General features: G+C 42.1%; 1 protein-coding gene across 6 annotated transcripts; it reads right to left on the bottom strand.

Moving 5' to 3' along the window:
• Positions 1-56593: 56593 nt before the first annotated feature.
• LOC121465348 (amyloid beta precursor protein) lies at positions 56594-281968 on the bottom strand. 6 transcript variants are annotated; one of them, XM_041678577.1, is made up of 18 exons: positions 281739-281966; positions 226833-227000; positions 209655-209784; positions 188027-188139; positions 185367-185560; positions 161243-161445; positions 146833-147000; positions 143710-143766; positions 129870-130003; positions 125086-125160; positions 124525-124683; positions 111750-111878; positions 110187-110286; positions 78160-78381; positions 72019-72072; positions 68354-68454; positions 65421-65567; positions 56594-57570 (listed from the first exon to the last, which is right to left on the bottom strand). In XM_041678577.1, the coding sequence occupies exons 1-18, from the start codon at positions 281793-281795 to the stop codon at positions 57469-57471; spliced, it is 2313 nt and encodes a 770-aa protein (XP_041534511.1). In that variant the 5' UTR covers positions 281796-281966; the 3' UTR covers positions 56594-57468. The 6 variants fall into 6 exon arrangements, with proteins under 6 accessions (XP_041534511.1, XP_041534512.1, XP_041534513.1 ...); XM_041678578.1 differs by lacking the exon at positions 72019-72072 and having other exon boundaries at positions 281739-281968; XM_041678579.1 differs by lacking the exon at positions 143710-143766 and having other exon boundaries at positions 281739-281965.
• Between the last annotated feature and the right edge of the window lie 6390 nt (positions 281969-288358).

The raw sequence follows: 288358 nt of genomic DNA, 5'->3' as shown, positions 1-288358 counted from the left end.
TGCTCTCTCCAGCTAAGCCTGCTTCTTCCATCTCTACCGCTTCCCAATGATGGCACCAGATTGCAACTCCACCAGTGAATTGATCTATTGATGAAACCAGAGCCTTCAGGAGCCAATCATTTCTGAAAAGTCCCATTAGCTGCCATCCAGTTTGTTAACACAAGAGCCTTTGGGGCAGACTCAAGCAAAATGCATTTCTAGTTAAGGTCTAATGGGTTCTTTTGTAGAAAAATATGATATCTCCCCAAAATTTCTGTATAAGAAGATCTAACAAATTGAGAAAAATCAAGATCCTTTGAAAAAAGAATAAAGCACAACTTGATTTCGTAACTTAAGCTACTGGTCCTGGAACCAGCTCTCGTAGACCAGGCTGGCTTCGAACTCACAGAGATCTGCCTGCCTCTGCCTCCTGAGTGCTGGGATTAAAGGCATGTGTCACCACCGCCCGACACTCCACATCTTCTCTAGCATAAGCTATCATTAGTGTTTTTGACCTTAATTTTTCTGACTGGCATAAGGTGGTATCTCAGAGTCATTTTGATTTGCTTTTCCCTGATGGCTAAGGATGTTGAATATTTCCTTAAGTGTCTTTCAGTCATTTGAAATTCATCTGTTGAGAATTCTCTGTTTATATCTGTACCCCATTTTTAATTGAATTATTTGATATTTTGATTTATAATTTCTTGAGTTATTTATGTATTTTGGAGATCAGGCTTCTGTCTGATGAGGAGTTGGTGAAGATCTTGTCCCATTCAGTAGGCTGCCTTTTTGTTTTATTGACTGTATCCTTTGCTTACAGAAGCTTCTCAGTTTCAGGAGGTCCCATTTATTTATTGTTGCTCTCAGTGTCTGTGCTACTGGGGTAATATTTAGGAAGTTATCTCCTGTGTCCATGGATTGAAGGCTACTTCCTACTTTCTCCTCTATCATGTCCAGTGTAGTTGAATTTATATTGAGGTCTTTAATTCATTTGGACTTGAGTTTTGTGCTTGGGGATAGATATGGATCTATTTGCATTCTTCTACATGTTGATATCCAGTTATGCCAGCACCCTTTGTTGAATATGCTTTCTTTTTTCCATTGTATAATTTTAACTTTTTTGTCAAAAACCATGTGTTCACAGATGTGGATTAATATCCAGCTCTTTGATTCGATTCCATTGGTCAACCTGTTTGTTTTTATGCCAATACCAAGATGTTTTCATTACTGTAGCTCTGTAATAGAGCTTGATGTCAGTGCTGGTGATGCCTTTGGAAATTTGTTTTTGTACAGGATTGTTTTGGCTATCCTGGGTTTTTCATTTTTTCCATATGAAGTTGAACATTGGTTTTTTTGTGTCTGTGAAGAAAAGAGTCTTCATCCAGCAACTGATGGAAACAGAGGCAGAGACCAGCAGCCTAGCACTGAGCTGAGCTCCCAAAGTCCAGTTGAAGAGTAGGATGAGTGAGAAAAAATGAGCAAAGAGGTTAAGACCACTGAAATAGTTTACCTGTGCTAATAGGAGCTCACCAACTCCAGCTGGATAGGGAATGAACCAGCCTAGGACCAAACTAGTCTTTTTGAATGTGAGTGACAGTTGTATGCCTGGGGCAGACTGTGGGGTCACTGGCAATGGTACCAGGATTTATCCTTACTGCTTGTATTGGCTTTTTGGGAACCTATTCTCTTTGCTCAACCTAGATATAATAGGGAGGGCCTTGGACCTTCCCCAAAGTAATTTGCCTTACCCTCTTTGAGGAGGGGATAAGGGTGGCGTAGAGGGGAAGATGGGGGGACTGGGAGGAGGAGAGGGAGTGGGAACTGGGATTGGTATGTAAAATGAAAAATACAGTTTGTTTTCTTTATTAAAAAAATAAAAAAGAGGGAAAAACTTACCCTTATCAAGACAGTGAAGCCCTAAAGGGAGGATCAATGCAGTACCACACATCAGAGAGAAACCAAAAGTGAATTCTTTGTCTATATAAGATTAGATTTAAAATACATAATTTTCATTAATTAAATTTCATTATGGCACTTTCACACATATGTATCATTGTACTTTGCTCATATCCACGATGGCCAATTACTTTAAACAGTGGTTCTAAATCAGTTTTTCCCCCAGAAATGAAGCTCCAATCCTAAGTGCTCAATCCTAAACACATGCAAATTAAAGCAGCACTAATTGGACTCAGTAGTGTGTGTGTATGTTATAGAGATCATTAATAAGAGAAGGGTGGTTTCAAGGAATGTGGAGAAACTGGAAGTGGAAAGGATACAAATACAGTGTGTATGAAATTCCCCCAAACTAAAAAAATGGTTCTAAAGCAATTTAAATGTACCATATAATAAAATTGTACCATATATGAAAATTAACCTAGTAATGCAAAAATAAAAGTTAAACATTTAAGCTTTGAAAAATAAAACTTCTAAGATGATTATGAAGTGAAGGTAAAAACCATTTTAGAATACAGGTTACTAGTCAATCTAAATAAACCAAGACAAGATAAATTGTATTTTATCAAAACATATGATATATGCCATGAGAAAAATGTATCAAGAACCTGGAAAGGTTATTAGCTGCACAGTGAAGAAGGAAACATAGCGTGCTTCTATGAAAAATTAAAAATTGCACTTAGAACATACAAAGAACACATAAATTCAATTTAAACTAGACTACAGATCTGAACAAACATTCCAATAAGATCATATGAGAAAATCTACTGTAATATTTACCCAAAATATGTTTATTCTTCATCAGAAAAATAGGCTAGAGCCCTAGCATTTTTCCACTGTATGTTATGAATGGCTGAGACTCAAAGCTGATGACCCTCACTCCAGATGGGATGTAGATGAGCTGGCACTTGTTAATACAGATGTACAATTAGATATTGCTTTGCAGCATAAACACATTCTAAGAAATGCATCATGGGACAATTTCATCATAGTTTGAGCATCACAGAACAACACAAACCAAGCTGGCAGTTGGTTATATAGACCTGGTACACACCATAGCAGAAAGTTCAGGCTGGAAGGTCTAAATATGCTAAGCCCATGGTATGCTGCTGAACAAAAGGTCACTGTGTACACAATTGTGCTCAACACCATGAAATTTTGCAATTAAAAGTACTTGAGGTATTCATTTAAAAATTTTTAACCACTTTGAAATTTTAATTAATTAAAAATAAGATAATGCAAGCACATTGCCCCTTTCATATAAATGGAAATGTGCACTTTACTTCAGGTTCTCCAATTCCACCACTACCTTTTGCCCAAGAGAAAGAAGCCAGGCATGGTGGTGCAAGCCTGAAATCCCAGCACCTCCTACTATGGTGACTCATCTCATCTTGTTCTGATCATGGCAGGTCTCTCTCCTATTTCCCATGACTTTTCTTTCCTGCCAGTGACTTTGTTTCCAAGGTGACCTAGAAGGTTCTCTCATATAACTCCCCCAATCATCCATCAGACCTTCATTTTTTTCTTACATACTTCAGCTTTGTTTATTTTAATGTCAGAGCTGCTATGGGTCATATGGAAGGGTCCATCCCACATTTATACATCATTGTCATTAAACTTCTCATCCCCACTCAAAAATGTATGTTCTAGGATTTTTGTGTAAAACACAGCTCTGCTTAATAAATATGCAGCTGTACAAATTTACCTGCACCTAATATTATTCCAATATGGCGCTTGACAGCAAGACTTTGAGACCAGATTGGAAGGTTGAGAGTCTGACTCTGCTAATTGCTAGACTTGTGATCTTATCTAAACTATTTACATCCCTAGTCTTCTGTTTTCTCACCTGTAAAACGGATGGACTAGAGGTCCTATTAATACTGAGCTGTTGGAAGATAGCAGGCATAAAGCATTGGACTACCGCTGAATAATGACGCCCAGTAAACGCTGCAGACAATGTGATGTGTGCCATCTGGTACCTGAAAACCACTTCTGCTGTGAGGAATATTGAAAGTTAATTTATATTTGGGACCATTTGTTTTCTTTTACATTTCTGTTCCAGTCTTTTTCCAATTTATAATACTCGTTAAGTATTTCTTAATTGATCTTTAAACTTCTTTGTTAGCTAAGGCCAGTTGCTGTTTCTTTAGTCTCTATTAATACCTGTAGACATGATTTTAGTGTACTATTGGCTCTCCCATTTGTTAATAGCAGCATTTTTTGGTCAATTATTTCTTTCTGTTTTATTGTTCTGGGTTCATCATGTATTTTCATGCAAGCAAAAAATACCCCCCCACTCTCCCCTTCCTCCTCTTCAGCATTCGTCCTCTTCATCCCCCTAGACACTTTGCCTTCTACTCTCATGTCATCTGTACATATATGCTACTCCCTTCTTACATATTACATCCTTTTTCTTATACCCAGTAAATATTCCCTCATTATTGTATCAGTTGAAGTTTCTTCTTTCCACATTTTTTCTCTTGGCTCTCTAATCCAAAATAAATTCATTTTCGTAATTCATGACTTCCATGAAGTCTTTGAAACTGTTTTGAACAGTAAACTCTCAAGAGTACTTACTCAGCTGGGAACTATTTAATAAATTACAGTCATGTTTCTAAAGAGAAAACCCAGAATGATGCTTGAAACATCAAAAAAATCAGCCAGTCTTTTTAGCATGTAGGGATATTATTTCTAGAGAAGTACTATCATTGGCTGAAGAGCTTGTATGTTGAAGAGCTGTATGTTATGAAAGGTGACAAAGGACCCTACTTTTTGAGACTGAATGATGCTTTCTTTCCTTTGCTGTGACAAAACACTGTGACCAAGGCATCTTTTAGAAAGAAGTGTTTATTTTGTCTCAGCATTCTCGGGTAGTAAGACCCCATCATGGTGGGGAGGCATCGCAGCAAATGGCAGGCACAGTGACAAAAGAGGCAAGCTGAGAGCTCCCACCTTCAAATGTAAGCACGAAGCAGAGAAAAGTGGAGGAGGTGTGAGGCTTCAAGCTATCAAAGCCCCCACCCCCTGTGACGTACTTCCTTCAGGAAGACTGCACTTTCTAAACCTGCCCAGACAGCTCTACCAAGTGTTCAATGTCTGTCTATGGGGAAAATTATTCACTCAAACATCCACACTGTCCTTAGGTAATTTGGCCTTAAGGATGCTGTAGTGGTCACTCTCCTTCTCTGGCTGTTTATGAAGCTTGGTGAAGAGGACCAGTCTCCTGGGACAACCTTACCAAATGGATGGGGACTGATCTTCTCGGAGAAGTTTCCTCCATTCCTACCTGGTCCTCCTGCCTCCATCACCTGATGGTGGATGTATTGAATGCCATTTGCAGTAGGGTCTGCCTGCAGATACTTTCTAGGAAGCAATGATAACCAGAAATATTTTCAGTGGGCAGACCCCCAGTCCTGAATCATTAGGAAGTTGGCAGTGCACAAATATCTGTTTCAGAAGAAATCTGATGGAGTTCATTTCTCATCAAGATCATTTGACTTTTAGAAGACAGACTCGAGTTTGCAAAGATGTTTTTTATCTGAAAGTCATTGCTATCTTCTAATTCTGTTCTCTGAAGGCTCTAAAAATAGCCAGAATTGACAACTTGTGTTTCTGTTGCGATCTACTTTCCTTTAAGTGGTTGAAGAATATTTTTGGCCTCACAGGAGATTGCATCTGCACAGCCGAGTCCTTCAGTGATGTGTCATCTCTTAGTGTTTGGGGTTTTGGCTTTTGATATGGAATCCTATATTCTGTGGTGCTTTATCATGACAGGTGCTGATATGGCCCAGGACTTCTCAGTGAAGGTGAGTGTCAGGTAAGAATGCTATGAGGGAAGACAAGTGCTGAAAAGCCAACTTATCAGAGTTTTCATTCTGGTGAAAGATTTTCTGTGTAAAATTTTGAGACTCCTTGGCATTCAGATTAATAACCAGTGTATTAAGGGAACATTTTCTAAACCTGACTTCTTAGTAATTTTTAGACAATTGTAAACTGAAGTTTTCAATAAAAAAGCAATAAGCCACATCCATGTTCAAAATTCTACAAACCTAATGAACTTGAGTGTGGTGACTCGGGAGATGTTGAATACAACAGATCCAGAGCTAAATGATTTGGGACTATCTTTTGCCCCATTTTACATCTATTCCTGTTCATGACTTAGCATCCTTTTATTTATCAAGTAGATTCTTTGGAATGCATGAGTTTAGTAAACTGCTAACTTTCACTCATCCAAAGCGAAGTGTTATTAGATAACATCTGAAACCTTCATGGAAATTTCCCCGCTTTACTATAAGCTGTTTGCCCAATGTAATAGTTTTAATTTTCCACTTGAACCAATTTAGAATCACCTGGAAGAGATTCTCAGTGAGGGACCGTTTAGATCAGGTTGGCACATCTGTGAGGAATTGCCTTGATTATGCTGGTTGAAGACCCAGCCTATTGGGGGTGGTACAATTCCCTAGATTTGGCTTATAGACTATACAAAAGTGGAGAAAAAGCTATATACAAGGCATGTGTGCATTTTTTCTCTCTTTGCTCTTGACTTCAAGTGCTTCCCACCCCAACTTCCCTATAGTGATGGACTGCAACCTAGAACTGTGAGCTGAGATAAACTCCTTTCTCCCATAAGTTGCTTTTGCTAGGATGAGATATGAAAGAAAAGTAAGATACAATCGGCAAACACCATGAGATATATATTTATGCACACATACACACTTATACATAAAATATAAAGTATTAAATATTTTGTCCTGTGGCTATAAAAGTTCACGTATGAGCTTCTAAGTTAGAAAAAAAACATTTGAAGAAACCTTTATCTGTGATCCCAGGCAATGGCCATTCATATTTATCAGAATAAATTATCTTCTCTTTGAGATGAGAGCTGTTTTGCACTGACATTACAATTTTGGCAAGTCTACTAGCATGTAACAAATAGCCTTAAGTTAGTGTGGTGGGTTGAAGAATGTGACAACCATACTCAATTTGTGTCTACTCATTCCAAGAGCATAACCTTTTTTGGAAATGGGGCTACTAAAGATGTTTCTTAGATAAGGGTGGAGACAGGGATATACTTGATTAGATACATCTGAAATTCGATTGGAATACCTTTATCAGACCAAGAAGAAAACTAAGCCCCAGAGAAGAGGGCCAAGAGGAACAGAGTTTAGAGACATACTTCCACAAGTGGATGAATACCAGGAAACAATATAAAAAAATCAAGAACACTTTTTCTCTAGAACTTATGGAGGGATTGTGGACAAGTAACCCCCCTTTTTTAGATATCTGTCCCCCAGAAAAGGAGAAAAAATAGATGTGTTGCTGTAAACCCCATTGATCTTGAAACCCTGTTTTACCACACCTAGAAACAAATATAAAAGGATTTGAGCTGTGGTTTCATTTATAACTTCAGCAATTCCTTTTTTATATCTAATTATTTTTTTTCTTTTGTTGAGACATGGTTCTACTATAACAGCTCAGGCTTGCCCATCAGCAGACTGCTCTTGTTTTGAGGGTTAAAGCTTGATAAACAAATTTGCATCTGCACTCTACCATGATTTGATACTAAGATCCAGTATTTGAAATAAATCTCCAGCATTACTTTCTGCCAAAGACCTTACATTGGTTCAAACTCTCTATACGTCAATTTCTCTATCTCCAAAATTGGTTGTAGTATTGCCATTTCTCTGAGTTAGTAATATTAATAGAATAGAAGAAAATACAGCAGAATTGCAGTGAGATTCCATCAGAATGGGATCGTTCTGTCAGAATGGTTATCATTCAGAAAGTAAACTGAAAACACAGTGGGGCTGTGATGAAAAAGAGCTCCTACAGCCTTGGGGGAACATGAGCTAGTGTAGTGACTGTGGAAATCAGGCTGCAGTTCCTCAGAAACCTAAAACAGGGAACATTTTATGGTGTGGAACCATGGTCTGTATCCTGTCAATTATATTTTAAATAAACACTGATTGGCCAGTAGCCAGGCAGGAAGTATAGGTGGGACAACCAGACAGGAAGTAGAGGTAGGTCTATGAGAACAGGAGTATTCTGGGAAGAAGGAAGCTCTTTCTGGAGGTGGGACCCGCCACAGAACAAGCAAGATGTGACTGCCTCACTGAAAAAGGTACTGAGCCATATGGCTAACACAGATAAGAATAATGGGATAATATAAGTTGTAAGAGTTAATAAGAAGCCTGAGATAGTGGTCCAATCAGTTTATTGTTAATGTAGACTTCTGTGTGATTTCTTTGGGACTTAATGACTGTGGAAACAGGGAAGGACAGAAAAACCCAACAACAATTTTATGATGCATATATCCTGCTTCTGGATACATATTGAAGGGAATCTAAGCCAGTCTCTTTGTGTTTATTGCAGTACCTTTCATGCTAGTCAAATGGTGAATTCAGCCTAGGTGCCCAAGGTCAGATGAGTGACCTTGATGCGCGCGCGCACGCACACACACACACACACACACACACACACACACACACACACACACACACACTGATATACCAACCAGCCATCAAGAAGAATAAAACTGTTATTACCAAGAAAATTGATGGAACCAGAGGATCTGCATGCTAAGTAAAATATTATTCTACATTTTTATCTCATATGTAAAAAGAAAATGGAAAAAAAAAGACTTGAAAGGCCAGGGAAGATTGTTTAAGATGGGACCAGCATGAGCCAGGAGAAACAGGAGAGGGCAAAGGATCGGTGCATAGGATCAAATACCCATTCTACTTACTTGAGAATGCTCTAATGAAATCTGTCATTTTATACAATGGAAATAGGTTAATAATGATAGCTCAGAAGGTGCCTTGAGCAGCAGTGTGTAACTGTGTGCTACAGATTAAGGCTCCCTGATCTGGAAATCATATATAAATATAAAACCTTTTCTATCCTGTTATGACACCATAGTGGAAACGTCTATATCTGGTCACATAAAAAGATTGTGGTCGATTTTGAGCTTTATTTCAGGGACTCAACTCTGATAACCTGAGTTTGATCCCCAAAACCTATGAGGGAAAGAAAGAACTGAGTCCTGAGGGTTGTCCTCCAACCTCCATACTTATGCCATGGCGTACACACTGACATACACACAGCATACACACATTAAGAATAGATAGATGGGAAAAAGAAAAGACAGTGTTTAAATTGCAATCACATTGAAAATATTTCATTCCTGTAAGCATGTGTTTAAGATATAGGTAGGATAGAAATCAGTTTCAAGCTTGCACTATAGTCCCAGATATAAATATTTTATAAATTTGAAAGCAAATTTGAAATACTTTTATTCCCAAGTTTTGGATAAGGAATGCTCAACTCATAGTACTTCTTGATACCCTTTTCAGGGAATTTATATTTCTCATGCACCAGAATCACACACTACAGTACTTGGCAAAGTCTGCAGTCAACAAAGATTTGTAAGTGACTTACATGGAGATGAATGATGCATGGAGAGACTGACTTTGCCTTGCATTCTTACTGTTTATTTTTCATATAAGAAATCATTTTTGAGAATTAATGTGAAGTCATACAAATAAGATTTGTATAGACATAAATCCACATTGAGTCACAACACAGATATCACAGGACAAAATTAAAACAAGAAAACTAATTGGCATTTATCTACAGTTGGATACAATTGTATGACATACACCAAAAAGCCTTTTTCAAAATCAGCAGATGATGAAACAATTATCAGGGTCATTCTGGAAAATGGTTTCTCTGCATCTCCTCCTTTCTTACAATGTCCTTCTTTAGTATGGCTAGTAAGTACTTTGGTGGTTGACGTCCCCCAAGGGGCTTTGTCCTAAGTGCTCTGTTAACCACTGCAGCCTGCATATCCCTGTCCACATCCATAGTTCCTATAGCTATACCCAGTATAATTATATGTGCTATAGTCAGTATATTTTGATCACCACCATAGGTACTACTACTATCATTTCTAAATTCTTGATTATAATAATTAATTAAGCCTTGATATCACTTTTTACTTGACCTGGCCACCCACGTCCCCTAGTACCACCTTGTCCACAGCTGTAGCTCCTCTTTTTTGTTGCTGTCACTGCCTGTCAACCTCTTGGTGTTTCACATTTGCTGATGCCCGTTTCCTAACAGTTTCTTTCCTGTTCTTCATCTGGACATGTGATAGACAGAATTATCTTCTTCCGTTGGTTTTTGTATCCTTGGGGTGTTCTATATTTTCAATCTCTCCAAAGGCTTCAAAATATTCTTGAAAGACCTGGGCTCAATCTACCCCTTCCAAAAAAAAAAAACAAAAACCCTTTGAAGGGATTCTCTTACTTTTAAAGCTCTGGCCCTTTGGGGAAGGCCATCTATCGATTTGCCAACTAGATTGTGTTCTTTCAATTTCAAAATTTCATCGACACTCGCAGTACTGTGGAAAAGCCCAAATATAGATCCTCTTAGTCTTGCACTGATTGGGTCTGCTTTAATTGAACAATCTACAACTTCCGCAAATGGAGACAGTCAGGTCTTGCTTGCTTGCATGCGGGATATCCTAGAAACATTTACCACCATCCTGCTGGTTCTTGCTGAGTTGATCTTGTATCACCCTGAAAATTCCTCTGTTTTGCTGTATTGGTTCATGTCTCCAACGATGGTGGCAGAGCTGTTGGCATGGTCAGGTCCTCGCAGCCAAGTGCTGATGGTGAAGCATTGACTGTAGCTATATTTAGGCTATCCTTTCCACTTCTTTTTTGAGGACTGTAAGCTCTGTAATTTAGAGACTTTGACCTGCAGGGCGCTCATGCTCATGATGCAAACATAAAAAGGTCTCCATGGGATCTAGAGACAGAGTTGCAGTGTCCACTACAGAGTAGGCAATGGGAATTCAACTTCACCTTCATGATTTTCATCAACAGAAGTTCCTAGAGGATTACTTTTGGAGGAATATACACTAAAAAAAAAATCAACTGTAAATCTTTAGTTTTCACAGCTAAGCTCTTCAAATTATTCTGAACTCTTTTTTTTTTTTTTTTTTTTTTTTTTGGTTTTTCAAGACAGGGTTTCTCTGTGGCTTTGGAGCCTGTCCTGGAACTAGCTCTGTAGACCAGGCTGGTCTCGAACTCACAGAGATCCACCTGCCTCTGCCTCCCGAGTGCTGGGATTAAAGGCGTGCGCCACCATCGCCCGGCATTATTCTGAACTCTTAAACAATTGAAGTATGAAAATCTTTATATCTATGTGTATACATGTGTGTATTTATATAAGCACACACACATTTTATATATATATATATATACATATATATATATAACTGTATATATAACTATATATTGATGGGGAGAGTCTTCTGTTTTGTGTTAATTTCATTGGTTAAATAAAGAGACTGCCTTGGCCCTTTAATAGGACAGAAAATTAGGTAGGCGGAGTAGACTGAACAGAATGCTGGGAGAAAAAAGCCAAGTCAGGGAGTCGCCATGATTCTCCCACCCTACACAGATGCAGGTTAAGATCTTCCCTGGTAAGCCACCTCGTGGGCTACACAGAATATTAGAAATGGGTTAATCTAGATGTAAGAGCTAGCCAGTAAGAGGCTAGAGCTAATGGGCCAAGCAGTGTTTAAAAGAATACAGTTTGTGTGTTGTTATTTTGGGTAGAGCTAGCCGGTGGCCAGAAGCTAAGCGGTGGGAAGCAGCCTGCAGCTCCTACAACTATATATATATGTGTGTGTGTGTGTGTGTGTGTGTGTGTGTGTGTAAAACACAGGTATTTGTGTACACATACAGTTATATGCTGTGCCATATATGCATAAGAAGGCTTTAGTACATGGGGAATCTCCAAGCAGCAGTGTGTAGTGATATTTTATTTGTACTTTAATGAATAAAGCTTGCCTGAAGATAAGAGTGCAAAGCTAAGCCATTAGAGGTCAGTGAGTGGTAATGCACACTTGTAATCCCAGGACTTAGGAGACAGAAGCAGATGGATCTCTGTGAATTCAAGGCCCTCTGAGCTACACAAGACTGATCCAGAAATAGATACAGGTGGTGGCAGCTCACACCTTTAATCCCAATGTTTGGGAGTCACATGCCTTTAATACCAGCACTTGGGATCCCATGCCTTTAATTCCAGCGCTAGGGAGGTGGAGACAGGAGAGATACAGCTGGGTGGAGAGAGGAATATAAAGGGGGAAGAGACAGGAACTCACTGGAATCTGCATTCTGAGGTTTGGTGGAGACAAGCAATCTGAGGAGCAGTGTAATCAGAGGACAGGATGGCCCCTTTGGTCTGAGCATTGGTAGAGGTAGTGGCTGGCACTCTGCTTCTCTGATCTCAACATTAACCCCTATATCTGCCTCTGGATTTTATTATTCATGCTATATCAGTTCATTAATTTGCTGCAATTTAATGAATAATGATATTTTCCCCTAGAGTTGATTTTTTATGCCCCTTGTATGCAAATGTCTTTGCCAGGTAAGAAAGGGCAAATCAATGTGCTTACAGCCTGCTCAACAGCCCTAGTAATGCTACACGACCTCCAAATAAGCTTGCTGCCCCTGGCCAGCTTACCTTGAGGTAACTTTTACAGAAAAACGATATTGGATATTGGGTCCAAAACCAGCCCAAGATAACCTATTAATCTTCCTATCTGTGAAAGGTGATTGGACACAAATAGCACTAGGAAACCTAGCCACCCTCTGTACTGGTCCTAGATGCAATGCTTTTAGACTCTCAGTCTAGGGACAGAAAAATTTATTCTTCTAAAAGTGAAATCAGCATCTATGTTTATTTCCACTTGAAACCATCTTTGAAAGTTATGATGCTTCCATTTTTTGCTTAAGCAGAGGAGAAAACAGCCAAAACAGAAGATCAGTGACTACCAAAGAGCCCAGCACAACAAGAACCATTGGTATGGCCAGCTCTGAACTTACTTTGCCATATTTGAGGCTCTTGGTACTTAATATGGAGTGTATTGCTGCTATGATTGACCTTTATGTCTAATTAGAGCATGTGTTCTTGTCAAATGACAAGCACCTACAAGGTTAATCTTTGAAACATCTTCTGTTATTGTTCTTTATCCATCGTTTAACTCTTGGTAGGCAATCCCTCCAATTTCTAACCTCCCTGTTCTGTGAAGGACAATTGTAGAACATACTAGCTTTCTTCCTATTGCTCTTTGATCTTTACAAGAAAGGGAGGGTGAGTGAGTGTGTGTCTCTGTGTGTGTGTGTGACTTACGATATTCATGACAAAAAGTAAAATAAAAAGATAACATCTATTTTGACTCAGACCCTGTAGAGAATGGCAACAATGTGTGTATCTGACAGGTAGATCCACTGACTGTGTCTTTAGTGTCGTTGGGTCTACCTGTCAGATATACACATTGTGATTTCCTATATTCTCTTTCCAGCTTTACCTGAGTGGCGAGGGACTGGTGCTCCGCTGGAAGAGACTAAGTTATGCAAAAAGCTGTAAGGAGGGAAGTGTGAGAAGGCCTGAGGTCCTGTCCCTTGGAAGGTGAATATGGTACTGATTCACAAGGGATTTGTGGTACAGAAACAGATACACCTAAAATGGGTCCTTCATTTTCCTCCTGCCATGCTGTCTTGATAAAGGATCCAGGACACTCATGGCTACAGATTAACTACTTCTGTGTTCCCTCCAATGGCTATGTAATGGGGAGTAGTCAGAGTAATTCTCCAAACAGTCACAGCATACTATGAAGGGGTGACTTTATTTTTCATTTTCATTTCATGCAAATAGGACCATCTGGAATTACACAACATGGGAGCCCTGCATGTAGCATGTGTAGAAGATCTAAGCTTTAGGACTATTCCAGTGTCAAATCATTTGACACTTTAATGGTTGTTAAATGATGTGGATAGGCAGAGTAGGCTTTTAAAGGGCATGCCAAGGACACCATCACAGATCAAATGCTGTCTTGAATCTGGGTGGTGGTGAGCCATGTCTTTAACCTCAGCACTTGGGAGGCAGAGGCAGGTGGATCTCTGTAAGTTCGAGGTCAGCTTGGTCTTCCAAGCAAGTTCCAGGACAGAGAAGCTCAGTCTTGAAAAAACAAACAAATAATCAAAAAACAACAACAAAACCAAACAAAAAAGGTGATGTGAGATTTATAGAGTAGCTGGTAGAGTAGTGTGATGGTTTTCATGCTCTTGACAGTACCGATATCAGCACCTTATGTTATAATTAATGGACTTCTAGCTAATATTCTAGCTGATATGCTAGAAGTAGCTTGATGTGGGATTCCCCTCTCTATGCTATGAATACCATTGGTTAATAAAGAAACTGTTTTAGGCCTGTGATAGAGCAAAAGAGTAGAGCTAGGCAGGGGAAAACTAAACTGAATGCTGGGAAAAGGAATGTGGAGTCAAGAGAGAAGCCATGGAGCCGCCACCAGAGATAGACATGCTGAAACCTTGCCAGTAGGCCACAAACCTTGTGGCAAAATATAACATAAGGGAGATGTGTTAATTCTACCTGTAAGAGCTAGCTAGCAATACGCTTAAGTAATTGACTAAGTGATGACTTAATACAGTTTCAGTGTGGTTATTTTGGGAGTCTGAGCAACTGGAAATCAACAAACGGGCTCCTACAATAACTCAAATCCATATTTTCCTATTTTACTTAGAATTTGCTTTTCGTTCCTTTCTCTTCCTCCCTTCCTTCCTTCCTTCCTTCCTTCCTTCCTTCTTTCTCCTCCAACTCTCTGTCTCTTCCTCCCTCCCTCCTTCCCTCCCTCCTTCTGTCTCTCTTTATCTTTCTTTTTCTTTTTTTCTATTTCAGAATCCTGTCCATGAAACCACACGTATCATCAGGCTCCCTGACTCCTGCTGTCTCTGGCAGTTTTCAAACGTTTCTTGCTTTGTACCATAGAATTATGATTGAGTGTGCTGAAATCCTCACGTTGGCATGACCTTGACAGCGGTGAGACTTATTCCTCATGTATTTTACAGCAGGCAGCTCAGTCAGAATTGTCTGTTACTTTTCTCATGGCTAGAACAGGATTGTGGGTCTTAAAGGAAGGAACAGGGACAAAGCTCATTTCTATAGTATTGTGTCAAGGTACACAGTGTTGGCATCATGTGTTGCTGTTGGTGATCTCCACTGTGAGGTGGAGAAAATGTATCATCACAGACGATACCGCTGGTTTTAACCCAGTTTTTATCCCAGGAGAACGTTAAATGTGAAGGGTGGCTCACGTTTATTGGAATAGGTCAGTAATCTCACATATTAATGGCACTTTGCTCTGGATATGACTTGTGCGGTGGGGGTGGGGAGCCAGGACACAAACAGGGTCTCTCACTGAATTTGGAGCTAGGCTAGGATGGCAGCCTGCTCTATCTTTACTACACTATACTAGCCATCTCCCCTCATGCCCCTATTTTCCCCACCCCCACCCCGTCCAGCACAGGCACACTCGACTGGTTGCATCTGACTTCTTTCTTTCCTCTTTTTTTTTTTTTTTCTTATTTGAGACAAGGTCTCACTGGGCAACCCTAGCTGGCCTGGAATTCGCTATATAGACCAGGCTGTCTTTGAACTCACATATATCCTTCTATCTATCTCCATGAGGATTAAGGGTGTATGCCAAAGCACCCACTTTTTACATGAGTCTTGTGGATTTAAACTTGGTTCCTCAGCCTCTGCACCATCTCTTCAGCCCCTGGATATAACTCCTAAGCTTGCCTAACCATAAAAACCAAATTACAGCTTTGAGAGAGGGTGTCATTGGATCTCACATGGACGTTCTGATTCATTCGGGTAGGGGATTTCAGGACAGGAACCCACTTTTCTGACATGTACAAATTCTTCTAATATAGTCTCCCTAGATTATGTGCTCTTTGAAATAACAAGCAGAAACTACAAAGGGAAATTTGGAAACTGACTATATCACACACAGAAGTTGTTGTTTCTTTTTATGGGATGCCGGAGAGGAGACAGATTCCCTTGTGAGTTGCCGTATGGCATCAACCCATAGCATAACATATAATTAGCATCTATCCCAATGCCTTCGTCTCCTGAAGAGCACTTTCAGACCCTTCTTAGACTGGTAGGTCATTTTTCAATGTGCTGCAATTGCATTTCATCAAAACCAACACCCCATCCTAATGCAACTGTTTGTGGGCTTACACAGCTAAAATCAATGAAAAAAATATATCCTAGATTACAGTGCAACAGAAAGTATTATTAAAGTAAAACCAGATCTGACTGGCATATTTCTACCCTGTAGGGATGGTGGGTTTCACTTCATGGAAACTTTTACTATCAGTTAGAAAAACTCCTTACTGGGCCATTTAGTTACCAAACAAGGACTCCCAGATCCATCTGGATTAGGAAGGAGGAAACAAAGAGAGCCATGTTGATCTTCATGACAAATTAAAATGAAAAACAGACCTAGACACTCTCCCAGAGAATATGTGGGCTCTCTTTCACCAGGTCCCAGAAGGCTCAGGGTCTAGAAAGTTTCTGGAATTTAGAGACAACAGGGAGGGAGTGGGGTGAAGACTCATCGAAGATGGGGACATTAGAGGAGAGACAGTCACAGAGGGGTCCTCTGGGTTGAACTTTAGGACCAGTGCTGCCTGGTTTTGTCTGCTGCCTATTATGTCCTTGTATTCTTACCCTTACTCCACAATGTACTGTTATTAGAGGGTATTTTGAGGTGTGCCAGAAACAAACAAAAAAAGAGTCAGACAGCTCTAAATAGTCTCAGTAGGCAGATTCAGAGGACCTGAAATGATGGGGTGACAGCTTGGTCTGGGGTGCCTCAGTCATTGTAGATGAGTGTACCGGAGTCCCTACACTTAGCATGAGTTTTGAACTATTTGCACTGAACCCAGGGATAGCAAGAAGACTTCCGGCTCTATTCATAAGGTCTAATCGCTGCAAAGATTTTCCAGTCTTCTTGGAGATCTCAGAGATGAATATTGTAGGAAGCATTAATAACAAATATCTCTATGCCCTAGCATAGAGCGGAATTTGATTGCTTTCCTGATTCCTAGTGGTTCTATTGTTAGCACACTGCTTGATTTTCAGATAAACTTGCTTATGAAACTAGCAATGTTTCATCATCTGTGACTTTGTTCAACTCTATCTACTCCAACCACAATGTAGGGAGATATTTTTCTTTTCTTTTTCTTGGTTTATTTGCTGGTTTCCTTTTCATTGCAAACACTGAAATTAACCAGTATTCAACCACACTGACAGAAGATGTTGAACAAGGCATGGTACTTTTAGTGCCACGGAATAATTTATGGTATGTATATAAGAAACTGAGGCAGATTTTAAGGCAAAGAAGCCCATCTATAAGCTAATGAAGAGAAGACATACACGTGAAAATGAAAAATACTTTTTATTCCAGTCTTATCGCTGTGCTGTTTAGACAAAGTGAATAATGTAAGAGAGAACCTTGGTTTTAATGACCTTGGAAATGAGGCAAATCTCTGTGTGTTTGTGTGGACACGGAAGGGTGGACAAAGAAAAGCATCTCACAGGAATTATTCCTCAGGCGGCAGATGCTCTGTTATGTTTAAATTCTGAGAGTGGCAGGGAGCCAGGGAAGGGTTAGATGACAGGCAACAGCTTTATGAGCTAAAGTATTTTAACATCAGTGTGTGCGTTGTTGTTTTCATGTATATGTACCTTAAATTATTTGTTGACTTATTTTCTTCTTTTGAGACAAAGTCTTTGGCAAAGACTGGCACCAAATTTTCTATGCAGTGGAAGGCAACCTTGAACTTGTGATTCTCCTGCTTCTACCACCCCTGTGCTGGGATTGTAGGTATGAGCCATTACTGGTTGATATGGTGCTGGACATCTAACCCAGTCTTCTGCATGCTAGGCAAGCAGTCTACCAACTGAGCCACATCTCCAGCCATCATGTATTTATCTCAAGTTTTATATTGGTTTTCTCTTGCTGTTGGAACAAATCAGTATCGACTTAACGACCTGAAACAACATAAATGATCACTTTATAGTTCTAGAGATAGAAAGCTGGGTGCCTTTCCACTGGCTCTAAGGACTAACTTTTCTCTCATTTTTCAGTGGAAGCGATCTATATTTCTTGGCTCTTGCTTCTTTCTTTATCCTAAAAAACCCCTTGTCATTCGACTTACTTGATTTTTCTTCCATAGTCACATCCCCTGGCTCCAAATAGGAAAGAATCTTTGCGTTAAGAACTCATACAATAGCGGCTCATACAATAGTAAATAGCGGCTTCTTGAATGGCTGACCTCAGCCTCTCCATTTCAAGGTCATTCCCTATTCACACCTGCAATGTTACTGTGGTGTGAGCAGGTTCCTGGGAAAGGACATTGGCACTGTGGGAAGCACCACTGTTCTGTCGCACATGGGTTACTGGCTTCTTGAGTGTCACCCATTTTTCTCACCAGAGACACTAAAATTTTTTATGCAAAATTATGAAGAAGATTTTTGGCAAAATTAGAATTTCATGATTCTTTGCCTGTTATAATAAAAAAAGCTGAGGATTAAGTAAAGGATTAAATTAAATTGGATTTCTCCAGCCAATTATTCAAATAGTCTCATTTGATAGTCTTGGGTGTTAGTGATGTTGAATAATTCGATTCCTAGCTTGCATATTTTACTTATTTTTTTATGATTGATCACCAGGAGAGGCTGTTTTGAGGTAGGAGATGCTTTTCTGGTAAGATCTATGGAGATCTGGGAAACCATAACAACCCACACTGGGACAAAGTAGCAGGCCCTCATTTTAGGGGAAAAAGGAATCATTTGGTAATCAGTGCAAGACTATTAGAGCGACAATGGGAGCCACATAGCAGCATTGCATTCTCTGGCAGCCACAAAGAACAGAATAAGTATGAAATAAATATTTATGTTCTATACAAACTACGATTTCCACATTCAGTTGATATAATAAGATCTCAATATGATACTTCATGTTCTTTCAGTCCGTGCTGTAAGTCTGGGATCCAGTGGGTACTTTATACTAAAGCGCTCTTCAATTTGGCCTGCCTCCAACCTTTCTCTAGTGCTTAGAATCCGGTGTGACAGCCTTGGTCCAACCTCACAGAAACTTCTTTTATTTCTGTATTGTTTGTGCATTGTTTTGTTCTAGCAGTGTCTCACTATGTCATTCAGATTGACTTTGAACTCCCTAAGATGGCCTTGAATCTATGATCTCCATGCTTTAGACTACGTGATGCTGGGTTTATAAATGTGTGGCACCGGACCTGGTGACTTAAGCAGCATCTTTTAATAACCTTATTCATTGAGTTCTTTGCAGCATTCTCTACACAGATACAGGTGGATTTAGAAGTTTGACCCCCTACAGGTTACATAATACCCACTGCTGTCAATCTCTGTGTATTGTAGCCTTCTTCAGCAACTGCCCACATATGTAACATGGATGGGGGTCTGCTTGTTTGTGTTTTCTGTCCCACCTGGTTCCCCACAACTGTTTAGCCCCAAAGAAAATCACACATAGGTCTCCATAAATTATAAGCCGATTGGCCCATTGGCTCTAGCCTTTCATTGGCTAACTCTCACATCTTGATTAACACATTTTTCTGATCTATGTTAGCCATGTGGCTCAGTACCTTTTTTAAGTGGGGCAGATCACATCCTGCTGCTTCGGTGATCTGGGCAGGAGTAGGAGGAATCAACTTCCTCCTTCCCAGAATTCTCCTGTTCTCCTTACATCATTTCTACTTTTTGTCTGGTTTTTCCCACCTATATTTCCTGCCTGGTCAATCAGCGTTTATTTATAACATGATTGACAGAATACAGACAATTCTCCCGCACCACACATACACTGAAGACTAGTACTCACCTTCCCAGTCTTCTTCATTACTGAAACAACACTCAACACTATTGTGATTAGTGGGCAGTTAGCTGAATTATGATGTGGGATTTCTAGGAACAAGTTAGTTTTCCTCTTCCTTCTAGGTGTTCTGAAAGAGACATCTCAAAATATAGCAGCTCAGGGTACCTCAGACATATCTTTGGCATTTGACTAAATGATGCTCACCCCACATTTTTTTCCCTTAAAAAGGACAGACCCAGGTACCCTCGTGTTTTAAGCCATTATTAGTGGATTTGCTATTGGTTTGCATTTTATTTCATTTCTAAGTGATGCCAAACTAAGCTCTGGCTTCTGCTCCAAACAAAATGCATGTCTCCACTTGCTAGCTTCCTGTTAGTTCTGACAAAGGGAACCCCAAAGGGAGACTAGGAACAGAAGGAAGGAGAAAAGACACCCACTTTCCTGTTCTGATCAGTGTTGCCATTAAAGGGCATCATAATGGAGGGAGGGGCCAGCCCAGAAGCCACAGGAGGAGTGGATGTCCAAGGATGGGTGGCTAAATGCTACAAGGTGGTCAGGTGAGGTCAGGAAAGCTTTTGTTTTTATTTGACGACGAGGGAGGCTTTGGAAATCAGAGCCTCAGTGGAAGGATGGAATTCGCATTGTCTGGAAGGCCAGGCCACAACAGATTGAAGGGTGCAGAGGGGGCACCAAGTGTGGACTTCTCTTTCAAAACCAAGTTTTCCTTGAAAAGGAGAGATTAAAGGTAATGAGCTCTGTTTGTTTTTTCTTTTGAAAGTGAAAAATATTTGTAAACACTATTAGGTATTAGAAATGAACAGTCAGAACTGAGGACAGATGTCTGGACTAACTCAGGCAGGAGCCTTGTGCTTAATGTGCGAAGACCATTTCCAGAGTCACTGCAAACTAGGGAGACAGCTTCTACCGCGTGACCCAGGCTGGCCTTGTATCTGTTTTGTAGCCACTACTGGCTTTGAATTGTGTGGTCCTCTTGCATCAACCTTCCAGGGTCTGGTATTATAGGCATGCACCACAAGGGGCAGCAAAAGATTCTTAAAAGAATTGCTTTGCATCTTTCTAGAACTCAAACCGGCATGCAGTGGGCAGGCTCACTGACTGCTTTATGAGACTGGCTAGCTCCTGACCTCCGTTTTTGGGTGTCATCCATTCCTCTATTAATTTAGTGAATTTGATAACTCTAAACTTTCAAAAATTTATGTATTTTTCCTTTTATGATTTTCCTACAGGCCCCAAGCCCCATGTTCAAAGACTATGTTGTTGGAAATAAAATGTTTTGGAAGCCTAGAATTCCCCAGATAAATATATGAGCCATGTTTAATAATACCAGAGTAGAATTAAGTAAAATACAAAAATCAAATTGTCAAAAATTGCTTTTAAATATTAGATATTCCAAAGAGAAATTTGATATTTGATGACTCTCTTAAATTTTCCTGTATTGATCAAATACTTGCATAATATATAGTGTATTCTGAACATATAATAATTTCACAAGTCTATGATCATTAAAAATGTCTCCATAGAGTGTACTGTGTACTGGTGACTTTAGGCAGGAGGACTTGAGAGTATGGTAAAAACCTATCTTTGTGGTTACCCTCCCCTCCCCCTTCTTTCTTTCTTTTTTCTTTTTTCTCTAGCAACTGTACCCTGTGTATTTTGGCAAAAGAACAAGAAATGGATATCTGTGACCTTACTAGCTGACAGGCAATTACATAAGAGAGCTCCGCTTACACTGAGAAAAACAATAATAATTTCTTCTGAGGATTTTTCTGGAAGTGAAAACTAACTTTAAGCCAAAGGAAACAACACAATTCATGGTCTAACTTTGAAGCATATCTAGCAGAAAATTGACTAGTTTCTAAGGCTGCCAAGACAAATGATGATGGCCCAAGGGGCTTGGTGGTGCAGAAACAAATGTTCTCACAGTGATAGATGCAAGAAGCGCAAAGTGAAGATAGTCGCCATGGATGGCTCATTCTGAAGCTGGGAGGGGAATCTGTTACAGGCCTCCTTTCTTGCCTCTGGCATTAGCCAGCACGCCTCGTGCTCCTTAGTTTGATTCTGGGTCACTCTGGTCTGTCTCCATTACCACATAGTAGTCTCCTTGTATGCCACCTACATGTTCCCATGTCATAAAATGGCACTGGTCTTTGGAATTTATGTCTGTCCTAATATTGCATGACCTCCTCTTAATCTAATTATACCTGCAATGAACCTATTCCAAAATAAGTTCAAATCCTCTTGCACCGAAAGCAAGAACTTTTGTATATTCTCCTATAGTGTGCCAACAACAGAAAGCTATCTAGTTATATTCAAATAGCTTAGAACGCAAGACATGGAGAAACTATGTTGGAGCTGACTAAGAAGTTTCCTCTCTATTGTATGGCTTTCACAGCACCAAAAAGTTTTATGTAGACATTTGGGAGAAAAAGCCATCAACCCTAATCCTTGGCTGTGAATCCAGTGAGCTACAATGGAATGAGAAGATATGCCCATGAGTGCAATAGTGGTGTGAAGGTTATAGAGCTAACCAACCACTTCCTGATGGGTCTAGGAATATTCCATAGGCGAAAATGCATGGCTGCCACTGCATATCTGGCCAAGAACCCATCACTATGGAGCTCATAGGTTGCAGGGTTAAACCTACTATTATAATTTTGTCAAATGGACATAGTGTCAAACTGTCTTCTAAATTTGTATCTCTCTACCTGTAGATTAGCACAGCTCTCAACCTTCATCAGTGATGTTTCTTTCTGCTACAGGGAGAAAGACTGGAAGAGCCAGAGGTCAGTGGGTACCAAAGCAAATCAGTGGGTTTTTTTACGTCAGGATCCCTGCACTCATGAACTTACAGCAGCTGTGGTTCTGAGTAAGATCCATGACTGATCAAGGCAGTGGACATCTAGCATGGCATTAGGAGGGACTTACGAGCTCTCGTCTACTGAGGAGCTATTATAAGTTAGGGCTTCTGGAGAAGAGACTGCCATGTTTTTAAAGGATGTGACCCCTGGTATGTCAATTATGCTTCAGCGGATGGTCCTATGCCTTATGGATATATGGGCAGTGCAAACAGGACTTAAAGGGTTTAAAATAAAAGAGAGGACAGTGTTGGGAGAGTTGAGGTGTTAGGGAGTGGACCTGGGAGTAATTATGAGGGAAGAAGGGGGGTTTAATGTGATAAAAAATATGCTGTATGCATGCATGAGATTCTCAAAGAATTGACAAAAGTATATAAATATAATTTTTAAGGAAAAGAAAGCATAGCTCATTTGGTAAGTGCTTGCTTGGCATGCACAAAACACCGGGATCAATACCACCACATAAATCAAGTCTGGTTGGTGTACTCCCAGCTCTTTGAAAGTGGAGACGGGAGGATCAGAAGCTCAAGGCCACTCTAGGCTATCTGGCAAGTTCAAGGCTAGATAAAGAGAAAGAAAAGCTCAGTACTTAGTAAAGAAGGTAAGCTATTTGCCAAAGAAAACACATATTAAGCCTTTGGGAGAGATCAGGGAATCCCTCTGGAAAAACAAAATATCCCCACATTTTTATATACATTGGAATTTGGGGTAGTAGAAATGATTGGTCCACTCTAGTAGCAGCTGTAGCGCTTTCCTTCTCCTAATTTTGCAAGTCTGTCATGGAAATTTGAAACTGCACTAAAATTCCACAAGTCACGGAAATTAGTCAAAAACCATTGTAATTTCAACATATGGTACCCCGGGAAACATGTGTATACTTACCTGAATAGCCAAGTCTCAGATCTCTCTCTTACGGCTGTTGAGTCTACAAAGACATGGTCTTGATGGCCTTAGTGGCCTCTGAATGCTTCAGAATTTGTGTAGTTTATTTTAGAAAAATATTCAGACACTTTTTGTATTTATAAAAACTTATGTGATGGATATTTCCTCTGCCCTTAGAATTTAAACGTGTCTCCTCTGGGAGCTACAGCTGCTTTGCCTTTCCTTTGGCCTGCTTTCACTTTATAAATTTTGAATTCATACTCTAGCCTGTGTATCTATGTCATTACTTTCCTTGGGTGCAGAAATGTCACATCAGACAAAGTTCTTGTCTGAACTGAGTTTCTGTCCCTCGAGACCTGCATGTTCTAGAGCTGGTTAGGACTAATGATTTTCACTGAAGCAGCTGTCACAAATAATTCCAATGTGTGGGCAGGATGGGCAAGCTGACTTTTGAAAAGAGAAGTTTCAAAGGCAACCTTTTCTTTGTTTCCTCGGTGTTCAGATGTTTCAGAAAAAACAATAATATTGATAACTAATGGAATTATGTAGTTCTTTTGATATTCCTAACTTTGTTGATCTACATATAAACGGAAGTTAGGATTCATTTCCCATAGCATAAAGGCTTGGTGTATTCAGAGAAACATACTGATGACTGTGGAACTGAGAGACTATTCCGGGAATGTTCTTGTCCTTGGCAGTCTTATTATCTAATCTCCCAAGAATAAACCAATTATAGAAAAAGTAAAATGCTCCAGGTGAGTTTTCTTTTGCTCATTGTGATGGTTGGTGTTTATTTGCCACAACCTAGAAGTGCTTTGGAAGAGAATCTGATGTGGGATTTGGGGCTGAGCATCCGGGAACCAACAAGTGGCCTCTTCCGAAAAGAGTCTCAGTGAGGTTATTTCTGGATCAGGTTGGCCTGTGGGTATGTCTATGGGAATTTGTCTTGTTATTGATGCATGGACACTTGTCTACCATGCGCAGCACCATTCCCTAGATGTGGGTGCGTGGGGTGAACGCTGTGTGGAAAGAAAAAAAGTACCGGGCACAAGTGTTTGTGAATACATGTATTCATTCTTTCTATTCTTGACTTTGGATGTCACTGGTCATTTTGAATTCCTACCTTAATTTTCCCTCAATATGGACTGTAACCTGGAATTGTAAACACAAACTGCCTTTTGTCACGGTATTTTATCATGGTAAGAGAAAGAAATAAAATATGGTTACAGTAAAGTGTGACAAATGTCATGGGTTATTACTTATTGTCCTGTAGATAAAAAAAAACTCAGAAGGTTGGAGTTGGACGTTGTCAACTTGGCAAAATCAAGACTCACCTGGTAGATGGACTCTTGACGTGTGTGTGTGTGTGTGTGTGTGTGTGTGTGTGTGTGTGTGAAGGGGTTGGTTATGCTAATTGTATGGAGGACCTGTCTTCTGATTCCCTCCCCTGAACACAGCATCTTGGCTTATATATGTAAAGAAAGGAAGTTGCATACATTCCTCGCTCTCTTTTGACTATAATTGTTATGTGTCCACCTGCCTAAAGATCCTGATCACTTGACTTTCCCACAATGATGACTGTAACCTGGAGATGTGAGCTGAAATAACCCTGCTTCAAAATTCCTTTGTCAGAGCATTTTGTCACAGCAATAGGAAAAGTAACTAACACACACACACACACACACACACACACACACACAAATGATGTGGTCTCACTAGGTTAAAATCAAGGAACGCACGTGGCTGGGTTCCTAGTGGAGGTCGCTGCAGAAGTGTACACAGTTTCTTGATGTTACCAGCTCCCATAAGCCGCCTGCAGCGTTTGCCCTTCACTTCCCTTCAATCTTCACACGTGCAGACAGGTGGGACAAGCCTGTCTCACATCACATCACTCTAGTATTGGCTTCTTTGTCCTCTGCTTTTAAGGACCCATGTTACTTCACTGGACTCGCCTAGGCAAATCCAGAGTGATTCCCTTATCTAAAGTCAAACTGATTGGTGACTGTGGTTGCCTCTGCAATTCTCCATTGCCATGTAAGTCAATAGAGTAACTGGTTCTGTGGGTTAGGATGTGGCTTTCTCTAGGGCTATTCTTCCTCCACGGGGAGCAGATATATTCCAAAGGCCAGCTGAGAGTCTTCTGATGAGAAAGTAGGAGACTGTATTTGAACTGGCCTGTTTTATGAATACATTGTACAAAGACATCTGGTACTCGCTGTGTTGAGAGAACTCAACTATCAAACCACACCAAGTTTTTGTTACTATCCCATAGTTCTGACATCTGGGAAGTCCATGGACAAAGTGTCAATTGACTTGATGCCTGGTGAAGGTCTGTTTTCTGTGTCATAGATGGCAGCTTTTCGTTGTATCTTTGTGTGGCCACTCTCAGGCCTCTTCTATATGGGTCATAGTTGCACTAATGAAGGTTCTTCCCCTATGTCCTAATTATCTCCTGGTCTAGTTTGAAGTAATAAGGGCAGCGGGGCTGCGTTCCCAGCACCCCGGCCACCTGCTCGGCTAGCTTATGCCCCGAAATAACAACACACAAACTGTATTCATTTAATCACTGCTTGGCCCATTCTTTCTAGGCTAATTCTCATATATTAATTTAGCCCATTTCTAATCATCTGTGTATGGCACCCCAAGGTGCGCTTACCGGGGAGATTCTAGCCTAGTCCATCCTGGGTCGGAGCTTCATCGCGTGTGTCTGCCAGGGAGCAGGGCATGGCGTCTCTGCTGAGGCGTCTGCTCCTGAGAGCAGAGCTGTGGAGTCTCTGAGCTCACTTCCTCTTCCTCCCAGCATTTTGTTCTGTTTACTCCTCCCACCTATCCTCTAACCAATAAAATGGGCCAGGGCAGTGCCTTTATTAGCCAATGACCTTCCTCCATCACTAGTTTGCTTTTTTATTGCTGTGATAAAGACCATAACCAAAAGCAATTAAAGGAGGATAGGGTTGTTCATCTTACCCTTCCACCTAACAGTCTACCACTGAGGGAAGTTAGTGCAGGAACTCAAGGAAAGGGTCTGGAGGCAGGAATTGAAGCAGAGATTGTTCAATATTGTTTACTGGTTTGCTCCCAAGGCTTTCTCAGCTTGCATTCTTATACCTCCCAATATCACCTACCAGTGGATAGCACTGTCTATGGGGGACTGGGCCATTCCATATCAGCTATCAAGAAAGAAAATGCCTCTCAGACTTGCCTACAGACCAGTCCAATGGAGGCATTTTCTCAGTTGAGGCTCCCTTTCCCCAGATGATGCTAGCTTTGTCAAGCAGACAAAAACTAGCCAACACATATTTTAAAAGCCACCTGCAAATATTGGCAGTCAGTACAGAAACTTTTAAGATTTTTGTTTTTTGTTTGTTCTTACAACTCCTTTATCCCTAGGAAACTTTTATGCATGTAGGCCCAGACTACATCTAGACTTTAGGATAGATACACATAGTACCATGTGTGATCATACATCATAAAGAATTTTATTTTAGGGGGCTGGAGAGATGGTTCTCTAGAGTGATTAATAATACTGATTGTTCATCCCAAGGGCCGAGGTTTGATTCCCGTGTCCATATGGAAGTTTACAACCATCTGTTAAGCAGATTCTGGAATATCTGAGATTCTCTTCTGGCCTTTGTAGTGGCTATTTATATTGTGTGCAGACATACAGGCAGGCAAAACATACACACACATCAAATAAAATAATAATTAAAAAGATTTTATACTAGAAATTATTAGTATACATATAATTATACTATTTTTACAAATGAAAGCAGATTTGCACACTGAGGAAATGACTGTGCTTGTTTGAAATGAAGATTTAAATCTGTGTTGGATATTTGATATTGTAGGATATACAACCTTAATGTTTTGAAGAACTGATCATATTTTGATTCCATAATCATCAATGCTGAGAACACTGATTCATATAAATATATAGTTTAACAGCGAAAGAAAGATATTTAGGGCCATTTCAAAAACCGTTGGAAATCCTGTCCCAATTCCATGCTCAAATTCTCAACTAAGTGTTCAGGCACTAGTGGGAATTAAAACCACATCCTCACCCATATAAGGCAGACACCCTACACCCGAGCCACAGTCCTACCCCTCCAAGCTGAAATTCTTTTAACAATTTGAAGTAAAGCTCAAAGCAATAACTTAATGACAGTTTTTAAAATTAAACATTTTAATCCAAGCAATCCAAAGATATTCTACTTCATTTCTTAAATACTATGAAATGATAATGGGGCAATATTGTCTTTCCCCCTTGTAATTGACTCACTATTTTGCTGTAGGAGCAGATAACTCTGAGTCTATGTATTAGTGGAGCTTGGTGTGGTGGCACGTGCCCTACAAGGTGCTAATGCCATGTGTTCAGATCAACTCAGGCTGCAGTGAGGTTGTGAGACCACATGGGAAAATGTTATTGGAAATACCTTAGATTCATTACTTGTTTGAATTTCAGTTGAAATTTGTTTGTTATGTATAGAAATCTGTTAGTACCCGCCCACAACACAAAGCGGTGCCCACGTTCACTTCCACTTCCTCAAACGGGGTCATGACACAGTTTAAAAACCTGAGATGGAGAGGAATACATTTCAGCACAAGAATCTGGGCAGGTTCCACACTTTCAGATGATAGCAAAAAGTACATCCACGTGTAAGCAAGCCATTAGTAACACAAGAGACTCACCTATGACTGAGTAGTAGTTTCTGTTGGGTTTCTCTCTAAACCTGACTCTTCCCTGAAAAACACCAGATGCTTATTTACAAAATTAAAGCGCCACCTGGCGAGTTTCATGTAGGGTCCAGGTGTGCGGGCTATGCAACATACGTGGAAGGTATGGTGTGGACCACGCACTGTGTGAACTGTGGTGATGGATGTGGTTCTGGGGAGGCCCAGGCTTCTGGAGTAAATCCATAAGCTGGAGGCTCTCTTCAGGAGACATAAATACGCAATCCAGACTCACCTCTGAGAAACCCTGAAAGTGAGGGACCCGATGCCTAAGCGTCATTTCCCCTGTATAACAGAATCTACCTCTGTTTTTGTGGGCTGGAGCTAAAGGAGGTGTGGAGAGGGAGGGCAGAATGGGGTCACACAGAGAAGAGGCCGAAGCTGGAGACAGAAAGGAGTGCAGAGAAATCATTATTCCCTTGTGAAGCCAGAGTCACTTCTTGGGAATGTTATCAGCAACTTGTCTCTTTGCTCTTGAGCTCGTGTGTTGAAACCAAGCATCTGTGGAGACAATATTCCCTGCGGGGAGTACAGAGGCAGTTGGATGGGACTCTGTTCTGTCAGTGGTATGCTGAGGCAGGAAGTAGGGTGAAAACTTGCTCAGGGCAGGAATAGAGCGGGGCTGATTCAGCTAATCTGCTTTCATTATTACTATTGCTTTATCTATCTGTCTGTCTATCTATCTATCTATCTATCTATCTATCTATCATCTATCTACTTATTTGTGTGTGTGTGTGTGTGTGTGTGGTGTTTTGTCTGTGCATCATGTGTGTGTCTGGTGCCCATGAAGCCAGCAAAGGCAGTCCATACTTACCCCAGAACTGTAGTTACGGGCGACTGTGAGCTACTGTGCATGCACTAGGAATTAACTTGGGTCCTCTGGAAAAGCCACCAGGGCTCTTAACCACTGAATCAACTCTCCAGTCCCTAAGCCACTTTCTGACTCTCAGTTTGGTGACAGCCCTTCTGTCTTCAGATTGGGCTGAGCCCCTCCTGAGAGCCGATGCCTTCAGGTCTCATTACTCATTCTCTGTCCTTACGACTCGATCTGAGATCCCTTGAAATTCAGTTCCGCCACCACTGGAGACTGAGAAATAATGAACTGAGAGTGAACAGGGAAGGTGTCACCAGAAGATGACATTTTGACATTATGTCCAGAGGCCGCTGTTCATTACAGTTGCTTGTTGAGACCCTTTCCGACCTTCCACCGGAGTGATTGGCAATAAGGCTATTTTCACAATTTTCCCTCCGGGAACTTTCCTTCACACTTTGATAAGAAAAAGGAAATGAGCAGCCCTAATTTAAGCCAAATTCAATTCTAGGCTCCATAAACCCCCGAGTTAGGATACAATTGGACAGTGTGGAAAAAGGCATGTTAACACATATAGGAGACTGGCTGGATAGGCTACATGCGGCGTGTTAGCCAGTTCTTCTGCTGCTACCCTGGGTGGTGTGTTTTGTGCTGGAGCACTATAGCTGGCAGTGGCTGCTGTGTATTAGCTGTTCACATCCATGGAGTCACTTCAGTTCCTTTTCACTGTGCCTTGGCAATGCTAACTCCTGAATCAGACTCCCCAAGGGTTGACAGAGAAACAAGTTAAGTGATCATTTTCTTTTATGCTTTTCTTTCTTTCTTTTGATTTGTTTTGTTTTGTTTTCAAATGCTGGGATTCAAATTCCAGACCTTGGGCATGCTAGAGAAATGTTTAATACATTCAGACAAAAACCCAGACACTGTGAGACCTTGTTTTTATTCCTTGTACGTGGAGGCACGTGGAAGCACATGTGTACTCATGTGTATTCATGCTTGCATGTATGCACATATGTTTGTAGGTGTGCATGCGTGTGTGTATACATATCTGTAGGAGATCGCGGTTGACACAGAGTGCCTTCCGTGTATAGTCTTTACCTTATGTATTGAGGCAGTCTCTCACTGATCTCCAAGCTTACCATTTCCACCATGGATTCCTTCCTTCTCCCTTCTCTGTGTTGCTGTTGCACATGAGCAACCATGCCTACTTGGATTTTTATGCGCTTGTGGGGAGAGCTGAACTGCACTCTTCATATCTGTGCAACAAGCACGTTACCCTGAGCCATCTCCTTAACACCCACTGTGATCATTTCTAGGGTGTTCTGAACAGAGAGAATCTCCACCTGAACCCCACCCAGTCATGCATCTGTGTTAATACTCAAAGCTTTCCGTTCATTGACACCAAAGACCTCAAAGTAGCCTGGCAGAGGAAAAGCAAGCACTAGGCACACAGAGTAGGGAGGTTAAAGCAATGTGCTCAAGACCAACAAAAGGCAAAGTGAGGTCTGCTGGACTGTGGGTTTCTGTGCCATTCACTGTACTGCTCATGATGACACCAACTAAATGACTGTGTACATGCAGTCCCTGAGGGCCTGCTCCACCATAGTCATCTTCCGTACTGTATCTACTCATCTTCTGATGGCACCTACTATTGCAAGGAGGGCTGCTTGTTGGTTCCCAGAGGCTTAGCCACGAAGTAATGACACAGAAACCACATTAATTAAATCACTGTTTGGCCCATTAGCTTTAGCTTCTTATTGGCTAACTCTTACATATTAATTTAACCCATTTCTATTATTCTGTGTATCGCCACATGGCTGTGGCTTACTGGCTAAAGTTCTGGCGTCTGTCTCTGGGCAGGGCTACATGGCTTCTCTTGACTCCACCCTTATTTCTCCCAGAATTCAGTCCAGTCCTCCCTGCCTCACTCTGCTCTGCCCCACCCTGCTTTGCTATAGGCTCACAGTGGTTCTTTAGTTTTTAACAGCATACAGAGGGCAATCCCACATCACACCTACTCTATCCATTGCTTCTCAGATGCCAGTGATGGCAGCTTGAAATTATGAAGTCATAAGAAATAAATAATGAAACTCCATGACATCAGCTCTTCTAGGAGGTGCCAACAACACTGAAGTCCTAGATGCCACTGGACTGAAAGTCTTGGTGTGGGAGCTACTGCCTTTCAATGTTTCTCTTCAAGTGTTCTTTGGTAATGAGAATGGGGCTGAGTTCAGGTCGTGGTTATGGGTAAAGTGTGTTATTATCCTAGGCCACCTGGGCATGTTTCTGCTCTAACAGCTGAGGGTTACACAAATTCAACGACCCCTTTATAGTGTATGGTGTCTCAATTATGCAAGTATAAGCACATCTTTTATGATTTTTCTTTAAAAAATTGTATTTGTTTTATCTCGTATGTATATATGTCTGTGTTTGAGAGGGTACACCATGCTGTAGTGTGGAGGTCAGAGGGCAACCTGGTAGGGTCGGTCTTTTCTTCTACAATGTGGGTCCTGGGGATGAAACTCAGGCCATTAGGCCTGGTTTCCATATTTACCTGCTGAGCCAACTCAGTGTCCAGGATTTACTTGGAACAACTTTTATGTTCCCTTTTTCTTGTCCACTGTGGTCACTGCTTCATATCAACCATTAAGATGGAAGATGATAAACCTAATTTTTCTTTAGTGTTCACACAGAATATCATCTGCTGCCACTTATGTGAAAAGAAAACACTCAAATTGTAGATATGTTTGTGTAAACAATACAGAAATGACCAACATGTGACTCTCTTTAGTTCCTTCCCTGCTCTTCCTATAGGGGGAGGTGTCTTCCTTCTGTCAAGCAAACTTTATCTAGTGTACAGTCAGGCAAGCACAGAGTCCCATTTGAACTTACCACTATTCTTTCCTGTGGGATGTCTGGCTTACCTAAACATCCTGAGCTTGTAAATCTAAAAACCTACTCTACATGCATTCCGAAAGATGAGAGGATTATGTGGCCAAGTCCTTTTAAGAGCTTGTAGTTGTGTGGGCAAAATGTTACAAGCTTCGAATACAACCATTTGTTAATGTAACAGTTGCTTTAACAGCAATGAGGTAGACCCTGGGAGTTGCTCTGGTGATGGATAGGACAAGGAGTCTTGGAGATATTAACAATGCTTTTTTTTCAGCTCTTTCCATTACCTTGAGCATATATATCTTCTCTGAATCTATCGGAATCTCTAACACAAAAATTGTTTATACCGCCTGCATACTTTTTGCTGAACCCGAGAAAGAACGGGAGATGGGATGAAATGTAATGACTATAAAGTATTTATCCCCAGATTCTGGCTGTTTTAGACAAAAATAACAGCTGACATTGAGTTGTTTGCATGTGGTGATCAGAGTATTAGATAGAAATAATCATCTTACGTCACTGTGAGTTAGCTTACACGTAAGGACATTAGCAACTGGACTAGAATATCTTACTCATCCCATGTTTACACATTGGACTTTTAAGTGAATATTGACCATGTGTTAAGGGCAAGGCCACTAGTTGAGGTTGGAGACATCATAGAACTTGCAGATCTGATAAGCCTTTTTTTCTCCAAGAGAAAAAACAGTCTATAAATAGATGCATTATTTGGATGATGGATCAAATAACTCCAAGATGATTATAAGATTTTAATTTTAACATTTTAACTTGAGCCAGGGTCTAACATAGCTCAAGGGATCACTAGTCACCTCATCTCTGAATTTAAAGATATTGCTTTGTTTTCTGGCTCCAGAATTTGTTATCATATCACAAGCAACCCATTTATCCACAGTTGTGTTTAAGTCTCCATATTAAAAATGGTTTGCTTGGAAATTCTATGCTTGTCCATGAATCAATCTGCCTATACTACTTAATTTGAATGCTTTCTTTTGGGGGGAACTATCCTAACTACTGTTGGCCTCCCTTCACTAGAACTTGCCTCAAATACAGTAATCGCTATGCTGGTTTGAATGAGAATGGCCTCTATTGGTTCATATATTTAAATGCTTACTCACCAAGCAATAGAACTGTCTGGGACGGACGAGAAGGGAAAAGAGGTGACCTTTATGTAGTAGGTGCAGCCTTGTTCTCTTTCTCCCTCTTGTCTGTAGATCAGGATGTGAAATGTGCCTGTCTATTTCCCTCCATGATGATAACGGACTAACCCTCTGAAGCTGTAAGCAAGTCTCCAATTCAATGTTTTCTTTTGTAAGAGTTGCCTTGGTCATGGTGTCTCTCTGCAGGAACAGAATAGTAACTGAGACGTCACACTTGGGTATTGTAGCTGTGTGTCTACATCTCTCTGCCTCTCCCTCTTGTCCTTTGTGCTCCTTGAAGGCAAGTATGTATTTTCTCTGACCATTTTGTGTCCTCTCAGTCTAGTACACACAAAACAGCATTTTAAAAGGTTTTGATGAGTCAGGTGGTGGTGGTGAATGCCTTTATTCCAGCACTTGGGAGACAGAGACAGGAAGACCTCTGTAAGGTCGAGGCCAGCCAGGTCTACAGAGTGAGATGCAGGACAGATACAGCTGCAGAGAAACCCTGTCTCAAAAAACAAAACAAAACAAAACAGTTTTGATGAATAAACACCAACAGCAGATCACAAGTGTATGTGTATCTATATAAATGTCTCCACTGAGGAAGGGACACCTCCTCATGCCACCTCCCACGGCATTATTTGTCAGTGTCAGTTTTATTACCTGTTGGGTAGATGTTGTAGGTGTACAACTCAAACTCCCGGCTCTATGTGCTTAGTGATGATGGTAGCCAAATTAGTATTGCCTGTCAGGTAGGTATTCATTTGCATGACCTGATGACTATACGCACTGAGAAATATGCTTACTACATTGATCTCAAAATAATTGTTGACCAAACCATGGCTATATTCTCTCTCTCTCTCTCTCTCTCTCTCTCTCTCTCTCTCTCTCTCTCCTCTTTCTCTCTTTTTATATCTCTTTCTTCCTCCCTCCCTTTCTTCCTTTTTCTATTTTTTCTTTTCTTTTCCTCTCCTCTCTTTTCTTTTCTTTTTGTTACTTTTCTTCTTTCTTGAGACAGCATTTCTCTCTGTAGTCCTGGCTGTCCTGGAACTTGCTCTATGGACCAGGTTGGCCTTGAACTCAGAGATTTCTTGTTTCTGCCTCCCAAGTGCTGTGATTAAAGGCATGACATGTCCAGAGGCCCATGACTTTTTTTTTTTTTTAACAGAGAATGACAGGTAACAAAGCCTGCAACAAACTAATTAAATAATTGATCTTAGTTTTCTTTGGTGCTGTCTACACACACACACACACACACACACACACACACACACACACTGGTTCCACCCAGGAACCCTCTGATGAGATCAGCCATAACAGAACCATAATTTAGATCTACCAACTGAATGATCCTACATAAGTGGATTAGTAATTATTTATCATTCCTTATGTAAGATGTGGGAAAGCATTGGTCTGTTCACTGCCAACAAAGGTTCTTGAGTGAGGCAGACAAAATGGAAACGTTATCAGTGACCTGAGCCTCTATGATGCTTGCTCCCAAACTGATGAGCCGAGTAAACGTTCCATTGTTTCCCTGGCGTGGTGTTTGGAGAAGAATGCTATTTGGCTGTGAAGATGAATCACCCAAGCCAAAGGCAGATGAAGGTGTAGCTGTTACAGGGAGAATAAGCGGACTGATACTCTTTCCAGTCAACGTTCTCTAAAGGGAGTGGTTGAGTGCTGTGGTGAGGGAGAAGGAAGATGTAAGGGGGCTATGCTTAGCTTCTTTGCTATTGTCCAAGAATCACAGTGTTGGACCCCAATCTGTGTCGCCTCAGGGGCTGAACGAACTGTGCAGGTAGACACACATATCCCCTTTGGATGGCAGTTTCTGGGCCTTCTCTCATTTTTTATTTTCCCCCAGCAAAGCATCTTCTCAAAGTTTTCTTCCCTGTCAGGGAGTATCCACTGATATGTATACTAAATATCCCTTTCTCTCGCTTCCTGTCTGCTGAGACTTTTATTTCTCCAGTCCTATTTTAGTATCCTTGATAACCCAAAACTTTGGCCCACTTCTCATTCTTCCTTTTAATAAAAATATTTTAGATGATATACTTTACCTTTCAATTTATCAATCATGTATTTTACATACTGTATATTTAGAAGAACACTTGGTGACTTTGTCTTTAAGCCAACATATATACCAAATCTACAAAAACTCTCTCTGCCAAATTCAGTTTTACATCCTTAAGACTTATGGTAGATGCAGGAAGCTACAGGAGGGTGTCTTGTGTGGAGTGTTTTTGGTGAGAAGAAGATGGCTTATCATGCTGGCTTATTATGAACTAGCCCTGTACATGAGGGCGGTAATTGTTCCTCCACTGTTTGAGAAGATGATAACTACAGGAATGCAGCCAGAATCATGTTACATGGCCCATTTGGCAGCATGAGCTCTCAGAGCAGTGACAGTAGTGTTTGTGCTTACAAGGTCATTGGAATCACAGTACATTGTGAGGTCTATATCTCCCTGTGAAGTAGACCCCCTGAGAAGAAGAAAAGATGTCTGCTGAGTTTAAAAATGATGTGCATCATACCAGGATATTTCCCTGGTGCATGAGCTGGATTTTTGAAGCCTATTCCCTATGGTGGGATGCCTTGCTCAGCCTTGATGCACGGGGGAGAGGCTTGGTCCTACCTCAACTTAATGTGCCAGGCTTTGTTGACTCCCCATGGGAGGCCATACTCTTTCAGAGGAGTAAATGGGGGTGAGTTGAGGGGGCAGGGATGTGATAGAGAGGAGGGGTGGGATGGGAAACTGTGGTTGGTATGTAAAATGAATGATGAATTTTAAAAAAAAGAAATATTATGTATGACTTGTATCTACTGTGGTCTGAGCTACCCAAAACTCCTCCTACCAAAGCCATGCTTTTGTACCCTTAAGACCTAGTCACTGGATCTCAGCCTTCTGCTTGAGACTGTTTCTTTTTGGATGTCCCCAACCCAACCCCAGTTGTGATGACGAAAGCAACGTGGAGGGAGGAGAAAGGATTTATTTGGCTTACAATGCCAGGTTATAGTCCATCACATCAGGTCAGGGAAGTCACAGCAGCAGGGGCATGACAGACTGGTCACATCACATCCACAGTCAAGAGCAGAGAGCGATGAGTTACTGTATGCATGCTACTGCTCAGTTTGCCCTCTACTATATGTAGATAATCTCCAGGAGAATCATCCTGACTACAGTGAATATGGGTCTCCCACATCAGACAATCACTCAAGACATTCTTGGTGGTTAACTTTACCTAGATAATCCATTGCAGGCATGCCCAGAGAACTTGCCTCCTAGATGTTGAATTGACAGTACTAGCCACCAGTGTTAATTGTTCTTCTAATACAACATCCTGTCTATTTCCTCCTTAGTTCATCAGTAAAATACCTACATTTGCAAGATTCTTATGTATTTGCCTGTTCATTATGTAATCCTTTCTCCTGCTAGACTCTACACATATTTAAAGCTTACAATGGCTCAGTATAATAGCCACTAACTTGCACAGGGTTGATGCTTTCATTAGCATTCATTCATTACTGTTGAACTAAAGCATCAATTTTCTACCCTCCGGAATAGAACAGGATACCTAGGAAAATGTACTCTTGAGGGGGTCTTATGACTTTATTTGGGTAAAGCATTTCTATTAAAAAGCAGATGGCTAGGCGCTGGCGAGATGGCTCAGAGGAAAAAGCAGATGGATATATATATATAATCAATATTCACATTTTTAAAGATTTATTTTATTTATTATGTATACAGTGTTCTTTCTGCATGTATGCCTACCCACCAGATCTCATTATAGATGGTTGTGAGCCACCATGTGGTTGCTGGGAGTCGAACTTAGGACCTCTAGAAGAGCAGCTAGTGCTCTTAACCTTTGAGCCATCTCTCCAGCCTTCAATATTCACATTTGTCATTGTCATATGAGACATATGACATATGAGGTGTTGTCTTATCTTGTAATCGAATCATTTACAATTCTTCTTGGTGTAACTTTCTAATATGCTAAATTGTGTATCTGAGAATAGCTCTGAGTTCCTTTAATCTCCTCTCCTACTTTCTTAAATAACCCCATACACACAGGACCTTGAATTTTTGTTTTCTCGTTCTTTCTGTCCTTTGTTACCATAATAGTAATACATGATGATGATAACTTGAGTACTCTGAAAGGAAGCTGAATTCTTCTATCATTGTTATGTTCCTCCAACATCATAACCAAAGTTTATCCAGAGAGCCTGGGCTGTCATCATGTTTGATTGATTAGTAATTTCTAAGAAACAAAATAAATTTTCCATTTGCCTCGGTGATTTGTCTAGGTAAACTTTCAAACAGCACCACAACCAACAACGAGGACCTCTGGAATTCGCTGTGTATAATATCTGGCGTAGACCAATGCTTTTCCCTTGAGGTAACCCAGTGATCAATGGCCCATCACGGTGCAGTGAAATTCCACACCAACAAGCAAATGAGCCTTTTCTATCCTGAGCCTTCTATCTGATATTTTTCTCTATTACAGAACAAGAATGTCTAGTCCCCCAAGCCTGTAGAAGAAGTTAGTGGTTGCTTAGCAACAACATTCCCAGTCCAAGTTTGTAGTTTTCTAGGTAGCTTTGGGCAGGGTGGGGGAGGTCCTTTTAGATCCCTGGGAAGCTCTTGTATTTTCTCATTATTTTGAACCTGGGCTTATAGAAAGCATGTAAAATGATATGTGCAGAAACTATTTTTGATAGTCAAGGGTGAAGACAGGAGTCTATTACCTCTCATTAAACACATCCCAGTCGCCAGTTCTTTACTGCAGTATCTCTGCAGCTGGATATGAGTCACTGGCCTCCAATTCTTGGTCTATTCCACTGCAGACAGAACCACAAATGTCAGCCGCAACAAGCAAATGAGCTGCTGCCTATATCCTTATATACTTCCTTTCTCTCTTTTTCTGTCTGGAAATAAGGGCCTGTTTGATGGTCTCTTTTTGGCTCCCTGTGTCTTTTCCCCATAAGGACACCAAGGCTGGTGTATTAGAGTCTGGGAGAGCGCTCTCTGTTTCCAATGGGTTTACTATGACTAGCTTGCTGTGGGTAATGCGGCAAATTCCACTCAGTGAGCCTCCTTAATTCTTTCTCCTTATGGTCTACGATGTGCCGTCTTTTGTGTTATGCATTTCCCATGCTAAAGAGTTTTAAAAAGCCACTTGAAAATGAAATGATAAAAACATGTTGTTGGGAGACAATTGTCTGTAGGTCACAGACATTTGTAAGTGTTTCATAACAGGCTTCCCCTTTCAAGGCTATCTGGGCTGTGGACAGGCACGAACAACTTCTAGGTAAAAGGAACTGAGTGAGCTAAAAGTAAAGATATGGTCATAACATTTTATTATTAAATGAAATAGAAGGAAGAAATTGACAACCCTCATTTGAATAAAATTGAGTTCAAAACATTTAGCTGTTGCTATGGTCATTATGGGTCTCCCCTGAAACATATTTTGGGCATTTAATCCCAAACGAAATATTGCTGGGAAATCCTAGTGTTCTACAATCTTTTACATATGCCCATGGTCTTAGTTCTTGCCATTAGAACTGTCTTCAGAGATTCACATGGCAATAACTCCTCTAGTTCCTCTTTTGTGATATATATATATATATATATATATATATATATATATATATATAATATTTAAAAAGACATCCTACAGGGGCCGGAGAGATGACTCAACCTGAAAAGTGTTTTCTTGCAAGCATGAGAAACTAAGTTTGAATCTCAGAAACAAATGAACCACAACAAAGGTGAACAGAGGTGGGCCTGGTAGCTTCAGTGGCGAGACAAACAGTATAGTGATCCTGGGGCTCACCGGCCAGGCAGCCCAGTTTATTTGGCAAGTTCCAGGGCAGTATGAAATACCATCTTATCAAAAAGGAGGACATCATTTCTGAGGAATAACACCTGGGGCTGTCCTCTGGATTCCAACGCTCATCCACTTGTATGCCCACTTATAGACACACACACCCGTGCACATGGACCCGCAACCTCCACTCACACAAAGTTAATCCACAAACACAATAATAAAGCTAATGCTCTCTAAAGTGTTGCAAAGCCCCTTCCTGCTGATGACAATAATTCATGAGAATAATAGTTCACTAGCTGATCCTCCCATATGGCCTCGTGTTAATTTATATTCGGTGGGAGGCGATAGCTTCAGTCTTGACTTTAAACCTGATTAGAGGTGGCAAGGGAGTGAAGAAAGGACAGACACACAGATACATGGGTGTGGAAAATATTTCAAATGAGAATAACATTGTGAAACTTATAAAACTTTTAAATTTGTAAACTATTTCCTTTTATCCTTAGGCTGCAGCGCCCCTCAGTACTGGGCTAACTCTATCTATTGTTTCATAGTTTTATACGTAGGCTACTCTTTTTCACATTGTTATCCTTCTGTTAAAATAATGGATGTTATTCGCCACTCTTGAATGGGTTCTGAATGACAGAATATTGTGGTATGAAGTAGACTTCTTCCTGCTCTGTTTTCTACTCTTGTGTACATCCTCACATTTGTATTTTGCTCAGTTTCTCTCTCTCTCTCTCTCTCTCTCTCTCTCTCTCTCTCTCTGAAACACAGGCTTCTCTCTATTACTCATAAATTCACCCCTTCCTGCCTCAATTCAATCTATCTTCAAAATCCATTTCCTGTCTCAAAATCCTTCTTCACGTTGCCCCAGATGGATGAGAGTTCTCATTTCAGCAGGTGTTGGCACTGTTTTGGTACTAACATCATTATATTTCCCTCATATTTTTGATGCTATTTGTGTAGAATTCTTATTCTTCACCAGCATCCCCTCTGTATCTTGTGACTCCTGGACTCAGGGTCTGATTTCCTTTTGTTCCTTGTCATCTGTGAACATTTTCTGTTTGGTGAGGTCAGGAGCTTTGGGACATCAGGTATAGAGATGCAGGGACCCAGTTGGGTCATGAAACACTGGGCTTCTGCACAGTGCTGAGAAGCAACACTATTATATTTTCAAATTTCTTTTTTTTTTTTTTTTGTTTTTTTCGAGACAGGGTTTCTCTGTGGTTTTGGAGCCTGTCCTGGAACTAGCTTTTGTAGACCAGGCTGGTCTCGAACTCACAGAGATCCGCCTGCCTCTGCCTCCCGAGTGCTGGGATTAAAGGCGTGCGCCACCACCGCCCGGCTCAAATTTCTTTTCCTGTGCATGCCCCACTCCCAACGCTCTCGAGTTTGCTTCCCTTTTCAAGTCCGCCCCCCCCTCCTGCTGCAGTGCTCAATTTCGGTTGTTTGAACAGAATGATTAACTCGCCTTCCTTTCCTAGCCAGCTGAGTACAGGGTGCCATTTAAAACAGTTGAGAGCAGTCGCTCTCCTGAGTTGGGAAAAGAATGATTTCTAGGAGGCAGAGGAGTCCTGTGGGATGTTTGTCAGTGGGAGCCAAACCACTGCCGCGAATGGCCTCGTGAACAAGCCGTCACCTCCCAGAAGAGATGGGCTGTTGGCAGGAACCTTGAAGGCAGGGGCCATGGTAATTGGGACCAGTGGGGACATTTTGCTTATTTCTGTAGCAGTAAAAACACCTCCCACACAACAGAAACTGCCCATTTCTAGTCTCCTACAGAGCCTAACTTCAGTCTTTTAGAAAAGTCAAAGCTCGCTGAAACCGGGAAGACATTTTATTTATAGCGTATAGGGGTGATATTTTCAAACTGGAAACTAAGTGATTTCAGACTGGAAAAAAAAAAGTTTCCAAAAACAAATTTACGAGGTCAAGTTTCACCATCATAAAAAAGTAATTTAGGCAAACTTGGCCAACCACAATAGAAGATGGCATATTAAATTACCACGCTGCAGAAGGAGTTTGTGTTTCCTAACCTCAGGCAGCCCCGCAACCTCAAGTTCAGGGTAAGCTGAGAGCTTTCGCCTGGAAGCCTGTGTCTTTTTAATAACGCTGCTCATTCACTTTTAAGTTACTGCTTCTCAAACCGTAGAGAAACAGACCAGTGTGATAGCGACTCAAATACCTTGGTGTGTTTGGGTGTCTCCTGATATGCCTCACCTTCCCCAAGACTGTGTGGATTTCATTCTCAACGGTGCCACACAGCTGGTTACAGAGATAAACACCAAGAGGATTCCTCATCCTTTAACTACCATGTCGGAATCTCAGTGGGTTTTCTGTTAGCGTCAGATGTGTTAACACTGTGTGGTCACTAGGCTGCTCTTTGTAGAGTCCCCAAAGGAAAATGGAAATCTGGAATAGACTACAGGAAGCAGAGGCGGGCATGCTGTATTGCAATGGTCTTTGTTTTGGACTTTTCCTGGGCAGATTTGGAGGACCATCTAATCATTCAGAGAGGGGTGACAGGCCAAGAAAATGATTGACTTCACCAAAATCTAGTTTGGTGAATCAAAGAGTTTGTTGCATTTAATTACAATAGCGGGGATGACTCCATATAGCTACATCAATGAAACATCTCATGCTGGCACAGATAATGGCTTTCCCATGATGGAATAGATGCAGTCTTCTTTCAACTTAACCTTCCATCTTCCAAATATTCTAGCACCTCCAGAGACTGTGAAGCTAGGGAAAGATATTTAATTTGGAGAAGAGCCTATAAAGAGGGAGGGAGGAGTAAGCATCCCAAGTGATAGCCTAGCACTTCTCCTTAATGCTTCTTCTATGGGGAACCAACAAAAGGCCCAACACTGAGGGTCTATTGTAGGGACTTATAGCTACTCTGACTGTTACGCTCATAGGACATAATGCTACAATTCTGGATCAATTTGTTTCCTACTTTACCTTCTCATCCATTCATTCATTGAGAATTCCCTGTGTTGACACCATGCTGAAAATCAATATGTGAAATAAATAGGAGATGTCCTGACCAAGAACAACATTATCTTTCCCAGCTTTCAAGCCTAGTGTGTGGTCAGATGTAGTGACCCCATATAATTATATCACTTAGTGACTTCATAGCTACATTAGGTTTTTTTTATAAGTGCACTATTGCATTTATATAGAATAAAATTGACTAACAAATCATTTCATAGAATCAATATTTGTTGTTATGTTTTGCATGACCTGCTCAAACATATTTTTGGATGTTTGGAAGGCTGCCCTTGGTGAGTTCTATCAGTGCCTCAGATATTTGGGCCTGGAATATTTTGTACAACAATTAAAGGTACACTTAAATATCTTAAGTGAGAATCTAGGAGATGTTCAACTGGTATAAACTTTTGCTGTGTATGCGCCATGATCTGAGTTTGGTCAAGACAAGAGAACAAGTGGAAAAAGCATCCCAGAAGCATGAAAGAGACCATACCACACAAGCAGGAAGAAGGAAAGAACCAACTGCAGAAAAGTTCGCTACATGCATTCTCTCTCTCTTTCTCTCTCTCTCTCTCTCTCTCTCTCTCTCTCTCACACACACACACACACACACACATGAGATGAATAATTAAGTTTTTGTTGCACTTGTATATTTTGTTAGTGAGCGATATGTGTATCTCATGGTGTATAGGTGGAGGTCAGAGGGCAATTGGCAAGAAGTGGGTTCTACAGATTGATTCAGGTCACTGGGGTTGACTATAGGCACCTTTACCCAATGAGCTATCCCACTGACTCCCATAATAAATGCAACTTAAAAAATAAATACCCTAAGTATCTATTTTATTCTCCTTTCCTGATTTTAAACCAGTGGTTATAACAAGAAGCAGTTCCCCCAGTAGCATTTGCCAATACTTGGAGACATTGTCTTGTTTCTTGTCTTATCTATATTAATATCCAACAGGTGAGACCAAAGATATGGAGAAACAGCCTGAGGACAACCCAACCAAGGTCCCCCCAACCTGGGTCAACATGTCAGTAGTATTGAGTTTAAGAAATCCCCTTATTAAGTGACACACCATATTTGAGTTTTGAGAGACTGTACACCTCAGAGTTCATAGCCTACCTTTCCCGTTGACAATAAGCTACATTGTGTTTACGTTTTTCTTCTCTGTAGAAAATTTCCCCTAAAAGATTTTCATTTGTAGTTTCAGATATGGAGGGAAAGTAATAATTGGTTTTTCAACAGTTCCACCTGATTTTAGGAGGAAAACTTGAACTTAAACTCTCTGCCTCTAATGGCTGCAGCAGACATTCTGTGTTTCTTTGGCCCAGTGAGGATGCTTTATCTCTCAGAGGCATCCTGGGAGTTTGTTATCCTAATTAGAGGTAGAGACCTTGGGATCACAGAGTGAAGGCTTAATCAAAGCCATCCAGCAGGCTGCAGGGCTCTCTGTCACCCTTTGCTTGGTTCAATTGTCACCAGTCTCTTGAGGGGAATGTACTCTCTGTATAAGAAATCACCATCATTGGTAGCTTGCTAAACGCGCAGAGGTTGAGTCTAGTCAGTCAGGTGATTTATATTTGCTTATTTTCTTTAAGAACCTTATGAACAAAAAAATTAAAAAGAGTTTTCAGCCAGGATGACAAGGAAGGAAACACACAGTTTCAAAGCTCAGTTGTTATTCTCTTTTAAGCATAAAATATTATCCATTTAATAATCTGTGTACCCAGGAAGTTTGGTGTCAGAATACATTTTATAAAGTCATTAGCTCATCACAATTTGATGAAAGGAAAGTGTCTAGAATTGCATTATTTGAAGTTTCCTAAGAGTCAAATAATCCATTGAAGGGCAAAAAAATGGGTCTACAAAAACAAGAATCAAATACTCTAAAAATTGTAAGAGGTGAACAGCAGGGAAGGTTCTGGTATGAAAGACTTGATTTTGATTGTAATGATCAAAATTTTATCTTTTATTAATTTTTATAAATTTATTGTACATACCAACCACAGTGTCCCTTCCGTCCTTCCCTTCTATTTCCCAGCACCTTCCTTCTAGCCGCCGTTATCCACTCCTCAGAAAGCGTAAGGCTTCCCAAGGGACTTGGTATATCAAGTTGACGCAGGACCAAGCTCTTCCCCCACCCTGCATCAAGGCTGAGAGAGATATCCCACCACAGGAAATAGGTTCCAAAAAGCCAGCTCATGTGCCAAAAACAGATTTTGATTCCACTGCTAGGAGACCCATAAATGGACCACGCTACATAACTGTCATCCATATGCAGAGGGCCTAGATCAGTCCCATGTAGGATCCCTAGTAGTCGGTCTATTGCCTGTGAGCTCCCAGGAGTTTGGGTCAGTTGTCTCTGTGGGTTTCCCATCATGCTCTGGACTTCCATTGCCTATATAGTACCTCCTTCCTCCCGTCAGTTGGATTCCTTGAGCTCAGTGCAGTGCTTGGCTGTGGATCTCTGCATCTGCTCCCATCAGTTACTGGGTGAAGGTTCTATAATGACAATTAGGGTAGTTACAAATCTGATTACAGGAGGACAGTTCAGGCACCCTCTCCACTATTTTTGCTAGGGGTCTTAGCTGGAGTCTTCCTTGTGGTTTCTTGGGAGTTTCCCTGGCACCAGGTTTCTCTCTAACCCCATAATGGCTTCCTCTATCAAGATATCGCTTTCATTGCTCTCCCTCTCCATCTCACCCCCAGTCGGCCATCTGATATCTCATGTTCCCATCCCCATCCCCTCTCCTCTACCTCCTACCCCCCCAAATTTTATTTTTGTGTGTGTTCATATTCATATACATACAGGTGTACTTGCATGCCCACAAGTGTGAGCATGTGTGTGGACATCAGAGCCTACTGTTTGTCTTGTCTTTTGGGATTGCTTTGGAGCTCACTTAGGCTAGATTAGCTTTAGAATAGGTAATTCTCAACCTGAGGGTCGTGATCCCTTTGGGGTGGTAAATAACCCTTTTGCAGGGATCTCGTATCTGATATCCTGCATATAAGATATTTATATCACAATTCATAACAGTAGCAAAATTAAGGTTATGAAGTAACAACAAAAATAATTTTACGATTGAGAGCCATCACAGCATGAGGACCTGTATTAAAGAGTTGCAGTGTTGGGAAGGTTGAGAACCGCTGCTCTAGAGCCAGAGAGCTCCAGAGATCCACTTACCCCATGTTGGGAAGGCTGAGAACCACTGCTCTAGAACCAGGTAGCTCCAGAGGTCTGAACCACTGCTCTGGAGCCAGGTAGCTCCAGAGATCTGCTTACCCAGTGTTGGGAATGTTGGGAACCACTGCTCTAGAGCCAGGTAGCTCCAGAGATCCGCTTACCCAGTGTTGGGAATGTTGGGAACCGCTGCTCTAGAGCCAGGTAGCTCCAGAGATCTGCTTACCCAGCACTGGGATGGCTGAGAACCGCTGCTCTAGAGCCAGGTAGCTCCGGAGATCCGCTTACCCAGCACTGGGATGGCTGAGAACCACTGCTCTAGAACCAGGTAGCTCCAGAGATCCGCTTACCCAGCACTGGGATGGCTGAGAACCACTGCTCTAGAACCAGGTAGCTCCAGAGATCCGCTTACCCAGCACTGGGAAGGTTGGGAACCACTGCTCTAGAACCAGGTAGCTCCGGAGATCCACTTACCCAGCACTGGGAAGGTTGGGAACCACTGCTCTAGAGCCAGGTAGCTCCGGAGATCTGCTTACCCAGCACTGGGATGGCATGTGTGCTCCACCTCTTCTGGTTTATTTTCCCTTAGTTCTGGAGATGAAACTCAGGCACTTGTCCTTACAAACACTTCACCAGCTGAGCTATAGTATAACTCACCAATCTAAAATCATAAATTTAAAAGACAATTTTATGTAAGTATTAGGAATTCCAGCTGAGTTTTATAATGTTAAGTCAAGTCATTCGATTCCTTTTTTCTACAGTGGGGGAAAAACCTCTAATTTCTAGCAACCACAAACCAGGGTGGATTTCTCTCTCTATGTGCCTTCTTTCTAACTTTTCTTTTCCCTCGATTCTTCTTTACTTTCTTTGTGTTTCAGACCAACATAGGCCACGTAGTATTTGGAATCATTGAAGTACTTAGCCAACTTTTTGTAAGACCTTTGAAATTTGAGCTATGAAGCAGTTGAGTTTTCTGCTAGACGGTTCACTGAGAAATGGAGGGTGAAGTGGTGAGGCCTTTTGCCCATGATGGGATCTGACAGAATTATTGCGGTTTTTCTATTGCTCTTTGCCATGCTGAAAGGTGATTTTCAAACTAGCTTAAAAATTCAATGTTGTGGTAATTCCTTCAGCCAATAGGTTTTTAGATACCGGCCCACTCTGGGCATGGTCCCAGCGCAGATGAAAAGCACGTGTGCAGCCTTTTGTTTCCTGCTGGATTCCGTACCAGTTCCCAGTGCGTGCAGAGGACTGCGGATCGCTACCCTTACTGTGCGTTTAGCCCCAGCTAACTAAACCTTTGTTATACTGCATTCTGGGTACTGTGGAACTCTTTGGTACACACCTACAGTTTAACACTTTACGAGCTTCACCCTCTCTTCTACCTTCTCCTCCCTTTACTGCTTCCCAGGTTAATACTTGGGGTCTCACCTAGAAAATATGACAAAGGATTAATTCACAGTCTATGGAGAGGCCATACATTTTTCTTTACATCATTTTACAGTGTAGATGACTTAAAATGGAAAATATTCCTTTTTTTCTGGATTATGGAAATCTGGGTGCTTAATTTCAGAACAAAACAACTCCACAAGGAAGTGTGTTCCTTAACTGTTCTTGCCTCTAAACATCCCCTGGCCTAATTACTTCAGTTAAAAGAGACATATTCAATAATCCTAAATATACTTTCTCTAAACATGGCTTTCCTGAAAGCTAAAAAACCCCAACCAAACATAAACAAACAAGCAAATAAAAAACTTAATGGTGCATTTTTGTCTGAAGCCAGTGTGGTATTGGTACAATTTATAGTTACTTTTTGTCAAAAATTATGGCTCTATGTATTAAAGTGGGGATTTAATGCTTATTATTTGAGGACACTGAAAAATCAATAAAATATGCCCAGCAGCTAAGAATACAATGAAAAGTCAGTGATTTATCTTATTATTTAATTATACGTGAGCCTCAGCATTTCATGTCTTGTAATAATGTGGTGTTATCTGACTTAACTTCACTTTTTATCTTTCTGTACCCGGTATGAATAAACCTATGAGTTCTAGACCCAGGACTTCTAGACCCAGGGGATTCAAGGTTTCAAATCTCGGAGGATGCATGGCAACCAGACATTGTATGTATACATTTATAAATTTCTCATGGTTTCTTCAAAAGAGACAAGGCACGAAAGCTTGAGCATATTTGCAAGTGGTTAATACACTGAAAGATATCCAAACCTATTTCTGATGGTCTGTCTGAGTGGCAGCTGATGCTTCCATGGCTCCGGAGTGCAATCAGCAGGGCAGCCTTCACCTGTCTTGTTCACCAGCTTTTCTCCAATGCTTAAAATAGTAAAATATTTTCCAAATGAAGGAACAAACCATCGCAAGATCAGGGGGCATTGTATTACATAAACAAAGATCAAATTTTATTTAACAAAAATTCAGTGTTCTTGGTTTGTGCTTTCCATTTACACGACCAATGACTCAAATGTGAATAGGATTGGTAACTAGAATATCCAGATGTCTAGCAATCAAATGCTTAGTTTATTAGTCTGTTGGGGATGCTATGAAAAAAATACCACAAAACTGGGTAGCTTTCAAAACACATTCTTATAGCTGCAGAGGCTGTTGAGTCTTGACTGAAGGGTGAGTAAATGCAGTGTCCGCTGACAACAGCCTCCTGGTCACAGGTGGTGGTCGTTAGATTGTGGCAAAAGTTCTTTCTTGGGTGTCTTTTATTAGGGCATTCATCACATTCAAGAAGGAACCCCCATAATGGTTTCTTTTGCTAAAAGCCCCACCTCTTAACATCATCAACCTAGAAATGAATATTTTAGCATGAACTTTGAAAGACTACAAAAATTCAATCTTTGCAATAAGAAACCTTAAATCTGAAAATATTTCATCTGTTGCCATTTTTCCATTATCTGAACCTGCAGCCACTGTCATGCTAGGTTGTAGCACCAGAAGTTCTGTTTCCGTGTCTTCCTTTAGGCAAGGTTGCTTGGGGAGACTCCCCTTTTTTGTTCTTTCTTCCTGTACCCATTCAGTTGTCAATTTCCTGTAAATTTGTGTTCTTCTTCTCAACCGCAGACCATTTCCTTGTGTCAGAAAAAGGCACCACAAATCCCTGAAAGTCTTTTGATATTTTTTTCCTTCATCCATTTATTGTTTTTTGTTTTGTTTTGTTTTTATCATGTTGAAGATCAAACTCAGGGTTCTGCACTTGGTAAGAAAGTATTCTACCACTGGCTTAGACCCCAGGTCCTTGGTTATTGTTTATGCATATTTCAGTGGTATATGTAAAGATCTTTGCCCTTCAAATCTTCCAAAGATGTCTTAGCTCTGGGCTCATGTCTATTCTGTTCATAAGACGACTTATGGTACTCCACTTGAGAATAATGAGACATACATTTAACTTTAAGTATAAGCTTTTCAAAAGTAGAAAGTAAGTCTTCTAAGGTATACAAATTACACCTGCTGAAGAGCATTCAGAACAAAAGGTTTGTTGTTTTCCGACACTAATAAACTGATTTAAGGGTTAGAAAGACAGCTAACATTCATTGAAGTTCAAAGTCAGTGCATTGACGAGGGTACTAAGAAGAATTAGAATCTTAATTTTGCGATTTTAATCTTATAAAATCCCACTGTCTAAATTCCTTCTGTGTCATTTCAATCTAACTGGACTCAACAGGACACCGTAAGGTGCTCGTTGGCACTAGCGTTGAGTCTGCACATTGAGCTGGGTATTTAAGTATTCCTAAGTAACGACAGTGGTACAAAGATCACCCTGAGGGGGTGCCTTTGCATAGAACTGTTGTTTTCTCTAAGCGGCTAACTCCTTTCAAAAGCCTCATAATGTGTAGTACTGTATTTTAAGCTCTATTTTCAAGTAATTTTAAACTTACAAAAAAGTACAAAAATAGAATGGAGTACTCCATATAGCCTTCACCCAGCTTTCCATACATAACCATCATACTTCTTACATAACCACTGCACAATTAACATACCCAGAAATACCATACTGCTTCAAATTTAGAATAATGTGGCCTGACTGGTGGTATTCTCATATAGCTTTCTTTCATTCCTCTTTGCATGTTGGCTCCTTCTCCATTTCAGAGAGGGTAGGATTGAGTTCTTGATCCTGACAAGATCTACATTTTACAAGATCTACCCTACATTTTGATTTCCGCCCTCTTTCCTAATAGCACTGAACATCACTTCTCTGTGACATAGTTGTCATTGTCTGATTTAGTTCTCTCAGAGTCTCATTGCCAGGGCCTCATATGAATAGCCCAATTCTTAATTTCATGTTAGTACATATTGTGATATATACTTATGATATTATACTTACAATATGTACTTAAAATATGGAGTTATAAAGCACCATGTTATACTTAATAGGGAGTTTGCATCTGAGTTAATGCTATCCTTCATCTATCTGTCTATCTATCTATCTATCTATCTATCTATCTATCTATCTATCTACATGTGTGTGATATTGAACTATTACATTCAGTTGAATATTTATTTTATGGTATCCTTAACTTGTTCTCATGATTTGTGGAATACTTAGATGTATTGATTATTCAAACTGAAGACAAAGAAGAAAATAAAAGCTTACAAAAGTTAATAAAACAAAGGGCTTCATTTGGAAGATCCATTACCAGTTCGTGGCTACTTATCTATGTACAGTTCACTCTCTGATTTTGTGAATGTTATCATATATTATCAAGAACCCCTAATTTGAGCTCTAGCAGTGCAGCATCTTGCTTATCATGATAATGAAGGAAATCCACCTTGGTATGTTCTTTGGGAAGTACAAGGAAAATCCACTTCAAGTTTTATGTGGCCCCTTCTCTTTTATTCAGATTTGTTGGAAAGAGAAACATAAATGGAACAGTTATTTACAAACAGTTATTTAGGAAACTCTATTTACAAAGAACTTTGTGGATGTCTGTAAGATCTTTACCACCCTCTCATCAATAAGCAGAAAGAAAGAGTGTGTATGGCAGCCTGTTCTGTTGCTCCTGTTTTCAGGGTTGCTCAAACATACGTGGAGAGAGACTGTGTTCAAGGCAGTCTGCTCCATTGCTTTCTGTTTTCACTGTTGTTCAAGTATACATGGAGCCTCATTGCCCTCAGTTGGCTAGAGATTCCTGGCTCCTTGGCCTGTGGTTGGCATGAGCAGCGTGAGTTTCTGGATCACCGAGTTTAATCTACAATGACTCCACACTGATGGTTGAGAACAGATACTTACGTCATTAGTTCTTGGACTGTCTGAGCCTTTGGGCTGGTTCCTAAGACTACACTGCGGTAGAGAAGACAAGATCTAACTAACCAGACCATTCGTACATGCCAATTTCCCCTTATTTCAATGAGAGGAAATACGATCCTGGGTGTGGGTAAGAGCTAGTCTTTCTACCCAACAGTGAATATTCTTCAAGTCTTGGCTAGTCTACATTTCCAGAATCCTCAGCCTTTTCCTTAAATATCTCATCTTTACTTTAGTAAAGAATTATTCTTATTAATGTCAATATTTTATTTTTTTTAAAAAAATCCACAGTTATCTATAAAAGTTAAATATTTATATGAGTTTGTCAGGCTTCTTTTTCCTGCTAGGGAATTCTAGAAGATGGTATAAGGAAAAATATTGCTCAGGAGGCCATGGATTGTTTGGCAAAAGACATTGTGTAATGGAGCACTGGGATTGTAGAAATGGTTAAACCAGCAAAAGTAATAGACATTAAGAAAAGAAAACAGTCGTGTAATTTTGTGTTGGCCACTGCGAGCAGCAGGGTGCCTTTCATCCATTACTGTCACTTAAATATTTCCATCATTTTGCCTCTGGGCTTTAAAATGCAACTAATCCACTAACCACAAAAACATTTGCATAAGCAATAAGAAATGAGCGGGTCAGGCTGCATAGGGATAGCATTAAAATTACGTTAGTAAGATACAGCTGTAATGAGAATGTTGGTCTTATGTTCGCATCATAATCCACTGAACTGCTTTGTACTTCAATTGAGGGTTCCTTCTGGTGCGGCTATTGACATTAAAAAAAGGAAGAAAGAAAGGAAGGAAGGAAAAAAAAGGAAACATCTGGCTCCTGTTACTCCCCAATCCTATTTCTCTTTCTTTCTGTCTGTTTTCACCCAGTTTCCAGGCTGCAGAATTTAGAATTCTTTCTACTGTCTAGGATAAGGGGGTGGGGAAAGAAAAAGAAAAAAAGGGAAAAATCTCCTACTAGTTTTCCTTTGAGCAACTGAGAAATGTGTCCCTGAAAAGAGCATCCATCCCAGAGGGGCAGTGGAAGTCTGCAGCTAAACTTCTGCACTCCTTGGCACGTGGCTGCTGAGCAGGACTTCTCCTGGTCTTTGACCTTCTGGATGAAAGCACATCTCAGCAGGGTAAGACCACTAGGGTGCTCTGTTTACTGTGGCTAAGGCCCACGGTGTTGCTTTACTCTAACCGAACAACGACATCCGTCATTTAACCTGCTCAGGAAAGGAGACACTCACAACCATTAAATTTCTATTTTTCTTTCTTTACTTTGTTCATGAGGTGTTTTTTTTTTTGTTGGACTCACCATTAGAATCTGTTGATTTATTATTAGTCTTATTGTTTCCTCTAGTAAATCAGCATTCTTGGACTCAAGCTGACCTCTGGCATCTTCAGCAATTTATTCATGACAGTAAAGATAGAAACATAAACTCTCTCTCTCTTAGCCAAATGGAATAATGTTTATGTAGTTGACTGTATTAAGGGTGGAATAGGGAACTCGATAGCACAATGATACTATAGGACAAGTATTTAGCTCCCAGTCTGTATGTTCTTTTGTGAGAGGAGTTTCTTATTTTACCATAGTAATACCTTGAAGTTGGTTTTCTTTTGCACAACTTGAAAAGAGTACCTTATGCATTGGCTAAGTAGTTATGATGGATTCTGTCTTGACATTGCAATATTCACCACTATGAAAAGGAGCACATACCTTGTTCCACATGATGTCTGCAGGGAGAACCAAATGATGCTTTTTTTCTTCTCCCATCTCCTTAGAAACTGTTGGAAAAGTTCCACAACCTAATGGAAAAGTCTTCTGAAATAAAAAGGGTGGGGCTGGGAAGCAGCAACTGAGACATGGTAGCTGTAAGGATGTTTGTGTCACCTTTAATATAGAGGTCCCCAGGAAGAAAGAATGGGATCAATGAAAACTGGCAGAGAGAAGGGCAAAGGACCCAGGGGAGACTTGCTCAAATTCACTGTGAGTTGGAGATGAGTCAACCCCCAGCATTGGGCCTTTGCTTCCCAGGAAAATACAGGACTGTCCTGAAGGAACTGTGCTAACTCTTCATCTTTAGCACTACTTGACATTAGAGAACTAGGTGAGGCTTTGGTAACTTGAGGACTTGAATACCACGTCTTAATTCATTCATTGTTTGGCCACAAAGTCAAGAATAATGTATATCTCTTCTCTTGGAGGTAAAGACACAAAATCTTTAGTTAGAAGCATTTTTGGAGACCCCATTCCCAGGTTCTGCATCTGCATTGGCCTCTGTCAAGGGACACTATGGAAGACAGTACTGAGGACCTTTCTGGAGACTCAAATATTTCTGAATTATCTTCCTGCTTGAAGACGAATGTGCCTTCCACACACAGAGAACCTTTAAGTGTGCCAATGTGACATGAGATCATAAATCTGCACTGAAATTGGCAAGGTCTCTACAGAAACTCATATCTCTAGGTCCGTTTCCTTATAGATAGCTTTATTTCCTCAGTTCCTAAAGCCTATTGCACATTCGATACCGTTTGCCTTTGCATAAATGCTTCTGAGATGTATGTGTTTCTTCGAGCTTGTCATTTTTCTCTTTCCCATTAAGTAGCTATGTTTCAGGGTCCTGTGTAATTCACCAAAGCATTTATCATAATTTCTAAGCTGAAGTAAAATCCTTCAGTAATAGGTATAATTTTCATCAAACGGTTTCTTTCCTTTTCTCATTGTTAGGACTCTGTTGCTTGCTGTGAAATGGGAGCTGCCTGTAGTTAAAACTGGCAGTTTAGGAGCTTTGCTTTTCCTGCACGAGCTTCTTTGGCAGTCTCTGTTGTCCGCCAGGTCCTCCCAACCCATCTCCTTCAGACCCACATAGGAAATGGACATAGACATTGTTTTATAGGTGCATTTAGCAGATCAGAGCACTTAAAACTCTTTGTTCCATGAATAGATCTTGAGAAAGCAAGACACAATACATGGTTATGTTACTTTTCTTTATAGTTTCTATCTACATTTGTATGTAATCGATGTAATTCTCTTTCTCATTTTTTTTTCACCTTCTGATCACTTCTTTGTGCTGTTTTTTAAAGTGCACCAACTTAGAATCATTCATATATTCCTCAAACATACACTTAGCCATCTTCATGCTGAAAGCCATCCTGAGTACTCGGGATACATCCCCGAAGAAAACAAATAAAAACCCTACATTCATGTAGTGAAAGAAAAGTCCTTGGAAAAAGAGAGGGCAATATAGGAGAGAGAAATAGATGTGACCCAAAGAGCGGACCCCCCCCCCCAAAAAAAAAACCAGAGGGAAAGAAATGCTTTAGTTGCAAGCAGTTTAATTTTAAGAAGCATGGACAGGTAAAAACATCACAATGATTGACATTTTATCAAGGAGACAGGGCATAAGACGAATGGATAATGGGCAGCAGTTTTGTTTTTGTCTTCAGCGTCTGGAAGAATTGAGTTGTTGATTGTGGAGGGAGAAAGGAGGGAGAACAAGACATCTGGAGTCTGTTGTTGGCTGTGATGTCTCAGAAATATTCAAATGGAGATGGCAGCAGGCAGTTGGAAATCTGGAGCTCAGGAAATGTGTCCAGACTGGAGGACGTAGAAAGCAATTGTCCTGTTCGAGGGAATCAAGGCACTCCTTCATTGTAGGTTAGGTATGCTTGACTGCTCAAGTGACGTGTGGGTTAACAGGCTATGTGGATAGTCTTAATGTGGTCTTTTTTGTTATATATTTTAAGGTTCTTTATCATCTTTCTTATCCAGAGGCAGAGCCTGTGTCTCTTCCCTTTGATCCACAGGCAGGTCTTTCATACTCTTTCATACCAACTGGGCAGGAGAGAAGTGATGTTGAGGAATTTCCAAGTCAAGAGCATAAAAAGATGTAGTTTCTGTATCTCTTCAGCATGTTTGCCTTTGGAGCTGAGCCAGCATGCTAGGAGAGGGCTCAAGCCACATGACAACATGCATGAGCTAAGGGCAAACTCCCTGTTTCTAGGCTGAGTTAATTGGGATGGTAAGAGTCAACCTAACCATGGGAGGTACCATTCAGAGGTCGCAGTCTGAACATAAAGAAGTGAGCTGAACCCAGCATTTATCTCTCTCTTCTTCCTCACTGCAGACGCAGCATGACCAGCGGCTTCACACTCAGGCAACTAGACTCTTCAACCACAGACAAATGTTTTCTTACATTGCTTTTGTCAGGTATTTGGAAATTACCATGGGGGAATTAACCAAAATAAACTTCCTCTGTTAGTGTCATTCCTATAGAGCTCTGCCCAAACTGCTTTGAGTCAAAAGAAAAACACAATTGCTTCAGCTACTGTTTAGAGTGTTGGTGATTATACAGAGACTTAATTTGCAAGGTGTCAAGAGTAGGGCCACATGCTGCTCTTGTCTTCTAGATGGACGCATTCCTAGTCTAAGACATTCTCTGAGGGCACATAGTGGTCCTCACTAATTGTTTTCAATGAACGAAAAACATTGAGGCAGGAGTGGCCATCTCTCCAATTAAAGGAAGGAGTTTGGAGTTTGTGAGCACTAAGAAAGCTTCCTAGTTTAGAGAAACAGAGTTCTGCTTAGAAAGAACTCAGTTCGCGGGAAGGCAGTGCTTGCACAAACAAGGAAAACTTGATTGCTCAAGGAAACTTATTAGCAACGAGAGTCGTTTATTCTTGAAATTACTGTAAAGCCTTGTCAAGTAAAGTAATGTTTGAAATGAGGTTCTGGTTGGCCCCAGAAAGGGTTAGCTGCTGGAGAGTAGCATTTGTTTCTTTAATCACCACTGTGGGGCTTCATTTTCTGATATGAGCTGCAAGTATAGTCGACGAAATAATGAAAGGGCTACTATTCCATAAGTGATTTGTACTCAATTTTCCTACCAAAATGTTTGCGGGGAAGGAGGAGGCAAGGGAAGAGAACTGACTCAGAACGTATCAAAATCTTCAAAAATTAGTCTTTTTATCATTTGCTCTTGGTGACCCACATGTTATTCGAGTTCCTCTTAGTTCTAGAGGCACTGCAGAGATACTCTTATTCACCACTAATGAGAAAGGGACTTCTTTATTTTGGAAACCAATTCGGAATTCTACATAAGATACCCTTTTATTTCATTTTTTGTTGTATTTCTCTTTGACACTATCATCCTAAACACTATAAATAAATAAAATTAATCTTTACAACTACTCTAGAAGATCCTATTATTATCTTATTTCACAAATGAGAAAACTGAGACCCAGTGGAGCTTGAACCTGCCTCAAGACTCAGCATTCTTTTTTCTTTTTGAAAGTATATCTATTTTCATTTTATATGTATCAGTGTTTGTCTCTATGTGTGTATGTGAACCGTGTACATGCCTACTATTCACAGGTAGCAGAAGGAAACATCATATCCCTTTTAACTAGAGTTACAGATGGTTATGAGCCATCTCTCCAGACTCCTAGATGAGGGAGCTAGCCACCAAGGTCTAGCCTCTTATTTAGTTGCAGCCTCCTGAGGCTGACTACTTCAATATTACCAAAGTATTGAAGTCTAGCAACCAAAAGCCACCTGTGGCTGCCCTAATTAATCAATCCATTCAAAATTAAACACCTCATCCCAACACGGGTTTGCCCTTTTACCTCTGTAAACTGCCATTTTCCTATGGGCTGTTCCTGTCTCCTCTCTATCCAGAGGCAGTTCTTTGTCCCTCTGAGACAAAACCCTTACCCCTCCTTTGCTCCCTTCCCCTTCTTTCTCCTGCTCTACCTCTTTGTCTCTTATTGCCTGCCTTTTGTCACTCTGGGGTAAAGACATCTCTTCCTCATGCCGCTGCCGCTATGCTCTCCCAGTCAGGATGGACTCTTTTCTCCTGGACCCACAGTAAACCCTTTCTCCCATTAGTAGCTTTGGTCCCAGCAACAGAAGATGAGTAATACAGTGGGGTACCATGTCAAGTAAGTCAAGGAATAAAACAAGCCCTCTTTCCAGTTTTAAGGCCACAGAACCACACCAGTACGATGGTGCCCCTCTGACAACATATTTAGTTTCATGAAAACACCGTTTTAAACAAATTGTAGAATGCTTAGAGGCACTGTCTCGGTGGCCTCTCTACTTCCTCCTTCTCTTCTTGGTGTGCATTGTCTCGTAGCACTGTTGAAGTGTTTCAGACTGGAAATACAATGGAGCCAGCCTAGTTCTCTCACACCCCACGGTACTTTCACTACTCAATGTCCACAATCACCGCTATATAAAAAAAAAGAGAGTCTTGCCTGGAGTTATTTTATTTAATTTATTTATGTAATACAGTGTAGAAAGCTATCATGGCATAAGCAATGGTTCTGTACAATCATCCTGCAGAAAATTATTTTTGGAGAATTCTTGGTAATTTGAGACCAGCAGAAGACTCCCTCCCCCCAACCCGTAAAAGTGCTTACGATGAACAGGGATTTTTTTTTTTTATTTTTTATCAAAGATCCAAAGATACATGGACAAAAAAAAGTTCAAATTCTCAATGCCTAATGTGTGCACATGAAACAGGCACAAAGAAATCAATGTGGATCCTCGCATCCTATGCCACAAAGAGAGCAGAAGCAGCAATCTGTACAGTAAAATGCAATCATGGAAAAAAAAATTTTCTAAAATCATTTGGAATACTTAAAAATGTTTAAAATGCATAGTGACCAGGAAAAGAATGCTTAGACAAGAGAAGCAGCTAAACGCCCACGCTCACACAAAGCATCCCCCATCGATTTTTAAAGCGTATTTCAAGTAGGAGTTAGTTGGGTCACAAACCACAAGAATAATATACAACGGGCTAAGGGGCTATGTGTCTGATAAATAATCAGGAGAGAATCTATTCATGCACTAGTTTGATACAGCTAATTTTTTTTACAGTACACAAAACCCATTAATAATGTAGTGTAGAGACCAGAATGTAAAGAGAGAAAGAGAATACATTACTGATTTGTATATTAATTCAAGTTCAGGCATCTACTTGTGTTACAGCACGGCTGTCAAAAGGCAATGATGAGTAAAGAAAACAGAAGGGCTTGTTTCTTTCCACGTTATTTTATAAATGAACACCGATGGGTAGTGAAGCAATGGTTTTGCTGTCCAAGTTCAGAGGCTGCTGCTGTGGCGGTGGTCTAGTTCTGCATCTGCTCAAAGAACTTGTAGGTTGGATTCTCGTATCCATTCTGCTGCATTTTGGAGAGGTGGCGCTCCTCCGGGGTCACCGCGGCGTCAACCTAGAAAGCAAGTACGAGACTCGAGTTTACAATACAAGACACTTTAAGGGAGCACGGCAATACTATGCAGTAAAAGGGCAGAGTGTGTGTACTTTTCTTTTGCCCAAAGTGCATAATAGCCACTATTTTACCCTCGTTCCCCCTCAACTTTTGACTCCACATGGCAGAGCCAAAGGCTTATGCCGATGCTGCATCTAGCCGCTAGGTGGTGCTGATAATCTTGACGCGAGTACTCGGGTTTGCGCAGGGCCCCTAGGCTGAAACAAACAGCGAACACTGAAGACAAGGGCTGGTGAGCTAGAAAGAGTATCACACGGAGGGCACTGTGAGTGACGCTTTGATCCGTGCAGAATAGAATACTCAGCTCTCCGTGGTTCCGAGTATCTTCGACTTTCAATATGATTTTATATCTGTAGAAATGTTAGAGAGTTCTGAGAACCTACTAATTAAAGTGATAGCATATGTATAAAAGGGGGTATCACCTGACATGAAGAAGGAAATCCATGTAGAGAAATGCTGACTTACATATTATATATAACACACATATTTTATATATGTCTCATTAACATACTTACACATATATAATTTGCAATGCTGGAGGTTGGATTCAGGGCAAGAACTGCATGCATGGACACACACAGACAGACAGACACACACACACACGCTCCCCACACCCCTGAACCCTAAGATGCATAGCAACTACAGCCAGCTAAACCATCACAGGGATTCTGTTAGTGACTACCTTGGGGTTCACCTGTAAGATAGGTCAGCCTTATAAACATGCTTTCCCTCAGATATTGTCTCTCAGAGCCACGCAGGCTGACAGTCTCTGCAGGGCACTCTTATCTTTTTATGGTAGCTAATGGCTGTTCTTGTTCCTATACTGCACTGCTTCTCCCCGTGAGGAGAAGGGGAGGTGCTTGCTTAAGTCTGCTGAATTAAAAAGGGCAATGAAGAGAATTTGTTCAGATGCACACAGAATAAAGCATGTTTTCCCCAGAAAAGTTAAGGCATCTTCTAGGGGCCGTATTTCAAAGGGATCTTTCTTATTCTGTCCAAGACTGAATTGACCTTGCAACCTCAGGTGGATCCCATTTCTCATTGCTGAGCATTGCCAAGTGACATCTGGCAATTTACCCAGTGTTTTCTTCTCTGATACTGCCCGTGTGGCTGCCTCACTGCAGTGGTGGCTCCTAAACCCCAATGCAGGGGGAAAAACGTCAATGCTGAGCTACCAGGTGTGTGTGCATGGACCTACATAGATGGGTCATGACTGATGTGGGATTCCCCTCTATATGCTGTGAATACCATAGGTGAATAAAGAAGCTGCCTTGGCCTGACAGGGCGAAAGAATAGAGGTAGGCAAGGAGAAAGAGGGTGGAGTCAGAGAGAAGCCATGTAGCCCCACCAGAGATAGATGCTGGAACTTTAGCCAGTAAGCCACAGCCACGTGGAGATACACAGATTAATGGAGATGGGTTAAATTAATATGTAAGAGGTAGCCAATAAGAAGCTAGAGCTAATGGGCCAAGCAGTGTTTTAATTAATACAGGTTCTGTGTGATTATTTTGGGGCTAAGCATCCGGGAACTAACTAGCGGCCTTACTCCAACACATGAGCCTCATAGACATTAAATCCTTCATAGCCACTATGTGATCCCATCTCACAGAACCAGTGACTTCTTTTAGCCTGGGCACGAGACAGACTTCATGACACAATCACTTCCAAGCTCTCCTGCACAGGCAGCTCCTTCTGCTTATTGTCCCTGACTTCTTTTCAGACGGGAGCTGTTCCCTTCTTCCCTCCCGTGAGAGCAGCCTGCACCCTTGTCCCCAGGTTATTCCAGGGATCTGGGTGTTTCCTCCTAGAACAGGTGCTGCTACCTTAGAGCCAGCGCTCAAAGACAACACTGCCCTTGGGGACTAACACACAAGTGTGTTCTCCCATCTCTTCCAGTTTCCTGCGGTCTGCACTGTTGTCAACAAATGAGGTCACCTTGATTTAATTGGCAATTGTGTAATTGGCCACAGGCTTGCTAGTTCAAATGTCTTCTCCCTACAGATTAACTTCCAAAATGGGGCATTCAGTCACTCTTGAAGTCTGCCTGGTAGGGACCAGCCTGTCTGCAATCATGTGTCATTTTAATTTGGGCATCCCCCCACACTTTGTATTACCCCATAATTGAGATTCCTAATAAGGGAATTAAAAACAAATCTTCCTTTGGAGATTAAGCACGAAGCTGCTGTTTCTCAGTACAGAGAAACGCACACAACAGCTGGGTGTTAGAATATATACCTCGAGGAGGAGCTGCAGCCCTCACACTGCCTGTCCACAGTAATTTGCATTTTCCAAGAACTGCAGAACACCTGCCCGTTTAATACAGTTATTTAGTTTCCTCTCTTCAAACTCCAGAGCAAATGCTCAAGGGAACCCCGCCAGAGACCCAGGGCTCAGGCCTGGCATCTCAATTCCCTCTTTTTTTCTTGGTTTGTTTTATGTATTAATCCTTGATGCCCCTTGCTGTTGGGAAGCAGAAGTGTTCAGGATTCCTGCTATGGGGCAGCTTGGCTCTCAGTGTTTACAGTGTTCTGAGTGTCCGAAGGAATTGCTCTTACAAACAGCACCTGAGGAGAGGAGTCTAAATGGTACCTTTTAATCCCCAGTCCTCTTGAATGCTGGAAGCGAATAGTCATGTCTGCAGGGAAATCTCCAGCTAAACAGAGCAGGGGTGAACCTTCCTCATAGCAAGGGTCCTTAATCCCTTCCTCACTGGCAAAGCTACCACAGGCACCGTGCCAATCCTTCTATCACCAGATATGGCGTGGACATCCTAATACTGTTTCCGTCAATCAACACTGAGCTGAGGCAGCTTGAGTTGGTGGTAGAGTTCTAGAAGGAACGATACCACAGCATGAGACGGGGGAAGGAATCTCCTCTTTCAGGGAAGGAATATCTCCTTGTTGGAGAAGAAAATATGGGCATCACACTAATGAACATTCTCTCCCCGGATGTCTGGACTAAACAAGAGAGGGACTGATCAGCGGTGAGCCTGGTTTTAGGTATAGGATACTGTCGTTTGGACAGTACGTGGCTTCAATGGTCACTGGCGATGATGACACTGTAAAGCTGAGCCTATCCAGCACAAACACCTTGAAGAAGCAGAATCAACGTGCTGAAGACTGAACCCAGTGCATGCCAGGCAAGCACTCCATCACTGGACCTAAATCCCTCCTCCCCCGACATTCCCCAAGAGGACACTTAAGACTATTTTTATTATTTTTGCTTGTCTGTTTTTCGAGACAGGGTTTTCTCTGTGTAACAGCTCTGGCTGTCTCAGAACTTGCTTTGTAGCCCAGGCTGGCCTTGAACTCACAGAGATCCGCTTGCCTCTGCCTCCTGAGTCCTGGGAGGTGTGCGCCAACACTGCCGCCTGGCGGAGGACTCTTCCGCTCTTGCCAGGCCACTTTCCTATTCTTTCCACGCCTTCCAGTGCTGACTTTCTGTCCAATCCTGAGCGTGTTCATTTTTGTAATTATGGTTCCATCCCTATCTAGGTAGCTTAGTTACAGTCATAGCCAATGTTAAGTATTTCTGCAGGTGGGCTCAGGACCTCCTTGCTTAGTTCTTGGATGTTTTCTTTCGCCCTTCCAGTTCCTCCTCTTGCTGCTGCCTGGAAGAAATCTGTAAACCAGAAGTTTGCTTCTCATTTAACCCCAAGTCTCTCTGAGTGATCTGACTCCCCAGGTTGGTGGCTGCCCTTGCACCCACGTTCCCAGGAAGAAAGGACCTCTAAGGTCACGCTTCTATGATGTCACCAGTATGACAACACAATCCTCAGGAGAAAGGTCATTTGGCATGATTCTGTGAAAAGTTAAATAAACAACTTTTCTTATTTGGGTCATTGAGGAAATGACTGGGGGTATGGGAGCAGGGAGGTGCAGTGTCTTCCTCGGAGCCAGGACCGGCAGAGTTTCTTTACATTCTACAATAAAGAGACAGTGTGGCTTCATGCTTTTTGAGCTGAAATTTCTCTCCGGGGGTACTGAAGATCTATGGTCCATATGTACATTTCCAACATCGCTGACAATGAACCTCAGTGCAGAGATGGGTAACGGAGGTGGCACGAGGATGTTCTGCCACCAGTAACAGACTGAATCTCAGGCCTGTTTACGAAGCATTACACTCAAGGGGCATGACGTCATGACTCGTTCCAGTTACCACATCAGGAGACATACCTGGTAGAATGAATCTCCGGCGTCAAGCTAAGCAAATCATTAAGTCAATATTTATTTCTTACTTTGTAATAAACTAAAACCAACTGCTCATTTCTGATGACTATCTACTGTGTCAGTAAAAGACACTAGGCTTGTTTGCATGTCCCCTCTCCCGCCACGATTTCCCTGGGCTTGTTACCTCTGTGACCCAGGGGAGTCTCTCATTAAAAGAACAGAGCTGCTTTGGAAGCACATGCTCCCATCATGCCCTGGTGGTGTGAAATACAATGGTGATGTCTCGAGTTATCAGGACACTGGATCCACTCATTACTCTGGTTTGTTCTTACTGAGGCAGGTCTACTCATCTGCGAAGGAAATTAACCAGTGCTAGGAATAAAGCTATTTCTACATAGAGGGTTGCTTACATACACAGGAGGTTGGCTCCAAAGCCAAAGATGAAGGATGAAGTTCCTTACCTAATAAAGCCTGGCATTTGCATATAACCTACACACATTCTCCTGTATTCTTTAAGTGCCCCCAGATGACTATGACTTATAATTCCAAATACTATCTAAATGCAAATAGTCGCTGCAGTGATTATTTAGTGAATGAGCTATTCACGTTTAGATGCATTGTTTTCCCAAAATAATTTTGCTCTGCAGTTGGCTCGACCCCTGGCTGTGTACACACTGTTACTGAGTGTGAACAGCGCCCGTAAGTTAGGCAGGGGAGGATCAGAAACATGCAGTGCACACTCTAGGCACTAGCAAAGGGGCCTTGAGTGTGAAACTCAGGCAGTGTGTCTCACTACTGGTATCCCAGGCTGAACAGCAACTCTTGGTGGCCTGCTCCTACCACTTCAGCTAAATGACACCTCCCCAAGGGCAACGGATACAGGCAACAGAACAAGCAAGTTCTATTTCAACCCTCTGGCCAAATGCAGACTCAAAACCAGAGCTGGACAAAAACATAGGCTCTAAAAGGGAAAGGGCGTTTTCAGACTCTCCTCAGCATCCTTCTCTAGGACAAAAAGACTCTAGAGGGAATCAAGAGAAAATTCAGGCCATGTCTAGGTATCCAAGAAGACACCATTTGGACACACTGAACAGCAATCTTCCCCTGGGATGCCCCAGCTCAGAGAATGACTTCCGGTTCCTTAGAATCTGGTCAGCATGTCAACCTCTTTCCTATGTCATTCTGAAGAGCCATCTATTGCTAACTGACAAAAAGAAACACTTGGCCCAGGCTGCAGGAAGGGTGCTTAGAGACTTGGTTTTCCTGGTGGGGAGAGGTATCCTTTCTGCAACTCTGGGCCTGCTCAGAAAGCAACTCAAAGGAAGCAGCATTAGTACTATGTGTTAGCGCTGAAGCCTGTGGGGGATTTTCATCTATCAGCAGGAACAGAGTTCTGGTGGAAGCATCGCTTTTTTGTGCAGCTTTCCTGGGCATCATTGTGTCCTTATCAAAGTCTTCAGATTGTAGCTGCATTAGAAGATAGGATGTCAAAGCTGAAAGCAGCAACTACAAAGCCGTGAGGGTGGACTGTAGCCCAGTTCTGACTGGTACCTTAGAGGATGGGATCAGGACACAGTAAGAGCTGCGGGAAACCATGTAAGGACCTTAGCAAGACAGATATTTAGAAACCAAGGAGAGAGGCATCTGATGAAACCAATGCTGCCGACCCTGAGATCACAGACTTCTAAGTTCTATCACTGGCAGGAAAATGCATTTTTGTTGTGTAATCCACTCAGTCTGTGGTACTCTCTATGGCAGCCATAGCAAGTGGAGATAGGCTCTAGCTGTGGCATCAAGATGGGCATTTGACAGACATTTTTTAGACAGGAAGTCCCACCCTGGACAGAGTCACCAATTTAAGACCATTTAAACAGAATTCTATTAATGAAATTCATAGGAGTTTTTGAATCATTCACATATGCAAGTAGGGGACTGAAGTTAAAAAAAAAAGCAGATGTCTAGAAACAGGAGAAAGATGTATCAGAAATAATGTTTGTCAGTGTTTGAAGGACAAACTTAGGTTTACTATAGAAAGAGCAAAACCCCAAATTTGGCTATCTGAGCATGTGCGTGTGTACACGTTCTGTGTACATACATGTGCAAAAGCCAAAGGTTGAGGTCAGGTGTCTTCCTCAATGCTCTCCACTTTGTTTTTTGACACAGGGTCTCTCCCTGAACCTGGAGCTTGCCGATTCCAGCAACCTCTCAGGTTCACCTTTCTCTCTTCCCCCAGTGCTGGCATCATACGCATTCACTGCTGTGTCTTTTATGGAGGCGGGTATTATAGATTTACTCTCGGGTCCTTACGCTTGTGAGGCAAACACTCTACTGCCTGAGTATGCCTCCAGACCCAGGGTTACCGCTTGTCTTGAAAAACATGCATTTATACTCTAGTTTGTAAAATATTCAGGTCAAAAGACCACAGTTTCCTGGGTCTCACCCAAGACACTGGTCTTTAGTTTGTCCACATCAGCAAAACCAAGAAATTAAAACCTACAACAATCCCATGAGCTTCCCCAGGAACAAGCTGAGGAGACGCTAAACTCTGATGAAAGTGAGAATTCTGGCTCTCCTTCACTGGAGTTTACCAAATGATCCCTACCCTCAGATGATAAAGGATGGCTTGGGGCACTTTCTCTGGGTTTACTGAGATGCTTAACACGGGCCTCCGATAGAAAGCGACATCCATTGTATAGGGGAGCCTGGGCCATACTAAGTTCGGTGCTGTGCCAATCTTTTTATTCGATTTAGTTTTCTCTCATCTATAAAATGACATGGGTTTGGCCAGAGCTCTTTCAGTTCTAGAACACCTACACTATTAACTATCTAAAAGTTACACACATAGTGAATCCTTAAGAGTTCTCTATCACCACAAGTGTTCCTTAAATTCATAGAAAGATCTTGTTTGTGAATGTGTCCTGCCTTTTGCTCTTTCTTCCCCACATCGGGAGTGGAAGTAGCTGCATTTGAACCCTGCACGTTTTGATGACATAAATCGACTTCTGTACTAAATATCCCTCCTTGGCTGGCCTGTGGGTAGAAAGACTATCTGTCTAGCACATACATTGTGGGGGCCTCAGCGTACATCTTTCCTATCTCAGTGTTTCACAGCAATAGTAAGAGTCATTGCTAAAAATTAGTAATGATTAATTACCAAGGTTATTTGTAATAGGCTGGTTCTACTCAAAGACCAGATTACTTAAGGGCCCAAACAAAACAAACAAAAACCAGGAATGAACGTATAGGTTTTAATATTTTTGTCAAAAAGTAAACACCTACCCTTCTTAATTACCCTTTCTGACTTTTGATATTGTTTTTGTTATTTAAGTAAAAACGTACTTTTTTCTCCTTAAAGTTGAGCATTATAATTACTCTTGTTTTGGTCAATTTCATTATAAATTATAAGTTAAAGTAACAACATAAACTGTTAGTGAGTGTTCATTAAATTCATAGTAACCTGGAATGGATGAAAACCACAGTAAGACATAGCTGGAACCTGAGCAGCATGGAGGAATACTGTTTTTCTCCCAGGTGGTCCCTAGGCCAGTGTTCAGGATGCTTCCTTGCCTGTACGTCCTTCCTTTGACTCATCCTTGCCAATAACCCTTCAGGTCTACCTACCTCCACCACGCCATGATGGATGGATGTGTACTGTTTCTTCTTCAGCATCACCAAGGTGATGACAATCACTGTTGCTATGACAACACCGCCCACCATGAGTCCAATGATGGCACCTTTGTTTGAACCCACATCTTCTGCAAAGAACACCTTGAAAACAAGCCAAGGAAAAGAACTGTAAGTGGAGGGGAAACGGGAAGGAGTAAAGTTTCAGCAGACCCTCTGCCGTGAGGCAGCGGGTCCCTACCAATGAGCAAAGCATGCCTTCCCAGGTTCTGAGAAGTCAATTTCTCCAGCATGTCTCAGGGATCTGAAATTCTTTGACAGCTGAGCGTCTGGTAAAAACCAGAGGTGCCCACCATAGTTCTGGACACAGGTGGGCACTTTCCTGCCCCTTAGCTAGTTTTCAAACCTGTATGTTCTCTATATAAATACCCCGAAACACAGGAGGTGATCAGAAGGACAAGGACAGCCCAGCTGCCTACTTCATAGTGCAATAACTCAGTCACATTCAGTTAACCATGAAATGGACTCTGTGCTTTAAATGTGCAATGTTTCCAAAGAGCAATAGGCAAAGAGGATCTCAGAGTTACAAACAGCTCATACTGTATTATGTTGTCTCTAGAAACCGAAATTGACTGCTTTACTCTGGTCATTTATATTAAACACAAGAAGGATTCTGACACTATCACAAAGAAGAAATTTATTCACTGTGATAAATCCTCATATATATATGTATATATGTATGTATGTATGTATGTATGTATGTATGTATGTATTCTCTAGGCTCCTTACAAAAGAAAACCATTATTTTTTCAGCTTTGTCTACTTAGATGGAATCACAGATACAGACCTCACTTTAATCATCTTGTTATATAAGAGATGATCTTATGGTAGATAAAAAAAGTGGTGGGAAGGGGGAAGGACTATTCCTAACCATACAGCACACTCATTATGTAAGTCAGTGAAAACAGCTCCCTAAATAATCCTTTCACTGCGGCTTCAAGACAGGCGAATGACCGATTTTCACCGCTAAATCTATCACGGTGGCAATTTGCAAAGATGAAGTAAATGAGAGCAGATAAAAAATTTCTAAGCGGATGTTACTCACGGTGCATCTGCAACAAAATTAGAAGTGGTTCATAATTAGTCCCCTTGCTAGCCAAATATGCTAGCTCAACATATTTATTAAAGGAAATCATTAATTAGCTAATGATACTACAGTGAAATAATCAGGAATAAATGTGAGTCTGGACATATCCCTATGTCTTTAAGGAAATACTGTAATTCTGTAATATTCACTGCACTAATTACAGCGCATTATCTTATCAGCTAGCACAGTAGAGGGAGCTGATGCCCCTAATTGCTGCCGCTGCCATTAGTCACTGTCGCATTACAGGAGTTCATGTAATTACTCAGAAGGGCGTCCATGACATCGGCTCAGGAAAGCGCGGCTCTGCATTCATCTTCAGCTCTCTGCTCCAGCGCCCAGACCTTCAGCAGTTCCCCCAGTTTTGTTTTTAAACCTTCCAGCTCCAGCCACATCAGGAGCGCCCCTGATTTCACAATACCCGACACAGCAATAAACTTGCCAGGGAAAACTATGCTACGGATGGCTAAAGCGGTAGTTTCCTTCTGGAAAAATAATCAATGCAAATCTGAATCCCAAGCCAGCTTTGGATTTGCTACAATAATTCAGAGATGAGAAGCCAAACAATAAAGGCTTTTTCTTTCGGAATTTCATACTAGGATCAATACACTTTATTTATAACCACTGGAAAGGCATCAGACTGCAGGCACACTTACTCCAGGAACAGCAGTGCTGGAGTACATATCAAGCATCACTCTGCAAAAAATTTATTGCCATATTTTGCTTCATCACCAAATGCATGAAAGAATTTTATTCTTTACTTTATCCCTTTATTATGATAACTGATAACAGGGGAGGAACTCTAACAATCTGGGACTTGGTGCACTTGAAGTGCAGGGAAATTATATAATTCCTGTGTGCCTATGAAGAAGACACTTGCTTTTCTATGCATCCCAGTTCTAACATTAGGAAGAAAAATGCCATTGTCTTAAAAGAAACCACTATCTTCTTTGCCCAAGGTTTTTGATGACGGCACTAATGGGAAGATGAAGAGTCAGGGACACCTCCTGCCTCCACCCACCCTAACAGGGTCCCCACTCCTTCCCCTTCTGAGACAAATGAAGTCCTGGGAGGTGGGAGGAATGGATGGGTTGGACAGATGACTGAAAAGCTCTACTTGCAGATGGGAAGTTAAGCAAACAGCGTAAAAAAAAAGTCCAAAGACACATGTACTGATTGTGTGTTTCAGACTCTGATTCTTCAAATAAAACTATGATAGATGGGGAATAGTTATGACCAGAAGGGTTTCAGAAATCTGGATTCTGTAATTTCTGTATTTATGTAAGGAGACGATCTGATCTGGAGATCAGAACCAAAGCTAAACAAAATTCATTTATGTGTGCTACGCATAGTTTACATCTAGCCTAAATAGAGTTTTAGCGACTACCTTTCAAAAGCTCACGGTGTCAAGTTTCTTGTTTGTGGTATCCTGCCATGGGTAGGGAAGTAAGTTCTAGAGTTTTCATTTTTGGATATTTGGATTAGATGTGTTCAGCCTGGGAAACCTATTTGCCTAGAAAGTGTAGTGCACGGATATCGGCTGACGTGGCTGCGGCACTGAAGTCCGTGGCACTTTTAACTGTCCGCTGGGCTCAGCTGCTTCTAGTCAGAAAGAACAGCACACAGAGCTCCATTTACTTCTCTTCAGAACTTTGTGATGATCTAGGCAAACATTTTGGTTTTAGTTTTCCCTCCCAGGTTTGGCAGAGGATGAGCCAAGTGCTCCCATGCCACTTGGGCATGGGCAGACACACAGTTGTGGGGAGAGGGAAATCATTTTGCATACCAGTTTTTGATGACGAACTTCAAATCCTGAATCATGTCCAAACTCTGCATCCATCTTCACTTCAGAGATTTCTTCCGTTTTGATATTTGTCAGCCCAGAACCTACATGAAACACAGAGTATGTTGGATAATCAATTAGCAACACAACGAGACAAAGGCTGCCAAAATTTTCTTTCTAGGGCAGAACATTTAGAAAAATAGATTAAGGAACTTCTTCAAGAAAAATGACATCCTAGACTTAAACCATTAACCACTGCCTATAAAGCAAAATGTCTAAAGAAAGTTGAAAACAATACTCCCACGGCCAAACACATGCTGTAATTCTAAAGGGGAGGGAAGGAAGGAAGGAAACTCGGTGCTGGCTGGGACGTTGGGTTAAATTTGTACCTGAGAAATGTTGACTTGGTTTTAGTGGCCTATGGTTCATTATGTGTGCATTTTCTATGGGCTGTCATTACTTCAGAGGGAAAAAAAAAACCCAACGCAAAGCTTTGAAAAACCATTAATGACCTGGGAGAACAAAATGGTTACTGTGGAGTTTTGTTCTAATTACAGATAAATTATGTTCACATGTCTATGCACAGCAAACAGTGCCAGTCACAAAATCCGTTGACCTAAGCATCCTAGCTCTCAAGTTTTACACACCACATGGAATTTCCTCATCTGCTAACTATAAAAAGCAGGAGCGTACAACATATAAAATGCTTCTTAATTCTTCCTTCTCTACACATATGGATGCACGATTCTTGGACCAACTGTTACAATATGCCATGATTCAAATAATAATTTGAGGCTTAAAACTAAAATGTAAATATGTTTTAGAAGTTAAAGAGAAAAGATGTTTTATTTCTGTTTCGCATGTATATATTTCAGAAGACGTTCTACACACTTAGGAGTGCCATTACAAGGAGATTAACAAAAAGATAGAATGAAGAAATAAATCAATAGGAAAATATCTCTTGAGGGTCATAAAACTGGATTGTTAGGCCTGGAGAAGGTTGGGGATAGGGTGTAATGGAATGGTAGCTTAATAAATCAAGTGAAGAGCCCGCTAATGTGTTTTCTTATCTCTTTCAGAGTCTGCTTTCCCTGGAAACATTCCAGAAGGAGTTAAGTAGCTGTGATAGTCACTATGTATAGAAATCAGCGTCACTATCGTGGCTTGTGGGTAACACTATATTCTAAAAGTTACAACATGCTGGCTCTTCAGATGTGAAAGGGAAGAAACCAGCCTCTTCGTCATGATGATGTAACAAAGAGGGGTGAGGGTGGGGAGCAGTAAGCCAAAACTCACAGCCTTGCTTTGTTTTGGAGCGACAAGAATGATTGTTCAAAAGCAAAGGCACAGGGTAATTCTGGGAAGGGTATCTAAGTCTGGAAAGAAGCAACTTGGTACAGTAGAGTCAAATGTGTGCTGGTTTCATAAAGTGTGGCTATAGCATTATCAAAACATATCAGCAACACAGGGAGATATTAACCCAATATAAATAACACAGGGAGGTATTAATCCAGTGGAGACAACATATGGAGTTATTAATGCAATGTAGGCATCATAGGAATGGATTACAAGGGATCTAGATACTTGGCAGACTCATTACGAGCACAAAGTACAGCCTGCATAGCTCCTCAGACCTTTCAAGCCAGTACCATGTTCATAAACATGGCTTAGCAGATTCTTCCTCATGTCCAGTGAATACATTCTTTCTCTTTGGTGGCTATCTTCTGAAGGATTTTCCCCCTTTCCACCCCACGTGTTTTAAATCTTACACCCCCCTTTCTGGAAAGCTCCTTTCCAGGGAGTTCACTGGTAACACACCCTCATGTGGTCCTTGCTGCTCTCATCACAAACATCCTTGTGTGTCCTCATGTATCTCTCTCTGTCTTCTGTCATCCCATCTTCCTAAATATGCAAAGTGTGTTTTTCCATTATTTCAGGCTCCCGGGAGTAGGGACCTTATCATTTGCTCCTTCTGAGTTGCCACAGAATTTACTACATTGATCTCTTTTGGACTAATACTGCTACTGCTGCAGCGAAGACTTTAGCTTTCCCTGGCCTGTAGGATGTCATTAGCTCTTCTCTCAAAACAGATTACCCTTGCCTGCCAGTGTATGAAAGTGTCTTTTACAACTTAGATTAAAGTAAATAAAGTGAAAAATTAATTGGCTGGTGGCGTGAGTGGGTGCCTGATTATTTTGGCAATAACAAATATATCCTTATACAATATAAGAATTTGGTAAAATCAGTCTCAATATTACATTTTATGTTTATAGATGAAAAATACGTTATCATTTAAAAATAAAATGAGTAGTGCCATTTAAAAAAGCCTTGGGGATAAGACCAGCTTAAGCTAGTTTTAGTTGTGGCAAAAATTGTTCTGGCCCCGGTCTTGGGCTTCACCAGCTGGCAGAGCAGAATGGGAATGCCAACTGCTGGCTCCCTGGAAATTAACTGACACTAGCACTAAGGAGGACGTCAGGAGAGCCCAAACAGTGGACAGCTAACTGTAATTCAAGGTGCCTTTAAAAGCACTCAGACCAGAGGTTCATCAGATCATTGAGCTCAGCTGTCAGTGTGTGACTCCCAAGATGAATCACAGTATGGGGTCATGATGATGCCATAAGAAGGACTCTCAAAGTCTACCTGTGACTATGGCTGGCTAAGCCAAGGCTAGAGACTTTATTGGCAAGAAGAAGGGCAGAGCCATTTCTGATCTTGCTATGGATATATCTGAACCAGGAAACAAAGACTGACCTCCCTTTACTGATGTTCTCAAGGAAGATTAACAATGTTAATAATGGTATGTAGGGGTAAACCAAAAGTAAATATGGGAAGGTACGTGCTATTTGGAAAAAACAGTCTAGAATATACAGATCTTTCAAAACACCAGCGTTGTTCTTTCTGATTCTCTTTGTTGACCACTATCATGGGGTGAGGCTGTACATGGACTAGATACACGCATGTTCTACATCTCTCGTGGTGTGACCTTATTCCTAAAATCAAGCTTAGCCAGAGGCTAAACATATAACAGTGGGTCACAGCACATTTTTTTTTCATCTCGGGAGACTGTGTAAAAAGAAGTGTCTATTTTGATAGTGAAGAAATTTGTAATATAAAAAACAATGGGCTCCTATGTAAAATTATGCATATACATCTGTTGTGCTATTTTAGGCACTGGCTGAGAGTAAGTATATATAATCCACAAAGGACAAAAAGTATTCCTGGATCTGGAGAAATACCAATTATGGCATTTTTAGGAAATGTGTCTGTTTTAGTAACCAACAGAAGTCTGAGCCCACTCAAGGACCCCCATGAATACTAACCAAGAAAGAGAGGGGATGCCTGTAGCAAGACCTAATTCACCACTGGAAGCTACACCTCCCTGTGCCTCCATCTTGGAAGACATTTATTAAAATCATATCCTCATTTATTAAAAAGAAAGAAATCAAGAGAGAGAACACCATATTTGAAAAGACTTGCTTTGAGTTTTGAAAGGAAAGCTCAGAAACAAAAAAGTAGATCATGTGGGAGCTTGTGAAGTGAAGCTTTAGCAGAAGCAAAGAATTTGAAATCAAGTTTGGTGCCTATAGTCGTTTTAAATTGCATTCTGCAACACGGGCAACCCTGAGAGGCACATTTGCTGAGGTGCTGAGCGGAGAGGCAGGTACCTGGTCGGGTGGTCAGTCCTCGGTCGGCAGCGGGGCGGGCATCGACAGGTTCGACTGGTGCCGGAAGCGAGAGACAGAGAGCAAACAAGACAAATCAAGATGGTTAAAGTCGTGGCTTCTGAACACAGAGCAGGGCAAAAGCGCGTGCAGTAAACAAGGTGTGAAGGAGCAGCTGGAAAAAGAACCTTTGGGGTCAATTCCGCGTGTCAAGGATGGGAGGGGTACCACTTCAAAAGGCTTAGTGCTGCCAGCGTGCCAAGGCGCTTCCTCTGTTTGTTCATAAAAGCACTCCCCAGGACGTGCACCAGCAGCACAGAAGAAGGCTGGGGAGGGTGGAAGTTCCTCTGCGCTAGGTTAGAGATAGTTTCCTGGCTTTTGATTAGAAAGAAAATAGATTCTACCCAGCCCAGCAGTAAACATTAAAGATATCTCCTTCTACAACTGTCCAATCTTACCTTCTTTTTCCCAGTTAATTAACTACAAAAGGATTATTGGACGGCCAGAGGAAATGCAAATACGACTTTACCAGGAGAGCAACGCCTCACCACGCAATGTGCCATTTAGCGAGGCAAATTCCTTCTTAGGCTGAGGTTAGGAGAGGTAACCCACGGGCTCTCACTGTCTCTCTTTAGAAAGGGCAGGTTTCTTCTGCGCAGATGACATTCAGCTGAGTTGTGTGAAATGAGACCATTCCTTTCATATTGGCTGAGAGTCACAATTATTCCTTTGTATGCATCCTGGGACTGAGCCAAAGAAAACAACAGTGGAGGTACAGCAATTCCCTGACCAGGGTTCTGCACCAGCTGGCACTCCCTGGGTGCTGTTCATTGTTAGAAAACACTTCCCTGAGCTGACTCTGGTCTTTGAAGAAACAAGGAAGGGAGAGGGCAGTCAAGTCTCTAGGATTAACAGTGGCTAAAGGGCCGAAGAATTCAAGGGAGGAGGAAGTGCCCTGGGTCAGGATTGGCAAGTGTGAAAGAGAGAAATGTGAGCACAGGAGTGGAGGGAAGCCAAGGGGAGGTTCATGAGGCCTTGGGAGCAGTGGTTTCAACTGCTCAGCTTCCAGAGGCTCACAGGCCAAGCAACCAGTGGAGACCACAAACCCAAATTCATCCGGAATGGCCCATGTTGGCAAGAACAGTGGCAGGGAGCAGACGGACAGTGAGCTGTCTTCATAATATGAGCAAATCATATCTCTGAGCTCATTAAGAGACTCGTATACATCAAGAGGTGGAAGTGGTTCTGACTTTGCCCATGCAGAGACTGGCGAGGTGGGGGATAGAAAGAAGGGGGAGGGGAATGATGAAATCCAGGCCCCGCACCGACAAAGCGGGTGACTGGGTAAACAGTCACGAAAGGCTGCTTCCTCTTATGGAAAAATGAAAATTGTAATATCCGTCTTTCTATTGCAGTAAGGACCAATAGCTGTAAAAATCTACTTGAAAAGTTTTGATGCTATAAGACGACGTTTATTGAATGTCTGGTTATTTCAACAGTGACATTTACAGTTTCTCTATAGCTCATTTCCCATCACGAATGTGTACTGTGATTTTACGACCCCTGTAAGATGGACTTAGCTGAGGGGGACCACCTTTCTAACTGTCTTGAGGAGAGGGGCTTAATGGCTCAGCAGTTGCTGGTGTGACCCTACACTCACTCTGACAGCTACACCTTAGAAAATGTGCTTTTGACTTAGGGAAATGACTGTGTCTGTGGCATAAAGGCAGGATGTAGAGACGGTGGTCTCATCATAATCAATTACTGTGGCAATGACGAAAATTTATTAGTGTCTATAAAAACCTAAAAGACATTACTCTAAGATCACGTGGGAACTTGTGAAGTGAAGCTTTAGCAGAAGCAAAGAATTTGAAATCAAGTTTGGTGCCTATAGTCGTTTTAAATTACATTCTGCAATTAAATTAATTTAAATTAAATTAAATTCATTAAATCTGGGTAAGAACCTAATTCTTTTCGTTTTAGGATATTATTTATGATATGAAAATTGTTTGCTGTCTACTTATTTATTTTTAGTGATTTGAGAATTTTGTTCATACAGAGTGCTTTGATCAACTTCTATTCCTCCTCCATCCCTCTTCCACTAGTCCCTCCCAATTTCAAGTGTTCTTTATTTTTTCCCACCCATGGATTTCACTCAGCACCACTAACATACATACTGATGGAGAGACAGCTACGGAACCTTGGGCCACATCTTTGACGAGAACCAATTGTCTGTGTCTTCTCAGGCATCAGCTGCCAATGTCCTCAGGGGTGGGACATCACGATCACCTCCTCGCTCCATGAAGGGATTTAGTCTGGCCAGATTCTGTGCAGGTTCTTACACACCCTTTCAACTGCTGAGCTCATCTGTGCACCTAGCTGCCCTGCTGTGTCCTGAAAGCACTGCTTCCTCATACTCATCCACCCCCTCAGCTCCTACTTTGCTCCGGGTAAAATAACTAAACGGCCAGGCATCTACTGATCTTGACTATTTTTGTTGAGACAAACATGCTTTTCTGGTATGCATCTGAAGCAATGACGATAAGGGCATCAAGGACAATGTGAGGAAACCCTTTGAGAACTGTAGGTACTTTTAGTAGCTCAGGGTGTGCACATGCGAAAGAGAGGCGGGGAGAACAGGGGACACATGTCTGAGGGAAGGGAGCAGCAGGAACTATTATAGTATATACTCCCTTATGTATTTATTAATTTGAAGGACGTCGTGCTTAGGTTCATGATGAGCCGTCAGGACAAAGAATGACAAAGTCTTCCTAACAAGATCCCGATCCCATCAAAAGTCATTTCTTTAGTGTGTTCTAGGCACTTTTCTAAGAGCGTTTCCTTATTACCCCACTCAATGCTTGCCTACTACCTTTAAGCAAGGAATGAAGATGCAAATGATCTCAGACTGGAAAATAGGTAGAGAGGCTCAGAAATGTGAGCCCCGTCACACAGCAGAGCTGCAGAGGAATCTCAAACCTGGTCATTAGGAATATGGGGGAAAGTCCTGGCTACCACCCCAAGGGAATGTGTTTGGACCCTAGCCTAAGGAAAGAGAGGCACTATTGCCATTTGTTGGGAGAGGATCCAGAATACTGAATGCTGTACATAGGGCTATCACAACAGCCCACAATCTACATGGTTTTCTAAGTTCCCACTGGATGTAAGGGGTTTACGATAACGTGAATCCAGAATCCACTCCAGTTTTATTTATGAATACGGCATTTCTGCATAGTTTCTTATGTGTATGGTATGTGCACATTATGAGTGATTAAGGGTGAGCACCTGTGCTTGCCCATCAGAAGCCAGAGCAGAACTTAGCTCATCTTCCTCTAGTACCTTCTGCTTTATTGCCCTGAGACACAGCCTCTCGCTGAGACTGAAGCTTGAAGTTTCATGTAGGTTGGCTGGCTAGTGACCTCTGGGGATCCACTTGCATATGTCCCCAGTGCTGGAGTGATACACAGATGCTGCCATGATTGGCTTTTTATGAGTGCTGGAGATTCAAACCTCGGACCTCATGTTTGCAGAGCAAGTGTTGCCACCCACTGAGCCATCCCACCCCAGCCCCTGCAGCTCTGAACGGGTGTCACTGGGAAAGCAGAGCAAAGATCGTGTTATTTCTATGTGTTATTTGCAACACTGTTTTCCCAGGAAGACCTTGCAGGTTCGTTTCATTTGAAGATGAACCGTTGTGGGCTGGGAGTTAAGGTGGACACATACTTAGTCTGCACGAATCCTGGGTTCACCCCGCAGACTATCAAACAAAACCCAATAAACCAAGAATGCATTAATTGTTGGAAAGGCTCACACTTCAAGACTCGGAGGACATAAGGACTGTTGTCTCCTGGGACATTATGTTAAGCTGGTGCTGCTGCTGACGGAATAGATGGCCTCACATGTGGTGGACGAGCCCTTGCACTGTTAACTACATTCCCAACCTCTCCTGTTTCTGGAGTATGAGATCCTGCTGATAACTATTAGTAGGTTTGTGCATGTGTGTGTGTGAATGTGCACACATGTCCACACGCTTGCACACGTGTGGAGGCCAGAGATGAACCCTAGGTGTGACTTCTCAGAAGCCATACACTTTGAATTTTATGAGAGGATCCCCTATTGGCCAAGACCTTACCAAGCAGGCTAGGCTGACCTGTCACTATTCCTCAGGGATCAGCTTCTCTAAATCTTCTCAGAGCCATCATGCCTAGGGTCCTCATGCTCATAAGGCAAAACTGACTAAGATATCTCCCCAGCCCCAATAGCAGATCTTTAACAAGAATGCCTGCTTTAGATGAAACCTAGGCAATATAGCACTGAATGCTGGCTATTCATCTAGATGCACCTAAATAAGGCCTTGCATGACATCTTGGCAATACTCTAGAGTATCTCTCTCTCCCCCCTGTGTGTGCGTGTGTACGTGTATGGCACATTATTTCCTAAGGCTCATGTCACAGTGTGTGCTATCACTATTAAGGAAAGACAAGACTGTACATTTTCATACACACATACACCTCATCAGAGTTTATACACAGGCAACAATGACTTTTAAGGCCCTAAGCGTATCTACTTATATAACACCATGTATATGGAAGTTACCCAGGTCTTCGAAAGTCAAATAACCTATTTTCTTGTTTTGTTAGGATAATGTTAAGAAATGGGAAAGTCAATTACTTATACACGATAAATAAAATTGCTGTCGTATGTGATAGTATCTAGTCTGATTATGGTTATAAGCTCCCTTTTATTTTTGATGTTAAAGAAACAAATCGGGTTGTTATACTGTGAAAAAAATACACAAGGAATTCTACAGCCTGTCTTTTAAAACTGCTTGCTCACCAGGAGCTCCTGAGGCAGAGGCAGGCAGATCTCTATGAGCTCAGGCCAGCCTGGTCTACATAGTGAGTTCCAAGGCAGCCAGAGTTACATACAGAGATCCTGTTTCAAAAACAAACAAAAACCCCAAACCAAAAATCAAAGAAATGAACCAAAATCCAAACAAACAAAACCCCAACTAACTTGCTCAGTGTTTTTACACTGAGGAAAGTCACATGTAAAAATCTTGCTGCCTTCTTGGAAAACATTCTTAGTTTCGAGAAATCAAGGTGTTTGTGTGCATGCAATTAGTACTGAATACGGAAAAATGGCAAAGTACGAGATGCTGTTTCTGAAACAGGTATTTTTGCCGAAGTTCCTGTGGAAAAGCCACATCACCTAGGTGTGCAAATTCTTTGAGGAAAACTTAATTCCTTGAACTTTGGTAGGAAGAAACATTTAGCATAGGTTCCATAATTTTGACAGTTGCCTTGCATTGAAATTGCTTAGCAAGAAACCGTTTAATTCCGAAGCAAGCTTCCTGGTTGTCTATTTCTGCATTTAGTGTAATCTGAACCTTCATGCAAAAATCAGTAGCCAAGGGAGCTTTTCTCAGTGTCTGTTTCAGTATACAGGCCCTGCCAAAGCTCTCTGATGGTCGCAGTGTGTGCCCTTCATTTGATCACCTGTTCATTAAAGGTGGGCATTCTGATAGCCACAATCAGAGGTCATGGTTTCATGGAAGCAGTAAAATACTTCTCGGTGAGAGCAATTTTTAAAAATCTTTCTTGAGAATTTAAAAATTCTCAAATTCCAGCACATGGGAGGCAGAGGCAGGTGGATTTCTGGGAGTCCAACGCTGTCTCTCTGCCTCTCTCTCACACACAGTGATATGTGGCATATCCTATGTGTTTTTTTTTTACATAATTTTATCTTGTGATGCGGTTTCCCTATGTTGCACAGGGTGATCTTGGGTAGCTGGTAGATGTGTGTCACTATGTATGTAAATCTACAAAGAGAAAGAGGAGATAAAAATAGGATTATCTGTGCTATCAAATACCAGCTTCATTACTTTGCAGTATTAAAAATTAAAGAATAATGCAAAATAATCTTTATGTAATAGATATATTATTTTAATAGATACAAGTAACAACTTAGTGTAGTTATTACTTTTTGTGTATGTGTGTGCATGTACGTGTGCAGGTGGGTGTATAGTTGTGGGCCCACATGTGTGTATGCAGATGGCAAATGTCTGTCTTGATTGCTGTCATTCCAATAAAAAGCACACGGGTACATACCAGAAGGCTTTTGGCTCCAGGAAGGGACTCTTACCTTCATTTTCTGTATTGGCTGGCACGGAGTCCACCCCGAAAGGATGCCATGGCTGGAGGTCATCCAGGCTGAACTCCCCATTCACAGGAAGAAGCTCCACGGTGGTTTTTGTTTCGGTCAAAGACGGCATGAGAGCATCGTTTCCGTAACTGATTCTGGGTTCGCTGATCATGTTGGCCAAGACATCATCGGAGTAGTTCTGCTCTTTCTGAAGCAGCTCATCTAAACAAAACCAGTTGTGTCCTTGGTTAATGTATGGTCACAGAGGCCGCAGCTCCAGCAGCGATCCCTACTGACTATATGCTCTGTATGTGTGACAGGTTGTCATTTGGCACCACCTAACATGTAAGTTACAGCTAGCAACTGTCTAGGTGGGGTTTGACTCCATGGAGAACGGCAGTGGATGGTTATCCTGTTCTGTTTCACTCTTCCAGAGGTGAAGATCTTGACAGCTAATGGCCCCTTCCTTTTCATAGACTCCCCACAGATCCAATGATCATGAAGGAATCCATATCATGGAGAGCTAACATGAAGCACAGAAGCTGGGCAGGGTACAGTCCCTGAAGCAAGAATATCCTTTATCCCCATCGTATGTGAAGTGGAGGGGTGGGGGAAGTATTATAGATGGGCAGCCTGCTCAATTCAGGCATTAGCTTTTGCTTTGAAAATACCTGCCTTCCCTGAAAGCAGTAGGAATAAAAACACGCATGTTGTCCTTCAAGTATAGGCCTGCGGACGGGGAGCCTTGCTAATTCTCTGGGCGAATCTCCCATCTCTGCCTCTGAGCATCATGCATGTGGCCTGAGCTGAAAGCGCCTGCCCTTCTTGTCTGGAGTGTGTATCTTTCTTCTAAGGAATTCCATTGGCAATGCCCCCACCTTAAAACCTGAGTGCGCGCGGCGGGGGGAGGGGGGATCAACCTGATGGGATATCGCTGACTTATCCAAAGTCTGAGTCCTCCCATTACACCTTTCACGGTTTATGTAAAGTTTATTGGGGGGAAAAAGAAAAATAGAAAAGAACTTTGTATTGAGAGTAGCTACTACAAAAACAAGAAACAAAAAACCCAAACAAACCAACAACAAAAAACACCCCCTGAAACAGAAGATTTGTGATTCTCCTTTTATCTTACAAAAGATCACCTGATCCTTTCTTTATAATTAGAAAAAAATAGAGGACTCTAGATCACATATGGCATTAATATTTGGTTAACTTAAGTATGCCATTACTCAGTCATACCTGGGTCTAGAATTTACTGAATGATATATTTCACGCCAATCACTACTAAATACCAGCGATGAAGAAAATCTGGACTTAAATTTGACTTGTTACATTTTACAATCATCCTTTAAATTCTTTTTTAAGTTGACAAAAAAGTCAATTTACTGGAAAAATTAAAATTCTGTTCAAATGTACCCATTAAAACAATTTGAAGGGACAGCATTAAAGTATGTGATTAATATCTTCCTGTAAAGTCAGTTTTATTACAAGAGATTATTTTAAATGATAGAATCCCAAGCAAATTAGTCCTTTTGAAGTCTAATTTGAGTTATAATATATACCTACTCAGTGTGGAACTGATCTAAAATTCAATATTTGATGCTCGCGATGACCTTTCCCACACAGATAAAAAGCCCTCATTAGATTTGCTCTAGACTTTTTCATATCTTACCAAGTCACAGGTAATAGCCAATAATGTAGCCAAAGTCTGATTTAATAAATTAAATGGGCATTTCTTTTCTATAAATCTTATGCTTTGACTTATCACCCTGAAGCCAAGATAGTCTGGAATAATTATCGGTGCCTACATGCCTGTTCTAAGGGGGCATCACCAGCTAGGAGGGAGCTCTTGGCTGCTCCCCATCTCTAGGCATTTGCCATCACTCACTTCCTGAACTTGGAACTATTTCAGTGACTTGCTGTTTCTCTATAATGTCTCTGAATAATTTTGCCTCTCAAGGAAAGGGGTGAGGGAAGAGAGGGAGGGAGCGAGAGAAACCCCTTATATATATATCTTATATATCTTTCTACTACTTTCCCCTGTGAAAGCACCATCTATGCACATATAAGCACCTATGTGTAGACAGAACTGAAATGCTATCTCTTCATGTCTGATTTTTTCCTCTCATTCTACATATTCCAAGAATTTGGAGGGTATATTACCTTGCCCCTTCTCCCTCACCCCCAGGTCCATGAACTTGGTTCTCCTCTTCTCCCTCCTGTCTCCATTCCATATTTAGTGCACACAAAGTCTCAAACTCTCATCCGTGACTAAAACTTAATACTCTTGATGACATTTGAATTCCAATTCTGAATTCCTTTATTTACCCCCTTTGCTGTGGCCTCCCCAATTACTTTTTTGTTATGATCTGCTGCTGGCAAAAGAATAACACTTTTGCCTTGGTAACTGTAGCTGAAGACTTACTGCAGAATTCATATATTGGAGCTTATCCCCACTGAAGTAACAGTACATGGGGCTCTGGGGGTGGGGAAGTGAAGGAATTCACTGCTATGAATGGAGGAGGGCTTGTTCTCTCTGGAGGGCACAGCCCAAGTCCCCACTTTTGAATAGTTCTACTAGACCCTGAACCTTCCAGAATCTTCTCAGTCTTGTGTTTAAGACCAGGAGAAATAAATTTTTATTTTTTATAAACGACCCAGGCACAGATACTAATTGTTGGTTTTTATTGTTGTCATTGTTTTAGTTTAAATCAAGCGTCTCGTGTAGTCCAGGATGGTTTCAGACTCTACGTAGATGAGGATATTACCTTGAACTCACAATCCCCCACCTCCCAAATTTGGAGACTTCAGGCATGGACCACCACATCCAGTTCAGGTATTGTTAAAGCAGCAGAAACTGACTGCTGTTCTCCTTACTCAACGTCATTTGACGGTCTTCCCTAGACCTTTTCCAGATACTGATTTACCCCAAAGTCAATGGGTCCTCATTTGTACTGAATCAATCCAAGATGCTGGAGTCCTTTAGTGTTCCTGCCCCCTGTATATCTTTATGTGGTTTACAACTTCTTCCTGTCTATATTACACCTCTTCAGCTGTGGTATTGAACAGTGTGGGTTATCAAAGATGCAGTGTTTGTTTGCAGAGTAAATCAAGCATAAGCAAGAACGCCTTCCATCGGATAAGGCTGACTCACAACCACATTAGCTCTAAAGAGTGGGCACTGCCCTCAAGACCAAAGCAGCTAGAAAGAGAAGAGACTCCACCTTGCTCCTGGCAGTGAAAAGGCAGCACAGGGACTCACAACAGGGAAGTGTTCCATTTGGATATGTGTGTGCACACAGGGTCCTAGGAATTTAAGGCAGAGAGAAATGCAATAACCTTTTCTCATTAATCTTTTGAGCCCACTGCAAGATATTTTTTCCAAATGGGCACAAGGCATGGTGCAACACTGCTGTGAGCACCCCTGGTTCTGTGAACACCCCTGGCTTTCACAAACTTCATGTGACAGGGATAGGGTGGTGATTAAGAGCACTGGCTGCTTTTGCATAGGACCTGAATTCGATTCCCAGCACCCATATTATTCATAACCACCCACACCTCCAATTCCAGGGATCTGATACCTTCTTCTGAACTTCAGATACCAGGCACACGTGGTGTGAATACATACATCAGGCAAAACATTGAGACACACACACACACAAAGCTAAATCCCCTCAAAACAAAAGAACAAGCAAAAACCCATTAGGAAACTCCTGTGAAAAGTTGAAATATTCAAGGAAAGTGACGTTTTTAATAGAGAAAAAAAAGCACTTAGCCTTTGTGCATAAAGTAGCGGAAATCCTTATTATTATCTTTATGTAACACAGGATATTTAGAAATAACCACTTCTGGCTATGTCATTTGGAAAAAGGAACTCAGTAGAGTCTTGAGGGCATGGAGCTGGATAAACTCGACAGAATTATCATGACCACTGTAGGGCTCTACTTTGTGATCACAGAATGTTCAAGACAGCCAGACCGTCCGTGATTAAGGGCTCCGGACTTTCCCATTGGCAAATGTACTGGCGCTGGGCAGTTGTGCCTGTGACCAACAGGGCAGGGACCAAGGTGACTGTCTCACTGCCCATTTTGAGCTTTGACTCTGTGGTGAGGCTAAACCACCAGAAGCCATCTTCTACTTCTACGGATTATCCTTTTATCAGAATTAATTTACTATTTTATTACAATGCTTTGGTGGCCTGCATTGAGGATCGCCGAAGCTTTGATGTCGAAGCTTGCGAAATGACTGTATCAAGGTAAGAGGCCGTATTCATTTTCCCAAGACTCCTTTTCCCATTCTTCTGGAGAGCTACTTGTTATTGCCCCAAATTACATCAGTTACTTCTGCAGTGAAGTATCTCCTCTGATGCTCAGACACTTGAGTTTTGCAAGTTAAAGCATGAATATGTAATTGAGCCCAGTGATTGGCAGTATTTCACTTACAGTTTAAGCAGTGGAGATAAATTCAAACACAAACATACAGTAAATCCCATAACCTTTCTCTTTCAAAAATGCTTTGATGATACATGTAGGCAAACTTACAGTAAACAGGAAAGGGGGGCAGAGCAGGGGAGAGGAGTAGGGGGCGGGGCAGGGATACCACCACTAGCTACTGTGGAAAACATTCAAGGTATTTCAAAGAGAGCAGCATCAAAAGATTCGAGACTCACAGTGATTTCATCTTCAAATGACCTAAAACCTTAAAGCTTGGTTTTGTAGATGCAAAAGATGGCCGTGATTACTCATTTTTAGGGAAACTGCCTCATGAATAAAAGGTCTGCGGGAGGAGGGAATACATGAACTCTACATAATCTGCCTCATAGTCTCCTTGTAACTATTAAATGACCTATCAGCAACATATCTTACAAACATTTAAGGGCTACCTTGTAGGTTCATAAAATAAAATTCATAGACATTGAGTCAACTGGCTCTCTCTCTACAAGCTTCACAATTACTGAAAATTAACTGCTGATTGCTGCCTTCTTTACATTGGACACACTTGGGAGGATTGTGTTTTTTTTCATAGATGAGGAGGCTATCTTAGCCTTTAGCCCTGACAAACAAGGCCACCAAAGGCCTAGTTTGGCGACCACTGAACAACTTTTCTTCAGGACTGAACCTTTACTGATACTATAACCTTTCTATTTTGAGTCTTTGAATCCTAGTGGAAAAAAAAAAAAAAAAAAACCACTAACCTCCAACGTCTAACAAAATAGAAATTTCTTTTTAACTTTGTGGAAGGGGATTTTTCTAAAACCAATTTTACCATTTAAATAGGTACTAATCCATCTGCCTTCTGCTCTGCACACTACACTGGGCCCCGCCCTCTGCCTCCAGGTGCACTGGAAGTCTCTGTGAAAGGGCTGTAATTTCTCCCTATCAAGAGGCTCCTCTATAAATCAGCCATCATCCGTTCTAGGCATCTTGCCCACACCAGAACTATGAGACCAGATTTAATTTTCCAACCAGAGCTTGGGTATATCTGGCTCTTGGCTCAGCCTGTTATTGTGATGCTGTCATTAATGTCTTATAGCCTCCGAAATTCCTTAAAGCCCCATTCTTTATCCACAAGATTCCAGGTGCTTTGGTGACAGTCCTGTCATGTAAACTCAAGCTCCTCAGGTGTCCTTCGGGGATCTTGTTGGAAACACAGAACTGTGGCATGTGTTGCAACCCATGCTTATATCTCAGGTCTTGAAACGCTGAGATAGAGTTCCAAGTATAAGGCTTGTTTGGGGTATACAGCAAGTGTGAGGATCTCCTGAGTTACAAAGCAAGATTTTATCTCAAAGGGGAAGAGATACCTAGTTCCTCCCCCCTCCCCCCAGATATAAGGAAGAAATTCTGCACATTGAGAGGACTCCCAAGTGATGGCAATTTGTGGTGCTGTCTGAGAGGGCCAGAGCCCCAGCCATAGACAAGCATCACTACTTCACTAAAGACAGAGCAGTCTGCAAAACAGAATGTGAATGCAAAGCATGGGTAAGAAGCACTCCGGCCGAAAGTCCTGCACTCCAGAACATCTCAGAGAGGCTTTCTCTGCAAACCCAACACTCAGCTGCCTTTAAACTGACTTTCACGGCCACATTTCTGCACCAGGATGCCCCGGGAAAACTAAGACCAGCCACGACTTCTTTCTTTGCCTACTCATTTATTGAGCAGGAAGGGGCAGTCCAGGGAAGTTTGGGGGAAGCAGGTTGTGTTGTGCAGTCTCAGAATAAGAACGCACACAGAATAAGGCACCAGGCCACACTTCACCACTGGCTCCTCCCAGAAAGGAGGACTATTCCTGCACTGAGGACACTTTGCAGACCAGCCTGGCTTGGCTTAGCTTGGCTCCGTGGAGCAACAGCTGATAGGAGTGATGCCTTGGGGGGACCTTGGGATGTCTTTCTGTGATTACTGCATGCGATTGTGACGCTCTGATGATGGACAAACCATAGCTATCTTCAATGCCGTGACACTTGAGCCCTGCCATAACACCTTAAAAAGAAAAGACACCATCCTCTTGACCCTGTTTATGTCTGTGGCCTTTATGACCACTCATTGGCTCATTGGGTAACCATAGCAACCCCCATTGAGAAAACAATGCACAAACATCCAGTTCGAGAAGGTTTAAAATGAACACGTGAGTCACATTAGCACATGCCTGTAATACTAGCTCTTTGGAAGGCTAAAGTTGGAGGATCTTAAGTTCGACGCCAATCTGGTTATAAAGTGAGTTCTAAGCCAGCACTAGGGATGGAGTGAGATTATGTCTCAACACAAATAATAAATCACTAGATATAGAGATTGGTGGATAGATGTCAAGGGACAGAACTAATATTATATTAGCAACCTTTAGGAACCCAGTTCCTAAAGTGATCTTCTCATCAGTCCATGAAAATTTCCATGTTATTTGGAAAGAGATAGACGTAATTATTATTGTCTAGATTCTTGAGGTAGAGCGGCAATGCCAGGTGATAGTACTCATGTCTAAATTGAGGTTTGTTTTTGTTTAGAAGTTTCTTGGCCACAGAGAATTAACATGGCATGTTGGGTCCACTTACAACAGGGAACTGTGCCTAGAGAGGAGTCACACAAGGCTGTACATCACTCTTTAAACTATTCCTTATGGCAAGTGACATTTTCCTGAAATCCCATCGTCTAGTCTAGACGGAAGTTTCAGAAGAAGCGCCTTTCCCTTGAAGGTAAGTTTCCTTGTGGCTTTCAAACTCCTACATCAAACAGCTCAGTTCTATTAGACAGAAATCAAGATGAAAACACAGCCAGGCTCCTTGGCCTTGGAAAGGGGATTAAAAAGCTTCCTTTTCCACATTTATTGAAGGAACTTGTGCCAAGGTCCTGATCTTATTTCCAACCACTTTAGGGGGTCCCAATCCTCCTGGGATGTTGGCAACCTGAGGAGCTGACTGCAGAATTTACATACTATAGTCATGGTCTTGAAAGAAAGTTTGTGGGCTGAAGTTCTAATTCTTATATATAATACATGAATGTATGGGCTTTAAAAATGAATGATAGAAAAGACTCTAGCTCTAAGGGGCCATAATATGTTTAACTTACTTAAAAAATATTTCCCCAGGTGTGGCCACATACACACACACCTGTGAGTCCAGTACTTGGGAGGTGGAAGCTCCCAAGGATCAGGAGTTCAAGGCCAACCTGGGCTGTGTAGGAAGGTATTATCTCATAGGTATGTGTCTTCCTCTCGTCGGTTTCTTGTGAAACAGTGTGGTTTGGCTCTTAACACCAACAGATGTATGCAGTTTCTACAAACAAGCCCCAACATATGTGATTTTCACATAGTAACTATCATAGGACAATTCTTTTATACAACAGTCAAAAAATGGCTGTTTCTTCACATGCTAGGAGAAACACCAGCTGCCTTAAGTATTCGAGGGATGTGGTACCGTTACGGCTAAGCTGAAGGTACTTCAGTGTAATTATTCTGTGCAATTCTCTCAATGCCATTGCAGAAGCCCGACCTCTGTAACAAAGGCATATTTTCAGAGACTACGACTTCACGGTGGCTCTGCCAGAGCTGTGCAGGAAGGAAGCAGAACAGCAACATTTTATTTGGTGCAAATAATAAAGGAGAAAGGAATGAGCGCAATTAGCCATGCCTTACATTTTAAATGTTCTCATCCTTACAAGCAGATTCTTTTAGCTATTCCTCCATTCTCATGATCTTATTTAATTTTTATGGCTGTGGCCGAAGAGGATGTAATTTTGAGGTTACTGAGGCATTACCTGCAGCACCGGTTTATTAGGCTCCAGGACACACAAAGATGGACTCATGAGGAAGCAGCACTTAATTTCCAGCTTATCTCAGCGCTCTCTGGCATACTTGGTATCATCGTAAAATAAAGATTAGTATATTTACAGCAGCATCACCTATTATTGTGAAAAATGAATTTTCAGTGGGGACAGGAAAGTAGACTACGGTACGAGAAAAACTCAAATGACAGTTCTCACTCTCCTTGTAGGTTCCAGAGTCAGTCTGTCGGACTACTGCGCCCAGAGTCTCCTGTTTCCTTCTCTGCTGCTGGAGGGTGTTCTGGGCATCAGTCCCTGGGGTTCTCTCCTCTCCACCTGAGCTCTGAGACAAGTGGCTAGGAAGAAAAGGCAGCCTCTTTACTTCCAGAGAACACCAGGCCCTTGAACATCTCTCCATGAGAATTTCTTTGAGGTGAGTGAGTCATATCCACAGCCCAGGAGTGACTCAGCTGCAGTGTGCATCCTCAGGCACACAAGACACTGAAGGAGAAGGGAGACCATGCTGCAGTGGTCACAGCAGTGCTGTCGTACCTGTGCAGCTACAGACAGATCTTCACCAGGCGCTCTCACTGTGCTCTCCATGATGACTGTCCCTCATAGCTGTGTCCTTGTGTGCCTGACTCAAATGTAGCTACCCACTGGCCCCATCTCACGAAGGCCCTGCCTCAAACTTGAAAGAAAACTCTGCCTGACCTGCATAAGAACACAGTATATGAACAGAATAGGAATCACGAGGCTCTGCTGGGAAGAGAGCTCGGTAGAATGAATTTCAGTTGACAAGTGACTGACAGAGTGCTATAGTCAGGAGGATGAAAAGAATCGCTCAGCAAAACTGGTGAGCCTGTGATAGAAAGGAAGATTTCAGCATCCAAAGACAAGTTCATGGAGAGAGACTCAGAGATAGGCTGACAATTAGGCGGCCAGTGTGGAAAATGCGCCCAAATACACACACCATCACAATGGAGGACGGGCTGCTTTCTCCACACACAAAACATCTCTGTATGCATGACAGCTCATTTGAAGTGGTAATTTATGCATATTTTAAGAACCCTAAACACATCCTTTATATTCTTCTGTACACTGGCCTGCTTGTCTTCAACACAATCTTGCTTTCCAGCGAGCAATCCTAGCTATGGCAATAGCCCTTTCTCTCCGCAGTAACTCACTCACAGTTTCCCTTAAGAGTGCCCAGGGAGACTGTTAGGGAGACCTGAAATCACCTAGGAGACCAGCCTCCAGGCACACTGGAGAGGGATTATTTAGATTAGGCTGGCTTCTAGGCTTGTCTCTGAGGGGCAGGTTAATGGAGGTAAGCATACCTACCCTAACTGTGGAGAGCATCATTCTCTGGGCTTAGTCCTCCACTGCCAGGAAGTCACTGTCCTAACCCGAGCACTCATCAGCAGCTGCTTCCTTACTGTATATGTCACATGACCGCTGCCTCAAGGTGTCTTGACCGCCTTGACTTGATGGATTGGGTCCTTGAACTGCAAGCCAAGACAAACCCTTTCTCCCTTAAGCTGCTCTGGGTCAGGGTATCTTATCACAGGAAGCAGAGAAGTAAGACAGAGACCATGCCTGGAAATGGCATGTACTAAGCATTAAGGATCTGGCAGGGGATGGCATATGTCTGTCTTCTGTAAGGCATTTGTGGGGCACAGAAGTGAGCTGTGGAAAGGACTCAGGCTTGTATTCCAGAACAAGGAATCTCTAACTATTTAACCTTAATTGGTGAGCTCATCCACTCATCCTTTAATTAATTAAGGAATTTAGTTATTCACCTGGCAAACAATCTTATCATCTTCCAGACCTGATGTGGGATTCTCCTCTGTATGCTGTGAATGCCACTGGTGAATAAAGAAACTGCTTTGAGTCTATAGCAGAGCAGGGCAGAGCAGAGGTAGGCAGGGAAAACTAAACTGAATGCTGGGAGAAGGAAGGCGGAGCCACCAGAGACAGATAAGCCTTGTGATAAAATATAAAATAATGGAAACGTGTTAAATTAAAATATAAAACCTAGCCAATAAGAAGTTAGAGCTAGTAGGCCAAGCAGTGATTTAATTAATACAGTTTCTATGTTATTATTTTGGGAATCTGGGTGGCCAGGAAACGAGCAAGCAGCCTCCTACTACACAGATCAGTGTTAGAAATAAGTAACTCAATCTCTGTGCACTCACAGAACTCAAATCTCATAGGAAAGAATCCCAGCCCCCCCCCCCCCCCCAACACAGTGCTAAGAATATCTTCCTTCTCAGTCACCTCTCCATGGTTTTTGGTCTCTCTTGAACCTGGAGCACCATGGCCCCCTGTTGTTCCTTTGTGGAACTACAGTTCTCAGCGTTCTCCTGGATACGGACATATTCCCAGAAGCCTTTGTATTCCTCATTAAAAAGCGAGGGTCCTACGACCCCGGCCTCTCTCTCTCTCTCTTCTCCCTTTTCTCTCCCCGCCTTTCCCATCGTGTTCGCACACCTTTTACCTGCCTGTTACCCCTCCCCCATTAAAGTGCACCCACGTGGGACCGTCGGGTGTCTGTGTCTTCTTCCTCGAGTAACGTCTTTACCCTCTAACCCGCAGACAAGAAAGCCAGCCAGAAATTAAGAACAACAGTTCCCAGCATTCCTCTGGACCATGGACACATTTCCCAGAAGCCTTTGCATTCCTCGTTAAAAAGCGAGGGTCTCTACGACCCTGGTCCCTTTTTCCTCTGTTTCCCGCCTCTCCTGTTGTGTCAGCACACCTTTACCTGCCCGTTGTTACCCCTCCCCCATTAAAAGTGCACCAACGTGGGACCGCTGCGTGTCTGTGTCTTCTTCCTCACTTAACGTCTTTACCCTCCAACCCGCAGACAAGAAAGCCAGCCAGAAATTAAGAACAACACCCCCTGTCTCCACCCTCCCTGGGCTGGGATTATAGATGAGTGCTGTCATTACAGCTTCTTACATGGAGCTGGGGGCCTGAACTCACATCCTCATGCTTCCGTAGCAAGCACTTTCCCCACTAAAGTCAACTCTCCGGTCCTCAGATCAAAAACACTTCATTGAACAAAAACAGGGATTTTACCTGTTGTTTGCAAAACATGTTAGGGAAATGACCATTGAGAGAGCATTTGCACTGGGTTAGGTATTATGAGCAGTACAGAAGTGACTTATGGTACACAAGAAGATGCAGCCATAGCTTCTATGCAAATACAAACAACTGTTAATCTATATAAGGAACTTGAACATGCATGGGTTCAGGCATTCCTGGCATGGGATGTTCTGGAATCCACCCCTAACTCCCAACACTGAGGGATTCTGCTCAGTTCTTGGGAGATTATATCCAATCTCTCCAAACTGCTTCTAATTTCTATACTTCCCAGCTCTAGTACAAGAACACCTAAGATTCTTTGGGCTCTGCTGAAAATACGCAATTCTAGAAACTTATTTATTTATTTTTGAAAAGGTTACCTTAAAATGCTGTTTTCATGCCCACACAGTTAGCCTCTCCTCACCTCACCTAGCTCCCAAAATAGTTCAACTTGAACCAAGAGCCTGCCTCTAAATAAACACCATTAAAGTGTGATCATCTTCAGTAACATGTAATTAATTCACTCAGAAGTTCGCACCTCATAATTACCAGAGCACACCAGTATCCCTCTGAAAATTGCATGTGCTTTATGCAGTCCTTGTCTGTGCGCACTGTAAACTTCAACAATAAATTGAAAAATGATGCACGTTACTGTGTATTTATACACATCTTTTCATCTTCCCAGTGCGGTAAACATTAATTAACCCTGGCCAATTAACCCAGCCACCGTTTACAGATCCACTCCTTCATCAGCCTCATGTGTGTGTAGCACTTAGAACCTTTCAGAATTTGGTACCCATTGAATACGGAAATTAATTTTTCCTTTCATGCAGAGAGCAAAGATTCAGGACATGTAGTGCTTGATTCAAATGTTGTAGTATTTGGGACAGTGTCTTCAGAGTCTTAGAAGTTGAGGGTAGGCAAACAGATGGCCTGCTGCTAGGTGACAGCCCCCCTCCCCACCTCACATACACACTGTGTCTGAGACTGTGACCTTATTTGGTAATAGGGTCTTTGCAGATGTAATAGATTTAAGGTGATGCCAACCTGTGGAGTAGAACGTCTCCCTGTCTGTTGCCATACTAGCAAAGACACGGCAACAGAGATGAGAGGTAAAGTATGAGGTGGGCACTCGGGGCCATCTCTACAACCCAAAAGACAGGCAAGTATCTAGGGCAGCTCCAGAAGCAAGAGAAAACACTAGAACAGATTGCGTCCTGCAGGCTTCAGAGGGGTGTGGCGTGACAACATTTTTCTTTGGGACTTCTGCCATTCAGAATGGTGACAGAATACGGTTCTCATAGTTTTCTGCCATCTGGTTTATGCTAACTGGTTACTCTGCTGAGGCACAGTAACTGCTGATGGTACAATCATCCTGGCTATAGTGACACTGGAGGAGAAGGTGACTTTAGAGTGAGTTTCCCTCAAGTCTGGGGATGTAGAGAGAGGGATCTGAGAGTCTAATCTGGCTAAATGGGAGCAGCTGTCTTCCCTCCAAATGTCAGGAAGACTTAAGGGCAAACCTCTTCTTTTCAGCTCTGTTCTTTCCCCGGCCTTCTGAAGAGAACACCCGTTTCCTTTCCTGACCCACGCCTCTTATCCTGATAAGACCCCAAGAACATCAGATGCCCGCGTCAGCCCTTCAATTCAGCCAGGATGCGGAGTGGCCTCGTTCAAGTGCCCTGTAAACACAGAGGTTACATCACTTCCTCCCTAGGAAGCCAGAGAAGCTGAGCTGTGCCTGGCACCAGACATGTGGCAAATACCAGGCGAGTTTCAGATTTTACTAAATTCCGAGCGATGACGCCAGCACTGCAGAGAAGCCAGGACAGAGAAAGGCACTCATGCCCTGCGGCTCTGCATAGAGAAGTCAGGACAGCTGGACGGATCCATACAATTTAGCCTGTCAGTTTCCGTTTAGGGCTTGCCTTGAACAAATCCATGGTTTCAAACAGTCTAAAAGTGATGCTGCTGTTTTTCTACGGTGACTGGAAGAGAACGCTGTCTGGAGTGAGTGTTTAGGAGCGTCTGCATTGTTAGTACTTTGGCTCCCTACATGGGGAAATGAGGGCCCCAATATTTGTTCTGGACTTGAAAAAGAGACTACCAACTTGAGACTGGGGAAGTGTAGAAAAGGATTAAGGAAGGGAAGTGAAGAGGGGGTGGAGAGCAGAAATGGGGCGTGGTGACGTAATTCTATTTCAGCTCAAAACATCAAAAGATTAAAAAGTACTAATGTGTTTTGTGGCTTCTGTGAGTAGTTTTAGAATAAAGACACGTGTGCAAGTAAGTGGGCAAACGCGGAAGAGTCACGGAGAGGCAGCACATTAGATCTGCCCGAAAGACTGACTTAGCCAGGCTGAGTGCTGGATCCCCGTGAAATACATTTAAACCCTAGTCCTTCGGCAAACGTCCTGAGAAAGGCGTTTGAAGGTGGGAACTGATGTGAAATGTTGTCACAAGGGGGACTGGGATGCTGACCCAGGAGGACAGCTGTCCTTATGAGAAGCTGGGGAGATAGTAGAGAGATTCCTTTTTCAGAGAAAGAATTGTTCTGGGAAGTCTCTTGCCAACTCTAAGGTGGCTCCCTTAACTAAGAATTGTGCTTCCGTGCTCCCCTATCCAACCTTCCTTTATCCCAATCCTCCTTTTTCCCCAAGTTCCCCCCATTCTCCCCTTCTCCCTTTTCTCTCCCCATCTCCCCTTACCCCCATCCCACCCCACCCCCAAGATCTCAATTTTCTCCCCGGCCATTTTGTGTACTTCCCATAGCCAAGAGGACAACTATATGTTTTTCCTTTGGTTCACCTTCTTACTTAGCTTCTTTGGGATCACCAATTGTAGACTCTGTGACCCTTGTTTATGGCTAGAAACCAATTATGAGTGAGTACATCCCATATTCATCTTTTTGGGTCTGGGTTACCTCACTCAGGATAGTGTTTTCTATTTCCATCCATTTGCATGCAAAATTCGAGAAGTCATTGTTTTTTACCGAAGCGTAGTACTCTAATGTGTAGATATTCCACACGCTCCCAGGTGCCCAAGCCAAGGTCCCCAGTTAGTTCCTTGGGCAGCTGAGGATAGGGAACCTGAAATGACCCTATCCTATAGCAATACTGACGAATATCTTGCATATCATCATAGAACCTTCATCTGGTGATGGATGGAGATAGAGACAGAGACCCACACTGGAGCACTGGACTGAGCTCCCAAGGTCCCAATGAGGAGCAGAAGGAGGGAGAACATGAGCAAAGAAGTCGGGACCACAAGGGGTACACCCACCCACTGAGACAGTGGAGCTGATCTATTGGGAACTCACCAAGGCCAGCTGGACTGTGACTGAAAAAGCATGGGATAAAACTGGACTCTCTGAACATGGCGAACAATGAGGGCTGATGAGAAGCCAAGGACAATGGCTCGGGGTTTTGAACCTACGTAATGTGCTGGCTTTGTGGGAGCCTAGCCAGTTTGGATGTTCACCTTCCTAGACATGGACGGAGGGGGAGGACCTAGGACTTACCACAGGGCAGGGAACCCTGACTGCTCTTTGGACTGGAGAGGGAGGGGGAGAGGAGTGGGGGGAGGGGGAGAAGGGTGGGGGGAGGGGGAGAAGGGTGGGAGGAGGGGGAGAAGGGTGGGAGGAGGGGAGGGAAATGGGAGGCTGGGAGGAGGTGGAAACTTGTTTTTTTTTTTTTTTTTCTCCTTTTCTCAATAAAAAAATGGAAAAAAAAAAAAAAGAATTGTTCTGGGAAGAAACATCGAGGTCAGCATAGGAAAGCAACCCATGGAGGGAGGACGACCTCCCCCTGCAGGGTGTCCGTACACACAGATTCTCTAATATGGGAGAAAGTGGGAGCTACATATACGACCCAAACAGGCTCCAGAAGGACTCTGAGAGTTTTGAGCTGCTGCCACCTGTACCCAGCTCCCTAGCCCTGTCACATCCTGAAAATGGCTTTCTTTTTCTTAACAAACCATGTCTATTTCTATCACTACCCCTGTGTCCCTGGGCCGGATCTTTGTTCCCAGCACACCTGGAACTCTCTGTGGGAATTCCCTGGACTTTCTGGGTCCTGGCTCACAACATGAAACAAAAAGGTACCATGCAGAAACCAAGGAGGCCTTCCTAAAAGGCAACCTGTTAGCACCATGTTCTTGAACTTCCAAGCTCCAAATCTATGAGAACATTAACTTTATTTTTAAGTTATTTGAACTATAATGTTTTTCTTGAGACAGCATCTCATGATGTAGCCCAGGTTTGCCCAGAACCCAGGATCTTCCTGCTTCAATATCCTGAGTGGCTGGCATTATTAATGTGTGCGACCAACCCAAGCTTGAGGCTGCTGATCTCATAATGGAATATCAGAGAATGAGTAATTAATAAAAAGGGGCTTCTTTAGCTACTGTCTACTACTTTCTTGGTGTACAACATCAACAACAAGATGAAACAAATTCTTGTTGTCTTTCTAATATTAAAAAAAGAGAAGTGGTCCTTTGATCCACACTCCTGAAGGTGGATGTGGCAAGGGACCTCCTGCTGGGTCATCAGAGAGCAGAGGCTCCAACGGTGAGGCAGGCAAACTTCTATATGAAGATCTTCTTAGCTACATAGAGCACCCATCTAATCCCAATTGCCTCCCAAAGGTCCCACCCGAGACATATACTGATTATGGGGATTCTGAAAAGACTGTGTGTGTGTGTGTGTGTGTGTGTGTGTATGAGATTCTGAAAAGAAGTTCCACTGAACCTTCGGCAAGGTCGAGCAGCTGACAAAAGCCGCAGAGACCAGGAAAAGTCTGGAATGTGGAAAGTCCAGAGTCAATTATCTTGGGTCCTCTTTAGTCACCGATCAGCCAGTTACTGCCTTCCTCTAGACCTGACCCAATGCAGTTTTGACCATTAGGTAAATCCCTTGGAATGTATGAGCAGAGACTTAGTTCCCAACCAATCAAAAAGCAAAGAATGTCATCAGATAGCATCTGTGGCCTATAGTTGGGCTTTCTTTGCTTTCCTTCACTCACCCAACTGATGTTTCTATCGATGCATTTACAAAGATTTAAAAAGTGTCTTGATTTGTGGCTTTGTTTAGTTACTTCATAAGACTGCTCCAATGTTGGAAGATGGAATTTGAAGTAACCTAAGTCTGTGTTCCACTCCATTGGTAGGTGTATTTGGCTTTAGAATAAATTATCTCTGAAGAGGTGAGAAGTGTTTTTTTTTTTTTCTGGCTTTCTTTTCTTCTTTTCTTCCTTTTTTTTTTTTTTTTTTTTTTTTTTTTTTTTTTTTTTTTAGTGTGTGTGTGTGTGTTGTGTGATTTAGATTACACCCGAGGCTCAGAGGAGGCAAACACACACACACACTGGGACTCTAACAGTAGCCCGGGTCACTAATGCATCTATCTAGCCATATTGAGGCAAAAGAAAAAGCAGAGATCTAAATGACTTTTCTAAGGGATTCCATTTCCTTTCTTTGTGTTCGTGAAGAGATGACAGTTAAAGAATAAGGTTAAATTGAATCTGCTCACTCTGATATGCAAGAAAAAGGCTTTGAGAATTTTTGTTTCTGTTTCATTTCCTTTGAGACAGTCTTAATACATAGCCTACACTGCTCTGGAACTCCTTCTGTTCTTGGGTTGGCTTTGAACTTGGGAACTACTGAGATTATAGGCATGTGCCTGAGTTATTGTACAGACCCTTCATGGAGAAAGCAAGGAAATGGTCTTTTTTTTTTTTTTTTCTGCCCCATTTCCAAGGGCTTCACTCACCCTGCCATGCTTTTTACCATGGGTGAAGGGAAACTCTTAATGGTAGCTTCTCCACTGATCTGGGACACATCCAATCAGGTATTCCCTGTCTTTGGGATGAAAGAAGAGCTGGTATTTAATTTCTAGTCTGTGCCACGTTAGTAAACACTTAATGACAGGGGTTTGCAGGGCTCTCCTTTGTTTTCTGGAACATACACATGCGACTGCTTAACGCAGTGTGCTGCCTCTTGGGAAGTGACATTGAGTGCTGGCAGCCTGCATGCTTTTTATTATTATTCTTTTGTTGTCCATCAGCTGACATGAGGCTGTCAGTCAGTTGTCCAAGATGCATCTGCATCTGGCAACTCTGAGTATACCACGAATTTTCTCTTTTGGCTCTCATTAAATTAGTATCATTTTGGATTTGAAGGTCGCCTATATAGATGATTTCTAAGGCGGAATCAGTGATAGAAAGTGAAGAATCAGGAGCAAGAAAGGAAAATGACCTTCTAAAGAGACTAATTTCTGAAGAGCTAGGAAAGCAGCAACTAAGGAAAAAGGTCTTAGCGTGAAGCCTGCTCCAAGTTTGTACTGTTTGTTTATTCTCCTTAGAGAGCAGTAATTATAGTTAATAAGCAGTTAGAGCTGGAGGAGCGCTCAATAGGTAAGGGCCTGAGTTCTGTGGCCAGAACACACACACACACACACACACACACACACACACACACACACACACACACCCTGAGTTCTATAGCCACTCCCCCCAACACACACAGAGGATGAGAGAGGGAGAGAGAGACAGCTGTGGGTGGTGTCATGTTTATCATCTCAGAATGGAGACAAGAGGATCCCTAGGGCACCCTGGTCAGTCAGTCTAGTCCACTTGGTGAGTTCCAGACCAGTAAGAGACCTTTCTTCAAACAGAAGGAGGGAAGAGCCTAGGGCACAAACTTGATGTTGTGTTCTGGCCTGCACACATATACCTGCACATACGTGAACACACAACCAAAACAAGGAGAAAAGTTGTTTGTGCCAATTACTTGAATAAATTGAACACAGCATCAATAGTATGTTACCTTACAAAGCTGTACTCAAACAGTTCTCTGTAATATTTTATGCAAAAGCCTCTTGGAGATACATATGCTCTTTGATGATAGGAATACAGACTGATGATCCTTTTGAAAACATCCCTTGTCAAACACGCACTTGCTACACCTAGTCCACAGAGCAGCAAAGCTCAAGAGAGGGCAGTGTGGACTGTTGTTGATCACCCCGTTGACCATATGAAGAACTGCAGTATAGTTTTATCTGAGAGGAGGCAACCTCAATTAGGAAAATACTTCCATAAGATCAGGCCATATACAAGCTTGTAGGGCATTTTCTTAATTAGTGATTGATGGGGGAAGGTCCAGCCCATTGTGGGTGGGGCCATCCCTGGGCAGGTGGTTCTCTGTTCTATAAGATAGCAGGTTGAGCAAGCCATGAGGGGCAAGCCAGTAGGCAGCACTCCTCCATGGGCTCTGCATCAGCTCCTTCCTCCAGGTTCTGGCCCTTTTTGAGTTCCTGTTCTGACTTCCTTCAGTGATGAACAGTGATGTGGAAGTATAATCCAGATAAACACTTTCCCCCTCAAGTTGCCTTGGTCATGGTGTTTTAGCACATCAACAGTAACCCTGATGAAGACAAGGGCTAAAAGCTGCCACTCAGTGCTGCACTCTGGTACCCAGGGAAGGATTGCAGCTTCAAACCCGAGGTACGGATTCTAATGACATGCATCATGTTCTCCTCAGCACAAAGACAGAAAATCTTGGAAGTCAGAGCACTGTAACCCAAAGACTTGGAAGGCTGGCAGAAATTCACATGGTTAACAAGTCAGGATAAATTAATATGGCCTTTAATTTTTATATCAAAGTATATACACAAATATTAGCCCCAATTTTCCACAAAAACTTGTTTTCTTACTAGCACTTATAAATATGAGTTCTAGAAATCTTGAATTTTTTAAAGAGTCACTTGTGGTAGAAAATACGTGGATTTCTGTGAGTGTGAGGTAGAGTTCAAGTTCCTGTATTTTAAACAAGAACGCCTCCAAATTACACTTGACTTGGTCCCAAGCATATGTTGAGACACAATGACCTCCAGCAATTCCCAGAGAGTGACTTTTCTTCCTAAGTGGCTTCTAAATGAGACTTTTGGTTCCAAGTATTTATAGCAACTGAACTAAGATCCTGAAAAATATAGATACTGTTTGCTGTCTATGGGGTGAGGAATAGACTTGCAGAAATGGTATTGACTAGTAACCAGGAACCTGCCAGTTTATGGCACTTGCTTCAACTAGTGTCAAGTTCTGGAACACAGCCATATTTGAACACTTAGATGTTTACAGAGGGCTTTAATTCTGCGTGGCTATTTTTCCTCTAAAGGAAAAAGCATCTCATTTATTCACAGCCCAGGTATTTAAATACTCACTTTGATTTCTGAAGAACTTTGGCAAGATATGAAGAAGCCCTTGACCCCTGACCACTTTTCGTCTCTGATTTGAGCAAGCCACTTAATCACCCTGGATCCTTAATCTGCAAACTGCTAGGGCTCCGCACCACTTTCAAGTTCTCTTGAAGGGCTGTTAGCAGCGGGGTGGATGCCGACCCTTGCTGAACGTGGGGAAGGAAGCCAGCTTTTCTCTTTCCACATCAAAGAGAACAGACCGCCAAACTTCTCTCAGATTTCCATACAATCTTTGACTTAGAGGGTAATGCCAAGTTTATCAAAGGACAGGATAACCAGGCCATTTTCTGTTCCATAAAGAAAGTGATTTCAGCAATCCGCAGATAGTTGTGACTTAAGTTTTCCTTCCTGCACCTGAAGGAAGTACTTTATACTTTAGGTATGACGGCTTCTACTTAAGATGGGGAAAAACAAAACAAAACACTCAGGAGCAGCTACTGGCTCCCTGCCAAAGGGAAGGAGAGACGCAGTGGGCCAATGTGCTTCTAAATGCATTCTGGCAGCCTTGACTACTAGATTACACAATGTTTCACTTGGTTTCGCCTACTATTTTTCTTGAGACAGCTTTCCCCCGATTTGCCCAGGATCACAGACGTGCCTGCAGCAGTCTGGAAATGGCGCAGGTTGGTTCTCAGTAGGAAATATTGGCGCTAAGGCTGCTCTCAGCCATCCTCAGAACCCGGATACTGCAAGGGTTTGCCGCGAGACTACATGGACGTAAATCTAAAATTTACATGAAGCCTAAGTCTTTATTACACTCCTTTACTACAGCCAGATGGGAGGCAGACATAAAGAACTGGAAACTAAAGCATACGCAACAAAAGAAAGGAGACCCTGTCTCAAACTGGTTGGAAGGCAGAGACTGGAGACTGACAACTGGGGCCGTGCTTTGACCAGCACCTTTAAAAGCATTTTGAACAAACTCTAACTGGCCGTCATCTTTAGGCCAGAGAGCTGGAGTTTGTTTCATCATGCCCATCATTTGAAAAAATTCTGAAATCTAAAATGTTCCCCATCCCAAGTATTTTGGAGAAAAGATACCCCCAAATAACAATGTTTAATGAAATAAAGAGAAACTCCAATAATATGTAGAACCCATTTTGACAGACATCACCTACTCTAATAAGTCACAGAGGAAGACAATGGTAGCATATTAGGAAATGCCTCTTCCTTTTTACAGAATTACTTTCAAACCAAGAGCTAAATGCTCATACAAGCATGTGCAAGACCTGGAGGAAGAAAACCCACCACCTCATACTCAGGCCATTTAGGCTAACCAAGTCAACTGCTCCCACCCATGTTTCCTGAACGTAAGCACTTATAGCCAACACCATCCACCACAGTTTTTCTAAAATCTTAAGACTATCGGGGTAGAGGAGTCTGAGACAGAGTAACTTTGAACATCTTTGGCCCTTTATAGTTCTACAGTTTTACACATAACATTGCTTAAAAAGACATGTATGATGCGTGTACATGTACGTGAATACAGACGTGTGTGCCATAGCGTGGAGGCGTAGGTCAAAGGACAACCTCAGTGGTCAGTTTCCAGTCTCAGGCTCTCCTTTCTGTTGTTTACTCTGTGTGCATGCAGTCTTTTGTTACTGAGGGGCTCCCGTCTTCCTCTGGGAGTGCAGGGATTACAAATGATGCTGACTAGGTCCAGCATTTATACAGCGGGATCCAAACTTGGGTCCTCATGTTCATGCAGCATGTGATTTACTTATTGAGCCATTTCTCCTGCCCACCAGTCCTAAAATAGATCTAACAATAATAAAGGCACCTTTTTATGAAGACAAGTTGTCTATACCTTAGGCCCATTACTATGTGTACACCTTTGGCCATTACTATAGATTAGACTGAGAACCATCACTCTAGACTGGACCTCAGTACTTCTAGATCTTACATTTCCTACCAAGATCCATGCATTAAGGGTCTGGTCTACAGCCCAAGGTACCACTCACTGAGTGGTGGCAGAACCTCTAAAAGATAGGACCTAAATGGAGGAAGTTGAGTCTTTGGGGATTTGTCTTTGAGTAGGTGATTCTTGCTCTTTCTTTTTCTTCTTCCTGTCTTTGCTTTCTCCTCCTTGCCACAGCAAAGTAAGAAGGTCCTTCAGTCATAATACAGTTGCCACAAGCCCAAAGCAACAGGGCCAAGAGACTATGGACTCAGACCTCTGAAGTAGAGGTATATCATAAAATAAAGCTGGCATTTTAAGTTTATTTATGTTAGGTATTTAGCCACAGTGATAAGAGCTGATGCACCCCCACATTGTTAATTTATCAGGCTGGGAATGAGGCTAAGAATGCACATCCCTAACTACTTGCAAGTGATGCTGCTGCTGCTACTGGTCTAAGGTCACCTGATGAGAACTGTTTCTATTAATCATCTCTTGGGCATGGCATATTTTTGTGAGTAGATATATATGCATGCTCAACCTCAAGAAGTAAAAATTGAAGTGGGCACTGTAGCCATATGGAGAATATAAGTCAATGACTATATTAAGGGCTGAGGTTAGGATGGCAGCTTGTCTGCAATATCTGACTCACCAAGGAGACTAGAGGAAGATTACTACAGTGCTTCACAGCACCTGAGAGGCTGAGGCAGGAGGACTGTGAATTTGAGAAAAGCCTGGCATATACAGGCCTGCTTCAAAAACATATAAATGAATACTATAATAAATTAAAGGAGAAGCTATAAACTTTGCTTGTGTAGGATTATTTTGAGGATTAAGCAAGATTTAAAGTTTGTTATCAAAATGAAGATAACAGCAATAATACAAACAGAAAAAAAACACACAGAAACTTTCATTAAATTATTTGTTCCTTTCTTAGTATATTTCAGTGGAAACAAATAGATCATGCTTCCACAATCAAGAAGCAATCTCCTCTGCTGGCAGGAGAGACCACTTCATGGGTCTGATTTAAGGGCCCAGCAACAATACAGCACTTACATGCTGTCTGCCAGGAGACTTTGGCCATAAACATTTCTGGAGCATAAGCCTGAATAGCTGCTCCCTTGTGACTAAATGGTGAAGTCATCATTGACAATTATGATATCATGAGCCACAGAAAGGCTGGGTTTTCTTATATAGAAAACTCTATAGGAACGATCACATGGAGGAAGGGGGGTTTGTTCTACTTTGGCATATGAGCTCTGAGCAAGTGGAGAATGATGGCGTGACCCCCAAGTTCTACAAAATGTACCCTGCTTTACTACCTTAACATAGATGCAAGTGTGCAAGGGTGCTGCTAAAAGGACATTTCTCTATCTCATAAATCTTGCGATGAAAAGATGCTGAAGATACCCATACTTTCCCCAAATGCAGCTTTGAATTTGGCATTAGCACTAAGTAAGCACCTTTGGATCCAAAGCAATGAAACGGATCACTCTACAGGCTATCAACCAGCTATAATGCATGGCCTTGGTGGTACCTATAAAATGATATGGCTCGAGCAGCTGAAAAGCAAGGTGCCCTCTTGCTCTAGTAATCTTCACTAGGTGACATTGGGAGTAAGGAATGGCTATCAAATTAGACCACCTAGAGCTATCAGATTAGTATTCATCAGTTGCCTTAACGAGAACAAAGCCTTCTCTTAGCTGCTGATCTGAAGTCTCTCTGAGCAAATTGTAAACTATTCTAAGCTATTTGAGAAAGAAAGATGGTGCCCTGCATCTTTTAGGTATTCAGTAAATAATTTAGCGATGCTATATGTCCTTCATTAATTCTTGGATCTTGTTACTCACATTGGCCAAATGAGAGCAGCATACAGTGAGATGCAAGTTTTAAGACAGCATTTCATGCTCTCTCCTAACCTGACTGTACAGCCAAGGTCTTGATTTCTGATCCCTGTGTCTTTGTTACCTGTGTTTTTATCACACAAGCCATAAAGAAAGGCAAAGGTAAGGTAATTCTATAGAGGTCAGTGCTACTTCAAGCACAAGGTGTAGCTAATACTTAATGAGCAAGCACAAGTCAGTAACATCTTCCAAGAGTGACAGACAATAAATGGTTCTTAAATTCTTTGTCTGGGTCAATGTGTCATTTATCAACAGTGGTTGAAATGAACCAGACTTTACCATTGACAACCTAGTTCATTCCTCAAAAGACACTGTGAATATGTTTTTTTGTTTATTTGTTTGTTTATTGTTTTTAAATTCCTTTTTTTTTTTGAGATAGGACTTCCCAGTACAGTCAGAGTTGGCTAGGAACTCATGAGCCTCCTGTTTCAATCAGTGTGTTCTCTTGATGGTTGAGCCGTCTTCCCAGCCCTGTTGACCCATCCTCCCTGTTTACGATTTCCCACCTGTGTCTGCAGAAGACACGGCATAAGAGCTATTAACAAAGAATTATGAGGCTTACTCAGTGACTATATTGCAAAATTTGCTTCTGAGCAGAACAGTGAAAGGCAAATTAACATTCCTTCCCAACTCTGACTCACATGCAAACAAATTCGTTTCATTCCCAGCTAATCCTCTTAGAAGCAAACTTCAAAATTAATCTCAATTTGGCTTCATTTCCATATTCTGGGTGGCAAATATCACTATGACTTTTTTCCTTAAAAGTAAAAAAAAAAAAGAACCTTGAAGGCTGCTGCTTGTGACAAACAGAAAAACCAGCCCTTGTTACAGTCCAAAATCACTGGTTGTTCCCAAGACTAGAAAAAAAAACCAGGACACATCTGTCGCAGTGTCCCACGCCAGGAAACCATCATGCTACCACCACTGTGGTCTGATTTCACACCCCACTCATTCTTTGTTAGAATTTCTTTTTTTGATTTTGTTTCAAATTATAGTGCCACACGTAAGAGTTGGTGAGTTGAGAAAATATCTCCCTGCATCATGGTAAGAATCAGCAGCTTGGCGTGGGAGAGGCTGCCTCAGGCGTTCCCCACCTGGCTGAGATGCTCCCCACCACAAAGCAGTAAGGGAGGGTATGAAAAACAGAAACTAGAGATGTAGTGTAGCTAGCACAGCTTAACGAAAAGGTCCCAGAGTCTTTGGAATTTTACTGAGATATGGAGCAAAAGAAGGGAGGATGAATTCAGCTACTTCTAAATAGTCACCTTCTGCAGGGGGTCTAGGGTAGAATCATCTCACAGTGCACACCGATTGCTGTAACAGGAGTCTGGGGCCAAGTGTGAACTGTGTGGATCTGGCAGCCCACCTGCAATCCCAGCACCAGGGGAACGGGCATCAGTATAGAGAAGTTGCCCTATGTCAGCTGCTGGCCGCCACATACACATGTGTATCCTACTATGTGCCCACACACATTCACACACACTAAAAATAGGGGAAAGGATAACAGCAATGCATTGCAAACTGATCTACAGGCAAGCTTCATTTATTAAAATACAAATAAGATATCACTACATTGAGGCAGTGACTGTTTTGCTTTTCTGACCTTCTGGTTGAACCCATTTTCTGTCTCTGGGTTTTTATTAATCAGGCTACAAAGGTCCTCATATCTGTCTACGACATGAACACATGGTTCCAAATGCCTAAACTAGCTGTAAAGTCTTCATGCACATAGCAGTCACTTTTTGTGAAAAGTTAAGTAAGAATAGAATAAGTTAATAGCACGCTCTCTTATTTACTAACAATTTTCTTCATTCTCTGTCTCTGCCACCCCCCCACAACCCAACCCAGTTTACCTAGCTAGGCAGCCCAAGATGGCCTTGAACTCTACATCCTCCAGCATCCGTCTCTCACCAGTGCTTTCTCTTGACTGACAGTTACTCCCAGCACTAACTAGTCTATCTTGGTAGACTGAGAAGAGCTGTAAGTATTCCACTTTAAGCCCTGTATGGATTTGTTAATCAGCCCCCACATCAACATGTTTACTAGCCAGAGACAATAGAAGCACTGTCTCCAAAATAAACATACTATATTTTTTTTCCTGGAGACTGGACATTTTTATTAAGAGGCCACAGTAAAATTCTAATAAAAAACAATGTTGTGACAAAAATAACCATCCTTTTATTAAAGTGTATTTCTTGTTTCCTTGGCACATTTTTTTAAACACCAACCCCAAATCATGGATTTGCTCACCACAGATCTTTCCGGCTTTATAGAGTAGTTCACGTTTTATTAATTTTGAATGCTAAAAGAAAAAAAATCTATGAAACAATTAGAGCTGCCTTCCCCTCTCCTGCCTTCTCTCTAATTCATAAATTGGCCATTGCTGCATTGTGTGAAACAGACATCTCTGAACTGAATGCTACTATAGCTGCAATCTGAAGAACCTCGAAGGAAAATTAAAAAATCCCTCAACACCAACACAAAGAGTAGAACAGAACCAATGTAGCATGGACTTACAGGAAATGACAAGGGACAAAACATTTACTTGGCTAAAATTGGCAAGTTGGCAAAGTCAAGGTTGAGCTGAAGAGCAGAGGGAGGGCAAAGGGATCCTGCCCCTCTGAAGGTGAAGTGGTGATGATTGACACAGACATGAACTCTGAATGGCCATGTTCTGTTAAAACAATGACTCAACCATCACCAAGCGAAAAAACGAACTCCAAACAATATTCAGAGGCAAACAGGGAGTGGTTCGCCTCTTTAAACATGTCTCATATCCTTTCTAACAAGAAAGGTTCATAATTTGCATGCAAAACACTTTTTGAAGGAGAATGTTAAATAATACGCGTGCTCTGGAATTTGTGAATACTAATTTAAGCTGAATTAAAACCCACAAGGTAATAAAAGGTCAGCCTTTTATAAAAGAACTAGCAACAGTTTGGAAATTTCTTGGGATAGTCAAATGAGACCCATGATTAACCAACAAACCACCATCTAGTATGCAAACTAGAGATGAACATATGACACAGTGTCAAGGTTTCAAAAAAGAACCACTTTATATAACGTTGAGAGGGGTTCTGGGAAGTCTGGTATATTCACTACTTTGCTACCACTGCCAATGACACCATTCTCTTGGCTTGATCAATCACAACAGCTTTAGAGAGCACTGTGGCAGTAGAAGTAAGGAGTTACTTTGTGCAATAGTTGCTTAGTGTGCAGGGTTTAGGATCACGAAGAAACCCTCTCATAATATAAGGGGCATCCACCTTGAAGCGTGAGGATTTGCTTCATTCTTCTGACTACAGTAATTGAAACCTACAAAGCACACCAGGCTCTTCGCTAGCTCCTGAGTCAAAGACCATGGAAGGCAGGCAGAAGAGCTCATAGGATCTGGCATTGGTGAGGTAGAAACAAGCGATTTAACACAAACTAGATTATGGCCTCCCAGTTTGAAAAGCAATGTGTAGATACTAAGGTTAAATAGAAGAAAACACAATGTGAGTCAGAATGGCTGGCAGAGAGAACATAGATGTGGGAGTCAGGCAGACCCTGACTTCAGTTCTATTTTTATCCCTTCACTACCCTAAGTGCCATCTCTAGGGTCAGTTTCTTCCATTATAGGCTGGTGATACTGTCACAGAATTCTTCACATTTGCCAATAGCTCATACGCCTTGCTAAGAGGGGACAAGCCTAATGCCTGAGGGTCTGTCTCTGTGAAAAGATGGGTAGTGACTGTGGGCCCTGACTTCTTCCTTGAACTATGTGCTGGTCCAACATTTCAAGGGTGAACTTTCACTAAATACCTAGACCACTGATAGCACAGGCAGACACGAACTAGTCCACCATTCCATTGCTTCCTGCTTCCCTCTCCTATGCTAATAAGTAAGAGTTTACAGAGGTAGTGAGGCTTCTGCTGGATCCCCAGGGATGTGAGTTTTCAAGAAAAAAAAGACTATGTGCTACTCAGGCCATTGAAAAGAGGGAGAATTTGGGTGAGAGGGTCCAATGCGAGACAAAGGCTCAGATGTCCAGTCGGGAGCACAATGAGACCATGGAAGGTCAAGGTCAGATGTATGGACCCAGATGTAGGTCCCAATGAGTTCAATTGTGTGTACATGTTCTAGACTCTAGAGTCTAGAGAAGTAGTTCTCAACCTGTGCGTCATTACTCCTTTGGGGGTTACATATCAGATATCCTGCATATCAGATATGTATATTAAAATTCCTAACAGTAGCAAAATTACAATTATGAAGTAGCAACGAAATAATTTTATGGTTGGGGTGTGGTAGTTTGAATGTAATTGGCCCCCATAAGCCCAGAGGGAGTGGCGCTATCAATAGGTGTGAATTTGTTGAAGGAAGTGTGCCACATGGAGGATAGGTTTGAAGGCTCATATATGCTCAAGTCATGCCCAGTGTCTCAGACCACTTCCTGGTGCCTGCAGGACCAAGAGGTAGCTTCTTTCCTACTTTCAGCTCCTTCTCCAGCACTATGTCGGCCTGAATGCCACTATATCCCGCCATGATGATAATGGATTAAACCTCTAAAGCTGTAAGCCCCCCCCTCCCCAATTAAATGCTCCTTTATAAGAGTTGCTGTGGTCATGGTATCTCTTCATAACAATAGAAACCCTAACTAAAACAGGGGGTTCACAACATGAGGAACTGTATTAAAGGATCACAGCATTAGGAAGGCTGAGAACCACTGCTCTAGAGTCTCTAAGGCCCATGAGGCTGGATGATGGAGGTCTACACATGCATAGTTGCTAGAACTATGGATTTGGGATTTATTAGAGTTCACTGTAGCATAAACAGATAGGCTGCCTCTGGGAAACACAATGGAGTAATATGATCAGGGCCAGAATTCTCTGGCAACATGCTTCCTGGGCTCTAGTCAACACGGCTTGTGGGTTTGTTTATTCATTCATTCTTACAAACTTGGTTCCAGTTCCCACCAGCACCCACACAACATAGCTTCTATGTAGTATAGCCCCCTTTCCACTCACTTTGACCCATAATAGAGATTTAAAGTTAGAAGCATAATTTGTTGATTAAGGGATACACCTGTGTCACTAAAGAAACACAGACACTGGCAGTTCCTCAGTCTAAAACATTTTACCCCTAAAAACACCCACCAGCACTATACAGTGAAATGCTGCACTTCTCTTCAAACCACGGAGAGCATTAACTGTATCCTAGTCCAGGTATTCAAGCAAAGGCCTCCAACTTTTATGCAAAAGGCATTTGTAGGTACTTTCCCATCTCATCATTCTGCCGATGGCTCTGAAGTTTAGCTGTCTCCTTATCTGTACTGAACTAACCCATATCTAAAGTTTTTTTTATTATTATTTAGGTAAAAGGTAGGTGAATGAAATCCATTGACCAGAGGAGTAAAGCGCAGGGTGGAAGAGTTCTATGATGCTCTTCTTCACACTGAACGACAACAATTCACTTTTTGGGGAAACACTTTAAATAGGAGCAACAGTAAAGCGACTACTAGTACATAGGGGATTCTGTAAATACCACACAGGGCCAATCTAGGGTTCCTCTGCATCCTAGTACCGAAGGGGTTCTGTAGATACCACACAGGGCCAATCTAGGGTTCCTCTGCATCCTAGTACAGAAGGAGTTCTGTAGATATAACACAGGGCCAATCTAGGGTTCCTCTGCATCCTAGTACAGAAGGGGTTCTGTAGATACCACACAGGGCCAATCTAGGGTTCCTCTGCATCCTAGTACATAGGGGATTCTGTAAATACCACACAGGGCCAATCTAGGGTTCCTCTGCATCCTAGTACAGAAGGGGTTCTGTAAATACTACACAGGGCCAATCTAGGGTTCCTCTGCATCCTAGTACAGAAGGGGTTCTGTAGATACCACACAGGGCCAATCTAGGGTTCCACTTCATCCTAGCCTAGCAAAGCCTTTATTGATCATTCATCTGTCTTTCAAATGAAGACAGACTACAGAAGCCTACAAAGGACAACCAAGGAAAACAATTCTTCTTGGAGAACTCTGACCTTGAGCTTCTGCATCAGGAGCTTAGAGGGCACAAAGGCCTACAATGAACTTCTTCTGTTCATTATAGCAAGTGTTTTTTTCCTATGGTAATCAGCTAATTTAAAACGGAAGCATCCAGAATTCCAAATGAAAGATCTTAAGTAAGATTTTCTGCACATGGTGTCCAGTGTATTTAGAATGCAAGGAGTGTGTGTGTGTGTGTCTTCCTCCTTATTACTTGGGACGGGGCTCTAATACCTGCCAGCAAGCCTCTGGAATCGACCTGTTTCTGTCTCTATTGCTGTGGTTACAGGCACACTTCAGTCACCATATCTGGCTTTGTTTTTTAAATGTTGGTACTAGGGATCTAAATTCAGGTTTGTTTTTCTACACATGTAGCAAGTACTTTACCCACTAACCGAACTTCCCTGTTCTGTTTTTTAAATAATATGTTCCTGACCTATCTTCATATGGCAGTGTATCTTTCTTTATTGAAAGAAAAAAAGTGTGATTCTAATTATCTATCTCTCTGCCACTGAGATTTTAGGTTTACTGGGTTACTCGTTCTTGGGCATTTCACAACAGTTAGAGATGTGACACACTCATTATCTGACTCACCTGTGGCTGATGTTTAGAGCAGTGTATTGCTAAATCAAAAGTTTTAATAAGAACAAATTAGAAATCAGAAAGTCCCAACTGTTATTTAGTAGGTTTATGTGCAGTAGGTCATCACCTTCCTAGTCCTGTATAATGGTTTATAGCTCTACAGTTTGATATTACTAGTGTTCTGTTAATGTAAGTCACACAGGATAAGAGGCTTAAGATAACCACAAAGTATACTTATTTAATACACACATCTAGAAATGTTAACTTCAATTCAGTAACATCCTGAGTCATGTTTTAGATTTTTGTCTCTTTTAGAGGATTTTCTTCATTTTTTTTAAAAAGATTTATTTGTTTATTATGTATACAGTGTTCTGCTAGAGGAGGGCACCAGCTCTCATTACAGATTATTTTGAACCACGATGTGGTTACTGGGAATTGAACTCAGGACCTCTGGAAAAGAAGCCAGTGCTTTTAACCACTTTTAACACATTAATCTATTTCTTGAGATAAGTTCTACTGTATACGCTAGACTGGCCTTGACCTCACAATGTAACACAAACTTGAACTTGAAGTAATTCTTATGTTTCATCCTCCCTAGTGCCACAGCTACAGGCGTGCATTAGCGTGCCCAGTTCTTGGCTTCTTAGATAGAAGACTCATTACTGATTTCTGTCTTCCAAACATAAAAGAAAAGTGTAGGTGCAAGAAATCTAATAGGTTGAGTCCTTAGTCATCAGAGAAATGCAAATCAAAACAACTCTCAGATTCCATCTTGCACCTGTAAGAATGGCCAAGATCAAAAACACTGATGACAACTTATGCTGGAGAGGTTGTGGGGTAAAGGGAACACTCTTGCATTGCTGGTAGGAGTGCAAGCTGGTACAGCCCCTTTGGATGTCAGTATGGTGATTTTTCAGAAAATTAGGAAACAACCTTCCCCAAAACCCAGCAAAACCACTTTTTGGTATATATCCAAAGGATGCTTAATTGTGCCACAAGGACATGTCCTCAACTATATTCATAGCAGCATTGTTTGTCATAGCCAGAATCTGGGAACAATCTAAATGCCTCTAGACCAAAGAATGGATAAGGAAAATGTGGTACATTTACACAATGGAGTACTACACAGCAGAAAAAAATAACATCTTGAAATCTGCAGGCAAATGGATGGAGCTAGAAAACATATTGAGTGAAGTAACTGAGACCCAGAAAGACAAACATCACATGTACTCACTCATAAGTGGTTTTCAAACATAAAGCAAAGAAAACCAGCCTACAAATCACAATCCCAGAAAACCTAGACAACAAAGAGGACCCTAAGAGACACATACATGGATCTAATCTACATGGGAAGTAGAAAAAGACAAGAACTCCTGAGTAAATTAGGAGCATGTAGACCATAGGAAGGGGGTGAAGGGGAGGGAAGAGGCAGGGAGGGGAATAGAGAAAAATGTAGAGCTCAATAAACAAATAAATAAATAAAGAGAAATCTAATAGGTTGCAAAAAAAAATGGATAATGTGAGTTCTCACTACACATAGTAGACTAAAATGCTCTACCTTTCGTAATTAAAAAGTAAGTGAAGTAAGGTTCTACGTACAAGATGGGACAAATTAGAATCTATTTGGTTGACATGTGACTCAGTAAGTGGTTCACTTTCAGTTTCCCAGGCCTTGAAAGTTAAGATCTGAAGCGACAGCAAAGATGAGCTTCACCATGATAGGCGATCTGGGGCAAGAGGACCTGAGCCTAAATCCTCAACATTCATATAAAAAGCACGTGCACCTGTAATCCTAGCACTGGAAGGGGCAGAGGCAGGAGAATTACTGCGGCTGGCTGGTCACCATTCAAGCTCTTGGTCCAGTAAGGGACCATCTCCAGGGAATGAAGCTGAGCGTGAGAGAGCAGAACACCGGATGCCACCCGCTGGTCCCCATGTGCAATGCCCCCCAGCACTAGCCCACGAAATATACAACTTGTCAGCATATGGGCATGGGTGATGATGCAGAAAAAAGACAGTTTGCTTACCAACTTCATCCTGAATCTCCTCAGCCACTGCAGGGACATTGTAGAGCAGGGACAGGGACTGGTTCATGCGTTCGTAGATCACACGGAGGTGTGTCATAACCTGTTAGAAGATGACAACTCTAAGAGAAGATTCTTTGCTAAGAAAACAGTGACAAATAAGATACCGTCCCCCACACCCCAATAGCACTGACCAGCATGGGGGAGCACTGAGCAGAAGGGACACTCTTTTTCTTCTTTGTCTCTATCTTTTTATTCTCTCATTTATCTTTAAACTTACCGGTAGCCTGCATGCTTGCAACAGTCTATTTCAAAGACCACATCTGTCATCAGATTCCTAATGCCGATGCTTCCCAAATACCCTATTTACTACATCAATGCCTTTGCAAATATTCTAATACATATATAGGATTATTTCAGTTTAATGGGATATTTTGTGCAGAATGTGAATGTTTTTAATTTTAATTCCAGTCAAGAAAATTTAAAATCTTAGGTTTCTGGAGGTAGATCCCAGTTTTTAACCTCTGGGAAGGAGAAAGCAGAAAGCATTAGAAAGCCTCATGAGACAGTATTAAACCTAAACACTGCAGTTACAGCGGCGTTTATCACCATCTGGCAGCATTTAGATCAGGTGACTATTGGGTTTTCAGTTTATTGAGTGATCCTTTTCTCCACATTGATGGCTTTATTCCCTATTTCATCTATTTTTGTACATTTATGAATATTTGCATGTGTTTAGCTGAACACGTGTATGTGGGCAAGCATGTGTGTACGGAGGCCTGAGGGTGACATTGAGACCTTCCTCTACTGCTATGCACCTGTTCACAGAAGCAGGGTCTCTCAGTTGCACCCAAAGTTCCCTAATATGACCACCCTGGCTAACCAGCTTGTTCCAGGGATCCTCCCCTAAGCTTTCTGAGCGCTTGCGTGACTGGTAAGCAGCCATACCAGTGGCAACCAAACTCTGGTTGGTCCCAGTACTTGGCAGCAAGCAGTCCATCAAATGAGTTGCTTCCCAGCCCTGGCAGTTAACTTTAAAAGATCAAGCACTAGTTTTAAAATTTGACACTTCAGATTTTTAAATTCCACATTATTGGGGGAAACTTAGAAAATGTCAAGGCACACATTACTAAAACACGCTTCCCTTTAAAAAGAATTTGCTTTCTTTTTACTTATGTATATATGTATGCGTTTTTGTGTGCACTCAGCTATATGTGCAGGGACCAGTGAGTGGAAAGCCAGATGATGGTGTCAGATCCCTGGACCTGGAGTTACAGGTGGTGGTGAGATATGGGGGCCGGGCACTAAATTGAGGTTCTCAGGAAGAAAGGCAAGCTCCCCAGCATCTTCCCATGTAGCCCAGCGGGCCTTGAACTGCCAGTCCTTCTGCCTCCACATAACTGTATGCCACTAAGCCCGGTGAAGATTAGCTTCTGGAGGTCCAGACACGAACTCTTGCCACCCCACCACAGGTGCTCTGGAGACAGGTAAACATCTTTCCATCAACTGAAGAAACCGCACCTCTGGACTGTGCCAGTCGCGGGAGGCTCCACGTTCAGAGCTTACCTGGGACCGGATCTGCGCAGCCTTCTTGGGGTCCACCATGCGCACGTGTTCGAAATGCTTAAGGGTGTGCTGTCTGTCTTTCTGCTCCGCACGGACATACTTCTTCAGCATGTTGAACACATGATGAGGCTGTGGGGAAAACCGTAAGAAAATGAGTTTCACGTTTGTTTGAGACATCACCCCTTGCATTGGCATTCAGGCCAAGGGTCCCATGATGTGCAAACACTGCAAGCCGGCTTGCGGCTAATTCTCCCTCCTCGTCATTAACAGGGCTCAGACCACTCTTCCTTTTTATAAAGTATTTGGCACTCTCAGCATTTCTGACATGTCCTAATTCAGCACTTTCTTTCCAAATAAGTACTTCCTGCTGTAATAGGGGAATAAACTTTGAATTTCCCAGGTTTCAGTAAACTCCTTCAATCTTCTGATAAAATAGTCACAGGGCGTTCATGACAGCTACATCACCATGGGCGTGCACAGCTCCAACTCCAGAAGTTACGCTTCACAAATAATCCCTTGATTAGTAACATACCGTGGTACAGTAATCAAAATAGGAAAATAATGGGCAATTTACTACTCAACTGTAGGGCGAGGAAAATGATAAGCTCCATGGAACATTATCTTTCCCCCGAACAAAGGCAATCATTAAGCTTAGTTATTTTACTTTGAAATTTAATTAAGTTCTTTTAAAGCCATCAGATTATAATATTCTCAGCAACAATTAAGTTTCTTCTTAAGTGCTTCAGGGTTTTTTTTTATTCTAATAAGTTCTACTTCATTTTATTCCAATTTTACATGAAAACTTTTTTCTTTTTAAATAAAGGATTTATCGGGGGAGGGGGAGGGAAATGGGAAGCGGTTGCGGGGAGGAGGCAGAAATCCTTAATAAATAAATAAAAAAAAAAGGATTTAAATTTCTTTTGCCAGCAGTTTTACTGCTATTGGTATCCTTCCCTGTGACTTCAGATGATGATCTGTAAGGCGTACATCCTTCATTAAGGCCAAACTAAACATCCCAGAGCTATAAAGTTCAAGTCAGGAATGGACCTGGGGATGTTTAGACAATCAGAGTTATTAAAGATTATATCTTGGACACCTTCAAAAACAGTTGGGCAGTTCAGAATTTATTACCAAAAACTCTCTGTGGCATGTACGTATGTAATAAGTATATGTGTGCACACGTGAGTATATATGTGGTATGTATGAGGGTGGATTACAGCGCTTTTATCATATATTCAGTTATATATTCAGTGTATATGTGGTATGTATGAGGGTGGATTACAGCGCTTTCATCACATATTCAGTTATATGTTCAGGCACTCTCCTGGCAATTCTGGGAGGAGTTTGGTGTCCTCTCTCTGTGCTACCACGAAGTGCTGTGCCAATCTCAGTTGCTGCATTCTGTGCACTCCATTATTTATGCTAGATCCCCCTCTTCCACAGGAGAGCCACGGGCCAAGCTTAGGTCCCACTCTTCCTGTCCGCCAGGAGCTTCTATCCACGGAGCCTCACCCAGAACGGGTCCTCTGCACTTGCAGCACGCCCGCCAGAGGCCATGCTCCCATGCTCCCGAACACAGACGAAACCACACACACAGTCAAAACAAACTGCCCTCATCTGCTTGGTTTATGTACGTATTCTGAGAAAAAATCTGTTTCACCACAATCAGAAGAAAGACCGATGCCTCTAAACACCGGTCTGAGAAGCATATCATCATAAGTCTCGTTTGTACGATGGCATGCAGCTGAATTGATGGACCAGAAGATGTGCTTTCATAGTTCAGAAACACCAAGACAGATGACTGATAAGCTAAACCTATAAAGCATATATTCAAAAGGCAGAGATTTATTCTAACTAAAAAAAATCCTTCAAGGAAGAAATTAAAGGCTGACTATGGTTCACCCTGAGAGCTGTTTTATCTGCAGGACTGCACAACCAGGGTGTCATGGAACCTTCTTGCTAAGTTACACACACTTTCGAGGTTGGAGACAGAAAGTTCATACTAGCTAGCTCTATTTGCCCACAATGCACCTGTCTGATGGATGGCTTAAAGTACTTAATGTCTATCCCATTTCTGTCTCTAGAAAAGAATTATTTTGAAGAAAATTCACTCCCCCTATCTTTTGTGAGTTCAAATAAGAGAAAAACACTTTAACTCCTAATGCAAGGATTTTACTTTCATCTTTTCTTTCTTTTTTCTTTTTTTTAAATTCATCTACCCTTAGGGGCTAACCACCAAAAAATGATTCTCTAAGGCATTTTTGAGAGAACTATCACCAAAAAGCAACTGTACAGACACTCCAGCCTAGCGTTGGTCTTCTGGATTAAGCTAAAGAATCTTTTAAAGAATCGGGGAAGGATTTAATTGGGCAGCTGAGGATAGGGAACCTGAAATGATCCTATCCTATAGCAATACTGACGAATATCTTGCATATCACCATAGAACCTTCATCTGGTGATGGATGGAGACAGAGACAGAGACCCACACTGGAGCACTGGACTGAGCTCCCAAGGTCCCAATGAGGAGCAGAAGGAGGGAGAACATGAGCAAGGAAGTCAGGACCACGAGGGGTGCACCCCCCCACTGAGACAGTGGGGCTGATCTATTGGGAGCTCACCAAGGCCAGCTGGTCTGTGACTGAAAAAGCATGGGATAAAACCGGACTCTCTGAACATGGCGAACAATGAGGGCTGATGAGAAGCCAAGGACAATGGCACGGGGTTTTGATCCTACTTCATGTTCTGGCTTTGTGAGAGCCTAGCCAGTTTGGATGTTCACCTTCCTAGACATGGACGGAGGGGGGAGGACCTTGGACTTTCCACAGGGCAGGGAACCGTGACTGCTCTTTGGACTGGAGAGGGAGGGGGAGAGGAGTGGGGGGAGGGGGAGAAAAGTGGGAGGAGGGGGAGGGAAATGGGAGGCCGGGAGGAGGCGGAAACTTTTTTTTTTCCTTTTCTCAATAAAAAAGAAATTTGTATCAATAAACCAAGATCCATATCAATGCAAAGTAAAAAAAAAAAAAAAGAATCGGGGAAGGTGGTTTCTTATAGCTAGCACCCATACATTCCTGTCTTCCACTTTCAGCATGAATGGCTTATGTTCCCCTTATTCTTTATTAATGCTAACATTCATTAACAAACAATCAAGACTTAGTTCTTACTTCTTTGCAATTCAGAAGGCAATGCCTTTGAGGCGGGGGATAAGGAGGAAGAGGGAGAGAAACAGTTTTGTTAGTTGACTAACTTAATACTTGGCCTGTCAAAGAGGGTTCAAGATACCTGTGTCATTGCTTGGTTCTCACCTCCAGCTCCTCTGAGCCCCACAGTCTTTCCCCTAATCAACCCTTCAGCAGCTGTTGATTTCCCATCAGGACGTGGTTAACATGCTCAGTTAGCAGCACATTTTAACTGAATGAGCTTAGCTACGGGGAGTGACATGCTTTTCACGTGTGTGGGACCTCATCAAATCTTCATCCCAGGCAAGGGCACAGTGAGTTTTTCTCTTCACCTCACAAAAGAAGCACAAGGAAGGCTGAGGTGGGCTGAAGTGACGTCGGGTACACAATGGCCCATGTGGCATGGCCGCTCAGTGTTTGGGGACAAGCTGTCTGCCTCCAATTATCCTGGCCACTAGGTGGGCCTGTCCTAGACTCTAACATACTAGATTTCTCTCAAACACAGATAGTTTTGACAAAGACGTAACTGAATGGTGAAAAATGGTGTTGTGGGGGTTCTCATCTGAATTTCTAGTTCTTTACACTCAGGGACAGGTTACGGTTTATACCCGAAATCTTCCATTTAACATTTCTTAGACAGTGGTGGACGCAAGCAGCGAAGATCAAGGGAAAATGAAACCACGGCTAGGGGAGATAACAGTGCTGAGTTTTTAGCGCACACTGACTACAGTTCTTTATAATAAGTGAGAAGATTCGGATTTAGATAAGTGAATCTCATTTATGGTCCTAGGCTCATGGCAGGAGGCTCCACTCCGCTAAAGGTCTGAAGCAGGAGGGAGAAACAGCAAGATAGGGATGTCCTCCATCACTCTCATTAGGAGATTACAGAAAAGTGATTCAAGGTATTAGTTACCAGTTAGGCTTTTGTGATATTCATGGGCTTTCCTTCTGAACTCATCCCTATCTTGTATTAAGTCTGATAATTAAAGACTGAATGTGTCCACATGCTTTCCAGCGCTTATCTCACTTCGTACCACTATTCCTTTGTGTGCCTTGGAACGGTATTCCTAACTGCCCCTGAGAAGCCCAGAGCCTGATGCTGAGCAGAAGTACACCAGGCAGCGAGGATCCGCAGCCCTGTCCCTGTGCGCTCCCGGAGCCCCAAGGGCCCAGCATGAGCTCTGACTTCATCACCCTGTGAGCCTGGAGACTCTCGTAAGCAATGCTTGGGACATTGAAGATTGTAGGATGCCCCCACCTAATAAACAAACTGCAGGGCTTGGCTTGGCTGCTCTGACCTTGTAAGTTCAGAATCAGGCTTAGAAATTGGAAAAGTTAGGTTAGTTCCTGTGCTGGAGAACAGACAGACAAACAACCTCAAGTGGTGTGTATCCGGGCCTCACAGATGACGGTGCTCAGACAAGGAAGAAAAACAAGCAACATTCTCCCCGTATTATTATATGTTCACTTGTGTGCGAAGAAAGACCTCTGCTTTGGCATAGCATTCATATGTATTTCCTTTAAAAAATGAAATGGATGACCATCTCTATGACTTTCAGCCACAATTCTCCAAGGCAGGCATTAGTTATTTCTAGAACTCAATAACTGATCTTAGAATAACAGGCCATCATCATTATTTAGGGAGCTTTATTCGATTATGCCAGGACAAAGATGAATTTCTTAAATTTTAATTAAAAAGAAGAAACGTTCACGCAAGAATGCTAAAAAAAAATGCTTGTTATCTTTACTGTGTCTATACAGAGCATAGAAGCAAATTCTCTTAAAGTAATTGTTGTTCATAAATGTTAGCCTGATCACATTACTCATATTCAAAATTGAATTTCTCATAGAACAAGCAAAAATTAGTTCCTCATTATAAATATGTTGATAATAAATATTTTAATATTTTTCTTGTTTCTCCTTATAATGTCAAGCACCAAAAGTCTTGAATTTTTTCTAACTGGCTATATAGATATTTTACCGACAAAGTCTTATTTCTGTAAAGACAGTCTTAATGTGTATTAACGTTGCAATTTGGCTACGCTGGCAGTGGGTGGGGTATAAACCTCATAAATAAGAGTAAAGAAAACAGATCTGCCTCACGGGAAGTCATTACATCCAGGCCTTTCTATTGTCACTGTTGTTTCTGGGACGGTCTCTACCCTGTTTGCAGCTGATATGGCCCTTTCACCCTACCTTCACCTCAGAATCACACTGCCTTTTAAAGCAGCGTTTAAGGATTAATCTTTGAAAAGACGACATCTACCTACATGATGTACAAAATAGGACACATACCTTTTGAAACGGGAACAAAGGTATGGCACATTCCTGCCCCCTACCACAGTTCCTGGCACAGTGTGGTTGCCAATAAATGACTGCTAATTAAATCGGTGAGTGACTCAGGAGCCAAGTATAATTTCAGAAGAAGGTCCAGTGTGTGGACGACCCTTTGTGCCTTCCTCATGAAAGTGAGCATCTCCCTCTGATGAGAAGACCAGCCTCCTGCCTTTCACAGACCACAGTGAAATTCTAAACCCATCAGATGTATTTATCCAGTATTTCCCAGTCCTTTAGGAAGGTGTTTTAAGTGGGTAGTGGCCCCGGAAAATACTTAATAGAGTCCAGCTGTATCCAAGCTTCTCTCCACAGGCTCATTCCACTAATCCCAAAAGATCCATTGTTTTTATAACCTGTCGATATCATGCTGATGACCACAAAATGGAAGGAAATCATGACCCTTTTCTGTCTAAGATAATATAATAAAGTTCCCCACCTCCCAGCTATATCACATTTCCAATGTTCTTTTATATCATTTCTCAATTTGGGACTTGGAATGGAAGATATACATCACTAACAGCGAACAGGTTCCTTCTCCGTGCCACTCATGTCTAAATACATGGCCCTTTATTCACTTCCTTACATGGGAAGCACATTACATGACCAATCAGCCCTATTGTCTTGTTCTACAGCTTCACGCTTGATTGGGAAATCTGGCTTCTTTCTCTAATAGACACTTGTGCTTTAAATCATTTTCTGAAGGGAGTAAGAGTAGCAAGAGTGGTGGAAAGGCTTGGATACAATCCAGCCAAGTCCAAAGCTAACGACTCAGGACACAGGGAGTCTAACCCTTCCAAGACATGAAGGACTTTCTCAGAAAACCCTCTCCTGAGGCATTAAAGTGCACCCTGGTGGTTTTTGAAACCTTAAGCTTTGTCTCACCAGGAAAAAGTAATTTTCTCCTGTTTTTACAAAGCCACAGTTTTTTCTTGAAGTTTTTTTTTTTTTATCTCAGATTTCAAGAAATGCTAACCATACCATATAAACTGTATAGAATATTTGCGTCCTGGCTTAAAGGCACACTTCCTTGTTCTGGGTCCCAGCTGAGTTTGCTTCTCTATCTTGCCATCAACATTATAAACATATTCTCAATGAAATCTTGGGGGTGGGGTAGGCAGAACAATAAGAGCAAAACTAAACGCAAACAGAAACCAACAAAATAAATCAAAACCAGCAGGGAGAAACTTACATTGCAATCTTTAAAAAAATAATCTTTTTTCTTTTTTTTGTCTGTAGGTCTAGTGTTGAGTGAAAATTTTAAAGCCCAATATAAAATGTATCTGATATTTTCTTTAGAAAATCACTATGCTAGGTCAAACACAAATTTGAGAAAATGGTAAAAGATTCATTCCCATGGCCTCCTCCATTTGGCGGTTTTCAGTTCAGATAATAAAGATGCATTCCACAGGAAGAGTTTGGACAATAAGGCTTTCTGACTAGTACACACTGCTAGGGTAGCAGTATTACTCATGTTCAAGGGGTTGCTTTCCAGAAAGTCGCTGTCCAGATGTTCCCAACTGGGATAGTCACCAAACTCCACATGTTCCACCTGACTGTCAGTGCCCTCTGGAAGGAAGACATCCACAGTCTTGCCTGAACCTTCAATAAGTCCTTCTGGTTTTGAATTATGGACAAAGAAAGCTAGAAAAATATTAACTGAAAGAGGAGCTGAAAAATTAACTCTAATTTTCAAACTGGGGAGGACGAATTCCTTTATTAAGTAACTTGTTTCTGGTTACCGATTAAATGGCTGTCTTGGGGATTAAGTACCACCAGAACATGTAGAAAATGGGCTGTGTGCCATCCTCTCATACAAACCAGTGACCTTTGTCAAATACAGTCAGTTTGGACTGAAACTTAGCACTTGTACCCAGTTCCATGATTCATGCCTTCATCTAAATGTTAGCGTGCTGGAGACAGAGCTGAGCTCTTCCAATCCCAGAGCAGGGAGGGGCCAGGACTGATCTGGACTTCTGCATCTTCAAGTCTTGTTTAGTCAAACCAAACAGACCGAAGCTCTCAGGATAAACAGGCTTAGTAACACAGCCAGAAAGCAGAACCCACGGAGCTGAGGATTAATTAGTAAACAAAAGATGTTTTAAAGCAACACAGGCCCTTGGAAAGGTTTGCCAAGCGGTCTGAGCATCCGACAAATGCCAACCGTGACACGCTCTTCACTTTCTTCATGGTGACTTATAACAATCTGCTTTAATTTTGCACATTCACATTTGGGATCCTGCATTCTTGCTTCAAGGAACCAACAATTCAAGGCCAAATGCATCGATGCTACTTCAATTGTATCTCCTCCATTTCCAACACCTAGACTATGTTTCGAAACAAGTGGGAGCTCATTTTTTTAAAATTAAAAATGTTTATATAACAAAATAAGACTTCTTAGACTCACTCATAATGAGGAATTCTAAATTAGAATTAATGTTAAATTTAATCAAATGAGCCTTGGAAATGGTTTGAATCTCTCTCTCTCTCTCTCTCTCTCTCTCTCTCTCTCTCTCTCTGTGTGTGTGTGTGTGTGTGTGTGTGTGTGTGCATGCACGCACATGTATATTCTGAGGGGTTCTTATCAGCCCCCTGCTCTTTAAGGCATACTTTGGTGAAAAATCACTCCCCTTTTCAATTGTGTGCTATACATTTTTCTTAAATACCTAAACACTTGCAGTTTCATAGTAAGTTTTTCATTTTAAAGATGAAAGAAAAACAAACATTGGCACACAAAAAGCCACAGAGCACCACAGCCGTACAGTTGTGTGGACAGCTAGCTGCCTGGGAAGACAAGGAAGGAGGTGACAGGGTGGGGTGGGTCTCCATGTGCAAGAAAGGAGGTGACAGGGTGGGGTGGGGCTCCACGTTGGGCGGGGGCATGGGAACAATTATATTTTCAAAGACACAGAGACGCTTCCAAGCTTTCCAACCTAACTCTTCATTTTCTGTTTTAATTAATTAAAATAGGGTGCATTTGTGCCCACGGTCACATATTTCCCACTAATCTTGAGAAGATCTGTCTATGAGGCTTGAGAACTATTAAGAATAGGACTGGGGCAGAATGGCTAAAATAAAAAACACCAAGGATAGCCTTTGCTGGAGAGGATGTGGAGAAAGGGGTACACTCATCCATTGCTGGTGGGAATGCAAACTTGTGCAACCACTTTGGAAAGCAGTGTGGCGGTTTCTCAGGAAATTTGGGATCAACCTACCCCTGGACCCAGCAATACCACTCTTGGGAATATACCCAAGAGAAGCCTTATCATGAAAGCCCTCAGGAATGTAGGGCTCGCCACTTGTCCAGGGGACCACGATTAGGAATATATTTGACCCCACAGCCATCAGGAATGAGTCGCTTCTCAGCAACCATGCCTTCAAATTCATCTGCATTAAACTTAGTAAAGCCCCATTTCTTTGAGATGTGGATCTTCTGGCGGCCAGGGAATTTAAACTTGGCTCTACGAAGAGCCTCAATCACATGTTCCTTATTCTGCAGCTTAGTGCGGATGGACATGATGACCTGGCCAATGTGAACCCTGGCCACTGTGCCCTGGGGCTTCCCAAAGGCACCACGCATGCCTGTCTGGAGCCTGTCAGCCCCAGCACAACAAAAATATATGCTCTACTATGTTCATAGCAGCATTGTTTGTAATAGCCAGAACCTGGAAACAACCTAGATGCCCTTCAATAGAAGAATGGATGAAGAAAGTGTGGAATATATACACATTAGAGTACTACGCTGCGGTAAAAAACAAGGGCTTCTTGAATTTTGCATGCAAATGGATGGAAATAGAAAACACTATCCTGAGTGAGGTAAGCCAGACCCAAAAAGAGGAGCATGGGATGTATTCACTCATATTTGGTTTCTAGCCATAAACAAAGGACATTGAGCCTATAGTTAGTGATCCTAGAGAAGCTAAATAAGGAGAACCCAAAGAAAAACATATAGGCATCCTCCTGAATATTAACCTTCATCAGGCAATGAAAGGAGACAGAGACAGAGACCCACATTGGAGCTCCGGACAGAAATCTCAAGGTCCAAATCAGGAGCAGAAGGAGAGAGCATGAGCAAGGAACTCAGGACCGCAAGGGGTGCACCCACACACTGAGAGAATGGGGATGTTCTACTGGGAACTCACCAAGGCCAGCTGGCCTGGGTCTGAAAAAGCCTGGGATAAAACTGGACTTGCTGAACATAGCGGACAATGAGGACTATTGAGAACTCAAGAACAATGGCAGTGGGTTTCTGATCCTATTGCACGTACTGGCTTTGTAGGAGCCTAGGCAGTTTGGATGCTCATCTTACTAGAACTGGATGGAGGTAGTGGTTCCTTGGACTTTCCACAGGGCAGGGAACCCTGATTGCTCTTCGGGCTGAGGAGGGAGGGGGACTTGATTGGGGGAGGGGGAGGGAAATGGGAGGCGGTGGCGGGGAAGAGACAGAAATCTTTAATAAATAAATAAATTAAAAAAAATAAAAAACCATAGGTATCAATTATTAGTATATTTAACAAAGGGACTATGTTAAATTATGAAGAGTATCCCATTGGCTAATGAGGAAAGTATGTGATGAATCAAAGATTGTGATTGGTCTAACTTTTGGACTTAGGTCCACCAAAGAGATAAAAGCAATAAATAATATTACAAAGAAAAAAAAGACTGGGGTTAAGAATATAACTATTTTAAAATAGAACAAAACCCTTTACTTTCACCAATGTGTTCAAATAGTCAATGCTATATTTAAATCACATATCTAAAAACTTAACATTTTCTGGCTTTGGGACTGGTGTGAACAACTTCTCCAAAACCTGTTCTTCGTAGATCTAACTTCAAGACTTGATGGAAACTCTTGCTTTACATCTTATAAGAGAAATGCACAGAAGCAATCAAGAAGAGTCTCAAAGTTTCTAACGGCTTCTGAGGTTTGGAGGTAAGTGCAATGAGGAGTCAGGCTTAAGGATTTAAACAACACTCGGACAGAGTCGGTCACTTAGGACCCACTGCCCCACGGCACAGGCTTGTGGACTACTTATTCTTATCTTATTTGAAAGGGGAGGATTGTGCATTTCAGGGATAACAATTTAACAGGCATTCTCAAAGTGACCAATAGCAATCTGATTTTTTTTTCTGAGAGTGAAACAAATTCACTTTAAAATACTGCTGTCAAATACACAGTAGACATGGCTCAATCAACAGGTCTGTAGTAAGCACTACTATGAGCTATCTAAAATGATCCCGCTGATGCAGCTCTGGAAGACTCCCTGTCTGTTGTTGCCTTTTTGGATGCTGAGACCCAACTAAAGATTCTGACAAGATTCCATTCAGCCCACATATTATTTTTATCTCTAATCTCCCTGGACAAAGATCTTACTGCAGAGACTGGACTTCTGGCTGGATCATTTCACAGTGTCTCTCCTGTCTCACAACCCACTACATTGGTAAATGGTCCCCATAACTCTCCTCTCCGAAGCATGTTCTCTAAAGAAAGAATAACTCCAAACCTTGTCATCTGCAGAGAGAGATAACCAGCATTTCTAAGTACTGCCTTAGAAAGACAAAGACTGTTGACAGAAAATGAAATGCTAATATGGATATTGTATTTTCAAAGGCTCTTTGTTCAGACAGGAAGTACGGTCCAGAGGGAAGACATTGCAGTGGGCGACTGACTCATAGCTCTCCCTGTCTGCTACTAGTGGTGTCACCCGGAACCAGCCACCCCATCCCCCAAGATGACAGTGATGTCATCAGTATAACAGAGTCAGTGCCATCTTGGTACCCGGAGGAATGCCAGGAACTCCTCACCCTTGAAAGAAAGATCAGAGAGGTGAGGAAATCAGCAGCAGAGGGTAGAATTTTGATTTAGTTACATAATGCAAACAGATACCCTCTTCTAGTCAAGATCTATCAAGAGGATCAAAATTTCACTCTCCTTCCAGAGAAGAGGATGGATAGACTAAATGAGATCAGCAATTTCTGCAGGGTGAGGAGCATGGACCACAGAGAAAGAGGAGACACGGAAGGTGAGGTGCTGTAATTGTCAGCACCCGAGGTCCTTGAGTTTCCAGACTGTCCGAGGTAGGATCTGGACAGAGGACTCCAAGGAGGGAGGATTCAGCAGAGACTTTCCAGGACCAAGTGGTCCACAAGGAATCTAAAAGGGTTGTCCTCCTGCCTGTAGTTTAGCACTCATTGGTGCACGCTGGTGTAAGAAACGGAGGCTAGGATCGGAGGTAACAGTGCCTGGCATCCTACTGAGACAGGAACTACTTGGTCTTGGCAGTCCAATTTGAACTCAGCATTCATGGTAGACTACTCAGAGGGATCCTGATGGAAAAAGGAAATAGCAAGCTACATGAAGAAAACTGATCCACTCTACCTAAATCTAAAAGTAGTGGAACACAAAAGGGTCAAACTGCTTTCAGGTCAAAGTCTGAATATATTTATCATTTAACTATGCCTAACAAACTAAAGTTTATGATAGATAGTAAAAAATGATCAGACATAAAATTATGCAGGAAAATTCAGACATTATCTTAGGAATAAGATGACAAAATGGCCACAAAAGACTAAGAATATATGGAATTCCATCATTTTACATTGTTGAAGTAGCTACTGTGATAAAGATAAACTCTTCAATATAGCCAGATCAAAACAAAAGACTATTTGTAAATATGTACACATTCTCTGTTGGAAATAACAAATGTCATCATTAAAGTAATAACAGAATATCACCTGGACTAAGAATTCTATACCCAGCCAAAATACCTTTCAAAACCAATGGTAAAAAATAAGGTATTTTCAAAGATAAAGAAATATAAGGGAGCTATCACTAGTTTACACACATTCTAACCTAAAGAATTCAAACTTCATCCTACATGCACTTGAAAACATAAAAGTGCTTTGGACAGAAGAAAAATAATACGTAATAAATACGAGCAGAGAATAAGACTGAGAAGTCATGACTAGATTAGGCAACAGTGTTAATTCTTTTTATATAAAAAGATAAAAATGATGGCTTAAAGAAAAATAATAATGCAGCATGGAAAAACTGTATAAAGGTCCTAGCTAAAAGGGTTAAGAGAGGGAGAGCAGACTTTAGTCCGTGACCCTGTGCCTTTAAGACATAATGTATCTAAGTCACACCTATAAATAAGGTATGTTCAGGGCATTTCTCCTCCCTTTTCTCATGTGGCTTCCAGTCCCCAATGTCTGAGCACCACCATTGATGCTATGCCCTGAAGTGAGATCTCAACAAGACCTACCCTTGGAGGCACTGCCTGCAGAGCCGTGATGTAATTCTCCAGGGCCAGGCGGCGGCGGTCGTTGAGCATGGCCTCCACTCTGGCCATGTGTGTCTCCACCAGCTGCTGTCTCTCGTTGGCTGCTTCCTGTTCCAGAGATTCCACTTTCTCCTGGAAATGCTGACATGGAACACACACACAACACATTTGCTTCTTATTGTAATTATTAATGCAATGATAGTCTCTCTCTTTACATAAGGTAATTTGGAGACAGTGTCAGTCCTAAGTTTCTAATCTCACTTAAGTTTTCTAATGGAATGGAGGAGTTGAGAACTCTGGCAATGCAAAGATGTATCAATAATGGAAAGAAGATTGCGAGCAACAATAGAAATTTGGGGTGATTAATTCTGATTTGAAATAGTTGGAAGCAAATGTCAGGAAGTAATTTATTATGATGTCAAGGAGTGAGAAGGATCCAAGTTCATGCAAATACGAACACAGGGGCTTCCAGCAGATGCTGGAAGCCTGGGGGCCATCAATGAGTGAGTATCTGTCTGGTGTGAAGATGGGGCTGGGTGCTACCTGGATAACAGCCTTCTTGTCAGCCTTGGGCAAGTTCTTTGCTTGACGTTCTGCTTCCTCCCACTCTCTCATGACCTACAAAGAGAACAAAAGAGTTCAACTGAAAATCCTCAGCTCTTCTTTCAAAACAGACATAACTGGGTGGATTATATTACAGTATGCTTTCCATTAAAAGCACACCACATGGCTATTCTATAGGAATAATATTTGTCCTACAGGAGTATAAATAATTTATGCTGGCAGTATGGTAACTATTAATGTCAATGCTTATTGCATCCTCTTGAACAAGGTTGGCTCACCTTCTCATTTTCCTTGAGAAATGGCTGAAAGTCATTTCACTCGACGTGAGAAAAACACCAATTAAAAGGCTTATGCTCTCTGAACGAGAACTCCTATCAATAAACTGAACACATTGGTTTTAAGCTTTTACAACACTAAGTCAAAACATTTCAAATGGTGTATGTGGGGTTGGCATATGTGTGAACTAGGAATACAAAGCCACCAAAGGAGAAATGATACAGGAAGAGAAGGAAGACTTCTGCTGTGTGAAATCCTAAGGTCCACCCTTTGCACAAAAGAAGAGTGGAGTTCAGTAACCAAAGTCACAAGCAGCAAAGATTACTCCAAATTTACCCAGAAATTCTAAGAATGCATGCACTACAATCTCCCAGATGTGTCAAAAGCTAACACCACCACATAACCAGGGCAGTGAGATGCGTCATGGCACAGTTCCTTGTTCTCTGTCTTGATGTTTAGCAATCACAATAGCGTCTATAATGAAAATGAGGGTTAACTTCTCATCACCTCTGGCTGCCTTTTCCTTTGCTACTGTTCTGTCTGTGAAGTGGGTTTAAGTGTGAGGTGAGCTTCCTGAAGGAAGACGAAGCAAGCAAAACCTCAGTGTCTTACCAGGTGGGTACCTGAGGACTCTATATACATCTAAAGTCAGAGAAAGCTTGACGCCTTCAAAATTGCAAAGAAAACAAGGCTTATAAAATCACATCCAATCAGCATCTGCATTGGTTTTTTAAAATTAGTTTCTTTTAAAGAACAAAATACAAAGAAAAAGTACAAACAAACTGTCCTAGGTACTTGGGTGTTTCTATTAGTTAATAAAGTGGTGGACCAAGGAGACATTGAAGAGATTATCCTTGCTTTATAGATGAGATAAGCACGGGAGGAAAAAGGTTCAATTTCCTGTGTGAAGAATGTTCCCTGGGAGGTGGCGCTCTATCTAGAATTCCTCAGGCAAGAAATCTCAGAATTGGTTTGAGATAGAAACCCAATGTCTTAATGGGGTGTGAAAACAGATTCCCTGATTATGTATGCATTGTTACCATCTCACTTGGACACTCAGAACCTGAACTTCCTGCTTGGAGTTGCAGAGCCATGAAATAATTAACATTCACCTAGCTAATGTATCGAAAATATGTATTACTATAGAAATGAACCCAAACATTGATTTTTCAGAATAATTTAACAATATCTTCCACTCCCATAATTACATAACCTATGTCATCACTACAGGACCACTTGCAGACACACTGTGATGGAAGATACCCTTACACCACACACTGGGGCCCACTGACAATAGATAATATTACTGAATTAATATTATCAAGGTCAATCTGATTTAATTGGTTCCCTATAACAGGCCATGCGATTAGTAAAGGCTAGCCTCACTTTATATACAAGTGAAAGAAAACCATGAAAATAATAAATGGATAAGGAATGAAGATAGACCAAGTAGCCTACTGGCTCAATGTGCCATAATGGAGCTGGACATATATCTAACAGGAGAGCTAAGTGTTAGTACCAGTAGCTGTTCCTAAGATGCCATCGAGTATATTAAAAAAAGAAAAAGCATCAGGTGAATTTTCATCTCAAAGGACTTAATTCTGCACACATACTAAAACGACTAAGTATGTAAATAGCGGTGATGAAGAATCTTGCTTGCCAACTTGACAGGATTTTGAATCACCATGGAAACAGGTCTCTAGGAAGGAGAGTGGGGGTGTTTTCTAGGTTAGATGAGGTTCGTGGATGTGGGGAGACTCACCCTACTTGTCACTGCTGGGGATTCTGGACTGAGGGAAAAGGGGAAACAAGCCGAGCAGCCACGTGCACTCTGTTCTGACTGTAGATGCAAGGCGATCCTCTGTCTCAGTGTCCTGGTGCCAGCCATGATTATGGCATCACCGAGGACCATACCCTGGAACTCTAAGCCCAAGCAACTCTTTCTGTCTGAAGATGTTTTTGTTGGCTTTTTCCATAACAAGTAACTAATACAGTAGTAAAAGCACTTCAAGTTTTGTGTGTGTGTTGCTAGTGACATGCAACCAAGTTCTTCAGATGGCTAGCTTATCATCCTCATGAACAGCCATGCTTGCTAATAGAAATAGACGGAATCCATTATTCTGTATGCTAACATGGAAAATTAACTTTAGAACTACGACAAAAATCAAGCTAGAAAGGCCCATATTCGAGCACTTGACGTGTTCTAGATCTGAACTTCGGGGCTGCCCCGTGTATCCCTGAACGACAGCTTTTTCATTGTGCGCAGAGCGGTATCAATTCCGTCAGGATTTACGGCTCTCCAGAGTCCTGGCTACGTCATGCAGAGAGAATGACTATTACTGAGTAGAGATTTAAGAGGCAGACAAGTTCAAAGTCAAAAAGTCCCCAGAATTCAGCAGCACAGATTATGAAGATAAATGTCAGCTCGGCCTTACTAACCTGTAATCCTGGAATCTACGAGAAGCATTCTCTGCTCTAGGATGAAAAGAGCTAAGTAATCTCAGATCAGGGATGAGAAGATGGAGAAAATCTCCCGGAAATAGATGAACTAAGTCTTGGATTAAGTGGCTATGCTCGCTAGGTTCTCATTTCTGCAACACACCATGTCAGAAGCTAACAGAGTACTTGAAACTAGTTTTCTTAACTTCATAAAAATACTTCACATACAGTGAAGAAAAATTTCCATGGGCCTTAAAAATTATTTTACAAAAGAAATTGGTGGGTTTGAGAATGAAATAAAGGTTGGTATAGATCATATAAATTCACATGGATTAAAAGGAATTAGAGATTAGTAGAAATATAGAATATAGATATAAAAATCATCAATGAATAAACTATTATACAAATATTTAGTTTCAAATGAAAGGTAAGAGCAACTTTGTTCCCACATTCAAAGATTATGGGAGGCAGAGGAATGTGTGAACTTGTGGACAGGCTGACGAGCAGGAGGGCATTTCTGAAATAAGCTACGATCTAAAGCCAAGTGAGTCCCAGGTGAGAGGAGCAGCCAGGCCAGTGGGTGAATGGGAGGCAGATGCAAGGCTGGGGTCAGGGTGCAGTGACAGGCGCTGGACACATCATGGCGGGCTCTCAGTGTTTATTATACGATCTGTAGACTTCTGGGCAGTTCATGAGCCCAGCACTGTCGTTTCCACGGGTCACAGGGAAGCCTCCGAACTCTTCAGAAAATGAGATCAATTTTGAGTTATGGGAGGGATTTATAGTAAATCCTTCTCAGTCTTCCCACAGCTTCTTAAATGACCTTTCTAATGAAAAATGTGGAGATTCCAGTTTTCAGAAAGACTGATTTCAATTGGCTGCTCCATTCAGCTGGCTTTCTAATTCAACACACATTCAGGTTTTCCTCATGGGCAGCTGTTCGACTTTAAATCATAGTTCACGGTCCAAAGCATCGCGGTCTAGTGTGGTTGTGAGACCCTTTCTCTTCATGTCCCTTTGTTCTAACTCCAGAACAGGGACAAGTACTATAGTTAGTCTTTAGAAATATAGAATCGTGTCCTGCTTTCTGAGATACATCCTTAGTTCTGTTTAAAATAAGGGTCTTCTTGTTACTCAGGGATACTGACACCAACAGACAGATCAGGAGATGAATTCCAAGGACAAGACAGTGGTTAGTGACACCCAGGAACACTGCGATAGAGCTAGGGCCAGTCTCAGGCGGGACTGGTGGGAGGGAGGACTGAGTAAAGCCTTAGAGGGCATCTGAGGGTAAGGAGGAGTAGACTGAGGTCGGTGGGCTCAGGAAGTTTCCCTAGAGGTCTGGTGCCGTGGGCAGGTGATGAGAGCAGAGGGACAGTGACTGGAACATAAAAGCCAGGTAAGTTGGCTGGGATTTAGCCCAAGGGAGCAGGCATAGCTTAAACTTGTAGTTCTTCCTCCAGAAACACATCCTTCTTGGTAAACAGCTCTTCTCACTGGCCTGAACTCTCCAAGCAGACTAGATTGGCTGGCTCGTAAGCCACAGAGATCTGCCTGTCTCTGCATCCACCTCCTCAGCACTGGGTTACCAGCACAGGCCATCTGGCGTGGCTTTTTACCTGTGGGTTCTGGGAACCAAATTCAGATTCTCATGTTTAGTGGGTAACAGCAATTATAGTAGTTTATTGGCGGAGCTGCCTCCAGAGTCCCTGCCTCTCCATCCTTTAAATAAATCTTTCCATGCACACTTAAGTTATATAGCCTATTAAGCGATACACACAGAAAATAAAGTTTTCCACGGTGCGGCAATCAACAGTCACCCCCTCAGCATCTCCACAGATTGTGTTTCTTTAGCAGAGACACAGTTTAATCTGTGCTGCAGAATCCTGTACTCGCCTTTACTAGATGCTATTGCGGGAGACCAAATCCTACAGTCTGTGTCCTCATAGAAAACATTTAAATTAAACTTTATGTCTAAAGATAGACTGAGGCAGAGGCAAGGCCAGATTTCCCTGGATTACCAAGCCACAGAAGAGAATCCACTCTACCTGGGACATCCTCTCCCGGTGCTTAGCTTCCAGCCGCTCCTTGGCTTTCTGGAAATGGGCATGTTCATTCTCATCGCCAGGTGTTTCCAGGTACTTGTCCACGGCATCAGGGGTGCTGGCTGCTGTTGTCGGAACTGGAAAGGAGAAGAAGAGAAGGCGGGATGAGAAAAGAAGCAGAATGCCCAATCTCTACAGAGAGCCAGGCATTTCCTGGGACAGAGATTCCGGAAAAGAGTGTGCAGAGGATGCTGATGCTGCTTACAGAAACCCCAGAGACCCTTCACCACGGCTAGAGTGTGTTTCGCCTCTTCAGTGCCTTGAGAAAAGGCAAATTTTAAAACTAGAGCGTTAAAAATGCCTTTACCAGACAGGAACTCCTAGAGCCAGCGTCACCTAACATGGCCATGTTTTTTATCAAATCCTCATGCTGCTTTGCTTGGCTATGGTAAAGTAAATGACGGTATTATCCGTATCATGCATGGCAATTCCTGAAGAAACCAGTGGAATCTGAAAATAAGGCTGTTGTAAAATGAAGGCATCTCAGAGAAATGGGAATTCTTACTTTGTGTTTCAGACAGCTTAATTACAAAGCCACCCTTCATGAGAGAGTATTTGACACACCACGAAAGCAATGTAAACATCGGTAAGTGCAGCTGAGAAACCACACAAGGACATTCAGCCTTCACATGTTTGCAAGAATCTATAATTCATTACACCGTTTGTCAAAAAGACAGTAATTTCTATTTTGAATTCATACCACTGAGTAGTGTCTGAATTGTAGCATCCACTGCGATGTTATATGGCAACAGGGACACTCACAAAACCTAAGAATGATGTATAGAAAAATGCTCTAACTCACAAAGAGTAGTGACTGGCAAGAATTGACTAAGAGTGTTAAAGAAGGCAGAGAACAGAGCGAGTTTAAAGAAGACTATGTCTTCTCCCTAAACATGAAATGACATCACCATCCTCAAATAAATGTTTATTTAAAAATATCAACTACCGTTCTAAATATTCTTTTGATACTTCTCATCAAATGCTTGGAGTAACAGGCCAGGGATGTAATATCTCCAACAGAACGTGAATGAGAAGTCACAGCTAAGTCTGAAGCTAGAATCGTGCGTGCATGACTGGCATTAAAATAAAAGCTTTGACCATGTCAGCGGAAACCAGAAGTCATTTTGCCAAACAAGAGAAACATGCGCTCTGCTTCCTTTCCCTCTGCTTTGGTCATTGGTTAATCATTATTCTTTAAAAAAATAAAAGCAGCTGCGATATCTGTCTAGGGCTGGCATTTGAGCACAACGGAAGAGGCAAAGGCTTGCTCCTGGAGCCTTACAGAGCTGTGCCCATCTAGTGACAAGGGTAATGCTTGCCTATGGGGAGAACGAGGGACGGTCCACTCGGGACTCCGAAATTAGGCCCAGCTAGATGTGAACCTAAGACAATGTTTTCACCCCAGATGGCACCCGGGGCAAGTAACTTTAGCACTCTGAATTCCAGGATTTTTATCTTGTGGTGACATGTCTTGCATCCTACACTGAAGTGCCAATCACACACCGTATGACTGTTCATGCATGCCAGTCCCTTTCCTGCCTCCTGTCAGGTTTGATAGAAATCTTTTTAACCCTGGGAAAAATCAGATGCAGTTATTTCTAATTCACTGAAAAAAATTAGAACACAAGACTATGCATTATCATCTACAGGAAAAGCAACACACATTTCTCAAAAAAAAAATTAAACTTAGGCAGAGCCCACATGAAACATTGAAATGAGTAAAATATGTGGATTCTTAACCTGAATGACTGAAAAACAATTTGTAATTTTAAACACTGCCTGGAAAAGAAAAGATATCAAAGGCAAACGAATTTGCTCTGCACAACTTCATGCAAACCATACGCACGCGTTTCTTATCCACCTTCTCAAAATCTGCTGCCATGGACCTAATCCCCCTCTTACTGGCAGAGCAGAAAGGATAAGTTAAGGTAAAGCCAGTAAATAAAATGCATCAGGCTGAGGCGGCTAGGGAAACTGCCTTACAGCGGGAACACACCAATGCAGACAGTCATCTGTTATAAGTACAAAGAGGAGCTCCCCCCTAGAAAAGCAAACTCCAACTGACCAAAATGGAAAAGGAGGCTTGTAAGCCCTAAGAAATAAGCAGGTGAGGTATGTTTAACAGTATCAAGGCTATTTCAAATATACTTCTTATGGGTACAAGCAAATCAACATATCACTTTGTCACCATTTCTTCGGTTTCATCAAGATTATTTCTATGCTAGTTAATTTTATGTGCCAATTTGAATGAGCTACAGGGTGCGCAAGCCAACCATCATTTTGGTGTGTGTGTGTGTGTGTGTATGCGCACGCGTGTGTGTAAGGGTGCTTCTGTACAAGATTAATGTTTGAATCTGAGGGCTAAGAAATGTTGACTGCACTCCACCAAGAGCCTCAACGTAAGAAAAAGACAAATGAGGAAGGTATTCGTGCTTTTGGATTCTTGTCTGTTTGACCAGGGCCACGGGTCTTTGGCCCTTAGACTGGGAACACACTGATGCCCAAGGTTTTGCTGAGTCACCGCCTTACCCATGAGTCAGCCATGTACTCATCAGTCTCCAAAACACCACAGACGTCAGTCCTCAGAGTCAGTTCCTGCTGGGTTACGAGAATGTATTCGTGCGCGTGGACACACACACACACACACACACACACACACACCATTTCCCTGGAGAAAACATGTAAGGAATCCCATTTCTCTTCAAGGAAATAGCATGAGGACTCCCAGTTACAACCTACTAGTGGAATTTAAGAGCAGTTTCTTCAGTGTTAGATTCAAATTTAGAGTCATTTATGCTAACCCTTCATCTCAATTGGTATAGGTGAACGAAATGACCCTAGATTTAAGCAAAGGTGACAACGACAGTAAATACTGATATTTAAAGTGATGCTAGTCTCCCACTGTCACTGTTCTGTGACGTGGAAGCACCTTGACCTCAGATTCTGTTTCCCTAAGCCCCTACAAATGAAAGGCATTATGCTCGCAGGACCAGCTACTGTACTGTGACAAACCCCTTGCAGGTCAGAGGCTGGACACTGCAGGTGATGGGCAGTGCCCGTTCATGGCGACAGGAGCGGCCCCCACAACACCAGTTTCTGTATGTCCCAGGGCACAGGCAACAGAAACTGTACTCTTGCCACTCAGAATGGGTCACTGTAGCCGCTCCAAAAGTGGAGGGGCAACTGATTTGGGAGGGTTTATTTTTATTTGAATGTTTAATTACTGGTTTGTCTTTTTTACACACACAGGGTCTTGTCTTAGCCCAGGCTAGCCTCAAACGGGTACTCCCCCCTCAGCCTCTACTTTAGCTGCCAGAGCACCCTTACACTAGGTTTTTTTATGTTTTGCTAAAAAACAAAACAAAACAAAAAATCTTTGAGTTTTCCTAGAAGCTATGATCTGAGCTTAGATTTCCAGTGTGGTGAAATAGTCATCATCTTTTAATTACCATTTACGGTGCTGGGCATATATATGCATTTTCATTTGATATGGTAGGAGTATAAAATATCCTACTTCACTGTGTAGAGGATAAATTCAACATCCTAATCAGAATATGAATTCAGGATTAGGTGGGCCAAAAAAGGGTTAGACTATTTTTTGAGTAATAACAAGCTAATTTATCCATACAACCAAGTCACTGGAGAGGAACTTAGTTGTGGATCTTTTTAATGAACATGACTTAGGCAGAAATATGGTTTGTTTTGAGTATGTTGAACTATTTCCTACTGAACAGCTGTTTATCCCTGGACTCTGGTAAATGATCTCCAAAAGAAAATGATCATAAAACAGGGGCCAAAGGAACACAACTGGAACACACCTGAGGTTCCTACTCTGAGGTGCCCACTTCGGCCTTTCTGTAAGCAAGCTGGGGAGGCGGGTATGGTCACCCTCCTGCAGAAGACCCATAATCAGACTCAAGCTCCAGGTACACACAGCTCCAGGTCTGACTCGTATAGCCTCAATCATTATCAATGCCACTAGTAGCTGGTATCCTCGCACAGATTTTTTACTTTTTTAAGTGACCTTCCTACTTAAAAAACACAGCAGTAAACAGAAACAAAACAACAGAAAAGCATTGCTAATTCACAGTATATTACTAGAACATGCTAGTTACAAATATTTAGGGGCACCCTGCATGTTTAGTGATATGTATATAGGGATGAATATATGCATGATCTATATCTATCTGTCTGTCTGTCTGTCTCTATCCATCTATCTATCTATCTATCTATCTATCTATCTATCTATCTATCATCAATCTATCTATCATCTATCTATCTATCTATTTATGCATCAATTATCTATCTACCACTGCTTGCTGTCATCAAACATGGAATTGGATCAGGAATGCCCCCCATCCCAAAGATTCATGTATTCACAGATTGGTGTCCGGTTGTGCCATTGGGAGATGGAACAAATCCCTCAGGGGATACATATAAAGGTCTTATTTTGTGCCCTCTTACCCAGCCCTCTCTCCCACTACCACGAAATGAGTGGTTATGTTCTACTACCTGCTTCCTGCCATTCCGGCCCTGAAACCAAGTCATGTGACCACTGATGGAAACAGCAACAGCGAGACAAAGTAAACCTTTCTTCCATCACGTTGGCCTTATCTGGTATCGTATAAGCAATCAGAAGCTATTGTATCTGCGAAGCCAGAGCCATCTGACACATTGAGGCGGCAGCTACACTGCCACAAATGTGCTTTTCTACTTCCCTTTACTCTCCTTCCCAAGAGTGTCTCAGCTCCTACCACATGCAAATCCTGTGGGGAAAGAGTAGTGTCTGGTGGATAATATCCTAGCGAAAGACGCGTTCACCCCCACACACATACACGCAAGCACGCACACACGCACAGTTAGTAATATATAATTTGTATTATGGAAGGGAAAAAGAAAACAGGGTTAAAGGGGGGCAGGAGGAAAAGTGCAAGCAGGGAGGTTAGAGCCAATTAAGCAGGTGTCCAGGCAGAGTCACAGTTATGAAAGTGACATTCTGACACCTCACGATTAGCTGCAGAAGGACATGACAAGGTGATGCAGAAACTAACGGCGAGGTCCTAAGAAGTAAGACTATCTGGCACATTCCAGGATAAGCAAATGATGAGGCCACAGGAGGGTGAAAAGGTTGGGGTGAAAGCGATGGGGACAAAATAGAGGGCCATGAGGCCACAGTGAGGAGCAATAGAGTTTGGGGGTTAGGAGGAATATATGATATGTTTTTAAAAATATCATATGAGCTGAGGACAGGGCTCAATGGGTAAGAGAGCTTACTGGACAAATGTAAGTCTGAGCCACAGAACCCATGTAAAAAGCCAGCCATGGCTGTGTATACGTAATCCCAGGAATGTGGAGAGGGGAGGCAGGATCATGCCGGAGGCTTGCTGGCTGATAGCCTCATTTTAGGTTCCAAGAAAGATCCTGTCTCAAGGAAATAAAGTGGAGAATTATAAAGCTGGTATCCTAAGGTGCATGCATATGCACACTCACACATATATGGGCATTTAATCCACAAACACAGAGACACACATACACACACCATCTTCTAGAGTCCCACTCCCCTGCTTGCCACATACAAGAAGGAACATGGGTGAATCTGTTTCTTAAATCTAAAGCCTAGGAAGCTGAGTGTTATGGCAGCAAGTTTCCTCACATGTAGGAAGGGCCATTTCACTTTAATTCTGACACACCGGTGCAGATTGCAGGCCCACTGTATATTCTTAGGCCTTCTCAAGATCCACCAGAAGTCTGTTTTCTGGGTGGTGGGGAACAGGCTTGCTTCTGGTTTCCTAATTAATCTTGGTGGACAGTCCCTTAAAAAACACACAGCTCCTGAGAACATGCTGCCAGTTCCCATACTTGCTGCCCCTTGAGGAAGTTACTTTAAAACAAAGGGAAACTCACTGAGGTCACTCTGCAGCTCAGAGGGCTCGAGGAGACGAAGCATCAAGTCAAACCATACCAATACTGGTTTCCCTTGTTGCTCCAGCTTGGTAATCAGTCCATCTTCTAGCTGTCCCTGGGTATGTGCGTGGAGGAACGCCAGCATCCCTTGTGCTTATTTGGATGACTCTGGGTATGTAACGTACACACCGTCCTTTCCCTGACTGTTTGTACCACTGAAGACAATGCAAACATTAAAGGGAGAGGCTGCCATATTGTTGGAGGAACAGTAACAAGAAAAGTTTACGTACGCTCAGTACAGAGGCTTTTTGTTTGATTTGTGGTTGGTTGAATACATGGATGAGGAAACCATGGGGACTAAGGGATTACTGGACTCCAGTTTATTTTCACAGTGACATTTAAAGATATTGTAAAAACTTGTCTCTACAGTTTTTGTATCCAGTTGTCTTCCCATTGTCCAGGGTGACACCATTTATAAAAAAATTTTTACTTTGATGTTTACTTATTTTATTTTGTGTTTGTTGTGTGTCATGGTACATGTGGCAGGCAGCAGACAACTTGTTGGAGTCAGGTTTCTTGTTCCATCAATATGGGTGCTGGGGAAGGAACCCAGGTGGTCAGGTTTCTCCTTCCATCAATATGGGTGCTGGGGAAGGAACCCATGTGGTCAGGTTTGGCAGCAAGTACCTTTAGTTGCTGAGCCCTCTCACCAACCTGGCATGCCACAAAGTTTCAATTATGATGGAGTTCTTGTACCTTTAAACTCTAACGACCTTGACCACCTAAACTACAACACAGACAGAGTGATCCCTAAACAGAAGTCTACGAATAGCAGCTAGCTGATACACTGACACAGGCTCAGACAAAATCTGGTGATTCCCCCACCCCCAGGGCAGAAAGCAACCGATCTGCACACCACTGGCAAGTGAAGATCACAGCAAAGACTTATGCACCTCACTGCCTTCTCACTGAAAATGCTGTTTGATTTAGAGCTGGTAATGCTGGCGCTCCAAATGGCTACAAGTTATGGGACACGGCAGTGCGGGTAATTTATGCATGAGTGAAATATAAACCTGCAGAGAAGAAATTTATGAGAAAATTTAATCTCAACGTGACAGGGCTTTCAAACTGCCATCTCAAGTTAAACCATTTTTTTTAAAGTTTTCCTTATTTCTCTAATTTTGAAGTTGCTAAAAACTCTTAGTGCATTCAAAACCTAAACACTGATCATTCCTACCAAGTGTCAGGTAGACAGGCCATTCATAACAGGAAAATAAGAGTTTGTGATCTCTCAACAGAACAGCAGATTTTAGAGAGGAACAAAGGCGCTCTGGCCCATAAGCCCTGCTGTCACGCGTGTTTTACAGCCAGCTCTATCACGGTTGCTGGAGAACACTATCAACCTACTGCTTGGACATAAGGTAATAAAAACGTAATCTATGTTGTGTACTCCTCGACAGCCAAGCTACATTTCTCTTTTATGTCTGTGTACTTGTACTGACATGGGGTTTTTATCATATAAGTGAAATGGATGTAGAAACATGAATGTCTGCATTATTTTTGTTAATACCTATATTCCACACATTTAAAAGCTATCTTAAGGCCGAATGCAAACAATACACAGACAAAAATAACTAAAACAAAAGAAACGGCAACTGGAAGCCAGAATGGCTTAATCGTAAAGGTATTGTTTCTTGTTAGTTTGCTGGAAGCTTCCTCAACTTTATTACCAGTGGGTTCATAAAGACATGGCCAGTTTTAACTGCTCAATACTTTACAGATGAGTTCAGAATGTCACTCTTCACTTTCATAGGAGGGAAATGAAGATGTGACCTTAACTTCTCTGCCTTAAAGATAAAGCCAATTTCATTTTACCCCAGACTTCCAGAGCAATCTTTCCCAACTCACGTATATTCTTTATGCTGGGCTTTAATTCTGCCACATCCCTCACCCCACTAATAAACGACTGAACTGTGGACTGTTTAGATTAACCAACTAGAGGCTCTCAAAAGGCTTAGCCGTAGCGCCAGCACACCTTGGTATTAAAGAGGATGTGTGCCTGATGGCCACTTTTCATTTTGTTGTAATTTTGCATGTGTGCACAAGCAAGCAAAGGCAGGAAGCCAATGTAGGGCGTTTTCCTCAGTCGTTCCCTAGTCTATTTATTTTTAAAATTTATTTATTTTCATTCTATTTACATTGGTGTTGTACCTGCAGGTATGTTTGCATGAGGGCATCAGATCCCCTAGAACAGAAGTTACAGATAGCTATAAGCTGTTGTGTGGGTGCTAGGAATTGAACCCCGGACCTCTGGAAGAGCAGCCAGTGCTCCTAACCACTGAGCCATCTCTCTAACCCCTCTATTTATTTTTAATGATGGTCTCTCCCTAAATTGGGAGCAAATTAATTCGCTAGACTGACTCCACTCTGGAATCCACCTGGCCCTGATGGAGGAAGGTCATTGGCTAATAAAGGAACTGCCTTGGCCCATTTTATTGGTTAGAAGATAGGTGGGAGGAGTGGACAGAACAGAATGCTGGGAGGAAGAGGAAGTGAGCTCAGACTCCACAGCTCTCCTCTCAGGAGCAGACGCCTCAGAGAGAGAGATGCCATGCTCCTGGCTCCTGGGCAGACACACGCAATTCAGCTCTGACCCAGGATGGATGTGGGCTAGAATCTTCCCGGTAAGACCAGTGCTCACAGATTATTAGAGATGGGTTGATCGGGATATCAGAATTAGCCAGTAAGGGCTAGAGCTAAAGGGCCAAGCAGTGTCTAAAAGAATACAGTTTGTGTGTTGTTATTTCGGGGCATAAGCTAGCCGAGCAGGCGGCCGGGGTGCTGAGAATGCAGCCCCGCCGCTCTTATTATTACATGGCCCCACTTTCCACTCCAGGGCTGGGGTTATGGATACCTGGGTTGCAGCCCCTGACTCTGCATATAGATGCTGGGGTTACAAACTCAGGTGTGCATGCTTGCATCACATGCAGAGACCTTACCATTGAGCCATCTCCTCAGTCCACTGGCTGCTTTTTTTTTAAAGAATGTATCATGATTCATAAATGATGCCTATTTATTTATTTGTTGTCAGTGGCTGGAGCGTTCTGCAAATGTAATAGTGGATGTATATATTCCACACTTTCTTCATCCATCCTTCCATTGAAGGGCATCTAGGTTGTTTCCAGGTTCTGGCTATTACAAACAATGCTGCTATGAACATAGTCGAACAAATGCTTTTGTCATATGATAGGGCATCTCTTGGGTATATTCCCAAGAGTGGTATTACTGGATCTTGGGGTAGGTTGATCCCGAATTTCCTGAGAAATCGCCACACTGATTTCCAAAGTGGTTGCACAAGTTTGCATTCCCACCAGCAATGGATGAGTGTGCCCCTTACTCCACAAGAGTACTACTCAGCGGTATAAAACAGTGACTTCATGAATTTTGCATGCAAATGGATGGAAATAGAAAACACTATCCCGAGTGAGGTATCCCAAACCCAAAAAGATGAACATGGGATGTACTCACTCATAATTGGTTTCTAGCCATAAATAAAGGACATTGAGCATATAATTTGTGATCCTAGAGAATCTAAATAAGAAGATGAACCCAAAGAAAAACATATAGTCATCCGCCTGGATATGAACCTTCATCTGGCGATGGATGGAGATAGAGACAGAGATCCAAATTGGAGCACCGGACTGAGCTCTTAAGATCCAAGTGAGGAACAGAAGGAAGGAGAACATGAGCAAGGAAGTCAGGACCAAGAGGGGTGCACCCACCCACTGTGACAGTGGAACTGATCTATTGGGAGCTCACCAAGATCCGCGGGTTTGGGACTGAATAAGCATGGGATGAAACCGGACTTTCTGAACATGGCGGACAATGAAGGCTGATGAGAAGCCAATGACAATGGCACTAGGCTTTGATCCTAATACATGAACTGGCTTTGTGGAAGCCTAGCCTGTTTGGATGCTCACCTTCCTGGTCCTGGATAGAAGTGGGAGGACCTTGGACTTCCTGCAGGACAGGGAATCTGGCCTGCTCTTCATTCTCGAGAAGGAGGGGGAATGGAGTGGGGGGAAGGGGGAGCGGGGGAGGGGAGTGGGGGGGCGATGTGTGCGAGGAGGGGTAGGGAAATGGGAAATGGGGAGGAGGCAGAATTTTTTTTTTCAACAACAACAACAAAAAAAATAAAACAAAACAAAAAAAAAATAGTGGATGTACAGCCTGACAGAAAAGCAAGGCAAATCCCTTTAATAAAAAGGATTCCCTTCCACACCTGTCTCATGTAGCTAATGCATAGAGCACGTTCCTGATGAGCCTCCTCTAACACAGTAAATGGCTCTTCTTAAACACAAACCAGCAAACAAACAAAAACAAATGCTGGCCTTTGAAACAATTGAACTGCTCGCTTCCTTAAACTTTTTAATCATTACACCTTTGAAGAAAACTTCTTACCTAAGTATTTCTGGGTACCCAACACCTGGTTCGTATTTTTCTTTGTGGTAGAATTTTACTACCACTCCTGGGATACATAATTCAATTCAGGACTAGATCTTTAAATAAGAATAACTACTATTTGTTTTGTTTTGTGTGTAACTTTGGTTGGCCTGGAGGTATATGCTAGCCTGGCTTCGAACTTGCAGAGATCCACCTGCTTCTTCCACTTGAGCTCTGGGATTAAAGGAGTGAAACAAATATACCTAGGTCAATAATTATATTTAATATAGTTTGACAGCTGAAAAAGCTAACATAGTTTGGTAACTAGCATTGCACAATGTACTAACAAAAGTTGATGCCTACTATTTCACAGCTTGAAGAACAGGAAGAGAATAATTAAAAATAATAGTTCAAATCTGGCCAAAGACAACAACTGAGGTTACATTGGTACTCCCCACTCATGCATGCACCAAGCACTCAGTGTATGCAAAGCATAACCTCCTGATACAACAAGCAAGACTATAAAGTCATCCTTTCCTCCCCTTTAACTGTATATGGGGGCCAGACCTACCCCGGTAAGCTGTAATCATGGACCTAAGTCCATGAACACAATGCTAACACACAGGTAAACAGAGCAGCAAGGCTGCTGAGCTTCTCTAAACACGCTGCTCTGAGGATGGGGTTCAGGAAACCATGATGAAACAAAGAGGGGAATGGGATGGAGGTGAGCCATGAATAATGGTGCCCGCTGGCTTATCTTCTTCATCCACAGTAGCTTACGTTATACTAGGAAAAGCATTGAGACATCTAACTCCATAGTCTGTACCGATGTAAACTATCTCTACAGCATTTGGGAACTAGAAAGGTCATCTAACTGGTTCATTAAACACCCTTGTGTACTGAATGGACTATCACAATGAATTTTCTGGACCAAAATGGCAAGCATATTGAGGCAAAGAAACCTCAGTGCCAAAGTTTACAACATAAAGTAACCAGAACTAGGCCACCCTATGGGTCAATCAGCTGGCTGAAACGTGGTGTGATCTTTGTGTCTATCACGGAGTTTCTGCTTGCCTTTGAAAATTCAGTCTGATGGGACAGTGGGTGGACAGGCAATGATCTTCCATATTTGAAACATCAGCTGGTCAAATGTTTACATAAAATTTTACTGTTTTACAAACACTACATTGTAGGGACTGGAGGTGAGGCCTGTGTACCAAGTCAAATAGACGGAGAACTGACCTCAGAAACAGCTAAAGCGCAGGAGGTGCTTTCCCTCACATGGAAAGGCTTTTCAAAGAGATATGAAGCCATGTTTATGAGTAAACGACAGCTCTTCAGTTGCAACAGCAAACAATAAGTGTCCTGAAAATCGTGATGCGTTTCAAAGTTGTTTATTTTATGGCAAAAACTCAAAGTCTAGCAATTGCCTGATTCAAGTAATAAGTCTTGTCAGGAAATGATTCATGATGGGGCCCCAGTGCACAGTTCTCTATACACGTAGTCTTAAAACATTCAATGGAAGAGCTTTTTCTAGCCCATTTAGCATTTATTTTTCTACCAGACACATTTCAGACGGAGCATCTGTAAAAACCAACCACCTCAGAGCAAAGTGATGCCGTTCAATTAACTCTAAACGGGGGATGGAGCAAAGTGTAAACCGTGCTGTTCCTGCTCTCTTCATCTCTCTTCTAAATTGAGTCTGCCATCTGCATTTGACCTCCAGGTGACCATGACTCTTCAATTCAAATGTGTGGCTTTGCTATAAATAAGGTAGCATAGCCACATGGCTATAAATAACTAGAAATTATATGCTTTCTCCCATATGTTGGTACTAGCACTGCAAAACCCTTCACTCTCTGTGATTGAATAGTCTCTGTAGGGAGACAAGAAATATAGCTGACAAAATCACTTCATCCTCCCAGGAAGGAAGGACGTCAGGGTCTGAACCACACTGTAAGTTGAAGAAGAAAGAGACTTCTAAGATCTGTCAGGAAAATGTTATGTATATTTCATGAAAATAAATTCTCAGATAAGGTTTATCAATTAAGAAAAATGAAAACTGACAATCTTTTACATACTGAAAGGAAACGAAATTGATGAGAATCCACCACCACCATTTTTAAAAAGGATGAGGAATAGAAATGCCTGCTACTCACATGCCTGGCATGGCTGGGGAGGGTGTTACTATTTTTCAGCTTTCCTCTGTTTCCTATATTTTTTAAAACGTGCCTTCTGAACATCAGAAACTGTCTATCCTAGAAAAACATGAGAACCAAATGCTGAGCCATTTGGTGTGGAGCACAGCCAGGGAGTCATTTAGGTTTCAAACATGGTCCTCCTGTGTCTGAAGCCTCCAGACCACTCATGAAATGCTTTGGGCCTCATTTTTGTCCATATGCACAAAAAGGGGCGAGGCAAATGTGCACAAGCGTGCCAGAGAAAGATCTGTGATCTTTGAAAGTGATGGGAACAATGTAACACACACACAAATTAACGTTTTAGAGGAAAAAAGTTCACAATAGTAGGACACAGGTTTACTCTGTCAATCAAAACACATCCTTCCAGTGCTACCCCATCATTTGAATTGGCTGGACTTTCTTAAGGAGGCCATACTGAAAAACGGCAGTGTAGTATGAGTTTTAGTTATAAAATATATAACTGAAATTGGGTCTCCTCTTCAGGCTTCAGTAAGTATCGACAATATAGTTCATCCCCAGAGAGGGCGAATCTATTTTATAGCCTGAATTTTAAAAATGAACACTGGTGTGTTTGATAACACATTTTAAAATGAAATTAGACTGATTTGGCAGCCAGAAAAACAAATACTGTGAAGATGAGGAGCCTTTGGTTAATGCAATGCTATTTTATAGGAAACCCCCTTTCTCTTTCCTATCCACAAAGCCTCAAGTGGAGCACCTCATCCCAGCCAATGTGCCTTCTGGGAGAGAAGAAGGGTAATCCTGAAATCTAGGTGACTGACCTCGTGCTTTCTAATTGTTGTCATTTCACACACAAAACTGTGGTGCACACAAACTTGTCTTTGATACACAATACTATGTTTTTAGGGAGAGAGTACCTCTATTAATACATCTGATGTCATTAAATTATGACATGTTGGCAGCTTTCAGGAAATAAAAGTTCTGTCAAATCAAGAAACACTATGTGGGTGATATTTCATGGAACTACACAAATCAGAAAAGAATTTGATCAAAAATATAAGTAGTTGAAGTCAATATTCCTGTCCTGACATCTGAAGTTGCCTGGTAAAACTGGTGAAACGACGAGCAAGGCAATGGGAAGAGATAGTGTCCATTAAAGGGCACCTGGTCGAGAATCACAAAGTCCATGCCAAGAGGTGGTGAGAATGAAGGTCACACCCAGCCATGCAACACACTCCTTCCCTTGTCCCTCCCCCAAGTCAACAGCAACATACGTTTAACAGGATCTTGGGGAAGCTGTTCACGGGTAGTCTTGAGTAAACTTTGGGTTGCTAAGGAGAAAACAAGAGAACATAACTAAAAACAAAAACAGAAACACGGGAATGAGGCAGAAACACACTCATATGATGCATCAAGAACTAAATTTAAGAAATGGGGGAAAAATCATTCAACCAAAAATAAGACCTAAGCAGGGAACCAAAGAACACACACAGATGCGATTTGTCCCCAGTAAAGGTTAGTACTGCAACCGTGGCATGTTCTGCCACTGTTAGGACATCAGAAAATCTTCTGGAGGACTTTTGGCTCTCTTCTCCCTCCTTGCCACCAGGAATCCTCAATGCCCTTCAACACCTTTCTCACAGGGGCTCCCCCAACTTCACCTGTTTACAAGAAATCTGGCTAGGCTATGTGATGAAGCTTCATTCTCCATGCATGACTATCTGCCCACATGACTGGCCTTCAACCCCTTTGTTCTCTTTCCTCCTTTATGACTTTTTATTCATGTGTGTAGTATATGTGTTTGTAACGTCTGTGTGTACGCATACATGAGTGCTAGGGTATGCACGCACAGGTGTGGAGACCAGAGGTATCTTCCTCGATCATTGTTCACCATTGTTTGAGACAAAGGTTTTCAATGAACAAGCAGGTCACTGGCTAGCTAGACTGGCTGCCCAGCAAACCTAGAGACTTTCCTGCCTCTGCATCCTGAGAATGCACAGACTTGTGCCACCATAATCTGGTACCTGCTAGGTAAGTGCATTCCCAGCTCTGTCTTTGCTTTCTTGATACTTTGTAGTCCAGTTCTGTAATAATTACGTCAGAACTACTGTCCCCCTGTAATAAAAACCCTATTGGCAGCATTGAGGCTTTACACATTGTTGAGTAAAGTGTATGGATCCCCCACCAACCCTGGTGAAGATATGTAATGTTTTCCTCCCTGCTCAGAGTGATCAAATGGAAAAGGCATAAAGGGAAGTTTCCATTAGGATGGGCAAGAAAATGTGTACAAATCTTGAGGTGCATTCATCTCTGCTAATAATGTAAATCAAACTTCCTCACTGCCAAGTTATGGTATTCCAGAAAATAAAGCAACCCTAGGGAAAGGGGAAAAACTTGAGAAATTTGCCAGGAAATCCTTACCTAGCATCTAATTTAGACCATGGCAACAAAGGCCCTTTATTCCAAAGGCTCCAGGCCACAGAATCCCTCATTGTATTCCATATTATGTAGCCCAGTTAACCTCTAGGTGAAAATGAGGGTGGGCATCTTAAGCGAGGGGTATCTGTGCTCATCCAATCAGTACACTTGTTTCCACAGAGGACTGAAATGGCCTCATCTCCTAGGAGACCAACAAGAACTCTCCAGGTCCCAACCTGATCAGCTACTTCATGGTTTAAGGTCTTAGTGGAGGACACCTTTGGTTGTTTTGCTTGATTTTATGATCTGGTTGGAAAATTGTTAAGAAGTTTCCCAGGTATTCCTAGGCAGGGATCACCTCCCTATAAATTTAGGAATAGAATGCAAGAATCTCTCAAAAGAGAAAGGCACAATTACTAAGATCACTGAAAAACTAATATTTCTGATTAATAATTAATATTTCTAACTTGTGGCCAAGAATATCAATGAGGACTTTACATAAAAGTTATTAACAAAAGCAGATATGCCATGTGTCTGACACATGACTTCTTAAGGACCAGCCCTCTGGGGAAGTATTTTATCTTGCACCGACATCATCATGACTCCATATACTTGTTCCCCACAGTAAAGAAAGGTAGATGCTCCAGAGAGACCTGCAGCTTGCTTCCCTCAGCCTCATGCCATTGAAAGCGGCTAGCATTATCCTTTTGTATGCACATGTGCATTCGTGTGTGGGCCTGCATGCCCTGGATCCCATGTGGCAGCCGAAGGTCACACTCAGGGCCAGCAAACACTTTCCACCTAGTTTCAGCCCGTCCATTTCAACTGTGTAGCCCAGGCTAGCCGGTCCTAGGATTCAGGTCATTCTCCTGTTTCTGCCTCCCATCTTTCTTTAGGAATACTAACATTATGGAGGCACAGGTTATGTATTTGGGTTAAGTGCATTCTGGGGACTTGAATTCAGGTCCTCCATACTTGCACGACATGCACTTTTACTAACTGATCCATATCCTTGGCCCTTTTCTACCTATTTCTAAGGTGGCGGGGAGAGATTAAAAAAAAAAAAGTTGACAAATATATGTGTTCTGGGTTCTGGGAACAACATGGGAGTCTGTGTCAGTTTGAATGAAAATGTCCCCCACAGACCCATAGGGATTGGCACTATTAGAAGGTGTGGCTTTGTTGGAGGAAGTGTGTCACGAGGGGGTGGGCTTTGAGGTTTCAGATGCTCAAGTCAGCCTCTTCGTGCTGCCTCCGAATGTAGAGCTCTTAGCTCCTCTCCAGCACCATGTCTGCCTTTGTGCTGTGATGACGATGGCCTGAACCTCTGAACTATAAGCCAGTCCCAATCAAATGTTTTCCTTTATAAGTGTTTCTTCACAGCAATAAAACCCTAAGACAGCACCTAAGACTGCATGAGTTCAATTCAGTCAAATATGAGTTCAATTCAGTCAAATTTCTTTAACAAAATAAAAAAACAAAACAAAACATGTCATGAAATAACAAAGGAATTCACAATGGCAATCTTGTTAAGGCAGTCGAAGCTTCATAAGCCAGCTTCCAGTGAGAGACAATTCGCACATGTGCACATGCAGAAACATGAACACATAGGTAGATAGACAGACATCTAGACAGATATACAGTATGAATTTGCAGGAAGGACTGAGGAAGACAAAAGCCACTCTGGCCCTTTTGGAAAGAGAAGCGGTCGGACGTCCCCATGGGTTGCAAGAATAATCTGCCACAACTATAAAAGAATACATCCAAGGCCATGCTTTATTAGAAATAGATGGAGAGATGCGCTCGTGACTGAACATACGTGGAGACTTCCCGTCATTAGAGAAGTTGACAGGAATGTGGTTAGTGGTAGCGACAGGCCCATTCCCAAGAAAAAGGGGGGGAAATCAATCTGGTAGAAAGAGCAGAGCCAGTGGCGAGAAAGACGCAAAGTGGCCAGGCTGGAGGAAGGGTCCACTTACAGACGCTGCCACACACCGCCATGCAGTACTCTTCCGTGTCAAAGTTGTTCCTGTTGCCGCCACATCCGCCGTAAAAGAATGGGGCGCACTTCCCTTCAGTGACATCAAAGTACCAGCGGGAGATCATTGCACGGCATGGCCCGGTCTCGGCTTGTTCAGAGCACACCTCTAATCAGAGGAGATGTGGGGAACCACATTTAGCAAGAAATGGCACCTTCTGGCTGTTCACGTACATACTTACTCATGTGAAGCACTGACCTGCCCAGTGGTAACCTGGGCTAATCGTTGGCAGCACCTACTAAGTCTTCACAGAGGAATTTAATCACCTACCCAGACTCTTCAGAGCCACCTCTCACACAAAACAAGATATTCTCGGATGGCTTAATGTGTAGGATGTAATAGCAGCTAGAGAATTGTTTTGGCTAGAAGTGAAAGGATCTTTTTCTTGGATTTAAAGATAAAAGGTATCTGCACATAAAAAAAATTGTTGAAAAAAATCACTTCGAGTCAACTTTGAGATGAAAGGATTGTTTGGGCTGTGATGGCAAAGCTTACGTTCTCACTAGTTTCCTCAGTAAATGCTCATCTAGACTCAAGTATAATTAATTACAACTATTTTTAATGTTTCCAGTCTGCCCACTGATTAAACCTGAAAACATTAAGTAACATTTGCGATAGTGAATGATAGTCAGTCAATCATGGTAATTCTAAGAAAATTTTTCTTTGTGTATTTTTATATTATCCTTAGCCAGTAGTGCTCTAAACAGTAACACAGCAAACATATTCAAATATATCAACATATACCGCACATTGTTACATTAAAACACACCTTACCTGTCTTGCCACTGTCCCCCAAATCAGTTCCACAATCCCCATTGACTTAAAATACAGTAATCCATTCTGGTGCATTTTCAAGAACAATAGCAGTTGGTTTTTGATCCTACTGCACGTACTGGCTTTGGGGGAGCCTAGGCAGTTTGGATGCTCACATTACGAGACCTGGATAGAGGTGGGCGGTCCTTGGGCTTCCCACAGGTCAGGGAACCCTGATTGCTCTTCGAGCAGATGAGGGAGGGGGACTTGATTGGGGGAGGGGGAGGGAAATGGGAAGCGGTTGCGGGGAGGAGGCAGAAATTCTTAATAAATAAATAAATTTAAAAAAAAAAAGCTGACCACAATTAGAAGTTAGAATTCTATAGACATTTCATATTATCTGCTTTTGCTAGAAGTAGAACAATAGCCCCATTTCTTTTGGGGGTTGCTCCCCAGCCTTGCTAGCTGACCATTCATATACATATATCTTGTTTACACTTGGTTTTACTAACTTGCCCAAAGAGAAAATACCGTTCTAAAAGATAAAGAAGTGTAAAACCCATAGCCTCTAGGTTAGAAATGGTCAGCATGAGGAAGCCAGTGAGTCCTAAGAAGATAATCTCTGGGTCCCAGCTACCAAAAAAGACCATCCTTGTATTACCCTGGAACACTCCAAGATTACACAACGTTCTTCAAACAAACAGAAAACAAAACAAATCATCTATAGCAGCCAAAGGGAAACTCTGCTTTTTTTTTCTATTAAAAAAACTCCCAGAGACCTGGAGGCGAGTATGCCCTTGAGTCGACTCCTACCTCATGAAGACTAGCTTTTAAATCCTTACTTTACCTACCTTCAATTACTATTACTCTATGTCCTGCTCAGTTGGTTGTTGGAGATAGTATGCATCTGGACATTGTAACCCAGAAGACGCCCCGCTCACATCCAGACCTCCTGTGTCAATCATCACACCGTAATCAACTAAGGACAAAGCCCTCTAATGAGCAGGCAAGCCTCTAGAGAACTTCAGACATGACTCTATTGGGGGTGTGTGTGGGGGGAATACAAGCATCTAAACAAGCATCTAAAGTGATGCTGATCTTCCTACAGTTTCACAAGGATGCACCTGATTCCAGAAGCATCCAGTCAGCGTCACATCATGTGAGAGGCCCCATTCGGTGCTCTGAAAGCCCCTAGCCCCCAAGTCTGTCTGAAATGGTTTCTGTATGGAATTTTGGCAGAGGACAAAAACTAGCTGGCATCTTCATGACACAACCTCATCATTTGGCTCTAGCATCCCCAAATCAGACTGGAACTCTACATAATAAAAGGAAAATTAGTTGGAGGAGATGCTTATCAAGTAAGTGACCGCAGCTTCTGGATGGCATGCCCACATGTGGGAGTTGGGAAGAGCGGTCATCAGTGTTCTCTGCTTCTAGGTCTTTAACATCATTTTCAGTTAGAATAAGTATTTTCAGAATGGGTTTTCTATCTTTCGCTTTGTCTCCCCCAGCAATCTCGACAAATTCCTGTCAAGAGGCAGGCTCTCCCTAGGTAGCCCTGGTAGCTCTGTTGTGGACCTGTCTTCTTCCTGTTGAGGGCTGAGATTATAGATCTGTGTCACCATGCTTAGCACCGTCGTTCATGTTTCTACTTCTCTAAATACATGTCTCATTTCACAGGGAAATACAATGAAAATAAAGGCAAAGACATTTAAATCAGCAGCACTAAGTGTGTTGATCTTCAATATTACAAATAAATTTCATTTTGCGATCTACATTCAATCCATCAATAACAGAAAAGGCTAGCTTTAGTGACATTTAAAATAGCCATGATCCAGTATGGTGGTGCACATCTGTCAATCACAGTTTCTGGAAGACAGATGCAGGAAGATATTGATAAACTGAAGGGTAGTCTAGTCTATACAGCAAGTACTAAGCTACAAGCAACAAGAACAGAGAAACAAAAACAAAACAAAACACAACAACATTCTTTTCCAACGCTAAAATCACATACTTCTAAGAGAAATTTCATTCATCATGTGCTGTTTTAACAAGTAGTCATAAAAACAAGACGATTACTCTATTAGGAAATAAATGATCAAATATTTATTATCTAGTAATCATATTGTACTAAATATAATCATGCAAATTAGGACAGTAAGCTGGAGCTGAAGCTTTATGCCAAGTCTCATGCTCCAAATACAGGGGGAAATATCAACAAGACAGCTGTGAACCTTACTGAAGCCACAGACTCAGGAGGAAGATGGGTGCTGATCTGTGACAGAAGTCTCTAGGGCAGTGGTTCTCAACCTTCCTAATGTGGCCATCCTTCAACACAGTTCCTCATGCTGTGGTGACACCCAACAATTAAGACTGTTTTCGTTGCTCTTTGTAACTGTAATTTTGCTACTGTTATGAATTAAATTATCAGTAATTTACATCTCCGTGTTTTCTGAGGGCATTAGGCCTATGAAAGGGTTGCTGGTTCCCCAGAGCAGTCACGACCCACAGGTTGAGAACCAATGTAGCAGGTATCCTTAATTGGTTCTGCTTTGTACTTAAATGCTCAGCTTTCTGTCATTGTAATTATACCTGACCCGACCCACACCTTCCTGTGCGGGAAGGTTTCTTATAAAGCGTCACCTGAAGGAGATGGGCATGGAAAATGACCTCTAGACAGCGCTCCTTAGCTGGCTCTGTGAGGGAGCACTGAGAGCAATGCACACCACTATGGCGTTTCCGCAACCTTGGTTTCCGTTTCCTGCTTGACATGCAGCACGGTATCAACAAACTCAAAGTTAGAACAAGGTAAGAATGAGGTATGCTTTGTGTTGTGGAGAATTTGAATGAGGGACTTGCTAAAAAATTGTTTGTCTGTAAAAAACTAAATCATATCATTTGGTTATTTCCTTTGTAAAAATATCCCATCACTGGTATGTCAAGCTGCACTGGTTATGATTCCCCAAATTCCCCAATCCTGTAATAATCACCTTTCACAGTCTAGTAAGGATTGACTGTGCCACACAGAGAAAAAAAAAAAAAACAGAGCACAAATGGAAAGTCAGTAGACAAGGAAATCCTTCCCTGTTAGTCCCTTATTTATGGCCTCCGTACCAAAATCCTCAAAGCACAGCAGGCAGAAAAAATGGTGCCAGGGCTTCTTCAGTGCAAGATCCATGACCAGCCATGCCCCTCCCCAGATGGGTAGGTTCCAGGACAGCCAGAGGTGACTCAGGTGAACAGCAAGGTTTGATAAGCACCATGCGGCCATGAGGTGAATGTGTGAGGGTGTGGTTTTCTTGCCTGTGTTCTGAGAGGCAGGGTCTCACCATATAGCTTAGGTCGGCATGAAACCCCATGATCCTCCTGTCTCAGCCTCCCAAATATCAAGATTACAGGTATGAGCCACCATGCCCAGTTAACTTATTTAAATGTATCTGCATGTGTTATATTAATGATACAATGTACTGTCACATCCTAAAAGCATCAGAGTGGAGGATTTGGTACAAATTTTAAAAAGGTTGGTTTATTAAAAGAAATTCACATATGTGAAAATGAAAGATAAAACATACATTAGATTTTTAGAATTAAGAAAATATAGAAATATGGACAAACTATTTTAACTAATTATCAACATATCCCACTCTAAGCAATCAGTTGTTTTTAAGCAACATCAAAATAAAGTCAACACTTCTGCCTTAAAGCAAATATTGAGAAAACAATTCTCTTATATTTAAATCTATGAAAATGTCGCTTCTCCAAAATGTGAATTCTAGGGACCATCTTCCCATAACTCATCAAAGTTTTTATTTTTATTTTGAAAATAATGATGAAAACCAATAAAAATCAAATAATAACTAAACTAAATTTAGAACATATCCCCCCCCCCCCCAGCACTTTTCTGGGAAGAAATTCTAGATGGCACCAATGCCCTTGAGAACAAAAGAATGTTTCCAGTGAGTTGGGGTCTGGAAATAGGACACTGTCTGAGGAAGACAGGGCATGGCCACCTCTCCACAGTAGCTGGCTTCTTGCCAAGGGCTCCAACACCAGAAGAGAACCCGCAGGCTCAAGCTGAGAACAGAATCATTCCCAGTTAAAGTCTAGACGATAAGCAAGGCTGGCTTTTTACCACAGTATATTAAGGGCAATGGATTCTTGTGGAAGAGGAAACACTGAAACCACGAAGAGTTTCCTCCACACTTCACAGTCTACGTGGTAGCATGTATCAATAGCAGGCATGGGACAGGCCAGTAATTCTAGCACATGGAACTGAGACACGGAGAGATCAAGTTTAAGGCCAAACAATGAGGCTCTGTTTCAGCACACACCCATACCCACAACCCCCCCTCCCCAAGTACACACACACCATGCTCACAGAGTGTATGCCATATTTTAAGTTAATGCTTCTTATAGTTTCCTGTCCCTCATTATGTTACTGGACGGAATTATACATCTTATCTAATATTTATTTTATCTTACTGTTAAAGAGTGACTTAGTCATATTTATGATGTCTCTTGCTTATTTTTATGCTATAAAATATGTTCACTGGCAACCTACCATGTGCAAAACACTGAACTAAGAGATGACATCCGGATGAGATGGAGAACGGCTCATTTTAGTAATCACGTAATTAAACTTTTAGAAATCAACTAATTACTGTGTGTGTGTGTGTGTGTGTGTGTGCATGCATGCACACATGCACACTCTCATGTTCTTGTGCATGTGCACAGTGTTGGTAAGGGGGGAGAGTCCTAAGCATCACACGGGAAGAAGACAGAGGCGCTGCTAAACATCCTATGATGCACAGAACCGTCCTCCAGAGCAAAGAGTCCCCTGAACCAAACAGCGAGTTTTGTGTGGCAGATGAGTCATTTAGCCCATCAAGGCTATTGTGAAGCAGCCACCAATATCTTTGACATCCTGGGTAGCAAAGGTTAGGAAATTTCCAGAAAGAAAGGAAGCATGAAAAATGGCCAGTGAGACCTCCCTTGGCTTGACATCATGAAACATCAAGACCTCAAAGTAAGGGGCTGGAGAGGCTCAGCAGTGAAAGGCACTTGCTGCTCTTGCAGAAAGAAGGAGGACCCAGGTTTGGTTCCCAGCATCGGCATGGCTGCTCACAACTGTCTACACTCCAGTTCCATCCATCCTCTTCTGTCCTCTACCCATGTGGTGTATAGACATGCATGCAGGTAACATACATGTACATAAAAGTAAACAAAATATTTTAAAGGAACTCAAAACGTTCCTTTTTCCCATTCCATCTCAAAAGTTATTCAACAAGACACAAGTAGAAGAAAACCAACCGGTTCTTATGAGGTTACAGTTTTACCATTACAAGATTATCACATTCTACCTGTCATGTCTCCTCTGCCCGAGACCCATTTCCTCACTCATTTTACATCACAAGTCTGAATTTTTCTAACATGCAGGTTGCTGTCTGGGAACTTGTGAACATGTGAAACAGAGACTTACTCAACTTCATCCCTTCTGGAATTCTCACTCATCTCATCTCCTAAGAGAATCACAACAGGACAGACAAGCTATGCTGGTGCCTAACAGGCACAGAAGACCCTTCAGAAGGGCAAGGTGGATCAAGGCCAACAGAAGCAGGCATTTAGTCTGCAATCTACCCTGTATTTTTGGAGTTCTGGACAGTTGTTATTAAGGGAACTAAATATTTCCATTAAAAAACATAGCTTTGTTACCTGAGCCAATATACTCTTGCACTTATTAATGAACTGAAAAGGAGAAATATATACATAATTTTGTTAACTGCTTTCAAATTTGTTGCACTGTATTAAGAAACTGATTTTTAAAAAATTACCAGATGTTAAGTAGATTTATAATTGTGTTTAAGGCACAACATTTTCTTTTTTTAAAAAATTGTTTTTATTGAGCTATATATTTTTTCCCTCCCCTCTCCTGTGACCCCCATGCTCCCAATCTCACGACATCTTGTCATTTTCTGCTTCCCATGAAGATTAGATCCATGTATGTCTCTCTTAGGACCCATTTGTTGTCTAGGTTCTCCAGGGTTGTGAGTTTTAGGCTCGTTTTTCTTTGCTCTATGTCTAAAAGCCACTTATGAGTGAGTACATATTATATTTGTCTTTCTGGGTCTGGGTTGCCTCACTCAATATGTTGTTTTCTAGCTCCATCCATTTGCCTACAGATTTCAAGATGTCATTACTTTTTATCGTTGAGTAGAACTCCATTGTACAAATGTACCACATTTTCCTTATCTATTCTTTGGCCGAGGGAAATTTAAGTTATTTCCAGGTTCTGGCTATGACAAATAATGCTGCTACGAACACAGCTGAGCACATGTCCTGTGGAACGATTGAGCATCCTTTGGGCATATACCCCAAAGTGGTATTGGGGTAGATTGCTGCCTAATTTTCTAAGAAATCCCCATACTGATGTCCAAAGCATCTATACAAGTTTGCACTCCCACCAGCAATGGAGGGGTGTTTCCCTTACCCCACATCCTCTCTAGCATAAATTGTCATCAGTGTTTTTGATCCTGAATGCACAACATTTTCATCTTTGTGAATTTATTAAACTTTGTGAATTATGAACTTTGAGGATAGAAAATTAGATGACAATGAAGTTCTTATTAAAAACAAACCAGTACATATGTATATACTATTTCTCTGTCTCTGTAAGCCTCTACTTCACAACCTTTTAAAGAACCTTCATTGCTGCAGTGGGGTTTCCCGATTAGGACAGTTAAGCTACACGGAACACTTACACGCATCACACAACAAAGCATGTACAGAGTGTGTCAGAATCAATGACTGCTATGTAACAGGGCACAATATAACATGCTGCCACCTGTCACGTATATGGTCAGTGCTGACGCTAGTTCTCCCAACATTAAAGGGATGCTGCACTTTGGCCTCCATATGTGAGTGCGTTCTCTTTGCCTTAGTTGAAGCAGAGATGTAAAAGCCCATGCCTTGCTCCCAAAGGAGGCATTGCTGTCCTTTTTCCTATTCCCAAGCACACCTCGGAGTGTTGTCTGTCATATTAGGTTTTTACAGACTCTGGGGAAACAGTAAACTTGGCTTGCTGTGAACATGACCATGAGCAAAGTAAGAATTCCACTAGTGAGTTCCAGGCTTCCTCATGCCATGCTTTTACAGAGAGGTAACAGTGGAGATGGGAGAGACAAGCTTACAAACATGCTTGTTAGATACAACGTCTATCAGCTGGTCAATTCCTCTCTCTTTATAATCACGCCTTCACTGGGCCTTGGGTGAAAACTCCCAGGCATTTTCTTTCCTCCAGGCTGCCGATGTCCTTTTCCACACAGGGTGAACAGATTCACTCTTAAACACTGCAGGTCTGGATGGAAGGACCCGAGCTACCGTTGCTCATATCCCTGTGCCCCTAGTGAGCAATGTTGCACCCAGGATTGCTGTGAGATGTCCCTCTGAATATGTGTTGCTGTAGAGGTGCCTCATCAGTATTGGGGGATGTATTCTAGTCAATCAATGGTGCTCCTTAGTGAATGCTATCAGAAGATCAGAAACAGTTCATGAGGTCAGTCAGCTAATGTAAATTAGCCAGTGCTCAGATGGCAGGTTTTGGTTTCACAAACACAAGTGTTTAAAACGTCACCTGTATCTGTGTCTCTCTCTGTCCCCATACTAAAGAATTTCCTTTCCTTCCATGAGGCATAAAATGTCTGAAAGGAATAAAAATTCTTATCTTGAAATGTGGTAACATTCAGTACCATCTTGTTCAGTTTTCTGCGAGATATAAAATTTAATTGCAAATGTTTTGATATGTGGAATGTATTCACACAAAGAAACTATTTTAAGCAAGAAACCGAGTTCATGCGTATTTTAATGGTAACAGAATGCAGTCTATAAACACCAGCTCTGTTGAACCAACAGCTCATAGATGTATCACGCCGTAATCAAAGCGTCAATCTGTTGGTTTACCTTTAACACTTCTAACTGGCAGTAAACATTAGCTGTCTAATGTTCCGAATAGATTAAGGAGTTGGAATCAGGACTGCAACCACAGTGACCAGACCTACTGTCTACCAGGAACTGTGCTCAGTGCTTCTCAGGGATTTCCTCACTCACGTCTTACAAAGTAGCTAAATATTAGACAGGTATTATTAACCCCAACTTTATGGAGAGACACACTGAGAATTAAAGACTACTTGCTTCATGTCGGGTTTGCAGTTCACAGGCTGTAGGGCTGAGTAGGACTCAAATCTGAGCAACCGTACTTGGACAACACAGAGGGAGTCCTCCTAAGGTACTATGTTAAGCACTTAGCCTAGATCACGTAAGGTCATTCTCAGAGTGAACGTGCAAGGTAGCTTCAGTACTTACATCAGACAGGTAAAAAGCAGGTTATTCAACTGGCCCAAGGCTATAAAATGATTGTCTCCTATAAACACTATAGTTGGGACTGTGGTGATTGCTCAGTCTATAAATGGTTTGCTATGTAAACATGACCTGAGTTCAAAACTCATATTTAAAAAAAGCCAGGCAAGGTGGTACTGTTCACAATCCCAACCCCAGGGAGACAGGTGGGTCCCTGGGATGTATTGGCCATTTAGTCTACTCTGTTTGATGAGTTCAAGGCCAGAGAAAGATCCTGCCTCCCACCAAAAGGCAGCAAAAAGAAAAATGTTAGGGACCTGAGGAACAACACTTGAGTTGCTTCTATCGATATCTGCATGTGTGTGAACATGAATATGGACCTACATGCGCACGTGTGCACGCACGCACGCATGCACACACACACACCGAGTACTAAATCAACTTTATATTAGTAAGTAGTATCTGGAAAATAAAGGACTTAGAGAATTGTTTAAATGGACAATATCAAACGCTAAGAAACAGTTTCTGAAAAGGCCAGACAATACATGTCTTGGTCTTTCCAGACAATATCCAACTCCTAGTCTCCGCTTTTATAGCATAAACGCAGCCAAAGACAATATTTAAATAAATGGGGCTGAGTGTTTCTGTTTAAGCAGAAAAAACTCTGCTTAAAAAATAGGTAACATTATTTGTGGTCCCTCAGATATAGTATTCTTAATCATCTGTTATTAGCTGACCTCTGGTCATTGTTATCATTTAACTTAAAGATAAAAAAAAATTTCAGAAATGTTTGGAGTGGAAATAAAAGATGCATCCATTTCCATAGCAAAAAAAAAAAAAACCCACCAAAACAACAAGCATTTATGAAGGTTGCAACTTAAATAGAATACGATTCATTTAGAAAGAAAAGTAAAAATATCACTTGGACTCAATCAAACTAAAATAGCCTACCTCATGAGGCCCAAATTTCTGGCTTCGTCACATCCCGGTTATATGACTTACATATTTTTAAAATTTTCCTAAGGCTTTAATTGTCTTGACCTGGAGCGGGAATGTAACTCTTCTGCAGCATACCATGGGTATAAGGCTTTAAGGGCAGGATTCAAGCCTTAAAAGGCAAAAGCAATGGCGAACCAGAAAACTTATATCTGCAATGAAGAACTCCAACCTGGCTCCGGCACTGCCTGCCAGCAGGCGGAAGCAGGTCTGTGCTAGCCCTGCTGTGCTTTCTACAGGGCAAAGACTATAGCTGACAGCAGAGGCACAAAGAATATTAGCTAGATAAATAAACATAAGGTAAACTATAAAGTTTCTCTGGACAGGCAAAACTGGGTAGGTTAAATCGAAGGTTATGGCAGTTACCTCAAAACCCACATTTCAGGGGTGAAGAAAGTCCTGACATCTTGGGCTTATGAGCTGAAAACTAAGAAGTATCTAAGCAGACTGTTGCTTTACTTAACTGGTAACAACTTGATCCATTAGATTAATATCCAACATTTTCTTAATTAGCAAAACTTCAAAGCCAGATGGACTCTGTAGTAACTTGCTCACCTCTGAAGAATTCCTTCTCTCTGAAATCAGTCATGCAGAAGAGACAATGGGGTTGAAAATTTTATGAGCGTATACAAATAGCTTCTATTTTCTGCCCTCTGTTTATTCCTCTCAAGTGCTGATGGGGAATGCAAACCCCTACCTAGCCCTTAGGAAACACAGCAAGGACTCACGTTGGCCGTTAGAGGCTGGGGATGATGACACGATTTTCTCTCTAGAGATGGCTGTAAATCACATTTATTTCCTTCCAAGGCCGAAACATTAACATTGAAAATGAAATTGCCATACTAATCTTTCCACTGTAGTGTTTCTTTTCAGGCTACAGAAGCAGGCTTTGTAGGAAGAGTTTGACAAAGTGTGTTGTCAGCTGTGCTATTGCTGCAGTTCCCAGTAGGGAAAGAATCAGAGTCACTTTCTATACTAGGATTGTACATGGACAGTTTGTCCCCTTTGGTCTCACCATCAAAAATTCTACATCATTAGCGAATAACCTATGCCACCAAAAACATCTACATCATTAACAGATAAAACTACACCATGGACTGTTTCCTTTAAGCCCCTATCCCAGAAAGATTTGCCTCAACTTATATCTTTGGTAAATCATACATAGAATAAACGAATTCACATAAAAACCCAATTTATAGGATGGTGTGTGTGTGTGCGCGCGCACGTTTGTATGCCCAGGGTAGAATGTTAGATGTCCTGCTTTAACCCTTTCTGCCTTATTTTCTTGACACAGGTTCTTTCACTGAACATCTCCCAACAACCCCAGCAATCCTCCTGTCTCTGTCCTCCACAGCTCTGGGTTGCAGCTCCTGAAATCATGCCTGACTTTTATATGCCTCTGAGGATCTGAACTCAGGTCCTCCCAGCTTTGCAGCAAGTGCTCTACCTGCTACGCCTGCCATTCCTCAGTCCCTGCCTCTCTTTAAAGCTAGTGTTTGCTTTGGATTTGTCTTATAAACATCTAAACTAGAGATTTCTTTGTGAATTCTTACTTGCCTTTGACTTTCTGGATAAAAAAATTCCATGGTGTGCATGTCTTTGTATGTTCTTTTTGAATATCTGAAATTGCATATTACATGAAACATCACTTAAAATGACAAAGAAAAACTGGAAAATGACATGACTCATGTTGCGGGAGCTCCTCCAGCTCCTTCAGCCAATAGCCGCTGAGATACCAGCCCATTGGGGTGTGGTCTCTCTCCCTTTAAAAAAGCGGCCACTTCCCTCTCCTCTCTCTCTTACTTCCTGCTCCGCTTCCGGTGACTAGACTCCCTTTCTGATTGCGCAGAGGGCTGTTGTCTGGGACGGTGATCTGTAAGTTTTTTCCCCTTTAAATAAATAACCATTCTATTAATCATAATTCCAAACTGGTGTGGGATTGTTGTGACTTACACCTTTGCCTTCAGACTCTGATGGTAATAATAAAATCACATTATCATAAGATAGTTCATCTTGGTTAGAATAGGAGCCTGAACTCACCAGTCCTTGCCTACCTGTGATTCACAGCAGCACAATCTCACCAAATCCCGCTACTCTCAGCACCCTTACTTGCCAATCTGTCATTGAATGCATGTACATTTTGGTCCCAATCCAAATTTCTCAAATTCTCTTATACAGGATGTCAACTAGTTCTGTCTCCCAAACATGCCCTTCATCTTCCACCAAAGCATCATTTCGGTTTTGATATTTTCTACTGACTGCTATGTGCCCTGTATCAAAATTTACCAGGAGACATTCCGCATACCCACCCTTCTGGCCCTAGTCTAAATGCCATCTGCTTTAAGAACCTTTGCTGGTCAATCTGGAAGCTCGTTCTGATGCCTGAAGCAATCTGAATGCTTATATTTCTCATAGAGTAGATGATTTTGTGTTTCCTTGACTCTGATTTCCTCCTGAATCTTAGCACTCATGACCATCGTGAGCCTGTGTGTGCTCATCACCTGTTCCTGTCAGACCTACAAAAAGAGCAGGTGCAAACGAGCACTCTCTGCCTCTAATACCTCAGTCCCAGGGCAGCATTAACAGCCACTGCAATGTGCAGTCAAGAAAAGAACCCCAAGTGGAGGGGCCCAGACCAAACCAAACCAACCAACCAACCAACCAAACAAAAACTACCTTTCCCTTGCTGAAAAAATTGGGGCTATGAAATTCATTAGGCCATATCTGTCAGTCTGGGTCGCAAGAGACATTTGAAAAATTTTGTGGGAAAAGAAGTCTTGGGCATAGAAAGAGCAGTTCATTCAGATCAAGGGCACCTCTAACTGCACATTCTCTCACAAGCAAAAATAAATAAGAAGCTGCCCTAGGTAGGGAATGATCAAGTTGTGCCATGTACCTGGACCTGCATGTTCCTGTCCCATACAACACTGAATGCTGTCATTAGATTCGTGGAGGCAGAGTGTTCAATCCAGAATCATCACTTAACAACAGCTCCAAGTTAAAAACACAAATTCCCAAAACACTGTTAAGTGACACAAGTCAGTCATAATGCTATACACATACAACCTTGCTGACATTAAATACTCAGGAAGGGAGGAGAGCTGAGAAAAATATACAGCACAATAAAAACAATTAAAAAAAAGAAGAAAGGAATATTCAGAAAAGAGAAACTCCATGGAGACCAAAGTAGAGTAGCTGCTGCTTGGGGCTATAAGTGAGAACCAGCTCTTTGAGTGGGCAGGAGATATCTCGTGGGGCTGCTGAAATGTCCTTAGGCTAGACTATGATGACACTAAATAATTGAGTAAATGTATTAATGTCACTGAGTTATATATTAAAAATTAGTTCATCTTATGATATATAAATCAGACCTCAATAGCATTCTTAAAAATGCAGAAAAAAGGAGCAAGCAACTAGCAATAATAATTATCAGTGGACTTGAGTTGGACAGTGTCCCATATTAAATTCTAATGAGCTATAATCATACTTTTTAACCAACAGAAAGGAAATCTTACATTGTTAGGGAATTTGTGGATGAAAGTTAATATCATTTGCATTATACCGAAATTAAGTCAACCCATATTCATTAAATCTAGTTCTAGAGGCAGCTTTTACTGTGTTTGGGCGGGACCCCAATGCACAGTTATTAAACATCTCAACCCCAAAACACATTAGTTGGCATAACATTTGGTTGTTGGATGGTTGTTGAATTTCACAGCATGAAATAAACTGACTCTTATCAAATCATATTAAAAATTAGACTTAGTAAAATCTAATGAAAGGCATAATTCACACAAAATTTATTGAAATTGTCTATAAGCCCAGCACAGTGCATGACCCAAACTCTAGTCGAATCTCAGGGGTCAAAGAGGCACAGCAAGGCTGAACATTGAACACCCACCACCAGGGAGGGACTCAGTACTTGTCAATTTTATTGATTTCTGGCTAAGTGGGCTCTTATAAAACAGCCTAAAAGATTCCTTAAACAGCACACAGAAGGCATAGGAGACACTGTGCAAACAAAATTTGTGTTCATTTAAACTGATTGCTGAGCTAATTGTTAAACCAAACCAAACCAAACCAACACCAATAAAAAAACAAGTACAAGAAGCCTTGTGACTCCAGGAAGGGAAATGAGGGCAGGGGGTAGAAAAGGGAAGGGTGTTGTGTTGATGGAAATCAGTTTTCTCCCAGTTTGCTTTCTTTTATCCTAGGGCATTTGAAAGTAAAAAATCTAATAGAGGATTACCTCGGACGACCTCTTCCACGGATTCGGTGGTGGTGGTGGTGGTGGTGGCGATGCTGGTGGTTCTCTCTGTGGCCTCTTCGTAGGGCTCCTCAGCCTCCTCCTCCACCTCATCCCCATCCTCCACATCCTCGTCATCATCAGCTTCTTCTTCCTCAACATCAGCCACTTCCTCCTCCTCTGCTACTTCTACCACTTTATCTTCACTGGAAGAACAAATAAAAAGAGCCGTGGAATACTCAGCCAAATGACGTTTAGGAAAGCAAAGAAAAATCAAGGAACTTTGGTCATTTGTAAGGGAGCACAGAATTGGAAACCCCCCCCCCCCCACACACACACACACTCACACACACAAGGAGAGAGAGAGAGAGAGAGAGAGAGAGAGAGAGAGAGAGAGAGAGAGATTGAGAGAGAGGGTTGAAAGCAGGTTAAGTAGGAATCTAGCTGAGGTACACAAAACGTTCACAGGTGCACAGAGGTCTTAGTTTAATGGCTACAAAAAGAGGATGACCATGACTCTAGCTCTATGACATCATGGGAAAGACAAAGTCATGTAGTGATGGAGGAAGGTCATTGGCTAATAAAGGCACTGCCTTGGCCCATTTTATTGGTTAGAGGATAGGTGGGAGGAGTAGACAGAACAGAACGCTGGGAGGAAGAGGAAGTGAGGTCAGAGTCGCGACAGCTCTCCTCTTGGGAGCAGACGCCTGAGAGAGACGCCATGCCCTGCTCCCGGGATGAAGCTCCGACCCAGGATGGACATAGGCTAGAATCTCCCCGGTAAGCGCACCTTGGGGTGCTACACACAGATGATTAGAAATGGGCTAAATTAATATGTGAGAATTAGCCTAGAAGAGAATGGGCCAAGCAGTGATTAAAAGAATACAGTGTCCGTGTAATTATTTCGGGGCATAAACTAGCCGAGCAGGCGGCCGGGGTGCTGGGAACACAGCCCCACCACCCCTATTACTACAATGTAGCTCGTGGAGAGAGGATACGGATGCAGACATCTATATAGAGATGCACAAATGGTAGGTAGGAAGCAGCAAGGCAGAATTGCTAAACGACATGTCTAGGACACAATTTAAAAGGCTGTTAAGGAATCCTTGTGGAAAGCATCTGGCTGCCAGTGTAAGCCTGGCTAAAGAGCAAGATAAAGGCAAGGAGAAGCCTACCGGGTACTGCCTGGTGGGGAAGGAGAGAGAGATACACTGGATCAGATCACAAAGCCAACATAAGATAAATGTCTGTGACTGAGGCTCTCGGGCACAGTTTTGTCAAGTAAGAGCGCCACACAGATGGGAGGAAGAGTGGTCACACCCATGGAAATGCCCCTAGTGACAAACATAGCGCATGGGGATTATCACCCTGAGGTTGATTCCGGCCGGCAAGAAGGAGCTTGTAGTTGGGAAAAGCAATGGGAATCTGGAAGATTGTATTAGCTGTGCCATGATGAAGCATAATGACAGTGTTGGGGTTGCAGTGATGGCTCAGCGGTTAAAGGCTAGGGGAGTGAGGCTCCCGTGTCATAGACCATCAGATTCCATCTGAACTGGAGACTGGGATGGTCCATGTGTGGTTTAGGATGCTTCCAGAAAGTTGGAAGACTTTCAAATTCAGTGTCTGACAGTATAGCACAGAGACATTTTGCTGAAAAGGAAAGGGGATGCAAAGTGAAGACCATAGCATGGAGGGAATACTATGAATTCCTCTACGATCCAGGGATTTTCCTGTATAGGTTGCATAATGAATGATGCATGTGAGGCCCTTAGGAAAAGGCACAGGATGCAGAACTTTAAAAAAGTTCTATAAAAATATGTGTGGCTTCTCAAGGGGACAATTTCCCCCAACTCTGGGGGATATAATGAAAGGACAATATATTCAGAAGCATTTTGCTAAAACATGACGAGGAAATAGTTAAGCAGAATAACTTAGTCAAGTGTTAATGCATAACATGTTGACAGGGCAGAAAATTACCATGGATTATCAAATTTTCATTAAGCCCATGAAGAAATAGGTGAGAAAACAAAGATAAGAGACTGGCACGGATAATCAGATGGCATAAGTCTCCATCTGCTTAGATATAAATGCAGAGAATTAACTGATACCTTGATTGCTTGCATAAAAATTTCTGTAAACATATCTACTACTTGAGACCACATTTCAAAATTAAACCTAAAGCTGGCCTAGATTTTATCTGGGGCACATCCTTTCATTTAATCTCAAGGTTGTTCTCCTAGGGAGCCGGGGTGCTCGGCTCCTTCCTGCACATCACATAGCTCACTGTGTCTGGATCCTCTTTATGCAACCAAATCAGTCCCAGTTTTCTTTGCTTCTCCACCATCGGTAGTAATTAAAACGTGAAGGCAGTGAGAAAAGTTAAAAGCAGGCCAGGATTCTCGTCAAACCATGAAATACCCATCAGCTTGCCCCACAACTGTTTTAACAGTGTTCAAGTGTATTGGTCAGGATCTGGTCAGTCCTGGGCTGTCAGGTAGGGTGAAGAAAACCTGTCTCTGGACTCCCTAAAGTGTCTTTGCACCCTGCATTATTACTTAAATGCTGTTTTTAAAGCTCCAAGCAGAAGCCTCAGTTGTAGGGAGAGCGGTTTCAAATGATCTGCATTCTGGTGTGCATCTAGCTGGGAGAAAGAAGGAATTACATGCCCATCACCCGTCCCTGCATCTGTCTGTGCAATTTACTGTCATCATAACAAAGAACTCAGATGCATAATAGTTCAACCGGCTGAGAAATTAAATTACTTGCCCTAAGAGAGCTCAGGTCCAGTTCTTATTACCATAGCTTTGATTTCTGGAATTAAATTTAGATGTCCATGAATTCAATTATCTATTTGGACACTATTTAAAACAGAAACACACAACTGTGTTCTAACGATGCTGCATCTTCTCCAAGAATCCCAAACGTGCCATTCTTACAACTTCTAATTGTAGCTTTTAGACTATCAGGAAAGCCCTCAAAGGCGGCCAAATGCTTTCCTGCCACCAGCAGAAATGCCAGGCAGTCGTTCTGTGACGTAAGAAAGGCAAGGGCACTTTGTAAAGCCAAGCATAGCAACAGAAAACAAGAGGAGGGGGAAGTCTGTGAAAACGTGAAGCTGAGCGATTTTGTTGAAAACCAGGCAAGAAACACGCACAGAAAGACGATCAGTCACTAAGATGGTAGAATATTTACAACATGTTCCCCAGCTATGTAGGCCATCAACTTACATATAGCAGATGTCTTTTCTGGATTTTAAACACTAAGGATGAAAAATCCTTCAACCGAAGGAAACTAAGACTCATGGCCATCCTAAGGGTATCTGAATGCAGTGAGAAGGTGAGAAGGACATGACAAGGAGGAAATAAGTCGGCGATGATGCACTGTTCTCAAGCACTCAAGAATGTACTCTGGTAGTGGATAAACACTATCACAAAGGTGGCTCTCGGCATCCGACAGCGCTGAACTTGATCACAATTGTGTGTGATGCTTGGGAGTCAGTCTCCTTAGGTAGCATGATTCGCATGCCAGCTCCCATTCCTGCTTCCGTGCCTTCTTACGAAAGTCGTGCAAAGTATTTTACCGTTTGCATTCTCTGAAATGGGCTTTTGACATTCCATACATGACAAAAGGACAGAGACAGCAAAAGGATCAGCAGTTGCAGGGCTGAGGCTCCCCCAGGAGAGAGGCTTGTTTCCTCTGTGAAGTTATTCTGCACGAGAGAATAATGGGGGCCACACATCACGGTGAGCATGTGCTTTGCTGGGACATACTGATGGGGGTTTGGAGACCTGAAGTAAAGGGTAATTGAATGTCTTGGTACATCCTGCCCAATTCTGCTGTGAACCCAGCGCTACTCTAAAGTATCTTATAAAAGGTAAATGAATGAAAGCCTTTTACACGTTTTATTTATTGTCTCATGGTCTTTGTCTTTACTTCCTATCACAGGAGCTAGGGAAAGGAAATGGCCGAGAGATATGGTGTTCTCCATAGTTATGACAATGTGATCTACTGTCAAACCCCTATTAAAGCAGTGAGAATGCTGGGACAGATCAGAAGGCCAGAGGAGCAAGACTGAAAAGACAGGGCTTAGACCTATGCATGCTGATGTGTGTGGGGATGGGGTGGGGGGGAGATAAAAGTGCAAAGGTCTCTGGGAGTTTCCCAGCATCCAGGTCAGGAGTAAAGAGAAAATAAAGCAACAAACAAATAAACTTTGCAACAGTAACAAAAGAAAACAAGCCAAGATAAACAAATGCTTTCTTTTCCTCTGGATAGATACTTCCCTAAATGGGTAAGTCAGTTTATTAAAAAAGAAAGCAGCATCTGAGATCATCACTGCTACTTTCAGCGAATGTGAAGAAATATGGAAGAAAGGAAGCTTGCTTTCTGTGGTCCCCAGGAAATATTCAACATGGGACAGGCCAAGGAAGACAACGCCAGGAGCACCCCCATTCCAAAAGGCCATTAGATGCTAAACACAAAAGGTAACACTGAGTCTATTTATGTACTTATTATTTATATTGTTTGAGAGAAGGTTTCAGTCTGTAGCCTGAACTGCTCTTGCTCTTATCACGATCCTTCTGTCTCAGTCTCCCAAGTGCTGGGATTACTGACATGAAGCACCATGTCCTGTTCATTTATATAAACAACCAAAGCAGGCAAACATAAGAGCCGGAGTTGCACAGTTGGGTGTTCAGGAGAGGATGGCTGGCAAGTGTGGGTGTTCCGGTTTGGGGGCTAGCTACCCGGTTGTGTTCAGTTTTTTAAATTCAGCAAGCTGTCGAACTGTGTTGTGTGTCCTTTGTGCACACCCCTGTTCAGAGTGTGCAAAAGGCTGCAAGTGGATTCTCCTAAAGAAACAGCCACTTTTCTTAGTGTAAATACTTGTGGGTTGGTCTGGGGTAAGAAACATCAGTAGCACAACTGCAATCTTCAGAGCCTTCAGATTTGCAAACATATACCCTACCCCAAGCAGCCAGCATGATAAATATACTTAAAAGAAAAAGAAGCAAAAAACAGGGTTATGGTTTCCACCTCATTCCAATCTATAGCTGCTTTTGTCATGGCCTCACCTAGCTAGCCCAAATGAGCCAAACAAATCGTTCTCTATACTGATTACTTCATTAATTCAGATCTGTGAACAGAAAAAGCTTCTTTTGATGCTGTAGAAATAGAATGTGTTTCCTATTTTACTCTACAATACCATGGCTTCACTTATGAGCTACCCGATCAAATATAATCTAAACTTTTAAATAAAAATTCCAGAAAAAAATCATAAACTTTAAGTAATTCTTAGTATACTACTTCTATAATCCCATTTTATGACTGCTAATTATCTCTTTCTGCACATGCATACACAGTCCACTTTAATCACAGGTATGTAAGGACAGCAATAAACACCGTATATACAGAGATTAGTAGTTATTATGTGAGGTCTGTGTGATGATAAAACTCTTTGGGCTGTACCTCCTGTAGATATGGGAAACTAGTGTACCTAGCTGCTTTGGTAACACACAGTAACGAGCAAGGAGCATCAATTTTTCAGATAGAAGTTTTCTTAAAATCTGGTGAATGCTCTCAGGAGAAAGGCATAAAAACTGCTGTAGCAGATACTGTGTAAAGTACCCCAGGTCATTCTAACTCTTCTCCTCCCTTGACAAGAGAGGATAAACCAAATAGCCCATTAGTCCACATTGCTACATCACAGGCTGCTTGAAGGCCTTGCGACATTCACACTTCTCAACAGCCAGAAGCAAGGGCACACGCTTCAACTTCATGGAGAAGCCACTTCCAGATGAAAGGGTAACCCAAGTGTCCTTGTTAGTGTGCCTTTTACTTCTTACTTTCTGTTCACACCCGGGAAGACCAGCTATGCATTGACAGCATTAGATTAATAAAGGTGCACCGCTGGGCAAGCACAGCTCAACGGAAAGACTCCAAACTATTCATCCCTACACGGATTCCAAAGACTTTTGACATTTGCAGCTAAAGTATTCCTTATTGGGGAAGGTCCACAAACCCAGCTGGAGGCCCGACTTCAGGGCTTCCACTTTAAGAAGATGACAAATATCAAGACTGAGACACCAAAGCTGCATGACTCAGGCAATTAAGTGTGAGCCGCTGGCCCCAAGCTTGGATGGAAATTGGATTGCGTCGTCGTCATTGCATACTTAGTGATGCCTACTCTGGTATTCTGGGTGAGCCAGTCAGTACTAATGGGGACCCGCATCACATAAGCTTCAGAGATTCCAAGGAGAAAGTGACTTGTACAAACCAGAGGCCTCTGAGCAGTAGGGTTCAGACAGGGATATGCATTAATTATGCAATCAGAAATAATATGCAAATAAGTATGATCACAACAAACGCTCACAGGGACACTGAGGTTTAACAGAAAGGGAAGATAGAAACCATGGCTTTTTCCAAGAAAGCAGGGCTTTGCACTGTCTTGTTTACTTATGTACCTGCATAGTATTTTCTCCTTGGTAAAAGGCAAATAACATTGCTGATGAAATGGCTATGCATGGTGAAGAGATTACTGCATACTGAGTGGAGGACAGAAAGGATGGGAGCAAGTTGGGTAGGGACGGTTAAGGCAGGCACGCAAAAGCGAAGTCTTGCAGGTTCAGGAAAGAAACCAAGAGCCAGATGAGGAGCAGTGAGTGAAGAGAGCACCGTAGGACCCTAAGAGAGACATACATGGATTTAATCTACATGGGAAGTAGAAAAAGACAAGATCTCCTGAGTAAATTGAGAGCCTGGGGATCATGGGAGAGGGTGGGAGAGGAGTGGGAAAGAAGGGAGGGGAGTGGAGAAAAATATATAGCTCAATATAAACAATAAAGAGAAAATAAAACAGAAAAAATACTCAGTGAAGCAAAGAACTGGTTCTTTGAAAAAAAATCAGTAAGATTGACACATCTGCATTTAAATTAACTAACAGGTCGAGAGAGAATAGGCAAAGAAAAAAGAAAAGGAAAAAAAATAGAAATCTGAGTGAATCGTTCTGCTTGCTTGTGTTGGGCTTGCTTGTCGGTGCCTCTTTGTTATCTGAATTCACTGGGATTGTGAATTGTAGGCTGGTTTTTCTTTACTTTATGTCTAAAAGTCACTTATGAGTGAGTACATATTATATTTGTCTTTCTTGGTCTGGGTTACCTCACTCAATATGCTGTTTTCTAGATCCATCCATTTGCCCTCAAATTTCAAGACATCATTATTTTTTTCTGCTGTGTAGTACTCCACTGTGTAAATGTACCACATCTTCTTTATCCATTCTTTGGTCAAGGGGCATTTAGGTTGTTTTCAGGCTCTGGCTATTACAAATAATGTTACTATGATCGTAGTTGAGCACAAGTCTTTGTGGTACGGTTGAGCATCCTTTGGCTTATATACCCCAACGTGGTATTGCTGGGTCTTGAAGTAGGTTGTTTATTAATTTTCTGAGAAATTGCCATACTGATATCCAAAGTGGCTGGACCAGTTTGCACTCCCACCCACCAGCAATGGCGGAGTGTTCACTTTATCCCACATCCTCTCTTTCTTAATCATGTCTCTGGAGGCTAGGTGGAGTAGGAGAACAAGAGTGAAAGTTGAAAGGCTGGCTATTGAATGGGGTGCTAGCGGCAGCTACATCTCTCAGAAGTGAGGGAAGCCCATGGGCTGATAGCCAAAGGGACAGACAATGACGTTAGGATCTGTGAGCATGTCAAATCGCTATCATGGTGATGATTATGATTAGCGAGGACACCCAAAAGAATGAGATGTGACTACATGAGAGGTGTTTGGTCACCATTAGATACCAAATTCATAGATTTGTTTAAGTTGCTCAAACGATGGTTTAGTTTCCCATCACAGATTCTTACTCATGGGATGGAGGTGGGTAGGATTCCATCAGCAGCACTGGTGAAGAACTGTGTCTTTCCTCAGCTATCTTAGTACCCAAGGTAAGATGACTGTCTACCATACAGAAACAATTTAACTAACATATCTAGAGCATTAGAAGGCAAACCAAAGCCTACAGAAAAATAGGCTCAGATTCTTCAGTAGCTTGTACCATGATATTAAAAAATAAATGCTCTGAGACCAGGGAGTTGAAATAACTTTGGCGGGACAGGAGAGGTGTCTTAGCATTTAAGGGCATTGCTATTCGTCAAGAGGGCCATATTTAATTCCTAGCACCCACACTCACAACCATATATAACTCCAGTTCTTGGGATCCAGCACCCTCCTCTGGCCTCTGTCACCACCTAGCATGAGTGTGATGCACAGGCATACACGCAGGCAAAAATAGCACCAGAAAATAATAAAGTAATTTTGGGAAAAAAAAGTGATTTTCGGTAGGATGTATTATAGAAAAATAAACCATAAAAGACGGTTTGAGGAGTCAAATTTATATACTTGGTACCTGATGGTACTGAAAATTCACTATTCATTTTGCGGGTGAGATGGTGTCAGAGGGTTCCGTAGAGAAGTGGGTTTAGAGATGTGTTGACATATTTAGTATGCTCTTGACTGAACTTTTCTTTAAAACAGTTCACTATCATAAAAATCATGGTAGAATGATATTTTGGCAAGGCTTCTAAATCTGGATGAATATTACAGTAAAAGGCTAAAGTACTTTTTTTCCAAGACTATCTCAGAAGCAAGACAAGCCATATATTAAAAAAATGTATTGTCTGGACAGCTTTATGAGCCATGAGGGATAAGGAGACGCACCTGAGGTGATAAAAAGTCCTAGACTCATTTTAAATTCTTGATGTGAGAAAACAAAATGTGCCAGAAAACCCTGAGTGAGCAAATTCCTAAAGACCCCAGTATTGGTCAGGAAAAGTGACTGTGGATAGGCCTTGGAGGGTAGGGAACACGTGATCTCTACCAGTTGGGTCAACGGAGTTCATACTGGGTGTCAGGGTATCCTCCACTCTCTGGGGAGACTGCAAGAAACAAACCAGAGAATTTCTCTGCTCTGCTGGTACGTACATCCTATAGACAAAGAAAGACTAAGGAACCAAAGAAAAGAGGGCATACTGTCTCATTGCAAGACGCTGAGTGTAAAGGGGAAAATGGAATCAGGAAAGCTATCTGGAACACACTGGGGTGAGCACTGGGGGTGAGCGTTTGGACTTTTCAAAGTGGTGCTGCGGTCTGAGTGCGAAGTGTCCCCCATAAACTCATGCATTTGAATGCTTGGTTCCCAGAAGGTGATAGAGCTGTTTGGGGAAGCTGTGAAGCCTTTAGGAAGTGGGTCCTTCAGGGCAAACTTTAGGGTGACAGCCCGCCCTGGTTCTCGGGTATTTTGTCCCAGTCATGAGAAAAGTTTTGAATATAGGCAGCTGGAGAAGACACTATGAAACAGGCATTTCAGAAAATGTGCCCAGTTCCCGCTACCACTGTCTACACACAGGAGAAAAAAATATAAAGCTGCAGGTGATGGTGAGCTAAATGGTTACTTAACCTTCCAGGATTGTCTTAATGCAAGAAATTAGTGAAATCTCTTTCTCTTTGGGAGGAGCTTGGGAAGGAGAAAGGAAAGCTGCCTGCTTCTATGAAAACCACATCGTTTTACAGGGGCAGTGACCATAAGGACCTGCGCCCCCTTTTACAGTAAAGTGTAAACACCTGTAGTATCTGTCACACCTACGCTCTCCAGCCAGCTTCTCAGGGAGGAACAGATGTGTCTGCTTGACTCATCCCCAGAAAAGTAAGGGGAAATGCGACGGCAGGGCTCTGCAGGGTTTACCAATCTCACACTCCACTGTGCTTCGGCTCCGAGGGCTTGCAGTGAGTAAAGGAGTGTTTCAAATTGTATATGTACTAAAGATAAAATGAATGAGTCCATTACAACTGTAACATGAAAGCCTTGGGTCGACAGAAAACTGAGGAGAACGTGTTCTAGATGTGAAAATCGCTTTTCTATTGCAATTGCTTTTCCTTTGCCAACAAACCCAGTTTCTTGCCCTGACAAGCATCTTCTCAAGAAGTGTCTGAAAAACTGAGTCAGAACACTGGACACCAGCACTCCTTAAACAATCCAGCAAATGTAGAGAGTCAAGGGCGACGTGTTCGGTGTGGCCACGTATTGAGGTTTAGGCTCAATCTCTGACAACAGCTGCTTTCATGAATGCTTTGTTCTTTCACAAAGGAATATGACACCGATTACCCAGAAACCCCCGATTAGACATGGCTTCAGTTACTCTTGGTCAGGCCATGGCCTTAAAATATTTAATGCAAAGTTCCTGGGAGAAGTAATTTATACATTTTATATAGCTTTTATTGTTGCAACTTGACATAATGGTTCTATTTTATCATCAGTTATTGTTCATCCTTACTGTGTAATGCATAAATCAAACATTGTTAATCTATATGCACAGACTTGCAAAATTATAGATCTGGGCATACCTATTGGTTCTCAGTCTGTGCCTCTTTGCAATTAAATGATAATGACTTTCAGGGATGCCCTAAACAGAAACTGAGCAGGAAGAGCTAAGCACTATACCTGCTACTATTGAGGCTACAGCTTAAGTTTATTGAGGACACAATTACTTTTACTTTTAATGCTATAAGATCTTGAAAATAGTACAAATAAAGGTATCATTTGTGCTTCACATATGTAATGTTTGCCTTGAGGTTTATCAATACAGAAAGAAAATCTAATATAGCATGAGGAGGGTACTATATTTAGCAGGTTTGCAACTCCTGACCAACAGGGTCAGAGTTATACAGATATAGACAAGAAAGCGTGTATAAAACAGTGTCATAAATGTTGTATTAATAGTGTGTGTATGTATGTGTTTGTGTGTGTGTGTACATGAGACAGACAAGGTCTGAGCAACGAAGACGGAAGAGCAGTCTCATAATAAACTGGGAAGCAGTGAATGAAGGGGAGGCTACAGGGAAAGGGAACACATGTCAAAGGGCACAGCAGACAAAGGTTAACACATGCAGGGCCTGCAGAAACTGCCAACAGCTCCGTATGATGAAGAGCAGGAACGAGCATCATCAGAGAGCAGAAGGCAGGCAATGGCAGTCCTAGGGGAAACTCTATTTTAAAGGCTGAAGACTCTGGATGTGAATCCACAAGGATGCAGCTCCTAACAAACAAAAGTGAAAGTGTGGAAGGCTGGTCATACATCAACACACATGAGCTGGCAGAAGTGTGGAGGCCAGGCAGGTGACTGAGTGTCACGTGCCATGTCGAGAAAGCTCTAGGGAAGCACAGCCAAGGAGACTGAGAGGTTCCAGAAAATAACAGAACTGGTGGCCATCTGGATGGAGGGGGATAGTGGGAAGACGAATCTGATGCTTCAAGATGGAGACATGGGGTAGAGATGGTTACTAATGGCAACAGGATGTAGCAGGAAGAACGGGTGGTAAGAAGCAGAAGTTAACCAGCTCAGCTTTGATCATGATGGATTTGAGAGGCTGAGAGATACTGTTGGAAGAAATCCAACAGACAGCTAGGAATAATGGGCCAGAAATTTGGACCACAGTCTATAAGAAATCACCTTCTTATGACCCTTAAATAAACAGCACTGTACCAAAAAATAATAAAAATTAAAAAAAAAGGCAGAGTGTTACAATTCCTGAAACACCACAGATAATGGACCAGATGGCCATTCACTTTGTGTATTGTTTCAGGGCCCACTTACATTATCACCTAGAGCAGAAACACTAACTAGCTTTCCAAAGTCCAATCCTACAGATCTTGCTTCCTTCCCTGATCACTCCACAAGTGTATTTCAAGACTGGCGCCAATGAGAGATGTAGGAGGGAAATTCCGAGATGTTGTTATCTGGATTTTACTCAAGAGTTTAATTGGGAACACGATTTTAAACAGTACTGTGTGTGAGGAGATGCCTCGAGGCCCCCAGAGAGTACCTGAGACTGTAGACAGTGCTGAACTCCATATGGACTGTGAGATGTTAACCCCCTTCATACATGCCTATTGTAAAGCTTACTTCTATAAATCAGACATAGCAAGAAATTAACAATAACTACAATAAAGCAATTAGAAGAGTGCCTTATAATAAAAGTGACTGAATTTGGTCCCTTGCTCTCAGTATGCTACTCTACAGTACGTTTTGTGATAATGTGAGCTGATGTTTTATGGCTTCTCTTGACCCAAACAAAACAAAACAAAACAAAACAAAACAAAGCTGTCTGCACGAGGTCTATCCTTTACAACCATTATTAAGCAAAATACTTAAAAAAAATCACTGTAATACCAGAGCTTTGAATGCGCTAGCTGAGACGGCTACTAACAGGCAGGTAACACACACAGTGTGGACCGTGTCCTGAGCGGAAAGGAGCAGATGGCACAAAATGTCACCATGCTACTCAAAACAGCATGCAGCTGAAGAGTCTACGAAGCTTATTTTTAGAAAGTTCTAGCTAATGTTTTTAGCTCACGGAAGCCAACATCATAGGTAATGGAGAACATAAGAATATGGGCGGATACTATTTGTTAGAACTTCAGCCAGATATGAGGTCCCCAAAGGGACAAGGAGAGCAAGCTCCCCCTCCTCACAGTGCATATTCCATTGGAGAAGAAAGATACAAGGAGCAAATCAAACGCCAAAACACGAGGTCAGTGTCAGGACACAGAAGACAGGATGCCAAGACTGAAATAGTCAAAATGGCTTCTTCTAAAGGGGTTGATTGGTTTCACTTTTGTAGGGAAAGAAAAGGAGCTGATATCCAAGACAGAAATAAACTGTCCATGCTCCTGGGTGAGGGGAAGGGTATTATAGGCAGAGAGATGTGTCTCTTCCAGGCTGCAAGAGCTTTCTAAACTGGCTCCCGTGACACTGAGTCAGTAGGGTGTGGAGAAGCCTGGGGTGATAACTGGATGAAGGAGCTGGTCAATGTGAAAACATGGAAAGAACACAGACCAGTGTGCTGGGGGATAGCAGTCAGTAAAGGGGCTGCCCTACAAACATAAGAACCTGAACTTAACCCCCAGAAACCGCCTTCTCTCTTCCCTCCCTCGCATAATATACATACATGTGTAGCATGAATAATAAAAACCCAAAAACAGATATTGGGGTTCAATGTGAAGATCAGAAAAGCAAAGCAGTCAAGTCCCTAGAGAGCTCTTTTTTAATGTATGTTTGTTTGTATGTATGTATGTATGCATGCATGCACTCACGCATATATACTGAGAATGGTGGTCCAGACTTGTAATCCCAGAGTGGGAAGGCTGGGATAAGAGGATCTCTGGGAACCTAGACGACAAAGAGGATCCTAAGAGAGACACACATGGGTCTAATCTACATGGCAAGTAGGAAAAAATCAAGATCTCCTGAGTAAATTGAGAGCATGAGGATCATGGGAGAGGGCACAAGTGGGGCAGGGAGGAAGGGAAGGGAGCGGAGAAAAATACATAGCTCAATAAAAACAAAAAAGGAAAAAAAGAGGATCTCTGGGGCTCACTGACTGTGCAGCTTAGCTTATTGGAGAGCTCTAAGCCAGTGGGAGATGAAAAACAAGGTAGAGAGCACTTGAGCAACGACAGCAGAGATTGTTCTTCAGCTTCCACATGCATATGCATGCACCTGCATACACACAACAGGCACACACACACACACACACAACACACAAAATCATAGGTTCTATGAAGCCCTATGACTGGTATCCCTCATCGTCACCTTCATCATTCCAAGCAAGGATTCAATGTATTCTCCCCGAATGTCAGTTTCTTAGTATGCTGGAGAGTTACCAGTGCACCTTGGAGAGTTCTATGCCAGGCTTACGTACACGTATGCTCCACACTGCTGCTGTCCCGTAGAGGATATAAGCTTCAAGTTTGTGTGGTGGATGTATAGGATGAATGTATAGGAGAAAGCTAATGGCAGAGGACATTATAGAAGGGTACTACAGTTGTGTTTATTTTTCTAAGGTACTTTATTTTTAAGGTACTCAGATTGTATTGGAAAGGATGGACAGAGTAGGTGAAGGTAAACATGGCAGAATTTGCAGAAGGAACATTGCAGAGACCCCAAAATGTAACTTCAAGAAGTTACCTTAGTGGGAAGTAGGGGCAGCCAAGAGCAGCACCTGTACACATTAGAGTTCACTGATGTATAAAATAATCAGGTAGCCTGGGCTGGAGAGGTAAGTCTTGAACGATTGGACTTAACTGATATTCAAAGTTAAGAAAGAGATAGAAAAGAAAATAAAATTTACAGTAATCTAAAAAAGGTGACCAGGGAACAGAAACTCAATGGACAATTTAAAACAAACAGTGGTAGTTATAGTTATAAACCAATAAACAGAAAGACCCCAAAGTCTTGAGTAAAGAGTGCACAAGAAAAGCAGGCCGGAAAAGATAAGGTTAGGCAAGTCACACATGAAAAGGGATTTCTAAGAAACAGAGGATTTCAACTGTCTTTCAAGCTTCAGGTGGTCTGTGACGAGAAGCTGCTACGAATGTTTGCGTTCCTGAGCCCACACATGTCCAGGCCTGTCTGTGCAGGTACTGGTTCTTAATAGAAAAATAAAGAGTCTGAGAAATACCTGTCACTCATGCTGATGACAGAGCAAAAACATTCAATTTAAGGGTCAAATCGAAGCCCACAGATGTCATGAATGTGTATTTGAGATGCTCATAGAGTCAATTTCCCATGGCATTGCTTAGAAAAGATACTGTTGAGAAGGAAGTTAGGCTACCCTGTTACACAAGCTCTAAGTTCCGTGTTGCTAAGGGAGTTCCAGCATCTGCATGGGCTTTACATGAGGCTGGAGTCTGGGGGTGCTAAGTACCTAGAAATGCCATGTCAGTGAGATGCCGCTGTCCTGGAATACCTTGTAGACACATTTTTATAAAGCCAAAGCACTTCACTACCACTATTTGTACAGCTCCTTGGCTCCAGTTTTTCTGATAACTGTAGCTATAAAATCCTGCTGGAGGCTGCTTAGCATATCAAAAGTTACACAATGGGAAGCAAATGGACAGCATATTCCAGGGGGTAGAAGATTAAAAGCTTAATCTTCTCTTACTTATAATTCTTCTGTATTTCTGAAAGGCATAACTGAGATCTAAAACGAAAGGTTTTGAAATGTGGCAATTGAAAGTTTCAACAGCCATTAAGTCTCTATTTAAAATATCCAAGAGAATCAATGTCAACTACACACTAACAGATTAATTTCCAGTCATGAGGAATCATATATTCTACATTTTTTGCATATTTAAAATAATTCTTGCATATTTAAAACATAAAACAGGCATATAACCAAGGATACCATTACTTGCTTACTTCCAACAGCTACTTTAAAATGTTCTCAATCCCATCTAATAATAAAAGGCCTAAGATGTCTTTATTGATCACTATCAGTTATAATAGCTGTATTATATAATATTCAACTGAAAAGAAAACATGCTATAATAACCATGATTATCTAGCAGAGATGGAACACTGGCACCGAGCCCTAAGGAGTGCTTTTGTATGTGACAGCGTGAGGTGGGGTTGGTTGATAGCTCAGACTAGGACATTCCCAGCCCCACAGTGCTTTGCCGCTCTTCTACATCCAGCCTGAACATTATATATAGGTTCCTTCCCTAGTCAGGAGAGCAAAAAGCAAACACCGTGATGCATATTTTCTAACATTTCCCATGTCAGAGTAAACAGGCTCAACTGGACAAGCCAGGGTTCAAGTGTGATTTTTGACATGTATTTTTTAATTTAACCTTTGAGAATTTCATCCATGTTTACAACACTGTTTGGTGACATTCATCCCATCTCACCCCTTCACCTCCTCTCACGTCTCCCCAGCTCCACAGCTACGTCCCGATTTCATGTACTCATTATTTATAGTTTAACCAGGCAGTCTATTGGTGTGGGGCTGCTGGTATGTGCCTAGGCACAGAACCAACCACTGCTTCACGGACAGCCTACCCTAGACAACACCCCTGAAGAAACCTGACACATCCTGCCCATGAAGCCATCAACTGCCAATAGCTCCTCAACTAGGGGTGAGGTTTCCTGAGCCCCTTCACTGGCCACATTAGAGTTTTGACTGGCTTGGTCTTACGCAGGTCTTATACTTCTCATCATAGCTGGTATGGGCTCATGAGTGCAGCTATCATATCAAACAAAACTAAACTGAACCCCCTTTAATTTTTTTTTTTTTTTTTGGTAATAGCCGTTTGCAACCTTGAGCTCTTACACTTTCTGTGATGATCACTGTGCCTGTGACACAGAGGTCATTGAGGGCTGCACACTCCAGTCTCCTATTCTCTACAATTGGACTACTTGTGGGTCCCTGTCTCAGAGTCTTTTACTGTGAGAAGAAGACCATTTTGCTTGCTAACTGGAGTTCTCTGTCCTCAGCTACTTGAACTCACATAAGTCCTAGCTTCAGCTAACAGGGCAAATTCATCGTCTTTAATTTCACATTTAAATCCTCGTCCACAGGAAATGTTACCTCATAAACGTGGTGAGAGATAGGATATGGTTTCAAACCTACCTAGGTTATTTTCTTAATGACTGACTTCCTTCTACAGAAAAACACGGGTTTACACTTTGCTGAGTTTCTTATGGAAGGTTATCGGCACTAGCTCATGCCACATAGTTCTGTGATGACAAACATCTTTGGACATGACAATTTAATATGAAAATCAAATTTTAAAAATGACTTTTACATGATACGGTGATAAATTCCATATGAACAAGGGGTTTTAGACTAAAGAGGACATTATTGAAACTTGATGCCAATTTCAACAAGAAATTAGAATGTTGGGCAGTAGAGATGAGCACCTTTTGTGCCAGCACTCAGGAAGCAGAGGCAGGAGGATTTGTGAGTTTGAGGAGCCTGATCTACAGACAGCTGAGTCTACACAAAGAAATGATGTCTTGAAAGACAGAGAGAGAGAGAGAGAGAGAGAGAGAGAGAGAGAGAGAGAGAGGAAGAAGAAGAAGAAGAAGAAGAAGAAGAAGAAGAAGAAGAAGAAAAAGAAGAGGAGAAGAGAAGAGAAGAGAGAAGAGAGAAAGAAGAGAGAGCGAGAGAGAGAGATTAGTACTTATAGGTACTATTACCTTGAATCCAGCCAAAATAGTAAGGATCTGTATACTCTTACTCTTGCCTGATTATCTGAGCATGGCTCACTGTCTTAAAAATCTCCATCCATGAATAACCCAGTCCTTCAAATAACACTTACAGCTGTGTGGTGGGTGTCATTTGATGATTTCCTATTACTGGGCAGTGAGAGCCAGGGCTCAGTAAGCCCTGTCCCCTGCCAGAGTCACCTCAGATAGCAGCAGCCAAGTCATGCCCAGCAAAGGCACTCTTTTCTGCCATCACCTGCTCAGAAACCAAAACAAACCCACTGGCTTGGCCTCACGGCTGTAATCTGCTTAGGGCTATTAAAGCAATTTGTTTTTCTTCTTGATGTCTATGCGGTCCAAGTCTATTAAATACAGAAACTCAGCATTTCTAATAAGACCTTGGTAGTGGCAGCCAGTGTCCTCAAGGGAGAAGCACAAATCTCGGCTATTCTCCTATTCATCATTTTCAAATTAGTTTCTTTATTCAACAAGAGCCAGACAGCCCAGCAGTGCTCGAAGCTGCCAAGCCAACCCTGTGACAGTTGCTTCTCAAAGCCACGTGCTGTTTCTTAAGTCCATTTTTTCTTGACTCATCCACTGACAGAGATTTAAGGCTTTAATTTATCCTTTGTGTGATTTACTTGGTGTCCATCTGACATCACTAGTGTCTTCTTCTCCCTTGAGCATTCAGTAGCATTTTCTTAAAATGCCAGGCCGAAATCGGGCAAGATTATTTTAAGAATTTTAACTCCATTGATACAAGGGAGAAGATATATGGCCAAATAAAACTTAGCCATCTCTCTTTCTCTCTCACCTAATTTTAAAGACTGAAAGTGGTAACCTAAAAAATGGTGTGAGACAGTGGTCTGTATTCTGTCAATTATATTTTAAATAAACGATGATTGGCCAGTAAGTCAGGCAGGAAGTAGAGGCAGGACAACCAGACAGGAAGTAGAGGCAGGTCGAACAGAAGAATTCTGGGAAGAAGGAAGTCCTAGTCTGCAGTCGTTACCCAGTCACAGAAGAAGCAAGATGTGACTGCCTTGCTGAATAAGGTACCGAGCCACGTGGCTAGCATAGACAAGAATAATGGGCTAATAGAAGTTTTAAGAGTTAATAAGAAACTTGAGCTAATGGGCCAATCAGTTTATAACTAATATAGACCTCTGTATGATTTATTTGGGACTTAATGGCTGTGGGAACCAGGCAGGACAGAAAACTCAGACAACAGAAGAAGACATAAATTCTTAGGATAGCTGGGTATCAGATAAGGCTAGGAATGTTTCAGTATCCTTACTGAAGATAGAGTCATGACATTTCCTGCTTGATTGGATAGAAATTTTTGAAAAACTCCAAACCATGTATTTGTGAACTATACTTTCTATAAAACTATGTGGTTGTTAATCCTCTGAGAGGTTTTTAGTGTACAGGGGCCATAATGAAACTGATTCTGTCTTTGCCTCCCAAGTGCTGGCACTATAGGCATGAGCCATGTCATTTGGCAAAACTGTTTTGATGTAGGAGGGTCTTCTGTTTTGTGTTGATTTCATTGGTTAAATAAAGAAACTGTCTTGGCTTTTTGATAGGGCAGAAAATTAGGTAGGCAGAGTAGACAGAACAGGATGCTCGGTTGAAGGCAATGAGGCAGACGCCATGTCTCTCCCCTCCAAGACGGACGAGGTTAGACTCATCCCGGTAAGCCACAGTCACGTGGTGATATACAGATTATTAGAAATGGGTTAATTAAGTTGTGAGAGTTAGCCAAGAAGAGGATAGATATAATGGGCCAGACAGTGTTTAAATGAATACAGTTTCTGTGTTATTATTTCCCGGAGCTAAGCTAGCCATGCGGGAGCTGGGTGGGACGAAAAGCAGGCCTACTCGCCTTATCACTAGACTACTTCCTTAAAATTTAGAGTATATATCTTTATTTTATGTATACAGGTGTTTTGCTTGCATGTATGTCTGTGCAGCAGGTGCATGTAGCGCTCATGGAGGCAAGAAGAGGGTGGGAGATCCCCTGAAACTGGAGTGACAGATGGTTGTTTGCCAGCATGTGGGTGCTGGGTACTAAACCTAGGTCCTCTGCAAGAGCAACCAGTGCTCTTAGCCTTTGAGCATCTCTCCTGCCCCCCAACTGGGATTCTGTAACACCAGCACAGTCCACGTTATCATAGGGCTGTCTTATAGACCGTGGGATGTTTGGCAGCATCCTCATCTCTAGCTCACACTACTGAAAGTGACATTCCTAACTCACTTTCATCACCTGTGACAACAAAAAATGACTGTCGATATTTCCAAAGGCCCCTTGGGGGACATCATTTCCTGTTGGGAGTTACTGCTTTTAACTGTTTATTTGTTTCTTAAATCACAGACAGAATGCTTGCTAACACCTGGTAGTCTCATGAATATGAGATTTTTGCCTCAGGTTTCACGTTTCTTTCTTTCTTTCTTTCTTTCTTTCTTTCTTTCTGTCTTTTCTTATTTATTTATTTTTTCTTTCTTTCTGTGTGCTTGTCTGTCTGTCTGTCTGTCTTCCTTCCTTTCTTCTCCTCCTCCTTCTCTTCCTTCTTAAAGAGCTTCAACTTGGCAATTAGAGGCAAAAAGGACTGACTGATTCAAATGAAAAAGTCTGAGAACGGACATTAGGGGCCAGTGTGGTGGCACATCCTATAATCCTAGGTGACCCGGAAGCTGATACAAGAGGACAGAAAGCTGAAGGCTTACCCAAACTACAAAGGGAGACTCTGTCTCAAAAGGAAATTAGAAACACGTAACAGCAAAAAGGGCAAACGTTGTATTTCAGTGGTAAAGGGTAATGTGTTCTTTGCCAAGTATAAGGCCTTAGGTACAATGGTTGGTATTGCCAAAAACATAACACAAAACAAACACAGGTTGACTTTTATCCAAGGGCCTAGAAGAGTAGTTTTTTTTTTTTTCATTTGTAACTACAATTTTATCTCACTTTCTGAAGTAATAAGATATTTGTGTAGGCACCACATTAAAGGTCACTGAGAAACCATTTAGTTGTCTTTGGTTTCAGAATTCTTCCAATACCATTTCTTGCTTTAGAGATTTCTGATGCAATTTCTTGTAATTATTGCCTATCTAAAATGATGCTCCTCTGTTTGTTTTTTTTTAACCAATTAGTTTGAGTATATAGACTGACCTTTGACTATTATGACTACAACCGTGTATGTATTTGATGTCAAGGCCACTCCACTTCTACTCAAATATTTGCTGAGTATTTAATATGTACAAAATTATGCCAGGTGTTTCTACATGTCAAGTCACATAAATACAGGCTCCCAGGAAGTAGGGCGGGTTGAGTCCCATCACTGGGGACATTTTAGCTTCTGAGTTTCTTTCTGAGCAGTTCTAACTAACTGTAAGAAGAAATAGCACCTCAGACTTTTACTCTTTCTTGGAGAAAAATAAAATTGAGAAAAACTAGTTTCATTTTGTAGCGATCATACAAGCCCACTGGAACATTTCAGACATCCACAACACATGATGGATCTTAATTTATATTATCATATGTGTTAAACGTTTTCTTATTTGGGCATCAAAGAATTATCATCATTCATGAACTCTCTCCAATTATGATAACAAAGACCCAATAACACAAAATGGAAAAACATCTGGCCAGTCCAGAAGGATGGTGCAGTACCAAATTGCTAGTTATTGCTGTGTTCCCAATATACTAGGGTTGAAAGGAGGAACTGAATCAAGAATCACGGTTCAAGAAATAGCAGGTTTATCGGTAAAGGAAGCAGAGCCACCGAGACTAAAAGGTCAAGAGAAGGAAGGAGGCCGGGATTAGGAATCTAGGCAGAATACAATTAAAAGAGGGCAGAGACAGGGACAAGGCTAGGAGAAGGAACAGGAGATATTTAGGCAGCAGTGGGGACTTACTCATCTGCTTAATTAACACATACTGAGTGTCAACCAAAACCAGGTACCTTGTAGAAATCCGCAGTGGTTCGCTATGAAAGTGTCAACAGTACAGGAAGGAAAAAAGGTGACGTGGGGTTGGCTTGGATGGACTGTCATGTGGAAGATGACCTGGCCCCAAATTGAGAGAATTAGGTACATCTGCTAGAAACATGAAGGTCTCAGCTGATGTTACAGCATGAATAAGAAATGGAAATGACTACAGTTACACGACTTGATAGCTTGGGAAACTGAGAAGCAATTACAAGAAGAATTATAGTCTTCCCTGGTCTTGAGGATTGACCAAAGTATGCTTAGAAAATGTGAAGGTATCAGTAAGACTAGGATGTATGGAGTATATATAAATGGTTATCTGCTCAATCTGTTCTGATTAGGAAGACCAGAGTGGGGGAAAGGAAGGGAGGGAGGGAGCGAGAGAGGGAGGGAGGAAGAGAGGGAGGGAGGGAAGGAGGGAGGACAATGGATTGCAACTTGCTGCTGGTGAGTATTTCAGATGTAAGATCACAGTAATAGTTGGAAACACTAAAGATGCATTGTTTCTAAGGGATGCGGGAGGTGGGGACCTGAAAGAGAACACAAATAATGATGACGAGGGAGGAGACAGCTAGCATTTCAAGTGGATGGTGATGACAGGGTGACCATGTGACCCAGTGTGCCTGTCCCCTTCAAGTCATGACTGAGGTCTGAGTGCTCTCTCTGGTCTGGATAACATACTGTATGACTTTTCCAGGAGTCTAGCATAGGATTCAAACAGTACATTCGAAGGAGAAAAACAAACATCTCATAGTTTGGTGTTTGCTGTGAGAATAGAAAGGAGTCACAGAACCAGAGATGGATATCAAGAAGGTACAGTTACTCAGTGACCGTCACGAATAAACAAGAGACTTGGGTCAGGACGCAAAGCCATCTGGCTGGATTAATTTCCAGCAGCAAGATTCAGCGGCTTCCTACAATATCACCAGGGATGGCTGCCACGGTGTCAGAAAAGGTGTAGGATGAAAAGATCAAGGCTCGTGGAAAACCAGATCCAATAAAAAAGAGGATTTACAAGATACATAGAAATGTCTTACATGGGGAAGAAGCTTGGCAAAGGCTGGTAGCTCTCAAGAAAGTAAAAATAATCATTTTAAAATTTAAAAGTACCCTTTGAGGCTGGGGTGAAGCGCTTCCCACACACTCATGAGAGCCCGAGTTTGGTTCCCCAGTATCCAAGCCTAAAAAAATAAGGTGGAGGATATTTGAGGAATACGTCCAATATTGACCTCTAGACTGTACTTATACAAACACACACACACACACACACACACACACACACACACGGGGGAGGCGGGAGAGGGAGGGAGAGAGGGAGACAGAGAGAGAGAGAGAGAGAGCCCTGTGACATCAATACCAGATCACCAACATTTTTACAAATACATATCTAGTATCTTAGACCTTTTAACCCCAGTGATGGAAGTTTCCAGGTTTCAATGCCACGCTACATGTTTTCTCAGTCCACAGTCAGTTTCCTTTTTGAATGCTGACTGTATTGGTACTCTGTGGCCAGAGACCTAGAGACAGGATTTGTTCCCAAAGCCTCTGAAACTTTCAAATCTAGATGTGGCTGACAAAGGACAGGAATGGGCTCACGAATGAGATCTAGGCCACCTCATTTCTAGAAAAAGAGATAGCTAAAGTGAACCCATGCCCGTTCCACTGTGACACATGGAACAGAGGTATGGGGGGGGGGCATCTATCATGGAGAACCCCTAACTCTCAATGGCAAAATATCTTAGAAGCAAATTCTGCTTCCCGAAGACTTCTTGCCTAGGAAACAGAAAGCTTATATATAGTGATATTTTGTTTACGTTTTAACAAATAAAGCTTGGCTAAAGATCAGAGTGCAGAGTTAAGGAGGGTGGGGAGTGGCGGCACACACCTTTAATCCCAGGACTAGGGAGACAGAAGTAGGTGGGTCTCTGTTAGTTCAAGGTCATCCTGGGCTACACAAGGTGACTGTGTCTAAAAGAGAAACAGGGTTCACACAAAGGTGATGCCAGCACTTGGGATCATGCGCCTTTAATCCCGGCAGTAGGGAGGGGGAGACAGAGTGATGTGGCTGGCAGAGAGAGGAAAATAAGGCAGAAGGAGATAGCAGCTCAGTGCAGTATGAGGTAAAGACAGATGTAGTTGGGAGATGCAGTCTGTAAACAGGATCTCCCCTTTGGTCTGAGCATTAGTACAGTAAAAAGAACTCTCTAGTGGCTGGCCACTCTGCTTCTCTGATCTTTAGCGTTAATCTCTGTATCTGACTCTGGGTTTTTATCAGTAATACCAATTAGAATTTGTTCAACACTTATACGTAGTGTTTGAACTCTTATCACTAAGAAGTATCTGAAAAATCCATTTTCAGTTTCTTTGGCTCTATGAAAAAGTAAATCAAATGTAATTTTTTCAGTGCCAGGTGTAGTAGTGAAAGCCTTTAATTTCAACTCTCAGGAGGCAGATCTCTGTGAGTTCTAGGCCAACTTATTCTACATAGCAAGTCTAGGCCAGTCAGAGTTACACAGCTCTCAATGTCGTTGCTACCCTGTCTCAGAAATAGATAGATGGATGGAGGTAAGTGAAGAGAAAGAACACCAGGGGGACTGTAACACAGACATAAAAGTCCTGACAAGCTCGGGCAACTGGCACTAAAATGAAGCCTCATCTTACTAATAGAAAAGACAGGGTTCTTGGTGTATGTGAGTTCTTTCATATTAGTAAAATGTTAGAAACATCACATACACATGACTGACAAAAGCCCTGGAGGAGTGCTTAAAAGTATTTCCAACTGAGAGCCCAAAAATCATAGCTCTGATATCCTACCTACGAACTTCCTGGTAGAACTCCCAGCAAGTGGCTGTTAGTGGGGTTTGATCAGTACTCTTGACAGTAATATATAGCAGTTAGATTACTTCATGATAATTCATCGATAACACTAACATCAAATATGGTGCAATAATCACTGCATCACTTCAGGGTTAGAGGCAAATACAGCAGATGTGAGAAGGGATCTTTTCAGCATGAAACAGAAAGATCATTCACAGTATACAAAGACTGTAACAGGAGCTGGTTCAGCCTCTCAGTCAGCCAGACAAAAGCCACCTTACCCGCCATCTGTGTAGTCAGTGTCTGCTCCACCCCACCAGACGTCAGAGTCGTCTTCCTCTGCGTCAGCGGAGTCGACATTGTCGCTTTCCTCAGCCAACGGGCAGCATACAAACTCCACGCCTCGGAACTTGTCGATGCCGCAGGGCAGCAGCATGCCATAGTCATGCAAGTTGGTGCTCTTCTCGCTGCACGTCTAACAAAGGGGAGGAGGAGACAGTGAGGGTCCAGAGATGTGCACACCACAGCCCCAGCCGGGACAATCATGTCCAGACATATTCAGAACCGGTTTCACAAGGCAAGGGCGACCTGTGTCTTCAGCGTGCGCTGCTTGGTGCTCTATCTTTATATTGTCATCTTGATATTTGGGCTGAAGAGGTGGCTTAGTGGTTAGGCTTGTTGCTCTTGCAGTGGAGCCCTGTTCGATCCCCAGAACCCATACGATGGTTCACAACCATCCTTACCATCCTTACCTCCAGGCACAAGAGATCTAATAGCCTCTACTGACTCTGTGGCCTCTGGGCACCGGGTACATACCTGATGCATATAAAACACTCATGTACATAAAATAAATATATCTAAGAATCTTTTAAAATGATTTTGATGTTTATAAAATAAAGGTTGAAGAGAACTGATCCAGAAGGCTGACATAGGAACACAGCAGGGCCTTGGGCTAGGATGACTTCTCCAGAGCTGAAGGTGTCTTCTCCATCTCCAACCCATTCCCACCTCCACCCCAGATGCAGATTGCTTCCACTCAGCTCCACCTTAGTCTGGATAATCTGTTTCTTGGCTCATTTCCCAGAGTCCCACAAGGGAAGCAAGTGTCCTCCACAGCCACGAAGACATCTGAACTCACAACACCGAGGGATTTCCTCCTCGGTATCTTTTTGATTCTCTGGGATCTGTTAATTTTGCACAAATCTACTCTAAGAGAAAACTTAGAAACTCTCTCCCAGTGACAGAGGAAAGATTAATAATTTAACATGCTTAGGGAAAGTGTAAAATATTATAAATGTATTTTAACCTCACAGGAGTCAACAGTCTGTTGTTTCTTAGTAACAAAACATTTTTCCTTTGAAAACTCAGGAAAAAATGCAAAGGGGCTTATTAATTGGGAAGCTGGATATCAAATTAAGTGGTCTGCTTTAAGCTCAAATGGCTCTTCAACTTTCAAAATCATTTTTAGGCAAAGAAAGCTTGTTTTTTTTATATTTATTTATTTATTATGTACACAATATTCTGTCTGTGTATGTCTGCAGACCAGAAGAGAGCACCAGACCTCATTACAGGTGGTTGTGAGCCACCATGTGGTTGCTGGGAATTGAACTCAGGACCTTTGGAAGAGCAGGCAATGCTCTTAACCGCTGAGCCATCTCTCCAGCCCCCAGAAAGCTTGTTTTATGGTGAGTCAGAGCACACTATTTATGAAAAGCAAAAATAATGTAAAATCTTTTTATTGTTTCTTTCATTCTTGAAGCTCAACAGATTTGACATCCTGGACCAAATAATTTTCTGGGGAGCCAGACCTGGTGGTACAGACCTGTAATTCTGGCTACTTGGAAAGCTATGGCAAGTTCAAAGCTTTGTTGAACTATAGGGTGAGTTAGAGGCCAAACTGAGTCACTTAGCAAGACTCTACTTTGTATGACAAAATAGAAAGTAGACACAAGGCCTGGGAGACAGCTCAAAGAGGGATTATAGCTCAGCATGGACAAGGCATTGGATTCAATCCCTGGTAGAGAAAAAGAAAAGAAGGGTTGTGGGGTTGGAGCCTGCCCTGTTAACTGTAGGGTAGCTAGCACACTGCTGGTCTCTGACTCCTCTGGGCCAGTAGTGGCACCCCCTAGAGCCACCATATCTGGGATAAAATGTCCAGCCTTCCTAGGAAGAAACAGGGATGCAAAACTGACCCTAGTGGTAATCTCCTGAGACCCTAGTTCTAGAACACTCACGCTACCATGCTGACACAACCACTGAGGGGAAAAAAGCATTATAATTATATTAAAAGAAAGTGCAGTTTTGAGGGTGATAATTCCATAAAGTGCCACTGCTTTCTATTGTCTTTAATCTTTCATCGATTTAGCCAAAAGCAGGGGTTAGCAATGGGCTAAGCATGTTGCCACAGAGTCATCCACTGTGGAGAGGAAGGTGGCGAGGTAGCTTGGTGGAGACAAACCTGGAGGATATAACTTTAAAATGTGAACTTTGATGTGGTGTTGGACATGCGGCTTCTTTGTTCTACCACAGAAGTCACAAACAGCTAACTAAATTATAGAAACCACATGGAAAAACAACAAAACAACAGAAAATAAATGGAAAACGATGTCCATCTTAAAATTATACCTACTGAAGATGACAGTTTTATGTTCATTTGTAAGATGTGGCCCAAACATAACTAACTGGCACTTGTTTTGATCACTAAAACTGTTTGAGGACAGAGGGGCCAACTATGTGCAAAGACAAGGGACACAGCAGCTCTCTGGACTTCCTTTTTTGTGGCCTTACAAACAAAACTACTCTAGAGAGTAAACTCGATTTTTAAAACACTTTAGTTACTTGAATGTGGCTGCTATAGAGAACTCACTGCCTTGAACAGCTCCTAAGAGGTGTTTGCATGCACCCAAGATCTCTCTATAGGAAGGCAGTCACGGGCGAGTACCTCTTTGGCGACGGTGTGCCAGTGTAGATGGGTCTCACAAACGTCCATCCGCTCCTGGTGTAGGAACTTGCACTTGTCGGGAACCAGAAGAGCATCGCTCACAAACTCACCAACTGAAAGAGAGAAGAAGAGCCACTCCGTGTCACTCTGTGTGCACCTCACCACAGAGCCACAAAGGACAGACAGAGGTCATAGACTTACCCAATGTTCAGTGCCTAAAATGCCCCCAACCAGAACTCAAGACATTTAGAATGGCGAGTCAACAACCAACCTCTTTGCCACCAGGACCTTGCTGTCCGTAAGCTCCCTACACATAAGAATTTGATGGCTACAAATCCCCTACTTATTCCCAGTGCCATCTCCTTTAATTAATCTCAGTCTCTTCCTTCATATAAAAGGTGCATAACTAATCACGGACATTCACTGTCAGCAAGGAGGAAAATACAACAACGGAAACTTTCAATTTCAACAGTATTTATCTATTCCTGTATTCTGAAAACTCTCAACTGCTTTCCAACTATTAGAGACAATAACACTTTTAAATGTTAAGCCCCAAGCATTGTGTACATACACGGGTATGATATATGTGTTTATATAAAACACATGGGACAAATCAAGTCATTTAAATTCTGGAATCTGTTTCCTTTGAACTTTCTATTTCAGGTGAAATGTTCCTGGGCCTGACTGGCACTGCAGATCTAGAAGTGTTACATAATGTCCCTCATACACTCCTGTACTCGTGAGGGTGGAAGACGGACAGTGGGAAATAATACATAAGCCGAGAAACTAATTTCTCTTGATTGTATTCACTGTGGTATCCTCACACATTAAGAATAAAATTAAAATTAGCACACAATCAATAATGAATATCTGCTGAAGATGAAGGAGTTAAATTCTGTACTAAAATGAAGCAAGCACTGGGCCATCATAGTGAAAGAACCAAACTGGGTGCACTAGAAAAGGTGTTCAGGTAGAAATAACATTAAAGATGAATCTAGATAGGCGAGCAAAGTATGCAACTGCAGAATGAAGAGAAATTTCCCAAACTATAGGCAGTATCTAATTTATTATCTGAGTTCTTTTGATGTAATAAAATACTCTGGCAAACAACCTAAGGGAGAAAGGGCTTATTCCAGCTCATGGTTCAAGGGTGCAGCCCATCATGGTGGGGAAATAAAGGCAGTAGGTGCCTGAAACTTCTGTTCTTTTATATTCACAATCAGGAAGCAAAGATGATGAACACAACCTGCTTCTCAGCTCCCCCTTTCCACTTAGGCAGTCCAGAATCCTGGCCAGGAAATGGTGGCTACCACAGTGGATGAGTTGTTCCAACCCAGTTAACATGTTCAAGACAATCAACCACAGGTATGCTCAGAGGCCAGTCTCACAGGTGATTCTAGATTCCGTCAAGTTGATGAGTAACATTGAGCATCACACTATTATTACATCCCTATCCCTGATGCAGTTCTGGCAAACATGCTCATACTGGATGGATGGATGGATGGATGGATGGATGGATGGATGGATGGGTGGATGGGTGAGTGAGTGGATGGATGGATGGACTGATGGGTGGGTGAGTGGGTGAGTGGATGGATGGGTGGGTGGGTGGAAGGATGGATGGATGGGTGAATGGTAAGGGGACTCATTTACGTAGAGTGATATAAAAATAAAACAAATAACAACAGTAATAAACAAATCAACTCAGGAGAGTAAGAGAATTCAAATAAGGACAGTCTTTTCTTAAATGAGCACACCTTCCCAGGGTGAACTACTCAGGGCATCTAAGGTCAAGTAACTAATCCCGAATGTGAGGAAGAACCCCTAATGATTGAGGCCTTTCAAGACAAGGCTACAGAAGGCCAGAAGTGACTACCGGCCCATTCTCCTTAGTTAGCATGGGTCAGTCCTATTTACAGCTGTTCACAAGTCACGTTTTTCTGTTTCAAAAGTAATTATTGGAAAGATGGTCAGCCTAAGATTACTAATATCGAATCCATTTGTGAGAGGATAAAAAAACAAATACAGGATGCTCTGGATCATGGCCTAAATGAAACATTGGTGCCAGGCAACCAAGTCAAATTAATCTGTTTGCACCTGTCCAGGGCTAGATTAGAATGCTGAACTCGCCACTGAAGGATCCTTACTTCAGTAACATGCAGTGCCTGACCACAGGGCAGTCACTGCATTAATTATATTCCAACAACTGTTCTTTCTATTTTTAAAGGATACCAGAATCTTTAATTTGCAAATATTTTACTTCATATTGCAAAGATGACTATAAGCTGCAGATATTGCCTATAGCTAAAGGAAATTGCTTTAGCAAAGGAATAATATTAGTTACTTAAGAAGCCCTCATCAGGACAAAGGGCTAAAGGGAAAGCTCATTTTGCCCTATCATTAAAATGAAATTTAGCCATGGGCAGCACTTCTTATCTTCCTCTGAGGGTTGGAAAAGCATATTAGGATGCTACTCATCAGAGGGGTGAAAAGGTGAAATTAGAAAAATCTCTCCCAAAGTTTGAAGGAGACTGGAGAGATGGCTTGGCAAAGAGGATACACTGATGTTGAGTTCGGGTCCTAGGGCCCATGCTGCAATTCCAGCCCCAGGATGATCTAACGTCTCTCACCTCTGTGGCTATCTGCATCTATGTGCAGGTAGGTATTCACACTGGGACATACATACACACATAATTAAAAACGAAAATAAATCATAAAAACTTAAAGAGTTTAAGAAAGAATTGAGAAGACTGAAGTCTTCATGCAACCTTATTAGGAATTAATTAAAAAGAAATCTAGGCTAGGACAGAATCTGTTTTGATGTGAACTTAGAGCTATATGAAAAATTAAAGCCTATTGATTTTTAATCTATAAACATAACCTGGGTCGTCCATATATAATAATAACCCTGCTTATGTGGATTCATCCTTCAACAGCAAATATTTCTTAATAGGAAGGAGGACAATGCTCAGAAGAAAGGAAGAAACATGAGAGCTTGTGCTCATGTCTACATATTTTCTAGGAAACTACATGCCATTTACTCTAAATGGAAAGTTCTTCAGTATACACTGGCCATGTCTACATATTTTCTAGGAAACTACATGCCATTTACTCTAAATGGAAAGTTCTTCAGTATACACTGGCCATGTTTATCGGTAGCCACACAAACTTTTTATGTGAAAAAAAATTAAAATTTCATATTTCAAACACACATGGAAATTTCAGTGGAGAGAGTTTTTTGTTTTTTTTTTTTTTTGTAAGTAAATAAAATGTGGACTTGGCTGCTTGGCTGAAGTCTTGGCAAGTAAGCAAAGATGCCGAATTCAATAGGGACCCTGCAGCTTCTGCCCGCTGGCTCTTTGGTGGTCTGTGAGAACAAATGTCTAGCCTAAATTACCTCATTTTGCAGATTGGTGGGAAGAAGTCCAGTCAAGTGGCTCATTCACAGAGCTAACAGACCGTAGAACTGAGCTGAAAATTCAGGTGTCCCTTTTCTCCATTCTCCGAGAGACGTTTTGACTCATTTAAACTCACAGTGGTTTATCTGGCTAATTTCCCTTTGCTTTTATTTTTTAAAAAAATGATTTATTCTATATCTGTGAAATACTTAAATATTATGATCTGCACTATGGCTAATCTGGCAATAAAAACAAAAAATGAGGCTAAAATTATCTAGGAGGCCAAATAAACTGGCTGGGCGTGCAGTCCTCCTTGACTGGAACATGTTGGACAGTGGCTTGGACAGAGAGGTTCAACCTTTCTGGACTGCCACTGTTAGACAACTTTCTCATGTTCCGTGGTCACGAGACAGATGATTCATGGAACTATGACCTCATGCCCATGTTCCTGAATGGGCCAAGGAGCGGAGGTTTCCTGTCATGAAGCTTCCCGATGTTACTAGGGAGATGTTACTAGGGAGACGTTACTTGGGAGAAAGACCCTTCCTCCAGACAGACCCCCACCAACAAAGCCCATGTTTGTTTGTTTTTCTTCACTATTAGCTGGCTAAATTAAGCAGTAAGGGAATCTGAAAGTATTTCAACTAAGCACAAAGGCGCCCTGACACAGAAGAATGTAGAATTTTTTGAGGAAGGAAAAGGTGGGACGGGATGTTAAGTGGGTGAGAAGCAGACTCTCCAGTTTTGTGAAGTTCAAAAGCAGGAATGCATGTCCAGCTATTACGCTGTGCCTTTACAAAAACACATGATTCCAGGAATGAGACAGCACCACGAATATAATCGGCCATTACCGGAAACCTGGGGAGACCCATCAGCTCACTCCACAGGGAAAAACAAGAGGGGAAACCGTCTGAGACGACGGAGTAAAAGTTCTTAAAACTGAGGCCATTTTTGAGGGTCAGAATGATTTTTTGAAGAAACTGATTTCAGAGGGAAAGCTGTCATAAATCGATTCTCTGGGGCACAAAGATCTCAGACTAGAAAAAAACAAAACAAAAACTTTTGACTGGAATGATCCCTCAGTTGGTAGAGTGTTTGGCATTCAAGTACGAGTTTATGAGTTTGATCTCCAGGATCCGTTTTGAAAAAAGAGCTGGTTATGGTAGCATGTAGTTGTAATCTCAGTGCTGGGGGAGGGGCATAGAGACCCTTGGGGCTTGCTGGCCAGCAAACCTAGCCTGCTTAGAGAACTCCAACCATGAGAAGCCCTATTCCAGAAAGAAAGGTGGCGAGCATCTGAGAAATGACAGCCAAGGTTGTCCCCTGATCTCTACATATGTACATGTGCACGGACACACAGACAAACATGCCTGCATGCAAACAAACTTGTATGAATTCTGAAGAGTAGGCTAAGTGGCCAGAATCACAGGAATGAAAAAGCCCAAAAGGTCTGAAAGTCAATGGATTTCTGGAGATTATCTTAAAGGGGGTGGGGTGGGGCTGACGGTGACGGGTAACTGAAAACAAGAAAGCCCCTCTCTCATGTGTATGAGCCCATCTCACCAGCGAGGTGAGGCAAGAGTCTCAGTAAATCTGAGTGACATTCCGGAACATCCCTCAGGATGTCAGCGCAGCTTCTCCCACTGGCTTCAGAGCCTTGCAAACGAGGCAGCTACAACAGTCACATTTTTAGTTTTCTGGGAAAAGGAGGCAAGAGAAAACCTGTAACCAACCAGGTCACACGTGCGGGAAACAGCAGAGCTGGGAGAAAGCAATGATCTAATTTTCATGAAGCATTCAACCCACTATCCAGAGCAAAGGTGCTCCATGAATTACTAGTGCCCTTCCCCCAGTAACCATGGCCTAACCATGCCTCTCGTATTAGTAGTAGCTGTTGTGATAAAAACAGCAACAGGCTCCTTACCGCTTACTGAGACTCATGCACCAACTGTGGGCAAGGGAACTCACATTTATCATATTACCACTATCCTGCAGCAGCCTCACAGATGCTGCTGCACACTTGAATATCACATATGCTATGATAAATAGCAGTACCAGGCAACAGAATCAGAGTCAGACAAGAGCAAGGAATCCCAAGTCTCACAGTGGTCCTAATGAGAAGTCCAGGTATCTTCAAACACCTCTCCCCACCCAAGATGCTTCAGTGCACTCCAGACTTAGCTCATCACGGCAAGTTCTTCACACTTCTCTGAGAATACAGACTAATCTCTGGGACAAGATGTAGAATTTTACCGGGTTGTGAGAATAAACCGGACATGAGCATAAGTTGGAGAAAGTGAGAGAAGAAAAAAGAAAACATCGTAAGTCAGACAGGAAACATTCCAGCCACAGAGCAAGGGGTACGGAAGACCGTAGCAAATGCATGATGTTGGGACTCAGACAAAGGCAAGAGGGGGAGAATTCTCAGAGAGGAATACATCGCGAGAGATCATGGGTGGGTGAGGGCAGACCACAAGGTTTTCAAGTACAAAACCAATCAGCACTCTTGAGAAACACAGGAAGGAAGAAGCCTGGGACGGTTTTCACGACTATTTGTTTCAAAGGAGTCAAGGTTGGAAGGCAGAGGTTCAGGCTGGGGTTGTTGCAGTTATCTATGTGAGAAGTAACCATGTCTCAGGGTATGGCAATGGGAGATTGAAGGTCAAATTTACAGAATCTGGTAGAAACAAAGTCTAATCCTGACGGGCAAACTAGAAGATGCTTCACGCTGAAAATGATGAGGAGCACCGGATGTTGTTCACTTGTCCTCCAAATAAACAAAGAGCCAACCCAGACTCAGGTACTCTTTACCTTACGCTACTACATATGTGTGTGTGTGTATCAAAATGATAACTACAGACCCAAGAGATGTTTACTCATATTTACTTGGAAAACTTGTGCTGTTTTACCACTTTAGATGTACCGACAGCCTATAACATTTGCATGCTGACAACAGGCTGGGAAACAAATGTTCTGGGAGGCATTTGGATGGCTAGGACACGTTCGCAAGTGGTCAAAATGCTTCTCCACCCACTTTGCACGTGTCGGAGTTTTGTTTCATTCTGTGGGTCACTTCTGGGTTCTCAAGAAGAACACGTGAGTAAATTACACAGCTCTGCAATGCTGTCAAGCCACATGTCACTGCGACTATGACAATAATAGCTGGCAGATGGGTTTCTTTAGAGAACTCCTTGCAGATGGCACAAACTAAGTGGAGGGTTCAAGATAGGCTAAACACAAAAGAAGTGAACACTGAAAGTTTCATTTACATCTTTCAAACCTAGTCAGGTGGCTAGAGTTGAGCCTCACAAGCACACGGCATGCAAACATACACTCACCTGTGAACACATAAATGGTGGGATGAGTGTCCAAGAGAAGGAGAATAACTGTACCTCTCTATTAACAATACTGGTTTCGAAATAATAAAAAAGACATTTAAAAAAATTTAACATACAAAATTGGCTAAGAGTTTTGTGGTTTTTAAAATGGTCCACATAAGTAAGCAATCCTGATACTGTTATCAGAGCCTTCTGAAGTGAGTGATGGAGGCAAAGGAAGATGGAAGCCAGAATCTCAGAGCAGGGTGAGAGTTTACAGACAAGAGCAGGGGGTAGAACATGGCCCACTTGGTAGCAGAGTAGATTTGGATCATCAGAGTGAGCTCCTACGGCGGCTAACAGAAATACAGAGAGCTCCAGAAATATCTACAAGAGTACATAATACAAGCACGAAGAGGACCGAGTGGATTTCTTTACTCTACTGAGACTGAAGCAGACATGTCCATAGCAATGAGTACATAAAAGCTAGATACTGGATTTTTATATTATTCTCTTATAAAAGGAAATAGGACTCTGAGGAAATGGTTGATTCTAAGCTGGGCAAAAACATAAGCAGCATCTTGTCATAAGCACAAAGCTTTTAAAGGTAGAGTATATCAAATGAGTACGGGAGCCAACTCCCATCAGCTAAATTTGGAAGGATAAGGATTTGAGCATACATACATAATATAAAACTTATATGTGAGATACACATACATACACACACTGTAGGACAGAATTACATATCAACACATAATAGGTACATTCATAAGCCTACCTGATAAAACAATGGGAAAAGACAATCTCCTATGCAGAAGAACTGCAGATAATTTACACATATAAAGTCTATCGGAGGAAAAGTTGTGCCAGTTCTCAATCATAATCACAGGCTGTGTGTAATGACTTTCTTTAATAGGGCACTCTCCTCAGAGGGGGAACGGGACAATCCTGTGGGTGAATCTGGATTCACTGTCTCAGCCAAGTGGCTACATCAGAAGTGATGTACCAGGAAGTAACATGTGCTCTTTTATGATGTATAAGATTCTTTATTTCTGTGCTCTTCCATCTAGGCAAGAGAAACTTCCCGAGTAATGACATCCTCCATATTACAGTTGGCCAAACTATCAACGTTGTCGAGAGACTGACAGCGAAGAGGGTGCTAAGGGATCTGCTATATCAGTGAGAAATGCTTTCCTGGATGGGATCCTAGGACAGAAAAGGAACACTGGACAAGAGCAAGTCAAATGTAAACACAGAGTGGATTTCAGTTAATAATATCGCATCAAAACTAAAAAAAGTCAAATATGAAAAAAGTTCAAAGTCATTTGCAACCTCATTAATGTTATAGACCTTCAAAAAGCATGTATGGAATTACTACAGCTGGAAAGAGTAGATGCTACAATACATTCTTCTGACACCTAATGTACAGAACTTGGCTAGTTTTCTTAGCAAAGTAATTTGTATGTATGTAGCATGCACTATTTAGAGTCTTTTAAAAGATTCCAAGAATTTAAAGAAAATTCCATATTGTGAACAATAAAAGATAATCTTTGCTGTCCAAATTTAACTTCGTCTTAGGAAGTTAAGCTGATTGGTCTCAGAATTCAATTCCCTTTCACAAATGAGGACTCCCGTACCTGATGAGTCTCAATGATGGACCCAAACTTTCAGCCAAAAGATTATTTCCCAGTACCGAGTTTCCTTACCAAGAAAGTTGAGTAACTTAAGCTACTAATGTGTGGTATTTCTGCAGCCTTTTTATTATCATCATCATCATTATTATTTTTATTTGGACAGCATTAACCGTTAGACACATTCTTGATTTTGTCAATCATGGGTCTTTCGTTAGGTGTAATAATATCAACTTTTGTTTAAAAATGAAGCATGCCCCTCTGCTATATCAAATCTTTGTGTGTTGAGGAGCACGTGTAAGGTCAAAGGGCGGCTTTGAGGCGTTGGTTGTCTTCCCCACCGAGGGCCCTGGAGACTGAACTCAGACTGGCACAGCAAGTGTTTTTACCTACTGAGCCGTCTTGCCAGCACCTCATTTTAAGTTTTTGAATTCCAAAAGTTCAAGGGCTGGAGCTATGAGTCGGTGGTTAAGAGAACACATTATTCTTGCAGAAGATCAAGTGTAGTTCCCAATACCTAGGTTGAGTGGCTCGCAACCATCTATAACTTCTGCTCCAGGGTATCCGGTGCGTTCTGTTAAACTCCATGGGTATCTCTACCACACATGCACATATCCACATAATTAAAAATAAAATGGATCTTAAAAAAGAAGTTTCTAGATTTGTAGACAATACAGAGGGATTTGGTGAGTTCTATATAAAAACTCTGTTTCTCTTCTCAAAAATGTTTTGTTTCAATTTTGGATTTTAGAATTTATTCAAATATATGATATTATCTTGTGAATGAGACTAAATATAAAATACATTTATATTTCATATGTACATTATACACATGGTCGACCAGTAATTTCATACAACTTCTTTTTTCAGTATCTTGCTATATAGCCCCCAGCTGTCCTTGAATGCTTACCCCTCCTATATCGACCTCCAAAGAGCTGGGTTTACAGACGACACCATGCTGACCCTTCCACAAAACCTTTCATAATTTTTTGCATGAAACAATTTTTCACAGTGTGGGGTTTTCTCTTTATGACAAAACAGAGGCATTTAAGAACTTTCCAGTTATAAAGCTTTTTGTAATTCAGATTTTATGATAAGAATGCTCAATCTATAATAACAGTGACACTATAAAAATGCTTACTGGTCAGAGGAGTTCAAAGAGGAATGAGAATAAAAAATTGAAACTTAGCATAATCTGATGCAATTTTAAGGGAATAGTGAATATCCCTGAGCCCCACTGAATGCCAAGCTGCCCTGGAGCTGTGTCCATAGAGGGTACGGGAAACGAGGCATAGTGCTGGCAGTGACGCATCGGGAGTCTATGCATCCTGGTCCAACAGAAATATAAAGTAGGCCACATGTGTGGTCTCAGCCACATTTAAAAGAGCAATATATAGTTTCTGTAAAATATACACATACATATGTAAGGATGTATATACATTAAACTGACTTTAGTAACATACTTTATTTATCCTGGTACAGCCTATATTGGCTTTTCAGTGTGTAATCATTGCAAAGGCAATTCTCAAAGCATGCTGTATTTTCCCATCACTCCACTCTTCCACACATGGTGTCTCTTTACTCCTGCAGAGCTCTCTGGACTAGCTATGTCTCCATGCTGTGTAACCATGTGTGGTGGCCAGCAGTAAGCACAGCAGACTTTGCATCACGTTTTAGAGACTAGGAATTTCTCCCGAGGTCCAGTGAGTTAAATGAGGACAGGCAGAGGTTATGTGAGAACATGAAAAGCCCAAGGCTCGGGCTAGCGGAAGAGAATACACGGCACTGCTCCGTTTTACTCAGGATGTGAGCATACTGTACATTTTAGGCACTGAGAGGGCCGCCTCCAGGATTCCTTTTGTTACTACCTAAGCCGTATTTGTCAGCAAACGGCCCTCCTTCCCCACTGCATTTTCGACAGTTCTGCTGCTATACTTTGTATGTATGGATATGTGACTAATTCAGATGTGGGAACCGAAAAACAGCTTCCTTCAGGCCTCAGCCTCCTTGGTTAAATTCGGTCTCGTCTCCTAGGAGCTGCGAGGCAGACACTGCAGGGACACCCTGCTAAATCATGCTGCTTCTTGCAAACACAAACATCTTCCCTGTTTGCTTTCTTCCTCCAACATTTTCCTTTTCTCTACCTCATTAAAAAAATTTCAAAACCACATAGATTTTTTAAAGATGTAGTTAATTAGAGGTATATGTGGTTCTTTAAAAAGAAAAAACAAAAACAACAACAAAAACCACGTAATGACTCACAGAAGGCCAACCAGACTGAGGTACAGGGAGGCAAGACAACCAGGAGTCATTAGCAAATCCTTAAAGCACACCAGGAAGTAAGTGCGCACAGCATGCTCTTCCATATGCCATATTCGGAAACCCCTGTGTGAGGCAGGCTATAATCAAGACTGAAAGAGGCACTTGGAGCAGGGAGCTGCTGCTGGGCTCTGGCCCACCACTCTGCAGTCCCTGCCTCACTCTTCCCATCCCTTTCCACCTGGCCCAGAGCCTGCAGGCTGCAATCAACAGCCATTCTTTCAAGGTCAACAACAAATCCCTGACCACTACCCCTTATTTGTCTTCCTTATTTTCTGTCTTCTCCACCTGCCTCCTCTGTGCAGCGAGTGCTGGTTTTCTATTTTCTACCTTAGGCTTTTTCTTTCTCTCCCACTTCCCCATCTTTTAATAGTTCTAATTACCAAAAGGCTGTCTTCTGTTCTGTGTTTCTCTTCCATTGTCACTCAAGTATATTGGCCATTCTTAAGGATTCAACAACCTTCCCTACTTACTCTTCCAAGGCTGACCTTTCGCTGGGCAGTTCTAGTTACTGCTAGACCCGCCCGTCTACATGGAGGTCATTGCTTTTCTGAAACGCACTTTAGAATCTGGTTGTCCAACCAACTTTACAAATCTCATGACTGTACACAAAGAACAATGACCCATTTCTCATTGGATCAATATCTTACAGAAGAGAATGAAGGAAAGTCACCATACTTAACAAAAGAACTACGAAGAAATGAGGCCACACCACTTGAAGCTGACACAGCATTTAGCTGGGCACCGGAACACTACAGACAGCTTTTAGAGCCCCGCTGAAGTGCAGAAAAGAGAATCAGGACTCGCTGTCACACCAGCAACATACCTAAGGACATGCAACACAGTCACTAATAGGATTAAAAATACAGCAGGCTATCATGGTGCATCAAGTTCTTAAGAAAAATATCTTTTAGAAATTACCCTTTATCCTTTCAAAGGGGATACACCCCCAGATAAATGGAAACCTCTTTTTGCTACTGTGACAGTCTGGTTTTTGAAATGCCACTCAGATTTGTAAACAAGGCTTAGGTTCATTATTGTAAATCATTTCTCTGGAGTTTATCATCAGAGAGCTGAAATAATTGAATTTCTGGACTTCTACAAAGGAAGGCCAGGCAAGAAATAATTATATTAAGGCTTCAAAAGGTAGATACCTAACTACGCTTTAGCAGCAAATCCCCCTGGAGGATTCCGATCCACTTCCCTAATGCGGTGTTTTATGATGATAAGTGAGTTATATGTCTACACCTGCTGATGCAATTATAATCTAAGCAGGATGGGGAATCTCTGCTAATAGAGCATAAAGCCAGAAGGGAAGCTTTATCAAGTGATAAATAATGACTTTTAAGAATAAAGAGGATATACAGTATTAATATATAACTAGAACTTCACTCTCTTCAAAGGCCCCAGAGGTATCTATAGTGAAATAAAGGGATATGGATAATTATCTATAATGAGTTAAAGGGATATGGATCATTTGAGACTTCTGGTTGGCTTTGAACTCAACACCTGACTAAGAAAGACTATTTCCTAGTGGGCTGAAATGTTGTGTCACCTAGCAACACGAAATGAGGCCCTTCTTCAACCTAATAATCTTTTATCACCACAAGTTCAATCAAAGACAGAAATAGACTCCTGCTCCTTTTGCCGCTTTCCGCTTGACTGAATTTGATAATGAAAATGTCTGTTCCTTTCAGAGGGAGCTCAAGTGTCACTCAGTTTTTACTCACCAGGCAGAGAATGAATGCAGTTGTTTGGATGCAAAATGATTTGAATATGCAAAATCATTTAAATATGCATCATAACCAGCTGAGACACACTGATGGATGCAGCAGTTTAGAACTCCCATCAGCAGAAGCGAGGCATCACATGAAGGTGCACTCATGCGGCCCACTCCATCCGTGCTCCCCTTTGGACATGGTCAGCCACGCCTTCCTTTCCAGGCTGGGTACTCAACCAGAAAGCAGTGGAACAGTGCCAAAGTCCATTTCATTACCCCAGTCTTCCAGGTCAACAAACCGAAGTCACATGAAAAAGACTAACTTTGGTTTACCTCTCCAGGGAGCAGATATTTTGAAGAGCATTCTGGGCAAGCAGACACCAAGCCTTTAAATGTCCTTAAATCGTTTCTCAAAGTAGGAAGACACAGGCAGGGAGTTTGAAGATTTGAAATTTCTCGTTTTATGGTAAACATTTAGAAAGGAGGATACTATGTAATTAAGACTTACAACTAAAGGGGGTACCCCTTCAAATAGTATGATTTCTGACTTTCCTTTAAAATGATAACAGTAGTTAAAACTCACATTCCAAGAAAGTTGTCCTTAGGATTTGAGTTGTTTTTTTATTCCAAAATGTTGTGGTTTTGGAAAAATGTTGAGGGAAACTACGAATAGCTAGCAGCATCTAAGAAAAGTGTGAGCGAGGCGGACCTTCCAACAGCATTCCTGTTAGCCTACTCTAAGAGCTCCGTGACCTAAGCATAAAGCACCATAAGTTACATGAAATGGTCCTTAAGGTCACTCACCAGGAAGGAAAACGAAGCCAAAGGTCACTTCCTCCTCTTGACCTGACTCATGTCACATGACAGACTACACATCTTCATCCTGGAGTAATATTCTAACTAATTAGCTTTCTCCTAGCCAGAGCTCCTCAGTTTCTAGGGCAGGGGGATGTCTATGTACATAGGTCCCTGGAAACAAGCATTACACAGGATCCTATCTCTTTGGGAAAGCAGATCTGATGTCTGAAAAGCCAAGTGAGTACAAAGGGTATCTTTGATAACAAGTCCCATGTCACCAGAACATTCAACTACAACAATAAATAATAGGTCATATGTGTGTTTTTCTGAATTTTAAGCATTTATAATTCTTGACTCATTAGGCAATTCTAGTTGGCATTCCTACAGTAGGCAGCCTTCTGGCACTGTGCATGCAGATGACTTAACTCTCTTCTTCCCAGCTAGGACTCTTCAATGTTTTCTCTCCAGGATCTGGGCATTGAGCTCAGCTTTCCCAGGCTGTGTGTGCACAGGCACCTCTATCCACTGAATCACATTGTTGGTCCCTAGTTATTAGCTTTAGTATAACCCTAAGTTCTCCTTACAGAATAATGTAATTCTAAAATAGGGACCACACCTATATTTTAAAGAAATACTTGGTAATTATTTAAATTTTTAATATTTAAAATTATTAATATTTAAATTGAGTTATCCAAAATGCTTTTTAGGATTCAAAATTTAAGAATCAGCACATGCAAGCTTGCTATTGGCAACAGGGCTCCTAGTTTAAAGAGATCTAATTAGTTCTTATGCAAGGAACCTAGAGTCCAGGAGACTTTGATAAAGGAAAGGAACCAAGGTTGGGGCATGTACATGCACAAATCTCTCTCTCTCTCTCTCTCTGTCTCTCTCTCTCTCTCTCTGTCTCTCTCTCTCTCTCTCTCTGTCTCTCTCTCTCTCTCTGTCTCTCTGTCTCTCTCTCTCTCTCTCTCTCACACACACACACACACACACACACACACACTCAAAAAACATATAAATTCTTCAGGAGGCTGAGAATAACTCTACTCTTTTGCCTGTGACAGATTTTAATCATTCCAACTGGTATTCAGCAATAAATTAACTGACAAAAAAAGCATACTGTTTAGACACGATGTTTAATCTAAGAATATCAAATTCATCATATATTCGTGCTGTTGTGTTTGAAAATGCCAGAGCTTGAACCCAGGACGCCACTCATGGCAAGCAAGTAGTCGATCTCTGAGTTATATTATCTGCTACCCACCATGTATTCATATATACCTTTCCTGAAATTTCAAATAAACCTATGAACCAGTACTCCAGAGGTCACACAGAATCTGAGAGTTTCTCCCCAAGAAACCTGGCCTTGGACATAATAACTCAGGACAGCTTTAGGGAATGCACTGCATGGATGCAATTCCCTGGGGAGCTTGTGTGCTATCTACAAAGAACAGCCAGGAAGAGGTGCTGGCAAAACACATCAGTATTTAGGATTTCTGAAGTGGACAAAAAACATGAGCCTGAGATGGAAAACAGGGAAAGAAAGAATGCACAAAAGGAAGAACAAGGCAAGGACATGGGAAGCAGGCCACAGCCAAGAGAATTTGACGGCCCTGGGCAGAACAAGGACAGACATGTGCTCAGAGATGTCCACAGATAAGTGAGGCTGAGGAGACAGACTCCGATGATGTCTGACTGTGTGGGGGGGATCACGGAACCACCACATGGGGAGGCAGAACTGTGATAAAGAGAGCAAGAATGGATACTCAAGAGATACATAGAATCAGGACACTGAAGTGAGGGCCAGGGGTTCTCCGAAGAACAAAGAAAACATGAGAAGCCTAGATATTGCTAATAAAGGAAATCACACAGTCAGAAGGGCAAAGGTCTTTATAAAAACAAGGGTGAGCTAGCTCCAGTCATTTAGCTGGCACAACATAGGGGACTTCCTAGCATGCTGACTGTAATCATGCTAATACCAAACACGCTCTCCATGTTGATTGGCACAGATGACATAAGGTAAATGGCGCCTGATGTCACCTTAGGAAGTGTTTGGCAGGAGAAACCCCGGCTCCGTGTCTTTTGCCTTTCAAGAGACTCCTGTTCCCTTTCTACCTTCCCCAGCATTCACTTAAGTCTTCAATTCATTCTTTCAACACATCCTGACAAGTGGGAACTAAGCACTATGACATATTCTAAGCTCTGAGGGGTTTTTCAGTGAACGAACAAAAGACCCAATCACCACAGAGCTTACATTTCACACCACAGAGCTTACATTTCACACAGAAACCAATTATCTCCAAATGCAAAAGCATCGCAAGAAAGCATTGTTAATCTTCTGCACCATGAAGTGTTTATTCCTAATATAGCTCTACAATTATTCTTTTCCCTAAGCAGACTTTCAGACTCACTGATGTAATACGTTCCTGACACATAGCTACGTCTTAGTTGTTTGCTATTAAAATTGGAAGGTGAGACGTGGCCACTGGTAAGGCTCCTGCAATCAAGCCCTTATCCATGCTCTTGTGAGCAACCCTAGGAAACCCACTGAGTGCCCAGAGGAAGAAGACATACATGCAGAGGCGGGCTGGGTGAGAAAAGGGATTGGTAGGCGTGCAAAGGAAAAAGTGATGGTGACTCGGATAAATGCCTACTTTTGTGAACTCTCTCTCCACCTTAGGTCTCCCCGCTGTGAGAGATGATACCACACTTAGTCTTAGTGCCTTGCCTACTCCCCGACATTACTACCAGCACAGCCTTGGATGGTACCAGCACCAAGACAGACAGTGATGCTCACATCTTCGCTGTCTCCCCAAAGAGACAAGAAGTAAAGAGGTGGTAGAGTTCTTGAGAGAGGGAGGCTGGAGGAGAGGGGAGGTTATTGGTGGGTTTGCCCTCAGAGAGAACTGTGACACCAGGCTCCAGCTTCTTCCTCTTCCATTATTGTTTTTATTTCTGGCCATGAGGTGAGTGTAATCCCATCACGATGTGTTACCTCACCACAAGGCCCAAAACAATGGGGCCAAACAACTACGCACTGAGCTACACCAAGAGCCTTCTCCTTGTCAGCTGATAGCAACCTAACCAACGACACAGTAGACAAAACTGGTGCACACTGATATCTGGTATTTCATAAAATAACTTTTGTTGGTTTTCTTTTCAATGTTTTGTGCTTCTTCTGCTAAAACTAATGCAAGCCTATACTTTAAAATTTGCTTCATTTTCTATGCTTTCTCCCGTACTGTAACTGTGAGAGGATCCCACAAGCGCACTAGGCCAGGTGGGGTGACTGCAGCAGGTAGTCAGGGTCATCCCTCTCTCCTGCAATCTGCACTTGCTGCTCTCCGGGATGCTGCACAGCTGCTGCTCTGGGCGTTTCTTTCTCCGTTCGTGATCAAAGCCAAAGCTGAAGGCTCACTAACAGGAAGAGTGAAGAAGGGCCAGGGAGAAGGGGGTCCCTTGGGACACATCTCCAGGAAGAGCTGAAATTCACCAAGGGGTGTGTAAAAAAAAAAAAAACCAACAGAACCCTTAATGAGCCACTGGGTGGCCGCCATGACAAAATCTGCAGAAAAGTATCGAGAGCTTTCTGTGCCCAGCACCTATATTTGAACATGTCACAGCATTCTTTATTTTTCCTCCCTCCAAGACAGTGTCTCACTTTGTAACCCTAGCTGTTCTGGAACTAATCATGTAGATGAGATTGGCATAGACCTCACAGAAATCTGCCTGACTCTCCTTCCTGAGTTCTGGGGTTAAAGACATGCACCACCATGCTTGACCACAGTGCCCACTGATATTGTTATTAAAACGCCTTTTAATTGGGTTTTAGACTCACTGTTATCATCTTGTCATTTCTTGTATTCTTAATACTATTTTTGGATAATTATTTTAAAAGCCTAAAATACCAGCCCTCTACCCTAGCCAACAGTATTTATCAGTCTAATATCAAGTATAATATCTTTGCTAATTCAATTTCAGTAGTCTTGTTAGAAATCTTAGCTTTAAAACAGGTAAAAGGTTGTGTGTGAATGAGGACTCTGTAGATCTCTCAGGAGGGCATGCAGACCTAACTCATTGTATTTATTAAAACTGAAATATGTGAAGTCTCTAGATTCCCACGTTTGGATTTCTGGGTATTTACAGGATCCACAAGGTCTAAAACAAATGTCCTTCCATCCTCTTGCCTACTTTCACACTTTGGTGACAGTTATTTAATGTTCTTAAATATTTTACCATTGGCTGATGTGCTTAAAAAATAACAACAACAACAAAACTTATTCAGCATAAGTTCAACAGAAGAGCTACAGGACCGTTATCTGTCAGGTAACCAAATATATATTTCTTAACCTAAAAAAGACTAAGAAGGCTATATAGTCATTCAAAGAAGCAGACACCTAGAAAGCAAGGCAGATTTGTCCTAAAATGTTAAAGCTATAAAGTTCAAAATTCAGAGAATAAAACCTCTTAACTTCTCATTCTGAGCAAGGTCATGACTACCTACACATGTGGGGTATCTCTTAGCAACAGAGGCATACTGGCAGGTCACATTCTAGCTCCCCAACTTCTAATTTCTCCTCTAGATTACACTATGAATGATGTTCTGACTCTGTGGGATCAACAGTGGTTTATCTTAGACAGCATATTGTGGCACTGCTAGCCAGCTTCAATGTGGATCCGCCATACCACGAAGAGAGAAGCCATTCACATGGAAAGGGTTCGACAGGAAACCCACCACCTCCCTGAGTGCTGAGATGACGCGCTTTCAGCTCCACGTGGTACACGATAAGATGTTTGCACGATCAAGTCAGATCCTATACTCTGGTTCTAGAAGTATCACAAACAAAAAGTGAAATGAGAAGGCCAGCACGCTCCCAAGGGTAGCCATCCAGGCCATGGGAGAAAAGTGCCAAAGGCAACACGATGCACTTCCCCATCCCATAAGCAATAAAAGATACTGCAGAGCAAGTCTCCAAGGCAAACACAGGGTGCAGGGAGAACTCAGCTAGTGCCCTGCTGGGTACTTCATAGGAGACAGAGGTCAGGAGGCTGCATGCCAGGAATGACAGGCATTTTTCTCAAGATTTGTTTTGAATGTTTTGAATTTCAATACAGCAATGCATAAGACAATCTTGCTCTTGCTTTCAGGGCACATCTTCGTGGGAATAAACTTTAGTAAATCTCTCCTTTGTCTAAAGTATATATTTGGATACAGTTAGAGGTTTCAGAGAGTTCTTAGATTGAGATTAAACAATAATTCTTTCTTTCAGGAGCAAATTTTAAAGAAAAAAAAGCCACTGATTACCTCTTTCATTATCAGAAGACTTTATCGCTCCAATTTATACAGTACCAAAGGTCAGCGTTGCTGCCTTTATCAACACAATACTATTGTAGAATTTTAACATTTATTGTTTCAAACTCACAACCTTTCTTATATGATTTGAATTTATATAGCAAGTGGATAGCTATTCTAATACTTTTTTTTTTAAAATAAACCACAAAGAATACTGATGATGAATGAAGAAATGGTGGGCTCTGGCCCTGATCTGAATACACTGCAGCTGTGTGACTTATATGGAAACATCTAACCTCTCTGGTGACTGACATTCGCCCTTGTGTAGGAGGACCTCACAGAATAACAATCCCAGTGGCTGCCCTATGCAGTTACTAAGGATATGACACAGAGAGGAAGGAGAAGTCAAGAAGTCAGGGGAAAAGGAAGGAAAGACTTGGAGAAATTAAGGTTAAAAGAGTTACAATGTACAATATTCATGCAAACAATATGTACATGAGTTATGCACCCTCTTTAATTCTTTTTCTCCAAATTGAAGACATACCATGCATACACATATTAGCAATATTTTTATGCCTTCTGTAGCACTTACATTTGAGACACCTAGAAAATTTGCGACCGCCCAGGAAATAGGCAATGTCATATCTCTTAATTCTAATCTAAACTTACTGGCAAAGCAAGAAACAGGTGTGCTTTGCCTGTCAACTAACAGTCTATTTCAGGTCCAGAGGGAAAAGGCCGGGGACTTATAAGATGAGAAACACAATAAAAGACTCAAACAGGCCCGATGCCTGCTGGGAATATCTAATGATTATCTAGTCTATTAGAAGTCAGAAACGGTTAGTGTCACAGTGTTCATTCCATATCAGATGCTGAGCCAGACCTGGGAAATTTCCTGAGCATGTCCCAAGCGGCCTGCCTCCCTGAATTATGTACTTCAACATCAAAGGAGTTCAGACTATTCAAAAGATAAAAGAGAAATCTGGTCACAGAGGCAAAAGGGAATTCAATCTTCCTCAGTTTTTCACAGGGTCTCTCGCACGACTGAGAGTCACTTCGCCATTTTCCTTTTCCCCTGCCTGTCCTGTCCATCTCTATAACTCTCAACAAGTGAAATGGTTCTAGAATAGTTAGGGGTAAGAGCTGAGGACAGGACACCGTCATTACTAACTGGTGTTTGCTAGGTGAAACTAGTGTCAGAGGCAAATTAGTGAGACTGTTCCCCTAAGCGATATAACAAGTTTTATCAATGTGTTCCCTGTGTGTTCATGGTATAAAATCTGGCTTCTTGTGGAAGCTCTACAGCATGAGGTCTGGATTTAGTTCAGATTAGTATCTGAACCTTATTCACTTTATATTCTCTTATTAATTCTCTATTTATCAACCATACAGTAAAGAGCTTAGGGCCTTAGAAGGCATTAAAAGAAGAAGGAAGAGGAAGAAAATGCACAGACCATTAGTAGGCTAAGAATCTGGTCAACGCTGCCTTCCTTATTTACTCACTGGCTATGAAATGAAGGTGAGATCTTCATTCTAATGCCCCACTCCCGTGTTTTCTGTTGGTTTCTCAAACTACATGCACAAATAAATAGAAATCAGCATGTTCATATATATATATATATATATATGTATATATATATATATATATATTCACATCCTATATATATGGGGGGAGGATGTGACTATGAGGGAAAGTGCCCCTGAAGGCTACAAGGCTAGAGCTTAACAAGCGGTTGTGCTTCACTGACCTGACTTGGGTACTAGGAACTGAACTTAGGTTCTTCAGAAGAGCAGCTCTCCTACCCACACAGTCATCCCACCAGCCTGCAGGATGCTCTTGTGGGAGCCACTGCTCAACAAATGCTATCTGTGCATCTCTCTAGAATCTCTAGGGAGCTTTATCTGCAAAGTTTGGTCTGGCGCCCTTGTTGCTAAAGTGTCTGGGCTCAAACCCACTGCCTTGGACATTCTATCAGAGATTCCTTTTAGGCTTTATAAAAAGTTATCAATATTTGTCTATACTTTCTACATCCTTATTTACAGCCTTCTTACTAATTAATAACAATGGGAAACGTTTATGGAATTTGTCAAATCAAATAGGGCTACCATTACCAGGCTTGTTCCCATAAAATGGCAGCTAAGAAGAGGCATAAGATAGAAAATGAAGGGCCGGGTGATGGTGGCACACGTCTTTAATCCCAGCACTCGGGAGGCAGAGGCAGGCGGATCTCTGTGAGTTTGAGACCAGCCTGGTCTACAAGAGTTAGTTCCAGGACAGGCTCCAAAGCCACAGAGAAACCCTGTCTCGAAAAACCAAATAAATAAATAAACAAATAAATAAAGAAAGAAAGAAAATGAACTTAAGGCAGCATTCCCAAAAGACAAGGATGACTCTTTTTGACAAGACAAAAATGAAAGTAAAATTTGGAGTTAGTGCAAGATTATGAGCCTTCCTTTGTGACCACGCCGTTTCTTCCAGTTTGATACGAGTAAGTAGAAAACAAAACAATCAAACACATTTCATGACCATTTGCAACTTCGGAAACAAAGGGAGCTCTAGGAAAGGGCTTTCTGAGGAATTAGTGAGAGGGGGAACTTCACTTTCTTTCTTCTGTCAAATCCTGGGAAGAAATACACCAGGCCTGCCACTGGTGAAACTGGACAGCAAAAATGGGAACGGAACAGCTTGTGAGACTCTATGACTCCACCACCAGTAGATGTGGGCGTTGTGGACAATAAAACTCCGAGTCTCATAGGAAATGACACAGTATTTACCCATAACCTACATACAACCTCTTTTATACTTCAAACTACCTCTCCCAGGTTTGTGATACACATTAGTGGTATAATGCGTGCCTCGCCTATAGCCTATATAAAGTTCTACATTTATTCTCAAGCACCACAATAAATAATAAAGCAACAAATAAACCTCTCCTTACTTATAATATCGCATGCAATATAAATGATACATAAATATAGATACAGTATTGTTCAGCATCTGTTTCTCAGTTATTTTCCGCCCATGTTCGGATGAATCTACAGATGTGAAATGCACAGATACGTTGGTGACAGCGTGCTAAAGGCATCATATATGCACATGGCCATATAGAATATCACCTATCAATACCAGTTGTGGGAACGGCTGGCTGGCTCACCTAAGCAGCGGTAGGGAATCACGATGTGGGTGTGGGTCTTGCACTGCTTGCGGCCTCGCTTGCACCAGTTCTGGATGGTCACTGGCTGGTTGGCTTCCACCACGTTTGTGATCTGCAGTTCAGGGTAGACCTACGGAGCACAAGAGAAGGGGAAAACATTACACGCAGCAAAGCCTGGCAAGCGCACGGGCCTGCTGGACCTCTACTGCCATTAAAAGGTCCCGTTATCCCCTGAGAGCCAAGTTGCTCTTCTCAGCTCTAGCCAAACAAGAGCATCAGTGTAAGGAAAAAAGGGCTGACTGGCAGTGCCTAGTGCTCTGCATTTAAACTGCCCATGCAGATAGTGTCCAGAGGAGACAAAGTAGAAACATGGAGGAGTGGAGACTCTTGGAAGCATAAGGTCATTCTCCATGCAAAATAAACAGACTATTGAAGACCATGGCTTGTAGTGTTTTAAAGGAACACAGCTATTGATACACTTGAGGATATCATCTTAACTGAATTTCAACCCACTCTACCTGACAAGTATTTTATACCCAGGGCATGGAAGGTAGTCAGTTTCCATACAAACATCAGCTTCTGTCCTTAAAGTAGTTTACATAAAAATATTTTATTAAGAAAGCCTTCAAGAGGGCCATTTGAAGTATGGCACTCAAGAATGCGCCTTCTTCAGTCACAAACTACTTATCTTGCTCGCTGATGGCTGTTCTTCGTAAATCACGCCGTTCACTGAGCACTTGGAATGAAATGTCAAACTCAATCAACTAAAATGTATTTGCAAAATATCAGACCACTTCTATGTAATAATAATGAGTGGAGATTTGAAAGAAAATAGTAACATAAAATGTGCCTCTAAAGTGAGCAGATTTGCAAGATAAATAACAATAGACGTAGCTGACTAAAGGCATTAAGGAAGCAGATGGCACCAATTGGAGGCTACGAATGTAGAGGCGAAGGTGAGGACATGAAGGGAATTAGACACAGACAAAAGATTGTAAGACAATGGAATTGGAATCCAGAAATGAGATAAAGGGTTTGCTGTAGACATATCAGAGAAACTGAGCAGGGAAGAAGCAGTCCTTGGGAGAGTGTGAGAATTAAAATTAAGACTCTCAATTACCGGTAATTGCAAAGAATATAAATATGGCCATCAGAGGGAGTAGATGATTAGAAAGGAAGTCAAGGTCACGGAGGGAATGAGAATCATGGGTGTGAGAAACTGGAGTACTGGAGGCATTACTGAGTCCTCAAAATCACTTTAACGTACAAAAGAATTGTTATAGTGGATGACAGAAAGCCAGGAGCAGAAGACTCCAAAGACTGAGGCTGTGTGCCGTGGGATTAGTGGGCGCAGGGACAACTCCAACTCAGGAGAATGGTAGTCTAGGCTGGCTGAAAGCACAGGAGTTCATAGGTGAAGTGAGTTATGGGTGTACCGGGATGAGCATCTTGGAAGTGGAAATGAAGGAGGACACAGCCCCAGTTGATGGGTACAATGCTGAGGACTGGCGAGGAGAACCAGGTTCCTCGGCAAGAGGATCATGTCCACCTGTGTGTTATGGATACGGAGTATTCTGTTTATGATTATCAGAGTGACCTTGACTTTATTTTAAAATGTTGACATCTTGTTCGTTGTGTTTTTTTTTTTCATTGATTATTATCCTCTCAAAATAAAACAGCTGGGATGTGGAGGCATACACCTTTAATCCCAGTACTGGGGAGGCAAAGGCAGGTGGATCTCTGAGTCTGAGGCTACAAAATTTGAGGTATATAGAGCAAATTCTAGGACAGCCAGTGCTGTTTCACAGAGAAATCCTGCCTTGAAAAAAACAATTAAAAGGGGGCTGGAGAGAAGGCTCAGCAGTTAAGAGTACCAACTGTTCTTCCATGAGGGCCTGGAGTTCAATTCCCTGCAACCACATAGTGGCTCACAATCATCTGTAATGAGATCTGGTGCCCTCTTCAGGCCTGTAGGCACATATGCAGGCAGAACACTGTATATATAATAAATAAATCTTAAAAAAACAATTGAAAAATAGTATAAAACAATATTACTTATATCTTGATCACCTTACTTTAATCTGCATTAAAAAAAATAAGAACAAAAACAAAACAAAAAACTTTGAGAAATGGTGAAAATGGATAAATAATCTAAAAACTACATTCTAGACAAGAAAATATTATTTAGTGCCCCCAAGAGTCCTCTAGCTATGGAAGCACGGAGGAAACTTAAATACCTATCATTAAGTCACAGAAGCCAGTCTATAAAGGTTACACACTATTATGATTTCCATCACATGACAGTTCTTAAAAGGCAACTCTGCAGGGGCAGCAGAGAGGTTAGTGTTCGGGTAAAGCCCTTGCAACACAGCGTGAGGACCTGAGTGAATCCTCAGAACCTGGGTTGTGGGAGCAGTTATAATTGGGGAGCTGGGGACTCCCTGACCAGCTGACCTTGCCTAATTTGTGAGTTCCAAGTCAGTGAGAGACCCTGTCTCAGGACACAAGGCGATAGGGCTGGAGAGATGGCTGAGGGTTAGAGCAGCTGTTCTCGCAGAGAAACTGAGTTTGACTATAGCACCCACAGGGCGACTAACCACTATCCTTAACTCCAGTTTCACGGGATCCAACACCCTCTTGGGACCTCTGTGTGCACCAGACACATACATGGTGGACATAAATAGACAAGACATTCTTACATATAAAATAAGATAAAGCTTACAAAAATAAAAAGGGCATGACTCTTGAAGAACAGACAGAAACTCAAAATTGTCCTTCCCACTTGCATATAACCCTGTACACACATACCTGACAATGGTCAGTTGCACGCAATCTTACATATGTACAAAGAAGACAGTGGTGCTTCAGGTCTCAGGAGAAGAAGACAGAGCACATAGAAACTACTGCCATTTCACCTGTCCAAACTCAGAGAGGAACAACACCAAGAGCAAGCCCTAATACAAGCTACAGAGTGTGGCTGACAAGGGCATGCCCACACAGGCTCATGACTTGTCACAGCTGTACCTTGAGGTGTGTAGACGAGGCAGGAATCCTGAGCATCTCTCTGCCTTCCTTTCTGTTTTGTTGTTTGTCTTGTTTTGCTTTTTCTTTTGGTAAATATGTCAATATGTACAGTATAAAACTGTATACTTTTTTTTTAAAGGCATTGGTGAGAGTAATCATGTGGACTAAATTTAATGGTGGAGGTTATGTGAGAACACACACTAATGCATAAGTCAGGACCTATGAGATTATTCAGTGGATAAAGGCACCTGCTGGCCTGAGTCCAATCTTATGCACGTGCGTGAACACACACACAGAGACACATACACACACAGACACACAGGCGGTAGTGCCTGTTCACCCACACACATCCACATGCATGCGCAAACAATAGAAAATAAAAACAGGAGACTGTCACTTGTAAGTCAGAGCCCTGCACTGGGTCCCTCAAACACAACCGGCAGATTAGCTTCACAGGGCACAGCTATCTTTGCTTCACCTTATTTTGCGCTTAAGTATCTTTGACACTTCGGTACACGCATTTCAAGGCGCCCACAAGGCTCTCCTTGAAAATGCCACTAAAAATTTTATAGCCCCACAGCTTTATTCTGTATAATGAAAGGCAAGTAGCTTTGTGTACAGAAATATAATTCTCCCACCTTTCCTTGGTTATTAGACCACAAACGAACAGCACTCCCGAGTCATAAACTCAATGGCATGAGAGTTCGCCCTGGGGGACGTGACTTTCTGTGCAGTAAAGTGTGAGTTACTGCATTTTTCTAAAGGATTCCAGCTGGCACTTCATAAATGCCACCCTACCGCGAAGCTTCTCAGACGTCAGTTTTCTGTAAGTCCCTATAATAGACAGTCACACCACATTTCCTTCTTTTCCATTTAAACCAACAAATTATGTTTACAAACTGACGGGTAAGAGAAGGGGCCTCCTTGCTTCCACTGTTCACACGCCATCGTCAGATTCCTGGAATAATATCTGGTGCAGTAGACCAGTAAATTATTCAACTCCCGGTGTCTAAGCAGGAAGAATTGCAAACTGACAATCTAAAACTGTGAACGCGTGGCTTTCCCTTGAGTCTACCAGAGCCTCGAATGGTGATCAGCCAGACAATTAATTTCCAATTCCATCCACAAAATCTAGGACACATGTGTGACTCTCTGGGCTTCTCCACTTCCCTCCATCTTACTGACGGCAGTGTACATATGCAGGAAGATGTGGAGATCATAAAATCTGAACTGCTGCATAACCCGTGTAGTCTGTCTATTTCCTTAATGAATAGCATGGCCACAGTCACGTCAACCTAACATGGTCACTACCCAGAGATGAAGAATTATTCATTTCCAATGGCCTAAGAGAAAAATATTTTGTTGTTATAAACACCAGGAAGTTTGTTTAAAGGGGAAAAGATGATAAAAAAATAAAGGAGCAGATTTTCTTTTGAAGTACTGAACGACAAATCAGGTAATCTGATGACAAAGGAGCAAACCCCGACAAAGCAAAACCACACACACACACACACACACACACACACACACACAAAATGAAACACCTACATTTTTAAAAGCTACAAAACTAAAGTCTGAGCTTGTTTAAGTAGTTCCAATAGAAGTCTACAGAGACAATAATGCATTTTTATGATTATGTATGAGATCATAGTCTTAGTCAAGAATTAAAAGTTAAATGGTGCACATGCTGATGCATGCCTTATGTCTCAGCACTTGGGAGGGTCTCTGTGAGTTTGAGGCTAGTGAGCTTCTGGGCAACCAGGGATACAAAGAGAGAGAGACCTTGTCTCAAAACACAAAACAAAATAAAAAAAAATTAAAAGAATTACAATACATAAATGACCTTGTAAAATAAGTTTCTAACTTTTCATCAATATTTAAGCATAGGAACAGCTCGATATTTAATATTTTCTTGTGGCACAGTAAGTTTTAATAAAGGAGGTCAGAATGCCATGGGTCTCATGAGTGTGTGCATGCATGTGTGTGTGCGTGCATGTGTGTGTGCGTGTGTGCACTTATGTATTATGTGTGCACGTGCAATTGTAAGTCAATGCTGACACATGCTTGCTATGTCACATGTGTAGAAGTTGGAGAATAACTTTGGGGGTCAGTCCTCAATTTCCGAGTATTTTGTGTAATTTGCATGTACTTTACATGCAAAACATGCATTGTTAGTGGGACAACTGTCACTGATGATGTTCTACCAGAATGACAGTAGAAGGGACATGAATAAACCATAGTCCCACTCCTTTATTTTCTACAGTATTTTGTGTGTGAAGCTGCTTTCTTGATTAAAATAGGGGACTTGGGGGTGTGTGTGGAAAGATGTCTCATCAGTTAAGAGCACTTGTATCTTGCAGAAGACCCAGGTTCAATTCCCAGTATCATCGCGGTGGCTGGAATCTACCTAGAGTTCTGGGGGATCCAATGCCCTCTTCTGACTCGGGGTCATGACATGCACGTGGTGTACACACCTATCATGCAGATAAAACATCCACACACATAAAAGAAAAGAAAAATTTGTAAATGTTTAAATACAAGTCTTTGAAATACCATATTTGCAGATGCCTAAAGCAAAGCCAAAGCTAGGCCTGTGTCACCTACTTGAAAAGTCAGCTATGCCCAATTCCTACTGGTCCTCAGCTACGGAGCAGTCACTGTAGAAATACACTGTGTTTCAAGTACAATGATTCTCATCTACAATCCCCTCATGGTGGAGGGCATTTAGCAACCCCCATTTTACCTCCATAGCTCTGTCTCTAGCTACCTAATGCCAGACCAAACCAAAATATAACTTCATTCTCTTGGTCAAGAGTTCTGAATATATACAGGCTCTCACTGGTGACAAGGATACTTGGACGGGCATTAGGATAAGCCAGAGCAAAACATGCAAAGGCAAGGCTAGGCATCTGGATCATGATGTTGATCCAGGGAAGTAAAACAGGACTAGGTGCAGAGAGAAACGCTGCTGCAGAGTGAGGGACTCACAGCAGTTGAGCTTCAAGCCTCTGAAACGTACAGCAAGTGTGTTCAGATTCAAAGAAATACCGCTTCTCAATGTCTCTCTTGAAAATATAATAAAAATCAGCTTCATGGTCCTTATAGTTGAAGAGAAACTTCATTTGCTGGTTCCTCTAGTGCCCCTCCTTGAATCTTTTTGTTTCCACAATCAGACCACTTCATGCCATGATTGCTCTCACTTAGGGCCTGACAACTGGCCACGTGGACATCTATCCTGCTGGATGTGTGTGTGTGTGTGTGTGTGTGTGTGTGTGTGTGTGCGCGCGCTCCTTGAAGGCAGGACCTAAGGGTTGCAATTTGAGACACCCCCCCCCACACACACACACTATGACAGCACACTAAATGTCTGACAAATTTAACGTTATTTCTGGTTAAAGTCTGATACTGTTCATGACAGAAACATTCTATACTCATTAAGCTCCCTTTGGGCATCACACACCTATTTCTTCTAAGCACTACTATAAACAGTTACTGGATTGTGAGCTTTTTGAGAAAAATAACCCCCAATACTGTTCTTCTAAAGAGAGGTAGTAGAAAATACTTCTAACAGAAACTTGGGGCAAAATAGACTAACACAAACAACATATGGCTGACATAAAGTGTTTTGTTCACAGCAATAATATCTTAAAGGACATTTCTATTTTGTTTTCATGTTAGAACTATGTAGTACTTTAAGCTTATATACCAGAAGCCTGCATGTAACCTGTGGTGCTTCAGGACATTTTTTGTCTACAGGTCAGTAAATGGCAGGAGCAACCACACCCGAGGTGACTTACAGAACTAATATTGTCCCTGGAGCTGTCGCTATCTCATTTACATAGAACAAAACCCTTCTAGGAAAAGATCAGGCAGAGGTGGCCTGATCATGAGATAATGTTTGAAATAAACCAATTCAACTTCTGAAAGCATATATTCGAGAAGAAAACAAAAATATACGATAACAGAGGGTTTTCCTAATGCCAGACAGCGCTGCAAACACTTCCTGGGCAGCACGTCACCCAGTTCTCAGGAGCAATTGCCTCACTTCACAGAGGAGGAAACCAGGCATTAACAGCTAATGCCAGTGTCTTTTCTAAGCACGCAGTGAGCACATTAACAGTATGTTTTCAGCTGCATGAACTTCAGTGCATAAGCCAAGACAGAGTGTGTGCAAGAGAACACACTCCTGTTTCTCGATTTAAGTGACACACTTTAAAGTTGCTGAAACCTGATGAAAAATTGCATCCTAAATTGTTTCCCACATCAATTCTGCTAATGAGAGGGGATACAGAAAACAGAACATCTCATTTAGTTGAGAAAGAGAAATGGAAGCTGAAAAAAGTTGTCTCTGCTTGCGACTTAATGAGGTGCTGAGAGGCAACGCGCAGCTGATGAAACACTTCTGCAATATCGGGGAGGAGAGCGGGCTGTGTTTTCACAAGGATGCCTTACAAGAGGCGGGAGGCAAAATGCTGCTGGGGGAGAGTGCGATTCCCAACAATCTGACCCAACTCTGCTTCCGACACTGCATATTAACATGTTGTTATAGCCACACATTCGCACTTGGTGTTGGGAAATGTGAAGGAGCTTTGCTTGGCTGACATGCTATTGCATTTCCAAAGGGCTCAAAGGAAAAGCAAATAGGGGACGCCAAAGACGTAAGGCAGGGCACAAAAATAGATGTGTACAAACGGTAGCTGCGCACACGTTGCCTAGTTCATTATTAGTTTTCTCTGTTAGTTCTTATTGTCAACTTGACGCAACCAAGAGTCACGAGGGAGGAGGGAGATTTAGTGGAGGGATTGTCCAGATCTGACTGCCCTATGTTGATGGCTGGTTGATGTGGGTGGTACAACCCTTGGGCAGGAGGTCCTGGGTTGTATAGAAAGGTGACTGACCTGGAATTAGCTCTTGTAGACCAGGCTGGTCTCGAACTCACAGAGATCCGCCTGCCTCTGCTTCCCGAGTGCTGGGATTAAAGGCATGCGCCACCACCGGATAAATCCGGACTAGCTGAACATAGCGGACAATGAGGAATACTGAGAATTCAAGAACAATTGCAGTGGGTTTTTGATCCTACTGCACGTACTGGCTTTGTGGGAGCCTAGGCAGTTTGGATGCTCACCTTACGAGACCTGGATAGAGATGGGCAGTCCTTGGGCTTCCCACAGGTCAGGGAACCCTGATTGCTCTTCGAGCAGATGAGGGAGGGGGATTTGATCGGGGGAGGGGGAGGGAAATGGGAAGCGGTTGCGGGGACGAGGCAGAAATCCTTAATAAATAAATAAATTTAAAAAAAAAAGTGACTGAGCAGTAGCCAAGGGGATCAGGCCAGTAAGCAGTGATACTCCATGGTTTCTGCTTCAGGTCCCGTTGGAGTTCCTGCTCTGACTTCCCTCAGTAACGGAGTGTGACCTGGAAGTGTAACATGAAATAAACCTTTTCTTCCCATAGTTGGATCCGTTCAGTGTTTTAACACAGCAACAGAAGGCAAACAAAGGCATACACATTCTTGCTATATTTTTTATCTTACACTATTTAGATTGACCTCATTTCTTTTAGCCCTAAGTCCCAAGCAATCTGTGTAGAAGAAAAACTGCTAACTACCATACTTGGAAACAGAAGGGAATATATAGGTATCAAACATTTGGAAGGCCGGACAAACACATGGCTAAAACAAGCATGCACATTAGACCATACTGTCAAACTATTTTCTCAATCAAACTTCACAAGGTCTCATATGTAGCTAAGAATAGAAGTAAAATATTCAATTATTGCTGTTTCTCCTGAGTCTTGCCCTTGATCAAGGATAGGTCAAGGAGCGCACCAATGGAACCAAATGGACAAAATGCCACTACTAATAATTTTCAAAGTAAATCAATGGCAGGAAATATAAGTCAAGCAGAATGAGACAGAACAAAGGACATGGACTAGCTAATTCCCCATTGTGGTGGTCTAAATAGGTATGACCCCCATAGATTTGTGTTTGAATGCTTGGCCCACAGGGAATGACACAATTAAGAGGTGTGGCTTTGTTGAAGTAGATGTTGGTTTGTTGGAGAAGTGTGTCAGTGTGGAGGTAGGTGGGTTTTGAGGTTATATACATTTTCAAGTAACACCCTGTACAGAGTGTCCCCTTCTGTTGTCTGAGGATCAAGATATAGAACTCTTAGTCCTTCTCGAGTACCAAAAAGCTGCCATGTTTACTGCCATGAAGACAGTAGACACATCCTCTGAAACTGTAAGCCAGCCCTAATTAAATGTTTTCCTTTAAAGAGTTGCCTTGGTCATGGTGTCTCTTCCCAGCAATAGAAAACCTTAGACACCCATCAAAAAATCAATATTAAAACACTACACTGTGCTAAGCACTAGTCAATGGTTAAATGCATCTTTGAAAAGCAAAAGCAAAAACATATTTAGTAGGAAAGTTGATTTGGTTAGCAAAAGGTCAAAATGAGGTCTCAGAGTCAGGAGTCCAGCTCCTCCTGTCTACCCTAAGCTCAAATTGCTAACAGCTGCCTCCCTGACTCAGCAGACTGCTTCTAAAACATCTGTACTTTAGTCACAGAGATTGCAGTACATACATAAAATAAATTCACCATTATTAGGAGAAAAATACCATTAAATATTTAGCCATGTTATTGGTAATGAGTAGGGATGGTTTGTGAGTGTGTGTGTGTGTGTATGTGTGTGTTTGCATATACACATGTGTCCATGTGTAGGTGATGGCCAAAGGACAGCTTTGGGTGTGGATCATCAGGTGCCATACAGCTATTATTTTTTCCCCTTGAGATAGGGTTTCTCAGTAGCCTCGAACACTCCAAGAAAGATGGCTGACCAGCTGCCTGTCTCAGTCTCTCCAAAAATGGATTCCATTTTTACTTCACACTTAGCTTTTCTACATTGAGTTCTGGGGGTAGAATTTTGCAAGCAATTTACTTTTCAAGCCATCTCCCCAGGTCTTTCCATAATATTTTAAAGAAATCTGTGCAATGATGGATGCCAATAAAAGACCAACTTTATAATACTGAGCAAACTCATTGGCAATGACTAATTAAGGCAAAGGCAATCAAAATAATGATAATGGTAATGACCTAATAAGTAATATAAGAATTAGAATGTTGGTGAAAAGATTGGCTGTAAACAAGTCCATTGAAAAGAACCTATGGCACGGGAATTATTGCAACAGAACAGACCTTAAGATTATAACTTACAAAAATATTATAATTTAACAAAATGGTAAGCAGAGGATGTAGAAAATTGTTAAGACTATTATTTGCCTTCTCATTTCAAGCAACAAATCAATCAATGCCATTTAAAATATAAACGTGGAATTAAAGGAGGAATAAAGGCAAAAGAAATATGTTCTAGCAACACATACAAAAATTCAGATCTATAAATGAAAGTTATTCATTACAAATAACAGGAGAGCTACAATGTGGGGAATGTCAGGGAGACCCTAAAACACCAACAAGGAATCTTGTTGGCAATGTCTAACTCCAATAAAAGTCATGAGCGATTATCTCCACCCTAGCTCCCTTCTTCCCAGTGTTACTTAAAGTCAAGACCCAGGGTGGATCCCAGCCAGCACTCCAGCCAAAACAACCGCCCAAGTCTGTACCCTCTGTACACAGGGACATGGTGGTCATTCTGCTTGGCCCTGTGTATTCCTCTGTCTACTGCTAGCAGCCACTCTTCCAGGCCTTGTGGGCTGCCAGACCACACAGCCACATGAGTAAGTACCCCGGTGCAGGTGCCAAGTTCCTGTGTGGTCAACATGAAGCCACTGAGAACCCCTCCTCCCTGGAATTACAATGGATAACAGCAAAACGAAGTTGGGATGTCATTCCCAGAAGCATGGCTGCCAGCTTTCCACCTTCCTAAGCCCCAAGGGGTGCCCATTTTTAGCATGGAAAAAGGAGTAAACGCAGGACAAAGAACAGCATTAACAGGAGAAATAGGACTCGGTAAATTCTAGGTCTCGGTCCTCCGTCCTGCCTCCTTCGCTTTGGAAGTGCCATCACTGCAGGGCTTTTCCCCTGGGTGAGACAAAACCCTCTCCACATACATAAGCTGTTCAGTAGGATCTGTCACTGGGCAATAGAAACTACGTCGTTAACCCTTTCTTCGAGACCTTTCTTTGCAGTTTCCAAAACTCTCCGGACTCAACTAATGGGAGTCTCCTTTTACCTTTGGTTCTTCTGGCTCACCCTCCTCCCTCCTTGGACACAGAATCCCACTATGTAGTCTGGCCTCTAACTTGTAATCCTCTTGCCTTAGCCTCCCAAGTACTGGAACGCACAGCTGTGTATAATGCAATACTCAGCCTCCTCCTATGCAGTCACCTGAGTTTTAGGATGGAGAGCAACTCTTCCTATGATTTTGCTTCAGCTTCCTTTGGCTCAAGTTGCCCTCATTAAAAAGAAAGCAAACAAACAAGGTAAATGGAACAACAGTAACAACGAAAACAGAAGCAAAAATATTTTCCTTTGCCTTGGTTCGCCTCAAGCTCTCTGCCTAGGTCTTTTCTTGAGCTACACATTTATATTCACCAATTATTCACGCCATTCTTGCAGCAATTACTGCAATTCGACCTGTCCCTACTATCAGAGATATTCTTATATTTGTGAAAACAAATATTCTGAAAACATAAGGAAGAAAAGGAGGAAAGACAGCAAGCCCGCCTAGTAAAAGGAGGTATTCTGATAGGGAAAAGCAGATAGATGTGGCTGTCCAGGTCCTAAAGTAGCGGGAGAAAGATGATTTGATTTGGGGGGAATACATTTCTGTGACTGACTTGATGCTGAATGGTGATTGTATAGTCCTATGGGCACAGACACTGATACTCAGACAGTGTAGCACCAATTTCCTGTCGCATGGAAATTATGCCGCATGATTCCTATTCATGGTCATGCAAGTGAAACATGCATGCTAAGACGTTGACTCAAGTGAACCTGGACCACTTCTAAAAGCTTACACTCCTCTCCCTTCAGTAACATGCACATGGTCATTTTGCACGACAGGCACAAATGGACCTTATTTATTATATTTCAATCACTCTCTGTTTTGACCATACTCGCGGTCTCATCATGCTAGTTCTTATTCTGTCCCTGGCCACTTCATAGCTTTCTCTTTCTCCCCTTAAATGCTGCAGTTCCCCTAAGTCTATTCCCCAGGCTCCTTGCCAGAGGCGTCACTAAGTGGGTAAAAGGGACAAACACTTGGCCCAGAGGTGGGTGCTTTGTTAACAAGAAATAAAGAGGGGTTGCAGGTGATGACATCATCACCTCTGCCCTGCCAGTCTTTAGAGCACTAAGACCATGGGTCATGGCCCTCTTAATAAGAGAGTCTATGTGGAGGGCACCCTTGGCATCCAAAGGTGTGTGTTTCAGAGAGGAAGACAGAATTATTGGTTCTTACATCATCTCCATGCATTAAAATATTTTCAATAAGAATATTTTGTTTCTTTTAAAGATTCTTTTTACATTACTTATTCTACAGCATACGTATGTTTTGTCTGCATATATGTATGTGTACCACATGTTTGCCTGCCGCTCATGTAGTAAACAGAAGGGTATCGGGTCTCCCAGAACTGAAAGTATCCATGGTTCTGAACCACCACGTGGGTGCCTGGAATTGAACGCTCGTCTTCTGAAAGAGCACTTCAGCAAGGGCACTAAAGTGCTAAGCCACCTCTCTATCCCCCTCCTTTGTTCTTTTGAGACAAAATCTCACTGTATAGCTAAGGCTCAGCCTTACAAGTGTAGGGATTACATCAGTGAGCCACCACAGCCGGTTTGAACGCTGTGATTCAAAGGCTTCAGAGAAATCTGAGTCAAACTTCCAAGGAAATTTATTATGAGGGACAATTTGTTGGGACTCCTCGACTCTACTTGCCTCTTCTTTCCTGGATGACAGGATCATGAACTGATCACAGCCCCTCACTCTGGCATGGAACAAGGGAAGAGCACTACAAACAAATTGTCAGTTTACATTCAAATTTCCTTCTCATCTTAAGAAAAAAAAAGAAAAAGAAAGGGGTGAATTCATCTTTAATCCTATTTAATTTCATTGTACCATCCTTATGACATCCTTAATAAGTACCTACAACATAGTCATTTCAAATGAAATCTATATTTTAGGTCTTAATTAATGTTAAATTTCTGAAATGTGGCATTTCTCTAAGCAGCACACATCTGACTGGCCACATCTCAAATGTAAAGGCGTAAACGAATGCAGACAGATTGTAAATATATATATATATAGCTTTAATGTAGAAATAGACTTACAGAACCACCAGTTCTCGCGGAGACCAGGAAAGCAGAAGCAGCAGCTGGGAGCATGCTCGCCAAATTTATAGGCAAACATTAGACAGAGGCGAACACGCCCCCTAAGGGGCGGGACTTATCCTTACATCTCCCCTTTTTGTCTAAATAAGGCAGAACTAAACCAAATACAACTATATACAATAATAACAAATAATAAATATAACAAACAATATTGAGAACAAAAGTTTTGCTAAACATTCTATCTCAAGGAGTCTAAATAATGTAGAGAGTAACTACAATTATATAATCTTCAATTCCGTCAAAGATCTGAGAAGGGAATAAATATTACTTAACAAACGAGATATATCCAAAATGTGCAACAATTGACAGAGACAACTGACTACCTGGGCAATCACCCAAAGTCTCATTTGCAATGTTGAGTCAACCAATTTTGGCTAAGGCCTAACATAACTGACATACCATTATTAAAGGCAAGAAACTTTTCAAAACTATCTTACCCTGTCTTGGCAGGATATGACAGTCCTGTTTTATCCATTGATGCACGCTCTGTATCTCTGTTGAGATATGGGCATTTCATATGGGTTGAGGTATGGGCATTTCTTTGCCCAAAGGCCAGTTCTGCCAAATAGAAAGGCTCAGGTGGAGTGTCTTTGGTGCTCAACATTCTCTCGGGAATAGAGCAGTGTTGCCAGGAGCAATTATGTCTCACTATCAGGAAACTCTGAGTTAGATTAAAGGCCATTTTCTACAGCTCTTTGAAGAGGTCGAAGATTATCTATCTATACTGAGTATAATCTTTATATATCCAGAGAACCTGATTAGTCTAATTATAAATGACAAACTTAGATGACTATTTATCTATATAATTCTCAATATCTATCTAACTTAAAGACTAAGACAATAAACAACTGTGTAACAAAATGAGGATAATGACCTCCAAATATAAACACTGTACAAATATACATTGCAATATGGTAAATATATATCAATACACAAACATTATATAAGTATCTTAATCAGAGGTAGAAATGTACACTGCAATATGGTAAATATATACAATATATATTTATCAATACAATATATGTCAATACACAAAAAGTGTTTTAAACAGAGATAGAAACATGCATGCATACAATAGTCAAAATAATTTAACTTTGTATCAATATACAAGAATGGATACCAATATATATATATAGCTTTAATGAGAAATAGACTTACAGAACCACTGTTCCCGCAGAGACCAGGAAAGCAGAAGCAGCGGCTGGGCTGGGAGCACACTCGCCAAATTTATAGGCAAACATTAGCCCAAGGCGAACATGCCCCCTAAGGGGCGGGACTTATCCCTACACTCAAGTGTTCCAGCTACATATCTAGTTGGTGTCACCACACAGATAAAGCCTGGGGATTGGAGAATCCATCCCATGGACTGGGGGACAAGGTATTTGGAGTTTTCTATATGTAGGTTTGTCTGAAATTCAAACCCAGGCTTCACTCTTCTTCAAAAATTAAGACTCAGAGTCTTTTCATTATTATAGAATTCAAACCAGATTCATGAAAAATGACTCAAAACACCTCACAGTTGAGCTGCTTCTTACCCAATGGACTGAAGATAGTGAGATAAAGCAAATGAACGAGACAAAATAAGGCCCATGTGCTCTACCCTGCATCTCTTCTTTCCCATGGCTGCCCATAAGCAGGCAGTCTGGAGTGGGAAGAAGGACTCTGGCCCAGCATTGCACAAACCACAGACAAAAACAGAAAACAAAGCTACCCAGGCATCACTGAACTCTCTAATGTCAAAGGTTTAATAGCATATGGTTATTTGAGCAAATCTGGGTTTCCATGATGATTCACAGGTACCAGCAGCCACTCACCAGAAAACGACAGAAGTCTACAACATGAACTGAGTGTGCCTCTCAGCCTTTCTTAAAAATCTATTGGAATAGTATGCTGTGGGAGCTCCTTTGATGTGTTAGTCCCCTCTGTGTGCTGTGATACCATTAATGAATAAAGAAACTGCCTTGGCCTGTTGATAAGGCAGAGCTTAGGTAGGTGGGGAGGACTGAACTGAATGCTGGGAGAAAGAAGGGCAGAGTCAGGGTTCACCAGAGACAGACGTGCTGAAATTTTGCTGGTATGGTAGGCCACGACCTCATGGTGATGCACAGATTAATAGAAATGGGCTAAATTGAGATGTAAGAGTTAGCCAATAAGAAGCTAGAGCTAATGGGCCAAGCAGTGATTTAATTAATACAGTTTCTGTGTGATTATTTTGGTTCTGGGCGGCTGGGATGAACAAGTGGTTCCTTGCAACACTCCTGCTCCTTCAGCCAATAGACTTTAAGATACCAGCCCACTTGGGTGTGGCCTCTTATACTATAAATGCAGCTATAAAGCGTGTGCACATGCTCTCTCTCTTGTTTCCAGCTCTCACTTCTGGCTGCTAGACTCTGTTCTGTTCCCCATCGTACAGAGAACTGTTATCAAGGACAGTGATCTGTAAGTCTCCCCTAAATAAATAATCCATTATTATTCATAATTCTGAACTAGTGTGGGATTATTTTGTGACTTCCACCATCAATAATAGTTGCTTGCACTTTGGGAGCTGGGGTAGACAGTTAAAGGGTTCAGAGAGGTAGCTAGACAGAGGGAGAACTTCTAAGGCTGTAGAGCACACACATGGTAAGTAGGACGAGGGGTAGACAACTGTTGATTATTTCAACACAGCTAGTGGAAAAGGAAAAGTGAGTGGGAACTGAGCATCTCTAGTCCAAACTTATGAAATCTGAAACGTTCCAAAAGCAGACACAGTTCTTGGGAACTGCTCTGAATTTATTTCAGACGATTTCCATCTGATCTACAGCCCAGATGGAGGAACACTGCAATTACTACATATAACAACCTTTGGGCTGTGTAATGCACACAGGAAAGAGGTAAGAATTTTGTATTCACTTGGGGCTCATTCACAAAGCAACTCACTGTGAACATTCAAATATTTCAAATCCTATGAAATCCAAAATACTCTTAGCCCAAGCATTTCAGATACGAAAACCTCAGTCTCTGCTGCCAGTCCCCATACAGCAATTCACAACTGTACTTCAGTAACTCCAGTTCCAAGAAATATGACAGCCTATTCTGATGCCTTCTGGGGTACCAGCCTCAGATGTGGTGCATAGATATGACATAGGCAAAACATCTATATACATGAAATAAAATTATTATTTTAAAAAAGAGTATCAACAAGGGATAAAGTAGAGGTGACCTTTTAGTATAATTTTTAGTATCAGTTTGAATGTTTATTTCAAAGACACAATATTAAGCGAGAAAAATTAGAAAATATCAACAGGGGGCTGGAGAGATGGCTCAGTGGTTAAGAGCACTGATTGCTCTTCCAGAAGACCCTGGTTCAATTCCCAGCACCCACACGGCAGTTCACAACTGTCTGTAACTCCAGTTCCAAGGGATCCATGGCAAAACACCAATGAACATAAAATAAAAATAAATCAAAAAAGAAAGAAAAAAATCAACCGTTATAAATAAACTAAAATATATCAAAGTGTTTGAACAGAAAAAAATTATTTATAGCATTTTTAATCAAAATGCTTCCCTAATTGCATAGCCACAGTAGAACACATTACATTAAGAAAACTTAAATTTTACCCAGTTTATTGATCATAACAGCATAATCTGTAATTGTAAAAACTGTAGGGTAGGCAAAGTAAATAAACATATTAATTATATAGTGGATCATTAGGAACCAAGATTTTTACTACAGGAGAAAACATAAATATAAAATATCAGAATTAATATTTTTAATGAATGCATGTGACCCAGCAAGAACAAGTGTCTACCGTACGGGCCTTACCTCTTGGCAGTACTGCAGGATGCCCTCCTTGGTGCCGATGCATGTTTTGGTCCCTGATGGGTCTGACTCCCACTTTCCGTTCTGCACATTCATGTGCATGTTGAGTTTGCCGCAGAACATGGCGATCTGGGGTTCTGCCAGCAGCCCGGCATTGCCATCAGTGGGCACCTAAAAGAATAAATAATTCCTAGTTCATTCAAACAATCCTTTCATTTTTTTTCCCCACAGAAAATTGTGTGATATCTCTTTAAAGGTCCTAATAATAAAGACGGGTTTCTAAAATAAATATAATCACTGTGGAAGAATTCACATTCTCATAATCCGCAGTTACTCACACAGAATGGGGTCAGTTCCTCCTTGATGACCAGGCCTGGAGATGACACTATGTGCCACTTCTCAGCCCTGACAACAAGGTGTTAACAGTGTGCCTCACTGCTGAGCAAATGGCTGTATCCAAGGGCGTTTTCGCTTGTTTTGAGACAGGGTCTCTCTATGTCTTGTAACTCACTCTGTAGACCAGGCTGGCCCCAAACTCAGAGACCCACCTGTCTCTGCCTCCTGAGTGCTGAGGTTACAGGCATGTGCCGCCCACCATGCCCAGCTTGTACCTGAGTTTTTATTAGAAGATTACACTGGAGAATCAACCATTCGGGAATGTAACAATACACAGACCATCCCACCAGGTTTCCCCAGGGCAGTCCTTGTTAGTCACTCTTATTACTTTCCTCCAGTAGTGTGTGTGCATGTATGTGTGCAAGTGTGTGTATGCGCATGTGTGTGTATGTATACCAGCCTATGCATGCATATGTGAGTGCAAGACAGAGGCCAACCTCAGACATTATATTTCGGGCACCATCCACCTGTCTTTGAGACAGGATCTCTCGTTGGTTGAAACCTGGCTAAGCAGGCTGCTCTGGCCGTTCAGAAAACCCCAGGAATTTGCCTGTCTCAGCCATTCCAGCACCGGGATTACAGGGGCTCATACCTGGCTATTTTTTTTTTCTTTAACTTAGCTTTGGGAGTAGGATGTAAATCATAGCCCATCTAAGCACTTTACCAACTGCGCTACAGTCCCAGCCCTGTCTTGGCTCACTAGGACAGACTGCTCGTGCCCCATGGCCCCTACCACAAAGCAAGTAAACAACATCTCATCCAGAGCTCAGCAGAGCATCTGCCCTAGCAAATTTGGAACAGGCTTTGGCTTTGACCGCTACAGGCAATCTGCCATTTCAGAAGACTTTGAAAAGTGTGCTTTCTGTATTAGAGCCCTTCTGTTCACAGGCGGTCCTCCCCTGCCCCAACTTCCTTAGATGAAGAGTAGACAGAATTTACTATGAGCTCAGACCGTTCCTATCATCTGATCTTTTGGGCCTTCAGCCTTCATTGCTAGAATCACAACTGTACCATCCTGCCTAGTTAGGGGAAAAAAAATAAAATTTATTATGGGAAAATTGGAGCGCTGAAATCTGTCCTACCCCATCCAAAAGGTCTGCCAGAGATGAAAACTAAATCCAGAAAAAGAATTACTAGAAACTAAAGAATCAAAAGAAGAACCAATGTAATTCCTCTCCAGCGAGAGCCCTGATGAGGAAACTGAGCTGCACCCAAGATAGACTCGACTTCCCCCAGCAGCCACTCCCACAGCCCCTTCCTGGGTGATTCCTGAGTTAATCCCAAAAATTAGTGAGGGAAGAGAAAGAGAAAAGAAAAGAAAAAAAAGTCAAACTGCCTGGATGGAGAGATTTCAGTTGAAGACATTTCTATCCACAGATGTGACAGGGACCAAGCATTTGCCCGTCAGGCATCTTGTCTGCCCACAACAGAGGATTCGTGTCTTTAACAAAACAACAGCAAATGAGGGGACTCTGGGCTGAACTCCTGGAAGGAAGGGCTACGGTGAGCAGGCTACACAAATCTGTGTCTCAAGCCCCGGGTGTTTAGGTCCTTCAAACAGCAGCTAATGCCACAAAGTCAGACCATCCACAGAGCAGCTGCGACCCCTCGACTCTTCCACAGGAAACCCATCATCTCTCACCACCGCCAGGAAGCTGGAAGGCCCATTCTCCCCCAGATGCAGAGTCATGCCCAACACAGAACGTTCTTGACTTTGTCCTCCTGAGGGATTATAAGGAAATTCAATGCCTGGATCTTATAGAGCAAATTATGAATTTTGCCAATTTACTGAAATAAGCAGATGGGGTAATAATATGGCAAGAGAGTTAAAGAACGTGGAATCAGAACCAGACACCTGTGGGTGAAGCCATGGAGTGGAGGTTGGGGCAGGGGCAGGGTTTGGGGGGTCGAAGGAAGAAGTGTTCAATGCAAACCTCATTGTGCTCCTCACTGTGCTTTATTCTGTCCACTCTTAGCTGGCCTCAGCATCCTATCCCTAACTAAAGAGAAGTTATAGAACATTTAATTCATCAAAGTTGGTGAATATTTTATCAAAAGAATCTGGTCCTCAATTTCGGGATCTCCTGTGCCTCTATTTCCTCACAAGCTTTTGGCTATCCCAGGTTAGGTGATGAGCCACCTCAGTGGATGCAAATGCAGGAGCCATCCTTCTTCCTTCAAAGAAAATGTAAACAAGTTCTCTCCAGTGACCATTAGAGCCCAAGAAAGTCCTCAAGATCCTCTACTCCCCACTTCCTGGTAATCATGACCACATGCAGTCCATCCCTTCTCACAGTGCATTAGTTACAGTTTGTCTATGCAACAAACAAAGAGTGCCAGAAATGGTGATGTGTGACGTCCAGAACAAGGTTCACTCATTGTTGGGCAGCAGTAGGAAGCTCAGAACTCCTTCAGAGCCACACCAGCAAGCCTGGAAATAGTCCACACCACAATGACACTGTCTGGCTGCAGCCAAGAGGAATGCAGCTTCAAGAGAGACCGACCCAGAGCCAGAACCACCTAGAAGGTGCCCCTAAGTCCCTCACTCACAGAAACGGAAATGGTAACTTCTTGTTGCTTTAAGCAATTAAGTTTGAGGTGACCTGTCACACAGCAAGAAATACTAAGGCGTTCTGCTTTTCTCCAGCTCACCACTAGCAACCTCTGAGCTCCTTTACCAAATACAGCAAATGAGAAACAAAACCCTTCCTCACCTCCCTTCGCATTATTGCCCAATAGAGCAGGGGATCAGAGAGCTTCCTGAAAGGGCCAGACAGTGAATACATAAGGCTCATGGGCCGGCCTCTTTGGTGACTCTACAACCTTATTGCTATAGGTCAGAAACAGCTTTAAACGACACACAAAGGGATGGGCAGAGTCTTTTCCCACGAATACCTGAATTTACAAAGGAGACAGTGGGCCCGATCCAGCCCCTCCGCCATCCATCTGCTTAACTTTTGATTTAAACACTTCCACTTGCTCCTTTAAATTTATTTTATGTTATGGGAGGATAAGGGGTGTGGGGGCCATTGCCCTGGTACATGTGTTAAAGAACAACCTGCATGTGATTTCTCCTTCCACCATGTGGGTAGTCAAACTCAGGCCATCAGACGTCGTGGTGCCTTTGCCTGCTGACCCATCTTGCTGGTCCAATCACTAGTGTCCTAACCCCTGTAATCAGTTTACATTCTCATCCCTGAGCTGACTAATCTCAAAGGTTACGTATAACTCCCATCTGAGAAACATATGAGGAGGAAGCTTTCCTTAGCACCCATCCCTACTGGCCTTGTTTACCAAGGGTGAACTCTTTTTGCCTTAGAAGTATGTCTTTGACTTCTGTCATGGTGAATTATCCCAGTTCTTCTCCAACCACCTCTTTTCTGAGTCCCTATTCTCCACTTCCATCCATAGCTTAAGATATTCTTTTTGTTTTCTTTGTTTTTGTTTTCTGTTTTTTGATTTTTTTCGAGAGAGGGTTTCTCTGCAGCTTTGAAGCCTGTCCTAGAACTTGCTCTGTAGACCAGTCTGACTTTGAACTCACAGAAGTCTACCTATCTCTGCCTCCCAAATGCTGGATTCAAGGCATGTGCCACCACCTAAGCATTCTTTTTTCTCTTTTCTCTTTGAGGCCTTCACATTTCAGAAGATGCAGAATTTCAAAAGAACAACACTAGCAGATGCTGTACACCGGGGATCAAAGCCTTAAGCAGGGCCAGACAGTCAGATAATAAAAGCATCCTAGCTTGTCCTGGAAGAAGTGTTTCCAGATAGGGTTATGTTTTGTTTTTATTTTCGTTTGGTTGGGGTTTTTTATGTTGTTTATTTTTTAATTGACTAAATTTGTTCTCTGACACTTTTACACATGTATGTGATGTGTTCTGTTTTCTCTCAACCCTGTGGTAGCTTGAATAGGAATAGTTCCATAGGATCATAGACTTGAATGTTTGGTTACCAGGGACTGGCATTATTAGGAGGTGTAGCCTCATTGGAGTAGGTGTGGCCTTGTTGGAAGAAGTGTGTCACTGGGGGTGGGTTTTGAGATTTCAAATGCTCAAGCCAGGTCCCAGTGTCACTCTCTCTTCCTGCCAAATCAGTTGCAGAACTCTTGGCTCCTTGCCAGCATCATGTCTGCTTACATGCCACCAAGCTTCCTACCATGATGATAATGGACTAAGTCTCTGAACTGTAAGCCAGCCCCAATTGAATACCTTTCTTTATAAGAGTTGCCGTGGTCCAGTGTCTCTTCACAGCAATAGAAACCCTAAGACACACCCTCTCTTATCTCCCTCGCACTTCCACCATGCCCCTTCCACTCCATACGCCCTTTCTCCACATGCGTGTCTTTTTGCTTTATTCCCCATTGATTTTTAATTAACCAGGGGTATCAGTATAGCCATGGATTCGGAATGATCCATGTTAGCCTGTTGGGCTCAGTCACTGATACTGACAATGACTGTCTTCTCGTCTCCCCTTCTCCTGTAATCCATCCGTTACCAATATTTCAACAGAGAGGTGCTGGGCCTCAGGAGCACTCCCATCATACCCCATCCATGACTACCTGGTGATAGGGCTTGTATTGTGCAGACCTAGCAGCTAAATCCAGTGTCAAGTCCTTGTCAAAAATGGGACAATTGCTCATGTTACCTGGTCTTACTTTTTAAAATTAAGTCTATCTAATAAATTCTGCTTCATTTTCTTAAACTTGGTTCCTGAATTTCCTTTTCTAACTTCCACACTTCTCTATGTCATCCTTCCTCTTACCTTTAGAGTTATTTTAATGTCATCTGCTTGTATAATACAGGTGTTTAGAATAGAAAATGGATGCTTTTGCTCTTTTCAGGTTTTCTACCCAAAGGAATTTAATATTGTAGTGGTTAATCTTCATCATCAACTCAACTGGACTTAGAATTTCTATGGAGACGTACCTCAGGGTGTGTCTTTGAGTGCTTTCCCACACAGTTTTAAAGAGTGAAGACCCACCCTGAACAACGACAGCACCATTCTCTGGACTGCGATCACAGGCAGAATGAAAAGGAGAAAATGCACTGACTCCAGCATTCATCTCTCCCTTTTTCCTTACTGCGTGCTCTCCTTCTGCCAGGACTTCCTCACCATGATGGATGGTCCCCTCATGCAGAGTCAAGACAACTCTTCATTCCTTAGGCTGTTTTGGCCAGCCCTACTGCCTCAGCAACAAGAAAAGCAACTGATACAATTATTCACTGTAAAAGTAAATATGCAGAAAACGCTTCAACCATATTTCCGTAAAGTTGAGCCAGCACAGGGCTCAGTTCAATTTAAACTCTAGTTCCTCCAAAATGACAGTAAATTACTGCACTGGGAACAGCTTTCTATTTATATAAAAAAAATTGCTTTATATAACATCTTGCTACCTTTCATAAATGTTTACTTAAAACAAAATACCACGTTTGTCATGGAAAATTATTTTCCAAATCAACAGCTGTGGTATAATGACTGGAACAATTAGATCAAACACACAGATTGAACCAGAAGCCTCTCGGTCCTTCCTGTAGCCCACCTACAAAGCCCGGGTTTGAAGCAACACATTTTTGGCCCTGTTAATTAACACAAGACAATGCAGGGCATCCTCGTCTGCATCTGTCAACAGGATGGTTGCAAAAAGCAATACGGCCTCAGCACCAGCCAAGAGGAAAGCAGCACCATCTGATAAGGGGGCCACACAGAACATAATACCTTGCTGTCTCTCACCAGTCCAGACAGGTTTACTCAAACCGTTTTTCCTCAACAAAACCTCTAGAAAGAAACCTAATGAATCCCGTGCCATGTCCTTCTTAAGAGCTGATAGTATGCACATCCATGAAATGGAAGCCTTTGGATCCTAGAATAACCACCGTCAGATTTGTGCTCTCAAGGACAACTGGAAGATAACTACTCTCTTCTAAAACTATCTCCCTGCATAGAAAACAAACAGACACAACTTAGTAAATGAGGACCGTGACCAGCGGAAGAACAGCTTCTTCTTAACCATCAAGTTACTTTTTCAGAAACGCATGACAACTCTAAAGATGAGAACCCTGTACATAGGCGGTCCCTCACGATTCGTGCATTTTCAGGAGGTGAAATATGAAAATATTCTTTGTCGCCTGTATAGCTTGTCGCTGGCATCCTGAAACAGGAAATACTTTCCCATGAGAAAACTGTGTTCAGTGCCAATAAACAAAACAACCAGCTGCAACAGTGGGTTAATTCATGGTTTCAAAAGCAAGAGGCCATTTCCAGAACTCTGAGCTAGACCAGCGTAGATGCTACACTGCCAAACTTTCTGGAAACAAACCTTTGCTATCAGGGGGGGAAAAAGGGTTTTTTTGTTTGTTTGTTTGTTTGGTTGGTTGGTCCCCTCCTCCCAAGCCACAACACAGAGAGCAAAGAAATGCAATGGTCTCTCCTAACAGCACTGTAGCTACAAGTTGGCCTTAAATAGGCACTGCTGAAATAAAGATAAACATACAGACTCAATGTGGACCAATCTGCAGGGGTGAAAGTGGAAGCCCACACGGACAATCGCTACAATTTACAATGAAACACAGAGGCTGCTTCTGGAACCCATTCTCTGTCCTTCAAACAGGGTGTTCCTTTTCTCCAAGAACTTTCTCTCCTCCTCATTATCAAGATGAAAATTCCTTAAAAAGCAGGTCTGGCAGACTCTTCACCCGGGTCCCAGCTAGGAGGGGCTGAAACAAGGAGCCCTCTGTTTCCCTGGCTAAAACGTCCAGCTTGGCAAGGCAGGGTCCGGATCCATAGCTTGGCAGAGTCTGTGGATTTATGCCATTTTAAGCTTTCTGGCTAATGAAGACCATCTGGTTTCTACATCCAAGCAGCCGTTTCTCTGGCCGGAATAACGCTCATCTGGTGAAGTATTGGTACTTTTTTTCTTTGGGTGGGATTCTTAAAATAAACAGGACAGATTCTATTTCTATCCCATCCTTGGTTTTCCTGGAAGAACTGTGGTGTGCTCATCACCTGAGCACAGTTCAATTACATTCCACACACACAAAAAAAAGTCCACCCTCTGAGTTACTTTTAAATTCAACACCGAAAACATTCTCCATTTTCAAGCGTAAAGAAATAATTTCCATAATCACAATCTGGAAAATTTGCCGGTGAACTCCCTTTAAAGATCAATAATCATGAGCAAATTTTCATTGATCAACCAAAGGAAAAGAACCAGGGAGGGAGGGTCTCCTTGGCAGTGATGTCCACAGAGAACATCTGTAGTTGCTCACGTTATACTGACATAAAACTGAAATTTAAATTAGAATCACAGAAGGGAAAGCATCTGTATAAATCATTCATGCCAACTCGAGCAGGAAAAGGCTAAGATTTCACCCATAGCCCGAGCTCCAGAGGCAGAAAAAGGGGCTGACTATTGTCTGTCAAGAGCTCCTTTGGCATGATCAGCCTGGCTCTCATATTAAAACAGGGCTTTGCCCTGGAGTGCCCATGTATGGATGTGTGGCGAGAAAGGACAGAATTGCCACCTAAACCCATACAGAAAAGTGAACCAGTGTAACTGTTTCTGAACTAGAGTTCCAGCCTAGAAAGGATCTGTCACAAAAGTGAGTAGAGAGAGAGAGAAAAAAATCCTTTCAAAGAATTAATGTATGTATTTTTCACTCCTGGAAACTTGTCATTCCTTTGGAGTTCCTTCATGACATAGCTTCAAATTACACGGTATAGCTCTTAGAAGGCTTTCAAAGACTCTGTGGAAACCGAGCTCTTCGAGTGTTGCTGAGCACGGGGGTTCTCAACTTAGCCCCAAACTCCATCTCTTCTCAAGGCTAGTGAACCATGCTCCCCGTCGGCACACAGTAGGAAATGAAGAGGTCCATCAATAGAAACGTCGGTTATTCAACACCCAGGAGATTAACAACCAGTGCCGAAAGCTTGCATTATACATAGGCCTCAGAGAGGCTGGTGGCCCAGCTGCTTACGCATAATATAAACGGATTAAAAATTGTAATTTTTAAAACAGAAGTGTCTGTGTGGTAACCAGAGAATTAGGTTCAATATCAGTTTTTAACCCAGTGAATGCCTATTTAGTCCTTATTTCTTTAAGCCTATAACTATACTTGCTACAAAGAATAATTCCCTCAGAGAAGCCCTCTGCACAGACACAACACTGATGAAGCCCAATGACAACGTTCAGTTTGCAACGCTGTTGATCCAATAGCCTGAAGGCAATTTCCTTTAGGCTATCTTTAGTCCTGCTAAAGAGCAGGACCTCACCCACTTCTATATCTGACCTAGCAACCTGAGTAACAAAACCCTATTCTTCACCTACGGAAGGCCCAATAATGCTGTCAGATAGCATTGGAGGCCTATAGTTGATATTCCTCAACCTGCTCTAACTGCGTACTTCGTATTTTCACCAATGTATTTTTAAAATGTCTTGGATTTTTACATATTTTGTTCTGCATTGCCAAGTGCAATCTTGACAAGCTCTCTGCCCCTGAGCTACGGAACCAGGATTGGAGTTTGTTGCTGTTTTATTTGTTTGTTTCCTTCCTTTACTGAGACAACGTCAAGTAGTCCTACAGACCTGACTAGCTGAGAATAACCTTGAACTTCAGTTCTTCTTGGTCTACCTCCCAGTTGCTGAAAATCTGATGCGGTCAGAGTGAACTCTTTCTAGAACTGTTAGAACATAGAAGCTAAATTTTGGGGTGTGCTGGGACTATACAACATTATTGTTGCAAGAGAAACTAACAGGCACGGCACACTTGTAATAGAAACAACTAAGATGCTATCTTATTTCAAACGGCAGAAGTGTTCCCAGAATGATTTAAGGTCGGGAGGCAGAGACAGGCAGATTTTTGCAAGTTCAAGGCCAACCTTGAATACCAGAGCTAGCTCCAAAGCTACAGAGAAACCAAGTCTCAAAACAAAACAAAACAAACAACAACAACAACAAAAAAGATTTAAGGACCCTTGTATCCTTGTATTCTCATTTGAATAACTCTTTGTTTTGTTTTGTTTGAGACAGGGTCTTTGTGCATAGCCCCAGATGTCTATGTAGATCAGGCCTACAAAGATCTGGCTACTTCTACTTTCAGTGCTCTAATTAAAGGTGTGTAGCCACCCCTGCTGGCTGAATAATTCTTTGAAATAGTTTAAGGCAGATTTGTTAGGATTTTGAGAGTTCAAGACAAACAGCGAACACTGAGAATCCACAGCAGAGAGGCTCAGAAAACCCGCAGCAGTCTTTGCCAGTCACATTCAGGAAAACATTAGTGAGAGGAAGTAACTGCCATAGTTTGGGTCTGGGGTGTTCCTAAAACGCCCTTGTGGAAGGCGTGGCTGCCAGTTGATGCCACTGCCAGGAAATAGGGGAACCTTTCAGAACTAGCAAGTCAGGTCATTCAGTGTGCCTTTGAAAGGGAAAAGAGACATCGGAACACCAGACCTCATCCAGCCTCTGCCCTTCCCTATCCCCATGATGGACTGTGTCAACTGAGCCCTAAAGCACCAGGTCCAAGACCCAAAATAAACCTTATCCTCCTTTGAAGTTTATTCTCTTGGGGAATTTGTCAAAACGAATGAAATCTAATACAGGGTCCTTGGAGGGCAAACACTTTATTTTTCAGGAGATCTAACGAAAATGAAAGTAGCTGATATGAAAATATGAGTCACTGAAACAGATGGATAACCATCCCTCAGTACTTCAAAACAGACTGAATTATACAGGATGGATGAGGTTGGTATAGCTCCAAAAGGCAAACCTTGTAAGAAAAAAAAAAACATATGAACCCTCCTCCTTACCCTTACCCCCACCCTGCCATTTTAAGACACTTGCTGCTGAGGAACCTCTATTTCTGCTCCACAAAACCCATAGGAACGAGTGTCATGACAAAGTCAAAATATCACCACTAACCCTCCGCATCTCACTTATAAATTAGTTTTTGCTTAAAGATGAACAACAGCAGAAACTTGTTCAGCAAACTTACCTACAGGTTTTCTCCCTGCCATCTTTTTTATAAGACTATGGACCACACTGTGCCCAGTAAAGTAAGTAAAGACCTTTGTTCCCTTGCAGTGCTAGGACAGAGTTGCAGCTCTGCTCCCTATGTCTTCACTGACTAATCACAAGTAATGTGGTTTACTAAGACAGAGGAAGCCACTGGAAAACAGGGAACACAGAAAATGACCTTGTCCATGATATCGAAGTATATCCTGTCTCTCACTGATCTTACTTCATCCACACCATCCCTTGGACCATGAAAATCTCAACTCCCCAAGGCATCGAGGAGCACCCTTCTAAGCAAGAACTGCTATAAACATCCTATATGTAATGCATTACATGACTTATGATCAGCAATGGTGCATGAGCCATACTATGAAAATGAAAGATCTAAGTCGAGGCAATATTGTTCTAAATGCAAGCACTGGAGTTTATAGGGAGATGTCAATCAAATGTTGCGAGGTTTTAGCTCTGATAATTATGCAGTCCTCCTTTTATTCTCTTTCTGTTGGACTTCGGCAAAGACACAATTTGGCTAAAGAAGTATTTTTTTTAGTTGCATATATTTTTTCTACCCACTATATACTCAGAAGGAAATCCTTCAAACGGGGAAGCAATGTTTATTAAGTAGACTGTACTTCTACTCGTACTTTACATGGAGCTGTGTGAACATAAAGTCCGGTACTACCTGTGATAAGTGGCATGCAAAGTCCTTCAGCAAACATGCCACGGTGACCACTGTCCACTGTGTGAAAGCAGCATATGCTGGAACGCATGTGGCATGCCAGTGAGGAAGAGCAAAGATTTATTCCACGAACCCACTGAGACACAGTGATCCACAGTGACCTTTGCTCTGTGACCTCTTCAGGCATGCACAGAGAAACACACGTAAGCACATTCTGTGTAAAGGCGTGAAGGGACCAATGGTCAACGAGGTCAGGACAAGAGGGGATCTGAGCGTCTTTGAACAAGCAGCATCAAACAGTCCGTGGCCTCCAGACATCACCTTTCTATTTTTTACCGAAGCCATGGAAAATATTTCAGGATGAGAACATGAAGCATTCTTTTTCATAAGCAGAATGGATATTTACATTATTTCTGTTGATTTATTTCTGTCCAAGCTTTCATAATATTTACTTCTCTACCTTTCCTGTGTGCTCATAACTCTCATCTCACTGGATTTTTATCACTAGGACTTTTGGTGTAGCAGGAACACAAGAGAAATTCGGAGAGAATGCTGAGTTGATGGGAAAATTCATGATAGCTTTAAATGGCATTCCTGCTTGCTGTTGCTAGAGCATTCTGCTGACTTATCTCTCTTAGGGCAAGCCAAGACTATTTCTCCTCCAGGGCTGTAAAGAATACTCAAAGGTTCCTGCTTCAGGATATCTGCTTGGTAAGCACGGGGAGACAACCCTCCTTAAAGAACCTGGAGTTGGGCACTGTCACCCTCCCTTTCTAGTGCCCTCGGCCTTACAAAAAAACTGTCAGATTGTCATTCTCTTTGCAATAAAGGCTTTCAGAACCACAACACCATGGGAGAAAATGTAATTCTGAGAGGGATGTAACAAGACTTTTACTTTGTGTTATGGTAGCAATTTTTAGTTGATAGCAATAAAAGCAGAGAAGATGCCGAGGCTGTGCCCATGGTCTTAACTGACAGTGAGCATCCAGCTAAATGCTGTAAATGCAAAGCAAAGGCTTTTGTTTACATAATATAAACATGATAAAAATGACTTCACGACCTGTGAAAACTTCCTCATTCTCTACAGTGTGCCTGCTTCCCTTGCACAATAAATACAAGAGCTAAAGACCGTCTGGTGTGAAAAAATAATAATGTAATAAACTAGAATGCAAAAAATGGTCAATATTGACAAAGACATGGAACGATAGAAAATAAATTCAAACTTAGGTATCTATAGGATTTTTCTAGTGGCAGCAGGGGGAGAGCATGTAATCCGCTGCCATTACCAGCGTGCACACGTCAGTTGCAGCTGAACTTGTCCTGACCTCGGGCTTGTCATAGAATATTCTAAAAGCAACAGCTCAAAAGGCAAGGGGATTTCCGAGCCATGGGGCTCAGTTCACTTCCTGATTCTCTGGAAGTGTACCCTGGAGAGGAGCATCAGCTTGCAATTCACGTAGGATTTTTAAAATCAGACTGTCCCACTGGACTCCGGAAGATCGTACAAACATTATGGGCAGATGTAATTCATGAGTAAAGTGTGCAGTCAGCTCCTTTGTTCTGTTTGAGTTCCTGCAGCTAAAAAGCCTCCATCAACACAAGGCGATCCTCAGAGATGTCAACAAGTAACCTAACACTGCAAGTTACCAAAACGCATACTTGGAGGATGATCTGGAGACTAACACTGGCAGACAAGCCAGGCAGTGTGCGCTGATGGCTATCAAGGCCTTGCCACTTCCAATAGACAAGGTTTCAGAGTTGTCTTGGTCCTATGCTAAGTTTCTGGAAAGTTCTAGCATGGTGCCTTCGGATCATATACGCATTTCCCAGGCACTAAACATACCTATGGATGAGGACCGTGGGGAGATCCAAGCAGGTCTCTTTACAACACAAGGGTAGAAAGAAGCATCCGTGGCTCAAGCTGCTAACAGAAGGTGCTGAAATAATAAAGCCAACTTTGACAAGGGTGGATCAGTGGTCATCCCACAGGAGAGGTGGGGCTGGAGGAGGAGATGTGCGGTGCCTTTCTAAGTCCAAGGAAGGGAACAGAAAAACACAGGTGAGTAGGGAAGGAGTTGAGAGAGATATCCCGGGGCCTGCAGGTAGGCAGCCTTGAATTTGTACTAAATCAAGATACACAATGTACCTGAACAAAAATACACCTGAAACTACTGCCCCCCCCAAAAAAAAATGAAGAGGGGAGAGCTCATGAGTGTAAGAGGATAAGTAGTTCTCTAAAATTGAATTATATTATAGATAAATGGGGGAAAAAAAAGAACATAACTGATCCTAAGTAAGGTGGAGGAGAATGTTTACTGCAGATTTGAGGGAGAGCGTGGCCGGAGGTAGAGATACCTGGGAGCTTCCAGAGTGAACATGACCCGTGAGTTGGGCCATGTGAGGAGGAGAGGTAAGGGAGAGGGGAGAGGAAAGACCAAGAAGCCAAAAAAAAAAAAAAAAGGGCTGGGTATAGCCAAATGGCTAAATTACATAGGGAAGAGCCTCAGAGGAAGGGCAGCTCAGCTCCTGGGCTGGAGAGTTCATGGTACAGGGCAGGGTTTGCCAGTCATAGTCTGTAACAGGTAGGGACTGAGGCATGCTGGGAGAACCTGGTAGCCAGGTCTGCTTTGATCTGTTGAATAGGCACCTCAGCCACTGTTCTTGGTTTGAGACCTAACCACAGGCCTCGTGGCTCTACAGTGGTGTTGACGGTGGGAAAGGATTTGGCAATACCTTCTCTGATACCAATAATAGGTGTCAAACTGCTCCAGGGTTGCAAATTGGAGTCATTGCTCTTGGGGGTCGGGCAAGGAAGGAACAAGGTCCCTCTGATAAGTAAACATTGGTTCATCATTAAGTCAGATACAGTAATGAACGCCTATATTATGCAATTTTATCCAACCTACACAAGTGTACGCAATGGGCTGCTCTCTGCTTCTGAGCAAATTCAGCCATAAGCAGGATCACATCCTGTGGTCCTTCCTGATTCCAAGATCAACACAGCCAATTGGAATCTTCTCTCTGTCATTGAAGACTTTTTAATAGCGAAATGTTTCTTAAGTGCCTTAGATAAAGTCAGAGAAGCTTAAGCCACAGGAATCTTTTTGAATAATGCAATAACTGTTCTGAGATAACAATGATATGCAATAGATTACATAATGTAAAGGTCTCATGAAAATTTATGAATTAAAAAACGGTTTTCAGAAACTTATCCAGCCTTGCATCTTCAGTCAGGTCTAAACCATCACTGCCCATATCTAGAAGCCTCGGAGTTTGGGGTAGCTGTAGAAAATGGATGAAAGAACACTCACGGAAGGTATGAGCATGTTTGTATCAAGAGGAAAGGTCACCTCACTAAAGACAAATATCACCTACTCACTCATAAGTGGCTTTTAGACATAAAGCCAAGAAAATCAGCCTACAATTCACAATCCCAGAGAACCTAGACAACAATGAGGACCCTAAGAGAGACATACATAGATCTAAGCTACATGGAAAGTAGAAAAAGACAAGATCTCCTGAGTAAATTGGGAGAAAGGGGACCATGGGAGATGGTAGAAGGGAGGAGAGCAGAGAAAAATGTATAGTTCAATAAAATAAAATAAAAAAATTTAAAAAAAAGGAAAGATCATATTCTGAATCTAGCATTGCTTATCTTTGAAGAGAGAGCCTTTTGATGTACTTCCTTTCCCTCTAAATATTTATCAAAACCTAACCTTATAGATTATTAAAAATTAAAATTCAGTAAGACATATGAAATGAATGGTAAGCATTTTCATAAGTTACCGATTTTCCCAGCTGGTATCCAACAGGAACAAGGAAAAGAAATGCATGGAGGCACAAGAAACTTCCTGACCTATTTGTAGACATTGCTCTCCTGAATGCGCAGCGCTTGCTTGCTATCTCCCGAGTACTACGCTTCCAAAGATGTCTGCCATGCACTCGGGTAGCCCGAGAAGAGATTTTCTGCTCCAAAGAAAATGCTGACTGTAGGAACAGATATGACACACTGCTTTAAGGAATGTCTTATGCCACTTGAAATAGACAATCTTTCCTCATTTATCTGCAAGATGACTGCCTGCCAAGTTGTCTCTAGGAGACAAACTACTGAGGACACTGCCGCTCATGTGTCGTCACTCGTAGCCACGGAGCTGCGAATGCGATGTGGCAGAGCTGACTCACCAGGTCTGCGTGGCATTTCAAACCATCTGCAAGCTCTTAGCTCACACCCTTGAAGGCAACGGGAACTCTGGTGGCTGATCCACGGCTGACGAACCTCCACTCTCGACAGCTTGCTCTCAGTGACATACCGATTCCAAACAGGGTGACGGTAGACACTTCAAGCTATTAAGACTTCCTTGGTTTATCTTAGGGTGGGGCACAAGGGCCAGCCATTTTTGTAATTTCGAAACTGAGGCAGGAGGGCGTGGATTCAAGGCTATATACCAGGACTCAAAATAATAAAATAAAGTTGTTTCTTATAAAGAACTTCTCTCATGGGCAATTTTTATTATAAACTCATTACAAGCAAATTACTAAATCTATCAGTAGGTGGTTATCTGTACTCAAACAGTACAGTGTTGTTTGACTTTCATTTGTTTGTTTCGGTTTTTTTGTTTGGTTTTGTTTTGCTTTTGTCCGAGACGGGGTTCTCTGTATAGCCTTGTCTGTCCTGGAACTCGCCTGGTAGACCAGGCTGGCCTCGAACTCACGAACTCACAGAACTCTGCTTGCTTTCCAAGTGCTGAAAGGTCCGTGTCAACACCGCCTAGCTGAATATTTTAAAAGGTTGAGGGGCAGAGGGACTGGTGAGTTTGAGATGGGTTGGGCTATATAGGAAAGACTCTGCCCTCCTCTCCAAAAAAGTTGCTTTCATTTTACAAATAAGGATGACTGATGAGAGATGCACATAATTTAAACCCATCCCTGGGTTCCAAAATCACATTTGCAAAATGTACTAAAATGACACTAGGTGAAGATGATGAGCCAAGGGGGACTAAGAAGAGAAAACAGAGCCCTGGATACCAGCGTCTGCTCAAGTGCACTCCTGAGGGAGGAACAAATTAGTGCTTTGTATCCGCAATATAGAGCACTCGTTGCTTCTGATTTCATAGCAGAGAATACAAATTACCCCTCATTTTCACACCGTGGAAGAGGTCAGCCTGACTCCCGAACGACACGCTTCTTTTATAAAGAGCAGGCTTCCGCACGCTTTACAAAGCAGTCTTGCCTGTTACATATGTCTTGCAGCAGCTAAGTAAAAAGATGATGTAATCTTACCATGTGATGAATAATGCCGTGTTAATGGGTACCATGTAATGTGGCGAACCTCATACCAAGGCCAGCTGGCTAAACTTCTACTTAGAAAGCAGGACAGTGCAAAAGACGGCAAAGCGATACTCCTAGGACCAGATAGAGCACCTCTCTATCTGGTCAAAAACACAGAATACACACTGTTGTTGAATGGAGCGAAAAGATTGCTGTAGGTGGGGTCTCACACAGTCACAGAAGACACTGAGCCAAAACTTGTGAAAATACACGTGAAGGAAATGTCCTTGTTTTAAGATCACAGAGTTTCTTAGGGTTTTATGGAGTTACATGGCACTGATTCTCAAAAGACAGACAAGAGATTACGAATTAAGGGGGTCATCCCTGGGGAAGACTACGTCTCCTGTTCTCAGCATCCCTCAGTTGCCTGCAGTTCTTTGTCTAGGGGTGGGACCTCCATGAGAGCTCTCCCTTCTACCTTAGCAAGTCTAGTGGGGATATCCTTGTTCAGGTGGCCATACCACTAACATTTAGGTATAGTTTCTCTCTTATGTCTAGGAGACACAGTCTCACACCAGACTTCCTGGTCCTCTGGCTCTTGTAATCTTTCCACCAACTGCTCAAAGATGTTCCCTGAGCCTTAGGTGTAGGGATGTGGTCGGTTGCTGGCTGCTTTTTACCAACTGTGGGTTTTCTGTAATGGTCTCTGTTAAAAGGAGAAACTTCTTTGATGAAGGGTGAAAGCCACACTCAATGGTGGAACACTTATTTATTGTGTGTGAAGTCCTGGGCTCTATCACCAGAACCACCAAAACAAAATAGAATAAAAAATACAGGAAGGAGGAAGATGAGGAGGAGAGGGAGGGAGAGGAGGAGAAGAGGGAGGGAGAGGAGGAGGAGAGGGAGGGAGAGGAGGAGAGGGAACTGCTCTTCAGTTGCTTGGACGGTAAGTACAAGGCCCTAGGTGCGATCTCCAGGAGAGTGGGACACAGGCTGCCCAAAGGGAAAGAAGGAAATGAAGAGGAAAAAGCAAGGAAGAGAAATTTTATATAGAAAATGGACGACTCTGAGCATAGTCAAGTATTCCTGTAATCCCAGCACTGGACTACAGGGCTGAGAAAAGCAAGAGGATAAATTCAAGGTCAGTCTGGACTACACAATAAGACCCTTTGGAAAAAAAGGAGAAGAAGAGAGGAATGGAAGAGGGGAGGAGAGAAGAAAAAGCAGGAAGAGAAGCGGGAAGAGAAGAAAGAAGAGAGAGAATAGAGAGGGAGGAGAAGGAAGGGGAGGTGAGAGGAGAGAAAAAGAGAAAAGCTTGGCCACAGCAAGTGTGTCTTGGAGCAGACTATAGCAACACACCAAAACAATCTTTTTTTAACTTTTAAGACAGAGTCTCGGTATACAGCCCAAGTTGGCACTGAACTACCGATACTCCTGCCCCAGACTCCTGGTTGCTGGCCTTACAGATATGACCACTAAGTCCAGCATGATGTCTTCTCTCATGTCTGGTAACAGTTCTGAGGTTTATAAAACTGGGAACTCTCAAGAAGATCTGTTCTAGGTATTCCTATTTCACTAAACTTTTCCACACTATTAAGATATGTATCCAGAAATGACTTACCTGTTTGGCCAACAGTATGCTAAAAGTTAACTCCTTTTTTCTATAGTCGTCAAGGTCTAGACAGCACAAACTTGTGAACTTAAATGCCCACACAGAGACTTCTCTCTGATTTAGCAATTCTTATTTTTACTAACAGCCCTCCCTTGCTTCTTCCTCACCACCACCACAGAAAACAACAAAACTGGAGTTGGGGGGAGGGGGTCCTGCTTCAACAGCTATAATCATCCTTAACAAAATCATGGTCCCTCCTCCTTTGAGTACACCTATCCTGATGCAATATAAATTTATGTTAACAATAAAGTGGTGGAAGGAACTGTGAAATAAAATACTTCACTATTTACCCAAGGCGTGCCACTACTTACCAGCAGAATGTAACAGTTTTACAGCTCACAATGATTCTATCAACTGCTTTCTTTCTTAAAGACATCAGAGGGAAAAGCAATGGACTCAGCCACACATTCAAATATGCTGGCTCCTTCTATTAAGGGAAAACTGACAACTGAACTCTTGTCAAAAACACAGCTGTACTGAAATCACTATGGAAACAAGAACACACCTATTACGGTGTGTGTAACTAAGCACCACGGAACAAAACGAACGGCAAAATAGAAAAAAATCCCCAATCGTAACAAGCCCTCTGAATTGAAAAGCCAGTTAGTTGAAATTGCCATTGAATTCGAGTCATCTTAAGGATCCCATAATTCTGCTAAAAGAGAAGCATTAGCAATATAAAAATGATCGATAATGACTATGAGATCAAATGATTGCCAGGTCTGGAATCTCAAAACTTTGATATAACAAGCTACGTGATGAAGGATTCATCTTGCCAACAGGGACAGATTAAAAGGAATCTGATCAAAATGAAATGTATGTCACCCTAAAAAATTATGCCTGGCACGTGACATTTAAGGGACACCAAAGAAAACTTAATTTGAAGGGAAAAGGGGATTATTAGCAACGCCACATGCTTGAGCTTTGATTTAAGTACAGCCTTAAATCTCTACCTTGGGCGTTTCTGCAAAACGTTCTTTCAAGACAAAAATCTATAAAGGAAGGGAACAAGGTCTTGCCAGGCAGTGGCGGCTCACACCATTAATCCCAAGCACTTGGGAGACAGACGCAGGTGGAATTCAGTGAGTTGGAGGCTGCCTGGTTTCAGGAGAGTCAGGACTGTTAAGTGGAGAAACCTTGTCTCGAAAGAAAAACAAACAAACAAACAAACAAAAACATGTCTCATTGCAACGGATTAGATAATCTGTATGCACAAAATAGTCTTTTTTAAACTAAGTAACAGTTCTTCCTCACGCTTAAAGGCTGTCTCCCACTGCTTGTTTATCACAGGCCTGCTATACAATTATACTTCCTGCCTAATTTTGGGCAGTATTCTCCACAGCTCTACAAGTACAGAGTCCTCTGGCTTAGTGCTTACCTAAAGAGCACATAAACACTAGGTTTATTTCAACTTTGTTTGAAGGAAAAAAAAAAACATTACATTATGCTAATATAGTTCTTTGAACTGAGTCTTAAAATCACTTCTAAGAAAAATATCTGTGGTGACTCAGAAAAGATGCCTCCTTTAGTGCTTATCTCTAATCTTAAATGTTTGTGCAGGGACCCCAATGGTGGGCTGGTATAAAGAATGGCAAGCAGGTGGGTATGGTCTTCCTGGTTCAATCTAATCTACACTCAAAGTTCACTGGAATTATTGCTGAGACAACGTCAAAGGAAAGATTTAAGAGCCTGGCAGTTGCAAATTATTAGAGGCCTAAGAAGAGAACCTACCAGGATTATACTTTGAATTTTTATTACCACAGTAGCTCCAATCTTGATGCTAACACCGGCGTAATTGTTTGTGTAGCACCAGACCCAGATTGCTTCTCAGGGTGCTGATTACTCGTTATGTACGATTAGTCAGGGAACAAGCGAGCAGACTAATCAGTGACAGATTAGGGATACAGTCTTGTTACACAGATTTGGGGCTTTATTAGCTAATTAACCATTAGAATAAGAGAAAGCCCAATCCTGACGACCAAGAGAAAGTTTTCCCCATCCAGTAGGATCTGGCTGACTAAGTAATACATAGATAACACATACTGAATCTCCCTTCTTGTCCCAGGCCTGGAATTTCATGTGCTTGTGATCTTGACTTTGAGCATGTGAAGAATAACCTGCTTTCTCTAACCCACTGACTTCTCTCTGCTGTTGGAGTCACACAGCAAGAATTTCTCAAAGGCGAGGAAGCACCGGACAGAGAAGCGGTGTCTCCTGTCTCTGCTTTTGTTACACATTTATGTCAACTTCTTGTTTTATTTTCTGTTTCATGGGAACTGCTGAGGTATTGGTGTTTAGCAGTTAAGAGGCAACTGACGGAGTTCTAGAGGGTGAACACATCAATCTGAAGAATTGGCCAGGCAAAAGAATCACACTCTAAACTTGACCCTCCAGGAGGGCTTAGGGTATAAAACTTGTCTGCTCATGACTGACAGTTAGCTGAAGGTAGCTGCTTGCTGCTCTCTGGACTTAGAAAACCTATGCCCCATCTTCTGGGTAAGTGAGGATCAATGGCCTTCTGTGGAGCAGCTGTGCGTCATCTTCCAGCTTTTCCACCTAGCGCAGCTGTGAGGTTGGCAATGCTTTTCTCCACATCATCACTATGACTCCCTTGATCATCACCCTTGTTCCTTGGGGTTTGCTTAGATGTGGTCTGGTATTTGTCTTGAGACCGCTTCAAGAATTTTTGCACCCCAAGTCACCTTGCACAATTTCGGGATCAGTCTTTGCCAGCTCCCAGGCAATGATTCAGTTTTCGATTTTTTTTAACCTATTCTAAGAGGCATCATCTCAGCAACATGCAAAAAAATTAATAATAAACACGAAACATCAAAAACACCTATGCATCAAGGGCTAGGGAGAAGGCCACAGCTAAAGAGCAATAAAGCCAGAGCTCAGATACTCAGCACCCACCCAAATGCCCAAGAGGCGTGGCTGCCCACCTGGAATTCCAACCTGAGTGGGTAGAGATGGGGAAATCCCCAGATCACTCTGGATAAAGTACAGCTTATCAGGAAGATCTGGGATTGACTGAGAGGCCCTGCTTCAAAGAATACGGTGGAAGAGTGGGTAAGGGAGATTCCCTGCATCAAATGTGAACTCCTGTATGAGAACACACTGTGCTTAGGAGTGTGCATGTGCACGCGCGCACACACACACACATCACATACATGTACATGAAGGGAAAATAGTGCAATTCAGAAAACTTTGACTGTAAATTAGCATTCAAGCAGGAGATGAAACATTATGCTTCAAATAGGCATATTAGGAAGGGCGACTTTATGAAGCAGAGTGTTCTCAATATCCATCTATCGTTGCGGTCTTTTCTCTGTGGATTTTCAGGCCCCAATATAACAGAAAGCATAAATATTTTCTTTTAAAAGATAATTTGCTTTTCATAATAAGTTTCTAAGCATGACTCCAGGGGAACACAGCCACTTGTTTTAGTGGCTTTCTTCCAGAACAGGGGTAAAGATATTCGCTTATGATTCAGATCTATTGTGAGTAAGTCAGAATTCGAGCTTCATTTTAAACCAAAGATTTACAAAGATTCCTCCAAAACCATGACTATCATTTTTCTCAGAGTCAAGACAATTTCATAAAACCTACATGTCTAAAAATTCACATAGACTCAAAGTAAAAATTTATCACCCTGTATTCAATAAGAATATTATTAAAAATCATTGAATCTTAACATTCCATCAAATCTCCTTGAACATACGACAATGCTTATCTCCCAAATGTTTTTAAAGTCTTGCTCTCACACTCCAAGAACTAGACATTGAGAGATCACTCTTGTTAGAATTAATCTCTGTGCATAATTGCTTAACAAGCCAAGGATAAACCCAAGATTAGACAACCTCGGAATCACAGTTTATCATGAATGTGAAACTGAGTAACACGATTACCTAGAGAGGTTTCCTAGTCTCACCAAACTGCCAGGAAGTTTATGTTTAAAAGCCAGACATATATATGCATGCCTTAAGACCTCCACAGTTTAGAGGCATTCAAGTGTAACTCAAACGAAAATTAATTTTAAACCATTTCCTAACTAGCGATGCTTGAACTATGCCAAAACATGCAAACAAAATTGAAAGGAATATTTTAATGAAAATGTTAGATTACATTTTATTTGTTTATTTATTCTGTGCGTATACGTGTATGTACACGCATGTGTGTATGTGCACATGTTCAGAGCATGCTAAGACACATGTGGAGATCAGAGGAGAATTTTTAGGAATTAGCTCTTTCTTTCCCCCATACAGGTATACATCAATCCCAGGGACTGATCTCTGATCATCAGCCATCAGGTCTCGAAGAAATCCCCTTTACTCACTGAGCCATCTCACCCTCTTTTAAAGGCAGAATCTAAGCACAGGCAGGTGTGATTCTTCTGCCCCAAGCATCAAGTATAGCAGTTTCTCTCTTAAGTTTTTAGAAGATTTCTTTTTCTTTGTATGTGTGTGCATGTTTGTGTGTGAGTACAAGTGGGTGTGTGGTGTGTATCCTCTGTCCTCCTTTATCACTCTGTGCCTATTCCTTTTGACAGAGGCTCCCTCCCTGAATTTGGGACATTTTTATTTTCTAGGGGGTAAGCCAGAATGTTCAGTGATTCTCTCTGTCTCTGACTCCAGGGAACTGGAGTCACAGCTATGGGGCATACGCCTGGGCTGTTAAATGGATGCTGGCATCCAAACTCTAGGCCTCATGACTGTGCAATAAGTGATCGGATGATCTAAACTGCTAAGTCATCTCTCCAGCTCCATAATTTTCCCCTTCGCACAATGCCAAAGCAGTCTAATTGCTTTTATGCTCCTCCCCCTTCCCCCAGTGCTGGGGGGTAAACTGAAAGCATTGGTAGTCAAGCAATTCATCACTGTGCTACTTATACTATCCCCAGCCCTAATCTAATGACATGCTTCTTGGACTTTTTAAACCAAGTTTTCATTTTGCCATTTTCTTTGCCATGTACAAAGATGAGAGAGAGAGAGAGAGAGAGAGAGAGAGAGAGAGAGAGAGAGAGAGAAGGTATTCATCATACTCAGATATGGTAGTAACTTCATTCTTAAAATGTAAGTATCATTGTTTGTCTAGAGGGTGAATCCTCCATCAGAGGGTAAATGCAAGTCTTGGCTGGAAGACTTGGAAAGTATAGGAGCCCCATTTTGCTTCCTCCTTGAATTTCTTTTTTTTTTTAATTTAATTAATTTATTTATTTAAGATCTCTGCCTCCTCCCCGCCACCGCCTCCCATTTCCCTCCCCCTCCCCAGATCAAGTCTCCCTCCCTTGTCAGCCCAAAGAGCAATCAGGGTTCCCTGCCCTGTGGGAAGTCCAAGGACCACCCACCTCCATCCAGGTCTAGTAAGGTCAGCATCCAAACTGCCTAGGCTCCCATAAAGCCAGTACATGCAGTAGGATCAAAAACCCTATTGCCATTGTTCTTGAGTTCTCAGTAGTCCTCATTGTCGGCTACGTTCAGCGAGTCTGGTTTTATCCCAGGCTTTTTCAGACCCAGGCCAGCTGGCCTTGTTGAGTTCCCAATAGAACATCCCCATTGTCTCAGTGTGTGGATGCACCCCTCGCGGTCCTGAGTTCCTTGCTCGTGCTCTCTCTCCTTCTGCTCCTGATTTGGACCTTGAGATTTCTGTCCGGTGCTCCAATGTGGGTCTCTGTCTCTGTCTCCTTGAATTTCTGCAGTTTTACCAAGTCAGAAATGCACAATCTAGGCCCTAAAATAAAGCCAGAAGTCTATTGGTGGGGAAACCTGGATTTACTTCTGAGAAAGAGTACCACATTGGTGACACTTCCCTTGCAGGTGTTCTATCACTGGGAGTGTGCCTTTGCTAGAGACACGTGGACCCCAGTCTTTTGCTCTTTTCTTCCCAATCGTAGCCATGAGGTCAATGAGCTTCCACTCCCAGTGTGCTCCTGTCATGCTGCATCGCCTTGCCGCAGGCGCAAAGGGAACAGGACAGTCATCTCAGACACAGATATAATAGAAAGCTAAGCGAGCAAGAACTATGCTATCACTAAGCTCCATCCCAAAGCCACAAGGCTCTAGAGAAAACGATTTTATATTTAAACAAGTCATGCCATTCTCAATAAGTGTTTTACTCCTAAGAAAAGTTGAAATTTGATGTTGTGAGCGTCTGATCTCTATCATTCATCTTTAGTATCTACACTAATTTTATTTTTTTAATAGCTGGTCTTTTACCGCAGTCCATCTAATGCCTGCTCTCTTCTCCAGAAGGCAAGTGATAATGACCACTGATTACTTCCTTATCTAATCTAAGACACTGGACCCACCGTAGACTTGGTGGCTTTCCTTCTTTTTCTCTTTTTCTTTTGACTTTTCAAGACAGGCTGTCTCTGAGTGACATTCTTAGCTCTTCTGGAACTTGATTTGTAGACCAGGCTGGCCTTGAACTCACAGAGATCTGGAATAAAATCATGTGTCACCATGCCTGGCTGGCTCGGTGGCTTTCTAAAAACACAAACCTGGATGTAAAGCTATGGGTAAGCCTTGGCCCTAACTCCAAGGCAAGTCTGTTTATCTCTTCATTTTCAGATCTGGGTTTATGAAAAATGGTATTCCAAAGACAGCACAGACTGGGTGCCTTGGAACACTGGTTTTCAAAGTGTATTCTGGGAAACCTTGGGTTTTAAGAAAGCCAATCAAGGTTTCAAAGAAAGCAAACAGGGTTTTTAAATTTATTTTATAATGGGCATTTTATCCAATCTTATATTTTGCTTTTGAAAAAACACATAGACTTTTTAAATTAAATGAAATGTCACCCCCTTATATTTTGACTACTAAGAGTTCTAATTTACAGCCAGGAAGACTCAAGTAAGAGTACTTACCAACAAACCTGACAATCTGCATTCCCTTCTGAACCTGAGTTCTGCCCAGGACCCCACAGTGGAAGGAGACAACCACAGCCGAGCCACGGCATGCTCTCACACATGTGACACCAATAAATGCGTGTTTAAATCAAGCGTTGGAGGTCAGGACACCGGGAAGAGCAGAAACTCAACACCAAATCAGGAAGAGCCCCAGGAGCCACCACCTCATCTGGGAATTTCAGGTCGTTTCTATTTTTCTGAAGCCATGACAGTGTGTTTCTAAAATTCAATATTTATAACTTGGGGTTTTAAAAAAGGACCTACCGAGTAATAACATAAAACTCTCTGGTCGCCATCCCAGAGACACAAAAGACTTGCAAATCCTATTTCTGTCTCTTCACTTAATGGATCTGAGTCATGGCTACCCCAGTGATCTTTCTGATGAAAGCAAATACATATTTGTCCCATAAACAAACGGTTTCCCCAGGAAACTCGGACGCCCTAAGCTGCAGTTATCTATAGGTGTTTCTGCGGCTCTAAGGGATCTGAGAAATTCATTCATAAGTGTTTAATGCCCTGTGTAGAGATTGTCTAAAGTAGTAACAAATGTATATTGATATCTACTGGTCTCTTTCTTGTCTCTGTTGGTCTAATTACAATGTTCTGCAATTAGAAACCTTTTGGTAACCTACAGGCAAAAGTATCCACAAACCAAAAACAGAACAAAACTTCATAGAAATCGTTGCCACAAGGCAGCACCATCTATAAGGTTGTTGACACTGGATGGCTTATGTTTGAAATTTCATATTTGGCTTGGGTTTGAAACCATTTCATGTAGCTAGGCTACTCTAGGCTACTCCCCCAGAATGCTCTGTAACCAACTATGCAGCAGAAATGACGCTGAACTCCTGATCCTCCTGCCTCTTCTTTCCAGGTACGGGGGTGACAGGGGTGACCACCATGCCTGGGCACTTGAAACTGTATGTATATTTTAAAAAAATAATCTTTTTAGAAATATGGCAAGTCATATAAACTATGCACAGATGTACATGCTATAGGACTTTTAAAAATACCAGAATTATAAAGTAATTACAGAACACTACCGTGCTGGCGAATTCTGCCATCTTGATGGTATTGAGAAGTACCTGTGGCATTAAATGAGGCATACCTTTAGATGCTTTCTCTAAAGGGTTCTTCCAGGGAGGATTAACTGAGGGGAAGACCACAAAAGCACTACTCTCTCTACTTCCTGATCCTCTCAGATGTGACCAAGCTCCCAATGCAAAAGGCTCCTGCCACCATGCCTTCCCCATGGCGACAGATTCTATGTCCTGAACAACCAGCCAACTTTCCTTCTGGAAGCGGTGTCTTGTTAGGTCACAGCAAAGAGAAAAGTAACTAAGACAATCATTCTCTACACCTCAAAAATTGAGTCCTGGAGCAGGAACCAGTTCCGGGAGGCCCTGTGAGAGACACGCTAGCGGAGTTCAAGATACTTATATAAAATGATATAGTATAGAACCTATCTCTGTACATTGTCCTGTGTAGTCTATTTTTTTAATAGTTTTTATTGAGCTCTACATTTTTCTCCACTCCCTTCCTTCTTCTCCCCTCTCCTTCTACCCTCTTCCGTGATCCCCACTCTCCCAATTTACGCAGGAGATCTTCTCTTTTTCTACTTCCCATGAAGATTAGATCATGTATGTCTCAGGGTTTTTTCCTCTAGATTATGAATTGTAGGCTGGCTTTTCTTTGCTTTCTGTCTGAAAGCCACGTGAGTGAGTACATATTATATTTGTCTTTCAGTACTGGCGCACACCTTTAATCCCAGCACTCAGGAGGCAGAGGCAGACAGATATCTATGAACTTGAGGACAGGCTGGTCTACAGATTGAGTACCAGGACAGGCTCCAAAGCTACAGAGAAACCCTGTCTCAAAAAACCAAACCAAATCAAACCAAAAACAAACAAATAAACCAAAACAAAACAAATAAAATGACTGAAGTTCAATGACAATGAGAACTTTGCCAGTTGTTGGGGTGCATGCTGGTAGGATTTCCTGTGTACTTTAAATCCTCTTGATACTATATAGGATACATACTGCCATTTTAATGTTATAGTTGCTACACTATATTATTTAGGAGATAATGACACCCACCCATAAAAAAATGTTCAGTGCACATGTAGGCTTTTTTCCAAAAATATGTTTAACCCAATAGATTGAAGGGGCAAATGCTTTATTCTGGCTATATTCTGTAAGTGCATAGTTTTTAGTGTTTGCAATACCCTACTGTCTATTACTCAGGACCCATCAACTGTAAACACAGCCAGCAGACTTAAGCAAACACACTGTAGTGAAGGGTCCCAGTTTGGTCAAAGGGAAAAAGGGTGACCACCCAACGTCATTGCCTACTTTCATGGCAAAGTGTTTGTAATTTTATACAGAGGCAATCTTTCCTGGCTTGTGTTTTAACCATATAACTTAATATCCTGACTTTAAAGTTTGTTATATGTTTAATAAGCCAGGAAAGGCAGTGAGTATTGAACTATTGGGGTTTCAAGAAACGCTGTGGCGCGATGGGGAAAGAGTGGGGTAGTCTGTTGACACAGAAGAACAGAGACTACACTGGAACCCAAAACAAAAGGACATAAAAATAAAGGCTTCACCCTTTGACCTTGAATAGTTTCGTCGTGAGCACATCCCTCAATCTCAATTATAAGCATCTTTTTTTCCTTTTTTATTGATTTTTATTGAGCTCTACATTTTTATCTGCTCCCCTCCGTGCCTCTCTCCTCCTGTTCAACCCTCCCCCAAGGTCCCCATGCTCCCAATTTACTCAGGAGATCTTGTCTTTTTCTACTTCCCATGTAGATTAGATCTATGGATGTCTCTCTTAGTGTCCTCATTGTTGTCTAAGTTCTCTGGGATTGTGATTTGTGGGCTGGTTTTCTTTGGTTTATAAGCATCTTATCAAATAACTGGAGGAAAAAAAAACAAACAAAAAAATCCAAGAAAACAAAGAGAACAAAGAATAAAAGGGCTTCTTCCAGCACCTAAAATCTGGTCAACACATTCTGAGTACTTAGGTAAGTTTGAAACAGAAATCCTTGGTTTCGCGTTTGCATCAGAATCAACTGTGGGTCTTGGCCCACACCCAGACTATGAAAACTAATACATTCATACTATGGCCAGTCTGCTCCTAAAATTATCTGCTCCTGAAATCACATTTAAAAACAAACAAAAACAAGAAACCCACCTCAATATACATTCTATGAGAAATTGCTCACTAAAAAGAAATTTCAGTACTGGGAGAGAGCTCACTGGTGTAGCAATACTTGGGGAGCATACACAAGGTTCTGGTGTGAGCCGCAGCGTAGGAGGGAAAAATAAAGAAAAAAGTTCAGGCAGAAGGAATCATGAGTGCTGTTAGAATCACGTTGACTAGATCACCAAATGGAATAGTAGCCAAGTCGTTTATAAATTCCATCTTGACTCTTGTTGATATTACTGTGTGGGTTTTGGAGACACTTTCATGGAGCCTGGCCTGGAGCTGAGACAGCTGAGGCTTGTCTTTAACTACTGATCCTTCTGCCCCCACTTCCCAAATGCTAGTAAATGGGGGTGCGCCACCACACCTCAAATTCTCCTTTGGTTTTATAATCCACATGATTTTGCAAAAAGGAGCGACAGTAACATCTAAGAACAGAGTTTTCCCTAGCACCGAGGAGTTGAAAGACATCAATGTCACAGAATTCACACAGCTGACAGAAGCTGAGTAGTACCAGTCCTCTACCTGTTCCCAGCAAGTCCTTCTAACTGGTCCAGAAGAGTTGGCTCCAGTCATTTGGAATTACATCAGCAGCTGTGGAATGTTCCCTGAGATCAACAAACTATTGCTGTACTGACCAGAGTCTGACCTAAGCCAGAGCTTCCCGCCTGGGGTGAGCGAGTTCACTGTCAGCCAGACAGAACTACCCATCTTCCAGCAGGTCCAGCAAGGCCACGCCAGGCTACACTCATTCACTGTGCAAACCTGGGAGCCAACCATGGGGCAGCCACAGTCTCAGGAGCTTTGTACTGGGTACAGAAAGTCAGTGCAAATTCTGGTATCTGGATGTGGGGAGAAGCACGGTTGGCCTGGATCCATGTAGGGCATAGATCTTCTTTCTTCCACACTAGACAATGCAAATGGAGTCAAGAGAAAAATTCAGATTCCAACAGATAACAGGGCTCTAGAACCTGGATCAGAATTAGTGGCGTGTAAGTAATCCACTAGGAAATTAGAAAGTCAGTGATAGCTAACTCAACAAATTAAAAAGTATAAGCTGTTTGTTTGCTTGTTTCTTTTTTTTTTTTTTAAAGAAGGATGCTGCTGTCAATTCCCAGTCTTCCCATTAAGTTCTGCAATCTATTTTGCCTGGCAGAATGGCAACCAGTACTGCACGATCATGAGTAGTATCTAATAAACACAAAAGGCAGGGATGCCAGGATGAGATGTAAACCCAATGCTACAGAAGCGAGAGACAAGGTGTTGTTCAAACTGGAAGAAATTACATGTCATTAGCCATTATAAGAGCTTTGGGGGCTTGTCCACACTACAATGCAACCCCAATATTACTGATTGTTCTATAATTAATATTAGCAGTTTGAGGATATATTTTACTATTTTTTTCCATACTAGTGGGTCATAGTTATATTGTAAAGAAGGCAAAAAAGCTGAAGGAAGGGTGCACCTTGGTCTTCTTTTAGTTTTTTTACAACCCTACTTTGAGCTCTGCATTGAGGAATTGGTGGCAATTAGCTTCTTTTACTTTGGGATAAATACTGATACTGAAGACAGAGAGTTAAGAAAGTTACATCCTGTCACTCATGAACATGGATGTAAGCATCAACAGAGCCATTGAGAACATTCTGGCAAACAAAGATGATAGGAGCCAATCACCAATGCTGGTTTACAGCGGCAGTGGTCATGATAAATACTTACTGGAGTATATACACAATATTCTTATTGTAATCCTACAAGTTAGGGACTTCCCCATTCCATTTTACAAATGAAGTGCAAGGTGGGTTTGCAAAAACAAATAACATAAACAGTCATCTCATCAAGAGTTTTACAAATAAAGCTTTCAGTAATACAGAAAGGCAACAAATTGCTTTTCTGGAGCTGGAGAAAACACTAGAAAGGGGCATGATACCTTTTTATGGTTGCATGCATGATGTAGGTCATGCAACATATATATGTGTGATGTAGGTATTTCTACATATGCAATCTGGGAACAATTAATAAATGCTCCGTCACAAGGATAGAATAGGAAAACAGAACTTCTGCAAACATTTACAATGACTGTTTAGTGTCTCTAGGTGACAAGGTCTAATTTCTAAAGGGCTTGAAAAATACCACTAAGCTTTTTCCTAACCCAGGACCACCCATCTTGGACAGGTGAAATGTCACAGCCCCAAGTTAGAATGGAAGAACTTAAGAATATGCATCGCCTCCATGTACATCCCGGGATGTACATATGGACCCCTCTATGCACTCTGCTGTAACGTCCCTGCTGGCTGACTGCAGGACCTAACAGTCGGTGCAGCATGTGCTTAAGCCTGCATCCACTTCTCTGCTTGGCCATTTCAATACCATTAGATGCTGCCCTATCAAAATTAAATAGCATCATCTTAGAAATTACTTAAACCAAATCCTACCTGAAATTCAGGGATAGGTGAAACAAATGAGTCAAATACCAGATCTTGACAAAAAAAAATTTTTTTAAGATCAGGAAGCTATAGTGAGTTATAAGACATTACAAAATCTTAACTCAAGATCAAGTACAGCTTTAGAAGTCTGTAAGTGTAGCTCAAGGATAGGACATATGCGGAACAACGCATGAGACGCTGGATCAAATCCTACCTCAGAACTTTAGAAAAAAAACCTTTATTATATTACATTCTATAACCTCTGATTCATGATGCAAATGAATCAGAGAATAGTTTCTATAAATATATGTTAAAATCTGTTTGAGGAATAGGTTTTAAAATAAAATATTTAATGTTTAAACAAAAAAAGGTACATAATGAAGATGCCCTCAGAAATAATAAATTTTTGCCAGACATGGCACAGGCCTATAATTCCAGTACTTGGGATGCTGAGCAAGAGAACACCGAGTGTAGGTTACCCTGGGCTACATAGTAGAACCATATAGTAAAAAAATAATAAGTAACTTTCAGGTGTTAAACGTTAGGGGCTGGAGATGTAGTCATGTTGTCCAGTCGGTGGAATGCTGCATAGGAAAGATAGCTGAACCTAAGCTTGGATCAAGCCAAGCAGTATATCAGTGCTCCTCGATGGCCTCTGCTTCAGTTCCTGCGTCTAATTCCTGCCTTGGTTTCTCTCACAGTAGAGTGCTTGCCTAACAGGCATAAAACCTGGGTTTTCATTCCCACAAACTTGGCACGATGGCTCCTGCCATTATTCCTGACATACAAGAGGCAGAGGTGAGACCTTTGCGAGCTGAAGGCCACTCTAATCTACAGACATTCACAGACAGATTTCCAGGCCAGTCAGAGCTAGAGGAGCAGTCTTAAAACAAAGAAATAAGCAAGCAAACAAACAAATTCTTATTTGTTAGTTAGATACAAATTAAGCTGGGAGAAGTTGTACCTAATCAGAAAGCCTGCATCTCTGTGTTGTGATAAAGAAGAAAATAAGCAACCTTTCATTTTTGTTGTTGCGTTGTTTTGCTTTGAGACAGGGCCTCAGGTATCCCCGACCAGCTTCAAGCTTGCGCTGAAGCTGAGGATAACACTGAATTCTATCTCCCAAATGCTGGGATTACTAATGCTTAGTTTGTGGAGATCAAATTACCATGCCCAGAAAATAAAATTTATTTTATTAAACATGCACAATATATACACATACATATATGTGTGTGTGTGTTTTGATATACATATATAAAATATTAAGTGATTACCACAATCAATTAATGAATTTATCTATCACCACACACATTGTTCTGTGTATGTGTGTGAAGTTACGTCTTACTATTAACTATAGAGCCAACGCTACACATGACTGCTCTAGGATTTACCCACACCTCACTGTAAACTCCTACCCTTTGACAAACATCTCCCAGTTTCCGCATTCACTGGTGCCTAGTGCCCAACATCTCAAGTTCAGGTGCTCAGAATCCATGTAGGAGGTCATGCAGTGCTCACCTCTGTGTCTGGCTCGTTTCACTTCCTTTAAGTAACAGCCTAGATTCCAACCTCAACCGCATTTTTCACTGCCATGGAAGGGCAAGCAATGTAGTCCCACGGAATCCAATTTTACTTGAATTGGATTTTGAAATAGTGTTTGCTCTGCCTTTGTCAAACTGTGAACAGCATCAGATCAATACCTGGATTCTCTGTATTATGCACATCTGTGTTAGTTAGAGAGAATGCTTCCCTTGCTTCATATTACATTATCTATGCCATTCTCAGTTTGCTTTAATTCAGTATGCCACTGGGCAAATATCTTCATCTTAAGCAAACAGTTATTTCATTACAATACCCCATAACCAAAATGTTACTGAAACTTGAGTTTTTGGTTCAGGAAATAGCAAACTCAACCTCATAATTCAACGTCAGTTATAATTTCCATTTGGAAGGAAAATGTAAAATAGTTGAAGACTAACATCTTATCAAGGCCAGTTTCTTTTCATAGCTTTCTGGTTGGAATTCAGAAAACCAACCTCACTATAAAATTCAGAGGAAGAGACGGCAGGCCCATTAAACAGAGAAGGATCATGTCCCGACTAGGCTGAGGCCACCGGCTTTAAATATAGCACACTAATTTGGGACAGAAGCATTCCACTTTTGCTTTATCGGACTACAGCTCCCCAGGGAGATGTACCTTCTCCAAGGGAAGTCTTTTAAATGGCTTGACAATTTATTAGAAATAAGCAGTGGAGGGCATCTGTTTTCACAGGCCAACTGTTCAATTAATCTGTGTTAATACAGCCTCAAAGCACTTGGATGCAGCAACAGGATGTGGGTGTAACAGGATCAGACAGCCCAACATTCGATAGGCCCGACACATGCAGGGTCAGGGCAAAGCAATGGAGAGGGGAGAAAGCTTATTCCTCCAGAATCTAAACATCAAAACCCTCCCGCAGTCTGGGGTGTCTGGAAAACACTGAACCCAACTAGAGTTAACACTCACAACCTGAAAACCAACAAAACACCTCTCCCGAAACACAGAGACCTCTGCTGCTGTGCTCTGCTTCTGTAAATTAATGAATATAAAAGTCACCCGAAAGCACCAGAAGAACAAGATGGTCTTCTAGCGTATCTGCTGTTTAGGGGCTAGGGCAAAGAAATAAATGAGCGACCTAGAACTAGTATGGGCACTTAAATGCAGCCAAGGCTCACAGAACAGGTCCTGGGAGCACAAGTCCATGCTACCTGAAGCAAGAACAGGGCCCATTTCTGCAAGCCTCTCAGTAGGAACTAGGAGCCACAGACCTATCAGAAAGATCTCTCAATCATCCCAGCCTGCTTTGATATGTGATAACAATCCTTTGTTTTCAAAGGGGTTAGGAGAGACCTTTGAAAGCAAGCAGCCTGGAATTCTGTGGCTATCTCTAGCTGGCTGAGCCGCCAAGACTGTCACTGGTGCCTGGCCAACTGCTGAGAATCCAAGGAAGGGCAGCAAAGTGGTCCTCATCCTGACCTGCATTCTTTGGATTCCTTTCTAATCGGGTTTTGGAGGGGTCAAGAAGATCAGGAACAGAGAGATGAGTAAGCAAGGAAAGGAGGCTTCCTTCAAAACCCTAACAGCTTGGCCACAGATAAAGTCAATGACAAATACAAGTAAGTCACCTTTCAAGGGAATTTGGATGGTTCCTGATTAAAAGTGGAAGCCTTCCAGCTACGTGATAGTAGATGAAACATAAAACAAGAGTCTTGGGCAGATGGGCTCTTCCTCAGCCTCTGTATTTAATGAGCACAGAACCAGAAGCTGCCTGGACATCCAGGTCTGTTCAGAAGGGTCAGGAAAGAGATGTTACAAAGAGATAAAAAGAAGAGCCACTTCCCCCTGCATTCCGCATCCTCCATTGTGTTATCTTTGCTCTTAATTCAGGATTTCTCCCAACCACACGATCTACAAATACTTGGTAGATATGAAGAGTTAAGTTTAAGAAAGTACATCATTCTTCTTAGGCTACATTTCCAGTACGCTGCAAGAGCGGTGAGCCAAAGCCTTGAACTCGATTACTGGATTAGCCCAATACATACTGAGGGCTGCCTTAGTTGGGGTTGAGATAAAGGGAAGGACTTGGAACAGTGGTTTTCAACCTCCCTAATACTTTGACCCTTCAATACAGTTCTTAATGGTGTGGTGACCCTCAACTATAAAATTATTTTGTTGCTCCTTCATAACTGCAATTTTGCTACTGTTACGTTTCATAATGTAAATACCTGTATTTTCCAACTGTCTTAGGAAACCCCTGTCAAAGGGTCATTCTATCCTCCCATCGCAAAAGGTAGCAACCACGGAGGTTGGGACCTGACTTAAGTGATTGTGAAAGAAGTGGCAGGAGAAGAAGCAAAGACACCGAAGCCAGGCATCAGCCCTCAGCACTCTTCCCTGTGACAGCAAGGATCCAGAGCATCCATAACTGACTGATGGTTTAGCCATCTCGCTGCCTGCCTGCCTTCTTATCAGTCCATCCCGCCCCAAGGCTGGCTTCCTCAGGAGAGCACGTCTGGTCTAACAGGAAACACTAGCTAGTTCCACCCAACAGCCTTTTGCACACAGGAAGGACAGAGATGTGGTTCAGAAGGCACTGAGGATAGATTGCTAATGTCCAATTTAAGCTCCCCATCAGCTAGAGATTACATGAAACACACATAATTACTTGTGAGAACACCTGACTTCTAGACGGTGCTATATGCTACTAATTATTATCATTATTGTCACAGGCAAGGAGCTTCTTTACACAGTATTTTCACATGTACAATAAGGAATTTATTCCAAACTAACAGATCATACCATGACATGGCAGATCTCCAAGTTTATAATGTGAATTCTTTCATTTCTCCTTCCCCCAGAGACTCGAATTTGAAGAAAAAAAAAAAACCCTACAAAACAGTTCAACAGTGTTTTGTTTTGTTTTTTTGTTTTTTTTTTGTTTTTTTTTTTTTTTGCTATCCTAAATTTGAAATGCAAAAGGGAAGGACAAATTGTTGCACAGACTAAGAGCCTTTTTCAATGTCTGACTATGGCAGCTGAAACAAAATCCTTCTGATGTAAACATTCAGGAACTCAGAGAATCCTACTGGTATTTGTAAGTACTTCATCGATGTCAACCATCAACAAATAGTTACATACACACAATTAGTGGATATCTGTCCCAGCAAGGTTCCATCTCAGAGGCTGCATTTGCTGTCCCCTCTCCCTTGAATAACTGCAGGAGAAAGGTGGGAAGGAACCACTCCCTCTTCTACGATTCTAGATTGTAGCTCTGTAAATTGAACTGTCAAAAGGCAAATTAGCAGGATACACTGATTTTATTTGATGGAAATGTTTATATTTTTACATGAGGGATGGCGAACTCTACAGGAAAGAAGTAAAAGCCCCACAGAGCTTAGGTACCATTTAGTAACAACCTATAGTGAAGATGTGATGAGACACAGGGCTGCTAAGAACAGCTGCTTGTGAGAAAGAAAAAAGGTAGAGGGAAGCAAGGGTTTGCTTATATAGACTAAGGTCAGTGTCATGTCCAATGGACTCAGTAATAAGCATCTTCCTGATAGAGCAGAGGCCATCACAGAGGGAAACTGGTCTACATCTAAGCAGAAAGGGAGTGGACAAAAGCTGCAACTGTCTGCTATTTCTCAGCTGCCTTAGGTCAAAACAATCCTTAGCAAAGTGCCCAGTTTGCCTTGGCATTCACGCCCTCAGTGCCTCTGATGGTCTCTTTAGTCCCTCACTTGCCTATTAACCTTCTTCTTCACAACCTGATCCCCAGTGGCACAGGAATGTATTGATCACTGTGTTTGGCTTCCTATCTACCCAATAGGGCAGAAGCTCTGAGATCAGGCATTTTGCTTCTTCCTTTTCATTTTTCACGGCTGGATCTGAGTTCTTAGCGTGGAGTTGGGGTTCAACAAATGACTTCGCATGTTACACTGTAGTAATCTTAAAATTACAATTCCTGCTATTTTGATGGTGTGGAAATTTGGATTTATTAACTTATGAGGCGTACCCATATTTATCCACTATATATTTGTAGTATTACCTTCTTTTTTAAAGTGACCATGGAGCTGGGTGGCAGAACACAACGACTGTATATAACAGAATAAATAAGTAAACAAACACAAGACTCTTGGCTCCTAAGCCTATATAATACACAGTACAGCAGTATAAAACTGGTTCACTGGGCAGGCAGACAGTGGTTAAAATCTTATGTGGCTCTAACTAAGTGGGCTTCAGATCCTGCACCATGACCCAAGAAAATAGAATTTGACATCATTGTTGAATTTAAAGAAAAATATAGTTCTCTTTGGTGGCTAAAGAGTCTTTACCTTTGAGAGCGTCTGAAAACTAATATATATAACTTTCTCTTTGCTCACATAATATCAGGAGAGACATTAGCAGCAAGGACATGGAAAAGAGGATGTTCTATTTACATTTGTGAAATCATACAGCCCAATTATGTTCCCACTGAATGGCTCGAGTAAACTGAAACTGCAATTTCACTAATGTCTACAATGAATTCCCAGCTATTTCTGCCTGCCAAGCCTAAAACCTTGCTACACACTTCTACCTAGACAAGTGCTTATAGCACCATTGGATGGGAGGACTGCTTGTTTCTGCCGGCAGGTTGGGTTGTTTTCTTATTATTGTTCCTCTTAGTCTTTATGATGTCTGCTCATCTCATTTTCTCAGTACTATATTAGAGCTAAAGGGTGAACACAGCAGCAATTTAGATCAATAAATAATAATCAGAGTATCACCAGGTACTTAGTACATGAAGACCTTTCCTACATTACTACTCTGTCAAATATTAAATTAACAATAACAACAAAAAATGTACAGGTGAATAGCTCCAGTTGCTTTAAACAAATTAATGCATTTATTAAATTTTCTAATTACAAAGATTTACAATGGCTGAGATTTAATGATAAAAATGACAAACCAAATATGAAGTAATTTGTAGTATAATTGCAAAAATGCTTTCAAATATGATGTAAAAAAAGCATTCGTGGATAGAACACATGCTTTAATATACTTTTTCTTACTTTCCCACAATGAATTTACAGTTATGTTTTTATTCTCCCTTAATATTGGAGATTTTTAAACAGAGAGCTGTTGTGTGACATTTGCACACTATGTGAAGATAAGTTGTTGTGATTGGTTTAATAAAGAGCTGAAAGGCCAATAGCTACACAGGAAGAGGTTAAGCAGGACTTCTAGGGACAAAGAGGATTCTGGAAAGAAGAGAGGCAGAGAAAAGTCAGCGAGACTAAGATACAGAGCAGAGGTAACCGAGCCACGCGGCAGGACTTGGATGAGTAGAAATTTGAATTATAAGAGCTAGTTGAGGACAAGCCTGAGCTAAAGGACAAACTTTCATAACTAAATATGTCTCCATGTCGTGATTGGGGCTGGCGGCAGAAAAGAAGGTCCAACAAGATAGAGCATCACAGATGCTAGACAAAATGCTCTGCCTTTCAGCTGTATACCCAGACCCCTTCTCTTCACTTCCGATTTTGAGACCCATGTCACCGAGTTGCCCTTGTTAGCCTTCTCACTCTGTAGCTGAAGCAGACTTCAGAGCTCTTAATCCTTCTGTCTCATCCTCTGAAGAAGGTGAGAGGCCTGTGCCATCCCTGCAAGGGTCGGTATTCTTTTAACTCAAAATACAACTTAAAAATAATTCAAAATGACTCCCACAAACATCTTATGGTTCAAAATTTTTGTTCTAATTGCTAACACACAGTACGAAAAGCTGTTTTAAAACTGTAGATTTTTTTTAAGAATTTAAAATTCATGTGCAACTACCAAAGAAAATGGAAGACCCTCTACTCTTTTTCTTTTCCTGTTTGCCCTGAACCTCCTGCCGTTGGCTAGAATTACAGACTCAGTCATATCACTGTGTTTTTGTCTGATTGCTACAAGCCGTGAGACTTCTACGTCTAGCCACATAAATCACCACAGGCAAGGTCTAATGACTTGCACCAGGAAATAAAGCAAACACATAACTAAACATGTTTAAAGGTCGGAAATTCCTTTGCGGGTAAATCCTGGCCACAGAGGAAGAGAATTGGTCCCAACACGCCAACAGAAAAGCTTCTAACTCTAAATCTCTACGATCCCTGAACTAAGTCACATGAATAAATGTAAACTCTCTTCAAGGCTCTCTTGCACAATCTCCAACACCCACGCTGATAAATGGTTTAGGAAAGATGAAAAAGCACCTCCCAGCTGCGAAAGTTCACCCGTCAAGCATGTTTTCACACCAAAGAACAAACAGTTTGCAAGGAGGAGCACTCTGCAGAATTACACTGTGCCTCCCCTTCCTGGACCTGCCATACCAAGCCAGTAAGTTTCCACATTGGCTTACATTCTGGAAATACTTTACATGCCAGAACTGCACTGCACTTAACCTGTCGAAAAGCATCATACTTTAAGTATAACTGAGTAAGAAGAGTACGATCACAGGCATTCACACACACACCCTTCCAACAGAAGGAATTATATATATTATATATTTATATACTATATTTATGTATTTATATTTATTTATATATGCTATATATATGAAACCTTAACCCTGACATTTCCAAAAACAGAGTTAAATACAATTCATCAGTGTGTGTTTACACACCCAAATATATAATAAATTTCACATGCTAACAGTGTTATCTCCCTTCCTATAAGGAGGCAGCTGACATTTCAACCAAAATTCTACCTACCTTGCTCAAAACAGTTTCCTCCAAACTAAATGGTGCCTTTATCTGAGTATACCAAATGTTCTTGAGACACCTGGCTCACTATTTAACCAAAAGCAACAATCTAGCATCCCTAATGGATTAAGGAACGCAATAATATAGACCTATGCTGTAGGAAATCCTTCAGTCAGTAGCCTTTAAGTTACCCGCCCACTTGGGTGTAGCCTCTTACACTATAAATGCCAATGTAAAGCATGAATGTAGTCTCTCTTCCAGCTGTGGGATTCAGTTGCTGTTTCTCGTTCGAGCAGAGGACTGTGATCTGTGAGTCTACCCCTAAATAAATACTCCTCTATGATCCTCAATTCTGAGCTAGTGTGGGGTTTCTTTTTAGCAGATCTGGTTCAGCCGAGGCTCTGAATGCTGTGCTCCTTTCTCAAACACCTCAAAGCTTATTTCACTGCTACTCCTCTCCAAGAAATGTTCAACAACTAAGTCTTTAGATGAAATGAATGACAGTTTACCAACAGGGAAAGGAAAACACACTGCCATTTCTTTTGAGAACCATTGAAATTACATTTTTTTTTAAAAATAATATATTAGTTGGAAGCATTCCCTAGGAACCTGAACATGCTTGGCGTTCAGCCAGCCCCACTCTTGGGTGAGTTCACATACAAATGAAAAACATTCTCCCCCTCCTCTTCCATTATTCCACAAAGATTTTGGATGTGATTACCTAGCAGATAAGGAAAGTGAGAGAAAATTCTAAAACTCCCCACTAATTGCTCATGGAGAATCTGTGCTGAGAACATTTATTAGTCTTCTCAGTATCCTGTACTCCCTTTACAATACTGTATTTTATCCACATTGCAGAATATTAGTGAGTTGTCAAATATTTGATTCCCTTGTTCTTAAGAATAAAGCCTGCTGAGGATGATGGTGCACACCTTTATTTCTAGCACATAGGAGGCAGAGGCAAGAGGATCTCAATGAGTTCAAGGCCAGATTGGTCAACATGGTGAGTTTCAGGGCAGCCAAGACTACATAGAGAGATCCTGTCTCAATAATAATAATAATAATAATAATAATAATAATGATGATGATAATAATAATAATAACAGTGTAGTGTCTGTAGTGTGCTTGGCTAATAAAACAGATTTACCAGACTCCCTTGCAGCTAGGTGCCATAATCTGGTCAACCTTAAGAAGATATTGACAAGATTTTTTATTAAAGCTCCTAAGCCTAGCTGAATAGTAGTCTTCAGTAGCCAATTCTGTTTTAAAACTATTAAAAGTACACTGTTGTTCAGAAAATTAAGTTCAAATTCAAAGGTCCCCAAAACCCTAAATCTCCTACTGTTTCTTCATCCACATATCCATGGTTTCTCCTTTGGAATTTTTGCCCCCTTGCTGTTCTTCATCTCTGGGAACCCCACTCTGCTCCATTTACCCTTGAAATCCTCTCAAAAGAGTCTTGGGATCTCTGTGAGGACATTAGATATACGTTTATTGCAACCTTTGACATAATATGGCTACTTCTTTCTTCTCCATTAGACTGTGGAGTTAACAAGGTAAATAAGGTACAGAATGTTACTTCTCCATATACAGCACCACAGAGATTTCAGTGAGGACTCTTGCTGAAACACAAGCCATCTTGTACATGTCCATGAATGAACAATTTCTTTTAAAAAAAATGTGAGCAAGGAAGGAAAAGTATTGAGCAGCAAATTAGTCATAAAAAGATCATCACTTCCTGTTGATGTCAGCATCACTAAAATGATGCTCAAAGTCCCTAAGAGAATTTGGAGCAGGTATAAAACATGTGACCTCCAAACCCAAATATCCCATTAAAACTCCAGCATTTACCTGAACTCCTTTGCTGACAACAGAATCAGGGACTTGGGACTAGGTAATATGTGTTCAAACTGATATAAATGAGCCAGTGAGTAATGAGTCAACATGCCAGGTTACTTCAAAATTATAAATAATTTAACATATGATAATTAACCCTTGGAATATTTTATCAAATGTCTGTTCTTCTCCAGAAAAGAGATTGATACTCATGTTTCCACATCTCATCAGTTATTTATGAAATCAATAAATACAACTAGGAACCTATACACAGGAGAAACACATTCAAGAATTCTTCCCATCTCTGTCCTTACAACATGACCCTTGGAAGTTCACAAGCAGAAAAACTGAACCTAAGCCCAGCTCACAAAAGTGAAACATTCCAACAGAAATACGATGAAACAGGGGGCCTCTGATCTCTATTCTTTATTAGAATCCCGATAGAGTGCTTGGCCACAAATAGAACATCTTTATCACACTTGCTCACCCCAAGGCTCAGGGACCTTTACAGAAGGGGAGGGAGAGGGTAAGGGTTTTAAGAACCAAAGGTCATGAAGGATCAGGGTAAAACTGTTTTCTAAACATGGCAAGACTACTGCAACCTTAACAGATAGCAGGTGTGGTTGTCTGTGAAAGAACTGCATATGATCAAGCCAGTCAACATTCCAGTATGAATAGGGAGGGGAAGGGACTCACTCCAAGCTGAGGAATTATTGTCAGTTCATGGCTTCTGGAAGAGGGAGAGTCAGTTTTCTTTAAGGGTGTGGTCCCTGGCAGGTGGAGCTCACTCTAGTGGATGACCCCACATCCGTGAGTATAGGAACAACAAAACATTTGGAGGGGTGGGAAGAAAAGGGAATGGATCTAAGAGGAGTTAGGTAAGGAATGGGTGGTGACTATGATCAAAAAGAAAAACCACTGTATTCGTGCATAAAATTCTCCAAGCACTAATAAACATGTACTAAACAAGAGAAGAGCATCTGAAAAGTAAGTTCCAGTATACCCTCTAGGGTGCTTCATCCTTTATTATCTTGGTCCTGGGCAGCTCTGACAGCCATGTTGATAAATTACTCAGTGGTGGGCCATCTTCGGCCAGCAGGCTTCTCTTCCACTGTTTGAACCATAGTCAAATTATTCTGGCTTCCCTCAGGGATTCCTTCCTCTCGTTCTTCATTGAATAATACCACTCTTGCAAGTAGGGCCCTTCATAGTTCTTCAACTAACAGCAAAATGTAAGCCACTTCCACATCAAGAGTTCTTATTTAGCTGGGCATTATAACATGTGTCTTTAATCCTAGCACTCAGGTGGCAGAGGCAGGCAGATCTCTGTGAGTTTGAGACCAGCATGTTCTATAGGGTGAGTTTCAGGACAAACAGAACTATACAGTGAGACTCTGACAGGAAAAAAAAAAAAAGGTTCAGTTTACTTTTAGCAAACTTAAATCTCCTGAAACCTTTGGTGCAAAAGGATATAACACTTGACATAAACCATTAAAAAAACATTTTATAAAAACATTGAACAAACAGGAAAAAGATACAAGGTTAATCATAATGACCTCAATTAAATTTCCAATGCTTGTCAACTTAATGGAATTAAGTAGCAATGGCTTTCAGCCATTAGAAAGTACAATTTCTTTTCTGTTTTAAAGACAGGTTTCTCTGTGCAGTCCTGGCTGTCCTGAAACTCCCTCTGTAGACCAGGCTGGCCTTGAACCCAGGGGTCAACCTACCTCTGAATGCTAGGATTAAAGGTGTGTGGCACCACTGCCTGGCCAAGGAAAGTATAATTTGTACAATTTCTTTAGAAAATACAAGGAACAGAATTCACACAATGTTGAATCATCTTGTTGGGTTATTAGGCGACAAATGGCAAACACGAGAAAATAAATGTCACCAAAGTAAACGCTGACAATGACAAAGTAATTTTCACTTTGATGGTCACATAATGTAATTTCAGTATACAGTATATAGCATTTTCTTTCTAAACCTTACTCAAAATCATTTCTAAGAACTTTCAACCGATAATATCATAATAAAGCAGAAGACTGATGATTACGTTGTAAGATTGGTGACACAAGCCCGTAAGTAACCCCAGTTTAGAATTTCCAAACTCCACCCCTGAGAAAGGCCGCCATCGGTGGTTCCTCCCCTGGAGATGCCCGAGACCACGCCCACAGGTTATTTTAGACAAGGCCCCCCAATCTACCACGTGGTTCTCTCTGTGGGTTTTTCTTCTTCCACTGGGGTCATCTGGGAATGCTTTGCTCAGATTAAACCTGGACCTTGTAATTCTTAATTTGGCTCTGTTTAATTGGCTTCGTCAATGGAGAGGCTTAATATTGGGGTACAGAAACCTTTTACTCAGGGTTCAAGAGGCTGAGGCAAGAGAATAGAGTATACAAACCCGCCTGGGCTACATGGTGACTTTGAGGCCAACCAAACCAAGACTGCAAAATCTTGCCTCAATTCAAAGGATGACGGTGTTTCTTCAGTGGGAAGAGCCCAGCTACATTGCCTGAAGAGCCGTGAACGAATGATATTATTAAGTTACTGACGTTTATAGAAATTTTAGAAAAGTATCCTTGCTCATAATCTTTAAAACATAAAGAGAAACTGCCTCTATTATACAGGATCAAACTTGTATACATCTATTCCTTTTTTACGAGAATGTATATAACCGTGTGGAGTGAGAGCGTGCACTAGACCTGTCTGGATGCTTGAGTAGTGGTCAGCTTCTTCTAGAACTTCCCACCTTGGGTTTTGAAAGAGTCACTCACTGACCCCAGAGCTCACGTTTCTGCTGGACTGGCTGGCAAGTACCTCACCAGGACCCTCCCGACTCCACCTTCCTAGCACGAGAGTCACAGAAACAAACGTGCCGTGTGCCTTGCTTTTACAAGGATTCTAGGCATCTGAACTCAGTTCCCTCTGGAGAAGAAATCACTTCACCTACTGGCCCATCTACCACGCACCTCACCAGGCAATCTTTCATCGCTGCACTGCAGAATTTCTACAGTACTCCTCGAAGGTATGTATCAGCTATTTAGTAGTACTGGATGTAAGGCATTGGTGTTAACAATCAATTACAGAAAGCAGTATGAGCACGATCAATATTAATATTCCCCTAGTCCCTACTTTCATTTGTAATATTTAATTGCCTCAGAGCAGACCCCAGCTCGAAGTCATTCCTCCACATTACAATGAATGACAGTTCAGATGCCTCAGCTTACCTCAGGGTCGTGATCTTGCCAGACACACTCAAAACAATCTACCTAGAATATTAACCCACAACACATCTCCGGATAGAGTTCTCCTCCTCGTCTTTCCCAGCTAAACCTCTAGCCTCCTGTGCACCGCTTGCTGCTTCCTGTTGGACAATGAAAAAATGCATTTTTCTTTTCTCTACAAACCCACATGCATCAAGGCCTCTCTGAACGGGATGGTCTGCTTGACTGGATTTAGAATCACCAGGAAGTTTGACTCTGGGTGTGTCTGTGGGTGTGCTTCCAGAGAGTTTAAAAGGCTAAGGGAGACCCATTCTGAATGTGGGTGATACCATTACGTGGTTGCCATGGCAGCGTGCGTGTAAAGAACGCAAGCTGAGCATCAGTATTTATCTCTCCGCTTCCTCACTATGGATGTAACGTGACTATCGGTTTCCTATCCATGCCACCGTGACTTCCTGGTCATGGGGGTATGTACCCTAAACCTGTGAGCAAATAAAACCTTCCTTCATGGCTGGGGATAACGGTTTGGGAAACACTTGCCTGGCACACGTGAGACCCTGGGTTCAATGCCCAGAATAGGGGAGGAAGGTCCTGCCTTAAGTAGCTTTTATCCCAGTATTCATCACAAAAACAAAAAAGTAACTAATATACGGGGCAAAAAAGCTTAGTCAGAAGCTCTCTACAAAAACTGGATTTTAAGCCGGGCGGTGGTGGCGCACGCCTTTAATCCCAGCACTCGGGAGGCAGAGGCAGGCGGATCTCTGTGAGTTCGAGGCCAGCCTGGTCTAAAAGAGCTAGTTCCAGGACAGGAACCAAAAGCTACGGAGAAACCCTGTCTCGAAACATCAAAAAACAAACAAACAAACAAACAAACAAACAAAAAAACCAAAAACAAAAAAAAAAAACAAAACTGGATTTTAATTTTCAATGGAGTTACATAATTTAATATGCAAGTATCTGAGAATGAAATATTCTCAAAAATTAATCTTCAGATTTGGACATTTCTATGGAGAGTCTGGAGAACATTTCATCTCAAGCTAATATACTGGAAAGGGCAATACTATACTTGTTCTAGACACGCCAAACTCGCGATTAAACATCAGGCTGGGGAATATCTGCTATAAAATGGGGCTTTTCATTTGGGAAACCGTAGTTTCAGTCTGCATAATGCTGGGATTTCAGAAAAGAAGATGAGGACTTTATTGAATGACTTAAACACTGCAGAGAAATTATGTTTATCTACCTTGATCACCTTTGCCTATCAATTATACTACACGATGTAAGGAATGTATTTGTATTAAAAAAAAGTAATTGTGCTTTGAAACTTCATCCAATGACAGGAGCAGGGAAGGATTAAGGACCCAGTTCTGAGCGCTAATACCATTCTACTTTCTCTTCAGAATGAAATCCAGTGGGAACGAGGAACAAGGAGGCACACAGCTGCGAAGCCGCCATGACGAGACTCATCAAAGTGGGTTCTGACCTTAACCAGCAATCTTTTCTTTCTTTCTTTTTTTTTTCTTTTGTATTTGGTTTTTCAAAACAAGGTTTCTCTGTGTAGCCCTGGCTGTCTGGGAACTTGATCTGTAGATCAGTCTGGCCTCGAACTCACAGAGATCCATCTGCCTCTGACTCCTGAGTGCTGGGATGAAAGGTGTGTGCCATGCCGCCTGGTCACATCTCCTGGTAACCATCAGTCTTTTAGAAACGAACTGTCAGACTAGGGCTATAGCTCAGTGGTAGAATACCTACCTAGTATACACAACGCCCTGGGTTCAATCCCAAGCACAGAGAACAAAAACAAAAATAAATTTATACTGCTTCATTAATGTTACTGTAAAATACCAGTTACATATATGCAGACGTATTAATGTTTATTGCAGAAATGGTCTCAATAACTAAGCGACAGAACCAACCCAGGGTCCAACAGAGGAATGGGTATGGAAAATGTAGTATACATGCACAATGGAGTTTTTTTTTTTTCGGTCATAAGGAATGAAATTATACTGTTTGCAAGAAAATAGAGGAAAATAGAAATAACTATCATACTGTTAATTAGGCCAGTTTCTGTAAGAAGAATTTTGTATGCTTTCTCCTGCTATGCAGTTCCCAGAGCTTCTGGCTGTGTTAAAAACAAGTGTAAAAGAGGAAGTGAAACTGCCTAGGGGGACCAAGGAAGCTAATGGGAAAAGGGAACTGGGAGGAAGGAACAGAGGGGACAGGAGGAGAAGAGAGGGGAAGGGAGCGGAGGGGAGAATATAATCACATGTAACACATGTATGAAATGTGAAAATGTCCTCATGTGGCACAGTCCTGTGCACAATGAATATGCACATTGCAATGTCTTTAATAATAATTTTCAGTCATCTAGGAATGTGTACTAATGAAACATTAATTCTAATTTTAATTAATTTTTAAAAAGTAGGCTTGCAAACAAAGCAAACCTGGACAAATGAGATTTTGGTAACAAAGGATGAAAGGGCGGATCTTAAACACACAAATATACCTCCAGGGTAAGATTAAGCATCACATGTTTATTGTCTTGAGAAATGTCTCCATGGGGTTAAGATATATGACTGTCATTAAAGCTTAGAAATTTAGCAAAGCAACAAGAGCAATAAAACATTTCTTCACTTAACACAAATGACTTTCTCTGACGGATCTCTTACTCTCCTAAGTGTCCTCTAAGGCTGAAGAGTCATTTATCACTATCAGTTAGAAAGCCTCGCTGTTTCACTGTTTCCAGTGAAGATAAAGACAGTATGTGTCTCTTTAGAAGCTGAGAGCACAGGACAAATTTGATTCTCCGAGTAAAAGAACCGGACAAAGAACAATTTCATAACCATGAAATTACAAAAAAGTAAATTTTCATAGTTACAGAGTTAAATTTTTAATCTGAAATATCTTTTGAACTAGAGAAGGAAAAAACAGCCCCTCTGAAAAGAAGGAGATTCAAGTTCTGTTCCATGTCCATTGCTGTACTCAGCTCAGGATTCACGGTCTACAAAACCATTTCTAACGTGTTACATTTACTCATTTCTTATATGTGTTCACTGACCCTCCACCCAAGGTTCTGAGACCTTCTCTCCTTTCTTCCTGTACCTACTCTAAGTAAGGCGAGAAGTAAATGTGGATTCTGTAGTTCCAGCTAGAACCAACCTCTATCCAAAAACTAAATACATGGCTGGCCAATAAGAACTCATCGCGACTCCTAAGGCCTTTGCTTCTTGCTCCTTCCATGTTGTTGGCACACACAATCTAACCACAGAACCCTCGGATTTAGGCACTAAAAGTTTCAAATATCATTAGACTAATTTTGACAAAGAGCGGAACTGGGAGCACATGGGCAAACCTGCTGATATTTCAACGTGTGTTTCTGAGTCACAGATTATAGTTAATTTTTAAGGACGTGAGAGCCCTAATGTAACAGTTATATAAACTCATTTGAGTAGGCTTTTCCTGACAGGAAGGCTGTCTTCGTGTCCTGTCTTGGATGAAGGCTGATTGAGCTGTCCATGCTAGGACCAACTTTCTTTGGGTGGCACTTGAATCTTCTACTTCTGCTCTGATGACAAAGCCTGATTATTCATTGTTATAGAGAAGATTTAGCTGAAGACTAAGCTAAGCCTGTCCACAGCTCCTCATACACCCAAAGACGTCCAGTTAATAACTGCATTAATAATCAAGCCAGTGCATAACTGACTCAATATTAAACATGTAGAAGGATGCTAGCATACACAGCATTAAAAATGAGCATTTTCCATTTTTATAAACCCAGCACAATTCTGTACTGCTTAAATTCTTCAATGAGCATAACATGAATTATTCTAGTATTTTTAAAAATCCAACCAAGATATAAAATCACATATGTAATAAATGATATTTTATAACAGGTGTTTAAAAAAACTTTTACCTATGCTGTTTCATTGTAGAATCTTTTTTTTTTTAAATTTTTTGACACAGTCTTGCCATGTAGCCCAAGCTGGCTTGGACCTGTCAATCTCTCTCGTTCTCTGTCTCCTCAGAGCTGGGATTACAGGCATGTGCCACACCTGGGTAAACTCATTGAATCTTGTAGCGAACTAACTACCAGCTCTCTCTTATGCTTAATTAGACAACAAGTAAGTTAATTGCTCTAATAAGTAAAATACCACGAAGATTATTTTAGCTTCCTGTAACTATGGATGAGAAAAATATATTCATTTTCTACCATTCAATAAAAGCAGCAACACTTAGTTATGATGGTACATCAAGCTACATATTAACATACATTAATTTATCCACTTAAGCATATTAAACATGAAACAATTTAACCCTCAGCAATGATAAATAACTACTATCCACATTTACAAAAGCACAGCAATTTAACCATAGCCAATATCTCAGGGAGACAGGCCCCAGAATGCTCAAGCAACCTGGCTCCCATTTGGTCTCGGGAGCCACATGTGCTATAGTTTCAATCATAAATATGACCCAAAGGCCAGGGCTAAAAGCTTAGTCTTCAGAGGGCCACTGCCATGAGGTAGTGGGACATTTAAGAGGTGGGAACTTCTCGGAAATGTTTAGATCACTGGAGGCATTCCCTTGGAGAGGACCTTAGGATGCTGGTCTCTCTTTTCCTGTTTGTTTCCAAGCAGACCAGCATGACAGGAGCAGCCTGGGTCCATCACTCATTCTCAGCCATCGTCTGTTGCCTCACAACAGGCCCAGACGTATGTTGTCAGTCAATCATGGACTGAAACCTCCCAAACTGCAAGCCAAGGTAACCTTTCCTCTTTTGAGGAAGCACAATGCCTGAGGTATTGTGTTGCAGCAACAGAAAGATATGTGAAGTGTTACCCTTCCTATGCATCTGGGAAACACTGCACGGTTCACCACGACTAGCCTAGCATCCATCCAACATCACAATTCCAAATGTTCACTCCAGTTCTTTCCACAGAAGAGATAGGCTTAAAAAAAAAAAAAATCTCTCTTCTTGGGGGCCTAGAGTGATGGGTCAGGGATTAAGAGTATTTTCTGTTCTTCCATAAGACCTGAGTTTCAGTTGGCTCACACCCACCTGTAACCCCAGAGAGATTCAAGGTCTGTAGTCTCCATAGGTAACTGCACTCGTGCGCACATAGTCCACACACACACACACACACACACACACAATTTTAAAATGATAATACAAACAAAATTTTAAAGCACTCTCTGCTTTCTTATTTTATGATATTCACTAATTCTAGCTCAATCTCTATTGCACACCTCTTCAAAGAATAGCCACACAGAGGCAGAGTCGTACGAATCTGTAGTCTAGCCACTCAGAAGGCTGAGGCAGGAGGATCACTAGAAGCAAAGAGTTCAAGGTCAGTTTCAGCAACACAGTGGAACCCACCCTAACTTGGATTCTGTTGCTGTGATAAAACTATGACCAAAAGCAACTTGCAGAGGAAAGAGTTTACAACATCACACACATGACCACCCATCATCAAGAGCAGCCAAGAACAAGAGCTCAAGTAGGAACCGGGAGGTGGAACCAAAACAGAGGCCATGGAGAAGCGCTGTACAGTAGCTCCTGCTCCACAGTTTGCATACACCCAAGGACTACCTTGGTGCTCAGGAGTGGCACCACCCATGGTTGGCTGGGCCCTCCCACATCAATCATAAATCAAGAGGGTGCCACACCACAGACTTGCCTCCTGGCTAATCTGATAGAGACGATTCTCAATGGAGGGACAGCCTTCCCAGATAACTCTAGTTTGTGTCAAATCCACAGAAACCAGCCAGCTCAGATCCCCATCTCAAAAAATAAAAAAGTATCCAAGCAAAATAAATCTAAATAAAATATCTTCTTTGCCCAGTACTGCAGCTAGGACTAAATGTCTATGAACCCAAGTTCTCTGTAACCTCTTCTGTATTCCATGACATATCGCTTCTTCAAAAACTAGTAGCAAAATAAGCAAATTAAACAAACAAATAAATAATTTTTTAAAGATCTGTTTTAAAATAAGTTACTACAGCAGACATTCTAGTCCAGCATTGGGTGAATTCTGATCTCAAAGGTGCTGTCAGTCACACCTACTAGATGAAACAATCTGAAGAAAAAAAATTACTGAACATTGGTTTTTTTTTTTTTTCATGATAAATAGTCTCTTTCCAAAGCAATCCATGTTAAACTAAGGAAAGACCCATGTAACATTCCCCTCCAGGAGCGTCTCCACAGAGTCTGAAATACAATACAGGTAATTGCTTACACTTGCTTCTCATTCAGGGAGCATGCTCATTCCCTCCCTTAGCCTTGTCAGCTTGCCATCCCCCTCCCACCCACTCGTGAGAGTGGGACACAAAACGTATGCTGCAGAAGGTTACAGTGTTCACGAGCGCTTGCAAAAGACAGTATTTATTATCAACCCTCATTCCACGGTTTGTGTCTAGGATCCCACTATGAAAAGGAAAAGATGTCACCGTCAAGTAAACGAAAAACAACAGAATGAAAACCAAAGCCCTAAATCAGGTTAGGGTTTGGAAACTGAAAACAGAGCACTGGCTTGCTGGCCAGGCCCTCACAAATGCAGGTGTGTGCTATGTGGCGCACGCACCCTCCTGGACCACAAGGTCATCTAGACCAGGGAGTGGGATGTGACCATAGTCTTGGCTACGTAGGTAATGTCAAGATGTTAACAGCTCTGAGGAGAGAGGAGCAGGATGGAAACATGCCCTGGGCTTCCTCTGCCCTTCTTCCTGCTTCTTGCACACCCTGGCCTCCATGGCATTACTTGGCATCTTTGTTTGCAGAACAGCCTAATGAATCCTGAACGTGGTTCAAAATGGTCCATCTGCAACTGGTCCCCAAATCCCCGCTTCTATTTTAAAATTGCCCAGAGATTTTCTTTCCTTTCTTTTTTTTTTCCTTAATGGATTTTTTCCCTCAGGGATTTCTATTTGATGCAGCAGGTAGAACCCTGGCAACACTCTTGAGTTTTTGTTTATTGTTTTGTTTTATTCCTTGGGATGGGATGTAGTTCAGTGGCAGAGTAGGTGTCCATCTTGCTCAAGTCTCCAAATTTGATCCCAACACAGAAAAACAAAGAAACAAAAAACCAAAAACAAACAAAACATGAAAACCTCCATGGGTCTGCCATGCAAACAAGGTTGGGAAGTCATGGTTAACAAAACCATATTTCTTATAGAAGCCTCTTTAAGAAGTTGATTCGTCCTTTGCTGCTGCTCGTTGCTGCAGAGGGAGGCGCCCTGTTGTCATTTACCAGACTGATTAGCATGGTGCTGAGGTCTTGGTCTGCTTTTAGCCATGACCTCCCTCCTTGTTTCTGATTCTCCACCCAGCTCCAGAGTCCAACCTATAGCTGTCACAGCTTCTGTTTATTTTCCGTCTCCCCAGAAGAACGGAAGCTCCGTGAAGAAAAAGACAGTTGGGGTTTATATAAAAGATGGTCAGAGCTGAGACAGGATTTGGCCTAAAAATAAAACAATAAAATTTCCCCTAATGAATAGATAAGACGGTGAATCGAACTGAATTCCACACTTGTTCTTTCTTTCATTATGCAAAGCCTTATCTGTGCCTGGCTCTGGAGCAAGCTCAAAGAACACAGATAAGACAAAGGCCCTGCACACACGCTGGTGTTTGTACGTGAACAAATACGGCCACGCGAATACTTAACCTTCCTTCCCCAGGCCTGGGCCACAAACCTGGCTGGGAACTTAAGCAGGAAATGAGGAAATGCCCCAGGACTATCCAATTCTATCACCCCTATAATCTTTTTAGCTATAGGTATTCATCCTGTACCACACTCTCAGTACACCACTTACTGGGTACTTCCCCCCCCCCTTAATTTGTACTTTCTTTTTCTTTTCTTTTTTTTTTGCATATAACATTCCTATTTCATAATTATGGGCATGTTTTATTCGCTCCACATACTTCAGTACCCAGTGGAAGTGAGGAACAAAGCATAAACAGTCAAATTAACATTACATTCTGGAAACTTGAGATTTAAAGTGTATTCATGCAGGTCCATTTTGCATAGCCTGACATAAAGGACAGAGAGTATAAAAGAAATTTATTAATGAAAGATGCAAAGGAAATCTTAAAACAGCACAGTTTTTGCAGAAGTAATGTACATTATTTTATTAAGCACTTCTTGATTCACTTCTGTGTGAAGGATTACTGATAATAATCCTCATTATCAAATAAATGGACAAGGTTGACATGCCAGAAACAGTAAACTTAAAACGGAAGCCCTCTAGCAGTAAGAGAGACCCTTAACCACAAAGCTCACTTCCCTTCCTTCAAATCGGGAGGAGCCGACTGATGCCATTTTTTTCCCTGTTTATTTTGAATCAGTCTCATCTTGTGTACAGCTCTTCATTTCTTCAGTTCCGTCTTCTAACAGTCTGCAGTACTAAGGGTCTTGCCAGTGTCATGGGGGATGCTATCGCTTGGGGTGACAGAAGAGTTTATAGCCAGTCAGTAATCATGGCTTCCCACTGACAAGCAGGAGCCTCTGACTCCTGGTGGAGGCCTATCAAAATCTCAGCCTCACTGCTGTGGGTGCAGGCTTCCACCTCAGAGTGGCACTACTCAGCAGGTCTCCGGACTGAAGAAACCACCACGACCAAGGCGAGTGGGTAGTTATCAGCTCCACACAAGAAAACAAAACTTCCAGGAGAACAGAGCTGAACAAGCAAACAAACAAGGGTGTGTGTCCATCAGTTTCTTAATCGCGTGACCAGGAAAAGATGTCAAACCAGGGACAGAGGGTTCCCTGGAAGAGGAGGCTCCATCATCACGGCCCCGGTTCACTTTGATTCTATTTCGGAGCCACCTGCAGCAGATCTATTTTCTGTGATTTACAAAAGGTAGCCAACTCGTCCTTCGGAGGCTTCAGTGGATGCGGAGCTGGGCAAGGCCCTGTCACGCCTCATTAGTGTGAATTACCTATCCTTCCAATGATTCACAAAAGGTACTGATGTGATTCTCACATTCACCCTTTAAAGGTGACAATAACCACAGGATAATCTCCAAATGGCTGGCAGAAAATGGATATGCAATTGCATAAGCCAAAAAAAATTCTCCTTTTCTTGGCCTACATCCTGACTCTCTTTACACAAGTTTTAAAAAATGCTCAAGAAAAATAAATATTTAAGTTTTAACATGAGCTTCAAAAATTACAGTTATGCTTTTAATTACTTAATTGTGTCTTTATATAGTAAGATAATTTGAAAAACTGAACGATAATACAAGTAAAATTTTAGGTCATCAGAGAAATCAGAATTTTCTTGATTAAATAGCCTTTAAAAAAAATGGAACACTAAATTCTTAAGACTCCTAAAAAAAAAACCTGTTTTAACCAACCTGAGGTGATTTCCAGATCCTGGGGCCACTTGTGGGAAAAAAAAAATTAGGAGGGGAAAAGTTCAATGACCTTGTAAATTAAGGACTAAAAATAAATAAATAAATAAAAACCGTCCTAGTGTGATAGCCTGGGCAGTCCCCACGGAATTACAGGAAAGCACTCATCCGGAAATTGCTATTTTGGAAAATTACTATGAGGTGGGGGAAAGGGTGAGTCTGGTGGGGAAGGGACATTGCAAATGCACAGATGCTGAAAAGGGAACAAGCGATGCGAAATACAACCAGCTGCCACGCAAACAACTTCTAGGCATCTTTGGATAAAAAGAAAAACAGCCCTTTTGCTGGATGTTGGAGAGTTGGATGAATGGGGAAGACTTGTTATACACCTAGTGGTGGGTGGATTTCACAGGCTGCAGCCTCCACACAGCTTTTCTTTGCTGCACTGCAGAGGCGCCATCTTCTCCGTCTTAATCTTCACTCTACTCAAGCCTTTTATCTGTACCCTTTTCAAAAGAGACCCTGAGGACCCTCCCCAACATCCTGCACCCCCCGGGGTGACTAAGCTAGAGTCCCCAGAACTGCCCTGAGGAGGCCGCACCTTAATCAGACAAACGCCTCCTTTGATGCACAGGGAGCCCCAGCCTCCCCACCACCCGGCACTGCCCTTTCCAGACACACGCCTCACTCTGGTCTCTCTTTTTCTCCCTCTCTCTGCGAGGACTTTGCAACCCCGCACTGGATTGGCACTAGGCGTGGTGATGCGGGGGTGGGAGACCGCGGGCCCCAGTAGCAACCCCCGGGCCCTCGGGGACAGACGCGCAGCACGGGGAAGGGAGCCGCGGTGGCGCACAAACTACCAGGGCTCCTCCACCGCCTCCTGGACGGCGAGGGCGGGGTGTCGCGGCTTTTGTTCCCGGGGACCTTGTCGGTCTCTGGAAGAAACTGGAGGCGCAACGGAGAGGCCGGGACGTCCAGTCTGAAGGACGGTGCCTGGTGGCCGCAGCTCTCCCAGCCCTCCCATCACTTGCAACTTAACACAAAAGGGAGAGACGGAAATGCACAAAGTTTGCCTGAGGACGGTGGCGGTGCGCGACCCCGCGCCGCTCCGGAGAGGGTCGCTGCGCAGGCACAGCCTCCGCCCGCGGCCGCCAGGAGCAAAGCTCAGCTTCGCAGCGAAGTCGGGCGGGGGTGGGAAGGAAAGGGAAGCCAGGAGCACCCCGGCGTCCAGAGCTGCCCCCATACCACCCCGGGACTCCAGGGAAGGGGAAGGGTGGCGATTTCCTCGTGGGGTACCGGATTCAGAGACTGCACTTTCAGTTTTCCACACGTGTCCCCTTCCCCCCACTAACTGGGTGTCTCTCGCATCCCCGATACCGGCTCCCGAGGCAGGGAGGAGTCAGGGTCTGAGCTCGCGCTCGGCCCCTCACCCTCACCGGGGCTAGCGCGGATACGGGGAGCCCCGCGCCTCACTCACTCCCACTCCACCGGTCGGGTAGCGCGTCCCCGGGGTAGGGCTGGGCCAGAGTCGCCGATGCGCAAGACACCCGCAGGCGGGGGCGGCGGAGACCGGGATAGCCGTGACTGTCCCCCGCCTCTCCCGAGTCAAGCTCCGGGGTGAGAAGGATCAGATTCTCCCGGAGCCGGCCTCCCCCGTCTCTTTCCCAAGGCGCGGCACCCACCTCCAGCGCCCGAACCGTCCAGGCGGCCAGCAGGAGCAGTGCCAAGCTGGGCAGCATCGTGATCCGGCTTGGGGCACCGTGTGCTCTGTGTGCGAATGGGAGATCCGCCGCGCCCTGGCTGGGTCCGCGTCGCCGCCGCCGTCTCCGAGAGCCCCCGAGCTCGCGGTGCTCTAGGTGCTCTCGCCTCCCGCCGCCGAGGAAACTGACAGAGCTGGAGCGCGGCGGCGGGGCTCGCAGCCGGGAGAGTCAGCTGATCCCGCCCACCCGGCTCGCCACCCGAGAGAGACCCCTAGCGGAGCCCCGGGGAGCTGCGCCCGTGCGCAACGGGAGGCGACCGGGGCCAGAAGCACACAGGTGCGGTGTCCTGGGCACCAGTGAAGGGGCTGTGGAACCCGCGGTCCCCCTGGGCTCCGGGAACCAATGGAGGGCTGATCTGGGTCCGGGAGAGAGACCGGCAGTGGCGGGGAAGGTGAATCCTAGGACGTTTGGGTTCCAGGAAAGTCGGGAGCGCTCCCGGCTCGTCCCCGTGAGCTTGAGTCACCCGACCCCCGCAGGCCTTCCTGGAATGTGATTGAGGAGCTTCTGCTGCGCTGCATTTTTATCCGCAGTTCTGTTTGGAAAGGTGGCTCGAGACCGCAACATTAGCAATAAGATTTCTTTGCAGAAGGGCAACCTCCACCCCGCAGCAACCTGGAATTTTTGTCGTTAGAATGCTCCAGAAAAGGGCGCGAGACCTAGGACGCAGAACGACCTGTTTTCCTTATGTTTGGAGTGTGCATGTGGGGGGGTGGGGTGGGTGGGGGTGGAGGGGGGTATTTTAATTGCTGTTGCATTTTTGTTGGATTTGGGCGGTTTCAGAGAAGGGGATAGGCATCCAGGATTGGAGGAGGCAGTGAGGTAAAAATCTAACATGGAGAAGAGCTGAAAGTTGAGCTGGAAAAGATCTTGAGCTATGGCTCTTTTCCTCCTCCGTCTCGAAGGACTTTGTCCTGAACTTGTTCTTTTTGTATCTGCCCTAAATCACAGAGAAGAACTGCCTAGGTTTCTCCTAGATTAAACATAAACTGTCCAGTGCTAGAATGACCTAGAACCATCCAGATATCCACCCATTCTGACCGGATGCAGCATCAGACTCAAAGACCGGCACTCCCTAGGCTAGTGAAAGGACAGGGGATAATGCCGGGTGAGTTTCTGGCCCCGAGGCCTCTATGTTTCCCCTTCCCTAATGTGCTTTTTAATAACCTGAAGTGAGTTGTGACCATCTGGGAAGAACCTAAATTGAGAAAAACACTCCCATTACGTTAGCCTGTAGGCAAGTCTGTGGAGACACATTCTGATTATTGATGGCTATGGTGCCAGCCCTGGGCAGGCCATCCTGGGTTGTATAAGAAAGCAGGCCAAGCAAGCCATGAGGAGTAAACCAGTAAGCCGCTTCCACTGTGGCCTCTGCCTCAGCTCCTACTTCAGGTTCCGGACTTGAGTTCCTGCTCTGACTTCCCGTCGTGATTGACTGTGCTCAGATGTGTAAACTAAATAAACCTTATCCTCAAGTTGCTTTTGGTCTTTTTTTTTTAAATCACAGCAATAGAAAGCAAATTAGAACCCCTGCTCTTTCACAGCAGGGAAACCCTTTTACTGTGGTGGGAGGACATGTCCCTACCCCTTCCTTTCTGAGAAGTCAGCATTGATCTACCAGCTCGTCTAAATACCACCTGTCCAGCTCTACACGTAATTTTCTTTCGTCCTGAATGTCCTTTGAATGTCCTTAACAAGTAACAACAAATATTTGCTATGCAATATTTGCTTTTATTATTTATAGCATTCACTTCCTACAAAAGTCAAGGAAAGGATAGGGAGAGAGCTCAGACGGCAAAGTACTAACTATACAAACATAGGGACCTGAGTTCTCTTCCTGGAAGCTACATTAAGATGTCAGCCACGCTATTATCTATCTCAGAAGGAGCGAGAGACAGGTTCACGCTAAGCCAGCAGGGACCCTGCTTCAAAACAACAACAACAAAAGAAAAAAAAAAAACTGAAGTGGACTACACCTGAGGGAACATCATCTAAGAATGGCTTCTGGCACACATACACACACTCACGCACACACACTCAGCATCCTATTCCTGGCTTCTGAGAGGAAATGGAAGCTGGTGAACTAAGAAACCTGAGAACAAGAGGGTGACCGGAAGTTGGACCCTGGGGTGGGGGGAAGCAACAATCCCTACGATAAACAAGGCTTACCTGTCTATATCATGACTCCTATTTGCATGAACAAGGGATGCACATGAACTCCTAGGAGACGGAGAGAACAGATCCAGGTCCAAATCTAGTGACATCTTGCTGAAAAGTGAACGTTTGAAACATTTTGTCCAAAATTAAACATATTTATGCTGGTGACACTGGGACATCAGACTGAGCCCTTCAGAACTCAAAGCACAGTTTATAGGCCCATATGTTCCAGGCAAAGAGGATGAGTTTGTTTTATATATACATATATGTGTATATATTGATTTTTATTGAACTCTACATTTTTCTCTGTTCCCCTTCCTTACTCTCCGCTCCTCTTCAACCCTCTCCCAAGATCCCCATGCTCCCAATTTACTCAGGAGATCTTGTCTTTTTCTACTTTCTACTTCCCATGTAGATTAGATCTATGTATGTCTCTCCTAGTGTCCTCACTGTTGTCTTGGTTCTCTGGAATTGTGATTTGTAGGCTAGTTTTCTTTGCTTTATGTTTAAAAAACACTTATGAGTGATTGTCTTTCTGGGTCTGGGTTACCTCACTCAAAATGATGTTTTCTAGCTCCATCCATTTGCCTGCAAATTTCAAGATGTCGTTATTTATTTTCTGCTGTGTATTACTCCATTGTGTAAATGTACCACATTTTCCTTAATCATTCTTTGGTCGATGGGAATTTATGTTGTTTCCAGGTTCTGGCTATGGCATACAATGCTGCTATGAACATAATTGAGCATATGTCCTGTGGCACGATTGAGCATCCTTTGGATATATACCCAAAAGTGCTATTGCTGGGTCATGGGGAAGGTTGTTTCCTAATTTTCTGAAAAATCTCCACACTGATATCCAAAGCTTGCACTCCCAACAGGAATGAAGGAGATTGTTTTAACAAGAGGGGGCAGTTGTCTTTTATTAAGCATGCAATTTTAAAATTATAATGATAAAACCAGGTAGTGGTGGGTCATATTTTTAATCCCAGAACTCAGAGGATCTCTGAGTTCAAAGACAGCTTGGTCTACAGAATACAAAGTGGGCAGAGTGAGTTTCAGGACAGCCAGGGCTGCACAGAGAAACCCTGTCTCAAAAGAAAAATAAATAAAATAAATGATAGCCCATAAAAACAGAAATTCTTGAGCTAGTAGTCTCCTTTCACATGACTGAATTTCATCCCATTTACATTCCTGGTCAAGATGTTCTCAGAGGAAGTGATTAACTCCTGATTGTGCCAAGAAAGGGCATCCCTGTTTTTATTTAAAATTTAAGCTTTTTTTTTTAAAAAAAATTAATTATGTGTATGCATGTTCATGCCCCACCCGTATGTGTGTGTGTGTCTGTGTGTGGGCCATAAGTGTAAGCATGCTCACTAAAACCAGAAAACAGAGTGAGATTCTCAGGAACTGGAATTATAAACAGTTGTGAGTGGCAACCTTTTGGGCTCCTGTAAGAGCAGGAAGTGCTCTTAACCAATTAGAGAGAGTGTGTATGAGTACAGACAAATACAGGCCATAGAACTCATGTGGGGGTCACGGGACAACTTTAGCAGCCTGTTTTTCCCTTCCACCTTGTGAAGGCAGGGTCTCTACTGCCGCTCCCACCCTGCTGTGTCTTCCAGGCTGCAGGCCAAGAGCTGCTCCGTCTTCTGTCACTATCTCTCATCTCTCGGTTAGGGATGCTCTGGTTGCAGATGTGTGCCCCTGCCTCTGGCTTTCTCGCATGAGTGGATACTGGGAATTGCTTAAGTGTCAGACTCCCAAGGCAAACACTTTTACCTGACAAGCCACCTCTCTGACCCGTTTTCTCCTTTGGTCACCACTCAGATGTCATCACCATTCTGATGGCTTTTTACGTCTTACCATTTCTACAGTAACGTCATTCCTGTCCTGAGTGAGGTATCTTACTGAGACTGTACACAGTTTTCGTTAGAATCCCCAAGGAAGTGCTGGCCATGGTGGTGCACACCTTTCATCCCAACATTCAAGACAGAGGCAGGCTACACAGTGAGACCCTGTGTCAAACAAACAAGGGTCTTCAGGGAAGAAACCAGCCATGTGTCTATCAAAATCCCCATACCAACCTGGACTTAAGGAGACCACTGTGAGACACTCAGTAGCTACTCAGACAAGCAGCCTATCTTTACATAATTAGTTCTTAGACACCCATTATTTCTCCCCGTTACTTACAACTCTCACATACGGTTTATCCCCTGTGGCCAAGCAGAGCACCCCTTTCTACAGTGTATATATCTAGAAGACATCTCCCTGTTCCTACCTCCTAAGTCCTCTCATCACAAGCTAAGTCATACCTCTGAACAGTCCCACAAATGGCAGCATTTCTCTTCCGTCCATACCTGAAATAAGTTCTGGTTTGTTGTGTCTGCAGCCTAATACTGGCCTTAATTTTGTTATGGTCTACTTTGCGCTGTGGACCCAGAAAGGTCACACTTGCTAGCAAATCTTCCAGCCTTGTGTATTGTACTTCTAAAGAAAAACACTTCTTCCGTCTAGGCAGTCAATCACCATCAACAGCAGTTTTAAATCTGACTTCTTACTTCTAGGCCGTCATACACACCCCATAAAGACAATGAGGAGCAGTGGTAAGTAAGTCTGAGCCAGACAAGGAACCTTAATTTTCCAACACTACCATGACTGAATACCTCAGACTAGGGGTTGGGAACAAATGGCAGAGCACATGGCTAGGACCTTTGCAGCCCTGAGCAGAGAAACAAACCTCACAATGAAACTAGGTGATTGAGATAGCAGACACTTGCTTTCTCGCCATTCTGGAAGCTAGAGGTGCCAAGATCTCTGCCTCTGACTTGCTGCTGGCCATCTTCCTTCTCTGTTTTCACAGTTCCTCCTCTGTATGTGTTTTTATATTCAGTCCCCATCTTTTAAAGGCTGCCATGCAATAAACTGAAGCCCGCCCTCAGACCTCACTACCGTAATTGCCTCTTTAAGGGCCCTGTGTCCAAACCCAGAAGCATCCTGAGGTTTGGGGTGACGAGAGTTTTGAAATATAGAGTGAGGAGATATGCAGGGCCAAATTCAGGTCAGCGAAGACATGGTCTATGATCATCGTACTAATCTTCACCTTTATTACCAAAGACCAGGAGTCCTGTCCCCTTAGGTGGACGGTGACTCTGCTGGACAGGAATGAAGAGGCCTGCTTTCCCTGTCTTCCACCAGGTTACCATTCTGATCCTATGCAGCTAGCTTTCCCCTCCTTCCCTTGGCTATCAGACTCTGAAAATAAGTAAAAGGGCCTTTACATTTTCCCTTGAAAAATGTTATCGAATCTTACGCTTGTATTGACCTTTGAATTTTGTATTAGTTAGCTGGGGCTGCCATAACAAAGTATCAGTAGTCTGGGTAGCTTTAAAGAGGAGAAATTAATTTTCTTACACTTTTGGGTTAGGCTAAGATCGAGGTGGAAACAGAGTCAGACAGTGGCTTGTTAAACTTCCTTACCTATGTCTCCAGTGGTCCTTTCTCTGCAGGCTTTAACCCTGCTATCTCTTTATGTTCACACCTCTTCTCTTTAAGATGCGTCAGGTTGGATAAGGACCTGCCCTAATTATCTTCTTTATTAAATTACTTCTTGCAATGAGGTGGATCAAGACAGAATGAGGTACTTGTATAAAAGTATCACAGTGATATTAATTAATTTGTGTGCACTCTTGAAAAAAATACTTTAATAAGGGTACCTATTCCGAGGCCTAACCTTCAAACATAGTCCAGTTTGAAGTAGACACTGAGTAGGTGTGGTGCCAGTGGGGCTTCATTTGAAACAGAGTGTTTTTACTGGAAACCCAGCAAGTCACAATGACTTTGTGTTAACCTTGCCAGAGGCAGTCAGTTAGCACAGTGACTCCCAACTCAATAACACATAGGTGGATTCTTAAGTAATATTTTAATAATAAGACTCCCAAATTGGCAAGTGAACTATCTTGGTTTTTTTTTTTTTAGTGTGATTAAGAGCCCACTCAAATTTACCATTAATCTTTTCTCATTCATATTCCAGCATACTCTTATCTTGAATGGGAGAGAAAGGAATGGAGTTTGTAGTCCGGTATGGTAAGAATTAAACAAAACCTTGACCCCTCCCAAAAGCATGTGCTCCGTATGTGAAAACTATGCATCCCATTTGCAGATGGCAGCATGCTTGGGCAGGCTTTGTGCCAGAGAGACTGAAAGGATTAAAATGGGCTTGTCTTATAGAATGGAGGACAACACGTGCTTAAAGGAAGCCCCACCCCAGGTCAGCTGCAGAGAGTCACGGGTCTCCCAAGGAATTGCTGGCATCTGGGACCATTGTAATCACTCAACCCTGTGGTGAATACTGAAGCTAAGGGGAGGCTAAACTCCAGGGTAGCCAGACC

Source organism: Microtus oregoni, unplaced genomic scaffold (assembly GCF_018167655.1).
Source record: "Microtus oregoni isolate MIOR12 unplaced genomic scaffold, Mior012 000030F_ref0000283, whole genome shotgun sequence".
Classification (NCBI taxonomy): Eukaryota; Metazoa; Chordata; class Mammalia; order Rodentia; family Cricetidae; genus Microtus; species Microtus oregoni.
Note: the sequence above shows the minus strand (reverse complement) of the source record. Positions and strands in the feature narration are given on the sequence as shown.

Excerpts from the sequence above, each read along its gene's own strand:
- LOC121465348 (XM_041678577.1), bottom strand. The coding sequence starts at position 281,795 with ATGCTGCCCAGCTTGGCACTGCTCCTGCTGGCCGCCTGGACGGTTCGG. Across the intron at positions 125,161-129,869 it reads ACCGGGAGAGGATGTCCCAG|GTCATGAGAGAGTGGGAGGA; the intron begins GTAGAGTGGATT and ends TTCTCTTTGTAG. Across the intron at positions 124,684-125,085 it reads ACAAGAAGGCTGTTATCCAG|CATTTCCAGGAGAAAGTGGA; the intron begins GTAGCACCCAGC and ends GTTCCATGTCAG.